At 41.5% G+C, this 278,997-nt stretch overlaps 16 protein-coding genes and 1 long non-coding RNA gene across 24 annotated transcripts; 9 read left to right on the forward strand and 8 right to left on the reverse strand.

Moving 5' to 3' along the window:
- Positions 1-1,130: 1,130 nt before the first annotated feature.
- On the reverse strand, positions 1,131-34,838 carry il17rel (interleukin 17 receptor E-like). 2 transcript variants are annotated; one of them, XM_063905720.1, is made up of 18 exons: positions 34,776-34,838; positions 9,747-9,774; positions 9,031-9,180; positions 8,083-8,189; positions 7,548-7,662; positions 7,285-7,329; positions 7,028-7,167; positions 5,849-5,920; positions 5,698-5,752; positions 5,428-5,591; positions 4,884-4,928; positions 4,190-4,247; positions 3,904-4,049; positions 3,315-3,374; positions 3,161-3,218; positions 2,110-2,232; positions 1,663-1,719; positions 1,131-1,574 (listed from the first exon to the last, which is right to left on the reverse strand). In XM_063905720.1, exons 1-18 carry the CDS (start codon positions 34,797-34,799, stop codon positions 1,453-1,455), a joined length of 1,569 nt encoding a protein of 522 aa, XP_063761790.1. In that variant the 5' UTR covers positions 34,800-34,838; the 3' UTR covers positions 1,131-1,452. The 2 variants fall into 2 exon arrangements, with proteins under 2 accessions (XP_063761790.1, XP_063761788.1); XM_063905718.1 differs by lacking the exon at positions 34,776-34,838 and adding an exon at positions 11,468-11,910.
- LOC134879279 (protein phosphatase 1H-like) lies at positions 14,182-28,912 on the forward strand. The gene is given in 11 exon segments (XM_063905721.1): positions 14,182-14,890; positions 20,143-20,291; positions 20,294-20,331; positions 20,662-21,027; positions 22,765-22,877; positions 23,467-23,551; positions 23,701-23,819; positions 25,736-25,799; positions 26,633-26,740; positions 27,844-27,995; positions 28,179-28,912. Coding segments are annotated over 11 exon segments (1,578 nt in total). The 5' UTR covers positions 14,182-14,654; the 3' UTR covers positions 28,327-28,912.
- Positions 34,839-35,963: 1,125 nt separating the features above from the next.
- LOC134879156 (ubiquitin carboxyl-terminal hydrolase 15-like) lies at positions 35,964-55,280 on the reverse strand. Its single transcript, XM_063905501.1, is given in 23 exon segments — positions 35,964-38,447; positions 39,132-39,220; positions 39,307-39,410; positions 39,964-40,113; positions 40,208-40,323; positions 40,454-40,524; positions 40,694-40,825; positions 40,828-40,968; positions 41,047-41,165; positions 41,860-42,048; positions 42,536-42,630; positions 42,753-42,836; positions 42,942-43,166; positions 43,690-43,848; positions 44,267-44,440; positions 44,545-44,692; positions 48,274-48,363; positions 48,787-48,848; positions 50,490-50,635; positions 51,685-51,811; positions 53,845-53,975; positions 54,313-54,440; positions 55,172-55,280. Coding segments are annotated over 23 exon segments (3,132 nt in total). The 5' UTR covers positions 55,261-55,280; the 3' UTR covers positions 35,964-38,084.
- An 851-nt stretch (positions 55,281-56,131) lies between these two features.
- LOC134879158 (sodium- and chloride-dependent GABA transporter 2-like) lies at positions 56,132-65,962 on the reverse strand. The gene is made up of 15 exons (XM_063905502.1): positions 65,860-65,962; positions 64,916-65,104; positions 62,677-62,811; positions 62,264-62,404; positions 62,093-62,180; positions 61,870-62,002; positions 61,600-61,734; positions 60,450-60,553; positions 60,096-60,220; positions 59,898-60,010; positions 59,546-59,683; positions 58,022-58,124; positions 57,790-57,890; positions 57,147-57,317; positions 56,132-56,943 (listed from the first exon to the last, which is right to left on the reverse strand). The coding sequence occupies exons 1-15, from the start codon at positions 65,864-65,866 to the stop codon at positions 56,794-56,796; spliced, it is 1,833 nt and encodes a 610-aa protein (XP_063761572.1). The 5' UTR covers positions 65,867-65,962; the 3' UTR covers positions 56,132-56,793.
- A 1,687-nt stretch (positions 65,963-67,649) lies between these two features.
- kdm5a (lysine demethylase 5A) lies at positions 67,650-83,919 on the reverse strand. 3 transcript variants are annotated; one of them, XM_063905500.1, is made up of 29 exons: positions 82,747-83,919; positions 81,427-81,504; positions 80,909-81,031; positions 79,897-80,067; positions 79,432-79,611; positions 79,130-79,208; positions 78,930-79,021; positions 78,676-78,834; positions 78,185-78,304; positions 77,895-78,053; positions 77,314-77,495; positions 76,989-77,151; positions 76,635-76,754; positions 76,349-76,543; positions 76,010-76,191; positions 75,602-75,726; positions 75,365-75,515; positions 75,104-75,224; positions 74,820-74,996; positions 74,199-74,377; positions 73,845-73,983; positions 73,581-73,760; positions 72,824-73,384; positions 72,563-72,721; positions 71,719-71,847; positions 71,482-71,629; positions 71,072-71,292; positions 70,417-70,893; positions 67,650-68,502 (listed from the first exon to the last, which is right to left on the reverse strand). In XM_063905500.1, the coding sequence occupies exons 1-29, from the start codon at positions 82,891-82,893 to the stop codon at positions 68,200-68,202; spliced, it is 5,220 nt and encodes a 1,739-aa protein (XP_063761570.1). In that variant the 5' UTR covers positions 82,894-83,919; the 3' UTR covers positions 67,650-68,199. The 3 variants fall into 3 exon arrangements, with proteins under 3 accessions (XP_063761570.1, XP_063761569.1, XP_063761568.1); XM_063905499.1 differs by having other exon boundaries at positions 75,104-75,221; positions 78,676-78,843; XM_063905498.1 differs by having other exon boundaries at positions 78,676-78,843; positions 82,747-83,918.
- A 485-nt stretch (positions 83,920-84,404) lies between these two features.
- LOC134879159 (aldo-keto reductase family 1 member D1-like) lies at positions 84,405-87,603 on the reverse strand. Its single transcript, XM_063905503.1, has 9 exons — positions 87,385-87,603; positions 87,089-87,256; positions 86,881-86,997; positions 86,714-86,791; positions 86,398-86,520; positions 85,260-85,369; positions 84,884-85,049; positions 84,712-84,794; positions 84,405-84,631 (listed from the first exon to the last, which is right to left on the reverse strand). The coding sequence occupies exons 1-9, from the start codon at positions 87,475-87,477 to the stop codon at positions 84,589-84,591; spliced, it is 981 nt and encodes a 326-aa protein (XP_063761573.1). The 5' UTR covers positions 87,478-87,603; the 3' UTR covers positions 84,405-84,588.
- Positions 87,604-88,543: 940 nt separating this feature from the next.
- On the forward strand, positions 88,544-98,972 carry trim24 (tripartite motif containing 24). Of its 3 annotated transcripts, none has more exons than XM_063905931.1 (19): positions 88,544-89,259; positions 89,770-89,888; positions 89,973-90,120; positions 90,389-90,521; positions 90,615-90,731; positions 91,237-91,351; positions 91,430-91,576; positions 91,680-91,794; positions 92,688-92,830; positions 92,939-93,247; positions 93,682-93,804; positions 93,917-94,064; positions 94,347-94,404; positions 94,890-95,016; positions 95,899-96,176; positions 96,796-96,907; positions 97,051-97,125; positions 97,213-97,374; positions 97,522-98,972. In XM_063905931.1, the coding sequence occupies exons 1-19, from the start codon at positions 88,986-88,988 to the stop codon at positions 98,065-98,067; spliced, it is 3,249 nt and encodes a 1,082-aa protein (XP_063762001.1). In that variant the 5' UTR covers positions 88,544-88,985; the 3' UTR covers positions 98,068-98,972. The 3 variants fall into 3 exon arrangements, with proteins under 3 accessions (XP_063762001.1, XP_063762003.1, XP_063762002.1); XM_063905933.1 differs by having other exon boundaries at positions 93,742-93,804; XM_063905932.1 differs by having other exon boundaries at positions 92,963-93,247.
- A 664-nt stretch (positions 98,973-99,636) lies between these two features.
- LOC134878873 (fibulin-1-like) lies at positions 99,637-108,720 on the forward strand. Of its 2 annotated transcripts, XM_063905041.1 has the most exons (17): positions 99,637-99,859; positions 100,043-100,151; positions 100,691-100,826; positions 100,982-101,129; positions 101,934-102,002; positions 102,091-102,180; positions 102,322-102,459; positions 102,569-102,706; positions 102,780-102,923; positions 103,005-103,127; positions 103,785-103,910; positions 104,044-104,163; positions 104,275-104,406; positions 104,483-104,606; positions 107,237-107,379; positions 107,738-107,875; positions 108,026-108,720. In XM_063905041.1, the coding sequence occupies exons 1-17, from the start codon at positions 99,775-99,777 to the stop codon at positions 108,163-108,165; spliced, it is 2,103 nt and encodes a 700-aa protein (XP_063761111.1). In that variant the 5' UTR covers positions 99,637-99,774; the 3' UTR covers positions 108,166-108,720. The 2 variants fall into 2 exon arrangements, with proteins under 2 accessions (XP_063761111.1, XP_063761112.1); XM_063905042.1 differs by lacking the exons at positions 107,237-107,379; positions 107,738-107,875; positions 108,026-108,720 and adding an exon at positions 104,879-106,133.
- A 1,012-nt stretch (positions 108,721-109,732) lies between these two features.
- atxn10 (ataxin 10) lies at positions 109,733-118,822 on the forward strand. Its single transcript, XM_063905101.1, has 11 exons — positions 109,733-109,866; positions 110,545-110,736; positions 110,869-110,954; positions 111,052-111,148; positions 111,640-111,804; positions 111,905-111,985; positions 112,237-112,393; positions 112,533-112,650; positions 113,024-113,208; positions 116,408-116,471; positions 116,919-118,822. The coding sequence occupies exons 1-11, from the start codon at positions 109,739-109,741 to the stop codon at positions 117,101-117,103; spliced, it is 1,458 nt and encodes a 485-aa protein (XP_063761171.1). The 5' UTR covers positions 109,733-109,738; the 3' UTR covers positions 117,104-118,822.
- A 74-nt stretch (positions 118,823-118,896) lies between these two features.
- On the reverse strand, positions 118,897-126,974 carry wnt7ba (wingless-type MMTV integration site family, member 7Ba). Its single transcript, XM_063906104.1, has 4 exons — positions 126,673-126,974; positions 125,229-125,455; positions 122,110-122,381; positions 118,897-120,968 (listed from the first exon to the last, which is right to left on the reverse strand). Exons 1-4 carry the CDS (start codon positions 126,753-126,755, stop codon positions 120,489-120,491), a joined length of 1,062 nt encoding a protein of 353 aa, XP_063762174.1. The 5' UTR covers positions 126,756-126,974; the 3' UTR covers positions 118,897-120,488.
- An 11,769-nt stretch (positions 126,975-138,743) lies between these two features.
- Positions 138,744-168,095, forward strand: LOC134878975 (uncharacterized). The gene is made up of 5 exons (XR_010167759.1): positions 138,744-139,193; positions 143,699-143,761; positions 160,272-160,401; positions 164,145-164,176; positions 166,673-168,095. It is a non-coding gene; the product is annotated as an uncharacterized LOC134878975 (long non-coding RNA).
- A 2,676-nt stretch (positions 168,096-170,771) lies between these two features.
- On the forward strand, positions 170,772-182,022 carry LOC134878974 (peroxisome proliferator-activated receptor alpha-like). Of its 2 annotated transcripts, none has more exons than XM_063905168.1 (8): positions 170,772-170,951; positions 174,470-174,701; positions 175,683-175,837; positions 178,458-178,596; positions 179,448-179,647; positions 179,736-179,999; positions 180,152-180,395; positions 180,539-182,022. In XM_063905168.1, exons 2-8 carry the CDS (start codon positions 174,518-174,520, stop codon positions 180,781-180,783), a joined length of 1,431 nt encoding a protein of 476 aa, XP_063761238.1. In that variant the 5' UTR covers positions 170,772-170,951; positions 174,470-174,517; the 3' UTR covers positions 180,784-182,022. The 2 variants fall into 2 exon arrangements, with proteins under 2 accessions (XP_063761238.1, XP_063761239.1); XM_063905169.1 differs by having other exon boundaries at positions 179,739-179,999.
- Positions 182,023-182,714: 692 nt separating this feature from the next.
- Positions 182,715-184,478, forward strand: cdpf1 (cysteine rich DPF motif domain containing 1). The gene is made up of 3 exons (XM_063905445.1): positions 182,715-182,911; positions 183,108-183,219; positions 183,507-184,478. The coding sequence occupies exons 1-3, from the start codon at positions 182,802-182,804 to the stop codon at positions 183,633-183,635; spliced, it is 351 nt and encodes a 116-aa protein (XP_063761515.1). The 5' UTR covers positions 182,715-182,801; the 3' UTR covers positions 183,636-184,478.
- Positions 184,479-185,905: 1,427 nt separating this feature from the next.
- Positions 185,906-188,703, forward strand: cdkn1ba (cyclin dependent kinase inhibitor 1Ba). Its single transcript, XM_063905444.1, has 3 exons — positions 185,906-186,593; positions 187,009-187,170; positions 187,538-188,703. The coding sequence occupies exons 1-2, from the start codon at positions 186,191-186,193 to the stop codon at positions 187,155-187,157; spliced, it is 552 nt and encodes a 183-aa protein (XP_063761514.1). The 5' UTR covers positions 185,906-186,190; the 3' UTR covers positions 187,158-187,170; positions 187,538-188,703.
- A 55,263-nt stretch (positions 188,704-243,966) lies between these two features.
- On the reverse strand, positions 243,967-253,092 carry LOC134879420 (DENN domain-containing protein 2A-like). Its single transcript, XM_063905927.1, is given in 21 exon segments — positions 243,967-244,522; positions 244,614-244,700; positions 244,780-245,049; positions 245,139-245,247; positions 245,369-245,410; positions 245,499-245,676; positions 246,802-246,950; positions 247,146-247,286; positions 247,395-247,472; positions 247,938-248,007; positions 248,255-248,364; positions 248,592-248,803; positions 248,896-248,946; positions 249,036-249,129; positions 249,343-249,549; positions 249,642-249,736; positions 250,166-250,251; positions 250,380-251,419; positions 251,421-251,445; positions 251,931-252,002; positions 252,844-253,092. Coding segments are annotated over 20 exon segments (3,135 nt in total). The 5' UTR covers positions 251,990-252,002; positions 252,844-253,092; the 3' UTR covers positions 243,967-244,490.
- On the forward strand, positions 245,527-263,524 carry slc37a3 (solute carrier family 37 member 3). Its single transcript, XM_063905928.1, has 15 exons — positions 245,527-245,747; positions 254,698-254,846; positions 256,419-256,639; positions 257,720-257,834; positions 257,926-258,018; positions 258,107-258,190; positions 258,814-258,959; positions 259,483-259,579; positions 259,685-259,769; positions 259,978-260,189; positions 260,278-260,419; positions 260,598-260,699; positions 260,794-260,993; positions 261,203-261,268; positions 262,104-263,524. Exons 3-15 carry the CDS (start codon positions 256,563-256,565, stop codon positions 262,194-262,196), a joined length of 1,512 nt encoding a protein of 503 aa, XP_063761998.1. The 5' UTR covers positions 245,527-245,747; positions 254,698-254,846; positions 256,419-256,562; the 3' UTR covers positions 262,197-263,524.
- A 219-nt stretch (positions 263,525-263,743) lies between these two features.
- Positions 263,744-268,932, reverse strand: cdkn1d (cyclin-dependent kinase inhibitor 1D). The gene is made up of 3 exons (XM_063905929.1): positions 268,676-268,932; positions 266,359-266,828; positions 263,744-266,243 (listed from the first exon to the last, which is right to left on the reverse strand). Exons 2-3 carry the CDS (start codon positions 266,822-266,824, stop codon positions 266,185-266,187), a joined length of 525 nt encoding a protein of 174 aa, XP_063761999.1. The 5' UTR covers positions 266,825-266,828; positions 268,676-268,932; the 3' UTR covers positions 263,744-266,184.
- Positions 268,933-278,997: the final 10,065 nt, after the last annotated feature.

Here is a 278,997-nt window from a genome sequence, read left to right on the forward strand (position 1 = left end):
AAAAAGAAAATGAATAATACATAAATAATAATAACAGTAATAATCGATACAAAAATTATAATCAAATTAATCAAAAAGTTAACCAACTCAGTAAAAGTAAGAAAAACATAAGAAAGAAATTGATAAAATAAGTAAAACAATGTAAAAAAGCTGTCGTTTAAAAATGTCCGATGAGTTTACTGAGGTAATCCAAAGGTACCGGAAAGTAATTATGTGACATTACTTGACACTGCGATTCTCAGGTTACGTTACTAATGACATTTTTCTTCCAGGTAACAGTTATTAACCCAACCCTGCCTTTGTTCCCACCAACCATTTCAGCCTAAAGGGATAATACAGAATTGGGTAATAATGATTTATGGGTTCATCATTACATTGCCTTTAGTCATTTGGTAATGTAAAAATATTGATGACAGCAGCTTCCATTATGTTTTTAATAACATTTGTATTAACCGTTATTTGGTCATCATGCTTTGTGATGCTTAATGAGCTTCTGTATGTAAACATATTTGTATTATCTATTTCCTTGTGGTTCATAGGAACTAATTTGCTTGTTCATAGCGGAATTTGGTACAAAATGCAAATGATTAAGGAAGTAGGGTAGTGACAAAAAGGTATCACAGGAGACCAAGTCACCAGCGTGTCTGAACAAGCGTGCAAACAATGTGGTGTTGGCGCCTCATTAAAAACGAAGGTCTTGGAAATGGTAACAGCGCCTTTCAATAGTATTCAACCCCCTTGGGGTTTTTAGGATTTTATTCAAAGAAACCAGTGATGTAAATAGATGTTCATATGGATTTTGTGTAATCAACCCAGACACAATAGTCCAAATTAGTGAAGTAAAAAAGGAGAAGAAACTTGTGAGTGATAATGTGTAGGTACGCGGTCATTATTGAACAATAAACTAGGTGATCATGGAGCAAGACTGAAGCTGAGGGATGTTTTTTAATAATTATTTGTGTAAATGTTTCACGATAGTATTTTTGCATTGTGTTTAATTACAGGTTGTCTGTCAAGACTGGCAGGCTGTAGGAAAATTAAAAACCCTTGAACTACAGTACAGAAGTCCTAGTTTGGTGAAGTTAGTGTTGAATGCAAGGGGATTTCTTTTCCAAAAGAAAGGTGCAGACTTTCTTTCATGTTTTTTATTGAAAATATAAATAAAGTTATGAAATGACTATTTAGCTGCAAGCTGATGAATATATCAGGTAACAAATAAATGGCAAGATACAGGTTTAACTTTCACCTCAACATACAACATCAATTAGAATACATACATAGCCACTATCAAGCATACTAACCAGCAAATATCCAGTAACATACAGATCATAAAAATATCTGTCCCCATATCATACGCCACATTCAAAAGCAAACTCATTTGGTTGTGTAACAACACTACAGTTTTTACAGCACATTACAGGAAATGCTTTTGATGGTAGCACTGTTCTCTGGTCAGTCAGATATTAAGTTGGCCTTCTCAGTGTTCCCACACTGGGGTGAATCAGGTACGAGGAGCCCTCCATGGAGAGCAGATTTAGTTGATAATACCGGAACAACACAGTCAAAAGCAGGATCTGTGAAAACACAGGAGATGTTCAGGTTTGACGTATTAGGAAATGTGCGGTATGTACTATAAAGTAAATAACAATTCGATTATCATACCTATTTGCTGTTCAGAGATGTAGCCTGCCTTCATTCTCTGTTTCCTCCTCTTGAATACTAAAATAGAATACAGGGGAAATCAGATGAGGAAATAGACCAACACATGGCCAATTCAGTGGCTTGTTGTTTGGTTAGACAGAATCCAAATTGCAAAACATTAGGTTACTGTAAATCAGGTTTCACAGAGGAAGTCTTGCTTAAAGTCCACATCAAGCACATTGAATAATGCATTAATCAGTCGATGCCCAAATCTTACAGTCTTATTTTTGCAAACAGAATGATATGGTTTGTAAAGTTAAGTCTGAAGCATTTACTTCCTCAGTGCAGACAGGAAGCCTAGGCTTGAGTGGACATTGGAATTGTGCCTAAATAACCTTTGCAGTTTACATTACAGTATGTCAACAGATAAGACAATACTGCAGACCTGAGCCAGTCAGTTCAACCTACCGGTTACCAGCAACAGAGTGATGATAATGATGCCTGAGAGGAAAAAGCTAGCAGTTACAACGACCCAAGTCCAGTCCAGAGAGGGTCCCCTGGAGAATTCTTGGCTGAGGGGGGATGATGGTTCTGTAAGGCGAAATGTCAAGTTTATAGATTATTAGACACATGGCAATGGTATTCAATAAGTTGCTTTTAAAGGAACAGGTTGACATTTTGGGATGTCCTTTCCATATTGCCGACAAAAAAACGCCCAAAGCTCATTTGAGACTTCCAAACCTTTGTCGTTAATATACTTAAACAGTTTTGGGTTTTTTTATCTTTGGATGAAGCAACACTAGCTGTTTCCCCGATTCCAATCTTTTTATGCTAAGCTAACTGGCTACTTCATGTTGGAAAGACATAAAAATGGCATTGATTGATAATGATTCACTTAACCCCCGGCGACAAAGCAACATTAAAAGAGTGTTTCCCAATTTCTTTCCCAATGTCTCTTAAGGATAACCAAACAATAACCTGTGTTTATGAGACATCTGCTCCCTAGAGTTTCTCAATGCGTTGACTTCCAAGATGGGATCATTATTATCTGCTCTTAGATGTATTCATATTGGCACTGTTATTCACACAAAACAAAACAAAACTGTATCTCCAAAACAATAATCTGTGTTTTTCAGACTTTTGAAAGATGATACAACCAGTATGCTTTCTGCTCCATACAGTTTCTCACATACATAATGGATGTCAGCCCTCATGAACACTAAATTAAAGAGAATTGCAGGATGATGTTTAGTTTGAATCCTATTATTTTCAAAAGCTGATGCCAAGAAACCACTTCAAAAAGGCACGTACATTTGGGATCGGCCTATAAAAGATTGCTTGATAGTATGGTCTGTTACCATTCCAAACCAATCAAAAGTAGTGGTAACCATTTGCACATCAAACTGAGTTGAAGTCTCAGGTTTTGAACAATAACAAACATAAAAGGGACAAAAAAAACATTGTAAGAAAAAGATAAATTGATATTTACTTTTGCAAGGAGGAGGGAAACTATACTTACTGCATTGCTCAAGACAGTGAATAACTGTTGCAGCAAACTTCACATCAAGCCTCGTCACCTATCCAAATAAAAGTGTGAATTTAAAGTCATCCTCTGTCTAAATGTGAGGTAAAGTGCAGTATATGTGCAGGGTATTTGAATGACACAAACATACCTGGAGACAAGAGTTGCACATTTCTCCTTCCAGGTTTAAGTCAACAGCTTTATTCTTCTCCTGTGAAACAAAAATAAACGCCTCGTTTTATGGAAATGATCATGGTTTCTGTTTTGCTATCATTGTTAAATTAAGGTGCAACCACGCAACCATTCAGTTGGAATTCAATGTTGATTGATTGAAGGACCAGTTAAAAGTCAAAGACTGACACAATTATAAGCAGATTCCTGCAAAATTGATATTAAGAAAACATGTTTTTTATGCCTTCTGGCTTTTCATCAAATGGCATCTGCTAAAAAGGACCTTTTTTTATCTAGCAAATGTTGGAAAGATACCATTTGATAAAACACGTAATTAGCTTGTTTGATTACAAATATTGGTTCGAAGGTATTGTACTCCGCCTTACGAAAAAGCATGTTGCCTACGAACCGTAACAAGGAAAGACTTTTTAAAACAAACAGTAATACCATACAATCAATGCAAACAGGATGTGAAAGTCTCTCCATAAAACTAATGCAGATGCTAACGCACAAGCGCTCATTGAAAAGTATCGTCAGTATAAAAATGAGATGTTCTATGTGATACCTACCACATGCATGGTGTGTGTGTTAGTGATCTGGCACCCAGTCGAACCTTCAGACTTCACACACTGCCCCACAGAAAACGTTGCAGTGATGTGAGACAACATCTTCACGTCATCCTTTACTTGTTGTCTCATCACAACCACCTCCCATGCTGGAAATGAATACTACATTACTAAATGTTCGCCAATATCAACGTGATACATTAAAATGTGTCCATGAAGCGGCCATCGGGTTGATTTATTGCAGTATGTATCCAAGCAGTAATCAGATGATGTGATTAAGAAAAGTTACCTTTGAATGTGGCATCAGCAAAGGGACACTTAACCCACGACTGAGAGTCTGCAGTGAACTGAAAAACATTTTACAATTATGTTTTGGAGTGCTTTTAGGATTCGCATCAGATGAACACATTAAACCTCACCAATATCAAAGAGTTCCAGTGAACTGTTTAACTTGTGAATCAATAACAATGCTAGCCATACTTCTGCTTTATGGTAACCAGTTAACTGCTGAATTTACTTGCAAAGTATGTGGGTTTGACCATAGCATTTAACCTTCTATTTCTTTAGTGGCTTTTGTACGGTAAAACGCAATTATGGGTGTCCTTGTGTAGAAATAAACTGCCATAGCAAAGGAAATGCTACTAGCTTTATTCCCAAAGGGTAATTTGATTGTTAAAATCCAGTCTATATATTATTTTGCAGCTCTGTCAATCATAGCTTACCATTAGCTTACCAGCTAACTATTAACCTAAGCTAGCTGTTGGAGGAAGCTTTCTATTTAAGATTGTAAGATGGTCTCTAGTTTAAATTGAAATGACAATGCTCTATTACGCTAAACTACATCAAAAATTGCACAATTGCCAACCCTAGTGGAAACACCATCTACTGTATTCAGTCATGAGAAAAGCATAGTAAAATAGTCTGCTACTGTACAACAACAACAACATTGTATGAGCCTGTTTCTCCACAGTAACATCCTTTACCTTCATGCATAGCTGAGGGTGTGGATCCACTTTAGCAAATGTTATCTGAAAAGCAAAAAGGATGAAATACAGTATTTAGTTGAAAGCAGTCCGACTAAACGCTTCTTATGATTCGTTTTGATTTTGGCTCTCTGTGTCACAGGTTATTTTCAACCCGACAGAGGATTCCCTTCTCAAAGGGCCTGAAGTTCAATCTGATATCAAAATACAATCTGTTTTCTTAAGCATTGAAACTGAAAACTCAAGTGTGCATCTTCGATGGGCTTCATATGCCACTGAGCAACTTTCATAGGAATGAACGGGGTCCTGCCTCCAACACTGTTTCCAGTTTTCTTCATACATCCATAGTTTCACTTGAAATTGTTTTTTTTTGCTTTACGGAAACTCTTGTCTTTGACGTCATATCTTGAGATGAGGCAGAGTATTACTGGGGGAAAAAAGAACCTGCTGTCGTAACTTTTCTTCCTACGTATGAAGTATGAAGTGATTTGTGTTAGTAACAGGCAGCCAGAGGTGTAAACAATACTGTGGTTTCTGTGAATACCATTTCTCTGTTGACTTTCCGTGAAGAGTGAGGCAGATCCTCACAGTCGCCATCCTCTCTTTTCTGACACAACGCCACCACAGCAGTGATATGGCAGACGGGCTCCCATGATAGCGTCTCCTCCAGGGGGTCAAAGTTAATTCCAAACCACAGCTCCTCAAAACCTGCAAGAGAAAGGGGGATTTCACAATTGTTACAAATGGTATCACTTCTGAAGAGGATTAGTTTACTACAGATTGTTTTGTGAGTAAGAGGAATAACGTGACTCACGGTCTTTGAAGGGGCAGACCTGGACCCTGGTGGCATCATTCACCCATGACCACCCCTATAAGGAATTTATAAGGACAGTTCAATCCCTTTTTCTTAATCATTACTAATAGAAAAATGTGTTAAGTGCTAGGAGTGTTTGCAGAAACTTTACCTCGATGCAAAGACAGGGCAAAGGTCGTGAGTACTGGAGGGTTGCGCTCTTTACGGGATCTCCCTTCCTTATCTGGAAGGTAAACAAAGCATTGTAAACATTAATCATGAGTCGTCGGCATATTTACATGGGAACACGGCTTTGTGTATGACACTTCTTGCTTATGCCAGAGGGATTTCATTCTGTCACTGACGGAGTCGGATAAGTGTGCTGTAAGAGTTTGCAAGAGGTTTCAACATGAGCATCCCTACTAACTTCTGAAGTTATGGAAACGAAACTCCGAGAGACACGGGGAGAGCAGGAACTTGATGGCAAAACACTGTTGGATTTATTCGGAGTTGCGGCTGGAGAATTGACAAGACATTTACTGTAGACCCGAGTTGCCACAGCAGTAGCCAAACCAGTTCTGAAGAACTCTTCTGTTGCTTGAAGTTTTATCTACTGTATAATCAACATTTATCATCAGCATGACTAAACAAATATGGAGCCTGAATCTACCTAAAGTTGTCGTCCATAGAAAAGAATGTCCGCCAGGGAACCTACGTTCAAGAAGAGATGGGCTTCTACACGTCCCCGAAAAATGAACTATATCATTGCAGCTTGTGCTCGGTCACAGACTGGCAACTCCAAGGTGCCCAGGCTGCCCCTCCTTAAGGGAGATAACAGCACCCCAAGGCTGAAAGACCTATGCCTTGGGAACGCAGACAGAGGAAGGAGAAAATGATGAGCTGTCTCAAAGTTGAACTACCTAAGCCAAAAATTCCCAAAAACGTGTTGATAATATCCATGCATCAGAGCACAGCATTCCATAAGTTGCATTAACCCTTGCCCTCTTGAAAAATCAGTTAGTAAGTGGGTAGACAAACCTTTATAAATACAAAGAGAATGACCTGCTGACTCATTAGTAGGGGAAAGGCTAGAAGTAACGCTTTGAAGATTCGTTCTGCTGCGTATTCGAAGCACAGATAATACTATTACAACATTTAAAGGGACAGTTCAACCCAAAATCTAAACACATATTTTTACTCTTATTATAATGAAACGCTGCTTCCACACACCTTCTAATGAGCACTTTCATGTAGGATTGAGTGGTGAACCGTCCCTTTAAGTTTATATTCCATATTATGCAACACAAAAGATTGTTCTTATTTACAGTGTCTAATACATAGAGGGTCTTACCATTGAACTGGCCCCTGTGCCTTTGCAGATGAAATCCTTATGGCACAGACGCAGGAAGTAGTCATAGTCTTCCAGCATGTCTGACACCCTGACACTCAGCTCCTTTTTTTCCGGCTTTATGTCATATGATAGCCTCCCGGCTGAATGAGACAGTGTGAGGTTTTCATCCAAGTCGTAGGAACATATGATTTCGATGCAGCAAAACTAATATAAAGGCTCATGGGTGTAGTTTGTTTGAGAAAGAAATGTGTACTCACTGATGCACTCTGGGACATGTTGTCGCAAATCTTTACTAACGCAACCTGTAAAGACATGCAATAATGGTTAATTGACATTTATTCAACTACTACTGTTTCCTCCTTTATTAATCATTATTTTAACATCAGTGTGGAGCCGTCTTAATGTTACCTATTCTTATCAATTACAAGGAAAGCTTACACAAACACCAATATTTAATGTGCAATATATTATATGTTAATGCTCCTACGATTGTGTGTAACATGCATGCAAGTGTTCTCACCTGGAGCGTCATAGGTGCCTGTCCATGTTAAGCCGCAGTAGCTCGGCACAGTTTTCACTGTAACTTGAACGCTTTCGCTTGGTGAAATTGGAAAGCAATTATTGTCAATTTCCACCTTTTGGAAAAAGGTAACAACAAAAAAAACACAGGCTGTAACATGGTTCCAAAATATCGTTGTGGAAACTTAGTCAGTGTACGGAGAAAGCATTAGGTGATACTTTATGTGAACTTTCTGTGTCAAATAAACAACTGTTGTTGTTGACCTTCAATATCAGATTCTAAAAAATACACAATGTGTCAAAGTGTTTTCCTGTCTTTATTATAAATAAAAATGTTGATGAAAGATGTTGAAATGTATCTTCATGAACCTGTTTTCTTTTCTGCCTTCTTATTTCGCAGTTCATATTTGCTTACATCAGTTGCAAGACATGAAAACTAAAACATACTCTCAACGAAATATTACTCTTGCATCACAGAAATTATACAACATTTTCCTAATGTAGTCAAACGATGTGTATGGTGCTGTTAAAAGTACCTGCCGTCCAGTCATTTTAGCTCTCGACGCTTGTGTGAAGGTGAACATTTGGCAGTTGGACATCCTCCCACCAGTGAAGGTGCACATGGAAACACCATGGATGGATTCTGCTGACACATTTGTTAAACGGTAACTGGCAACCAGCTAGTTAACCATTAAAACCTAGTAATGCATGTCATTGTGAGTCAGCATGTCTTTAGATGTCATACAGGAGGAACGGTAGATCTCACATTTTATTGACTCATCGTTATCAAGATCAAAAGGGGTTTCCCTGCTCGAGCCCGGGAAGTGAGCAAATCCATAAAAATGTGTATAAGTTGGTTCAGGGGCATACAAGTGTTTTAACCCTAACCCTTGTCAGATCAAGTCTGCATATTAAATCGGGAACAGAAAACTTGGATTGACGCAATCAAAAAAGAATGCAGAAGTTGGATAATGGAACTTAGTTTATAAATGTCACTTCCTTCACTTTAATCTGCAATTTCCCCAAATACCCACGCCATCAGTCATTACCACCATCATAAGTCCAACATTGGTTTGACTACACCCAAAAGTTGTACTTCCTTATGATGACAAAGTTAAAAAGTTTGAGTCACAACTTCTGTAGGTCAGCCATCAGCTAACAGCTAGCTTTGCAAAGTCTGGGTGAACCCTGGCTAAATGAAACACAGGGAGACTTTTTTCTACACAGGTTGATTTCCAATTGAAACATGAATAACAAACAAATACAAATCTGTTCTGATATTGTTCATATTTCAAGATAATACTGACTTTCATAACTTAAGGCGCTGAACTAAATAAGTCTGTTGGGAATTTCTCAATAAAAAAAAACGTTTCATCCCAACTCGTCGTGGATGTCCAAAGTTCAAAAGGTTAACTATAGCTTAAAGTCTAGCTAGACAACTTGGTGCTTTAGTGACATCATTTCAAGCTGTTGCACTGACATACCAGTGAGGTGCAATGCGGTTTTGATTCGCAGGTGTAGCGAACACTTCTGTCTCCCCTCGCAGCTCATGACTGTGGAGAGGCTGATGTTTGGAAACACAGAGGAGGAGTTAAGACCTTGAGCAGCTTCCTGACACGGAGGAGGAAACCATTCTACACGGGAAAAGGGAGAACAGAGAAAGAAAATAAAAGTCATCTTACAGATCATACCGACATAAGATCAGGTGTTCATGATGTCAGACTCCCAATAAAGTGACGTGCTAGTGATCACATGGGGTGTGTGCAGTCCAAATGTGCCTAAGCGTAGAGATCTGTGTGTATTCTTCCTTTATCTTCATGAAGTAGAACAACAACAAACCAGCATTTACTTTTTCATTGTCTGTTGTTGTTCTGTGATTCATTTTCAGCGCTTCCACAAATATGTTCTGGCTTGACTTTATAATCCTAATTATAAAGCCTTTGACGCCATCATGCATGTCAGGGCGGCACTGTTTGTAAAGGTAAAAACAACATCATGATTCTATTTTTAGCTGCATGTCAAGTAACACACAATGATAGGTGGGGCACGAGATGTATTAGTGTAACGTAAAATCTCCTGACCTGCTTTTATAGACCTGTTCCCTTTGATGCACTTCTTAACACTGAATGCAATATGTTGTGGAGAATGATGTCCTCTGTGCATGCGTGAATGCATGAAGCAACTATTCGTCTATACTCACCTACTGGCTTGGTCCTGCAGTGAAGGCCCTGCAAGAACATTGAGTAAAAGAGGGAGTTAAACACCCTGTTGCAATTTGTTATTTTACTTTGCATGGCAGGATCTTTTTAATAAAGTAATCCTTAACAAAGAGAACAAAGGTAGCACCCTTCAAGAGGAGGGAATTCCCAGACAAAATTAACTGTTCACATCCTCATTGCTATTTGAGTTCAAACCCAACCTGTTAGTGTTATTGCTACTGTTGCAATTAATGCACTTGTGCTTTACTTTGTCTGCTGCAACTACAGTCTGTAATGCATTTACGTGAAAACATTTAAATTGCAGGAATTCACACTGTGATGCAAAACATGCACTGTTGCACTACATCAAGGTCAATAAGTGCAATTTGCCAAGGATCGCCTATAAATCTTTTTAAAAAAACATTACCAGGAAAACCAGGAAATATGCTCTGTAGAAACCACTTCTGACATTGACACCAGTAAAAATAGATGGTGCATGATGTGACTTTTTTACTGAACGCTTCTGAGTATTTTCTAGAATTCCTGGAAAAGCATCAAGTTTCCCATGAAAGAAGAAGTTAATTCACATGAGCTCATAGGTCAAGATGTTGTTGAAAGAAACATTATTCAAGAGCCTCGTGAAAATATATACTCAAGGTTCTGTGCAGAAGAGTTATAGCATGAAACTAAAGAAAATATATGCAAGTAGGGTCATTGAGAGAGCATGCTAGGGTAGAAAGGTAGGTGTTTTCTATCTCCGGCCAACATGATATACAGCTGTTTTGGATTCCTCCTAAGGCTAGAAATAATAAAGTAATTAAAAAATACTGTAGCCTTAAAGAAGTAAAAACCAGCCCCTTTAACGTACATGCTTGCAGACAGTACAATATGCATGCTTGCTAAAGCATTATGCGTCCTTAAATAAAGGTTTCAGTGAGAGAATAAGTGTCTCACACAGGAAGCTGCATGTCTTTTACTTAGAGAGCCTTTGAGGACATCAGGGTTCAATTCAAAAGCCTGAAAATCTGTGTATAATTTATAGTAGTATTTTTAAAAAGGTGGTTGGGCAGAAGCAGGGAAATTCTGATAGAAATAGGTGGAGTATACAATACACTGAAGTATTAGCAGCAGCAGCAGCAGAAACAGGAGGTTCCAATAGGACACATTAGGGCTGGAGAAAAACTATATTATTTGAAAAACGTTCGCATACCTCTGTAGGAAAAATCCGACTGATATTGTATATCATTTGAAATAAAATTGACAGAAGGCAAACAATAAAATAACTAAATAGACATTTGTTTTAGATAATTGTATAAAATAATCACAACGATATCTGGATGATATATTCATCAGTAATGTGGATATAAAGTGGTCAAAAAGGCGGAAAAGTAAAACGACTTAAACACAATTTATTTATTAACATTATGTAGAAAACACAACATTTTTCCACAGTGATATTACTGAAAATGTTCATCAGTAATGTGGATATAGAGTGAATAAATGCAAACAATGGAACAACTGAAGCAGTCTGGAATAATACAGAAATTAACTGAATTGACTGTTAAAGACAAGATCAAACCAGGAAAAGACACCTATTTAATATTACAGTATCAAAAAAGTCACCAAATTGATAAAATACTGATATTTTTCCAGTAGTAGCTCAGAGTCAATCTGTCAGTTTGTATGATTTAGTTTGGTAATTGTTGTTAATGTTGAGTTTTACCTGAGAACACCTGGTGCCACAATGCTCTATCCTCTCCAGTTCTGTGCTTTGTTCTGCTGCTGCTCCATTCAGACCCAAAAAACTGTGAGACATCAGCAAGGAGACCCACAGGAACATTTTCACCATGCAGGACTAAGACACCTCTTCTTATACTGCTGTGCTTATTCTGGTCCTGTTTCTTCTTCTTTATATTTCTCTTCTCTTCTCCTTATACAGTTAGGAAAAGCGTCAGGATAAGAAAACGTTTCGCTTGATTTGAATCCACAGGTGATGAATAGGCTCTACTGTTGATGATATCCGGTGGCGAGTTATGTACTAGGGCAGAGCCAAGCACACAGAGTGATCCACACGCTGAGAGGTGGAAGATATTCCTCAGTGGAGAGGCGTGTCACCTGGTGACAAAGTAAAAGCTTTCCCTCTATTTAAAGCACTTTTTCTGGCATGGTACATGCAATACAGAAGCATACACAGACAAAAAGTACAAATTCTGAATCAGGATTCTCTGAAATGAGAGAACATTTCACAACTTTTTGTTTTCATTATTGCTTAAATTCTTCTGGTTAAAGCCCATTTTTCGAAACATACCTGGTGCATATTTTCCTTGGAAGAAAAAACATTTCTATTTACTGTAAGTAAAACACTCTCACTGTTAAAAGTGGTTAAAGTCAATCAGGGTGACTATTGAAGAACGCTAGATGAAGCGTGATACAAGCAAGGTATGGGTTATGTGCAACAACGCACAGATTCAGAAAAGGCATTTTGGGTACTTAAAGGTCTTCAAGAGGATCATGTTTCTCTAGAACAAAAGCATTCATTCAAGGCAAACGTTAACCATAAACCCTTGACATTTAACTCCCCCACAAAGGAAACTTCCTCTTGGCCTTATGCTACCTACCCATGCCCTAACATGGACAACTTACAGTAGGGTTAAAGAAAGTGAATCATGGTCAGACTGGGGGAGTTTTTCCCTATTTAAACATTTAGACAGTATTAACAACAGAGACAGATTAGCATGTATGGCTAGCTGGTGAATTGCAGTATTGTATTGTGACGGTTTAGAAAATAGTTTTGCTGAAATGGGATCTAATTTTGGGTTAAAACAACAATGTGAGCGCAGGGAAAAAAATTAACCAAAGCAGCTAAATTTGGGGTCTCCAAAGCCAAACAATAAGAAGTAAACCGTAAACCGTAAACCGTAAACCATCGTAACGTAAAGACAATCCTTCTGTAACGGTTTACGGATCCTTCTTTTTATAGAGCTTTAAATGAAGTATTCAGTGTCCTAAGTGAATCTGTATCCTTTAATAAAGTTAAATGGTTAATGTTTTGTTTATATTTTTATATCCTACATCGCATTATTCATTTTGTGGTATTTTCATCCAACACACAATGTGTAGCCTTCCAGCACTTCCAAGTTAATCTTGGGTTTTTGATGGCAGGTAATGAATTGCTCGTTAACATAATTAGGGTCCCATACGTACATGGGACGACGCACACCAAAGCCTGTACGGCATGTTTCTACAGAAACCCAGCAGTTGGAGGAGAAAGAGCTTTTATTATCAGTCATGCACTTCTTTTAAATGCTGTGTTGTGAAATAACATCAAAGCAAGGCCATAAAAGAGTTTAGGTAATGGGGGCTGATAACAGTGTTGGTCAATAACCCAAACAGAACTGATAGGATAGTCCAAGTTCACAGCCTTCAAATGTGATGTTATCATTTTCGTTTCATTTCCAGTGAGGCAATCCAGGGGAAAACACAAATACTTGTTTTGAGGATACCTTTCTATGTGTAACACTGTCAGCTGTTCAGACCTGTCCTACTTTTGCGTAATTGCTCTCTCTACTGGGATTCTGTGTGTATTACAACACCTCGTCACACATCCCAGGTACATTTGCAATGGGTTTCTATTGGTGATAATAAAAAGTTATAAATCTCTGTAAGCTATTTATAATGAGTCGTGGGTTTTCATTTATAATGTGTCATTAAGTGTGTTGTCTTAGGGTTAGTTAATAAATACTCAAGGGGTTCTGTTTGTATTGCCCGCCTACTCAGCTGGCCTGCAGTTCTTATGGTAAGGACCCTGATGAGTGATTCCTCCACTGAAATAAGTCATAATGTGTGTGGCTGTAAATCACAATGGGTCATTTATAAATAGTTATGTGCTCGGCAGAACTTTCCAGAAATGTAAATGATTTTAAAATTAAAGAACTGCAACTTTTTTTTACAAAAAGATTCATATAAAAAAGTAACAAGTGCTAAACTAGAACGAGGTGTGTTATACTTGTATAGCAATTCTTTAAAAATGTATTGGGAAACATAAGGTCAACTGATATGAAGGTTAATGGTTTAAATATACAGTCTATTGGTTAAAAGGCAATGGCTCATATAAGAGTTGGTCGTCCTCTGCTACAGCAAAACAACAGATGGACTCCCCCCCCCCCACCCCCCCATCATAAAATCATTGAAACCTGATATTTAATCGTCCTCCAATATATAAGAGCTATATTTTTAGATATTGATTTTGGTTTTGGATAATACACAAGGCAGGGTTTCTATAGCCTGTATAATAACCATAGGTCTTTTCCTTTAACTTGCTGTCAGCCGCAGTAAGCAGCTCATCCTGCACTCTGAGCATTATCAATGTATGGTCATCCTGCACTGCAAAAAATATCAGTCCTGCAAAGTAGTCTAGCCTAGTGGGCGTAGTGGTATCTTTAAAAAACTAATCCTGTCGTTTTCAGTGAAACAGCGTCACTGGGCATTCTTAAATACTTAACGTGCTTCTCAAATCAAACGTATAGCCTTTATAATGTCAGTCTCGGAGAGCCAGCATGGACTTAACATTTTTTACAGTGTGCATCCACGGTTGCGTCACATGACCTGTTAATCTCCATCGTATTTCCGCGTTCACGACGGTGGAGCTGTTATCAATGATGGGTGTGCAGAGTTTTATCTAATGCATCATAGCAGTGTTCATCCTATTCTCCTCCGGCTGCAGCTGTTGTCTCATGTGCAGAATGAATGAAGCTTTAACCATCTGAGGTCCTCTTCTTCCTCCTCCTCCTCCTCCTCCTCCTCCTCTATTCTCCATCGAGCCTACCGTCGAGCTGGGGGGGAATTCGGGTAAAGGGAGCCGCGGGGGCGCGCACCGGTCCACAGACCCCCCGCCGCGACGAGGAGGCAACATGCTCGGCCGGGTCAAGTGCGCGGTGGCCGGGTTCATGGGTGGCATCATGGCCGGGGGCAGCTCCGGGGGAGGGGGCAACCATGGCTCCGAGCTGCCGATGAAATTCCCCTATATGAGACCCGAGTTCCTGGGACTGTCCCCGGATGAGATCGAGTGCTCCGCAGACCACATAGCTCGGCCCATCCTCATCCTGAAGGAAACAAGGAGATTACCGTGGGCCACCGGATACGCTGAGTAAGTAACCTGACCAACAACTGACCTCCTTACATCACAATGTAAAGCTCATCTGGAGGCCCAGGTGCTTGCTGGTGTCCAACCATAACAGTTAGTGCCATTGATTTGCTCCTCACACACTCAGACTAATGAAAAGGACTGAGTGGGGGCAGACCTGCACCTGTTGTGACATCCATATTACCATGTTGGTTGTGGTACCAAGCGGCATCGTTTTGCTCTTGTATGTATCATATTGGAAAAGCATGATTAGAAGTGGATGACAGCATTAAAAAAGCCCCATCTTGTTTGGATGATGCACCCTCATTGTCCCACCAGCATCAGGGTGTAAGGCTACAACTCTTGTGAATGCATGTTATTAGGCTCTTCAGTTACTATATCAAACATACATCAAAAATAAATGGCCTCGGTCAGCATCTGCATACTGTAGTATAACAGGGAACGGTCATTGCTCTTCTAATCATATCTCATTATACATTGCACTTTAACATTTGCACAGGCACTCTTTCACAGTTCTGATATACAAGAGTAGAGAAACCCAGTATATCATTCCGTGAACAAATGCGTCTTACTTAATTTTGTTATTGGAACAATGGTGCAACAATAGCCAAGTAGAGGACATGGGTGTATAACTAGTTGACTCCCATTGATGTAATTGCACAACGTTTTATCTGAACTTGGATGACGATAACAACCTCTGTTTGCTTAAAACAAACTAACCCTTCAAGCAGTTGACCAGCAACTTCCATGACCTGTATGATTTTTTGAGACAGGCCTTTATAGGTGGCTAAACGGTTTGTCTGATGCTCCTGCCTTTAGCAGTACTCTGCTGCTCCCATGCCAGTAATCTTGTCTGCTTCTCCAATCTGTGGGTGTGCTGACAGCCATCTACTGTGGGAAGTACACTGACTATAAAAGTTTGACATACAACCCTACTTCAAACCATCCAAACTATCCCTTCAATGGTAGCCTGTTACTGGGTGTAGCTTTGGGTGCAATACAACAGGGGAGGCAGCTCCTGTAGGACGGATGAAGTGTGTTTTTAAAATATGATTCATAATGGCCTGTATTTAAGAGAATTTCCTTGTAAATTCGATGATATATAGTTAAGTGCCGCGGGCCCACCACCTACGGGAAACAACGATGGGGTCGGGTGCGCTGCCAGAAGGGTGGCAGTGAAAGCAGAGGGTCTCGACGGACCAGACTCAGGCGACAGAAGTTGGCTTTGGGGACGTGGCCTGGGCGCCTCCCTAGGGAGGTGTTCCAGGCACGTCCAGCTGGGAAGAGACCGAGGAGTAGACCTAGGACCAGGTGGAGGGATTATATCTCTTCACTGGCCTGGGAGCGCCTTGGAATCCCCCAGTCAGAGCTGGTTGATGTGGCCAGGGAAAGGAAAGTTTGGGGCTCTCTGCTGGAGCTGTTACCTCCGCGACCCTGACGGAAAAGCGGGAGAAGATGGATGGATGGATGGATGGATAGTTAAGTGCAGCTCAGGTTTTCGCTACAGTAGCCTACCGTTTAATAGATCCACTGTATTTGTCTCCTCCTTTGTCAATAAATCACAAAGGATGACGACAATTCTGCTCTCCACCATGATACCAGTAATGTGTTTGGTTAATATTTCACAAAAAGTATCTTGAATAATTAATAAGGAACAGATGCTGAACAAAATGCTCATCAAGCTATAGTTAATGGATGACTAACGGATGACAAAAAGTAGGTTAGATAGGAACGGTTTAATGCTATAAAAGTTCCTAAATATCTTTGCGTATTGTTTGGTTCATTTGCCGAAAAAAAGTGTGTTCCCTTTTGAAATCCTGTAATGTTGGCCTCATCCCCTCGTCTCACAAAAACTCAAAAACTTTATGAATTGGGTCTTTTGTTACATCCTCCCTCTTTGTCCTTCTGTTAGACACTCACACAGATACAGGCATGAGTAGTCTCTTTGGGACCGGTGTCGTTAATGAGTTCAGCTCGTCCCGACATTCATCTGTGATTAAAGCGTCCTTTGCTGTTATTACAGCTGCCATTTTGTCTCTTATCTCTCCTACTCCTACTTTTCCTCTTTGTACTCTACTGTTTTCAACAAAAACAGCAAAACAGACTTCCGGAATCAATTCATCAGACTGCCAAAGTCATTTAAACAAAAGATATTGTTTTAGTGCTCATAATTTGCTGTTCACTAAAACACTTTCCTTATCAGCGATGATCTTATCCTAGCATAGCCATGGTAGCTGGCATGTCAAGTTTTGGACTACCCCAATGTCCATTTGTACAGGCAGTCGTCAACGCGTTACAGAGCATAGAAGGAGTTTTGATGGTGGTGTTTTTGTTGTTTTTTTAGACATTTTTTAATAAACCCAAGCACTACGTTAACTAAAAGGGCCATGATGTTAAGCTAACTACATTTGCTAGTAGTTACTTAGCTTTCAAGACCAATGAGTATTTTAAAAGCCCCTGAAACTGATGGGGATTCTGACTTTCTCCTTAAAACATGTAGCCTTAGCCTCAGGTGTTGAGCACAATATTATGTGTGTAGCCATCAAGTGGCAATTTATTGTACCCCCAACACGGTTCTTGCCTTATAATGAGGGAAGTAGAGCTATGATGAAGTCGGTGAGAGACTGAGTTTTCCGCTAACTCACAAAGAAATAATCAGCTTAAATAGCTACCACTGTATATTGTGGCATCTGTTATTTCAGTCAGCAAATGTCACAGTTGTGGGCTAAAAAAAGAGTATGTGGTTTTCCATATCTGTATAAAACTAAGGACAGACTTTTTAAATAATAAACAAGTATTTGGACCAGGAAATGATTCACTTTATCAGTAAACTGCACATTGTGGTGATGTTCCTCTCAGTCTTGTTACAAATACATTTCAAGGTGAAAACCGTCCACTCTTACGTTCCGTTCAAATTCTCCTATTTTTCCCATTCAAGTTTTTTGTCTCCTATGTTCAGGTGGTAACATTAGTGCGATCCTGACCCAAACCCTCAAGAAGAACAACAACAGTTTGACTTAAGTATTTAACATGAAGCTCTTTTGCTGCTATTGTTCCTTTGATGTTCAAAGTTAAACGAAGGCAAAAGCTACGAGCCATTGTGCTTTGCCAAATAATTATCTCATCCTTGGAGCCAATGTCTGGCCCAGAATCTGTTGCCGTGGGTAGAGATACAAAAAGGGCATTAGACGTCTGACAATAGAGGGGGAAATTATGTTTTGTTCTCTAATGGGAGGAAGGCTAATTGTTCCAAATAAAACTGGCAGGGAAATGAAATGACTGCCATTCTTCTTGCAAATTGTAAAACGAGGATGAATTAGATGTAAGAGCACTTTCAAATGACTCAAACACACACACACACACACACACACACACACACACACACACACACACACACACACACACACACACACACACACACACACACACACACACACACACACACACACACACACACACACACACACACACACACACACACACACACACACACACACACACACACACACACACACACACACACACACACACACACACACACACACACACACACACACACACACACAATAGAGTTGCATTGAACGATCCATTATTGATTGGACCCGTTAAAAGCACTGTAGTCACGAAGGATAAGGATTGTTTTGACAGATGGTATTTAGGTGTTCAAAACATTGTAGAAACATGTATGCTTTTCATACACAATAAGGTTAAACCACCAGGGCATGGTCACGGACATAGACACGAGCCATCACGTTGCTCTTTGTTTTGACAGCAGATTAATGAAGCAGAAAACCTCTTCCAGACTCAGAGGATATTAACTGCTATGATTGTGTATCCAGTGGTACAATATTAGGATTGAAACCAGAGCTGCATAATCATAGTGAAAACCAGCCCTCTGTTGTTATAACCATAGCAGCATGACTTATTATGGGAACCAGTGCCATTGTCAGCAGATTTAAATGAAAATTCGCTTTGATGAACAGCTCCGACAATATTGCTGTACACACTTTAACAAGGGCGTGTAGTTATTGCATTTTCAATGGAGTCCACTAAAGCAAAATGGCCTATCAAATTCATACCAGGTTCAAAATACAAAGGCTTGTATTGATTCGGTATCCTCCCATCTAACCACTGCATAATCTGCAGTGGAAATGGACAGCTCCATGATGCTTTCAAGATAATAGAGCCATCACTCTTTCACTCCCTTTCTTTCTCACAGAGCAAATTCAAAAAGGCTTTGAGTAATTGTGTTTTTACCTTTGTAAAAAAGCAAGTATGAATCACAAGTTGATACTATGTGATTATGAAATATTGGAATTTGATATTCATGAGATGAGACTCATACACATCCTATCAATACGTGCAAAAAGTGTCACTAACTCTCTGTGAGCCTCTCCCCATCTTATGTCAAGCAATTGAAAACCAGACATTGATGTTGCCTTGCAGAAAACATCCACAGTCTGTGTCTATAAATAGGCATGCCAATTTTTCAACTCACACACATTCACAACACCCTTCAGAGACGTCAGTCGACTCGCCAGTCTCATAGAGCCGCCTCCACGGTCTTTATTTGTCACTATTTGTGGGCAGCCGAATCGCTTTAGCTCTAATGACAAACGCTTTGAAGTTTCGTTCGAGTCAAACCTTGGGGTTTTCGTTGGGGGGAATAATACCAGTGATCTCATTAAAATAGCTGTTTTACATTCTGCTCGTATGAATAATCTGTAGATTCTTTCCCTGAGCATGACAAAAACAGACATTTGAAGTTCAAATTGTTGTCAAATGAAATAAGGCATCACTTGTATGCAAACCACGCACTGGGTTTCATCTCTCCTTGATAGCATCTCTCTCTGCAACCTGCCTGGTTGAATAAGGGACCGTAAAGATGAAACACAGACACAGCTTTGGGCATGTATAGTCACGCACACAAAAAGACGACAAACAAGCTCTCCTGTTTGATCATCAGGACCACGAAGCAGACCGTGCCAGCTGCTTGCAGGGTGTTCAGATAGAAATCTTGGACTAATTGTCGTGAACCTGCAGTGAGCCACAATAACCAATGAAAGTCTGCAGCACCGTTTCATCCAACAACAAGCTTCTAATGTTGGCTGTCATTCAACCGCTTGTTCCAGACCACAGCTGCCTGACTCACAGAAATGAGTTGCTTGTAGCTAATATTTTAACTGCCTTGCCAAACGTTTTCTGCCAAAATAGGATTCTTACAGGACCTGCATTTCCTTTGACCCTCGTTTCAGGGTGATTAACGCTGGTAAGAGTGCGTTGAATGAAGACCAGGCCTGCTGCGAGTTGGTCATAGCGAGAAGGAGGCCGATGAGCTACTGCCCTCCGTCCACGCCAAGCAAGACCCCCACGGCCAAGAGACGCAACTCCCTGCCCAACGGAGAGGCTTGGGGCTCCGTTTGGACCACAGCAAGCTAGGAGAGGTAAGAACTACAGCTGTCAATGTTTTTGTCAACTCCTTAGTTTCCTTCTGCAACATTAGTCACTTATTCTTCCAAGGAGGTAAACTTTGAAACAGCCGTGGTTCCCATATATGCCCAGCGTTCTTTGGAACACAGTCAATTGCTGCCAGGCTGTTTGAGTCAACAGCATGGGAGAATTCATTCAATTGGCTCTTGTTCTGGTCCTGTCTGAATTATCCTGATTTCCATGAAATTATTCTGAAGTTTGGTAATAATGGAACAGTGTTTTTCCAGTTATAGACATTTACTTCATGCTTTGTGACTGTATGCTGTTGCCACTTGTGTGTGCAGGACAATGAAGGCCTGGTGTTCCACTACTGGGCCTTGTTCGATGGTCACGCCGGCTCGGGTGCAGCAGTTGTGGCCTCTCGCATGCTGCAGCACCACATCGCCTGCCAGCTCCAGACAGTCATCGAGATCCTACGCAACCTCGCTTCCCTGCCCCCGACTGTCCTAGGTGAGGAGCCCGACAACAACCCCTACCTCCAGGGAAACACCCCAGGCCGATCCCTGACCCGAGCCGCTTCCCTGCGCGGGGCCTCAGGTGCACCGGGTTCCCCGTGCAACACTCCGCCCACACCACGCTTCTACACGGAGAAGAAGATCCAGCATGAGAGCCTGGTGATAGGAGCCATAGAGAACGCCTTCAAAGACATGGTGAGAGGCAGGTGCAGGAATTTCATCCAGCGGGCCACTCTGTCATCCTTCCTTACTTAATATATTCAGACTTTTGTCAGGGAAATGTAAAGGAATGAACTGTGAGGATGCAGATTATCTTGTGTCAGGGATCAGTTGTCAAATCTCATTTAAGGCTGGATAATATTAAGAAAAGTATTCACAATCTTTCTGACCGAATGCCTCAATATTGATACTTTTGGGTTGACTAGTGATGCTTTCACAACATAATTACAGAATGACAATAAAAGGTATGTGACTGAATGACTAAGTGGGTAAAGGCAAGTAACAAAACAGACTTTACTGCAATGCAGACTTTAATACCTTTCAAAATCACAAATCAGTATCTTTAGATCCTGTGCTATTTCCTCCTCTTTTATCAGCTTGCTTTTTGAATAAAATGCAAGTTATTTTTATTTAAAAAGTGGGTCAAAAGACTAAGACCATAAAAATCAAGCACATTCTAGGGTGAAGGAAGAATGTGTGGTTAGGGTTTATTGTATTTACAAGTATTTTAAGGATCATGGACAGTTGACTGAACTAAATGACCAGAAATGTGTTTCTCTGTAACTGATGGTAGATTGATAGTTGATTGAGTATGGGTGATACTGAAGATGACTCGTTGTAGTTTCTGGTGGTTAGTACATTTACTTGTCAAGATACATGTCGTCCTACTATAATGATGTCATCCAACATTCATTTAACAGATTTAGATATCTTCAAGTGTAGCCTCTGCAGTTTATTTGGACATCCGGCCTTAGAGAGCTGGCTTATGAAATGATGGCTCCTGGCAACACTCCACTAAACTGCACACATACACGTCAGACTACAAAATAGAGGATGCTCACATCCAACGGCAGCATCTGATTAAATCTCTCTTAAGTTATTTGCTTTTTCATGAAACAGATTTATCTGAAATTCGTTATAACAGGAGAAAACAGACAGGTCAATTGTCTGGTTTTTTTAAGTTACAAAATATATCCAATCAGTAGATTCTTTTCCTAATTTCTTCCTTCAGAGTTTATGTGAAATTGCTTTCATATATACTGCAGTATTACCACTAGATGGCAGTGGCGAACAACCTATAATGTCCGAGCTGGATCCTGCAGTACTCAGATTAAAAAGATGAGTGTGAAAACTCCTCTCAGAACAACCTCACGCCCTTTATCCGAGTGGGGAAAAAAAAGCTCTCTTAATTATTTTGACATTTGCTGCAGAAGATTAAAACTACTCCAGTAAAAGCTTTTGTGAGATGAAATCCACATGCAAGTCTGGGACCTAGAATCATTAATTTCATTATATCCCACTTAGGTTAAAAGCAGAATTTAAGGTAACAAATACATGATTGGAACGGGGAGACTGCATGTTTTGTCAGTTCAAGCCTGACATGCTTAGGCAATAAACAAAGCCTCTGACATATCGCTGTATACATTATTCATTATCAACAGGGTCACAGCGTTTCAGTTTAAACAATCAATAGTCTGCAACACTGCCTCCACATCCTTGTTTCTAAATAGTTTATCAGATTTTCTCAGTCTGGCTCACTTTTCATGTCTGAATAATTATGTCCATCGATCTCTAATGGCCGACAGTCATATTTATGAGTGTCAACGGATGGAGAAGGCATGTACAGCTTCTCTCTGCCTGATGGACTTTTTTTCCCCTATCATCTTAAATGATGCGCCATTAAAGATTGACAACTGTCTCTCCGTTTCACAGGATGCCCAGATTGAGCGCGAGAAGCAAGTGTTCAACATCACCGGCGGCTGCACGGCTCTCTCTGTGGTTTACCTGCTCGGAAAACTATACGTTGGGAATGCAGGTGACAGCAGGTGTGTATGCTGATCTTCTGACCACAGAATGAGTCCGCAGTACAACCTAGGGACCCGTAGCCGTATGATGTCAGTATATTGTGACTCCTTTCACTGTCCCGGCCAACTTCAGCAGGAAATTGGCTGGCACAGGAGAGTAGTCAGCAGCCTTCCATGCTATAAAATCTCCTCCATCTGCCCTCCGTCTCTCCCCTGCTACAGTTCACCTTTTGTACTTTCAGCACCTCTATATGCACACATGCCACAAATCCATCCAAGGATAACACTGCTTAATAATAACACACCCCGTTTGTATTAACGTTTAACAATTTAACATGAAACTGCATTATTAAGTCTGTATGTAATCAGTGATAACCAACCCTGAGTTAGCATCACAGGGGGTCCATTAACAAAAAAGAATTCTATTGGATTTTGGATAATGGCAGAAAACCAGAATTGGCATAGACGTTTACGATACCCAAAAAAACATCCTGACTCATTCCTGTACCACTCTGTGTGGCTGCGGGGGGAAAAACTGAACTATGAACAACTAAGTTAACTAAGTTCTCTTGGATGTACATTACTTCTACAACTTTTTGTTTGTCTGCAGGGCGATCATTATCAGGAACAACGAGATCATTCCCATGTCGACGGAGTTCACACCAGAGTCAGAACGACAGCGACTCCAGTTCCTGGTAAGAAAACTCCTTCACATTTGATTGTAAAATCGAAATACAGAGAGGAGACTCCGAGAGAGAAGTGGCAGATATAATGGAAAACGACTGTCATTAGCTCACACATGTAGCTGCTCGACAGACTTAAAGACCGTCATTGTGTCCTCCAGGGCTTCATGCAGCCTCACCTGTTAGGAAATGAGTTCACACACCTGGAATTTCCCCGGAGAGTCCAGAGGAAGGAAGTGGGCAAGAGGATGCTCTACAGAGACTTCACCATGAACGGATGGTTAGTCCGATTTTTATAATACCACTTCTTTAATTGAGCAGACAGATGGCAGAAAAATGTGTGTTGAGGGTAAATGACCTGCGTGTCACACCTGTCGAATTATAGTGTAGAAAGAAAACTGCTAAGGTTGTGGGGTGGCAAAATTCTCTCTCCTTCTTAGGGAAACAATCTGAAAAAACTTTGATATCTTCCTCTTAGGTTTTATTCTTTTTCAACAAGGACATCCTACGATTGTATGAGAATTAAATAAACTGGTTGATCCTCCCAAAGCCCAAAATGAAAAATGCTAATGCTCTCGGATCGGAAACAGCCCTCTCAATCAAAACAATCTGAAAAGAATGTTTCACGGGTTGATGGTGCTGCAGTCTCTCTGCTGCTTTAACTCCCCTCCCCTCCTCCACTGCTGCGGACTCTCTTCTATACAGCGGAGCAGCTAATGAGGGAGCAGCAGCCGAGTATAATGATACAGCAGAGATGGCCCTGTGTGTGCAGCGTTCTGTGGGCCAACCAGGCACCATGCTGTGTGCTTGTGGCTTCAGTGGAAGCCAGTAATGATGTGCTGCTCTCACTCACTGGGCCACATACAGCCCTGTGTATCCTGATGTATATTTCACTGTAAGAACACACCTCAGGAGCACAATGTCCCAGCCAGGGTGTGCCGACTACTGTTGCGTTTTCATTATTTTTCCCTCCAAATCTCAGAAGCTCTAGGTATAGCTTGATATTTTTCTATTTGTCTGGGTCTCAAATTAATGCAGCTGGAGAATAATTTTGAGACAGCAAAATGATGTTTGACGTCTACTTTTGCTTGTTTACAGCAAATGCTTCTTCTGATGTGCTTTAAAGCTTCAAGGCAGGATTTATAATGGAGCTCCAGCAGGGCTAAAGATGTTTATCTCAAACAAACAGTAAAACACAAAAGATGTTTAGGGCAGGATTCACTTGGATCCTTAACAAGTTCATTAATCTATGAAAAAAACGTCCCTTAATTCGTAAATACAAAAACTTCAAAAGTTAATAAAAGTTGTTTACGGGAACCAAGATTCTCTCATATCAGACAATGGCAAACTTCTGATTCATTTTTTGTGTTGTTTGCCTGCAAGATCCCCTCCCCCTCACTATCTCTCGCTAAATGTTTTAGCAGCGAAAACACTTATTGTTATTGCCCTCTGGAGAGGCGCCGCAATGAGACAGAATCAAAAGCTAGCAGAAGGATGGCAGATGTTTCCGGCCTACAGTATATTTATTAAAAAGGGCTGAGAGCGAGCACAAATGGTGGGAAAAAAGGAAATTAATATTTGGTTAGTGCTAAACAGAACATGAAACCTTAAAAATGTAAAAGCTTTACAGCATTTGAAGGAGTATTCGGCCATATTTTCACATGTAGGTCCTTTAAATCATCATTAACAGCTGCACCCAGCCTAGCTGTTTAATTATGTCTGATATCAAAAAACATATTGATGTCATCATGGTTCTCACGCTCCAACACATAGTATGTGATAGTCTCAGGGGCGGGACATCTCCAAGCGACAGAGCCGGCCAGCTAACCAATCAGTAGCAGACTGGGCTCTGGTTTCAGGCAGAGGGTGAAAAGAGGTGCTGCAGCACAGGCAGTATGAGAACAATAAAGAGCTTTTTGAACATTAAAGCATGGAGACATGTCCCAGTAGAGACGCAGAATAGAAATATGAACCTGAAGATGAGCAGAAAAGGTTCCCTTAAACAGTGGGGAAGATTTAAGGACATCGTGGTGCATTATAGGAAGTGTATTTATCTTGGAGCTTGACTAATTCCAATCCAAATTTGACCATGCATTTAAAACTATTTGAGTCAACCTTTTAATTAAATAAGCGCCAATCTTGCACTGATAGAAATACAAAGAAAATAATGTGATAATTGTCTCTTCTCAAACACAGGGCATACAAGACCATAGAGGATGAAGACCTCAAGTTCCCACTGATTTATGGAGAAGGGAAAAAGGTGTGTGTGTCTGTTGGTCTACTGCACGTTCTGTACATTTGCTCTTGAATTTTAGAACTGCAGAAAATCAAAAGCTCCAAAATTGTCACACACACACACACACACACACACACACACACACACAGTATGCCTGCCAGTCACCCAGAGAGTGGTTGAACACTGTCTCTGATGTGCGAGTACCACACTGTGAGTCTGTGTCAATGTGCACCCTCAGAAAAACAGAGAGGAGACAGTCCATCTGTTCCACTCCAGTAGCTACATCTCAGACACACATACAGACATTTCGTACGGACACACACCACTGGGAAGACGACAGTCAGTTGAACCCCACTGGGATGAGATAAGAAGAAGACGAAAAGGAAAATGCTCCACTAGATAAATTGTACGAAACACACATTTTCAGTGGTTTGTATCAGATTTTGATCAATTTCCTCTCATTCAAAGAGACGTAGCGTGTGTGTTCATCACCATCAAAAGCTGATGAATTTAGAGAACTGACGAAAACAAGTTTTAGCACAGAATTAAAAGACTGGAAGACTTGGAAAACAGGTGGTAATTGAAAGAATAGAAACATTACTCTGAGATTCAGGTAACAAACACACTTTACGGAGCAGTTTCCCATTGCAACATGTGCTAATGTGAGCAACCCCCGGCTCCATCAACAACATATGGTGAAAATTCAGACTGGGAGAAAACAGGGTAACACTTCCATTGCAATCACTGTCATTCATTATGGGAACATCCATATGTTCATTAATGACTACCTGACAACTCCAGATTTTCTGACAGGACAAAGCGAAAACAGTTATAAGAAACCACTTTATGTCTCACAGGCGCGAGTGTTGGCTACCATCGGTGTGACCCGCGGGCTCGGGGACCATGACCTCAAGGTTCACGACTCCAACATCTACATCAAACCGTTCCTGTCCTGTTGTCCTGAGGTAAGAGACGCCATCAAAAGTGCTCTTATATTTCAACACCACCAACAACACAGACTGTAGCTACAGGGCTTGTTTACTTATTCCCTATAGCAGCCTGCCAGCTGTCAATCATACACCTGCCGTACACACCTCTGCAGCCAGCTGACAAAGAGGATAAACTATTTTGGGGAATAGTATTTCCTTCACTATTAACAATACTACACAAAACCAAACAACGCTATTTTTGACTACTAAAATGGCGCCTTTGTCCTGCATATGCCAATCATCTACAGGAGGTTTAACATACGAAGACACTGAATGGTGGAGAAGACGGCAATCTAGTAAAAAAGTTGGAGAAAATTTGGTAGGGAGTTTTCCGTATCCAGCCCATGGTGTAGTGCAGGAATGACGCATTTTGAAAACAGGCCTGCACCACTCCACTCAGACTGTGGTTGTTTCCTCCAGCGTGTATACAGTTACAATCTTAATCATCCAACTTCTGCTTCAACGGCTCTAATTAGATGTTGTAAATGTTTCTCTTACCTCCACACCCTGCCAGCCCCTTTCCTGCCCTTGTTTTGTCTCATTTATTTCCTATATAAAAGACTAAGTCGATCACATGACCCACACTGCGTCTACCTCTGTGATATCTTCACCTGAGAAAGGTCCTCTTCTGCAGGAGAACTTCAGCTCACCTGTCTGCCTGTCTGCCGCTGGTTTCAAAGCTCTTTCATCTCCTGGTGTACTTCGTCTTATAGTGTTTTGCATTTCCCCTCCCCGAGCTCTGCGCTTGATCTTTAATTCATTAAAAACCCGAGTTCATACCGGGTTCACATAGAAGTCTGAACTCTCAGCACTATGTCTGTGTCTCTTTTATTCTCTCGCGCAAACACGACTCACCCCTCACCAGAGTCTCTTAAGAAACGTCTCCAGATGCTCCCAGATAATGAAGACTGCTTTGAATTTATGATGATAGGGAATATGGATCGGGTAGTATAGATTTCAGTTGAGAAACTTGAGCTACTTTAGCTGAGTGAGTCTCTCATTTTGGTATAAGTTTATACATTTGTTGCTACTCCAGCTTCTGAACGTTTTTCATAACTTAATGTTTTCTTTGCATGCAGGTTAAGGTGTATAACCTGGCGCAGTATGAACACGGGGCTGATGATGTTCTGGTAATGGCAACCGACGGCCTCTGGGACGTCCTCTCCAACCAGGAAGTAGCCGAATCCGTCACCACAGTCCTCGCCAACTGTGACCCTGATGACCTCCACAGGTCTCAGTTTGCCTTTTAATAAATCCCCCTTATATTTAAACCTCTCTTTCTCTTTAGTGACAGGCTTTGTTGATTGTGTAATATTTACTAGTCTGTGTAAAGTATAAATTATTGTTTAAAATCACAATTCAGTGGCCTTATAGGCTGTGGGTAACAACCCTGTTTTTGCTATTTTCTCTCCAGGTATACAATGGCTGCCCAAGACCTGGTGATGCGAGCGCGGGGGGTGCTGAGGGACCGAGGCTGGAGGATCACCAACGAGCGTCTCGGCTCCGGAGACGATATCTCAGCCTTCATCATCCCGTTGATGTACGGCAACCGGCAGCCCTGAGGAGCCCCACGGAGGAGCTCTTAAAAGCAACAGGGTGATTTGAACTGCCCTGTTGGGTTTCCTCAGTGCCGTCTGAACGCTGATTTTATTCTTTAGACAAACGATATCCCAAAATGTGGATGTTTAGGTGGGTTGGTGTTTCATACCCTGTATAAGTTCAGAATTGTTCGATCACACAATTTGGCTGCTCAAGTTCGCTCAAAAGTCTAAAATACAAGAACATTAAGACACTCGTGACTGCCCCTGACCTTCTGCAGAGACGTGAAAGCCGAGATAGACGAACGCTCTTCCAAAGTGAAGTGAATACCTCTTTTCCTTCTTTCTTACCTCTCGCAGTTCTGTACATTGCCCCTCTTCTTCCTTCTCTTTTAGTCCTCTTCTGTACAGTCAATGTGTTTATAAAGGGAAAAAAAATCTCCTCCTCGTGACCATGAACCTAGCTGCAGGGTCAGCTGCGTTTTCTGTTTCGCCACAGTGTGGCTGTGAAGGATTCACAGTGATGGGATTTGGGTATCAAACCTGCGTCGCTGTTTCGATCTGAACGTTGGTAAGAGCCCACAGAGGCAGGAAATCTTCTGTCACGTTGGAAGTCTGGGGCGGGGGCGGGGGGGGGGGGGGTGTCTCTTCAGCCTGTATGGTTAAATTTAAATTGCCATTATTTAAAATTTCCAGATACAAATATATCAACTTATTCTTTTTACGCTTAATACTTTTGATTTATCAACATTTAATTGGCAAAACACTCATATGTCACATAAAACAGGCTATATATATATATATATATATATATAATTAGGATACTTGATAGTAATTTGGTCATATTGCCCAACCCTTCTGTACACTGAGAAACTTGGAATTTGTGGGAATCAAGATTGTTTTGTGTGAAAGTGACAGTAGATAAGGACTTGTACATTAGAGTGATTGCACTTTAGGCTGACCCACATCATTAACCCAGCAGCCGTGAAATATTCCCTGCAGCAGGGAGGACTTAATTAAATTCATAATTGTTACAAAACACAAAGTCAATGAGAAAAACAGTTTGACAGAGGGAGAAAAAACAAAGGTTATCTGTTGCTTTGACATGTTGCATGTTTTTAAAGCTTTAGAAGCTTCATACAGATCCCTTTAGTCTTCAGAGGGACATGTGGGGCGGGGGGGGCGGGGGGGGGAGTTGACACGAGATTGGATGTAGGGTTTGACTGTGTCAGTGCATGCAGTGACATATTATAGGCCTGGGAATATGAGCGACGGTGCAATGGTTTACACTGCTGTTTGTTTTTATACCGACTGAATTTGTATTTCTGTGTTGTTGGTGATCATGTTTTTGGTTTGTAAATGTGCAAAGACCATGCATATATTTGAATGATGTTGTTTCTTAACAGTGTTTGACATCCGAGACATGTAGCAGCTAAGGGTATAAGCCAATGTTAAGGAAGGGAGTGAAAGGAAACTAAATGCAAATGGACAGACTTGAGAAACAAAATGACCATGAAGAGTTCAGCTGTCTGGAAACAGTGTCATTTCCTCAAACTGATGGGCATGTGTATTTTTTCCTTCCCTACATTATTATTCTGTGTTCATACAGGCTACCTCCTTACCCGGTCTCACTGAGTTGAGATTTAGGTTAGGAGAAGTAGTCTGGGGGGGGAAAGAGAAACTTGGAGGGTCGATATAAAAGAGGTCATCATTTCTGAAAAGTTTCATTCCAGTCGACTGCATTAAGACAAACCGCATGTTTTAAGTCCTTGACAGACAAACGTCATCAATGTTAGGATTTCCCCTCAATAGAGGATATTTAGAGTTTTGGAGTAGCACTGGTTTACTGTAGTCCTCACAGTAAAGTGAGAATAAGTGTCTTCTGTTCGGGACATACGAGCGATTGACTGAATTCAAAGAAGTACATTTGGCAGTCGAAAGAACGAGGAAGGCATTGTTAAAGAAAAAGTTCAATTTTTTTTTATTGGGCCCTAATTAAACAATCGAAAGTGCAAGTGCATTAAGAGCGTGAAAGTCGTTGTGCTAATTAAACGGTGCATATTCTCGGCGCAAAGTACGAAGCAAGGAGCTAACTGGGTGTTTTTAGTCTCTTATTCAATCGAAAGGTGTGTTTTGGCCTAAACATGAATCAAACCAATCTCCTATGCATGTTAAATAAAAGTGAATATCGCGCCATTAACTTAAGACCAAGGTGTTATTGTTGGTGCCATCGCTTCAAAATGGCAATGCGCCTGATCGCACCTTATTTTAAGACCAACACGGGTACTGGCAAACTGAGGGGCACAGGTTGCAGCTTTGATAATGTGTGAAAAAGACAACTGTGTTGGACTTACTCTAGCTATTCGTTATATGCCAATTTGCTGTTACATAGGGCCCAAAACACTTGATCAAAATGCGAACATTTGTTCTACTTCACACGATTTGTGCCAATGTGTAGCATGGGCTTCTTATAATCTTAGCTTTGACTTTTTTGCTAGTTGACAGTTTTCGACATTCTCCCCGACGCGAAGCAGCAGTCGTTTGTATTCGATTTTTACAAGTTATATGGAGCATTTTTCCTCATGTACATTCCACGAAAGAACTCTGTTTGTAATACATCAATATTTGCTGTTGCATCTGTGATTACATGAAGCGATACATAGTTAATCTTGACCTATTTAATTTATTGAATGTGTTTCTTGTTTCTGAATCTGTGATGCCGCCACTTTATGGTCTTAGCATGTGTCCCAGTTCAACAGAGTAGTATCATACCTCCAGATTGAATGTTTTTGAACTAAAAAACATGTTAAGAGAATGTCTGAATGTGGCATCAGAATATATGTGTTGAATGTGTATCCATGTACCTGTCATTAAGCCTTTTTCTCTTAGATGAATGTCAAAGAACTTTATTTTTTGTCATCCTGCTGTGCCACCCAACTGCTGCACATCAACTCAGGTTCAATTGTCATGCGTAGTATAAGTCAAAAGGACGTACAGAGGGACTTTCTAAAGAAGGGGAGTCCCCCAGGGCGCTTTACTGGTTCCACTACATTTGTGAATCCATTGACGAGTTAGCCCTTATTGCTTTGTTCCTTTAGCCCGACTGAAGGTTTCCTGCTTTGAAGTTGCTGTACTTTGTAAAGTAGTCACTTCTGTTATTTCTTTATTTTGGACTTTAACTTTGAAGAGCTGGGAGGTTTATCCTGTAGCAAAGACGATGTTTGAAGGCCAGTAAGGGACCATTTTAAGTGACTGTTGTGCTACCCTCAACCCTGTTTGTGAATGTTAAATGTACATTTTGTAACAAAAATATAACTTATGGAGTCAAAAAGAAATATTTTTAATGTTTCCTTTGTGCAACTCTGATTGTGGGTGGAAAAAGCAATGTTTACCTTCAGTGTTTGTTTTCCAAAAAAGAAATAAATGTTAAAGAAAAATGTATTCCGTGTGGATGTGCCGTTCCTTCTTTGTTGTTGTTTGCAGTCTAAATTAATTTACAAGACCAAATCAATCTGAAAGAGTGAGAAACAAAGAGAAGTGCAGAAGAGCTAATCAATATTGTTGCTGTTCTATTCACTGGGTTCTCATTGTGAAATACAAAAACAAAATGGGGTCAACAGACCTTCAAAAGACTGGTTAGACTTTCTGATCGACTGGTACAGGGATTAATGGAACTACTGAGTGCTCACAAACATTTTACAGGGCACACACTGACAGAACATGGTCGATAATGCAGACTCCCTAAATGCACACAACAATACTGACGCAATCTTTAATGATGAGGTTAACTCGGGTAAAGCCATTATCCCAAATAGGGTTTCCTGGATCAGGTCTAAATGAATCCCAGAAGAAATACAAAAAAAATAATGAACATATGAATGTCTCTGTGACATTGCAGGGTATTAGTAATAACTGGTACAATTAAATTATTGGTTTTATTTGCTACATAGAACATGTGATATATGCCTTTATCCAAACCCCATGTGGCTCCTAAGGGACTGTACACAAATTATTGTAGCTTACGAGTGACGGCACAATATTGATGCTATGTACAAAGTTAAAACAAAAAAGCAGCACTTTTGTTTTATCTGTAACTCCTGGAAATGATTGGAGGAAATATTACTTTCAAATAGCATATTTTATTTCAGTAGGTGCAGCTGCCTAATAAGTATGTACTGTTGCATGCAGTATGCATACTATTCGGACATACTACTGCATTGTAACATGGCCACTTGAACTCTGACCCTCTTGCTCATTAATCTGCTGTGCAAATGATGTTGTGTCAGATCCTAATATATTTCCTGTGCTCTTCCCCCTTACATTTGTCTAACAGTCTAATCCTTTTTCATACAGTGCCTAAATTCCATAAATTGTTAAACCAGCTAAATAGTTTTCAAAGCTTTTGTTTACTTGAATTTAATTTATATTATATATATTTTTTGTATACCCCTTTTTATTCCCCCTTTTTTCCTAGGCTCTGATCTTTTTATGTTATATGTTCTTGTTTATATTTGCACTGTGGGACTGCCAGAAACGGTGTTTCAATGTTCTGTATGTATAACACATTTGGAATTAAACAATAAAGTGGACTTTGATATTATTCTTATGCAACTGTGAAAAACTTTCTCCAGGGATGATTGAATATTCTGATTGATAATATGTTATGATGATACATTCCAAAATAAGACTGGATTTAGAAACGAGTTTTAAAGAGTTGCAGAAAAAGAAACAAACCCACGTGATGCACCCTTTAAAAAAATCACTTTATTTGAACATTTTAAAATGCATCTCAATCCACATATACAAGCAGAGCTTTCATTATCCCAGTTGACACGTTCTGTGGCACAGTTTCACATGAGACATGATTATTTTGAAAGCACACAAGTCTGTTCAGTTTATTCTGTTTACAAAACAACACAGTGGTCTCAGTGATTCGCGTTGATCCGGTTCGGCTCCTCTGTCGTTAGACACCAGCGCCAGCAAGGCAGTAGATTGCGCAGTCATCTCCACAAGGGGTAATATAACAACCCGACCAACAGCACAAACTACTACCTCAACCAGCGCATGGCCCCCGGTGCTCTCTGCCTCCTCTTTTGTCCTCTTCGCTCCACTTTCAGTCAGTGTCGCTGTGCGTAAAAGCGCACGGGGGGGAAAATGGCGTGCACGAAGAAACGTGGCCGCAATAAACGAGACAAAAACCCCACCCAAGAAAAAAAAAAAAAAAAAAACACCTTCTGTACCTTTCCCTCATTTCCTCCACCCGCTGCTCTCCTGAGATGACCTCCGTGAAAATGACATATGGCGGGACAGGATGGCGGGGGCTCTCCGTGGATTTCCTGGGCGGCACATGCCACATGCACGGCTTATAAAACACCACAAAAAAGCAGTTGTGGTGCTTTCAATGTTGAAATGTGGACATTAAAATAAGTCTGCATATTGTAAATGAGCCAAACTATGACGGAAACGCACGATCAGTAGGATAAAATCAGCATTGCAGACATCCATGTATTACATTACACGTGCATAAAGCACCATAAACAAGCAAACATGATTTTTATAGTATTGTCGACGCGATTAAGAACAATATTAGAAGTAAACTACCAATAAGTCACAAATAAAACTGCATTCTGTATAAATATTACCCGGAATGTGTTGAAATCGAGAAAATCAAAAAAATCCACCTCGTCTCCAGCCCCTCGCCTTGCAGCTGAACTGCAGCATACTGTTTTATAATCTATTGTTGTCGGTTCCGTCTCTGCGTCCTTAGAAGGAAGTTGTATCAAACCAGCTCGGTTACAACAAAAACACAAATGTACAAATCCACATCGTAGAGAAACAAGATTTTTTTTTTTAGTCTCTTCTCCCCGTAAATGCCGCATGTCAGGTAGGTGTGGAAAATGAGTGGATTTGGCCGAGCAGCGTGGATAAACTTCGCGGGGAACGTCAGGACGCGTGTGGGCACGACCGAAGATCAGAGAAAATGAAGAGGTCTCACTCTGACGGATTTCTCAAGATGGTAGAAACGGTCAAAGTGCACCATGGGCTGGTTTCATTCAAAACAGCACCTAGGTTTCTTCACAGGCAGATTTGGGTTCAGGGTGGACTGTATTGACCTCCCAACCTTCAAAACACTGACAAAAACTCACCTTTTTAGACTCGCTTTTAATGTGTGATTTATGCTCGATTTTAATTCATTAGACTATAGTTTTAATATTACTGGTACGTTTTTCCAAATATGGGGTTTATTTTTTAGGATTACAATTAAGTTAAATAAAGGAATATATATTTACTTTGGCCTGACATTGTTCTGTTTTCTTATATAACACACTTAACAAACATTTTCTTGTATTTAATGGCAATGCTGTTGACATGCACTAGCATTGGGCACAATCTTCACGGCAAGAAAACTCTCATTATTAAGCAGCAGATTCACACAAACCATGTCAAGTTCAGTTAAATGTGTTGGACCCTACCTTCTTTTTCTGCCATTTTTCCATAATAAGTCCTTGCACAGAAAGATCACATTGTGACTTGACACGGTAGGAAAGCACAGGTGAGAATAATTGAACTAACGATGCTCACTGTCAATCACTGGAGACCTGAGGCCATCGTTAGGGTTATCAGTAACACCTGTGCTTTCCTACAGTCAGTCCTAACTGTGTGCTGGGAGAAAGGCTATGGCCCTGACAGTTCTTCAGGAAAGATGATTAAAGGGTCAAAGTGTACCGTCAGTGTAATTACATCTGAAAAATGTAAAAGTTATTAGTAATTCTGAGCAGTTTTAACATATATTTGCATTTTTACTTATGCATAATTAGCTAGATAATTGATTAAATTATGTTTTTTAATTATATATATTAAAATATATATGTGTATTTATTCTATTTTAAATATATATAAATATATATTCTTGTATTGTTTTTGTCAAAGAACATTAATAAAAATATATCACAAATCTTTTTTAACTTTTTTAAATACTTTAATAAGATTACATTACATTTTTAAATATATATTTTATGTAATAAATCGATATAATGTAAGTCGAATATAAAATCAGCATTTATGTTTTGGTTAATGATTTCTTTCTCAGTACTTGGTTTCGTTTTTCTCCTCGGGAGTGATCCTCTGTCCTACACACACGCGCTCCTTCATCTCCGCCCTCCTATTGGTCAGGAGGAAGCGCCCCTGCTCCGGGGAACCTCCCAGCTGAGAGCGGGCAGAGAACCCGTCAGAACCAGGAGAGAACACCGTGTTCCTCCTCACAGATCCGCCTGCAGCCGCTGCACCCACTGGGGAAGGGGGAGGGGGGGAATAACATGGAAGGCTTACACTTTAAAAACTAACATGAAAATCAACAACTGAGACACGATCCAGAGGGCGGAAAGGAGCTCAAGTCTTAAAAGGGAAAATGATGTAAGCAGCTGCAAGAATTCCTACTGCTGTGAACAGGAGCTCTACCTGCTTTTGATCATGATGAAAAACACCTATTTTACCTGTTAACGTTGTTACCGTTAGGAGCAAGCTTTTATAGTCACCAGTTGAGAACCACTTTGATTATATATGAAAATACTTCAGAGACACTGAAGGGAGACTAGCAGGAGAATGACACACACCTAGGCACTGCAGTGCAGAGTGAAGAAAACCAAAGCAGGACCCACAGGAAGCTTTACACAACTTTATTGAAGATTGTGTATAAATACACATGCACATTTCAAATGTAAACCCAAGTGAACTCAAGTGCAGCCAAACCTGGAAACCCCGTTATGTCGTCATGCAAGGATGTCTGGATAATTTTGTATACAAAAAAACAGTCCCATAACAGAACCATCCTTTTTCTTAAAAAGATCCCCTCCCTGACGAGAGCACAGGCTAGACTTTGCAAACTAGTGTGTATGCGTGGACACACGAGCCACGTCTCCCCCAGACATTTCAGGTCTTGCCGAGGTTTTAAATATATTGTCTGTTTATTATTAAATGCTTACATATAAATAAATAAACTTTATCAAATGTGCACTCACAGAGTGAACTCTTATGTACAGTATTGTATAATAGCGATCAAATCTCACACAGTCAGGATGGGTTTTGGGGGGGGTGAGTCGTCCCAAAAGCACGGCGATGCTCAGAAAGGCCTGGCACACGTCTGATATTCTGCGGGTGTTTACGCTGGACCGACAAACAGAAAAGACTCCACCATGGAGAATAGATTTGTCACAACGACGGAGGAATATCCCGCCACGAAATATGTTTACCGATCATGATCCCGGAAGCTGAAAGGCCTTTTAGGCAGACTCACCCCGCCGCAGATTTCAGATTTGTCCCCCTCCCTTTCTCCCTCAATAGCTCAGGACCACAGAGAAGCATTATGTCCCCCTCTGCAAAAGGGACGCATTCAGCAGTACCCATGAGTTCATACAGCTAACATCAAAGGCCATCACATTCAACCAAACCGAGAGGCAAAAATGACAAATCTGGCCCTGTAGATAATCAAAAAGGCATCAAATGCATTACATCTGGTCGTTTCATTATTTCATTCAGCATACATTCTGGCCCTCTTGTGGGTTTCAAGAAGCAGCGTGAGTTGGCGTGCGGCTGTGGCGTAATGGAGCGGACATTCTAGTGTTGGTGTGCGAGGGGATGCTGATGTGCAAAGAAAAAAAGGCGACCGGTCTGAGATTAAGAGTTAAGGCCGAGGTGATTCCCCAACAAGAGACGATCCATCTGATGTGAGCGGAATCACTGATGTTTCCTAATCTCACAGCGCCCCCGAGATGAAGAGAGCAGAGGCGGGGTAAAGCTTTAAAACAAACACCTGTGGATAAATTAAAGCGGGAGAATAGAAGAGGAGACTTGGCGTTATTAAGACAGAGTGAGACAGCATTTTACTGATTCATATTCGCAGGTAAAATGTGCAGAAATCTGAATCGGTCTTGGATGACTCGGCATGATTATATAAAGGACACCAGAGACGGACAACAAAAGCAGGACCTTAATTCGCTTAAGTTCATGCCGATGCAGAAATAACCTGTGTTTAAAAAGCACAGCGGTAGCAGCAAAAGCAGCACAACGTTTGGCTGTTCGACACGTTTTAAAAAACATTGAAGTCTACACTGTACACGCGTCTCACCTCCGGCTCACTGAAAGGCAGCTGATCCTGTGAGAGAACCCTCTGAGTCAGCGGTATTGTTCAACAACTGCAGTGTTTCTGGCGATAATATGTAAAAAAAAAAAAAATTAAAAAGGAAACGTGGATGTTTGGTGATTGTGCAAGTTCAAAACGTGTCGGCGCATCGTGAAAACCCCCCCCCGATATAATTCAGTGTTTAAAATATTTACATGATCTAAATGATAATTAAATGATATGCCAACAATGCATTGCTCTCAAAATAATATATAAAAGAAACACAAAAAGCAGATTAAGAGTCCTGCGGAGTCTCTAAATCTATCCCTCATGTCGTTCAGGGACTCTTATTCTGCAAACCCTTTAAACGAATGGACGTGGTGTCACACTCACACACACTTACACACACACTACACACACACTTTACACACACACACACACACAGTGATCTGACCGCAGAGGAGGGCCCTGATTTCTTAGAGTTGCGTAACCCAGCAGCTCCCTGACCGAACAGCTGCCCCCCCCCAACCCCCACCCCCCTGCCTGTGGAGGGGGCGGAGTCTGAGCCGCTGGTGGCGCCCGCTGCCATGCTGTGTGTCCATATGGCTTTGGATGGAAAGATCCTAGTCTCTCTCTCTCCGTTTATTTTTGTCCCTCGTTTGCCTCAGTTGGTTTTCATTGTGACGTCTCGATTTGCCGCCGGCTCCTCCTCCTCCTCTTCCTCTTCTTCCTCACCGTTTCCCTGCTCGTTATCGTTCTTCCTGCGCCGGTTCTCGTTCAGGTCCTCCTCGTCGCTCTGAGGGGCGGCGGCAGCAGAAGCAGAGGCAGCAGTGGCGGCGGACGAGACACCTTGAGAGGACGAGGCGGTCTTTCTCTCCTCGCCCTCCTTCTCCTCATCTTCTCCTTCCTCCTCTTCCCCGTCTTCCTCCTCCTCCTCCTCCTCGTCTTCCTCGCGGTCGAGGTCGAAGTAGCCGGTGCCTTTCACCGTGTCCTGCCTCTGGTAGAACAGCACGTAGCCCGCTTTGGACTGAAAGCAAACACAAGATAAATACAGTTAGCGATCTGCACAAATAACTCTCTTTTAGAGTCAACACTTTTAGCATGACCGTGCATTTTCTTTATCCTGATGGCTCACAGGAGGATGCTGCATCAATTAGAGCCTGTATAGGTGTTTGTGGATGAACATACTACAGGGTTTTTCTAGAAAAATTAAACAATGCGTTAGAGCGAACCGAATACTACATGTCTTAAAGCGGCTGAGTCATATATTGCACCTCAGACAACAAATAAATCCTGAGTTACGGTCCCAAAAAAAAGTACCGGGGAATAATCACTACTTTTGCTCGTGGGAAACCTGAAAGCAGAGTATTTCTGCACCATGCAGTGGAGATGCAGCATTACTCAGGATGTGTGTAGTGGGGTGGAAAGCCTTCACCAACACATCCTAATGAGACATCACAGTGTTGTTTCCATGTGCCAATTACTGTGCATCACGAGCTGTCCAGCAGCAGGAACAGCAACAGACCCTCAGAGTTCCTTCTTGCTGCTGTTGCCTCACAGTTGGATGTCTTTAATGAATCAGCGATGTAATGATTAATCCCAATTAGTGACAACAACAGAAGTGCATTACTTTGATTCAATTCTAGTTTGTGTCCAGCTAAACCGCCTCCGATGAATTTACACGAGTACAGCTGCCAACGAGAACACTCACCACTATTTGATCGTCGCTGGCTGGAGACACGCTGCTGTCGTCGAAGTTGTACCACTTCTCGTCGTCTTTGTTCTTGCCGTACGCCGTATCTGAGCGAGAGGAGAACACAGGAATGGATTATTACACTGGGTTTCCTTTGCATGTGTGTGTCATTGCGAAGTGGAAGTGATCGTACAGTGGCCTCCCCCCATCCCGCCGTAGTGGTTGGACACAGCGATGAGGTCATAGCGACACGGCCCGGAGTTGGGGTTGATCAGGAACTCCGACATGTCCAGGTCTCTGCAGGGAACGCATCACAGAGTGGACAGTAAGTCGTCATGTGACATGCAATGACTACACATTGTGGAGGCAGAAACCCCCTTAAATAAAGCTTATTTTACTGAATGAGATCCTGGGATGTGTTCCTTATTACACCCATAACCTGCCTAGAGTATAGAGATGAGTATAAGCTAGTTATGATAGCATAGCAAGGGCTGCCTCGACAAAAAGCAATGGGATTTTTCAATTTAGAATATTGCATAAAATATGATTTCTGGCAAACAAACATTTATAATCCTTACACGTTTTGGTCAGCAGGATAATCTCCACATACAGTATGACAAGATTTTGGGGATGTTTGAAGCGGAAATGCAATCGGCAGAATCAAAAAGCTAACTTAAGACTATAAGCGCTAAGCTAAAAGGCGGCTACTGTTTGCCGCGATGACGTTGAGTGGTCTCTTTTAGCCACTTGTTAGCATCCGTGTTTTTTAAGACATGTAAAAGCTTTGGACATTCACCAGTGGGGTATTAACTGACTTATTTCATATCTATATTCATGCGAGTGTGCGTACTTGAGTGGGAAATCAACAAGGGAGTCCAGTTTGTCCCTCATGTAGCGGCTGTAGGAGAAGCGCTTCAGATGGACCACCAGCACCGGCGGCAGACTCCACAGGTCCAGCTTCTTCGTGGCTTGCTGGTGCTCCTTACAGTTCGGACAGTACCTAGGAGACAGGATGGGCATTGCATATGAGAAAATGCAGTGGGGCGCATTTGTTTGGCTGTGTCCTGAACATGTTATGATTGTGTGTTCCTCACCATGGGTCCTCAGCTCCCAGTTTCTCCTTGGTGGTAAAAAGTTCAATGCAGTCCTTCAGCTTAAAGAAAGCCTTCTTCTGGGGCTTGTACTCCATGCTCTCATGCTTTTCAAAGTCCTGCAAACACACACACACACACACACACACACACTCACACGTTAGAAAACCTGGTTGTCGCAAAAAGGGTGCATCAACACGGCAAAGTAAGACCTCTGTATCGGCGAGCGTCTTCTGATATTGGCTTTACCTCGATAATGCTGTCGTCAAAGTACTTCTTCCTCATCTCTGGATCCCAGTCCAAGGAGAGATACGAGCGGTCTGTAGAGAATAAACGTGGACAGAATACACGAGTAAGACGAGGTCATTTACTCTCCTCACTTTTAGGATTGGTTCATGCTTTTCTGGTGATTAAAAATGATTGATTTGCTTTTCCGGCCCAATATGAGTTCTTCATTTATCCCCTGCTTCCCCATCCCCCGGCTTGTACCGCTGAGTCGGAGGTGTCCCTCGTCGAAGCGGATCTGCCGGGTGTCCTCCTTGATGAGGGAGAAGTCCGTTTTTCCCATGTTATTGAACTGGAATGTAAATAGTCTCTTCCTGTTGTTCCCCGCCGTCTCCTGCCCTTGGTGGAGTTGTGCGGAGCGACCACGCCGTTCTCCAGCTCGTTGTCCACCGAGTCCTCTGATTGACTGTTGTCGTTTTCTGAGGGCAGCTCCTGATCCTGACTCGACTCGTCGTCCTGCTCGTCGGTCTCCATCTCGCCTGAGGTAGGACGGAGCGGGTTTTAAAGCACCGAGGTTGTTTTCTAAAGCACTACGGCTTCAAATGAGTGCTACTTACTGGGCGACCCCTCCTCCAGGACTCCGTTAGTGGTGTTGCCGTTGACAGCGTGTTGTTTGGACGGCTGCGTCTCCTCACAATCCTCTTCTTCCTCCTCCACTGAAGATCGCACAAATCGGCTGCAAGCACAAAAGGATTTTATTTTACTGCAACCTTTCATCTTAAATAGTATGTTTTACATTTTTTTAGAACAAGCTGAATGACTTCTTCTAGAGTTCTTTTAATCGCTTCCTGATTTCCTGCCAAAATGTCTGTAGACTGTAAGCTTGTGCCAATTGGCGAAGGGATCAACGATTAAAGGCATGATGGACGATTGTTGCTCACCAAAAAGTTGCTCTTTGCTCCAAAACAGTAGTTAACATTATGGATTTCATTTGGATTGTGATATTAAACATAAAGCTGTATTGAATGTCGTGAATTTTTTTACTGAGGTTTTTAAATTAAGCTTTACATTTCTGTCGTCCTATTTTATGACATCATCACCCTAAAAAGAGGGGTATCTTGTGGTTATATAAATGTGATTTATGGGGTGATAGAAGGCTCCTCCAATACAGGTGTGTGTAGCAGATTAAAGAGCAAACAGGTACAGCATGTTTTGTAATTCAAAATCACAACTTCAGTATCAACCTTTGGAATGACGCCTGAGTTAATTGGTAAGCTATATCTCATATACAACATAAGATAGTAGCCTCATGTTCAAAAGAACAAGACAGATTGTACCCATCTACAAAAAACAAGCATTAAGCCATAATCCATAAGTGTCCGTTTTGGATATTGACTATATGACCAAAACGAGAGAATAAACGGAGGTACCAGAGGCGCAGGAGCAGCATGTTGTACAGTTTGTCCTCGCTGAGGGTCCTGGGGACGGCGAGCAGGAAGGGCTGTCCGAACAGCGGCGTGCTGGTGTGGTTGTAGCCCGACTGTTTGAACTTCTCCCTCAGGTGCACGGGGATCACCACATGGTCGGTGTCCTCCACCCTGTTCACGGCCAGCTCGAATCTGCACGGAGAGGAGAGGGGTCAGGATTGAGGTCTCACTGAAGATGAGGCAGAATGAATCGCCTGATCATCCTCGAAATGTGTGACTTTAAACATGTGTTATCAGAGCAGATGAGTTGCATTACATGAAGGGATGTGAATTCCCCTTTAGCTGCACGTCTTTTTGAAATTAAAGGGGCCGTGTTATGCTCATTTTGCGGTTCATATTTGTATTTTGTTCCCCCAAATACCACATGTTTACATCCTTTAATGTTCAAAAAGCTTGAGGGAGGGAACCTTGGGATTTTAGCCTTTGCAGACCATTTACATGCACAAAAACCTTTATTTCTAAGCTACATGGGCATTTAAAATGATTCCTTTTTGCCAGGTGTGTTCAAACCAATTATAAAACAGACAGAGGGATAAATTACACCGGGCATTAAATCTTATTTTTCTGGGGTTTTATGGTCGTTTCAAACTTTAGATGACAGATTCAGAAAGATACTCACACGTAGATATCGTCTCTTTCCATGATGCTGCTGAGGTTCTCGTTGGTGGCGAAGATCCGATGGAAACGGTGGTTGTAGATGTCAGTTACAATCATCTGGGTTGAAGAGAAAAGTAGTGAGAAGGGTCTTGGAAATGTGTGCGAATGAGTCAATACGTGACGCTTTTCTGGGAAGCAGACTTTGGAGCGTAAAACGTTTTCTCAGATGATGTTTCTACCTTCTCAGCGGGGACCTCCGACAGGTTTGAAAGCGAGGTACACAGGTCAGAGATGGAGCCCACCTTGGGTACAGTAAGCTTGTACTAGAAACAGAAACACAACACATGAAATCAGACGGTCCGGGTGCAAGATGTAGTGCTGTTCGGGGGGGGGGGGGGGGGGGGGTTCCTAGCCGTTGCTTATCTTACCTGTGTGGGTTTGGCCAGAGGGTCCAGTCTGACCAGATAGACCTCCAGCGTCCGCTCCTTCTTCATGGGCAGGGGCAGTGTCAAGTAGCAGAAAGGGTCAAAGGTCACAGAGACCTTGGAGCACACAGGACACACCAGGGTGGATTTGAACAGGCCGTGGAAGATGTCCACAATGATGGAGTCGTTTCTCTTGATGTGGTTTTCCCATGCCTCCTCCGCCACCACCTGAGATAAACAGAAGGAACGCAAACCAGCTATTACAGAAGTCTGTATTTAATGAAAAGAATATACGAAAAATATTAAAAATGTAACATTAATTAAAAGATAAATAGTATAAGTCTGTTTATCATTTAAAAACATATTTTAAATGTATATAATCTAATAAAAAGATCATATTTTCATCATTTTTATTACAGTTTTTAGCAACTTGCGCCAACATATTCACACTTTTGCCTCAATTTTCCCCAGCTGTGTCTATATGGTTAAAACATAGAAAACATTTAATATATAAGACACTAACATTTATAAAAATAATAATAATAAATGTACAAAATTCATAAGAACACAAATAAATAAATACATTAATTAACTATTTTTTAAAAAAGGGGGTGGAGGAGAATTGTGGGTGAATTTTTGGGGGATTTTAGAGATAGTGCTATGATTTAAAAAGGTGTAGGGAAATGTTGTTTGGTCATTTTCTTGTTAGTCCAAATACGTATGCACATTTTCAGAGCTCTTTTTATGTCACCTTATCAGGCCGGCCGTTAGCGTCCTTCAGCTGGATGTAGGGCTTCTTCCTGATGCGGTTCAAGTCTTCGTGGAGGCCGTCCAGCAGAAAGGCCAGCAGCTCGTGAGAGTCCTGCTGTTGGTAGCCCGAGAACTGTGGGGCGAAGCGGCCCACCTGGGTCTGGAGAGGGAAAAGAGAAGAAGCGCATAAACAGAATGAAAGAAGAAAACATTAGGATATTTTCCGCCCTTTTTAGAAATAGCTCAGATTAGGCAATTATTGAAAAAAGAACCAGACACTTATTGACATACCCCCCCACAGTTCTATGCAGCCAAATCACTGATGGCCAATTTCTAATACTTGCACTTAAAGACCCCTCTCACATTTCTTGGTCTGCTCCTTTTCTACTTGTGACTGTATATCTTTCAATGATAGTTTTGTTTATACTCTAACAAACATACTTTGGCTTCAACTGCTTCACTCTGGTTGACACAATGATATTGCATTTACAGACCTTCCTTTCCAAAAATGTGTAAACAGTTACTGCTTTGGTAGTCAAACCAACATTCGACAATTTTCAGTTTATCCAGGAAGTCACCTTGAAAGGCCTCGGGGTGACATAGCTGAATTTGCCCGACCACAGCTGCTTGATAAGCTCTGCGTAGGCTTTGGCAATCTCTCCCTTCATGCCCAGCGGGTTGTCCTCGTTCAGCTCGTCTGTGAACTTGTCCTTAAGGAAGTACTCCGTCAGTGGAGGGATATTGCTTAAACACTGCAAGAGCAGGAGAGGACAAATATCAGCAGAGGCTCTTCAATGCCATCACATTCTTATATTTGCATACACAGAATGTTTGAAATGAAAGGAAGCTTCCCTACCTGCACAGCAGAGTTCATGAAGCAGGTGTTGCCCAGGTTAGAGAGTCCACAGAGGCCCGAGCGCTCACTCTGCCGGCTCTGGTCTGTGTAGTCATAGCTGTTGCTGTATGGGTGGTAGGATGGTAGACTATAGCTTGAATTCTTCACACTGTGCAATAAACATACAAAAGCACATTATATACGGTTGGGTAATGTTTGTCAAACTGCTACGAGCTAGTAAAAGGAACATCCTATTCAGTTTGCACTATTTCCTCTTCAATAGATCACCAAACTACAACCAAAACCTAAACCAAACCCCCCAAAAATAACTCTCTGGCTTCCTGGGTAATCACAGGGAAGTTAAAGCTGCAGCAACCAGCAGACCTCTGGGGGGGCTTGCTGGTCGTTTCTTGCTCCCACTGGTCGAGGGACACAGCAGTGATGGCGGTGGAGGCGCTGGCCTCGCAGTTCAGCACGCGGTGGTCCACCCTCCTGCTCTCCAGCTCCACCGCCTCAGGCCTCAGGCACCACCAGCAACACAGGAGCATGACATCTCAGCCCCGCCCCGGCCCACGCCGGCCCACATGTCCGCTGGAAACTGAAGCACTGGTAGGGTTCAGTTTGGGCCCCGGTGCATGCACAGCCTGGTTTGCAGAGGCCCAGGAATAAAAGTCCAGCTTGGGTCCCCACAGTTAAGTCCTGGTGTCACCTCAGCTGAAACCCAGTCACTGCTTGGATGCAGTCGGAACCAACAAAATATGACTTCCAAGTCCTGCCAGGCTGATAATCAATCCACAGAACGCAGTAAACACACACTCCTCCTCTCACTGACGGCAATCTAAGCAGCTCCCCTCCTCTCCTCTCTCCCCTGCTTCATTTTCCGCCTGTTATCTTGTTATCCTCTCTTCCTCAGATCCCTTCCCTCTGTCCCGTCCTGTCCTCTGGTACTCCGCTCCTCCCTCTGGCCTGCCTGCTGCTCTCTGCCGCTCTACGGCTACCGGCAGATATTTATAGCAGCATCAGCAGCAAAGGATGCTCAAGACTACCGCTATCCAAGCTAGAGGTGCACAGAGAGAGGGAGGGAGAGGCAGAGAGAATAGGGGGGTGGGGCGGACAGTGGAGGAGGAGGGGGGGGGGGTTGACAGAAGCGAAATGAGATGGGGATGGAGGGAGCAGCTGATCCACTGCATCCAGCTGAGGCTGCAGTATGCATGGGCCTGATAGTGTCTCTCTACCTCTTTAACACACACACACACATTGAGCCCCCTCTTTCACACACCACACTGCGCTCCGCTCCACACACACTTGTTCTCTTCTCTGTGACATTGTTAGCAGCCCCTTCAAAACACACACTTCGACAGTCCCTCCTTCATCTTGTTAATATGCCACAGCTTTCTGGCTTTCGAAAGAGGGGGGGGGGGGGCTACATTAATAAACTACGATCTAACTGAAGGAAAAGGGTTTCATCACAGGGGTGTGAAGGCGAGCGACGAGGGGAGCAGGAGCAGATGAAATGTATTCTGAAGGTCACTTACACTGCAGAATGTGTGCATTGCAATGAGCTCAGTGGGGGAGAGAGGGGAGGTAAAGAGAATCAGGGAGGGAGACTGGCAGATTTAGGTGCCACAGCCTCGTGAAACTTACTGTATCGCTACCGGGGCAAAACCAAAAGACAAGTGTTACGTAATGCGGGAACACTTCATGTGAAGGAGAAAAAGAGCCCCATGCATAATTGAGAGGGAACGACAGCTCCGGCACCACCGAGAATCAGGGACAAGGAGGGGAGCTGCTGGGAGTCAAGATCCAATTTCCCCAAGTCACCCAGGAGAAGATGCCCCTGCTATCAAACTGCATAAAGCAGAGGTGGGGCATGATGGCGTGTAACCGTACACCCAGATTTCAGGAAGAGGAGGCTGGTCTCGCCCCCCTTTCTTTATCAATATTGATTTTTTTTCAGGGTGGCCGAGCTTAGGGCTATTATTTCTGCATTCCAACGGCATCAGAAGAGAAATACAACGCAGCAGAGTGTCTTCATCCACACGCAGAGGCACTCTCCAAGCAGCATGCAGTAAATCACACACACATAAAAAGGAGGAAGGAGCATACAGCAGAGAGGGAAGCTCCACCCACCGTCGAGCAGTGCTCTCTAACAGAGGGCTGACGGAGCCCCGAGGTCCCGGGGATTTAGCAGCAAACCGTAATGAAGGCTACGGTGACATTTTCACGAACGTAGGGAAGGAATGAGCTGTGATTGATTTTGACATGGCAAGAAATCTATCTGAATGATTTTTTTAGATGCTTCAGCGGTCTCTTGTGTTAACCTGGTGAAGAACACTTGAGCTGCATGATTAGGCCTTTACTTTGAATTTCATCTGGAATAATTAAGGATAACATGCTCAATTTGTTGTCCAGACTTGGTATTTCAACTTCCATTACATGCAGATAAATACCAGAATGACCCAAAGTTGGAAAAGCGAGCTGAATGTGAGACGTGGAGATGTGGGAAGTAGTCTTATGGAGGCCAAGGAAGTAGAAATGAAAAGATCCCGAAATCATTCTTAGATTACTTAACAGATATATTTGAGTTTTGAAGATATCAGACAGTTTCAAAGGCTCTGATATCTGCAGAATGATGTTATTTGTAAGTTGTTTTTAGACACACAATAACAGTAATATCTGCACTGTGTTGAAAGGGGCTGCTGCATTGGTGTGTTGTCCAGGATCCAGGACTGATTTGATCCAGTTTGAGGGACAGTTCTGTGAGTTTAAAGGCAAATACCAACAAAGATGCACAAATCAGGATGTGTGTAAGAATTAGTATGGCAACATTTATTTGTATTATATTTATTATTTGCATTTTATTATCCTTTTAATATACCAGCAATATTCCTTTGCACATTTTTGATTGGCCACCACAGCACCATGAAGCAGGGTGTAGTGTGGAACCACATCAGGTATATTTCGAGTGGATCCTGGTTTCTTTTTTCCAAGAAAACCCACATGTGTTTAGCAATAATCAAAGCAGAAACTAGGATAAAAAGTAGGAAATTCATTCTAAATAGGAATAAGAAAAAGATTCAGTTCTTGAAAGTAGTTATCTGGATATTACTATTCTCCACCAAACGGGTCTCGTTGTGTACCAAAAAAACCCCCGCTGATCTTCCGTCATTTGAATATCATTAACAATTAGGACTAGTATTAGACAGAAGGGTGGAACCAAGACCTTGTAGCAAACAGTAATGGGTGAAATAATGATCCCATTAGCCATAGTCATGCAGCCCGAGCCAGAGCGATCAATCAGTGAGGTAGAAACTCACATGCAACCTATCAACTAGCATAACGAAACGCTGAGTAAGACACCCAGAGGCCCCGGCCGACCCCTTACAGAGAGCACTGCTGTCGCTGGAGAAAATTCAAAAAAAGATCAATCCCTCGTAAGCCTCCCCCCACCCCCTCCAGCTTTCAGTTTTAAAGGCTGAATCTGCATCATCACAAGGTAGCTTTTAGACCCAAACCAGAGGCAGAGATAGACCTGTATGAGAGGAAGTTCATCAAACTCCATACTGGGCTCTGTTAGCGGAGTGAATTAGGAATGAGTGCAAATTGAAAGGAAGTTCCTGAAGGAATTACGATAAAATATGCCAGTTAATGTGAAGGATTTTTGCTGAGTAATACTACACACTCTATCTCTGTCCGTCCGCATCAAAACCCCTTCCCCCCTCGGCTATTGCAGCCACAACTAAGCCTTACTTCCTGCTGTTGAAGCTGCTGTTATGATTGTTTGTGAGAGATGAAGGCGAGATCTTTGGCAAAGCACAGAGATTGGAAGCACCAGATGACCTTCAAAAGATAAAGAATAGATCATGAGTTAGAGGAGTGGAAAAATAGGGAGCCGTTTCCAGAAAGGTGCGACCCAAAAAAAAATGTCCACAAAATAAAAAAGCGGAGATGATTTAAAAACAAGTAAGAAGGATATGTGAGCAACACACGGTCAAGCAAAAGACAGGCAAAGTCAAAGACAGGATATCTTTGAGGATGATGAGGTGCTCTGGAGGCGTAGCAGGGAAACTATACTTTAAAAGTTACATGATTACATTCAGAAAGAGTAGAAAATCAAATTCAGAAAGCTCCCCAGAGGTTCATTTAGTAATACAACTCGGTGTGATCCAGCATTGCTAACAGTGTAGAAATTGCATTTTATGTCTGTGTCTCTATTTTCTTTCAGTCCAAAAGAAGAAGGCAGGTGATGTGCCGTTCACTCACTTGGGTGCCGTGGAGCCTCGGGGCCAAGAGCCGTCCTCCGCCTTCTGCTCTATTACGAGAACCTGTGGGGGACAGAAGAGTGAAAGTAGGTCTCCATCTGCTCCCACCAAACGCTTAAGCAACATGTTACTCAAGTATTTGCATCCTTTACTGCTGTCGGGTGGACAGAAGTGGTTGTGTGCAATCAGAGGAAAAACAGCTGAGTAATTGGATCTATTTTGAGTTGGGTGAATGGTTGGGGCTGGGCGATATGGAGAAAATGAAATATCATAATGTTTCTGATCAGACCTCCATGTCTATGAACCTGTTTTATATTATAGTATGACGTGCATATTTTTACTTGTTATTTTTATATAAAAATATTTGGATTTTATTACATTTTTACCGGAATTTTATACTTTCATTTTTTATGTTTATAAATGTGTCTTTATTTTAATATCTTTTGGGCACATTGTTACTTAAACTGTTTCTTTAAATATTTAATTTGTTTATTTTTTTATTTATCTTTTATTTTTAAAAAGGACAATTTTTCAGATTATGAATCAACTTTTCCGATTATTTTATTCTGATATTGGGACGAGATTTTTGTTAAGAGTTAAAACTGGCGAGATCAGAAAACAGCGTTACGTTACTGTAATCCAGGCTCAACTAGGAAAAGACACTTGCGGTAATAACATATCCAAAATTTCAGACAATATGTAGGTATATCAATATAAACAACATCCTTATTCAATGGCCCCTTTCCTACAATTAATGCTTTTTCCAGATTAGTTAAGTAAACTCTGAATAGACCGAGGTAAAACAAAGAAATAATGATATGAAATCTAAAATGCAGTACACATTTCTTAATAAACACACACAAAGGAACAGATGGGGTTTTTGCCACTGACTTCTTAAAGGCTCTGAGTAAAACCAACAACCTGTTACTGTGGTAGCTAATGGGGTAAGACAGGGAGCAGGGTAGATCTCCGGAACAGCTGCTGGTGAATGGGACAGCCCTCTGTGGCTGTGTGTCTGAATTAATATCGGCCGATATAGAGACTGCTGTAGTAGACTGCCAGGTGGATGCCAGGACACGCGTGCAGAGTTTAAGCAGCTTACAAAAGAGAGGCTGTGGGTTTTAGAGTTGTAAACATCTCATAAACGGTCTGTAGATTCAGCTTCCATTGAAATGTTTGTGTGTCTGCTTTGCTGTTTTTGATTGTATTGCATTTGTCGCATTAACAACTCCCATATTCAGACTTTAAAGGTACCTAAAATACTCTCTTAGGCTAGGGGTTCACCAGGAAAGAAAATGGGTGGATAGTAGAAGCAGTGACGAGACAAAAAAGCACCACCTAAAGAGACTCACACTTCAAAGACACATTTTTTTATGTCTGGCGTATAGAGAATTTAGAAAAGTTATTGAAAAAATAGGCATAGAGATTAGTTAGACTGCCCTCTGCAGGTCATGACAACCTACAGATTTAAACAAATCAGAGGAATAATGGTTTTCCTGAAGCTCCTCTTTACTGCGATTTTAATGGGTAACAATAAGGGGAAAGTGTTCTGCTAAGGGAGATAGTAACTAGAGCATATTTCACTTAGTTAAGGAAGAAAAATTGTCTACATAGTGAGCCATATTAGGACGGATTACTCCTTGAAAAGAGAGCTTTAAACTGTTCCCTGTAACAACTTCAGATAAACCGACCAGAAGTCCCTACCTGTCCTTGGTACAGTCCGGCGTCTTGAATGGTGCTGTCGGGTTTGTTGAGAGGCTCGAAGGTGTTGCTCATGTATCGGTTCCACAGCCTGGTCTCCTTCTCATCAGCGATGCTGAACAGCTTCCTCATCTCCTTCTCGATCATGTCTGCAAGAAAAGGCATCATTGTTATTGTACAAAATGAAAACAAGACAGTCGAGTTAGAAAATAAATCAGCAGGAGATTACCTCCACAGCTGGTCAGAACGTTTGGATTTATTTCTTGATGACATTTTTATTAGTGGGGATGGTTCTCAGTGGTGAAGAGTAAAATATGAAGATCTTATTTTAGGAAACAGACCACATTTTTTTTAAAGATATTTTTTGGGGGGCTTTTTCCCTTTTAATAGGATAGGAAAGTGGAGAGAGAGTCCGGGTGGGATCCGTAAAGGACCACCGGTCGGGAATCAAACCCGGGTCGCCGGCGTACGGTGTAGGTGCCCCAGTCAGTCGTGCCACTGCCGGGGTCAAACAGACCACATTTCTTCAGACATTTCATAATTGTTGAAGTCTTAGTCTACATATCCTCTTTACTCCATAGATATAACCATGTGTTGTTGAATCATGAAGGTTGTTGAAGTGAATATATCAGATATAACGTCAAAATGTATACATTTAGCATTATCATGAGCATAAAAACACACGCTAATCTGCTCCCCTCAAAACCAACAGAGTCCATGGACAGGAACAATAACTTTAACACCTGATTGTACGAAAAAGACGTCATTAAATCTCCACACAAAAAGAAAGAAACAATCTAGATAAAGAACAATTATACAAAAAGAAGTAACCACTGATTTTCCCACACATACTACTGCTGCTGCTGCTGCAGGAACCGGGTGACGTCTATCTGGATGTTGTTAAACACTATAGGTAATCTGGTAGGGAAAAGAAGGTATTTTAACTCGGACCTAAAGGAAGTCATCTTGGAATTTAGATCTACCAATCAGACGGTCAGTGGTTTGATCCCTGCAGTCAACATGTCCAAATGTCCTTGAGCAAGATACCTCACCCCAAATTGCTCCCGTAGGAATATATTGAAGTGTGTGTAAGTCAATTTGGATAAAAGCCTCAGCTTAATAACATGTAATGTAATGAACTCATGGAGGACACTCAGTTATGCAATCACACAGATGCTCCAGGGGGACTCAGACCTACCTATCGTGTCGGCTTTACTGAAGCGTCTGGTGATCACATTGTCCATGTTGCTGTCTTCACACAGCTTCAACTCCGTCAGGTACACCTCCACCTTGCAGTGCTTCACAAACATACCCTGTTCCACCACCTGGAGAAAGAGCACGGAGGAATTAATAACCATCCATACAATGTAAGATGATGACCAAAGTGTTGTAAACGCTGCATATGTGCAGAACCTAATATCCAATACTACACATATTTATAGTATTTGCGGAAATAGTTTGAAAAATAAACACAAAATAAACCGGCATCCTCAGGTTGACTCCCAACATTTTGAAGCTTCTTTTTTAAAATTAAATGTGTCTCATATCTGAACCACATTAAAAGACGTTAGCAAGTAAAAGTATGAGTCTTCAATCTCAAGATAAATCACTTCCTTTATCAGGAGGAAAAAGAGCCGCATCATGTTTTATATGCTTATCATGATACAAACTATTTCACACGGACAGGAGTAAACTAAATATGGCTCACCAACCATTTGCTGGTTATTCTTTAAACAAGAATTAGTCTGCTTCCCATCTCATGTACAAACACAGGAACATCACTGTTTTGTAATTCTTTAAAATGCTGACTCAAACAATAGAAAGTGTCAGGTAAGTTTTGCGTTGTACTAGCTTCTGTTTCTCACGATTCACAAAGACACTGTGGTGGTCTGGCTGCCACTCATCTGATAGAAGCAGAGTCAGAGTGCCTAAATTAGCAGCACCTCGTGGAAACAGCTGAGGGGTCCCAGCCTATTTATGACCCCCCTTCAACACATACACACACACAATTTCACAAATGAGAACCGCAATAGTCATGCACACACACAGCTCAGATTCTCTCCCCTCCCCTACAATGCCAAGATCCCCCCAGTGGGCCCATCCTACCCCTCAACGCAACACCCATGTGTTTGTAAACCCCGCACAAAAGCCCATCTCACGGCAGAATTTCTCTCAAATCAGAGCTGAGCCAAAACCCATTCACCCCACCCACTCCATTACTCCCAGTGTGGTATTGCCTCCTCTCAGAAGCTCTCAGGCTGTTCCTCTCAGAGTGACCTCAAGCAGCATTCCTCCACTTCAAAAAACAAGGACACGCAGGAACACTTCGCTGGTGTTGGCATATCACACCGGAGTACGACAACGGAAGGACACGTATCGCCGATCCTGTGACTACAATCCTCCTAAAAATCCTCTTTAAAACACTTGTGTTGCCCCCGCATCTCGGGATGACACCCACCGAAAAAGAGACAAAGAGTGTAAAAGGAGAGGAAAACTGATAATGAACCTCCTGCATGTTGTGTCTCGCGGATCGCTCCATGAAGCTTTTCTGTCATCCAGCACGTTGCCTGAAAATAGAAACCCGGCGGCCACCCGATACGTCCCACGACATACATGGCAAAATGGGAGGGTCAATGTAAGGGGGGGGAGAAAGAACGAGAGAGAGAGAGGGAACGGTAGAGATGAAGGGGGGAGAGGAACCTCTTCTAGCAGCCATGATGCCATGATGACTAGTGAGATTTGAAGCGGGGAATTAATACTGTAGGTGCTGTTCAGTTGTAGCTGCCATCATGGAGTACTTATAAATTGTGACCACACATGAAGCCATTCAGCAGGTGCTTCACTCTATAAAATGGAACGTACTCAAATAAATATTTGCAGTTCATGACAGAGATGAGTTAGAAACTGAAGGAAATTAATGAAAAATAACATATTTGTTTCATATTAATTCCCATGCAAGGTTAATATCCATTCGTTTAGCCTATTCTTATTACCAATAAAGAACTACAACAGCATTTCTCCTGGTTACACAAAAGCTTACGGCAAAGTATTCCCAAGGAAATGTTGGTCCGGATTGTCTGTTGCTATTCTTTTTGTTAAAAATGTATAATGAGCAGCAGGAGAGCCATGTCAATATAATCCAATATCCAGTTTATATTACAATTATGCAAGACTCTTCACATCCCGATCTCAAATGGCCATAATAATGCAATGTATTCTACCCAACACAAGCAATACTACGAAACACTACTGCAACACAAAAATCCACCATAGCTATATTGCACATTTGGATGTATTCTAAAAACAGTAAGAAGAACATTCCTCAACTACGAAATCCATTCATAAATATGAGCCTTACCTTGCGTGCAATTGGCTCCTGATTATCTGTCAGTCCATACCAGCTGACAAGCTTATTCCAGCCCTCTGTGGGGACCAGGATGTAGTCGAGCTCGTCGATGAGGTGCTCCTTGATGGCCAGCACGTCCCCATCTAGAGGTAAGGAGGGGATGGGAGAAAAGTTGAGAAACAAGCAAGCAGACAGAGAAAGGGGAAACCCCTCATTCACTCACAACAGTGACCCTGCACTGACTGTCTCCCACGACACAAAACACACAAAGGTTTGCTGGAGAGCTTTCCTGAAAAAAAAGGCATCTCTATAGAGTTGGTTAACAATAGTGATTGTTTCCCTTTTCCTCTGAACTCTTTGTTGCTCCTTCCAGAATAATAAACTATACTGAGCAGGGCTCTCTAGTGTGCCACACAGTGTTTACAAAATAACCCTAATTGGAAATGAATGTCTAGGGAGGTGAAGTTGTATTTTTCTTACCTCTAAGAAGACCGGAGTTATCAACTGGTCCTGGGTAGACATTCTGGTCACCCATCTGGTATTTGTCCCAACTGTCAAATCCCACATATTTCTTCCACTGTTTGAACCAGTGACTGTCCACCAGGTACCTGCAGAGAAGGAAATCAATATTACCATTAGAATACTGATGAAGCAAGATGAGACACTCTACTCAGTATGGATTGTTCAAAGGTGATGAAGTAAGCTAAACTAAGGCTTCCGAGTTCCTTATCTACATGTTAAATGGTGATAATAGGTATGCTACAGCAGGTAAACGCTACCTTGCTGTCAATACTCAGTAAACCTGACTGTGAGAGGCTAACATAACACAGATTGATAGGTGTAACAGTAACTTAGTGACTTCAGCTTGCAGCATGTCTGGCCAGCTGGCTCTGAGATTTTGACAGGTGCTTCTTTTCCGACTCCGCCCTGCTTCTGAAGTCGTCGGACGAACCCGGTGGCTGGCGAACCACTTACCATAGTGCTTCGGTCGGCTAGTCAATTAGCCATTAGCCTGCTAACTTAATCACTTAAATGAAATGCAGCCTCACTGAGCTGGTGTCATCGTATAAATAGCGACATGGACATTAGAAAGTAGCGAATATAACCACCAGTATGAATAATTTCACGCGTAAAGATATCCATCTTTCTCCATTGACAGTCTATTCGCTAGCGTTAGCTGAAGCTAGCTGACACACATGAAAATGACAGGGTCCCGTTAGCTAGTTTGAAGCTAACTGTCAACACGGCCCGTTTTTTATCCTTTTTGACGTTGTCAGCCTCGGCAGAGCAAGCCGAAGACCACGCAGTATCCTTGAAAAGGTTTCAGCTCAAGTCTTACCAAGTGTCTCCCTTTTTTAACTGTGTTTTCAACAGTGCCGCGACCTCTCCTCTCTGGGTATCCAGATCAGCCGCTCCTCCTTCCGCCATCTTTCCTCAGACATCACCCGCTGCATGGTGGGAAAGTGCGGGGCGTCACCGAGGCACGTTGTGAGTGACGCTGCCGTCTCAGCCAATCACCTGCCGGCTGACACTACAGCACAAGCAAGACACCGTGTGGTCAAATTATTCTAGAAAAATGCTTCAAAACTGCTCGATCATTGCGGTTTATTGATGTCTAGGAAGCTCTTCCCCTCCAAAAAACACAATACACCCACAAAAAATCTTAACCCAGCCTGGGGCATTTTATCATTTGATATTTAGGCTATTTTATACACTATGTATATACAGTATGTCTCTGTTTCTGTAGTATATCAATGTATATCAATGTATATTTCTCTTGCTATAAAACATTTTAAATAATCCAGACATTTTATTTTATGCATCTTTTCTACAGCAGATATGTTTATATTTGCTGTTTATTTTGTTATGTTATTATCTTCACACTTTATTACATCTTCAAATATTTTAATGCCTGAACACACTGAAGCGTAACAAAATAATTTCAATAAAGTATATCTTGTCTTGTCTTTTCAGAATTCAGTGCATAGTACAGTGTTAAAAATACCTCTATGCAGTCTTATTTTATTAAATACCAATTATCTAGTATGCTATTCCTGATCATACATGTTCTTTCCTATGCATATTTTCTGCATTTCGTTTCCTACGGGGAAAAACACAATAGGATGTAGGCACATTATGCTAAGTAAGCAAGGTCAACACCTGCTGTGCTCCATCACTAGCACTAATGAATGTGCAAGGAAAACATCATCATGGACACACCATGTCCTTATCAGTAAGTAAAAGGGAACTCCAGCGATTTACTTCTGCACTTTCATAAAACTGAGGGAAGACAGACACATTTAGGAATTTTTGCATGTTTATTTAAAAACATCCTTACAAGATTCACATTTCTTTGTACAGTCATATTATGTTACAGTACAAAATATGAAACTACATTGCATATGTCATGCTATTCCTACAGATATGCAGCGCTAATCTTTTCACTAACATTATATACTTTTCATTACACAATCTATTCACGTCAAACACTTCATTTTATATGATAATACAACATATGATACAAATATAGCACAGGAGCCATGAAGTTATGTCAGATACACAAGGACACTTCAAAAGGTAACACACAATAAATGCTTAACCTGTTTCATTAAAAAACCTTTTCAAACTGTTCGTTGAACCTGTGTGTCTGTCTCTTGATTTACCACCTCTTATTGATTCAATAACATAGTAACATTTTCAAAACGGCTGCCCTTGAATCAGTTTATGTACATTATCGGTGAATGGCAGATCGGAACAATGTATGGTAATGTATTCATAAAGTAAATATATTTTGTCCCTGAATAAATGCCCTTTTAAAATGTCTAAGTGATCCGATAATTTGTATTTAGTACCATTACTGTCATCCCTGACACACTGTGGCCTTTTATCTCCCGAGTCCACCATATCCGTTTTGCATTAAAGTACATGATGTCTCTGCCACACTTTTCACTATGGGGGGGCTCATAGGTTGGAGTCCATCTCTGAGACTGGGCAGTAGCCGTTTCGGGACGGTGTGGCTTCTCCCTCGGGAGCAAAGATGGCCAGTAACTTCTCCTGCTCCCTCTTGGTTTTGGGTAAAGTGTCCGATGGTGTGATGAGCAACATGATGCGCTGCAGAGAGATAAAACAATGTAAACAGGCTCCATTCTCGACCATTTATATAAATCAATAACGTCCAAAATGGGTTTAAGTCAAGTGACGTTTTGTAGAGATTTGGGACAGGAAGTCCAGAGATGGACTTTTTTAGACACTGAGTTCAAATGTAATGTAAATCTGATGAAAGTTCCTACGTTACAATCTCTCTCCAAACATACCTCTCTGAATGTCCCCGGGGTGGTGCTGATCTTGTACACCATCCAAAACGGGATGCAGACCATGGAGAAGAGAGCGAGCAGCCAGCCGATAGCATAGCCCCACCACGGGTACACATACTCGTTGTTGTACTTCAGAGGGGTGTATTTGATGAGAGAGAAGGCAAAGGTACCCTGAAGAGACAAACAGACCAGCATAAGTATTGGTGCAAAAGAGACACATTATTTTTTTCTGTATTTACATCATAGCTCATGCTCATAATTATTCAGATTTATTTTGGCCAATATATATATGTGCATAAACTGTGAAGGGAAACAAATCAAAAAAGTACAATCAGGGGAATAAATTTAGTAAATAAAAGTTAAATGCCACTAAAGTATTCCGTCCATATAGCCTAATATGACTAAAATCTTCTTACTTGCAGCAATAAAGAAAAGGTTGGTTACTCCATTACATCAATACATACTTAACATATATATAATACACTTCATTTTTGAGTCTAGAGATATTTTTTGTTAGAAACAAAGGGGAGGAGAATAGAGGAGAGAAGAGGAGAGGAGAGGAGAGGAGAGGAGAGGAGAGGAGAGGAGAGGAGAGGAGAGAAGAAGAGGTCTCGTTTTCTGTCATTTGTTTGTTGATACTCACAATGCATGTGGCTGGGGTGAGGAACAACCAACAGTACTTGATGTAAGGTCCTGGTCGGTAGCCAATCATGTCCTCAATGTTATCATAAAAGCGGTCTGCACCTGGAAAAACAAAATTACGAAATTTCGCCTTTTAACTCAGAGATCAAACTTCCCAATGTGTTAATAAGTATAAAATGAGTCGCCTTCTCTCAATGTTTACTAAGGAAGTAAAGCTTGTGTGAGCAGCTTACCATAGACCCATGCGATGCAGACAGTCTCGAAGATAGCCATGAAGAGTAGACACATGCCACTGGCTGCATAGTAATCAAAGAGCTGGAACACATACATCCCTCCCTACAGAAAAAAGAGAGATATAAAAAGTCATGATTATATAAGAAAGCTTGCATGCCAACATGTTGGAAAATAATAACTAGAACTGGTTTTTGAACTGCTCCTCGTGTTAAAACATTAACCTCCAGATGGGAGAAAAATAAAGGAAATGGCCAGAACAGAAATATTAAGAGGAAATAAACTCAGATTATTTTCTTTTTTTGGCAGTTTTACAAACATGATAGATTTTAAATAACATTTTTTGTAGTTTTAACTTAACACGTCTATTACGTTTAGTACATTGCAGGGAAAACTGGAAAGTCTAAGTTGTCATTATGAATAAATTGCCGTTGCAACCTGGCAATGTAAACCATGGACGGAGTAAATCAGGAATATAAAGATCTACTCTTATTACGTAGTGAATATCGGGAAATATATACATTTGAGAGACATTTGTGAGAGACACTGAAGCCCAAAACGAGAGACTTCAGACATGCTTAAATCTTACCTGACTTGCTCGTACTTACAAAAATGATGACTTGTTGACACCTCTGCAGAGCATTCATGTTTCCAGCTGTGCAGAGGTGAAACCATGTCAACTAGGTTGTAATCTGTCAAACTCTTTGAAGTAGAACAAGGCATCCTGTCCTGCATTATCCCTAAACAACCGTTGTATTGTTACTTTTACTGTAAAATGTATATTTGACAGGTAGTCTACAGGGTACCACTTTACAATAAGACTACCCTTATAAAAGATTCATAAAGGGTTTACAATTAGGTTATTAATTAGGTTGTAAACACTTTATTAATCATTTATAAACCAGTTCTAACAGTTACATACATCAACACAGGCTCACTATTTGGCAAGATGACTAAGTCTTATATTGGCTACCTAGCTTACTTGGCTAGCATCCTTGGTATCTGTTGTTCACTGAGTTGATTCTCCCCCCATCCATCTTGATGTTTTGTTTATCTCTTGTCTTATAAAAGCTTATTAATGATTTATAAAGTGTTCACAACCTTAATAAATGAATTACAAACTATTCGTAAACCCTTTATAAGGGTAGTCTTATTTTAAAGTGGTACCATCTTCAGTAAATATTTCACTGTCAATATGTAAATACTTTAGTTTTTAAGTTCTGTTTTATTATTTTCTATTTTGAGATGTTGTATTTTTTATTTTACGTGTTTATTTCGTACTCTTTTTCATTTTAACATTAGGCCTTTTTTACATGCTGCTATGAGGGGAAAAAAGTCCCCAATTGGGATCAATAAAGTATCTCTTATCCTATCTGTTAAAGAAAACACCTTTATGATGCAGATGTGTGTGTGTGTGTGTGTGTGTGTGTGTGTGTGTGTGTGTGTGTGTGTGTGTGTGTGTGTGTGTGTGTGTGTGTGTGTGTGTGTGTGTGTGTGTGTGTGGTCCCAGTGTGCGACTCCCCTACCTCCATCAGCATGACGAGGCCCACGCAGAAGGAGACCAAGGACACGCCGAGCAGGAAGAGCTCCCTACGGTTTTTGCGCCTGAACACAGCGGGGTACATGTCCACGACGGCCGTCACAAGGCTCTCGACACAAACAAACTGGAGGGAGGAGGGCAGAGGTGGGAGGAGAGGAGGGAGAGAAAGATCAGAGCCTTTATTCAAGTACTTATATGATGCTGTAAAAACACTCCTTTACAAGTTCTGCATTGAACATGCAATTATGGATAATGACACAAACAATTTAGAGTTTCTTGTTCTGTAACTTAATATTATACTACTTTAAGTGACAAATGTTATGAATTGGATGACGTACCTGGCTGTCAAGCCCCAGAAAAACAATCATGATGAAGAAGAGGGCGGCCCACAGAGGAGAGAAGGGCATCATGCTCACAGCGCGGGGGTACGCTATGAAGGCCAGCCCAGGACCTACACACACCAGAAAATGTAAGCAGGAGGAAATATAGACAGATTATTCTACTGTAGATGTCTTGAATGCGGAGGAAAGCCTCACCAGATTCTGCCACCTCTGAGATGGGAACGTTCTGTTCATAGGACATGAAGCCCAGGATGGAGAAGATCGCAAAGCCCGCCACAAAACTGGTGCCACTGTTCAGAAAACACAGCGCCAGGCAATCCCTGCAACAGAGAGCACATTTTCACATGAATGGGATAAAAATGTACCGTAGAATATTCATTATACCATAGTTTTCCAGCATTATGAAGCTTCAAACTCACACACATACATATTTGATGATCATTTCTGATGATGAAACACTGTTAAGGGTTATTTTAAGATTGAAAAACATAACTTTATTCCATAATGGACCAGCACATAATTAGGAATGTGTCGATATTGTTGACATACTTATAACAGTTGTTGTTGTATTTGTTGTAGCTTCCCAGAGCAGTCAGCGACCCCAGACAGATGGCGTAGGAGAAGAAGATCTGGGTGCCAGCATCCATCCACACCTTACACAAAAGAAAACATTGAAACTAAAGTGCGGCTACACATACATATATATTTAGCCATAGTACTTAAGATGATGTATGCACAAAGGTGCCATGTAGGAATTCACTTGCAAATGTATAATCATTCACCGGCGTAGTTGCAGATAAGTCTGTTATTTGTGTAATCATTGATTAACAAACCAAGATTCCATCAATAGAGAGGACCACCTGATTTTAACATGAGACAAAACCGGTTTGAGATTACGCAATACAACTAAAAATAGTTGGTTCTCACTCAATTGTATCAAGATGGCAGGGAAGGTAACAAAAGCAGGTATTTATTCACCTTGTGTCGAGGCTTACTTTAGCAGATCATAACAAATAAGCGTTAGATTTGATCTGCACATGATCTGGTTGAAAAGGAGGCCAATTATTTCTATGGATGACAGTTATTGAGCAACAAAAAAAGGCCAAAATTCGGTTTATATTAAGATATACTGTGCTGATTTATGTTTAAAGATATGATGTAGTCCATGGTTGTATGTCAAGAAGTATTTTGCCTGTAATTGAATTTTTTTAATTTAATGGGATATTTCTACTCATCATATTGGGTGTTATCTTAATTGGGGTTCTATTACTGATGTAAAATAAATACATGACACGCACACTTATGTATTTAGTACGAATTATAAAGCTGTCATGTTGACTTAAAGACAGATACACACATATAACCGACCACATGACCCCGAGCAGAGAAAACAAAAAAACAGATGAAGTGTTTTGAGTAAAACAAGGGACTGTTCTGATGGAGTTAGCTTTAGTCGAGTTAGTTAAAGCTCATGTTTACAGTCCCAGTGATGTCCTGACCTTCCATTTAATCCCTGCAGTGCCTGCCTCTTTCATGGAGAGCAGATGGACCCAGCAGAAACTGTGCTCCCCAGCAGAGAACCATGGGATACCTGCATCTGCTGCGCCATCGCACACACAGGGATCTTCTAAAGGCCCTCATCGGGAATTTGTAGTTCTTTGTACGGTTAAGGGTCTTCATTTCTGTGGTTTCTTTGTACCTGTGGGTCCGCAAGTCGACCCAGGTCTGGATAAAGGTAGAACTGGATTCCGATCCAGGCACCAGGCAGGGTTAGCCCTCTGATCAACAGCACGATCAGCATCAAATAGGGGAAGGTCGCAGTGAAGTAGACCACCTATATAGACATACAGCAATGCAAACAAATAAAGAAACATGCCAAATAGAACAAATAAATACCAGATGTCATCCTTCAAGTACCCTAGAAATGTCTTTCCTCAAACTAAATAAAAAAGGTCACCGGGTCACTGACCTTTCCCGTGGATTTCACCCCCTTCCAGATGCAGAAGTAGCACATGACCCAAGCGATGAAAAGACACAGGGCCAGGTCCCAGTTCAGAGAGCCCATGTGGTCAAGGCCTGGGGAAATCCTCAGCGCTCTCCTCCTGCAGAGGCAAGGACGGAAACAAAGAGATAATGCATGGCTGTCATTTCACAGAAGGAGCGTATCGCCAAGAGGAAAAATCAAAACTCACTCCCAGAACTCCAGGACAGGAGAGGTGGCATTAGGGTTGATGACTTGGTTGATTGAGCTGTTCCCTCTCGTAAACTCCAGGCAGTTTTCTGCGGAAAAAGAGCAAAATGTTCTTTACATATTGACAAAAAAATGGTGGAGCTTCACGAGGAGTCTGCGGTTCTTAGGCTACCTGTGTTCCACGTGTTGTTGCACGACGACCAGGCCAGGTTCCAGGAGAAAGAGAAAGACAGGTAGAAAATCCCCCAGGCCAGAACAATGATGTAGTAGAAGTTCAGAAGAGCCACTATCACCTGCGTGCCATAGCCAAGACCTGCAGAATAACCAACAAAAATAAATAACACTTATTCTATGATGTGTTTGTATATCAGAAGACATTGAGGATTGACTCTGAGGTCTTTATGGCCTTGTTGAGCATTCAGGTCCTTATGTTATGGTTTCACAACCTTCTTTGCCAGGATCCAAAAATCCACTGTAGCTTACTCATTGAGAAATGTGTATGTTGAAGACCATTACAAAACCTTCCCTATGTCCTTCCCTAAGCTCCTGCACTTTGCCCTAATGTTATAAACCTTCCCTACCCACCTTCAAACAGAGGACTGATTTTCCTCCAGCAGGTGATGCCTCCCTCGCTGGTGTACTGGCCCAGGGCCGTCTCCAGGAAAAAGACGGGAACGCCACAGGTGAACAGGAAGATCAAGTAAGGGATGAGGAAGGCACCTGAGTGAAGAGACACCAAAGGATTCTGGGTTAGAGCTTAACTGCTGGTGACTGCTTTAGAGGCCAGAGACGGAAAATGCTTTGTATACCATATTTTTGGTTGCATAGTGTAATTGTTGGTACAGTTTGTGGAGTACAAATATCTCTTGTGCCATTTCAGGAGGGGCTGAAACCTTTCCATTGGACACTAATAAGGCAGGCAAACATTACATTTTTGACATATTGCAGGGACAATTACGTGGGAGGTAAATGACAGAAACAAATACCCATGTCTCATGTGTTCGGAAGTGGTTTTAATACTGATTTAGGCCACAATTGGCTCAAATGCATCACCACTCCATGTACCAAAAAACTAAAGACCTTCATATGTTTTTCCTTACACACAATTAATGTACTTTGTGTTAAAGTACATGAAATAAAAATAACAATAATGATGATTTATTCCCTTTTAGGACTTGAGGTCGCCCCTTGTGGTTGAAATGAGTATTACAAAAACAGACACTTTTTGTATTCAATGAATTATTAAAACTATCCTGGCTAAGGATCACCGCCCAGTCTTCAACAATCATGGATACTCATTAAGATTCTCTTTTTTCTCTGTTTTCTGTATTTTAATTCAATTTGGAGTTGTTGGAGGACCTTATCCAGTGACATTTTTTCTTAAGTTTATATCTCATGTAAATATCGAAACTTAATGAGACAACCTTCAATTGAATAATTGTTTGCAGAAATTAAATTCTAAGATAAAACATGGGTTGTCTTACATCCTTAAAGTCAAGAAGCCTTGGCGACCATTGACCCAGAGGACATGGGGGCAGAGCTAAAATCTCAATACAACCCAGGACCTCCTTTTGGCAGCACATATGTAGACCCAAATACAAACGTAGCTCCAAAAGCTGAAGTCAATCTGCGTCCCTTTGGACAAATTCACATGCTAAGCCCCCTGCATGTGGAGTATCCTTTAGAAATATGCAAATCGTAAGGAAACTATACAAGCACATGATAATGATTCATGGAGAGAGTCTCTACCTCTACAGTACATTACCTGTTACTGAGTACATATTACCTGTTCTAAGTTTTTGCTGTCTATAACTTTAAATCCTGCTGCTGTTATCATTGTACCACCGTTGAAGTATTTTGATTGACGCCTATGTAGTATTCAATGTACAGGAACTACATGAAAGAATACATGCATGAATTCATCTGAACTCTCAATGAGAACATGCACTCAATGGCAAGAGGTACTGGGGGACTTATAAGGAGACATTTTAAAGACACATCTTTTGTTTACATGTACACCTGACGTACTTCCACTCTCTTTCAAGCATTTTGTGTCGATGCCCCGTCGGGTGTCCGAGGATATTTGTCGTGCTCAGATTTCCGCCTCTCCGCAGGGACAGCTGCTGAGAGCAAGGAGCAACAACAGCTGCCTGACCTCGATCGGCGCTGAACTCTGACCCCCGCCACTCCATGGAGGGAGAAAGAGGGTTGACCGATATGACCACCTACACAAGCATGCCCAAAATTTTGATAACTGGATATATTTGACTTCTTTCATCTGAGCTCAATGTTCGACAGATGATGTTGGCTTTTGCATGTTCTTACCAAAGACTGTATTACATTACACAAAAGGATACTTAACCCGTAGACAGGACTACTGCTGCAAATTGGGGTTAAGTATCACCGCCAAGGACGAAGGACAATGGTGACTGCTGGGATGAAAACAATGATCCTCTGATTAGTGATCTGATGAGGGGCTCGTACAGCAGGACCTCACTAAAAAACCTGAACCGTTGACTTTAATTAAATGTTTTCTTTATGGTGAACTGTATCAGGTTAGTTAAAAGCAATAATATTAAGTGTAAACAGGTTAATAGTATTGCTTTCAACTGACCTGATACAGTGATGTGAAATCTGTTGACGTGATACATTTAATTAAAGTCATTTAGTGTAAAAAAAGCAGCATGCTTGGACTCATTTTACATGCAAATCCATATGCTATGTTTTTAATTACACCTCCCGTCATTGCTGGCTGATAATTGATGATGTGAAAGAAAGTTCCAGAGCAAACAGACATCCTTTCACCCACTCGTTTCCCACTAACCTCCTCCGTTCTTGTAGCAGAGGTAAGGGAAGCGCCACATGTTGCCCAGGCCGATGATGGAGCCGGCGACCGACAGAATAAACTCGATCTTGCTATCCCACTGGCCCCGCTCCTCCATCTTCTCCTCCGATGGGGCCTTCTGGACCTTGGCCATGGTGCCATTGGGGATGCCCGCTTTGGCAGCGTCTCCTACAAACCGGGACAAACAGAAGAGTATTGCCGCAGGTTTAAAGGCTCGTTTGGGTGGTTTTTACTTCCAAGATTAACATTCAAGATTCCCTGAAGCCAGGCACTAAAGACAGCGAACAGTTCCAGCTGCAGGGCGGGGCAACAATAATGTAGTTTTAACCGATAAGAAAAATGGTATAAGAAAAGATGCATGCACGTGGAGTCCTTTTTAACTCATGCGAAAACCTGGATGAATTAGTATGCAACGTATGATTGGATAGTGTAGCTTCTTGTTAACCAGCTTTGTAAATCCCTGTTGTTTTAAATTCTCTCTTCTTTTTTTTGTCTGATTTTTGTTTTGCAGCTTTTAAAATTGTACCTTTTTTTATTCTGTATTTATTGCTTTTTCTCTATTCTATACATGTGTGTAATGTCTGTTGCTGGAAGAACAGAATGCCAATTAAAAAAAGGATCACATTTATAAAACACACACACACACTGAACATTTTGAGCTTTGTGTTCATAAAAAAATGTCGGTTTTAAAAATGTAATCCATAAAAATAGAATGATTTAACATAGACTTTAATGATTACCTTGGAAACCTGCAATGAAATCAACAATCTGTCTTTATATATTAATAAGAGAAAAGGGAATACACCTAAGCAAAGGGATCCAAATGCACCTCAGAACAAGTGTGCAGCAAAATGTGCATGTACAGCATTTTTGCAGTGAAAATCAGCAGGTAATCAATATGCAAAATGACCTCAACAACTTACCTTTCATTGCAGTGTCACCGGGTCTTCTCTGTATCTCTGCAGCAGTCACTGGAGGTTTATCTCTAAATGCTCAAGTTTTAGGATTTTAAGGACTGGAGTGAGGGGTGGGGTGGTGGTGGTGGTGGTGGGGGTGGGGGGGGGGGGGTTGTAATGCTAAACTTAGGCCAGCCTCTTTCTTTTCTGTGCCTTTCGTCTGCCCCTTTCCGAGCAAAGTACATCACCTGTCATGAATCCATTCTTAAAATAAAATGCAACATAAGAGCCCAATTGGATTATTTGGGACGATGTTGCTTCAATAACAGCTGCAATTTTCCACCTCCACTGTATTCCAATTAAGTCATGTAGATCTTTCTTAATAATAAGGTCCAGTTTGGGGATTTCTCGCCTAATATAGTATTTCTCAATTTCCTGCCAGAGGTCAAAGTTTTCGCTGCTGAAAAAAGAAAATAGGCATTTTGATGCACTGATGGAAGAAACCAGTGGTGGAAAGTATACCTTTACTCAAGAACTGTACTCATGTATATATTTGATGTACTTTACACAAGTATTTTCATTTTATTTGACTAACATCTACTCTACTACACTTTGGAAGCTGTTTTCGTCATTTTTTACCTTTTCATTTTCTAGTTACTTATGAATTAAATCGTTTTACTTTATTAAATTTGGTATTGATTAAACCATCCAACATTATATTTAAGTAACTAAAACCATGAGTGGGTTACAGAAATTAAATTGGCAGCAATTTTGTTATATTTCCACAGTTCCAGCTTCTTAAATGTGAAATGTTTTTAGATATTGTTTGAGATTTCTCTGCCATGAGTTCTTTTACTCCTCATACCTTGAGTACATTTGACCTAATATGGTACTTAAATACTTTGTGGATGCAGTACTCGAGTAATAATTGAGTATTTGTACAGTGTAGTGTTAGTACTTTTACTCAAGTAAAGAATCGGAATGCTTTTGCCACCCCTGGAAGAAGCTGACGAAGAATGGGGAGAAAGACATGAACAAATGGACCATAAGCAATGCTGTATCGAGATGGTTATTACCGCCTTTGTGATCATTTGGAAAAGCCAACGGTCGTACATTCCTCTCTCAGGCAGGGGAGGCTACACAACAGCAGGCGATGAAGATGTTACGCAATCAATTATGTCCCATTACGGTTCATTGTGTTGATGTGTTGCTGCCCCTTGTGATCACATACTTCTAACTCGGCACATTGACAGAGGTGAGGGACCCGACGGAGGCAAAAGCAGCTCCGGTCAGTTCGCACCGGATTTCAGTTGGCTGAGTTAGAAGACACAAAACCCCACCCACCTCCTTCCTTTTTGGTGTTTATATATTCATGGGCAAATCATAGAAAATGTTTGCTATTTTTTAAATTGTTTTGCACAAAATGCATGTTTTACCCACTTATAATGAAGGGGAATTCATATTCAACCCACACTTCTTCCTAGTGGAGCGCCACAACATGCCAACACATGTCTCCCCTAATTGAGCTTAATGAGCAACACAGGAAATGTGAAGATTAACTTAGATTCAACCTCGGTGACATAGAGGTCACGGTTGAGGCCTAAGAATTTGACCCGCCGATCATCCTGACGCTTCAGCAGAGTCAAGGACACAAGAGCTACACGTTACATATTAAAAATGTCCCTTTATAAGTTTGCAATACTCAACTAATCTCCATTTCCTCTTTAAGACAAAAACCAGGAAGTTATTCGTAACATTTTTCCTTAAAAAAACAGAGAAATAAAGACTTGTTCAAATAAAAATAACAAACAAATGCATCACAATTATCCGTCATTTGACTAGGAATAGTTTATTAAAGGTGAGAAAAAAAGAAGAAAAAAAGCCACAATCCGTTTTTTTTTAATCGCGTAAAAGTATGTACATTATAAATAATTCCACTACATTACAACCGTTTGTGTTGGCTAGTCTGGAGTCCTACGTATTGAGATGTTACCGAGGGGCCAGGCTGGGGTGAAGGGGAGGCGGGTGGGGGGGGGGACAGATCAGGGTGTCCTGTAAAACATAGACTGGGGACACGACTGTTTATTTGCACTGAATACGACAGCTGGAGGAAGTGTTGGACTGTAAGAAGGTGCACCCGAGGATCAGGAAGTAGCTGGTGGGCGTTTCTACACCTAGAGCTGTTGCAGGAGGACTACGTCTGGTTTTGCTGAAGCCCCTCAGAGAAACTCTTCTCCTCGTCCTGAAGATGCATCTTCTTTCTTGTGCTCTATCACCCGGACAGTTACAGTCTTCCAAACTCTCAAAGTTGTTGGACATTGTGTGAGGTACAGTATTCAATCTCAGTCCTAGAATGTTCTGTAAGCGCTAACTGCCCTGCTGAGGCTCTTGCTGATGTGAGGCTGCTGGGTGTAGTAGAGTAGGCGCGTGCGACCACGACGCCACGACGGAAGATGACGGCAGGCTTTGCACACTGCACATTGATGTCGACAGCACTACGACGCTCTCCTCCGCCACCTCCTCCACCGTGACCCCTAAGTCTCCCCCACCGGCCTTCCGGATGCAGTCCACGCAGACATAGTCCTCGTTCTCGGCCATTTCGCACGTGACGCCCACACACACCTGGTGGAACCACTCGTCGCAGCCGCCGTCGCACTGCACCCAGTCCACCTGGATACACACACACACACACACAGGAACCATGTAAGCACAATAACATCCCAGTAAGACAGAAGTAGGAGCGTCTTTAGCTTCTGTACTTTGAGTTTTGCAGTGACATATTTTTGTACGCCGAACTTATCATCGCATCGCATCAATGTCATCTTGATTTCAGTAAGGACCAAACAAAGGAAATATTAGGACAACTGTTTTTTTTAAAGCACGCGGCACAGATTAGGATAAAGAAATGCGTAGGTCATTTTAAATAGTGCACGTTAAAGCTGCAAGTCTGTCATTATTTGATTGATCTAATGTACTGGAGTAAACTGGCCAAACACTGATGGCCTGTAGATGAGCTGGTGTGTTATACACCACCAACAACCGGGAGCCGTGTAGAATAACAAAAATAACTTAAGTGCACTTTTAAAATGACTAAATATCCCATAGGTTGGAATGTGAAAAGGAAACAGCCGATGTAATACTCTGCATGTCAATAACAATGCACGACTGTTAATCATCCCAACATCAGGTGTAGTCAGTTCCAGTTGGGAGCAGCTCCTTCCTTATTTCACCATCTCCACCCCACCCATTGAAGTGCAAGCCTACCAGTTCCTCCGCTCTGATTGGCTGCCCCGTGGACACTCGGGGGACGGAGACTGGCCACTGGTTAACCTGTCGGAAAGTGTCGGAGCGCAGTGCTGTCTCAGGAGCGCATCAGTGTGTCCTGTTAATACGTTATGTGTAACTCTCCTTAAGGTGTTCCAGTGCTGTTATCAGCTGTTGATATTCAATACGTTTCACGAAGTTCATTTGGAAAAGTGTTTGTTATTAACTCAGCAAACAAACGGAACCAGTGTCATCCACCTCCAGACACGAGGGTTTACAACAAGCGTCCTGTGATCAAAGCGTCAACCAGAATTTTCTGCCTTTCTTCCTTGTTAAGCGGGGATGTAACTGCAAGGGTCAGGAGGGATCTAACGGACAAGGTCAACATCCCAGCAGGGTTACATCTCAACACCAATTGTATGGGGTCAGACTGCATTACATCATGCAGAATAAACGCATATTAAAGACACCAATAGTGGGAGGCAGTATTGTTACGCCTTTGAACATAGGGTGAGCTTTTTAGTAAAGAGGGGAAAGCCAAGCCTTGTGCACTTGTGTGTTAAAACAAGATTCGCTATTATCAATCTGTGGTTGTCATGTCCAAATGTAAATGAATGTTAACTCATTTGTACATTCATAATACAAATGGCTTAAAAAAAATGAAGACAAGAGTTTAAAAAATTGTAAATTAAGAGATAAATTGTTAGAAAAAAGAAATTTCGACAATTATTAGATTTTTCTGAACAGAAATCTCAGCTTTTAGCTACTTCAAGGTCAGGATTTGTCATCTTTCACTACATCACAGCACTGCAAAGCAAATGTCTTTTGAGTTTTAGACTGTTGGTTAGACTTTGGAGACATCACCTTGGGCTTTGGAAAACTGTGTTCTGCATTTCCTTTGACATTTGATAGACCAAACTAAAATAATTGCAGGACTACGCACACATGTAAATCAGAATAAATTGCAGCATTTTTTGACTCAGTGTGAAATGAGTCAGCAGAATATGCCTATATTTGATAATCCTGAGATAACTATTATTTACTAATCCATATTCCCAGTATATACATGGCTCTAAATGAATATTCGAGGAAAAATATATTAAAAAAAATACTGAACTTTTAAAAAGGTGTTCAGTCACGTGGCGACCTATGACCTCTGTAAATTACTAAACTGTCGCTGTGTTTATCATTCATCTACGATTCCCCCTTTCTGCCTCTTGACTGCAACACACTCTCAATGCTTAGCGCTGAGATTGTGAGAAAATCCGTTTTTTCAGATCCAAAATTAGGGGAAATATTTGTTCCTGAAGGAGTCCTCACCTTGTCTTTGCAGGGTCTCTGGCAGGTCTTGGAGGCACACACAGCGTTCTCGTCGTTGGAGTCCTCCGCCCCGGACCAGTCATACTTGGAGGGAATGTCGAGGATCTTCTTCTCCTTCCTCTTCTCCAGCCCGTCCCTCATGGCCTCGGCCTTGGCCACCAGCTTCTCCTTCCTCTTCCTCTCCTTCTCCTCCTTGGCTAAGCGCTTGGCGATCTGCTTCATCTCCCGGTTCTTGTCCAGGTTGAGCTTGAGCTTTTTCTTCTTGGGTTTGACCCCGAGTCCCAGTTCCAGACCCACCCGTTTCAGCTCTTTGTTCTTGCCTGACCGCATCTCGCCCATCACTGAACCCCCACCTGCAGCGGCGGCGGCGGCCATCAGCATGTGGTGGTGCTCGGCCCGCTCCAACTTCCGCTTCCTCTTCTTCTCTGAGTCTTTCAGCTTGAGCTTCAGAGGCTTCTCCATCAGAGAGTCGTCGGGCTGTGGAAAAGGAAGAAATTAGATAACTGTTTTCATTTCTAACTTTGGCATGATTTCCCATCATTTATAGCCACATGCATCTTTTAATAAAAACCCTTAATCACAACCAATAGATTAAAACCCAAAGCCAGTCATGACTCAGCATTTCCCCAGGCTGCATAATGCGTGAGCTCCCTACCTCCATGACCTGCAGGAATCTCTCCTCAGACGGGGGGTGTGTGGCTTGCAGGATTCTCCAGATGTGCTGGGTCTCATCCAGAGACACCTCCAGCAGGTCTCCCAGCATCATCAGCTCCTCCAGCTGGGCCTTCGCCTGCGAGGACAGCTCCAGCACCGGCGGTTCCAGGCTGCGAGGGACCAGGGGGGTCTTCCTGGGCTGCTTTCTGGGCATGCCCATGTCTGAAACGTCAATATTTTTGAGTGTGACAGGATGAAGTCCTTTATATCAGAGCAAATCAACAAAATTGTAACCGTATGTAAAAGAAAATGTATCAAAATGTAGTTAGTTAGTTTTTTGGGCACAAAAACAAGAGAGGGCGTGAGTTTAGGGGCTCAGAGAAACAGAAATGCTCTTAAATGTGTTCTCACTTTGTACGCAGGATTTGGAGGCAGAGGAGTACGCGTGTTCTGCGCAGAAGGACTGCGTGGCGGCCGGCCACATGTGACTGACCACCTCTTCAGATTTCACAGGAATCTCCTCATCGCAGAACAGGTAAGGCTTCACCTCACCGGGGTCCTGGAACGAAAAAGACACCATACAGGGAAGAATGTGAGGCAGAAATCTTGCTTTTAGGGGATTTGAGCAACACCGCTTGCCTCACATACCTTCATGTCGTAGCCGTACGTCTCCCTGATGTCCTCGTCTGAGTCCGTCTCTTCATCGTCGTAGTCCACGGACTGGCGAGGTGAAGCGGCTCGACTGAAGCCTGACTGCTGAAAAGTCTGGATGTGGCCCTGAAGAAAGGACACAAACACACACACATATAGATTTAATGTCTCCGGTGTTTCTTATATTTGAGGAGATACTTGATGTGGATATCCCGTATGGTCTGTGTACTAGATTCAAAAAATAATGATCAGACTTTATTGATTCCCGGGAGAAATTGTGTTATGTTCCAGGTGCTCCTATTATATAATGGAAAATAAGCATAAACAGAAATTGTAAGAAAAATACAAATCAAAATATTTCTTTTGTAAAAGTTTGTGGAATAAACTACAAAAATAAATAAATAAGACATTTGGAAAATAAATGTACACTACAATATGTAACAACAGTGTAAATAATAATAATAATAATAATAATAATAATAGGGATCAACTATTAAATGTGTTAAAATGAAAATGTATTTTAAAATGTTACAAAAATGTAATGTTTTTATAATATACAAATTCAATTCGATTTTTGAATTTTTTTGGCCACATACAGGGACAAAAATATCCTTATGCTTGACACATTCCAGAGTTGTAATTAAAACATGTTCAAATACAAAATAATAGGTTCGCTATTCACAGTTATTCTTTTTCAAATGTATGACTGTCAGTAGTGTCCTGCGGTCTATTTCATGTTTACACATTAGTGCCCCCTTGTGGTGATCTTCCATACCTGCATCCTAGACCCTTGTACTTTCTATTCCGATGCAGTATTTCAGTGTAAAACCCTGTAAAGTACCTGTAAATCCGGGTTGGCAGCAGCTTTCTGCAGCTCTGCGTTGATGATCTTCTCTGTTTTCTCCCGGGCAGCCTGCTCCACCATGCGCTGACTCAGCACAGACAGCTTCGCCAGGGCTGAGGACAGCTCGTCCGTGGCCAGAGATTGACGCGCTCGATCCTGATGGGAAAGTTAGACCAGAGTAAGGACGGCTCTTTAGTAGGGAGGTGCTCAAAATAAAGCAGGGGACTGCTGTAACCTGAGAACTTTGTCCATGCATACCTGCCAGCTCATCGCCCTCTCTGTCAAACACTGCAGGGCTTCTCCTTCTGGAAGACGCACCGGCAGCTTCTGCAGCGACACCAGCAGTGACAGGATGGTCTCTAACCTCGGCCTCCTCGACCTCTGACACAGCGGACACAGGAATTTGGAGTCCTTGCTGTTGCTCTGCCAACCCACACCTGTCTTCTTCTGTGTTCCCGTTTTGGGCAGCGGCACGCAGGCTCCGTGGAACCAGTCCTTACAGAGCTCGCACTGCAGCATGAAGCCGCTGGCCGTCTTCCGGCACAGGCAGAACTTGACCTCCTCGATGCGGTCGGTCATGGCCATTTTGGCTAAGTTCGCGGCGCGGAGCGAGTGGATGGACTCCACTTCTTTATGCTCCTTTGATTTGAAGGCCGCTACGACGGTGGAAGGTTCTCGCACCTCCTCCAGGCTCTCCTCCAGGTCGCTCAGGGCGTCGGGGTCGAAGCCTCCCCTCTCCTTCTCCATCAGCTCCTTCACGCGTTTCCTCTTGCTCTTGCTGTTGCCGTAGATGCCGATGTCAACGCGAGGACTGAGGACCTGTCAGAAAAAGATAGGAATATTTAAGATTTGTAAATCTGATAGTCAGGTTCAGGTTATTCTGTGTACCCGCAGGTAGATTTGGTTTGCAGATAAAAGACAAAGGATCCATTGTGACACACTTTCTAAAAGAACACAGACAAAAGCACCCCCTGTTCGATCACATCTAAAAACAACTATTTTCCTGGTGGCCCACCTGGAGCAGTGTGTAGGTGGAGTTCTTCTTGAGGAAGGTGCGCGCAGTCCTCTCCCTCCAGGCTCGAGCCGAGGCCACCTGAGACTCCACCTGGGTGAGAGGGTCGAGCCGGACGGGGATGGAGCGACCTCTTGCCAGTAGACTCTCCAGCTGCTCCAGGTAGGCGAAGCTGCTGCCACTCTGAGAGGTGGAGAGACAACAGTAGAGTTGTTAGAGACTCTCAATTCCAGACCCTCATGACTTTAGATTGACAGGTTCTTGTACCTGAATGGCTTCCACTTTCGACGTCCACTCCTTGGCCTTCTGCAGGGCCTCACGGAGGGCCAGTATGTTAGGGAGGTACGCTGGGATGTTCCTAGCTTCCAGCACGATGCTCTCCAAGGTCACCATGCTGTGTCGAGGCCTGGGGGGGTTATTAGAGACAGACAGGCAGGCGATTATCAAGTATGACTATTTATAATTAACTACTTTTTTGGAACTAGCACCAGTTAATTAGAAACAGAACACTTAGGTATTAAAGGCAATAAAAACATCAAATAAAAACCTAACAGTACTACAGGAGAAAGTGCAAACATCCCCATGAAGTCTTTTGCGAATGTGTTACACATGCACCCTCACCTGGCCTGCAGGCACGCGCGGGCCTTGTCCTCCCATCTCTCGGACACGGTGAGGATCTCCTGCAACTCGGCCATGGCCTTCTCCACAGCGTGGTGGGGGGCCAGGCTGACCCCTGAGTCTATCAGCCTCTTCATCAGCTCCAGGGTGACGCGGTGAGGCTCTGCCAGGGTGATGCGCACCTGGGAATCACAATCAGTATAGCAATATTTTAATTATCCCAGGGGAAATTGGGTTCGGTGATAGATGCTCTATTTTCAAGATAAATCAATGAAAAAATACATTTAAAAAACAAGAATATCAATATTTATTTTATACAGAACATTAAAAGCTAAATGAAAAATGTGCAACAAAAATAAGAATAAAATAAAGGTATTTAACAAAGGAATAAAGCAAAATGTGTGATGACGTTTTAAAAAAAAAGTATACAAACAATAGAAGATAAAAGTAAAAATGTCCTACAAGATATAACATGTCATTTCAAATAAATACAGTGGTGCATTATAAGTTCAAAGAATGCTGAGAATCACAGTTAAAAAAGGATGATGGTGAAATAAATCCTAGAATTAGGGGAACACCTACAACATCTACCGAGTCAAAGCACACAGCAGGTTGTGATCTCACCTCATCCAGCCAGCGGGCCTGTTGCAGCTCCTGCTTGAGTCGGGGCAGCTCTGGCAGCTCCACATCCAGACCGCTGCCTAGATCCAACAGTGCCTGCAGCTTGGAGGAATCGGGCATCTCGTCTGACAGAGCCACCTGGGCTCGCTCGTGAAAGTCCTCCACGTTCTCCAGTAGCTCCTGGAGGAAGAACGAGGTGGAGGTTTCAGCAGTTGTTCATTAGTTTTGATGGTGAAACAAGGGGGAAGAGGCCTGGGTAAGCTTATATGGTATCAAGGGGGACTCACTTTGACTTGTCGGGCCTGGCTGATGATGCAGGGCAGCCTGTAGAGCTGATCCACAAAAGATTTGAGCTCATCCACCGTCAGTTTGGTGCGATTTCGACTGCTCTCAGAACGCAGACGGCTGCTGCACACACGAGGGAGACGTACAGGTTCAACTTTAATTAATTATTCCAAGTATTAATTTACATTAGTGTATTCTAGGTTATCAGTAAATTCCTTTTCTGCTGGATGACATTAAAGATCTGTGTATGAACCTCCACTGACCTGTGCCTTTGCTTGCGGCTGAGCAGCAGCTGAGCTACAGAGGAGCACGTCTCCGCCTCTTTCACCATCTCCCTCAGGCGACGGAACAAAGCTTTCTCGGGGTACTTCCTGTCCTCTGCATCCTCCAGCAAGACCTTGAGCTCAATAAGATCTAGGAGACACACAAAACAATCATCCAATGGCGGAATAGAAATGTGCAACATGTACACATCCCGTAGTGCGATTTAAGTGTCAAACCTTTCTTGTTTTTCTGGTCGGCAGCCAAGGCCTCGCTGACCCTCTTTGCCCAGGTGTCGAATGACTGAGCTCGGGTCTTGACCCCGTACAGCATGGCAGGAAACTCCTCCAGGTCATAGCGATACCTGAAATACATCTAGCACATGTCAGCATCAAAATACAGTTTGTGTGGTCATGTAAATGTGGAGGACATAACAAACACTTCCTGACTATTTGCTGAACATATTTTGTTTTATTACGGTTTGGGTAAATACTAGTTTATTATTGCTCAACTTGAACCTTCAGAGGTCTGCTATTTGCAGTGTAATAGGCAGAATAATATGCAGCGAGTAAAGAAAACTATCCCTCATTTATCCCTCACTTATAAAGACACCGTGCAGCACATTAGCAAACCAACACGTCTCTTACCGGAGACACTTGTTGCCGAGGGGACAGTCACAGAGATCTGATGCATGCGTGAGACAGACCAGCCTGTCGGGGCTGCAGGAGCAGGTCAGAGCAGACAGGAAACACGTCGTCTTGCACTTGTAACACTGGCGCTCATCGTCTGGGAGAAGCTCAAACACCTCCTGCTCTGAAGACAACACCCCCTGTAGAGAGAGAACAGATGATGCCATCACTGTGGTCGTTTGAAGTAAGGATGTCTAGATCAGGTTTATTACCCTCCGATTTGAGATTCAAAGTGAGATAACAGCCATTCAGCCACATCTTAAACACGCAAAATAAAAACAAAGAAAGGACAATTACCTTTTCCTGAACAGCCTGTCTGAGTTTCGTCTCCTCCTCCATCATGTCTCCTATTTCCTTGCACACAGCGGCAGCCAGCTCCACGTCGAGACTCTCGGGATCAGCAGCCATCTTGCAGAGCAGCTCCTCGTGGGAGAACACGCAGTAGCGGTGGAGGCGTCGGTAGTGGGATACACACTGACGACCCATGGGTAACTAGGGGGAGGAAAATATAAACATTTACCAAAACTAACTTCTCTGAAATGATTATTGATTTAAATGGGAGATGATTTGTTGTTGCTCTCACCCAGTCAGCGGTGCAGAAGTTGACGGCCTCTGCGAAGTTGTAGCCCTGGTTGAAGCCGCTGTGATAGGCCCTGGGGAAGGTCACCACAAACTCCCCTGCACACTGATTGGTCCTGTACACCTGAGGAGGGAAATGCACATCATCAATTATGGAGCCAATATATACAGATCCGATAGAGTGGTGCAGGGATGAGTCCTAAAACCTGTACATGAGTGAGCATTTCACAACTCTTTTGGGTTAGATGCCCCGAGTAAGCTAACGGCCGAGTGGGCCTACACAAGAATTTGTTTGGGATTAATAAAGGATCTATCACTACACCCCTTCCATATTAACCCCACCAAACAGACTACTCACAGGGACACCGTGCTCCATCAGGACGTTGGGATTCATGATGGTGACCAGTTGATGGAGGAGGTCAGGCTGGGAGTCAAAAAGCTCCGGAGCCAACTTTTTCATTACGGCCTCCAACTTCTCGGCTGCAGAGGCCGGCACGCCGTACCAGGTCTTCGGCTCACCCCTGGAGGAGCAAATGAACATTCAAGATATGAAATGGTGAATAAGTTTAGAATGGATTGTTAAAATATAAAACGAGAATGAACCCGAGTGTCTCAAGCACAAACTTATATATCAATCAGAAATTCAGATATTGATTTTGGTCCTTATTGTAATGTAGCCTCACCAGTGCAGGAAGTTGATGGAGTAACTCCAGTGGTCCTCGATGTGCCAGCAGAAAGAGGAGAAGCACATGCCCACGTAGAGCCAGGGCACCTTCATACCCGAGATGTCCACATTGATGTGTGTGAGCACCGACTGCTCCAGCACCGGCATGTTGTTCAGGTTCCAGCCCGAGTTGGCATAATCCTAACAGGAGAGGACACAACGGGCTGTCTTTAGCTTCGGGGCAAAAGTTGTGTTTTTAATTAATGGAAAAAGCTTTTGGGGGATCTTTATGGGAGTCTGGACAGTTAAAAGTCCCAGGCTCTTGGACACAGGGGAATCCCCACCAAAAGATCCATGAAAAAGTGAAATTAAGTAATGAAATTGGCTTTTATTTAAGATCAATGTGTTCAATACCTCAGCCACATTACACATCCATCAACTAAAATATGAACTATTAACCAATTTTTCCATAAAATATAAGCTCAGCAGATTTTGGCATCCCTAATACCAAGGTTGTCTTTAAAAGTGTGGAAAAATAGGTCAGCTCTTATTCTGAGACAACCTGTAACAAAATGACAAGGCAAATAATAATCTTCTCACTTCCTCATCTCCCAGAAGCCTCCTCTTCCCGTCCCTGACAGGAAACCCGCTGCCCACGTCTTTAGAGCTGATATCAGCGCCGTATTCCACGATGACGTCCTCCTCGATGCTGCTCACCAGGCGCCAGAACTCTTTCTCCACCAACTCCGTGGGGACCATCTGGAGGCACAAAACAGAAATAACGATTAAGTCTTTCCTCCTCTCAAAAGACCGAGAGAGACACATTAAACCTCCAACCGTGTGACAGCCAGATGATTGAAGCACACGTGTTCTGTGTGGATTTGACATACATGAACAGGCATGTTGAAATAGTCCGACTTGAATTGGTCAGCCATTTCTCCGAAGCTCTGCAGAGAGTACTCCCTCACCGCCTGCTCGAAGCCAAACGCCTCCCTGGGCTTACTGCACTCCTGTCAGGGAAAATGGACAACACTCGTTACAGTAGGAAATAAACAGTGTGAATGAAGCATGAAGCAGAATGACAACACTATATTCAAATTCAAAAAAGTATATCTAACATATGAGTAGTTGAAGTATTATTTTGCACATTGTAGTACAATATATAACATATATATTACAATATATTCAAGGTGTATTAGTATTAAAAAGGTAGTAAAGCGGGTTGAATACATAATGGAAAGTGGAGAAATCTACTCATTATTGGTTGGATGAATAGAATTGAAATCAGGGCAATTCTTACATGTGGTAATCATGAAATGATCAAATAACACGTTCCATATTTCTTTAGTTTTGTATTGGGTAGAAAGTGTTCAAGCCTAACCTCAGCAACACACTTGGGGCAGCGCCAGTCCCCCTTGGGCACATCCTGCAGAGGCGGGATCAGACAGAAGGTGTGGTAGCTGTCGTCACATCCGTCGCACAGCAGGAGCCGGTCCTCCTCATCGCCCCGCCCACAGACCAGGCAGAGGTACAGGTCGATCTGGGGGATCAGCACCACGGAAACAAACAAGAGATGGTCACGCACTACATTTAGAATAAACATCAACTGTCAGGTAAAATGCCAAAGACACTCACAAAGTTGACCTCCAGGGTTTCCTTGCGGGGTCGCATTTTAATGGCGAAGGCCTGGGCTTTGAGGTGCCGCTGCTTCCTGCTGAATCCGTCATCTAAAAAGGAGGAAAGCGTCGGTGTCAGGATAGAAATACTCACAGCATCATTGTGTTTCTGCTCATTGTTTGTGAATAAATACAGGTCAACCAAAAAGTGAGCCTTACCAGCTGATAGAATCCCCAAGTTGACCATCTTGGGACTTGTGCTGAAGATCTTTAGGCTTTTTGGCTCTTTGTTTTCCCTCTGGAGAAACACAAAAAGAGCAGAGTGAGAAACCGCCAACCAATCAGAGCAGACTGGGCTCTGGTTTCCCAGAGGGGGAAAAGAGGTGCAGCATCACAGGCAGTAGGAGGAAATAAAGACTACAGAGCACAGAAAGGATGCATCTGTGACCCAACAGTAATCTCCTGGTGTATCTAACAGCTAGAAATGACACTTCCTTATTTGTTTGTTTTCCAACGTTTACCTCAGATTTAAGGCGCCTGGAGCGTCTCTCAGGCAGGAGTCTCTCTTTGGCCTGCATTGCATCCCCCTCTCCATCTTTCTCATCCTCCTCATCCAGCTCTTCTTCCTCCACCGACTCTTCACCGACTCCCTCGTCCACCTCTTCCCCATCATCTCCTTCCTCATATAGCCGCTGGATGCCCTATTTGGAGAAAGAGTGAAAAAAAATGATGGTTTTGGAAAGATTTACAAATGTCTCTATTTTAGGTTTTGTAGAACAGGGTCTTTATTAATGGGAAATCATGCCTAAAGCTGTTTGAACTGAGGCCAACACTCAAATCCGAGAAGGACATAGAACAGCCAGATCAAATTTTTGTGGTAAATCAAATGGTAATCAACCACATTGTAACCACTGTGTTTCACATGTGGATGGGTGTCAGAGCTCCTATATTCCGTGGTTGTTCGCTTGTTAACAGGCAGCACTCACAGTGAGCGTGGCCCCCGACTGGAAGAGCTCGTATGGATAGAGGATCCTCTCGTAGTGGGAGCGCAGCAGCGAGCCGGTGCCTTTCCCCGCCGGGAAGCCCATCCTGCCGGCCACCTTGGACCACCTCTTCTCTTTGCACACCGCCTCAAAGCCGCCCTCTGAGGACACAATCTGAAACACACAACACCTCTTATGAATACTTTTTTACAATGTATTAATGTTATTACTGGCTGCTAGTTAAACAGTTTTATACGCTTTCTTAGTATCTTTACAGACCTTTTCCCTCCTATGGATGTGTAAAAGCTTTAATTGTGCTTTATTAACATGTGCTGCCTTTTTATTTAATGTGTCAGCCTTTCTGACTTTGTTAGTGCATTTGTACCTGGGTTATCCCTTTGCTTTAACACTGTATGTTTGCCTGATGTGTGACGAATAAACAACTTCTGATTCTGAAACACAATCGTGTCTAAAAGGAGTGTTTTGACACGCATTAAAGGTCAAAACTCAAATAGAAAAAAAGGTTAAGGAAACTAGCTCTGTTGTAGGAGCCTAAATGCAGTTTGTTGAAGTTTTGACTTCGGTGGTTCAGTTCATGTTCAAAATGACAGGAATTGATAACTAATATTTGGAAGTGTGTGCTGGGATTGTGGCATCTTGGTGGCTGTGTGCCTTTTCATTTATTTTTGGTGCACTCAGGAATGGAGTTTCCGGGGTTAATCTTGGTCAGTCAGAAAAAGAATGCAAGAGTGGAGCCACACTTTTTTGACCTCTCTCGATTTTGGAATCATTTTATAACTTTTGTAAAATGACATTATTTTCTGAGTTTATTTTTCTTGAATCAAAGTAAACAGTTGAATTTACCGAGGTGTCATGTGGATTTTTGAAGTAGATTACGACGAGGGAAATTGTTACGAGCGTCAAGCTAAGGCTTCAATCATTGGCAAGCTACACCTGTTATATGATCCTTCAAAAAAAACAATGGCACGTTCAAAAAAAAGTTGATGGATTTTACCTTGCTGAGCTGATAGAGGTCCAACACTTTTCTCTCCACATGAGGGAATCTGGTCTTGGATCCCTGCAGCTCCCAGAACTTTGCGATTTGATCCAGGAAGTTGAGCTTTACCCGAGTGAGTGCCTGGACAGTGAGGAGAGAGAGGAGAGAGGACACTGAATGTCGGAGCGTGGTGTTGTGCTGTCACACAGGACACCTCAGGGAATGATGTACTACGATGGTCACACTCTGACATACCAGCATACTGGGAAAACCTTAGTCTTAGGTCTAAACTGCACACAATCTTCCTGCATGTGTTATTGACTCCCAAATTACAACCAATATTAAATCTTAACAGCTGTTGACACTGGCTCAGTGTAGGGTTGCATCTCTGCTGATAAATTATTTTATGTATTTTAGTGTTTAACCTTTTGATAATTAAACCTTAATCACAGAATCATTACTTTTTCTCAACATCAGACCGTGTTATATAAGTGTTGTTGTTATGATAGCATGATGTATCTTCCTGGCACACTCACCTCAAGCTCATTCAGTCTCTGTACTCGCGGAGTGAAGCGGAAGTTGCGTACATCGCAGGCAAACGGAGGCTGCCAGTCCTGATAGACAAGAAAACAGAATCCTTTACAATGGGGAAATGAGAGCACTTGGGAGATCAGATCTTCTCTATTTAGTACCCATCCTCCTACCGGCAGAAAAGTGCAGTTCTGCATAAACATTGCAAACTTGTAGCTATTCTTTTTTTTTAAATGTGACGGTAATGTTGCTAATGTTTCTGATAATAATGGAGTGGTTATTATGTCCCTGATGAAAATGAGTAATCGTCAGCGAAAAAAAGCATGTGACCAAATAACTGCAGGACATCTGAAGAATCCGAATGGCAGGGTCACTTGCTATGTGTTTACTGGTTTGTTATTGCTTGGAATACTAACCATGTCGTCTGTTTTGTTAGTGCCAGTTGTCAGTGACAAAATAATTGCCCTGGCTAGCGTACTTTCTAAAGTTTTAAAACAAATGTTCTTATTAGGTGTCAAAGATATTATAGCCACAGACAATCATTTTGGTTTTAAATCAAACCGGGGGACACATATTTATGAATATATGCAGCTATGGTAGTTTTTAGTTAGTATAGAAGACACTACAAGTGAAGATTAGCGAAAATAATCATGGTTTGTTACTAACCCTAAATAAAACCATCAAACCATGCAAGGAGTGGACAATATTCTATCTATAATATCTATCTTCCATCCTTTCTACTGAACAATCCTGATAGAAAAGTTGGAATACTTTCACCTTTAATCTGTAAATAGATGACCTGTCATACTGGATGTCTGTTGGGGGAAAGTGGCTTACAGCAATTGCTTGTGTAGTTATATAGTGCAGTACTGCTGTCTACAGTCACACACCCTGACAGTTAAAAGTCCTAGTAAATGTAAATGTGATAGGGTAACTACAGTATTGAATAAAGATGGGTTTTAATGTTTTGACAGCAGCGACAGGCCTCTCTGTAGCCCAATGTTGCATCCTCAAAGCTAATGTAATAATCACCCTGCTGTTAACTTAGCTAGCCATGAGGAAAACCAAACAAAGACATTGTAACCGAAACTGTTGGGTTTTCCTTGTCTTTGGATAACTTTTATGGACAATAAAGGAACCCATTGTCACTTTAGTACAACATGTTTTCCGTTGAGTGCAAAGAAATAAAGCCTTATTTGACCTCTATTAGATTAATGGTAACTAGTAACGTCGTTGCCCAAGGCCATAGCACACCACCACTCCTTACTTAGGATCATATGAGGAACATCCATGCAAACGGTCTCTTTTTACAATTATTTGTTTACCTCGGGGGGTCGGATCTTGCAGATTCCCGTTTTCTCTGCAATGGGTCGGATCTTGTTTATAAATCCTAAAGGATCCGAGAAATCCTCCCAACTCGGCTCAAAAACCGGGCATTCAGGAGGTGGGACGAACTCTGCAAATGCCGACATGTTGATGTGGTGCAAGTGAAACAGTCTTTAAAAATGATGTGTGATTTTAAAAAAAATGCCCTGGGTTGTGCTCAACAGTCCATGATTAACTTCCAATAATATCCGTCTTTGGGAACTTCCTCCATCATGATCCTTCAAATCTCCCCAAAAAACGAATTAATACAACGACAGGGCATCCTGATCACGGATCATATTCTGGTTTCCCCCAAAAAATAACCGAGCTTCTAATGAGCAATGTTTCCCATCATCCGTAAACAGCGGGCCGGGCCAAGCCGGGGAGTCTTCAGCACCACTCCCCTACCTGGGACGGAGGGCAGGGTCAGTCCAAAACACCATAATTTCTTCCCACAGTAGATAGCTGCACATACATCCTCTATGCAGGGCCAGGGAGGATCACTCAATTTGAAAAGAAGTTTGTAAACAAAAATACCCGACTAAGGAGTTAACGTCACAATGTAGGCTGCGATATTATGTTTCGCAAGCTACCATTGCTATTGCTCCGTCTATGTACCTGGGTAGTGCATGATTTCTTCGTGATGTTTCATTTCAAACAAAGTTATCCACGGTTGGCTTAGTCCCGACGCTAGCTGTGTTCATTAGCTAACGTAACCACGCTCCTTCTTTAAATAAACCACGTCCACGTCTTGGAGCACCTGATAGCTGAAATACTAGCCAGGCTGAACCACAACAAGGAGGAGGCTAGTACCAAGCGTACATTGTTGACTGGTGTGTTCACTCCAACCCCCATTCATTAAAGCAATGGAAAACTAGCATACAGCTAATTTGCTAAAAGCAACTTAGCCGAGGCTGGTCATTGCGCAGCTAACATTGACGTTAGGCGAGATAGTCGACTGAACAGGTCAATCAATAGGTTAATTGGAAAAAATGGTAAACACTCGTTAATCCTTTCGCTTTGTTTTACCGGTTGTCAATTTCCGTTTAATTTACCGTCGTCTGTACGTAGTTTATCCGCATTAGCCGTTGTGCTAGCTAAAACTAGCCAGGCTGGAATAGCTGTTATGGTGCCTTCAGTAACACTCGGAAACTTTCTTACTACTTCCGAGTTCGCTGGTTGTATAAAAGGCTTTGATTTGCTAGCAAAAAGCTATTTGAAAAACATACAACGATAAATGGCTGGTAATAAGCGTTTAATCATAAAAACACAAGTGAAACAATGAGGACCTTGATTAGGAAAACATTTTCCAATCAAAGGCTAATGTGTAATTTTGTTACTTCCTATTGGCGTGATTTTAATATTTCCTACTGCACTTTAATGTAGCATTATTTATACAGGCCAGGTTTTTGAAGACACTATAGTCAGTATATAACTTGCTGTTATAGCTCAATTTAAAGTGCCTTGTTCATAAATACCACATTTATTACATCAATATTATAAAAATGGGCAATTGTTGCAGGGCTAATTTTTCTAAAACTGTTTACAATCATAGCTACATTGTTTCCTCTACTTCTCTCTCAGATTAGAAGCCATATCATGAAATAACGAAAATCTGTTCTGTTTTAATACATTTCCTTTAATCAATAAAGTTGAATGACAGCAATATTTCATCAAATGTACTATAGGAGATCTACTATCAAAACATGTTCAAAATAAAGCACTACATGTTGTAAAAGCAATCAAGTTAACAAGTCAGCATATTTGATCAATATTAAGTGAAGTCTTGACATCTGTGGCTTCTAGTAGTCATCATGAAATGGATACTCTGGGTGATCTGACCACCTGTTGAGTAAAAAAAAAAACTTAATTATTTATTTATATCACAAACAAAACATCACTCACACAGTATGCTCTATACTCACATGAGAAGCTCTACAAAACGAATATTCTTGTTCAATCCTTCAATTGCCTTCAGCTCAGCCTCAGAAAGGCAGAAGTCGAATATCTGCGTTGATTAAAAACATCATTGCCAACATGATAAAATGACCTCTTAAAAGTTATTGTCCGCAAGGTGAATGTGCAATGCAAACAAACCTCAAAGTTTGTTTTAATGCGGACGGGGTCAAAGCTCTTGGGGATGACCACCACTCCTCTCTGCAAGTTGAACCTCAAGGCCACCTGGGCTGTTGTCTTGTTGTACTTTTTAGCAATCGATGCCAGGAGTTGATCCTCCAACAACGGTGGGCATTTTAAGTTCACCCTGTTGAAATAAACTGTATAATACTATGACAAAGCACATTTTATTTTTAACGCTAAATAAAAATGTATAGTACAATGGTCCTATTCGTGCATTCATTGTACTTTTCTCAAAGAATTAAAAGGTTTTATTGGTTGAAAATACTGAGTCTCAAACTCCCTGAGCAATACAATATAAATCAAATAACAGTCAAATAAAAAATATGCCCCATACCATGATGGATCTCTAGATGTCCCCAATGGACTGTATCCAACAATAACAATATTTTGCTGCTGGCAGAACTCAAGCAACTTGGGCTGAGTAAAATAGGGATGACATTCAATCTGTGTTGAATAAAAAAAAGAAGGCATAGAAAGTGTTTGTTATTTGTTTTAGACTTATTCCTTTTTAGTATTAGTCCTGTATTGGTATGTATGTCCCAATGTTGGCAGTATATGTGTATTGCATACAACTACACAGTGGTTCCCAACCGGTGTGCCGCGAGCACTGTCCAGGTGTGCCACGAGCTCTGTCCAGGTGTGCCGCGAGCTCTGTCCAGGAGTGCATTAGAATCTTTTTGTTTATGTTCCAAATGTATTTTCTCACTTAATAAACTTCACTTCATATAAACTTTATTTTATTACTTGTACAATGGAGTTGATAAGCTAATAAAACGTATATATTGCTCAGATTTAGAAATATTAATTTGAATATAGCCTCATACTGACTGCTTAAATTCTCATGTGTGCAGAGCAGCTTTCTATCCTCGCGCCAATTCATTACAAGATGGATCGTTATGTAGTGACAATACATAAAGAAGCACCCGAGCAATCTACACAGGCAGGGATGGCAGAACATGATGGAACAGCAGTGCAAAAGAAGTCTAAAAGCAGACAGTACAGTGAATGTTGACTACCCAATGCCATCGATTGATATTCTATTGGCTCCGGGATCCATTTAATCCTCTCTCATTAATATCAGCCACTATTTTAAACAGCAGAGCTCAGGAGGAACTCTGCTGAACTTGTTATTATGTGATGGATTATATGGTTTTTAGGATGACTTATATTTGATTATTTGTTCTATAAAATGTTCTATTAAATTAAATACACATTTGAAAACACATTTATGGTGTATTTGTTGTTTGTAGTTTAAGCTCTGAAGTGGTTTTTAAATCTGTGAAAAGTTGGTGTGCCTTGGGGTCAAGATTTTCAGGGGTGCCTTGATAAAAAAAAGGTTGGGAACCACTGAACTAGGGCACTGACAAAAGGGCTTTTTCATGGCTTTGTCAAATAGTCTATAAAGTTTAATGTTCTTTGCATTTGATTAGCCATTGCTCCAGAACAAATGTGAGTTATTATCCTGTCTGTACCTGGTTGGACACGGGCTTGTGTTTCAGCCCAGGTTTGTTGAGGATCAACTCCAGTTGTCTCTTGTTGAAGTTGGAAACCCCAAGAGATTTTACCAGCCCTGCGTCTTTGCAAGCCTCCAAAGCCTGTCAAAAAAAGAAAAAGGGAAGCCAACCAATGAGACTTTGAGCAGAAATCCTATCAAGGCAAACAACACATGATATGGTTGTCATAAAAGTTTGCTGTCCTTGAGCAGATATGGTTTGAATTGACATTTAAAGTGTGCACAGTCAAAGTAAAGTCAGTGTGAGGCATAAATGATTCACCATCAAGTCTCACCTCCCATGTAGCACAGAGATCTGTCTCGTGATAAATGTGCTTTCCATTCTCATCTTTGGGGTAAAATGTATCTCCTGGCTTCAAAAAATATGAATATTATAATACAAAAAACATTTGAATGCAGCCTTTCACAATTTCAACCAATGGTTTATTAAATGCATGAATACCTTGAAGGCTGTGGGCATTTCTATAATATAAAGGTCGACATAATCCAGCTGTAAAGTCTTCAAAGTTTTCTCCAAAGCAGGTCGAACCAAATTCGGGGGATGGAATGTGTTCCACAGCTACATGATCAGTGCATATGAACAGTTAATAATTGTTGAGATAGAGTGTATTGGTGGTAATGATGGTTGCTCTGGGTAAAGATTTTCTAACCTTTCCACAGTAGAAGATGTCCTCTCTCTTCACAGTTCCGTCTGCAATTTTCTCCCTTATAGCTTGTCCCACCTCGTGTTCATTGAAATAAACTAAAGCCCCATCAAGGTGTCTGTACCCTATTTCAATAGCCAGTTTGACTGATTCATATCCAGTTCCTTTAGGGGTCTATAAAACAAATACAAACACCTTGGGTTGATCATATTTTTGAAAAAGTGACAGATGTAAGTGTGTTCATGACTTGCAGGCAAAATATGAATATGTGTCCTATAAGCAATCTGGCTAAAGTGTCTTACCGTGCGAGGATCCCCATAGGTTCCCAGTCCTATCAAAGGTATGCTGTTTCCATCACTCAGAGGAACGGAGTGGCTCTCTGCTGTTAAGTCCATGCTCACCAAAGAGTCAGTCCTCAAGGCTTGCCCGAGTGCTGCTGTCAGTGTCTTTATATGAAGACTCAGGGTTGAATATGTCAAAAATGTAACATGTAAGTGAGAGTCATCCTGCTGATCTTTGATCAAAACAAGAGGCTCCTCCCTTTTCCAGTTCCAGTCAGTTCCAGTTCTAGGCTGGAGCTAGTCATGTTTTGGTCAGTATCCTAATCGGGCCAGAGGCTAGCATAAATTGTTGGTCCCTAATGTCAAAATACTGAGTTGATGAGCAGACTGTCTACCATATGTCATTTTTGCTTTTTGTGAATAATGGGATGTTCTTAACACCGTGAATTGATAACCAGAATTGAATGACATAAAACACGTTTTTCTCATGTTTTGCATTAATTGATTAATTATTCTTTGGCTCCTTAGCTCACCAGCCTCAGAGTGTGTTTTGAAAAGTTGTTGTAATAATAATACAAATAATAAGAGTACACCTTATTTATACAGTACCTTTCCAACAACTACAAAGAATGCTTACGTAAAAACTTAAACTTTTAAATACATTTTTAAAAATGTTTTAAAAAAACGACAACTAAACACATTATGAAACTCATTTTTAAAACAAGGTAAAAATACCTAAATAAAATCATATAAAGGCAATTTAAAAAGTAAGGTTTTAAAAGTTGTAAATAATAATAATAATAATAATAATAATAATAATAATAATAATAATAAACTTTATATAGCACTTTTCAAACAGAGTTACAAAGGGCTTTTAATTAAAAACACACAGAACTTAAGAAAACAATATAAAACAAACATAAGGAATAAATCACACAAATGTTCAAGGCTATAGCTCGCAGCCTATTCTCATAATTATGACAAACCAACAGTATCTGAGAGATATAACATCAACACTTTGGTCACATGTAAATCAGCACATTTGCATTTGAATTAGTCTTTTAAATTGGGGCTAAATATTTAACATGCTTTGATAACGTCAAATTCCCAATGTACTTTCACAGAAGGGTTTTTGACCTCCAGCGGGCACTGTACCTTTAACATACCGCAGTGCCGTCTGGGTAATATGTGCTATGTGTTTTGAGCAAAGGATACACAGATGGTCGCCTTTCATATGGATACATGAGCTTCAAAATACTATGTATGTAACGTCATTTTAATTTATAACCGACTGTGCGCTGTTATATTTCCCCTGTTTGAATAAGAAACGCCCCAAACCGGGGACTCACTTGTTTGTCGTCTGTTTTAGAGGTGCAATGAAATGAGCTACGATGCTAACTTAGCATTCTAGACGGAAACAATTAACAGTTACACTTCAGCTTTTATTGAACAGTTAAAAACCAACAGCCCTGACGGATGAACGTATTATGTCTTTAAGGTGTTAAGGCTTAGTATATATTTTCCCTATGTCGCTTGTTAAGTCTGTAGGCTATCCTTTGTTTCCAATCGCAAATCTATACTGATTGTTTGGAAAGAATCGGGAATCAGCAGGGTGGGGGAACATGGATGAAAGTGCCGAAAATGTTGTCAGTGACGACATTGTCATTATCGTGGAGAACGAGGCTGAAAGTTTGCCTGCCGAGGAAGAGAGGATGAAACAGCAAGGCACCTTCGGGCTCATGGACACCTGTCCCATATGCAAGTTGAGCTTTCATAACAGAGAGCCCAAACTACTACCGTGTCTGCACTCCTTCTGCAAGAGGTGTCTCCCGGCCCCCTTCAGGAGTGCTGATCCAAGACGCGACACGCAGGGTCAGGTCGACAACAACAAATCATGTGAGTAAAGTCATGTAGCAACTCTGATACCAGTTGTGATGATTGCTGTGACTGTGGCAGGAGAGCTCTTTATATCTACATATTACACAGGTTGGGCTAGCTAGCAGAAATGTAAGTTATTGACAGTTTAACTTTAAAATGAGTAAAAATTGGGCCTTGATGATGTGGATATTACTAAATGGATATCATATGGCATACGTTTGGTGATGATTTGTGTTGTGGTCAGGATATTTATACACATCAGACATTCAGAGGTGTTCATATCACTAAGCTGAAACAGCATTTTCGACCAGCATAAACTTTTGTGTATTATGTTACTATTAGCTGTGACTAACCAGCTTACTTACATCCTAGTCTCAAATCACAAAGTCAATACCAAATCTGCCTATAGTCTGTCTCTGTGTCAATATCACATGAATAGCCTAGGTAATTACTTTCTTGTCTTATGCCACCCAGCTAATTAATGTGAGCAGATGTGAGCTTTAATGGTGGATCTTGTCTCTCCAACAGTGGGTGCCATACGATGTCCAGTATGCAGACAGGAATGCTGGGAGATGGACATGTTGGATAATTTCTTTGTCAAGGATTCTGCTGAGGTGCCGAGCAGTACCGTGGAGAAAACCAGCCAGGTTGGTCCTCATTTTATTCTCCTCACGACCGATTGTTTATATGTCACCCCTCTCCTCAAACTACATTGTATTTGTTTTTGACAGGTGTGTATGAGCTGTGACGACAACACAGAAGCAACTGGTTACTGCGTGGAGTGTGTGGAGTTTCTGTGTGTGACATGTATCGAGGCACACCAAAGGGTCAAGTTCACCAGGGATCACACCATACGCCAGAAGGAGGAGATGTCTCCAGGTAGTGTGTGTGTTTTACGCGGCAGGAAAACAAGCAATACTCTGGAAAAAGATTGAGATAAACACATTTAAATGTTGTCTGCTGTACTGTAGCGATTATGAATTGCATTGTCGCAACTCAAAGGGGCTCTAGACTGTAAGCTTTAGACTAACTGATCAGTCAAGATGCTTTTATTTTTGGTATTTTAAAGCTAAACAAACATTTTAGACGTCATAAGATGACTTATGTTTCTCTATGTTCTTCATTTCCCCCCACATATGTTTCTCAGAAGCAGTAAGTATGTCCACACAGAAGCCCGTGTTTTGTGATATCCACAAGCAGGAGCCGCTGAAGCTCTTCTGTGAGACGTGTGACCGGCTCACCTGTCGGGACTGTCAGCTGCTCAAGCACAAGGATCACAAGTAAGCAGATTTGTGAATAATTTAACTGAGCTAGAAAACATTTGTCATAAAAATGAACTTTGGGGAAATAATGTATATTTTCTTTGTGTCCAGCTACCAGTTTTTAGAGGATGCATACAGGAACCACAGGCAGTATCTGGAGAACATGACGCAGCAGTTGCAAGAGAAAAGAAGGGCCATCGAGGAGGTGTCCGGCTGTATCAGCAATGGGTAAAATCCTGTACAGCTTGAACTTAATTAGAGGATTGATGAGTTTTTAAAGAAAAACGTTTTAAAGTGACTTAGTTTGTCTCTACCTGGACTTTGATAAGTGTGAATAATCTATGTTTCCCCAGTTACAAAACAAAGAAACATGTGTTATCGTGTTACTGAAATACAAAAGTATTTTTATGTGAATGAAAGGGACAAAAAGTAGTAGTAGTAAAAATATTAATACAAACTTATTTTTCTAGTTAAGATTTTGCATTGAATTTAGACAAATTAGTCAATGGACTACATATTACGTAAATCATCATTCACACACATTCATACAGAGGGTCCTGCCTAAAAAATCTGACATTCACACACACTGTTGGCCGTGCCATGCCATTGGAATTGTTGTTGCTAAACCACGGTTGCCTGGCATACTAGGAGTTTCTGTGTTTAATTGTCCAGACTTTAAATACATTCAAGATCATTTGCATATTGAAACTTGTATTAAAATTCCCTTCCGAAGACTCCAGCAAGTTGAGGAGAACCGGAAGTCTGTCACTAATGAAATAAAGAAGTCCATCTGTAACCTGATCATGGAGATCAACAGGAAGGGGAAGATTCTGGTTAACCAGCTGGAGGTATGTTTAATACCATCGTTTAATAGCTTTTCAAATGCGGTTATGACCTTGATTGATTATTTATGCATTTCCTCCTAGGCTCTGACTAAGGATCACGAGCTGGGTTTGAAAAAGCAGCAGGACGACGTCAACTCCCTGAGCAGGCACCTGGATCATGTGATCAGCTTTACCAAATGGGCCACAGCCAGCCACAGTGGAACCGCCCTGCTGTACTGCAAGAGACTGGTGCGGGGCTTTGACATCAAACAGCCGTCTGATTTACTTTACAGTATATCGTTTATTTTATAACCTCTGTTTTCTTTAAAATGTCCCTCTGTTTTGTTTCTAGATCCTTTTTCAGATCCATTACCTAATGAGAGCGAGCTGTAATCCCTCAATCGTCCCCCAGAGTTCTGTTCGCTTTCAGTGTCGCTCTGGTTTCTGGGCCACCAATGTAGACCTTGGTAAGACTCAACCTACTTTATGAGTGAAGCATCAACACCAGAGCTCTTGATTTATCTTCCCATGTCAGTGTGCTCTTGTTTCATTGAACAAGTTAGTTATGAAATCTCTGTCATTTTTTCTATCTTGTTTTTTCTGTTTACATAATCTCATCCTTTTGGTAATAAATAACAAAAACAATAATGGATAATGTTTTTTCAGCATCTCATGAACAGAGACGCTGGTAAAACACTATTCAACTTTATTTCATGAACATCACCTTTATGTTACGCTGAAAACAACATTTTTTGCGATCACTTTTAAAGAAAATCATTATGAATTATACAACATTTCCATAAAAAAATGACACTTTTTTTTTTTTTTAACTTGTAAAACACCCAAGAACACAAATATGTTTAAATAAAATGAGCACCTGCAGCAACCCTCGCTAAGTGCTGGCAGTTTAAGACTGTAAAAGCTTCTACAAGCAAACGAGTACAGGACTCATCCCTGTGGCGTTGCATTGTGGGTAATGAAGGCACCAAGTTTTGAGAAAGTCCAATGGGTGGAATTGAGAAAAGTAATATCTGTGGTTCGTCCATTTGTCTCTGAAAGTGGTTGAGTCCTCTTCTTAGGCCCTTTGTCTTTTTCTGGCTGAAAGACAGTGGCAGCGCTGGGCACACAACCCTCACCCTTTCATCAGAAGAGAGCTCTTTCTTTTATGTTTCTATGACAAAGGTGTCAGCGTCTCACACTCCTGCCTGTTCAACTTGCTCCCACAAATTGGCTTTAAGTCTTTGTTATGATAGTTTCTATCTTGAGATGTGGCCAAAAACAAACTCCTCCTCCAACTCCCCCAACCAGAGTACTGGGGTATATTTGATTCTATTTTTGATTGTCTGCTTCTTTTCTCCAGGCTCTCTGCTTGTAGAGCGGGGCCCTGGCACTCGGCCGCCCAACACCAACCTTCCTGCAGGTCCCAGGGCAGAGGCCCCCCCCGGACATATGTCCGCTTCAGCTCAGCAGCGACAGAGCACGCTGGCTCAGCTCCAGATGCAGGTAGGACATCATTATATCCTGACTTGTTCCATCCATGAATTGTTGTTCAATTCTCCCTAAACTCTCACTGCTGTTAACCATGCCCTCTGTCATCTGTTTCATTGATAGACATCTGTTGTTCCTCTGTCCAAGGTGGACAAGATTTCCCAGCAGCCCCAAAGGCAACCTCCCCCTAACCACTGGTCCTGGTATCCAAATGTCAGGGTCCCAGGGCCCCCAGGTCCCCCACCCCCAACCAGACCCATCCACGGAGGGTCCTCCCCCTCCCAAGGCCCCCAAAGCATGGGACAGCCAGGACAGGCGGGACAGCCGGGACAGCCGGGACGCAGATACGGTAGCTCCCAGCCCAACACTAGAAGCCCCACCTCCTCCATGCACCACAACACAGGCTTCCCCCAACATCAGATCAGTGCGCAGGTAAAATATGTTGATGTGTTGTGTGAGAATTCTACTCTATGTTCTGAATGCCTAAACACATAGGAAGGTTTTGTAGTTTGTGCTTATTAAAGTGTCCAATACCAAATTTCCCCCATTGGCGTCATCTTTGGCCCACTTTTTTTTAATTACTTGGGTTTTTATTGAGTATTGTAAACAGTTTAGAGAAACTTCTTATTTATTCTTCTAAAACTGGAGTCAATCAAGGTTTTTTTTTCAGCTTCTTGTTAAAAATCTGTATTTTGTTCTCAATAAATGTCTAAATGTTTCACTGGAAAACCAAATCAGAAGTGGCCTACGTTTATTTGTTGAAGGTCTTTCCAGGATTTTAAATGCCTACTGTTTCCGGCTCCAGTCAGACAAACTGATTCCAATTTCTTTTCTTTTAAACTTACATTTTTTTGTCCTTCATGTAGTCTCTGAGAGAGCTGATCCATGGTTCCAGCTTCCCTCCTAAACCTATGGATATGTTGCAGGGTGCGTCCCGCTACCCACCGCCTTCGTCTGCCGGAGCAGCTGCACACATGTCCCTGCATCAGGTAGGCTGGAGAATGGAGAGGGACCTGTGACATGATTCCACAGAGATAAATAGTTATTGGGTTTCTTGTGTGTAACTTTAACAAACGACTCATTGTTTTTTGTTTCCCAAAGCGGGGCCTAGCGGAGTCTTCCTTCCTGAAGAGGAGTGAGGCAGGTGGATCGGTCCCCTCCATCACCATTTCTATCCCCAAACCCAGCTTCGCTCCGAGTCAAGCTTCAGCAACTGCGGACAGAACGAGCACCTTCAATCACATAGCAGGTCATTATAACTCCTCTGCTGAAGCAACAGCCATCAAGATCTTGTCCTGTGCCGTGTCATATTCGTATTTTGTGCCTCTACTGTGACATGTTTCCATGCTTTAATGAGCAAAAAGATGTGGAAGAGAAACTCCCCTCTGGAGGGAACTTGGGGATTTAGCCTTTGCAAGACCATTTACATGCACAACAAACCTATATAACACACTACACGAAAGGGAAAACCCTAAAGAGCATAATGGGGCCTCTTTAAGGTCTTCATAACAACTTTTTGTCTTCTCTCAAGTTCAAGCAAGGCAAAACTCCCCAATGGCCAAACCATCTTCTTCAGACAGAAGCACAGGGTAAGGAAAGACCATTAAATCTGTCTTCATCAGATCGTCTCCCCTCCTATCACAGTTTAACTTTGACTGTTTTTCCGCTGTTCTCTGTAATCTTTTATGTTGTTTTAAATCCATGCCTGTTTTGTTAACTTGATAGACGCGAGAGTAGTGCTGCGTCTGATATTTGATTAAAGCCTACGCACAACCTCGACAACATTTGAAATGATCTCATGTTTTGACAGCAGTTGTGTGTAATCTTGACCTGGTCTAAAATGTGATTGTTTCCCTGATAATAACTGTCAACGTGGAATAAGTCCTTCTGACGTCTCTCCGTTAAGCTGTCTAATATTTCTATAAGCGACATTCAAGTGATTAAGCGGAAAAAAACATAAAATCACAGTCAGCAGTATTCCAAATTTCATGTAAACAAGGCCAGTGTGTCTTTTTTTATTATACCACGGTCATCATTTTCCCTTCTATTATCTCCGGTAATCTCTTTGCTGAAGGACGACTCCCTGGAGGCAGACATCGGAGCCTCCAGCTGCCCCCTCAGCTAAGAGAAGAAGAAGGACGTCCCCGGGGCCCGTCATCGTCATCAAGGACGAACCAGAGGACGAGGATGAAGTCCGATTCGTAAGAGAATTACTCGAAAGTTACATAAGTCCCGACAAGGTTATACAAGATTAGACTGATTTATATTGAGAATCGTTTCAGTTATTTTTCATAGTGTGTATGCAAAACCCACCGGGGTGCAACACAGCACCGTCTACTGGGATGTCAAGGTGTCAGTTTAGCTTGGGATTAAATGATCAAGGGTTCACTTTGCAGCAGTGTTCCCATCAGATTTCTACCTCTACTAAATACATGTAGGCCTGTCTGGTTCGCAACGTTTAATTTAGGAGTGCTGTTGCCAACCCGAAATCGAGTGCCGTTTTAATTCTGTTCTCAGGATCACCGGCTACCTTGGCACACGTTTGACCTGCTCAGGATAGATTTAGCAGGCCGTAGAGAAAATGAAGCCTCCAGAGTTCTGTTCTGAACACCAAGGCATCTGGTTGCTTTGGGCATCAATAAGAGGGGCTTGTACTGACTAACACTTATTTAATTCAATTATTTGCACTGGATTATGACCAGGGGGATTACAATGTATTTGTCTTCAACAGATTTTTCTGCTCAAAGTCCAGTAAATACAGAACAACAACAGAAAAACTGCTTTCCATCCGTTTGCGTTTTGCTTCTGTGGGTCATGGTGTCTACAGCCCCTGAAAAAATAAAGAGATCACTCCAAATTTGACTTAAATCTTTATTTGTATATGTGTGGCAGCCATTCCGGTTTCTGTTGAATTTGAACACAGAGAACCTTTTTCAGTAGTTTATACAATAAAAAAATAAATAATAATAATTGAACTCAAAGACAAACTATAATAAAACAAGAGAAAAAGATAATGCTGAAGTGGTCTCTTAATTTTATCCGGGGCTGTAACTGCGTCTATCCCACGTCTTGTTTCCCTGCAGGTGCAGTCCAGTCTGCCGGACAGCAGCACTGGGGCTCAGTCGAATCCTCGGCCGCAGATAAAAGTGTCCGTTCCGGTCTCCCTACCTGCATCAGAGTCTGGGATTGAGCAGCGTCCCGCAGCAGAACCAGAGTCTGAGAAGAGGGCGGAGCCGGAGGAAGATCCCAACGAGGACTGGTGCGCCGTCTGTCAGAACGGAGGGGAGCTGCTCTGCTGCGACAAATGTCCCAAAGTGTTTCACCTGGCCTGCCACATCCCCGCGCTGAACGAGTCCCCGAGGTGAGGGACGGGCGGTCTCTCTAGGCTATAGATGCACAATAACATGTTGATAAAAATGCTTTCCCCACATGAATATGTATGAGGTCATCAGTCTGCTGTGAAGGCACTTTAACTTGAACATATTTCAGTGTTATTAAAAATCGTGTTTTACCGACATTACTTTTAGAGATTATTGTTGTGAATATTGTTGAGTGTGTCTAGATTTTGGGGGTATAAATTCTTTGAAAGGGTTTGATTAATCCTTTCATTCAGTTATTGTACTCGTCTTTATTTTTCTTTACAGGGATATATATATAAGGATATGTTTTTAAGTTGAGTTTTTTGTTGTCAAAATAAAACAAATGTTAAAATGCCCTGTTATAATGCGTCAGAAATATCCCGTTACAATATGTACAGTAGCCAGTTTTCAGTCACTAATCACATCTTTTCAAATGTTCTCGTTGTAAAATTGGAGAGCTCCCTGTCGAAGGGTATTGTGATAACCTGTTCTTTAGGTCTTTTCAATGACTAACCTTTGCTGGTTGTGCACACAGCCCTTAAATCATGAATACTTAGAACCCATTTGAACATACTTAGCAGGTTTTCTAACAGCTTCTCCTGTCCCGGTGTCTCTCCACAGCGGGGAGTGGTTCTGCTCGCTCTGCAGAGACCTCTCCGCTCCTGAGATGGAGTACGACTGCAAAGGCAAGAACGACCCCGTCTCTGAGGGATTCCCACCTGCAGAAAGAAGGGTATAACTAACTGTTATTTACCTTTCCGTGCATGATTTCATTACTGAAGCCTGGCGTTAATAGTCAGTCTTCCTACTGTGTCATCAATCATCTCCATACCATGATAAGTTCAATGTCTGATTTAATTCTTTTTCAATTCACAGAGGTGTGAGAGGCTGCTACTGCGTCTGTTCTGCAATGACTTCAGCACTGACTTCCAGCAGCCTGCTACTCCATCAGTAAGTAACTCTATTTTGAGAAATAAGTAACATTTGTGCTGTTCCTCACTCTGGTGTACGAGCTGACAACTTTTTTTTCTAATGTAGGAGACAAGGAGGTACAAGGAGCTGATCAAGACCCCAATGGATTTGTCGATAGTGAAGAAGAAGCTGGAGTCCAAGTCGCAGGGAGGTGAAGGCTATGACAGTCCGGATGGGTTTGTCGCTGACGTCCGGCTCATATTTTTGAACTGTGCAAAATACTACAAGGTGAACACTTTTATTTGAAATATAAAAGCAAAATGGTTGTAAGATAGTAGTGCCTAATGGTAAACCATTGTTTTACCAAAGATCAATTATTTTAAAGTACATACTCTATCATTTTTTCTCCTGTATTTGTGTGCACTGTCTGTACAGGCGACGTCAGAAGTGGGGAGTGCAGGTCTGTACCTGGAGGACTACTTTGAGGAGCAGGTGAAACTAGTCTACCCAGACAGGCTCTTCCCCGGAGGGAGGGAAGAGCAAATGATCCCCCCTTTGGAGGACGAGATTGAGGAGGAGGAAGAGGTGATGGGGGAAGGCATGGCTCCCATTGAAGACGATAAGCCGCTAAGTCCTGCAGGAGAAGGCATCCCCCCTGTGGAGGAGGATTCAGCTGTGGAAGAAGCAACAGCTCCAGTTGAGGAATATAAATCAGGAACAGAGAAGGAAAAGGAGATGGATGTAACCGCAGAAACTGCGGAGGGAGACGTGCCTCCGTCAGAAGAGGCAAAGCAGGATGAGGAAACACCTGTGAAGGAGGCAGAAAGCTTTCGAGCTACAGATAGTGAAACAAAAGACAAGTCGGCTTCCAGCTCCCCAAAAAAGGAAAGCTCTGACCTCCCTACAGACACTACCGTGGATCCCCCTGACACCCAGAAGGAGATGTCAACTCCTGCAGACACAGCCAAAGAGAAGGAGTGATCACACAACAAGAAAAAGATGGATGACTTTAGTCTTCCACAGAATTGGCCCCAGTGGGGACCGACATTTGCTGCAATCAGACACTTTTTTTGAAACAATGTTAAATTGGCAATAGGAAAGACGTACTGCTTTACTACATTTAGTAGCAGGCCTGCAGTAGATGCACAACGGGGGTTGTTGTTGTGTTTGTTAAAGGTTGCTATTTGAATGTAACATAGAGCATTATTTACAGGAATGACGACACGGAAAAGCACACGCAAGAATTTCTTGGTGACAGGATCTCGTTTTCAAATAGAGAAAAGGATTTTGGATTTAATATGCATGCATGATATCTTGGTATAAATAGTAGTGCCTCCATTTTTAATAGACAGGCTCATGAACAAATGTTGTTTTCTTGTAATATGTTTTATTTTATTATAATTGCAGTAATGCTATGTATACTACTTTTAGGGTTGCTGTTAACTATTCTGCTTGGTTGAGAGCGAAAAATGAATTGTAACTATTGTGGAACCTTTTCCTGATGCCTCTTATCCCCAATACCCCAACTAGGTGTTATCACACAGCAGCCTTGTTGGTTTTTATCACAAGAACAACTCTTCTGACTTTGTTGACTTTACTTTTATCATATTATCACAGTGTTCTCCTAATCGTGTCCTTGCTGTTCTGCAGCATGATTATTTTACATAAGATTAAGCTGAAAGCTTTTATTCATAAACCTTCCTGTATTCAAGTAAAAATAATCTTCCACTTCAATTCAGATGATTTGGTCAAATAGCCTCTTTTTTATTATTATTATTTATTGAAGACCTGTAAATGAACACACACTCTCCATGAACAAAAATGTTGGTAATTTAAAGAAAACCCCTTCTTTTACAATATTTGTAATAAACAGGGTTACATGTTAATCTTTGTTGTGGTTTGCTCCCATTATTGTCTTTAATTCGTTTTTTAATGTATTTTTTCTGTTTAAATAATGTAAGATGCTGGCGCAAGATTACTTTGAGAGGACACAAGTTAATAAAACAAAAATAAGAACAAATGTTAACCACACAATGTAATGATAATGCTAATGTTGAACTCCATCACTTTTGTGTTTTGTCCATTTGACGTTACTTCGTCATTTTATATATTCTGAGAAACTATTAAATGTCAACAATGACACGCTGCGTTCAGGTGCTCTTCGGACGGTCGTTTTTCGGATGTACTAATCACCTTCCACCAAATTGCATAACAATTGTGCTAGATGCTGGGTTTTCCGTAACAATGCTTAAATAAATCTGCTAAACCGAGGCAATCGCGTAATTTTCTTCTGAAATAAGAAAAATGTCATATTTTGGACACTTTATGCTGTATAATTGTATTTTACTTTCTTCTTACAGTAGGCTTACATGTCTATGGAGTTTTAAGAATTATGTTTACCGACTTTTCAAAAACTCCGCTTTATCTTCTACCCAGTCAACATCTACTTTGGACTCACTATGCTAATTATCGACACAAATAAGTCCTATTATCGGCTGTGTTTGAATTATTCAGTGGCTCTGACACTTACACACAGCTCCGTCCACCCCGCCCTCTGTGTCGCATCTGAGATGTTCTTCACGGAGAGCTTTCACACACACACATACACACACACACACACACACCCACAGCTTTCATTTATCCGCCGATCAGTCCATTCATTTATTATAACCGTGACAACAAGAGGAGATGGGAGAAAAACCTCCAAAAGTGACTCCATGGGCCCTTTGGACCTTAATTTGCTTTTTTTTGTACGGAGTTCTGCATGGACAAGGTAAGAATTTGACTACTTTTTGTTGCGTAACTTTTAATACACGTTCTGATGTGGATATTCAAGCCTTTCCCCCCCCCCCCCCTCGTGTCTGAGTCCATTTTAATTAAATCTGACTTAGTCACAGGGACTCAGGGGCTGCCATCATTTGTAATAATGCCTCTGCTGTGTATTTCTAATCCTTAGATATTCAGGTTCCTACTGTACAAGAATGCTGTCAGGATGGAAGGGATCGGGCCCTGGGAGGACAACACTGTGATATCCTCCCCCTCCTTGCCATCTCCCACACCTGCCGGTAAAGCAACACCTGGTTTTTCAAAAGAGAATGTTAAAATTATGACCCAAGAAGGGACAAAGGAAGGCACAGCACAGAGGGAATGTGATGTTTTTGCGTATTTAACCGTTCAAAAAAGCGTTCCTTTGGGTATTCTTTGTCCAAACAGTAACAAAAATCTTCAAACTGTGTGAAAATGTATGTTCCTTGTATGAGCTAAGCCACAATTTGCAACAGTATGTTTAAAAGCAGGAAACACCCCCAGGGTTTGAAGCCCCAAATCATGTCCAAATAGTAACAACATACCGGTAAGTACAGGCGTAAAGTGCCCCCCCCAGCAGTTTTAACACTAAAGGGCCCTTTTTGACTGTAAGTACATGGAAGTGGTGATTGATAAAATAGAGAAACACCTGGTCTGCACATTGAGGTCAGAGAAGGGGACATTTGCAAAGGAAAGAAGATTTTTGATCATTAGTATTTTTAAACTAAATTCCAACGTATTACATCATAATAACTCTTCCAGTCAGTATGTCAATCAATAGCAATTTATGTTTTTACAGGATCGTTCAGGAGCAGTGCTGTGCAGCAGCAGCAGGAGACCAACTCTGTGACAAAGGCATGAAAATGGCCAAGGAGCAAGGGGCCTGTGAGCAGCCCTTCTTCCAGGGAGAACCCTGGGAAACCAAGATCTCTAAGGTCCTTCCTAATGTCAATATCTTTGACCTTTACACATCTCCTTGTTCTCACAATACACTTTATGTCAGTACATAGTGGGAATTGTTTCCCTGACAGTATCGAGATAAGATTCCTTCTTTACGACTGCTTTTCTCTATCCTCTGTCTCCTGTTCAGATGTGTTGTGACTGCTGTGTGCTGGGCCTAATGACAGCGAGCCGGGGATCAAGCTGCGAGCTCCTGGGTTTGTCTCTGGAGAGGCAGTGTGCACACACGGCTAAAAACTGCTGTGGCATAAACTCAGTGGAGAAAACCGAACAAACAGGTAATAGATCTTAACAATCTTTTGATTAGCTCCACTCTGTCTTATCATAAAAGCAGAGCTATCCCGGCTGTGTGGGACACTCAAAATGATCAGTGCTTACTTCATTTTTTGCAGTACGTAGTATTACTCAAGGCCTGTAAACAGGTTATGATGTGTAAAATCACTGACATTCTCAGTTGGCCCATGCTGCACCTCTCCACCTGGTTTTACACAAATCGGGCAAGTCGTTTTTCTGAAATCTTACTGACAATCACTCAAACAAACCAAACAGGAAACCAAATGATCTACTTGCTGGTGGTAGTAAACACTTTATTGACCTTTAGCAAAGTCACAACTTACAAGCCCTTTTATAAAGAGGACCTCATTAGAAAGTGTTTTCTAAGATTGTATTAGTTGGTAGCAAAACCATGACTCTTTGAGATTTAATTGGGCTTAAGCCAGTCCAAAGTATTGCGTCACAACAAAAAAAGGGTAGCGTCACTCGGAGAAAAGCCCTGTTTTCTAATAAACTGGATAAATGGCCTTGATGTGCCAGCTGTGGAGCAGATCCCTGGGATACAGCAGTACTCGCCAGGCTAATCTGGAGACACCTTGCCAAATGGTGTCTCAGGGCCAACTGGTGTTGTGGCTGGTAGCTTTTGTCGCCTAGCTGGCTTCAAGTGTAAATACAACCAAATGTGTGGGAAGGACAGAGCTGCAAAAACACTCCATTTGAGCTGTATTTGTGGACTGTAGTTATTTAGGGAATTTACATCTAAAATATAGTCATATTAGATTTTTGTAACGATGCCTTCATCTCCATAGCTCCAGTCACAACAAAGCCTGCCGCACATTTCACCACCAAGCCTCCAGAGGGATTGGACGGCTGTAGAGGTTTGGCACATTCACTTCTAAAATGATTTTAGTATTGTATTACAAACTGTAACGTCTATTATTCCATGTGTCTCTCCTCTGATTTCAGATTCCAATTGCTCACAGTTGTGTGTAGGGAATGGCACATGTGCTTGCCTTGATGGTTATCAACTGAAAAAGGATGAAGTGAGTTGTGTGGGTAAGTAATGTAAATCACACAGCATGAGTCTAATTATCTATTTGTTGAATTAGTGATTTCAGCCCTTACACGTGCCTATCTGTTAATCGACTCACTGAAATATTTCTTATCTTATTTTTGAGTTGATCTCTCTCTCCTCAGATTCTAACGAGTGTCTGACAGGCAATCACAACTGCGTCTCCGGCCAAGGCTGCATTAACACAGAGGGTTCCTTTCGCTGTCAGAGGGAAACCAGCTGCGGCACCGGGTATGAACTCAGAAATGACAACGTTTGCCACGGTAAAACTTCTTTCTAATCCTTTCACTTTTGTTTATTTGTACCAAGATCTCATCCTAAATTCAGTGTTTTAGTATTGCTTTTATTGTGTCTCCTCTTTGCTTGTTCCAGACATAGACGAGTGTACTTTGGGCTCCCATAACTGTGGAGCAAACTTTTTGTGCAGTAACACAGCAGGCTCTTTCCGCTGCTACCCAAGGGATAGTTGCCCAATCGGTTACATTCAGGACGCTGTGGGCAACTGTAACGGTCAGTTTAGTGTCATTGTCAAGGTCAAAACATGTAAAAAAATGTAGCTGTCTTCATGCAATGTTCTCCTCAGATGTAAACGAGTGTTTGGCCTATTCCAGTCCATGCCTGCCTGGCGAGACTTGTATCAACACAGAGGGCTCCCACACTTGTCGCAGGAACACAATCACCTGCGGACGAGGCTACCATCTGATTGAGGACGGCACGCGGTGTGAAGGTGGATTCTGTCACAATAAATATTCATTTCACCTCGCTCTCCCTTTATTCAGACGTGTAATTTCCCCTCTTCATGTTGCAGATGTGGACGAGTGTCGTACAGGGAATGTGTGCGGTGTCCATGGGTGTGTCAACCTAGTTGGAACGTACCGCTGTGAATGCAGAATTGGCTTCATCTTCAACAGTATCACCAAGCTGTGTGAAGGTGCAGTGCAAATTCATTACTGTATTTCAGTTTCTACTATAATATGGTATGTATGTCAGCTATGAAGTAGTGTTATCATGGTTATGGGGTTTGGTTAGTTTTATTTGGAAATGTATCTTCCTTCTTGTCTCTTGTCTGGCGTTACTTCCTGTGTTTGCCCTCCTGTGTCTGATTGCCTTCACCTGTTGCCCCAGTGTTTCTCCTCCCCTCTCCAGCTGTGTCTTGTCTTGTGATTACCCTTGTGTATTTAGTCTCTGTTCCCCTCTTGTTCCTTGTGCGGTTGTCACCAATGTTTCCTGCTGTTCCTGTCCCTGTGTTTACCCCGTATATCATGTCCCTGCTTATTAGTTGGTTGTTTTTGCTTTTTGTGTGTTTACATGACCTGGCCTTTTTGTTATCAGCTTTACTTTAAATAAAGCTCGGCCCCATACCTGCCTACTCTGTTCACTCTGCGCTTGGGTCCTGTCACCAAAACCCTGACAAGTGTATTTTATTTTCATGTGTTAGTTTTATAGTGTTGAATTGTTCCTAAAAGAAGTGCATTTTTGATTAGTGAAAATCACGAGCGATGCTTGGCTGAAGGTTATCCAAGTATTACCTGCAAGTGTGTGACAGAGGCTTCTGACTCTGAGATTCACAGACCCCTGTGTTCCTCAGATATCAATGAGTGCAGGCATTATCCTGTGCAACTCTGCGCCCACAAGTGTCAGAACACAGAGGGGTCCTACAAGTGCAGCTGCGCCACTGGCTTCCAACTGGCCCCCGACAGTAGAAACTGTGAAGGTAGATCTCTTCATTTCAGTCTCATTCACTTAGACTTATGTTAGGGATACACGATATTGCTGCTATATGTAAAAACCTCAAATGTGTTATAGTCTTTATGAATGCATTTTGTAAACTCTGTTCCCGCTCACAGATGTCAACGAGTGTGAAGCCAACCCTTGCAGCCAGGAGTGTGCAAACGTCTACGGCTCGTACCAGTGCTACTGTCGCCGTGGTTACCAACTGAGTGACATCGATGGGATAACTTGTGAAGGTAGTGTTTGTCTTCCGGGTTCTTATTCGTGTCACAAAACAAACATTCAAGTCCTCACATGAGAGCTAAAATAAGTTCGTCTAACCAGAATCTACTGTTTCCCGCTCACAGATATCGATGAGTGTGCTCTGCCTACTGGAGGTCACGTTTGCTCCTACCGCTGCTCCAACGCCCCGGGGAGTTTTTACTGTACCTGCCCACCCACAGGCTACACACTCGCACACAATGGACGCACGTGCCAAGGTCAGTTGACAAAGCATAGGTCAATGATAACTGAATTGTAAAATGTGTTATTTTATAAACCTTTGCTTGTTTTCAGACATTGATGAATGTGCCGCGGGAATCCATACTTGTTCTGTCACCGAAAGCTGCTTCAACATCCAGGGAGGATTTCGCTGTCTCTCCTTTGCATGTCCACAGAACTTCCGGCAAGCAGCACAGGGGTAAGAGCTGATGGCTACTTTGGTCATTGGTCATGACGAGATGTGTACTTAGTTTTTTATTAAGATGTCTCTTTTTACACCGTTTTTTCTTGTTTCACTCATTTCCTGTGTTAGATTTGTCTGGTTTGGCCTGCTGTGGACGTTTCAACACTCTTTTCTTAGTCTCTTGCCTTTCATATAGTATTTCATCTGTTATTTTCATCTTTTTCTACCATGCACGCAGCCGATTCTGCTTTCCATCCAATCAGTATTTCATTTCCCCCCCCTTTCAGCCGTTGCGACCGAGTCACTTGCGAGTTCAGGCGGGATCCTGCGTCGTGTTTCTTGCTCCCGCTGAGAATCTCCTTCTACAACATCAGCTTTCCAACCAACACCCCCGTCCCTGCTGTTGTTTTCCGAATGGGACCCTCTAACTCTGTCCCAGGAGACAAAATGCTGCTAAACATAGTGTCCGGAGACGAGAAAGGATACTTTGCCGTGCAGCAGCATGCACATGGAGGAGAGATCTCACTGCGCCGTAACCTTACCCTGTCGCAGGACTTCTTTCTGACCGTGGAAATGAGGTTGATTCGCTACGGGACGGCTCATCTGTATATGGCCAAGATTGCGGTGTTTATCACAAACGAGCAGCCCATCCGGCCTTCAAGAACATTTCCATATTAGAAGTCTGTGAAATAAAAAAAACAACCTATTATACCCAGTATGCATTTTTTACAAGGGTTTTTAAATGTGTTTTCATCCAGAGTTTATAAGTGGCTAATAAATAATTGTTGATCAGTGAAAATGCAAAAAAACGTAACAACTAATACGACTACCAGAGTCTTTTATGATGGACTGGGGTGACTATTTAGTTTTATAGCTTAATTCTTCTTCTCAGAATCGAGCTAAAAAGATGAATAGCATTCTCTGTCTGTAGACTGTGCTTTAAATGAAGCTATAAGCGAGCATCCGGTTAGCTTACTTTAGCATAAAGGAACAGCTAGCCTGGCTCTGTACAGCAAATACTCCAGAAGGTCACCGTGCTAAGGTTACTTATGCTAGGCTAAGCTACGTGGCTGCTGTTACGTTATATTACACAGACATGAGGATGGTATTGATTTTCTCTTTTTACTTTCAGCAAGACATGTTGTGAGGTCCCCCCCTAAAATACAAACAATACCTTTTAACACATTTTTGAGGTTATAAAAGCAAATTTGCGCATGAAAGCTCAGATGGATTTCTTTGAAAAAATGCCATGTCTTTTTATCTAATATTTCAACACTCAATGCCTTTTTTTAATTTACTCTAATGTATATATATGTTAAGAATATTAGGACATTTTACCACTAGATGGGGCTCATTATCTATTAAAGATCTCTACAACACTATGACAGGATTGTTCATGTGTAATAATTTGTACAGATGGCAGCTCACTCTTCCTCAGCTTCCCTTTATGTGTACTTTCTAAGTGATTGGAATTAAAGAAGTGACAGATAAAAATGGCTTTTTACTCTTTAATATTCAAGCACAAACACACACACCGGCAATGGTTTCTGCCCCTACTCTTCTGCTTCCTCCGCTGTGGTCATTTCTTATGTTGAAAGTAATTTTTCCTATGATCTGTTCCAAGTGTTCTCACCATAGGATCAAACAGGCCTGGCCTCGGCGGATCGCAAGAAAAATAAGCGTGGCACATATTTATGGGCACCTGGGGCTCGGCCAGCATGGGGTCTCAATTTGTGGTGGAGCAGCATTACAGCGCATATGATGGATAGTACTTTTAGTGTTGGTATTGGGTGGTTATCAGTTGATTTGCTGTAAATGATACCAAAAGGGCAGTAGCTGTGTTGGTCAGCTGGATAAATGCAGCCAGACACATTTTCCACCGTTCCGCTTTCCTCCTGTGGTTTTTATGGTTTAATACATATAGAGCTGATGAAAATGCAACAAAATGAAATATATGATCTAATCATTCTCTTAAATCTTTGAATCATATAACCACCAACCTACTTTCCAAAATGCCACACTAATTATTTCATGTATGTAAAAATAGTTACACGTTATATGAAATAATGATTGTATCTCTATTTGTCAGTTTTTTGGAGGGTTATACGTTTTTGGAAATGTTATTCTGCTGCGGATTCTGTCAATGATTTTTTTTCTGATTCTTCCTCATGAATATGATCACATGAAATTCTTACATACCCTTGCCTGGTTTTCCACCATCCCACTATGCTTTGTAACATTTCCCTGGTGAGGAATACCACACAACCCTCTCTGGTTTTGGCGTCATGCTTAGGGAATGACTTGGACTCACCTGCTTGCTGCTAATTATACAGCTCTGCTCCCTTGGTCGTTTTTGAGGTCACATTTGAAGTGCACAAACATAATTTTTGGTTGTGGAACCAGGGTTTGGACTCTGTCTAAAGCGCCCGTTCCATGGTTAACCATGCAGGTCTATGGGACTATTCAGGTGTTGCCAGTTTCTTTTTGCTCAATTTAACTGTTGAATCCTAAAAGTTGTTTCTTAGAAGTACTGTTGAATACAGTGTAGGTTGAATTTGTTACGATATCCCTTCTAAAGATCAGTTTTTTCTGTCCCTTGGTACATTTATATATCCCCCTTTTATCTGCATTTCCACACTTTTTAGATCCAGTGGAGATGCTTTGATCAACGTGCGCTGCATTAAGTCCTGCCACCCTCACGACATCAACTGCAATCTCAACCCCGTCCACCTCATCACCCACACCTCCCTCTCCCTGCCAACCTTCAGAGACTTCCATGATCCAGAGGGTAAGATAGGGGGGAGGACAGCAAGTCTTAGTATGTGTGCAGTGGTGTGCTGTAGTCTTTATATGATATCAAGTAAAAGTTACCCTAAACAAATGTTTTGTCGTTGTAAAATTGCCACCACTTTTTTATCTGAAGCAACACTGGTGTTAGGCCATAGTTGTAAGTTACACCAAAAATGCAATTATTAACATGAATAAATGTTATTCATTTTCAAATAGTCTTGGTTATTCTGAACACTTTTCAGCCAAGAACTGAAAGTGGTAAATAAGTAGCTTGTAAAAACTAATTCTAAGCTTTTTGCAGCCTCACTGAAAAATACAACTAAAGGCAAAATGTGCTTTTTTGTTTGTTCCAACAGAAATCGTTTACTTGCGGACGGTTACGCCAGCTATCCCTGATGTACCCAGCGCCACCGATGTGTTTTTCGACATCCTGTCTGGAGATGACCAGTTCTCTTTTGATGTGGAGAGACGCACCCACCAGGGCATGATTATGGGTAAGTGTTGAAACCTTGAAACCTTGAAACCATGATTATGGGTAAGTGTCCCTCATGAAAACCTATATCAAACATAGATACAGATGACTTACTCATAAGTCTCCCAAAACTGAATTTCACAAACTAATCCCAATCTGTGTCATCACTCAGGTGTGGTTCGGCAGGTGAAACCCATCATTGGCACAAGGGACCTTGTGATAGAGGTGGCTATGAACTATATCAAGTCAAGGGTTGTTTCTCATCGCAACATTGTCATCATCCATGTTTTCATCTCTGAGTTCTGGTTCTGAGTTCAGCTAAGAAGTTACGTCGCAATACATCGTTTGGCAACAGTTTTGAATGTTTCGGGTACCATACCTTATCTTACTGAACATGATGGTGGAAAAGATAAATCTTTGAATTTGGTTAATTTGCAGTGATTTAGAGGTACTGAAAACAGTTACAGAATCAGTTTGCAAACCATCAAGATCATAAGTAAGTTTTTTGAGGCATTAAATGCTCATTTCAGAATGCTAACATGCTTTCAGTGATAGTGCTACTAAGCTAATAATGCTAATATTTAGGAGGTATAACACCATGACAACCTCTCAGTTTAGTCTGTAAGCATGCTAACATTTGCAAATAGGACACTAAACCAGAAGCACGCTGACGCTGGTTTGAATGATAGAAATGCCAAATGTTTGCCAAGCTGTTTAATAGCTAATAGATATATATTTTAACCAACCAACCAACTGACATCTTTGTAATTGGGCCAAATCAACCAAAGTAATTTGCTCCATTTCAACCTTGATTGTGTTTTGTACCATCAGAATATCATGCCGTCTGTGAATAATAAAGACTGTGTGGTTAAATGTGTCCAATCTTTTTCACTAAAAAGAGATCAATACTCTACCGCTGCAGACTAAACCAATTGTCCTTTAGTTATCATAACTGTGGTTTCTAAAATAACTAAAAGCTGATAGGATTTCCTGTTATTCTGTAACTCAACTCTTCGGATTACCGATCAAAACCATACAACTTCCAGTTTGTGAGGTTATTTCCAGTTATTCCATTCAGAGAACTGAGTTGTGGGAATATTTTCCTGGGAATGTTTGGATCTTTTGATACCTCATCTTTAACCCTACAAATTGCTTGAGGTGAATACTTCTGACCATCCATAATCAACTCTTTTCCACAGTGATATGCCTTTCACCACTGCTGTGCTTTGCCCGGCCTGTGAAAACACAAGTCACAACTATACCCAGGCAAATCCTGTAATCTAAAATGTGCCACTCTACATGAAAACACCAAAGATTGGCCCTGTGGCTTTGTTATTGCAGCTGCAACAATTGTCCCTCAACTCGGTTGGGTGAATGAATTGATCTTCTGACCATTAAACATTGCAGCTGCAGTTTAAAGCCTGCACAGAACCTTTGCTGTACCCAAGAAATGATTAGATGTTTTATTTTGGGTATGTTTCAGTAAAGCTACACAGTGTATTTTATTGCCTCCTTCAAAGATACCACCTAATTTAACATAAGGACCCATGAGCAATTACCAATTCCATTAGGCTCAGAACATGTTTCCCAACCCTTCCAATTATAAAGCTACTGGCTGCATTTATACAAGTTTTCTACTGGGTGCCCTCAAATGAAGTGGTTCTGTTTAATATTTCACCCAGCTGCAACCCACTTTCACTCAATAAATTGCACTCTGCTGTATGTTTAGCCCTGACACATAACCATGTGCCACAGGAGGGTGACATGACAACTGTATGATAACAGCAGCACATGCTCTGACCCCGCCCCTTTCTTGGATTGAACCAATAGCGTGTAAGAAAATGAACCGGATGTCCCGCCCACACGAATGATTTAGCAGGAAAACATGGCAGCTACTACCGACAACATGGACATCTCAGCGTCTATTTCTGGCATTTTGAATGAAGAACACTGCCCTGAAAACGTGCAGGTTTTAAAAACATTCACCACTGCGTTGCGTGACAAGGAATACAGGTGCGGACAAAGTAATTTATTGCTTTTTAAAAGGAAACTGAGAGTGTTAGCTTACCGACGAAGCTAGCTTGATGTATCCGCTACGTAAAAGCTTCTATATCATTTGACTTCCGGAGTATTATTGGTTTTTTGTATTTCTCAGGCCAGTTTAGTGTCCTTTTTGTGTTAATTAACAGTGACATTTTTCATGTCTTCTTTTAGTTGACATGCATTTCAGCTGTTACTGGTGACTGACAGTCCAAGCTGTGGATTCAGATATTTCGAGTTGTCATTGCAGTTTTAGCACAGGTGTAATGAATAACTAATGATTATACCAAGGGAACAAAGTAACCTATTATAATATTACTTTCAGCTTTTGGGCCAATTATATCCCTGCAGAGAGTAGTGCTGCATTCATTGCACTACACTAACTAAACTCAATTTATTGCACTATACTTAAAAATATAATATGTTGTCATGTTTCTCTTCTTTATTTATGTTATTGACTTTGCAGTACTTTTGTTATATCCTCCTAATACATTTATTGTATGCACTTAAAAAGTGATAACTCACTTAAACATATCCTGATTCATGTTAAATTTCACTCCATATATCTGGTATAATTTGTCCCCAGGCTCGGGTAACACTGCATTAAAGTAACCGACTGTCACTTTTTTCTCCTCAATTCTATTCCCTTAGAGATGCTGTGAAGGAGGAGGTGTTGTCCAGTCTCCTACAGGTCTTATCCCGACTGTGTGAGGAGCTCCATGCTGTCAGCTGTGATGATCAGGACCTGCAGTCTGTCGCCCTGCAGCTCCAGCTGACCGCCGAGTGCTTCAGGGCTCAGAGGAACGCCTGTGTCCAGAGCACCCGCAACCAAAGTCTGCTCAGGTAAGAGGATTAGAAAGGGGCGTAATAAAAGACGGATATATATGGTATGTTTTCGTGTTATAGTTTCTTCCTTCTTTGACAAAACACAAGGAAACATACATCTATAAATATAGTTTTTTTTCTTTCCTCTAGGGAGCTTGGTTTCATTGATGTCTCGCTTAAACTCCTAAACTTCCTTCAGACCAAACATTCGAAGAGCAACGATGGCATATTTGAGCGTAAGTCTAAAATCAGTCAACTGTAATCAAATCATTAGATTATTTAGGCAAACGTTGTGATACTAATCTTATTTTTTAATCATCCTCTATGGCTTAGCTCTCCGTTGTGGGATCCAGTTCCTCGGTAACTTGTCGGTTGGAAACCAAATGTGTAAAGATGACATCTGGCGGCTGAGCTTCCCAAATCTTCTCATGTAAGTTTCAAGTGCCACGCTTGCACTTATGCACTTTAAACAGTAAGCATCACTGCTACACAATGTTGTTATAACTCACAATATCTTTTCGGGCCACACAGTTATTCTGAATACCCATTTCCCAGTTGGCACAATTCTTACAAATACAAAATCCTTGTTTTGGACATATACTCATTTTAATATATCTCTCACTGATGACTTGAATAATGTTTTGAAAATGATCATTCCCCCTTAAGCAATAAGCAATGTTTTTCCAACTTGTGCAGCCCTTTTATGTTTATTGATCATAATTCCCAGTCGACTTTTTGTGGGGGCATCCTAAGGGCTCATTTGTCTAACAAAATAGCTTTGAACTTCATCTCTCCGTCTCTACAACACACAAATTGGGTTCATCTGAAACTACATTCTAACACTAATGCACAACTTTATCAGTATTTTTATTTGGTAAGCATTGCTCCCCACATAAAGTCAACCCAAACGTGTGTGAACAGGCAGCTGCTCAGTGTTGACGATGAGAAGACGGTGAACTACGCCTCCATGGTGCTCCACACATGTCTGGATGAAGCCAAGGTGGAGGAGCTGTCTGATCCCCAGAACATCCAGCTGGCACTCCGGGTGATGGAGCTCTGCAGGACCCATCCTGACCTAGACTGGACGTAAGAGTGTGTCTGTGTTAGTGTGTAAAGCAATGCTATGGTTTTAGCTGCCAATCCTATCAAGCAATTACAAAGTCTCCACTTTGATTTGATTTTACAGGGTTCTCATCGCTACCCAGTTTTTCCTCAAGTCTTCAGCTCTGGTGGAGAGCATGTACTCTGGGATGTCTCACCATGAAAGGTACTTTGCTTGATAATAAATGTAACTAGACTTCTTATGTTACACAGAAAGTGATCTTAGAACAAACACTGCCCCCACGATTCTGATACCGCGGTATTTTTAAATTTTCTATTTGTTTTGAGTTAAGTTTTAATAAGTTGTCAGAGTGCAGTTTTGTTTCACTTTATTTTCACTCACTTTTTGACTTAAACCTGATCTGAATACATTTCATTGAATGCCATTTAAACTACTGTGTGTGTTTATTCATTCAGACTTACTCTATTAGAGCTGCTCTTCGCTCAGCTACAAGAGGAGGACTCAGAGGAGAGTGGCATCCCCCCCGGTGTGGCTAGCTTCGTGGCTACTTCCTTCCAGAAAGGTTGTGGGGCGGTGCTGACGCTCGCAACTGGCTCCGCTTCCAGTGAGGAGGTACACATAGTAAACCTGACTGTATATGAAAAGTGGAACCGTTCTCCCATTTCTAACTGACGAGTCCCCTCCCAAATGTTATCTCACGTCCAACGTCCTTTCCCCGCGTGACCAACATCCTGCTTGCAATCCCCTGTAGGTCCTGCAGGAGGCGCTGACAGTGATCAGTCTGCTCGACGTTCTGTGTGAGATGACCTCAGACCACAGGCAGTTCAAGTTCCTCCAGGACCATCCCGACCTTCTCGTAACCACTGTTGGTAAATTAAAACAAACTCTCTGACCGCGTCTGCAGCTGGAGGTTTAGGGTCAATTGCTTGCTTCTTAATGGTAAAAATCTGTACACCATATGCACTCCTCTGTTGGTGAAAGATTCAGATCCCCGTGAAATCACCCACAGAAAACCAAACAAGATTCCTGAACACAGCCCTCGGTTAGTTTAAAAACCTGTAAAAACACAACAAAGTTTACATACAGAAAGAACTTTTTGGGCATTTAAAATCCACGTCTTAATTAAGTTTATCGAAATAATTTAACCTTTGATTCCTAATTTGAATAATGAGATGTAATGGCTTGAATTTAATGAATGAATTGTCTTTTTCTCCACCGCTGTACACCGTGTGTTCTCCGCAGAGCTCCTGAAGCAGGTGCATACTATAGGGAAGGCCAGTAAGAATGTTTTCAGCGCTGCTCAGAACTTCTCCTCCCTCGGTGGAGACGGAGACCCCTCCTCCCACTCTCCTGTCATCAGCTTCAAGGCCCACCTCATCAGGCTGATAGGAAACCTCTGTTACAGCAACACCAACAACCAGAACAAGGTTTGGGAGGAATGGATGGATGGATGGATGGATGGATGGATGAAAGAACAGAAATATGTGCTTCACACCTGTGGTTTGTTCAGTTCGGAAAAAAAGCCTTTTAGTTTTTAGTTTGTTTTCAAGACTGAGAAACCTGTAGCTCATTGGTCAGTTTTGATGATGTTATTCTAAATCAGCGTTACATGATCCATCATAGAGAAGTAAAATCCAGAGTGGTAGTTTATCAATAAAATGAATTGTAAAACCTCATTTCTGGTCATAAAAGTCTGTGGTAGGTCAGATTTAATTTCACACGAGAATCAAATCTCATCAAATGTTGCCCGAAAGCAGACGAGAGACTCTCCTTTTCAGGCGTGTTTTTAGTCCACAACAGAGTTAGACTGAGGGCTTTCAAACCAAACGGGTAAAATGTGAATACACCCGTATAAAGCAATGGAAGAATTTTAATCATAGTAAAGCTATTTGCCATTTTAAAATGTGGTGAGAATAAGCTTTAACAAAATTACTACCATTACAATATTAATCCTGAAAAAGGCTATGGTCAGGATAAAGTAAGGTATTCAGAATGAAAACAGCATAAAACCAGATTTATTATTAAATGAGATGTTATTAGATTTTCTTCTCTTGGGTCCGGGAGCTTTTGGTCAGTTTAACACAATGGGGTCATGTGTCAAGAAGAAAGTTAGAGGCCCTCTTGGTCTTGCTTTGACTATTTCTACACTAAATTGGCATGTTTAGGGCGCAGGTTCTAGTAATTAGCTGTGGGAACCCACATAATCTCCTCATTAGCAACTGCAATAAGTGTCCTGTGTAATGCTTTGGTTCGTGCGAGTGGGAGCTTATGAGTTCTTTCAACACAACAACTTGGTTTTTCACTGAAATGTGAAACACTTTGGAGATTTAATCAGATTCCCTCCATCTCCATCTGTCAGCATCCGACTATTAACATAAAGAGCGGATAGATAATAAGGCGGGGAGTTGGCCTCTATCTGTGGCATATCATAGACTCAGTTGTACTTAATAGAAACAGATTTGTGGAATGCTTGTGGGATGGCCACCCTCACTTGGCCTCTATAATATTTATGGATGCTGATCTGTGGTCTGTCAGTGGTCTGAAATCACCCCGTATCTGTTTTCACTGAGAACTCTTCCAGTAAACCAAATGTCATTCTATTCACCTTTGGGAAAGATCATAATTTAAGAAGCAAAGCGCTGAACCGGACTCGATTCGGGGTCTAGTCGCTTGGTATTCACTCCTCTACGGGTTTGGACGTCGTGTCAGCCGCTACAGACAATTCTTTTGAAAGTGGAAAATCAGACCCGGGTCCTGGTACTAGCCAGCGACTTTGTTTCTTTGACAGTTTAAATCACATTTCCATTTTCTGAACTCAGCACTTGGTCTCGTGGTGGAGCTCCCAGCAGTGTGTTTGGAGGGTAACCACAATGCAACAGCAAGCAAAGACGGTCATAAAGCCTATAGAATCAGCCTTAAGATGCAGAGCAGATCACCCTGTTGTGACGGCTTTAAACTACCCCACAACCACACTGCTGCTCGGGCAGAGGTAATGAGTCTCTGCTCAGAACACTTAGCTTCAATACATTGGTTGCCTTTTAAAATTGATTTGTACTGTCCTCGTGCGAGTATTTTGGAGGCATGGACATACTAGTTGTTTGGCCGGAAAGCAATACTAATTTGTTTCTCCCCTATTTTTAAAAACTGAGAATGTTTTCATCGCGTGAGTGTTTCCTCTAGACCAGGGGTGTCCCAACGGTTTTCACTGAGGGCCAAATACAGAAAAACATACGAAGGGCAGGGCCACTCTTTCGCATTGAGGTATATTGCCTCGTAGGTTAAATTATAGGTTAGCAAAATCAATCCAATATATTATTTTACATCACAGCTCTCCATAGGGTTTTAATGACTTTGTTACAAAAAGTGCTGCTGCTCATTCCTTAGAAAAGAAGCCTCTGATTGCTAATAATAAGGGGAAATAAGATGGGCTTTTTCTTTTATTAACTAAGATTTTTTAAAAAGCCTTCACCTTTAATTGACAGATAATATATGTTACCATATACAGCTCTGGAAAAAATTAAGAGGCTACTCCAAATGTTTCTTAAATTTGTATCATGTATGGCAGCCATTCCAGTGTCTGTTGAGTTTCAACACAGAGAAACCGTCTCAGTAGTTTATAGAATACAATAAGAAAATAAATAATAATTCTTAAACTCAAAGACGTGTCTATAAATAATAAAACAAGAGAAAACGATACTGCTGAAGTGGTCTCCTCATTTTTTCCCAGGCTGTATATTTAAGACGTACAATATAAGAAAAGTTCCAGGTGTGGGCCATCTTCCATTCTACTGTTTGAATTTGCTGAGGGCCAGTTCAAAGGGGAAGACGTGCCGCAGTTGGCCGTAGTTTGGACGACCCTGCTCTAGACAATTCATAACGAAAGCCCTGATGCATGTTGTAATACAGGGGTGTCCAAACTTTCTTCACCGAGGGCCACATACTGAACAATATAAGAAAAGCTGGGCCACTTATAGAGGTGAATATTGCCTCGTAAGTTAAGTTATAAGTTAAGAAATCAAATCAAATGTAGGTGAGTAAAGCGCAATACTTGCAAATGCTTTAAGGAAAAAACAGCCTACATCCCCTCTGTCTTTGGGGTTTCATTTCTTTTGTTGGCAGCTCATCCCTTAAAACAGAAGCCTCAGATTGCTGATAGTAAGAGTAAATATGAAGGTTAAATTTCAAGCTTCTTATAGAAATAACTTATTGGGCTTTTTTTTATCAACTAAGATTAGTTAGAAAATGTTTTAAATTCTAAATGACTGAATTAATTTGAAAATTGGGCTCATTGATATATTTTAACATATATATTTGAGAAGTAAAATATAAGACAAGCAAAGGTTTGATTTGTGGGCTGTATTGCATTATACTTTAAGAATTTGCAGAGGGCTGATTCAAAATGGCCTCCGGGCCGTAGTTTGGACCCCACTGGTGTAATACCATCATGAAGACAATAGCCCATACTGTTACTCTGATTAAACTAGCATTTATTTAGCTAAGGAATTTAGCAACAAAAGCATTGTTTCAGAACTGGTATTTAGTTGTGAGACTATTCCAAACATAGAAAGTGCAAGCCCATGTTTACCTCTCCATTCTTTTTCTCCTCCCTGTGCTTGTTTTCCTCAGGTGAGTGCACTGGAAGGCATCCCCCTCATCTTGGACAACTGCAACATAGACAGCAACAACCCATGTATCCTTTTCATGAACTGTTTGCACGGTAAAATGTTTCTTCAAGCTACAGAAACAATCAACCTAGAGTCAGCATGAGTCTGTCTCCAGATAAAATACATTGAAAGAAATAAATGTCTATAGAATTATGCGGGAAACCTAATAGGGGCGAGCTGAGAATGTTTTATATCACCAAACACAACTCGTCTGCAGAACTCGTTTGTTGGGCTTTCTGCATGAGGCAAATGGCAGGCACTCAAGAGTTTGACATGTACCAGTGTCAACCTATCGTGGTATGTATATAATTAGTGATTCGCTTTTAAAATAACATAACTTGTTTATTACTTCCTTTAGTGTTTTAAACATGCTGGAAAATATGCCTAAAAATGATGCAAAGAAGTCTTGAAAGAACTACATTGTGCTTTCTTCCCTATTATCGACGCTGCTGTCCTTAACCGATGACCTTCAGTTATCAGCCAGTGGGCCATCTTTGCCATCAGGAACCTCCTAGAACACAACAAGGAGAACCAGGAGCAGGTGGCCGCCCTGGAGCGCCGCGGCACCACCGACTACTCCGCCCTCAAGGAGTTGGGCTTCGAGGTGGAGCAACGAGACGGAGGCCTGCTGCTCAAAACTGTGAGGAAAGACTCTTGAAAAGCTTTGAAGCTCAACCCGGAGAGATGAGGCCCTCCATCCGCAAGCAGGTTCCAAGTATTTGTATAGAAAGGAAAAAAAGTACATGTGCTCACATCTACGCTTAGTGTTACTAATATTTAAGCCTTATCTGCGGGTGAATTACATTACTCAACTCTTATACTGTGCCTGTCCAGAGTAACTGACAGCCACACTGCCGATAGACTAGGAAGAGAACGCTCTATAATTAGTTATTTCTATCAGAGAGGTATGTATACATGACTTTCCTACCTCAGTAATGCTTTGCACTAACGCCCACATAGGGGCTTAAGGTATTCTTGATAAACAAAAGGCCCATGGGGTCCCGCTGGTATAAAGCAAAGGTCAAGACTTCAGGAGCTCCTGCATTGTCTTCACCTAAGTCTGGGAAATGAAGAGTTAGGGAGAGGCGAGCACATGCTGGTACCTTTTGGCACGGCCGATGCTCTGCGCTTTAATCCAAAGACAAAGAGCTCCGCAGTCTCCGGGGCCTTTCACTCTTCACAGACACCCATGTTACCAGCAGGGGTTTGGGTTTAATCCCATCCCCATAGTGACTTCTGCAGTAACAGAGAAAGACAAAAAACCATGATGTAATCAGCCTCCTCAGCGCCTTACCTACTTAAAACGCTGGTGCCGTTGCCAGAGAAACACCCTTAAAACTATTTCTCTAAACAGGCATGATAGGACCTGAATGCAAAACGCAATACTAATTACAACTGACGCTATGCACGTTTTGTAGTCTAAAAACAATGCTCATAACACAGCATGGGCTGTCACTGCATCTCCTCTTTAAGTCTTACACTCTCATAGTGAATTTCATCCTATTCCTGCTCTTATTCCTAACCTTCTTTCCCAATCCTCCTACTACTACTACTACATACATAAGGGATCACAGTTTATGGCATGCATCATAAATTATTAACCATATTTAAACTCACAACATTCTTTCGTGCCTCATTTCACACTGAGCTAGCCATAATTGAGTTAGACTGCATAGATTTACTTAGAGATTTACTGGATACCATTCTTCCTTTTTTAGCTGTGTTTGCGTGAGTGTGTGCTTTTTTTCCCCCGTTTGATAAGAAACAGATTCAGGGTGGATGAGAGCTTACTGAAAGTGATTTAATGAATGAGCGAGTGAGAGAATCACAGCAGAGGCATTAGTGTGCAGGATGACATCCCTCCCTGCTCCTCGCGGCTGCTGGATAAGCTGAACAGTCCTGACACCTCAACAATGCAGCGATTTACTGGGCTGCTCACGCCCTGCTCCACCTTGTTTGCTCTGCCTCTGATTTTTAATGACAAAATGTATTGAAACAATCGGCTCGACTCGCCCCTCAATCCACGGGCATAGTGAAGAGAGCTTACGCGGTTCCGGTCCCCAGGATTTCAGACAGCTAACAAAACAGCTGTTACTCGCGCTCCGCTGGCTGGCTGCAATGCTTTTCAGCCCCACAGGAAAGAGTCAGCCGGGCTCAATGAGGTGGCATGGCCGCGGCCGCCTGTTCACCTCCTGACACATTAGTACCACATCAGTCAAGGCTACAAGTTCTTGTGTTTCCCATATCAGCGTTTTATACCACAGGGCTCGACTACAGTGTGCCTTCTGGTTGGGAAAAACAATTGTCAGGGTGCATGCTTTGTGTCTGGGTCAACCTATATGTTTATATAATGCTTAATAAAGTATTGTGTGAGAAACCGCTTCTTTTGGGGAATGATTTTTAGGAACAGAGGTGATATAAAACTCCGGAGGCATTAAAAGGATGCTCAAATTTTATTGGTAAAAAAGAAGAAATACAACGGTCCATTTGAGTGATGCAGACTTCAAGGACAAAAAAACCATGAAGCAACACGGTGTTCTTAGTTACTGAAAGGACCATGAAGACAACTGGAAACACAGAAATCTCTCCGATCTAAAGCTGCGCAGCGAGTTGGTGGCTGACACATCCAATGTATTATCTACTCGCAATTGAATCAAATACTGAATTTCTATGAGCTACGTTGAGATGTGAAGGATCGTAATCGAGGTGGACAACCTGGGCTACTTTGATAAAACACGTGGAGTATTTACACTTCAGGAACTTTGATCAAAAACATAAATTCCAAATAATTTATACCATCGACATTAGAAAACATTTGTAAATTTCTTTTCCATTTATAAATGACATAAAGTGCCATGTTCCTCATATAAAAATATACTCTTCAAATTGTTTTGTAAGTTATATAAAGCCTAAATAAACATTTCTGAATACATTAAGGGTGCTGTCCAAAAATAGCTTTAAAGTCCTTTGATCCTCTCATACCCCCTTCTGTGTGGTTAGGGCACATGCCATCCACCCAGGCAGGCCTAAACCGCGCTGCGAGGCCCTGTGCAAGCATCATATGGAATTCCACGTCTCTGCCGATCATGGGAACGTTGGATGTATCTGAACATGATTGCACCTCTATGGAGTTCCAATGAGGCTTACACGATTTTCTCAGAAGTCAAGGGCCCTCCGAAAACAAACCAATGAGCACGGTCGGAATGGAAAGAGCCTGGATGCTTAAAATAGTTTGGGGGTATTTTCTGCCTCTTTGTCTCCTGGTGTAACAAAAGGGGTCTGGGTTTCGGAGGGGAATTTGTCCATGAGAGAGACGTCGGCGCAGCGCTCACCAGCACGACTCATAACTGATGAAAAGGGGAAAGAAATGACCGTGAGTGCAAAAGAAAAACGACTAATCTACAGCGAAGTACGCCACTGATAATGGATAAATGTGACTCCGTATCAGTAGCCATTTACGATCATAAAAGAGGAAAAAAGTTCAAAGCGGTTTTGTTCTCTATCCATCCTTTAAGGCTAGTTTTGAAAGATATTTTTACATAAATAATTTGTTTTATTTTCAGTGTTCAAACAGAATACAGTGTGAGCGTACATTTAAAAGTATTCCACTGCCATCTTTCTTTTTAATCTTCCCCAGAATCCTGTCTTCATGGCAGTCTGAAGCGCCGTAGCATTTCCAGTTTGCAAAAGTCTTTTCAAGATCCAACAATAGTTTTTGTTTTCCCTCTCACGTTAGACAACTGTATGCTACATCTTTGCAAGATGTCGTCTTCTCGAGGCAATAGGGTGAACATCAAATCCTTTAGCCTGCAACATGTTTGCATCATGTCACAGTTTTGAACCAGCGCGCAGAAAAAGAATGATCATGTCTCTCTTTCCAAAACTCCACGTCTGTTGTTTCTTTCTTTAAAGAATCACAGAATAGGTTTTAAAAATGTGCAAATTGTTGAATAAATACTTCCAAGTCCTTCACTTCAAATTCCACTTTCTTACTTTCCACCACTGTCCGTCTTCCCCAGCCTCTTCCCCCTCTTCCTCACCCCCTACTTGCAGGTGAACACTTCTGATTTCTCGCTGCATGTGTTGCACTTGACGAAGCAGCACCAGTGGAACTTGCAGTTGCACTGCCAGATGCGGGTGTAGCTGTGCGTGTCGTGCCCCCGGCCGCAGCACATCAGATTACAACCGTCCGTGTGGGTGGAGGTGCCGTTGCACAGTCGTCCCCGTGTTCCCGTGCTTCCCGTGACCTTGTCCTCCTCGCAGTAGTTGGGCGATCGGTCCAGGTACACCAGGTCCGTGTCCGTGGGCTTCTGGAAGCCCCGAGCCTCTTTGAGTCGCAGGAAGGAAGGTTGTCGGAGACGCGAGGCCCGGACCGGCTCCACCTGGACGGCTCCGCTGTAGCGCTCCTTCAGCAGGTAACCCAGCTCTCTGAACTTGGGCAGGGTGATCCAGCAGGTCTTGGTGGTGCAGGAACCGGACACGCCGTGACACTTACACTCCAGCTTCATCTTCTCCTCCAGCATCTGATCACATAAAGAGCAGAAATTAGCTCTGTGTGAATTAAAAGAGATAGTTAAGAAGAGCTGGACAATAAGTGGTAAAACACAATTGAATTTGTGACGGCTAATAGCAATCGGATAGCCTCCCAATCCATCTCTCTTGGTCAGCTGGGCTTTTCAACGCTCAGCGCTCCCGAATGCCAACTTTATGTCGACAAAACCTGGGGAAAATAACTCAGTCTGTAGTCTCTAATTAACTATACCTTTCTTCAGACCACATAATGGCCTGACAGGCCGGAGAAAAGTGACCGGAGCAGTTGTGCAAACCATATACGTATAAAATTACACTGCGGTTTGAGCCAGATTTATATTACAACGCCAAACAAATATTTTCACATGACAAAATTGACAGGTGACTGTTTGCCCTTGTGAAGGAGCTCGGTTTAGAAGTGAAAGAGATGAACAGTCTCATCAGAAGTTATAAAATCTCATCTTAATGTATTAACTTGTGTGTCCAGAGCACTAGACAAACCAATGACTCCGTCTTCCCCTTTTTCTCATTCTGGGGGAGTAAGGTTTGACTTCAGAGTGTGCGGTGTTGCAGAAGCACGCTACTGCCACTAAGAAAGGAAACGAGAGAAACTTGCAATAATATTCTATTTCCTCACTTAATGCGTCGTAATTCTGTGGCACAGCTCAATCTTGGAAAGTGCGTCGGCCAAGTTTTGCATTTCTGTCACACTTACACTATCCAAGTCTAGTGTACAAGAGCTTTTGAAAATCACTTCTGCATAGTTCAGGGCCGATTCAATTATAGTTACTGATGCACAGTTTCATAATAATGAACAATCTTTGCTTTCATTAGGTTTTCATGTTTAGTAAAACTTGACTTTACACTGGAATTTGATGTATCATGTGATCAAACTCATAATCAAAAGACCTAATTATCCTGGGGGAAATTGGGTTTCGTGACAGTTGCCCGATTTTAGAATGAAAACACAAGTAAAGATATATAAAAAAATGTAAATTATTGAAAAAAGTAACAAAAGAGACTTTTTATATAAACAAAAGTAGTTAAGTTACAAAACACTTAAACACTTAAACACTTAAACTCCAAAATGATATTTAATGGGTGTCGTTCATCTTCTTGTGCTTCTTACATTACCTTTCGCCCTGCCTCGTTGTTGTGCAGGTTCATCAGCCGCCGGGCGTTTTTCTTGATCTCACGAGCGTCCACAAAGCGCCGCGAGAACTCCACGCCGTACTTCACATCGGCAGAGCAGCCCCCCCACTTCCAGCCCTCCTCTCGGTCGTGGTAGCCCTGCTTCTCGCGATCGCAGCCACACTGGCTCAGGTTGCCTTGGCTACAAGCCGTGGTAACCGCGTGGGCAACTCCTGCTGCGGTGATGGCGTACGTGAACGCTGCCTCCCTGCTGCCTGAAGACGAAAAAGAGCAGAAACTCGATTAATGAGGCAGAGAAGAAGAAGAAGTGAGGCTGTCATGTTTTCATTAATGAAGTGTGAGACTTGGAGAACTGCAATCGATTTTACACAGGATTTGTAGCTTAGTTTTCACGACAGGTAGGATTTTGCCATGAAAGCCGTTGTAAAATCTCTTCCGTAACATCATATAACTTCAACTGGAGCTCCACAGTGTCAGGTGTTTTAAAGAGGTGGGGGGCAACTGAGTGACACTACTGAATTTGGAAAACATTTGTGAAAACCTATACTAGACCAAGCCTCGGATCATCGTTCTGTTGAGAAAAGCCTTTTTTTGAATCACGTGGACACCAAACTAAATGAACAGAAAAGTTACCGTTTAATTTTTAATAAAAGTGGAAGGCTGTCGGGGTGGAGTTTGAATTGTCCCTAAATTGCTGGTCTGGCCCTCTAAGGAAAAATAGTCCCAACTTTGGAAGAGATAACTGATTAAGAGACAAATACGTTTTGAGATTACATTAACAGTGAAAGGATGTCATTCGGCCCTTATATTCATTAATATGTCAAATATTAGAAGTCTTTTCAGCCTTCCTTAATTTCAAATACTGTACGTAGCAGACTAAAAGGCTAAATATCACAGGTTTAAGGTCTCTGTGCATTATTTTACATATCTATATCATCGTTACAACAGTATTGAGTATAGTGAAGACAACACAAGTGACATCTACTGGCTGACTGGAGGAGCTTTGTTCTAGATCTGCACTTCAATGGACTTGCTGTGTCTCGATGTTTTTCATCAATGGGATTTCTCACGCAGCTTAAGTGTCACTCGGTGTTCCTCATAGGCGGTCCACATTAATATAGCAAATGATACGGCTGTGTTGAAATAATTTGTGGCCACACTTGACTGAGATGTGCCCATTTCCAAATTTTTGTCACCATTTGAACTTCAGAATAAACACATTTATATTTATGGCGTGGGGGGTGGGAATGAATTTATTGGCACTACAATTGGTAAGGGGATATCCTCCGTCTCCAATCAGGGTAATGCTGGGCCTCCGTTCTCAAACGCCCAGTGAGTATTAATGCATGGCGTCTCTGGTAGAGGCGATTCTAATGGCTCTCATCCAACCTGACAAACTCACTCGCAGAGAACCATCGGCCTGCGGTTCCCCCGCTCCATAACTCATAACAAACTCTGAAGTCTTCTCTCATCAAGCTAAATCTGCGACCCGTTACGATATATTGTATGGTGAGCATTTCTCAAGGCATCAGGCGCATGCAATAGCCAAACAGCCATCTCCTCGCGCTGTGATTTGTTTTGATTGTATGGCAGTGCATGCAGGCCTCCATTGTTGCCATCCAGCTGCTGGAGCTGACTTCAATTAGTGGTAAGCATTGAATCTCTCTGGTCTTTCTCAATGCCTAATGAGTTCACAGGCCCGGCAGGTCAATCAAATGAAGTGGTGGATGGTACAATGCGACACAAGAGGGGGTACGGCTCTGGCTTACATTGGAATTAAAAAAAACCAGCAAGAATGGAGACGGAGATGGCAAATGGAAACTCATTTCAATGTGAATCCATGAAGATGAAAGGCGTTCTAAAATGCTGAGCAATTAACTTCATTTTAACACAGATTTTATAAGATTTTACATTCCAGAAAGTATTAATATGTCTACACAGAGAGGACACAAGGACCTTATCTGGATCCAAAGCTTCACCCCAAACTCGTTTACACACCACAAGAGAAAAGAGACATTTCCTCTTGACAAAAGAAATAAAGGGATCCAGACGTCTGTCTGCCTTGTCTCCCGTGTAGAAGAAAGTGATTGCTCCCAGAGCTGCTAGATTAAACATGGATCCAAAGCCACAGCAAGACCGCAACAAAACATTTCGGACTGAAACACAGTTCATAGAAGAGGTTCACGTTAGGAGCAAACAGACTTCTGTGAGAAATAAAACAGAGAGAATGTCGACTGAAAGCAGGGAGATGTGTACATTTGTGCGTTGTTTGAGAAGATGGCACACCCAGATAGGCATTACAAGGAAGTCTACACTCCATTTGTGACTGCTTTGTTGTGACAATACGTGTTGCAAGCGCAGTGATGTCACACAGATGAGCTACAGATTGAATCTCCTTTGGGAAACACTAGCAAGGCCTTTGGGTTGTTTGTCTTGGTGTCTAAAAGAGACAGAAGATTTATTGTGGTTGTTGGATGTGGTATTCCAAGCAGAAATTCATTGAGTGTTTCGCCACCCAGCTTTAAGTCTTTTTAAATGCCATTATGTTGAGCTATGCTGCAGCTTTTTCTCATGGCACTTAGAAGTTGGAGGACAATACAATGAAAGTGAGTGAAACTACTCGCAGTGCTGAGCCGTGCTCATCCACTCACATAGCACAGCGCTCTAGCTTTTATGAATGTCAAATCAGACCACACTGCTCAGACAGGCCTTCGGACAAACCCGTTGACACACATAATGACAGATTCATAAAAAATAATATATTTCACCCCCTATCACAGAAATCTGACACTTCAACTTTAGCTTGATCTAAGTACATTTAAAAAGTTACTTATGTACAAAAAGGATGTTGCCCAGAAAGCTGAAACATGAACCGCACCATCCCGTAAAAACTTGTCAAGGCCAAACTTTAGTTCGGGGTCACCTGCAGTTAAACCTCTAATAAAGGCATCAAAATTCCAAAAAAACATAGTCATACCCCAGTAAAAAAAACTTAATTTGTCTCCTCAACTTTCTTCCTCTCCCTCAGCCTACTTTCCTGATTTTCTTTTGCCCATGTTGAGATGAATATATTTAAAAAGCTGAGTTTCAAACAGACTGACCTACTCTCAGCTCTTGTCCGAAGACGGTCCTCTCTCCCAGGGCCGAGCAGTTCCAGCGTCCGTAACGAAACTGGTACTGACACTCATTGATGCCCAGCTGGGCACCTTCGCCAATAACGATGATGGCGTCCGGCCGACTCTGACAGAGGGCTCTCTGGCGGGGGGCCAGTCCGGGGATCTTGTTGCAGATGATGTTAGCACCTAGAGCCACCACAGAAGACAGCGCCCTAGGCAGAGAGAAACGGGGATTAATGAGAGGGGCATAAAACACAAAGCTAAAATGTATCTAAAAACATACATTTTGGTAGGGCTGTCAAGTCGTGCGTAAAAACACATCTCGTAAAACTGTGATATAACTCAGTCTTTTTTATATCTTATGTTGGAATCAGTTTTGTTTTTTTTTGTATTCCAATTTTTCTTATTAAAGCAAAACTGAAAGCAGCAGGTCTGAAATATTTACACTTAAATATCGGTTTATTTATGATATCATAATTCCGGTGTTCTTCAAAGCTATCACATATCGCAGATTTTCCTCAAATCGTGTAGCCCTACAGCGTGGATTGCACTAAAAAAAATGATACAATTTATTCACAATTCTCAGTAAAGTTATTGCTCAAATTTACACTAGAGTTTCCAGTCAACAAATCCTAAAGATAAAACCAAATAATGAAGACGATTACAACTTTTATCCATACCCAGATCACACCCCATGTCATCTAATAGTACTCTATAAAGACATAAAAGAGAACAATAGTACTTTTGGGTCCAAATCCACTTCACTCCTGTCCTCCTCTGTCTGTGTTACAGAAAACATGAACCACCACAGCTATTTTAAGTTCCAGGACCTGCCCTTGTTATGAATGAAAGGCATGTATGGTGCAGCAATCATTCCCTTTGTGAGGGCCTGGGTCTTTTAATGCCATAAGAAAGAGCTTATTACATAGGCCCGCGCCTATAGACAGAACATGAAGTAGTCCAATATGTCTCTTTTCCACATGCTGCTTTTCAATTACGGCCCTTGTGTGACGAGGTGCTCCTATGACAGAGTGCTTCTGGTGTAATGTGTAAATCTAGAGCAGGTTATCTCATCCGCTGCGTATTCACATACAAATCAAGTGGATTTAACATTGAATGAAAGGGATGCTTAGATTACGGGATTCTGGGATTCTGAAAAAGACACATTTCCTACCAATGTTTTCCAAATCTTGGTTAAAAAATAACATGGTTTTCATTGTTTCAGCAACAGCTTAACCACGTTAAAATGAGACGTGGTAAGCGTAACAACATCATGTTAACTTCGTAATAAAACACCTGCAACACAAATCTACGATCTAACCTGACTATCGTCGGTAATTGGCCAATTCTCGCGTAGAGCACGTCTTTTTGCCAGCGAATCAAACCGACCTGTGTTGGAATTAAGCAAGTGCGATGATGAGAAACCTACAGGTAGCTACCGCTGGTGAGGATGAGGAAGATCTGTGGGTAGTAGACGGACAGCAGCGCACTGCGGGACGAGATGATCAGCATGGCTGCGCATTGAACAAAACTGGTTTGAAGAGATAAGAAGAAAAAGAAGAAGTGGAAAGAAGTAAATCCTTTTTTTTATCCGGAGTCCAGAAAGTTTAACTCGGGGAGCGTGGTCTGTTCTCTCTTGGTCTGTTCAGCTAGTGGGGCCGTGGCGCGCTGCGGCAGCTCGGAGCTCCGCTGTCCATGTGCTGGAGATGAGAGGCTGCATCCCACGGCCGATGTGCGCTCTGCCACCTGGACTGATAGAGGACTGGCTGGGGAAAAAAGGGAGAGAGAGAGAGGGGGGGGGGGGGACTGAGAGAGAGAGACAGAGGGTGGGGGCAGATGGGGTTCCGGATGTCCGATACGCACTGCTCACGTCTCCAAAAGTGAGACTGTTGTCGCATCGGAAAGCTGGGAGACAGTTATGGAAAGACAGTGGCCTCTCCCGGTGCACCTCACCCCGGGGTGAGTCTGTCTGCAACGCGCTTCCCATCGTATCCCCACCCCCAACCAGTGTCGTAAAGTAACTAAGTACATTTACTCAAGTATTTTACCTACATGCAACTTTTGCGAGGTTTTTATTTCGTGTACTTTTACTATCCTTTGCAGATTTGGATTAATGATGTGAAATATAAGCAACACTTAAATCGGACTTAAATTACACCTGGAGTACATTCACAAGCCACCCTGCAGTATATAAAGTCATTAAACCTAGCTGCACCTTTAGCAGCTTTGAGAACACTTTGATGATCAATTTCTATAAAACATATCATTGTATTAATTCTGCAGAATGAGTACTCCTCTGTTATGCAAACATGCCACCGTAAATACAACTTAAATGAATTTCACAAATAGAATAACCTTTCTACGACAATAATGAATTTGCATATTTATCCTTAATGTCACTTCAGTATTTATTTTATTGAATCATTTGTTACTCTGTTATTGTGGCAATATTACACTTTGGCATTTAAATCGGACAATCCTATTTGCCTTTATCTTGATGATCAAATTACCAAAAGCCGACTAAAGAGGAATTTATCAGTCAATTCATTCATTTGCCAATCAACAGAAATCAATTTGGAATATTGATTAACCTTTTAGACTTTTTTTAAGCCAAAAAAAATTCCATTTCTATAATTTGGATATGGATACTTTTGTTTATCATACATGATAGTATGAGATGTACTTCGGCTTTTGAAATGAAAAAAGGCTGGAGTTTCAGAGTTTCAGGCTTGCTTAGATTCAATTAAAGTAAGTTATTGAGTGTGTAGTCTTCCAGCTCTTATGATCTGTTGGTGCATCTCCATCAATACGCCCTCATGTGGCGTCATAATGTAAACTTATTATTAGTAAACATCAAGCAAAACATTTTATCACTTCAATTTATCAAATTCTTCTTTTTATTGAAGTGGAAGTCACTTATGTCTACATGGTAACTATTCTTGTAGAACCCATGTAGTCTTTGAAGTGTCCTGGTATGGAAAGGCCAACAAGGACAATACAAAAGCAATTCATGCAAACACCACCCTGTTTGCTAAAGAGAGGTAAAAAAAAAAAAGAAAGAGTACAATGGTATGGGACCGTCCTGTTCAGTTCCTCAGCACCTTCAAAGGGCGAGGGGTTTTATAGGTATGTATATAGAGTGGACGGAGGACAAAGTACACATCTTCCTGGCTGCTTGTTGACATTTTGGAGAATGGAAATGGAGACATTCTGATCTACTTGAGCTGAACGAAAAACCGCGAGGAAGAGATAATATTAATAAGATTTGTTCCAAAATGAGATATCAATCATTTTAGGAAACAACTAAGGGCACTTTGGTGAAAGTGAACCGTTTAATTTGAATTCCCACCAGCTGCCAACAAAGCATTTCGAAGAGATTGAACTGATTTGGAGACATGCTCTTCATTCTTTCGGCTAATTTTAACCACCTTTTAAATCTTGCCCCGTTATTGCAAAGGAACTAAATTTACATAGACAACTCGCAGATACTGTCTCTGGCTCGTGGTTAGCAGAGGCAGAACCCTGTGTGTGTGTGTGTGTGTGTGTGTGTGTGTGTGTGTGTGTGTGTGTGTGTGTGTGTGTGTGTGTGTGTGTGTGTGTGTGTGTGTGTGTGTGTGTGTGTGTGTGTGTGTGTGTGTGTGTGTGTGTGTGTGTGTGTGTGTGTGTGTGTGTGTGTGTGTGTGTGTGTGTGTGTGTGTGTGTACAGGTTCTATATGCCCCTTTCTGTCTCTTTCTCACTCTCTCTTTCTGTCCAAATAATCCTCCTAAACCACAATTTCCAAAGCCAAGATAGCACTTAGGGCAGCGTGCACTCACTGTCCTGGCGCTCGCACCGTGATATCTGTTTCTTTTCATATTTTTACGCAGAAGACGAGGCGAACACGGAGACGTGTGCACGGAATCCCTCTCACTGCCCGAACAAGACGTCGAATCAGTGATGAAAGACTCTGTGAAAGTAAGATGTTTTTTATCTGTTGGAACAGCTGTTTTAGTTTTGACAGACATGTTTTGATACAGTAGCATCATCCACATGTGACGAGTGACGGGGCTGGAGGGGAGACACTGCAGTGAGTGGCCTCAAGCTGGAAGCAGGCCTAGAAAGTCCGGATTATTAACTGTGTTTTATGGATGTATGGGCTTTTGGGTTCATCTTGTCTTTGAGCACAGAATCCCTAACTTGGTTCCTTAAGGGTAGTCTGGGAAACAATAGTGTTAATAATAAAAATGACTGATAACTCATCATAGCCAACATTTTTCTGCAGAATAGCAAGGCTCATAGAAGAAAGTGTTACAAAATACTATCCCTTCCATATGCAGTGTAACGGAAGGTACTCTACACAAGGAGTACATATATACAGTATAACAATAAAAGTAGAGCCTGTTTTTGTATACTCCTACTTGAATGAAATAGTGTAAAATGAGAATCTTGGTAGAGTTTCAAGAGAAAGGATTTAGAAACATGAATCAAATCTTTTTCTATAGTCCAATATCACAAAACACGTTTCTCTCAGTGGGCTTCACAGATCAGCGAACATGAATGATGATGTTTAAAGATATAACACAATTACAAGATAGAATGTCAACTTAAATTAAATTCCATACAAAGTAGGACCCAGGACGATGTTTTAGGAGCCTGAGGCCAGCTAATTGCCCAGCCCAATGTAATAGTTAATTCTATAATGTAAGAGACTGTTAGTCTGTATGAAGTTACCTTTCCAGAGTTCATTTTGTGCTTTGGGGACATAATTCAGAGTCAAACATGTACTAAATCAAAACATACAGTATTTTTATAACGTGACTCAGCATCTCACAGTAGAAATACATTCATATTGTCACTTCGATTAGAGTCTTTAATGTCAATGAAAGCCAAACTAGTGTAGGCGGACCAGACAGCAGACTCTTTAAAACAACTAAGAACGTCCACTATACTGTCATTGTGTATATTACCAAGACCTGTGGGCTAATGACAGTCGCTACATATGACATGGAACATAATATCACATTCAAAAGGGTTTTAAAGTCTCTGCAGATGTTGTCAACATTACAAAATCTTGCCTTCCTTTCCTGAAATATTCCATATTGATGCTGTAGTTATTCATCCTAGTGTTATTTATTATTTTAAAGCTTCTTTGGGTTAAAACTCCTCCGATAAAGATCTCCAGCTCATGTTAATCCGCCGCAGAAAGCAGTACCTGACAAATGTACTCTTATGTCTGCTGAATGATTTATTGCCCCGCTGTGTAAGGAACTGACGTTACCTTTTTAAATCAAGCTAAATTATATATTCAGTATCTGACAGTGATGGAACGACACTGAAAACTGTTCACACAAGGAACATAAAGACTCACACCAGCCTTATTCTTTAAATATGGCATCTGAATTTTAATTAGATGGGAAAAGACTTGCATCAAAGGCCTTATATATCGCGTGTGTCTCTGAACCACTGAGACACCCTGATGGCTTTAATTGGTTTAAGTCAGACAAGTGCATATGGGATATTTCAGAGGCATTGTTTGGACTGTAATGTGGCAAGACAAACACATGGTGCCTATATGTGTAATGGGGTAAAACACACGCTGGAATGCACAAGAAATATGAGTGTGGTTTGGGGCAATGAACATCGCCCCCTGCGCTGTGACGGTATTACGCAGTGTGACAAGTAAAAACAAAGCCACCAGGCCGGGACAGTATTTATGACACTGCTAACAGAAAACTACTTTGTAATCAAATCTAATTTACACAGTTTGGAGCATTTATGGAACCCGACAAAGCTGACAGTGGGAAATTGTTTCCAGAAACAACAATTCTACTTTTGAGCAATTATTGTCTTTGAAGCCACTTTTTTTTTTTCTTCGCCAGCAGATGAAGGGGTTTTTGAACAATGCCACGAGTGCACATAAACGTCTTCAGAACCAGTGCCTTTTATGTAAACGGGGATTTATGTTTTTGGGGTGGAAAAACAGATTTGGAAGTTGTAAACATGTTTCAGATGTCGATGAAACGGTTACACGGCATCACCATAAAGCGTCACCATGAGCAACTAACAAAGCCAGAATGGGAAAATTACAAGAACTGCTGTCCTCACATGTTAACGTGTCATGTAGAAAACAGATTCACAGCACAGTCGTTTGGTATTTAGATTGCTCACGGTTATTTAAAGAGCGTTATAAATGCACGACATGCCACCAATAAGCATTTTTCAGGAAGAAATACAGACCGTTTGCCTTTCAAAATAGTTTCCATACATAGTTATTTGCTATTTTTCTCTACATTCTTTGTGTTTTGTACCTCACTTCACATTGTTTCCAAACTGTCTTTTCTCTATTTTAACTGTAGAGGGAGACAATGCACCAGAAAAAACTCTTAGCTTGCTCTTGCTTTTCTCTTCTTTGAGTAAAGCATGTCACTTTTACACAAGCAATTTATTAAAATATAAGCTAAACTATCACAACAAACACTAGCGTTACTCTGTAAATACCCTAATAATAGTTGTATTACTACATTACAATAGCATCAGTGAGTTTTTCATACGAAATGCATATTGAATGAGACAGGAAACCTAAGAAATGTCTCTTTCTGATGTCTCACTTTTATTCTACACTTCAAATTTCAATTTCAAACTCTGTAAATATATTTCCTGTAGATCCAGAAGCCACTTCGACATTGCGGTCTCCCTTCTCTGAAGTGTTTGAAGTGAGTCCTTTATTTGGATATCCTCAAGGGGGCTCTTTACTCCCATGTTTCAAAGTGCAGGAGCTGTACAGCAGCCCGTAGTTCCCACCACCCCTCACAGGTTCCACCATTTTGGTTCCTACCATCAAAATTTCAAAATGTAACCGTCACGTTTGTTCATGCCAACACGGGAGACGTAAATTCTTCGCTTTCAGTGAATCTAAAATCTATTACAATTAAATGACCTCTTTCCTTTTGTGAATCTGTAATCCATGGGTTTGTTCTAGAGAATTTAAAAGTATATTTCTACACTTTTCTTTCTTACAACATCAACTTAAGCTGCTAGGAATAAATGCACTTATAGGTAAGCCAGGCAACAATTTAGAGTCATGCATATACAATTTATTTCAGTGCAGGCCATTTCATTCAGAATGACCTGCTTAATTTAGGGGTTATGTTGAAGTATGTGGGATGGTCGTCACTCTCAGGATCCTTCTGTGCACTCCTGGGCTCAAATCCCATCTGTTGCATTCTGATATCTGCGTTGCTTTGGGTCATATAAGGACACCCCTCCGAGTGAAGCAATTCCACACCTTCCTGTAGCAATTTTATTAAACGTTCTTATTTTTTACATAGTTTAATTCAATCAAAAATCTTACATTTAAATAAAGTTATATGCATAGTGCTTTTTACTCCCTTTCGTCCCTTCTTGATTTTTTCCTGAAGCGTTTAATAATATAATTAATTGTATTTGTTCACTTACATGGCTAAGCATTGTCATCCCACTGCAGCTGGTTTGATCCGGTACGACTTGATTTGATCTGTTCGCAATTCATACGTGAAGAATTATTGCACTGGGGCTTTGGGAATCAAACATGTGTTACACTTCTGTAAGTTTTTGTATTCCCTTTGGAAATACTTGGCCCTAATGGGCTGGGCCTTGCAGTCGAAACACACTTAAAAATCGCTCCCACTCTCTTTCTCTCTCACACACACACTAACACACAAATTGATATAACCACAAGCTCTTAACCGGTTTGAGCAGGCTCTAATAGCTCAAATCAGACAAAGTGAAGAAAAAAACAACAACTTTGGTATGAGTCACATCGTGTTAGCGCTGACCTCGGTGATTGAGTTTGCTCACAATCACACGGGTCGAGTCCGGGGTCAGGCCCATGGATCATTTAGTTTAATGGCTGTTTCCTGCCTGCTCAAATGTACATGCCACATTGTAGGAAACGGTCAAATGCAACCATATTGTAACAGGACATAATGCAGCAGGGGACAAGGGGGGGTGGGGGGGGGACAAGGTGTTTAGGGCAGGAAAGGAAGAATGAATGTATATAAAATAGTTAAAAATATAGAGATAGGGAAGGAAGAAGAACAGAGAAACTTCAAAAGGAAAAGAAAGAGGAGGTGACAAAAGCAAAGCGAGAGAGCTCTACTAATTTTGTGGCCTGTCTGTGTCCCCAGCACCCTGTTGGGACGACAGATGTGCAGATGATGTCATGTAGAAAGGGGATAGGGTGGGAGGGTGGAGCGACCGGAGCGCGGGAGGACAGTGTACAGGCGGAGCCTCGATGTGAGACAGGGAAAGGGGGAAGAGTGGGATCACAGGACTGTGGCTATCCTCCATTGCCCTGCAGTCACGCAATTATTCCCAAGATGTGACTCAGTAGAGTACAGACAGTGTGAGTACTCTCCAAAAAAAAAGCTGCTTGTGAGTTGAAAGTGGTTGCATGGACAAATCGTGAGAGATTACGTGCCGTGGCGTCGTCATTTTTGCACCGGAGAGGAGGCAGCGAATGTGCTGAACTGGTGGTTTTTAGTCGCAGGACCTCTCACAAAGCGCAGCCTCTCCAAACCACACAGGCCATTGGAGCTATAATTTACTTAGCGCAGTCATTGCTGAAGTTTACCCTCCCATCCCCTGACCGGCCACAGCATAAGAACCCAATTGTTCTTGTGGTCTGCAGCGACAATGGCTGTTTGTGGTCATCCAAAATCATCGAAAGTGAGGAAAAGAAAGGGTTGAATGGGGGAGAAACTGGAGCTATACCATGCAGTAATTTGCACTGCTAAATATACAGTGAGGGTCAAGCTCAGACTCAGGGGTCAGGCTGACCAGCCGGTATTGCCTCAAGGTCACCATTTTCCCATCAGTCTGCCCAGTGTCCTGCGCTTTAAACCCATCCGGTCCTCCAGCAGAACAACGTTAGCTTACTTGCATTTGAGCAACCAGCTTGCCAGCCTCCTCTGCCCCCCACCTGCGCCTTTTCAGGCCAATTGTGCTGGCACGGCAATGGGAGAAATTGAATGAATTAAGCGGTCGGATGTTGCCTAATGGTCGTACTACACAAATGCAGCCATTCCTGGCATTGTTATGTGTTTCAAGTGAGACTGAGAGGGATTGTGCTCTTCGGTCCAGTGCAGGAAAGCAGCTAATAAGTGAGACAACCTGTGGGAATGGACCCAAAAACCAAAACGAGGACTGAGGCAGTTTTTCCCCCCTCTGTGTTTCTGTTAGCTTTATTTTTTTTGGAGCCTGCTTTTTTATTGATGTGTAATGGAAGAGAAGAGTCCAGTCATTGATTCATTGATACAAACATGGCTGAACACGTGGCAGCTAAAACAACTGTGACAAATGTAGCACCTTCTTGTTTAAACTGACCACAAGCAACAAAAAAGGATCGCGCATCACTTCATAAATATAGCATGAAGCCCTGAAGCGTGGCCACATCGCTATCTAAACACAATGCAGCATTTAAAGCAGATAAGACGCTGATAACTGCGTAGGCCTAGAGCTACAGACGGCAGCTGCAGTCACTGTTGTCCTTCTCTCTCATGGGGAAGTGCTGCTGACCTGAGCTTGAGGACACCCTAGGCCCTCTGGGTAATCATTGACCTGTTACCTGTGGCAACAAAGCCACAACATACTGTACAGCTGCAGGACTGTTGATAATAAAGTGATATCCCAGGTGCATGGACACATTCAGACATGCATAGGCCCACAATTTGAAAACATGGAATTGGGTCACATGTTCTTCTCTTAAAACCCTTTTATAAGCTATAAGTCTCAAATAATTTGTATAAATACATGTATGCGCAGCCAACTTACACTACCTAAACTAATACAAAATATCGTCCAAAAAAAAGGAGATAGACACAATACAGATCCAGGCTTTTGGATCAGTGCACCCCTAAGATAAGATACTTCATTTATTATTACAACTTCATATATATTCTTGTATACATTATTGTATATTATTGATTTGGTGCATGTGCAGCAGCCTCGTTAAGCTGCTTTAAAAGTTTTCTGAAGTTCATACACTTAGAATACCCTCTAGAAATCCGATTTTGAAAAGTTTCTTAAGATGTGGAAGGAGAAAAAGGTCACGATCAGCTCTAGTTTGAGAACTGTGGATCAAACAATTCTTCGCATGGTGCAAGGTGGGGCGTGGCACTGCACTGCAGCACTTTAGAGAGGGGGATAAGGCCGGGTTGCCATCCAAGGAGAGGAAAGGAAAAGGCGAGAGAGTTAGGGGAGGGAAACACTTTGGCCCCTCGACAAAGCCTCCTCCCACTTAGTTTCGTCCTCGGGACTCGTTCCTTCCTCCTCTCCTCTCTTCTAGCTGCCGTACTTTGGGTGCTCAACGCAGAATGGACTGTCTGAGAGCAGTGGCCTGAAATAAAACTAAGAGGGGCCTTGGTCGGCAGAGAATGCTAGCTTTGTCTCAGCTGCCATCCACACTGTCTGGAGACATGGCAGCGAAGGAGCTTGGAGAGAGTGTCTGATTGCAAATTAGCAGTGCCAAAAGAGAGCCACCTCGGAAAGATTCAATGCCCTTTTCTCCTCACCTCCTCAGACTCTTTCTCATTCAAAATACAACAAAATATCTTATCAAAGGAAGTTAATAGACAAGTTTATACTTTTCCTTTGTCAATACGCTTTCACCTAATTGGTGTACACATCATATTAAATGAAAGATTGATGAGTATTGAGTGCAGAAGTCCATTAAGGTGTAGGTTTTTTTTATTTTGATAAGTGCTTAATACCATAAATACAGTACATCCATTAGCCGGTGCAAATGACTCTTAATATCATACTTGAAGTCATATATAATAAATGCAATGATTTCATTTTCTCGTGTGTAATAAGTTAGACAGCTGCTGCTCAGGAACATCTCACTGGGAATATTAATTTAGTAAAGACCACTTTCAAAATGGTGTCTTCCTTTATTATCTTTTCGGAAACATTTAAATACACCATGAACAAGAAATACTGGTACATTTTAATTCCCCCATGTAGATACAAACAGTTAAAGGCACATTCAGTCACATTTGATGAAAGTAATTTACATTCAAAACTTTATCAATGTTTTTTAAATTATATATTATTTTATTTTTAAAAATCTATATATTTGCAGATCAAATCTATTCATTTTAAGGCCTCCTGAAACATCAAATGGTGTGTGAACATGTTTTGTTATGTTGCATAGTATTTGATCAATTCTTATGCATGCATATTAACATCCTCCAATAACAGGCTTATAGACGAATACCTCTGCTTTTATCAAATGTTTACTGATAAGGCATTAAGTCATTACAATATTTAGGTCTGTCTGTTGCAATTATAATTGTTTTCTTCACTTAAAAAAAACCCACAACAAGTGTATCTATAAAAGTTTGAGTTATTAATAACATACTGATAGTAATGTCTGGCTATTGTTTAGAATTTGCTGGAAACAATAAAAAGTGAATTGGCCAATGATAATAAAAGTGCACACACATGCAGCTTTCATTATATAACAGCCTTTAACTTGTGGGCCACCCAGTTTTTAAATCTTGTTAACACCCAGCTTTATTTTACTTTTGAAAAAAACGTCTTTTTAAAAATGATGTGGGTTTGTTGTGTTTGTCTTGAGTCACATCAGGTGAATCTCTATCGATATGAACTTGATTTACCTTCTAATCCCCATAAGCTATAGCCTACATGCTCAGCACATATGCAGCCGAGCAGTAGCAACACACACACACACACACACACACACACACACACACACACACACACACACACACAAACTCCTAATCCTGTAGTATCTCTCTGTGCTGATGGATATAGACATACAGTACACAGATCACGTTCACTAAGTGCCGCTGTATAAGATAAATAGATTTACCACCACTCAATACACTCGCCTCTGTTTTGCAGGATCCGAATGGGAATCAATTCTCAACTTGTTCAGAAAATCAAACACACAAACAGTGATTTGAAAAGTTACATTGCCTTTTTATTTATCTTATTATGTTTAAGTATTGTAGTCAGTTTCATAGAGATTATAATATCCTATCAAGATCACAACTATTTCTTTTTTTTGTGTAAAACAATTCTTCAAACCAATTTAATTTGAAGGGACAATTCACTTTTTTTTAGTTGATTCACCTAAAATGTTCTTTTGGATTTTAATTAGTTTGTTAAGTTAACATTTGACTTTCAGCTACTTATTAACCAATTTACATCACAGTAGAGAAGTGTGTTCTTAAATCTGAAAACTGTTTCCCTTTCACCTCTGTCCCTGCATTTTTAAATAGTCACCTGTGTCTTTACCCGGCATATATTGTAGCATTTTATTTTCTTATATATAGTCATACAAATCGATTAATAGGTCTTTATGTGCAATGAAGGTGTTTTTTTGTAAATGTTAGAAACACATTTTAGAGAGAAAACACAGATCAAAAAAATGCATACATGCATGCATATGGAGAACAAATTGCTTATGTATGTTCTACTTATTCTCAGTCCTTTATAGGCAACATTTAAATTAATTTATTTTAAACAAATGCACATAAATTGCAAATAATGTCCATTCCATGTTTTATTGGTGCATTTAAGGGAAGACTCATATAAGGGATTTTTTTCCCCCTCTTGATGGATTTTGAGACATATTTTTATAACACCTTTTTGGATGACAGAGGTCCTTCATCAGCTCCGCCCTTCCTCATCTCCACACCTGATTAATCAATAAAGTGTCTTCAAGCCAAATTGGGAAACATGTCTGGGCTTGTATTCAAAGTCACCTGTGGAGCATAACTGGATAACTACACCTTCATTACCTTAAGGAAGGGCAGAAACCAAGACAAGCTCATTAAAGCAGGCACACAGGTGTGAGAAATGCAGATTTAAATCACCTATGACTGTGTTTGGTTAGCTAGCATACACAGAAAAATAATTAAGCTAAACCTGTAGCACGAGAGATGCATTAAGCAATGTTTTAATGTGTTGCTGCCTTTACAGCTCTTTTAGCTTTTCTGTAGGGCGATACAGTCACATTTAATGTTTCATTTAGTAATTTAATTTTCTTGAAAACGACGCATTTTACTCGTTTGAACTACATTTTTTCACATGACTTTATAGCCTAGCTAAAACATGTGATAAACTTGTTAGTGGGAGTCATTCAAACGAAAAAACGGCGTTTTGTTTCGTAAATAAACCAAAATGGAGTTAAATCTACATAAATCGCTAAATAGTGCGACTGTATTGACCTTGTGTTACTTTATTGAATTTGTAATGTCATAATACGGAAGGGCAGAGAGATTATCGTTGTTATAGTGCGATGTGATAATGAAGTTCAGGTTATTTATTCACCTACGTATTTCTGGCTTCATTTTTTTTAGCCCAAAGTAACGTTAATGACGCACTAAAAATATATTTTCCAAATGCTGACATCAAATTCACCAAAGCAAATAGTGCTTTTTGGATCCGCGGAGGGGGCAGGAGGAGGGGGAGTGAGGCAGCCCTTAATAATCATCGCAACACAGCCTCGTTTTTGCAGATATTTCAGTGTGATGTGCCTTTTCCTTTGTTCCCATTTTTTAGGAGTCATTTAAAAAAAAGCAACCCTTGTAGTGCAGTCTGCTGCAGTCACTAGGCTGGTTGTATAACGGAGCTTCACCTCAGCTGAACTTCATGCATCTGGTTCATCGGCGACGAAAGACGGCGCAGTCTGCAGCCTGTGTGCACCCGGTGAACCGAGCGGGATGTCTGCGGGGAAACACACATCGAGAGCGGGGAAACAGATTTCTCCTGGCCAGGTAGCCGCTCACGGAGGCTGTCTCGTAGCAAGCAGACCTTTTTCTACTCATCCAGCTACAAATATCGCTTTGTGCGTTTTTAGTTTTTTTGCTGGACACAATAGAAGACGCCGTATAGAAGATATAAAAACCTGCAGACTTGGAGTCGGACACCGCGGAGGACGAGACCATGCAACTTGAATTGAGGTGCGTAGTATTCAATTCTCCATTTTCTTTATTTCAATTTATTTATTTAGAGGTTTTGCATGTGCGTATAGTGCCTTAAAATATCAACAAAGATAGGCATTTCCAACGTAAGCATTAAGCGATTTATTTCCCTCCTGAATCACTGTTATGACTGAACCGAACCACAGACCTCGGGGGTAAAGTTTCCAAGGTGTTAAAAACAAGCGCTTTCCGAATAACCATTTAACAACTGTACACAATCTGTCTGTAAACTCGCGAACAAGGTCTGAAACATGGTGGCCAGACTGTAAACTCTCCCTGGCAATACGAGGAAAAGAGGTCGCCTTTCGTGCCCTAGATTTCCCTTCGCAGACTGGCATAATCTTCCTCTTTGTTGTCCCCGATGCAAATACAGATAGGCAGCCGGGCACATCACGTCAATCCACCAAGTGGAGCGATTTATAGGATTTCAGTAAAATGTGCATTTGATTAGAAAAGCTGCGTCTGCCGAGCTGTGCGCTGCGAGATAATCAGTGTATGTAAAACATGAGAACATATGGTAGAGTTGTGCGGTTTTCCCCTGATGTGTCACTGTGGTTTCCCTCAGATAAGTTTTTGATGAAATGAATATTTTGAAACATGAGAAGAACTTACTCAGCACAACATGGATATATTGTATAAGGGTCAAAAGGCCTGTGTGGGCTCCCTGACTCATTCTCAGGTGTAAAATACTAGATCATGTGACTTAAAGATAAAAAGGAAATAAGAGGAGGAAATAAAGCCATGTATGCCTTTATGGTATCTATATTAATTTGGCAATCTTAATTTGCACATTCATTAGGTAGGGTATGTAGATTTTCACATGAGGGAACAATAATCTGGTTGGGTTTATAGATAGGGGACTTGCAGGATTCTTGCTTTTGAGTTTGTTTCTTTGGATAAAAGTGCCAGCTAAATGAAATGTAATCAAAAAATGTAGAATATTTTTCTTATTGTGGCTTTAGATCGATTACTGATAAAATAAGACATTTTCTGTGGGCCATCATCTGTCTGAAGCAACTAAAAAGATTGTTATAAAGACAACCTCTGCAATGAATCACATTGTTATTTACACTCAGTGAAATTGCAGGATTTAAATTGTGAATATGTAGTTTTTACAGCACATTTCAGCGTGATATTTCTGAGATCAAATGCTGTCTTTTTTTGATTTGGTTGTCATAGATCATGCCGAAGAGTGTGCAAAAAACGACTTTAACCTACAGCACCTTTGCTAAGCAGAGGTCAAAGTTTGAGACGTGTCACACACACCAAACTTAACACCGTTTTTCTTCAGGGGTTGTAAGTCGACTTTGTGTAATCTCTTGCATCGTGCACATTTGCCCATGTATTTAGATTGATCGGTGTGTATGTGTAGTCTGAAAGCTTCGTCTGCAGGTTGGGCCGGCTGTCCGACCGGCAAAGTTCTTCTCCTGTTAGTCGAAATTGCAACGCAGCAGTGTTTCCTAAGAAAATATCTTTGTTGGCTGACAGAAAAATGATGTTTTGCTACTACCACATTTCCTCCCCCTGCAAAAAGGAGCATATGAACAGGGTCCAAATGACCTTTTGGCCGCAGCCATCAGTTGCAAACCCACATTTTTATTAATACCCTCTTTTAGAGTGTTTATAAAGTGATGTCGACGCTATAAACAGGAAAATGCCATTGTGACTGTTTGAAAATGAAGCAGAAACACAGGTGGCCCTCGGACAATGGACTGGGGCTCATTTCTCCACTGTGGGACAGGAGAAAGCACGTGGCTGCAGACTTAAAATTGTTGTCATTATCGTCCAATTTACCCTGTAGATCAGAGCCCTGTTGCAGGCCTTAGTGGTCAATATGGAGAGGAGAAGACCCTCTCTCATTTGCTTTCAGAACAGCTTCGTCCTCCCTACCACCCCCCCCCACCCCCAGCTCTGTCATATCTCAATTGATTGAAACCCTAAACGGCTAGATCAGGCAGAATGCAATCCAGCCTTTCTATGAATAGTTGATTGGATTTGTTGGTGGTGTGGTGTGTTGTTTCTTTAAGGGCATTTCAGGTCACAGGGTGGGAGGCGGTGACGTTGGCGGGGAAGGAGGGGGGGGATTTTTTTGGTGTGCACCCCGACTGATACTGCAATATGGCGTGTTGTGCAGTCCCATCCTGTCCTGACGAGCACAGAGACGTTGTCATTCCCTTATCAGGTCATCTTGCATTTGCAGAATGCATGCTCAAAGTGTATTCGTTTTTTGTCTGTGTAGACTTAAGAGGTTGCCTTTTTGAAAATACACATCATTTATTTGATTGTGTTAGTGTGTTAGCCATCTTGTCATGTTCTGAGCTGCACAGATGGATGGTGTATTAACAGTAGGAGCAGTGGGCGTCCGTCACTGATTATGTCTTATTATTTTTCTTGGTATTAGTAATGTGGCAAGCCAGAAGCTGACTGTAAAGCTAGTGTGTACGTCCAAGTGCAACCAACGTTTTGTGCGCATGCATGTTTGTTGCCCTGGTATGCCCTTTGCTGTCCCAAACAAACTTTTCAAATTTGAAGTTTCTGCGCATCTCAGTGCGGGCATTTAAGGGGTTGACCTAATTTCTCCGGAGGCAAAGAATCCACTAGTGAAGGCCGTGCTCTGTGCGTATTGGAGTGTGCGTGCATGTGCGCACGCGCGTGTTGCACTGGGTGTTTCCTCCTTTGCTTTTCTAACAGGAAGCTGATGTGAAGTTCAACCGAGGACAAGGAAAAGGCCTTTTCTTTCCACTGTGAATCATTTCAGAGCGAGAGAAAAAAATGAAAAAAGAGAAGGGAGAAAGAAAAAAAAGAGACCAGGCCGCTGCATTGATTCAACCCTCTGCAATCTGGCCTGCTTCTCGCTGTCTCGCTTATTCTCTCTTCACTCTCTATACCTTATTGTCTCTTTCAGCTTCATGTTCTCGCCTGTTCTTCGCTTTAATTCTATATCCACTGATGTCGGATAGACGACAGTTCTCTGGGGGGAATCGGCGGGTTTATGGAGAGTTCATGTGAGAAGATAGGGAGGGGGGAGGAAAGGGGAGATGAAAAGCAAATGAAGCAGAGCTCTGTGGGGAGCAGTGCAGGTTCTTCCGGTTCAGTTTTAAGATTCCCAATGCATAAGGCTGCCCGTGTTATGTATTTAGCCGGGGAAAAAAGACCTACACAAGCTGTACCACTGGCTTTATTAAGGCCGGTGTTGAAGCCATGTGAGAGAAGATGAGTCTCTTTGTATTCCTTAAAGCTGTGATAATATAGAAAGGATAAAAGCTATAAATAACTGATGAACCCTGCTGGGTGAGGGTTAAATCGTCTTAATATTTTCTTGACACAATACCAAAGAACTGTAATCTTGTGTGGGACCCAAATGTTGCATGGATTTATTTGGTTTGAAGGTCACAAGTTTAAATGTGCTCTCAGACACGTTTGATATTTGATAACACTTGTTCCAAGAATGGAAATCAGGCCAAGGTGAATGCTAGAAAGAATGACTTAAATCGTAATTGTCGATAATCTAATTTTCATGATTCCCTGGACATCTCGTTGCAGTAAAAGGGGATTTTTTGGGAATCAAATAAGAGTAGATATTTCAAATGAAACCACCTACTCAGCCTCGTCCCTGTATTTGCTAAATATTTAACTGTTTCAGGTGTATGTGTGCAAGATTGAACTAGAATATCGTGGGACACACTGCTGCGTTGCGGCCGACATAAGCAAATGCACTGTTCCTTTCCTTGCATTTACAGATTTTGCATATAGAAGTTTGTATCTATAAAGCAGAGGGAACAGGTGTGCTATGCTATGAGAACAGGTCCGGGCAGGCATTTCTTTAATGCCCAGGTGCCCTTCAGTCTGACACTGATCTGCAGTCGTGTCAGGGCCGAGGTTAAAATGACTCTGACCTTCTCAAAGAGCAGGAAATAAATCAGTGAAGTGTTTGATTATTGTACCGTCTCAATAAACCCATTTAAATATCAAATCAATGCTCCTGGTTGCACAATCTGCGTCTAAGTTGTCTCAAAGCAACAAAAAAATCTCAAATTTAAATATAATAAACTTTTTAAACACAAACCTTTTCTTTAATAAAAGTATATCAATTATAATAAAGCATGAATAGTGGTAGCTCTCACCTTGATTGATTCAGCAGATCACTGGAAATGAATTCAAATAAAATTGTCTGATCGTGTGTCAGTAAATAAATATATTATAAAATGAAAATGTAAAAATATTTATTATGTCACTCAAACAAAACATGTGGTAGAAAATATCTGATAATCCAGCGAATGCTCTGCCCGACAACACTGACAGCACAAATGTTCCATTAGGAATGTCCTGTGCTCAGCCTGTTCTGGCACACTGCGGGAGAACATCACGCTAAACGGAGCACCGCACGTCCCAATACACGACTGATCCCCATCCTTTTGTCACAGTGCAGGTCAAAACTAAGGAGCACGACGTTTCAAACTTTTTGCTCGGTCTTGTGTTTTCAGATGCGGCGCAAAGAGGCACCCGAGTAGACGTGGAACCACCGGACTCAAGATACTGCAATGCAGGTAAGCACATGGTCATGCTAAAACACACACACACACACACACACGTCCATTTTGTATAAAAACATGAGCAAGAGGAAAGTTTAGTGAAACTTGATCTACAAATCAGCGTTTCTTAACAAGGCAGCGTGTAGGATGATTAACCCTGAATAGGATGATCTGAGGACAGTGCCCGGCTTTACAATTGGAGCGATATATTACATGACGTATATGTGGGAGAGTTGAGAGGATATGACCAAAGTGAATCATTTGGGAAGAAGTAAAGTCATTATGGGAGGATTTGAGATATTTATTCTCTTCCATGAAGTTGATCCTAACAACAGGACGTCTTTCAATGCAAATTCATTTATGCTGTTCTAATATTTTTTATTTGAATTGAACTGTGCAGTGAATAAGTAACATTTTACCCAAACCGGGAAGATTTGGGTTATCCTCAAGCTTGAATAAATGTTAGAAGTGAAGATTTGACTTCTGGCTGTTCAGAGCAACAGTTTATGGCTTTAATTTGCATAGCCGTCTTTAATGGAAAAAAACAAAATGGAATGGTGACCTAGAAGTCGAAAATCAACTACAATTGTACATTTGAAAAATCGCGACACCACTTCTAATATATATAAAATATATATATAAAATAATTAACCAAAATTGTATAAGTAGTGTTGATTGATTGAATATTTGTATCTGTATTTGTCTATATGAAATCAGCTCTCTTTGTTGCATAATTTAAGCAAGACACTGAACCTCAAATTGCATTAGTGTATTAAGGGTGAATGAGAGGCAAATAGTGAACCTTTTGGTCCAGAAAGGTGGAAAGGCAGAAAGGCCCCTTTGTAAATGCAGTCAATTTATCATGTTGCATTATATAAAATAATATGGATGCCTGTTTTTCATCAATCTGTCATCCACATGTTAATTGAAGACTGCAAGACTTTGAGATCCCCATCTGGGACAAAGTCTCTGGCCAGACCATGTGGGAGAAAAACATGTTGTTGCACAGCACCGCTGAAATAAAATATGCACTCAGCAGTTTTGGAAAAAAAACGGTATACAACTATAAGAATGACTGTGTTACCATAGGGACAGACAGGTGACCAAGTCCAGAAGATTAGAAAAACTTGCAGAAACTTGGAGGAGCCTGTTACGGAGCATGACAGGAGTTTTCTTTTGTTGCCGAAGGAAGACCAGACAGGAGGCAAGAAACTGCTGGCTGTTCTGATCCATCAAGGAACACGAGAAGCATTTGCTAGGCAACCCAGTGCACACAAAAACCAGGAGGACATGCCAGACAACAGGAGTGCCACAACTGATAGACCTGGGAGTGGAGGTGATCTGGGAAAAAAGGGGGAATAGTAGGATTTTCTTTTGTTTGATTCACCAACTGATTGATTCAGAATGGGAAATTGGAATACTTTTATTCGTCCCACAGAGGGGACATGCATATTGTTAGAGCAAAAGTGAAAAAGAGACCAAAAATAAGACGGTGTTAGATAAGTAGAGTGATATAAACATTTAAATAAAAAGCATTAAAGCTTCACTAATACATCAGTGATACATTTTTCCTATTGACATAATGCACACACGTGTTATTGCGTAACAGTGGTGTTGACATCTTTCTTTTTGTTTTTCTACATTATTGCACATTGGTGTAATTACAAACAGTGGTTTCTTAGTGTGTGTGTGTGTGTGTGTGTGTGTGGTGGACTACCAGGGGCCGTGGTGGTTATGAAGCCTGACCGCTGCAGGAAGGACCTGCGGTATCTCTCCGCGAGACACCGCGGGTGAAGCAGCCTGTCACTGAAGGAGCTGCACAGTGTCCTGGAGGGGGGAGGGACACATTGTGGACGCCATTCTCTTGTCCCCCACCTCCTCCACAGTGTCCGGAGCGCTCCCCAGGACAGAGCTGGCCTTGCGTATCTGTGTATGGAGGTAGAAAAGATGTCCATTGGCTTGTAAAAAGTTACTTTAGATCTGATGGCGCTGTGCTTTCTCTTGGATGGTTTCCAGGGCGGTAGGAAAGAAAAGGCGAGAACAGGGGATGTAGTGTAACAACGCTTTAACTCCGCGGGACAGTCCAGTGTGTGACTGCCTCGACCTTGGTGGAGTCCACCTGGAGGCTGCCTGCTTGAACAGCTCGCTCTGCAGTAATCTTTGAAGGACACACTTCACACGTTGCACACGTTCCTGCCTGTTCTCGGAGAGGAACAGGATCTCATCCAAGTATATAAAAGAAAAAAGTCAACACCAGATAATCACAGGGGTCTCTTGATGTGTCTTCCACTCATCCCCCTTCCTAATGCCTACCAGGTGATAAGCATTTCTGAGGTTAAAACAAAAGTGGCCCCCTGTGACAATTAGACAGCAGAGGAAATGAGTGATGAAGATGGAAGGGGAGGGATTTGCCCTTTATGTCCAAGAAGAATCCCTTTAGAGAAATGGAAACTCGGATGCAGAGGAATCAATATGAGTAGGAGACAGTACAGATCAGAAAAAGAAAACAAAACTCTGGAAGACCAATCCTGTGTGGATGTCTGACAAGCCATGGGAAACCAAAAATGACAGGAGGTTGAGGTGCGTCAGAAGAATGGTGAATGTTTCATGATGATTACCGGACATGGCCAGGCGGATAGTTTTGTGAGTCACAGAGAAGAAGAAATGTCTGTTGAAAGGACTAGCTTTCATGGGCTTGACTTGGGGCTCTGAGCCAATGTTAAGATGGGCAGTGAGCCTTCTACTGTTAACGGTTAGGCCTGCCTTTTACAGGGCTGGTGGAGAGTTAACGGCTGATCTGGCCATTTGCACAGGCACCTATTCGCCTTCAGGCAATGCGCAACGTGTCTCCTCAGAGGAGAGTCGGAGTTAAATCAGATTGCACTGGCTCAGAAGTGTCATTTGCGGATGCTTTTGCTCTAGCTGAAGAATCAGGTGGCGAGGCAGTGCAAAGTGAAGATGGTTGTGGTGAGTTTCAGGGACTGGCGACCAGGATTGCTCCCCCCTCATTCACCCCGAGGAAACTGTCGATGCAGAAGGTATGGGTGATAAGGGAGTTCAGGTCTGGGGGAAGTTCCTTAGAACTAAATGTATATTTGATGAGATCAGAGAAGCGGTCATAAACGAACACCTAGTTGCCTCTTTTCCTGGAGTAGAGTGGTTGAAACCCTCTTGAGCTTGGAGCCGAACGTCTTCACCATGTCAGTGACTTGCACTCGGCTGAAATACAATCCCTGACTTTACCCTTGAGCTGAGAAGTGATGAAAGCCAATCAGGATCACTCAAGAGGTAAACAAAGAGGACTGAAGCTTAAGTGTTAGGGTTCATTGTGTAATTGAAAACCAAAGATCTCTTTGCTCTTCCAGGATTTGTTCGGCATTGTTATATCTACAATAATAAAATCATTTGACAAAATATAAAATGTACTTATTCGGTGAATCCAGACACAAGCCTTTAGTCGAAAACACAAGACTTGAAAAATAGAGCTGTTAATTATGTGAGGGATTATAAAGTTGAGTATTTATCAAACGAATACTGTGAATTTAAATGTTACAGATTTATGAATTAAGAAAACGGATACAGTATGAAACCCATATTTGATAGATAACCAGTTTAGTAGCAGGTCCAGTAGGCAGCGTGGCTCAGATCACATGTTGTCCAGATGTGCGATCCTCAGGCTCCTGCTAATCTCTAGTTGAAGAGAAGGGATGGAACAAGAAAGCCCTCCATGACCTTTAGGGGCCTGGCGTGCTGTTCACTGTTTTACGGAGATTTGTCTTTTACAGAAACAGCATCCGTGTCATTTACAGTGGAGTGAGCAGAATCCTCGGTCCCACTCGCATATGCCGTATTTCATTTAAAGGTGGTTTGTTTGGCGTCTTGATGGATGTTTTCCTCCCGACGCCTCCTACAGTGCCTCGACAGCATTCAATTTTAGCATCAGCGACTATGTTTACATGCAGAAGAATTTTGTTTTTCTAACCCAGCAAACCCAGTTGTGGGTTGACTCATACGACTCTCATATCTTGGTTTGAGTTGCTCATGCCACCTCGGGTTGGGTTGTCTGGCTTACGTCCATTTCCCTGGCATGTAAACACCGTACTCACATTTCATTATTTTGGCATGGAAACAGAATCATATTACAGTTTTATGGATTAACTACTCATCATCAGTCCAGGGAACTTCATGCATGTAGCATTGATAAAAGTGCAGAAGAAAAACATGTTAAAGGCCTTTAAATGGAAACAAAACAGTCACCAATAACATTTACCTTTGGGATAAGTGGTTTCCATATATACGGCTTATTTTAATGATTTGATCTACTCTTTCATTCACTTGTTTGTTATTTCGGATCATATCTCTGTATTCCTCCACTACTCCCCATCTGTCCTCTTTTAATTGTCTAATCTATACCCAATGGACAGAATTAAAAAAAAAGTAGGATATGGCATTATCCACAGGGACACACTTAGTATCCTTGCAAAATCCAAAGTGGATTAAGTCTGATTATCAAGCAGGGCCGGTGTTTCATGCTCGATAACAGCAACAGTTCAGGGCCACTGGCGTACAATTACAACTATTACACACGCGCGGTAATTATGGGTGTTTGAGATTTAGTGAAGGCCGACTTACTACAGAGGTGTACGGTAACTTCATCTTGTCTGTGTTCATGAAGGAGAAGTAATGATGGTGGATGGTTGCTCTCCACCAGACAGCCAGAATGAACTGTGCCTTAAAAGAGTCTGTCTCCCTCTCCGCCTCCCTCAGACTGGGGGGTGCCCTGCCTCTACAGAGCGCTGGGCTGCTGCTGCATTGTGGCCAGGGGCCTCATTTGAATGGGCCTTTAGTATTTTGTGTGAACAAGTCAGCGCCATTTGCATTTGTTCCAGTCACAAAGGTTTAACAGGTCAATAGGGACTCCCTGGCAGAAAACTAACACACTAGGGTACCTTTTTTTTTTTTTCTTTCCCTCCCTCTGTCTTCTCCATCGCTGTGGTTGTCAGGAACCGGGCCCTCTTGTCCTCGTAGTATGTAACTCAAGCATGTGGTGCGTGTGTGTGTGTGTGTGTGTGTGTGTACATCTCTGTACAAGTGTGTGTATACGTCTCTGTACAAGTGTGTGTGTATGTGTTTTAGGACATGATTGGTGACAGCAGGGGGCAGGGTCTGAAAATGGGAGCTAATACGCTACAGGCTGCACTGACAAAGGTTTAATTAACATACAACTCTTAGCAGTGACTTGTTTGAATGACAGAGAGGGTTTGTTTGGTCTGGGTGTGAACATGTGTGTGTGACTTACTTTTTCCCATATACATCTTTGCATTTGTGTCTCCAGGCCTGCGGACCCCGGAGTAGTTTCACTCTCAATGGAGCACAGTGTGGAACATTTTATGGGGATGTGTAGGAGCTAATTGCACCGTGCCATCTTAATCGAGTAATCATTTACCCTTGTGCCATTTCTAAATATATGAAATGTAAATAAGACTTTGCTTCAATGGCTTTTTGTTTGTTCTCTTCTCTTGGAGCTTTACACATCATCAGGACAAATATATGACTTATTTAGACGTTACTTAAAAACGTAGCAACATTAGCATTTCTATTGAAAACAAACAGAAGCTGTTAGCCTAATTATGTCAAACTAACTTAGGCTAGCAGTCCAGAAATCTGAAATAGCAGGTGCTAACTTTGCCCTCATGCAATTCTTAAATGCAGTGAATACGACAACAGAAAAATGGCTAAATTCTTTATCTTATTTACCGTAGGTTTTAAGTCATTTAAGAGCTTCTAATGGGTCACGTTAATTTCAAATTCATTATTACTAGCTTGCTAATTTGTAAGAAAAGGCTTTTAGGAAAACCATTACAGCGAAGTGTTTTTTTAAACACTGCAAAAGCCTTTTTTTGGTGCCAGAAAACCTGTTCGAGGAGAAAATCTAGAGAGGGCGAAACATCTCCTCATTAAAGATTTATTGGGATTTTTGGAGGCAAAGCAAAATGGACTTTTTTACCATTCTACTTTCTTGTAGTGTCTTTCCCTCGCATAGTGCAAGCGGCAGGCTATGCACTCGGAATAATAGAAAAAGTCAAGGTGTGTCTGTGCTCAGAGTGACGGTCCTCCATTTAAGAATTGAAAGGCTGCTTCAGTCTGTGCTGCTGAAGGGTCCTCACACAGGAAAGCAAAACCCTCTCCTGCCTACTCCTTCTGAGTGCATCACGGTTAAATATACTGAAACACTTTTACACATTGAAGACAGTTGCCTATTATTATGTACGTCTGTTTTTAGAACTGAAAGGAGTTCAACTGAATAACCCTAACACCCCCAGCGTCAGGTTTCACCTTTATTATTTACTCTGCTCCTTTATCAAAATGCAATCTTCAGCAAACAGTGTGACACAATTGATTATTTACCACAATGGCATAGCCCTGAATGATTGTATAAACTTTATAATGCCCCATTCAAGGTCAAGTCAGGCATCCGAGAACGTTTCTTCTTGCTGGATTTGTTAGAATCAATAGCATAATCCAGGTGTGTGTGTAATACTTCACAATGAGATAAGCCTGCAATATTTGTCATTGAAAAAAATGTATTGACCATGTAAAGCTTAAGAAAAAGAGTTTTAGATTTCAATGCCTATAACAATGTGTAGGATATGCATGTACACATGTAAAAGTGTGTGTTGTGTGCCCTTCAAACGAAAGAGGTTTTTTCAATGTTGAGTGCAGGTGAATCATTTCTGTAGAAAGAAACGTTTTAAACCTCCTGCTCTATTCTCCTTTGTTGAAGCTGGTCCAGGCATTAGCCTGTGTAATCGCTGTGTACACTAACGTGAACACTATAAGGGACTAGCCTTAGCAACTTGGCGCACGTAGCATAAATAGAGCCGAACACACGGACACACACGGACACACTGTATATAGTAGGATACAAAACTATGTACACATCATGCACAACTGTACACATGATTAAAACTTGCACTAGTTGTATTTATATCAGGCCATTGCAAGTGGTCGCAAACAGCATTTTACAGGGGTGTTTGACAGACAGCAGAGGAGGGAAAAATATTTGGTGGCAGACCTGAGTGGGAAGCATGCTTACAATTGCTCCTGTCATGCTGATCTGAGCTCGCCTGGCTGCAGCGCCGTGCTGCATTTTGTTGCGATTGTTTGTGCTGACCTGTGTGACCCACTATTTGGACTTCTGTTCCATTATCCTTCAAAAAAACTTGCTGCACTCTGGGTCCGCAGCAAAGAAAAAAGCAAAGTGAGAGCCCAGCGTCAGGTGCTACAAGCTGCTAGCTAGGCCTTCAGCCAGGCCCAGAGAGCCAGACCTGGCAGCTCGGAGGCTGCGACGTGTGAAACGCTGCACACAAAGGAGTCGCTCCATCTGTATGCACCCTACATAGGCAGGCTTTTGTTGCAGCCGACAGGCACATGACTGCTAGCATCTTAACCCCTGAGAGCCAGCGTCTCTCTCCCCTCTCCTGAGACTGCACTCTGCAGCAGATACCACCGTGAGCTTAGAGGGAAAACATATCTAAATAAGAGTTAGTGGTTATGTGTTTGGAACTTCTGTCCACAGGAAATCTGTTTAAAAAGGAAAGTATAGTATAGTTATCAGAGTATAGTTTTATTATTTAGAGACATCAAACGTAAGTTCTCTTTGATCTGGGAATATTTGGTTAAGCAAAATGAATGATAACATTGTTTGAAGAATTGGATCAGGGCTTTCATTTCTTCAAACAATGATTCAGGGGTTTTATTGATATCAGCCATGAATAGGGAAAGATCGGAGAACAAGACCAAAAAAAAGTCCTGTTGGTGTTTTACCTGAAACGTATGTAAAAAATATAGAGCTTATTATTTATTTCTGCTGCTGTACCAATTCACACATCAACAATTAGCCACATTTCCGCTTGAATTGCATTTTATTTGGTTTACTGCGAGGCAAACTTTGTTTATTTGTCTGTACATTTTGCCCCAAGTAGTAGGGACAGTTGAGAAATGAGACCGCCGACTCCCACTGGGAGACCTCTCTGCAAAATCCAATTAAGGATAAATCTCCAGCATCAAGACTCTACGGCTGCAGCAGTTAGGAGATGCTCCGACCTATTAGCACTCTTCATTTTAACGGTGCTACGTGGATGTCCCTGAGTCGATCACTCAGTCACACACACACACACACACACACACACACACACACACACACACACACACACACACACACACACACACACACACACACACACACACACACACACACACACACAAACTTTCCCTTGTTCTGGTTAAAACAAAGTTAGCCAGCAATAAAAAAAAAAGAGTCTAAATCCAGAACATCCGACTTGTGAATTTCACTTAAATAGACACAGTCGGTTTCATATAGACATACTCGTGTGCCTCGTGTTACCGACATAACCCCGGGCGTGTGTGTGCATGTGTGTGCTGGATGTGAAATCAATCAATGACTCTTTATTTTATTCCTTAACCCTTAGTCAGCAGAAACAGAGGAACAGAATAGGAAGGACGGAGAGGATGCAGCTGAAATGAAACGTGTCTTCTCAACAATTTGCACGTATGAAATGTGTGCGGTCCCAAAGGGGGCTGGGGCGTGAAGGGTTCGTATCTGGGCCTGGCTCGGGTCAGGCTGCAGTGGCTCTGTGACGTTGCAAATAGAACCGACAGCAGGTCCGAACCGTCCGAGAGTTGGTACCACTCGCTGAGAAAGCAAGTCATCTGCAGATAAGCCTGTGTTTGGTAAAAGCTGCAAAAATAATGATTTATTAATGTGGGGTGGGCTGCGAAGTGTGAGCAGGAATCAGGAGTGGGTGTGTGTTTGTGTTGGGAGGAGGTGTACGTTTTAAATGCGTCTGATTTTTTATTTTGTTGCCCGTCTGCGGTGTGTAATTTTCCTTAGTTTATTTGCATTATTTATAACCAGTTATCCCAGGGAGATCAAAAAACGACACACATGTTTGGGCTGAAATGCTGCAGCCTTGAGAGCACTTGACTCTGCATTCAGAGCATGTGTGTGTCATTCAGCATGGGAGACTATTTCAGTGCCTCACAATGAAAATCTATTTCACACAAGTTTGAATAAGATCAGGATTGCAGGATAACATTTGTTGTAAATTGAACTTTGCCATGATTTTAAAAAAGCATGAAAGGTGTTTCTTTGTTCCCCGGATGCGAGTCTTTTCACACTTTTTAATGTCCTCGAGATGGACGGTGTGTTTTGTTCACTAAATGTGCAAACTTTTTAAACAAACCTGGCGAATGACCTAGAGAAGGGAGCCTCATGGTTAACTGAAAAAGTGGGACGCCGATTCTCCCAAAGCACTGCCTTTATTTAAAGAGAGAAGAGCTGCTAAAAAGGACAAGCTTGTGAAGCTGTCACACTGCTGCTTGTTTGGGATTTATTGTGTTTTTTGGTTTTAAAAGCTGTTTCGGACACTTGTCACGAGCGAGGGCCGGTCCATTTTGTCTCTCTCCTCTTTTCCAACCTTTGCTCTGTATGCCGAAAAGTCTCCCTCCACACAGAAGCTCTGTTCTCAGAGGTGAGTGGCTTAATGATTATCAAAAACTACGTCTGAATCAAAGTGCTCTGGTAGTCCCTTGATAAGTGGGAACTGTGTTCGGAAAACACTCAAGAGCGCTCTTCTGACCTCGCAGGCTCTCACTCCTTGCTTTATATAATGTCAGCCTATAACACTCTTTGACATTTATGTTCTTAAAGTTGAGAAACAAGAAATATAGAGTGAAGAAAATATATAAATGTATTTATCCTCAGATTTCAAATGCTTCAGAAATTAAAAAGAAAACCTATAATATCTCAGCAATTTCCAGCAATGCATTTGAAAAGAATTGCTTTAAATTTCATATTCAAAATGTATTAAAGGTCTTAAAATCAAAATGTTCTGTAGGCGCAGTAGGCCGCTTATTTCAACAACAAATACGTATTTTTTGTGTCCTACTTTTCTTTAAAAGAATAAGATTTAAAGTTATAGAAGGATCTGGGACCCTAAAAAAAAGCCTTCTCCTTTAAATGCATAAACTAAGATTAAAACCTCTCATATTTTAAATTGTTTCCAAATGAAACTGCACTCTTAGAAGTTTATAAAATTGCCATATTTTATTTTATGAATAATTAATTGAGTGTATTTTAAATATCCTTTCGTCTTGATGAGTCTCTCTCTCTCTCTCTCTCTCTGATGAGATTGAAAAGACTGCATTTCCAACTTTGGTGAAAACCTTCCTGAGTTCCCTTCGTAAAAAAGACATAGAACTAAAGATTATTCCGAACATCCCTCAGGCAGAATGAAGGGTAAATGAAATTATCAGAATTCTGTTGGACAAATAAAAGTTAGTCCTTTTTTAAGGTGGCCTTTCGGGGGAAAAAAACTTGAATTTCTTTATTGTGTCAGATTACATTCAACTTAAATTCCAAATCCCAAAACTTTTTCAGTTAAACAAAGTCCTATATTTAGTAAAGTCACTTTTTAAATGTATTAAAAATTAATTCTGGGTTTTACAAATTGTATTTAGATTTAAAAAAACCCCTCCATTTTGATCCCTGACTGAAAAATATGCCTCCTTTTTACTGCTCTGAAATCAGGTTTTACACATGAGCATTATTCACAATGTGGACTTTATTTTGATTGTATTTTAATCTAATTGTAATATATATATAAATGTATACCAAAATAAGTATTTATGCATTAATGAGATGTATAGATTTATCTTTAGGTTTTCCTCTTTTTTATAAATGAATGTATGACTTTTAGTAACTTTAGGTGAATTCAATGATGAGAGAAAAGCTTTAGTGTTCGTTCTTGTTCTTCCCTCGTTATTGTGTGAAATAGTTCTAATTAATATTTAATATGAACTTTCAAATAATTAAAATATCCCCTTTACATCTTCAAACCAAGATAAATCAGGACATGTGTTGCACCTGAAGTCGAGATATTGAAGGCTCCTGTTTGAGCAGTTGTTAAAAAATATCTTTGATTTACGCTTGTATAAAAGTTATAGCAGTGTGTTAGTAAGTGCATAACTCTGGCCGCCATGTTGTCTCCTCCTGTCCTCCATTTTGTGATTCTGCGTCTCGGTTCTTGCTCACTTTATTTTATTGAAGTTCAACAAAACGCTCTGGTGCTTTATCGAAGTATTAAAATAAATATATATGAAATAATCACGTAGCTTTTACATGCTTTTCATCTGAACCTCTACTTTTTTTTAAAGGCTCATCAGTCTTTTGTTTTATTTCTGGGACAGATAATCTGATGTTTGATTAGCCTTGACCTAAAAGTGTCATCATTAGAAACGGGAGCCAGCTGACGACATTAAGAAGATGAAAGCTGCCTGTACAGGAGCAACTCTCCAAAGGTCTGTGTCCTCTGTGACGGGACGTTTACCTCTTAAAACAACTTGTCCGTATAATCAGCAACACCCGAGTTAAAGGCTGCAGAGGCCGTTGTGTTTTACTGCTCCAAAGCTTGAGCGACTGTGACCCGTAGCCCCATAATGGCCGCCGGGGGTCATGAAGGTTAATAGAGACTGATGTATGAGGCCCCAGAGTGACATCCCAAAGGAGATGGCCCCTTAATCCTTATTAGGCCTCCGTGTTAGTGATCCTTACCTTTCAAAGCAAACAGCACGCTCCCTTTGCTGTGGGGCCCCGGCCTGCCCCCGGCGTTACACTTCTGACCCCGGGGTCGTGGCCTTTGTTCAGAACCCTTTAGAGGCTGACCTCAGGGGTCACGGCTGTAATAGAGAAGTTGTCGAGGCGCGTGCTGCCGAGGGGCCCCTCAGCAGACCACCTCGTAGAGGGAGCGGGCGCTGCGCTCCGGTCACCGAGGAGAGGAGGAAGTGTGTGTGAGTGTTTGCCCAAGTGTGAACATATAGATGGCTGTAACTTACAAGGTGGAAACACAACTGGGGTTACAGTGTGAGTTATTACCGCTCAGGACGACGTCTTAAGCTTGTGAAAAAAGACCCGAACTTTGGCATTTAAAAGGCAATAAGTCACGTATTCAAAGGAGTAGCTGAGGGCCACATCTCTCTTTACTGGCATTCCCATATGCTTCTACTTATTAAACTGCTTTTTATTGACTGCTAAATAATAAACTACAAGTAATCCATTGAAGAAATAACACTTTTGTTGCAGGATTTATAAACAAGTCTTTTTATTCTCCTTTTTTTGCATGAATTTCCACAAACAAAAAGCTCCTTATTGGCTTATCTTTAACAAATACTAGTTTTATTTAATTACAATTCATTTTGTGACCTGTTTATATTCATGCTCTATGTTTTTGCTATACCTTTGCAATGCTGTGGCTTATATTGTTCTCAAGTGCTGCTTTTCCTTTGGGTGGTACAGTGACAGTATGCGTGTGTGTGCTATAAATCGAATCTGTGTGTGTTGATCGGTCGTGTTTGTCACAGTGAATCCGTACGACGTTTCATGAGGATGTGAAGGCGCCGGGGGTCTGATAAGAACACTGAATCAACAACTCCATTGTTTTACTTCATGAAATATAACTCAATTTGACTCTGACACGTTCACTGCCACCGAAAGTGCTGCACCATTGTCACATTTGTGGCAGTCAGATTATTTCGTAATGTTTGGGGAATTTGTTCCTCTTGCGTGCATTCAAATATCAACAATATGCAATACATACAAAGTCAAGCGCAGTTTGGATTTAACCTGAAGATGGTTGTGGACTTTTGGAAGTGTCATACATGAGGTTTGTTAACATTGGAGGTTCATCAATGGCAGCATTACGCAGGCCGCTCCTGCAGGGCGAGGCCGCGCAGAGGGCTACAGTGTCAGGAGTTGGCAGCTGCACCAAAACCAGAGTCGTATCCTCAAATGAACTCTCCGCGACGTACGGTGCAACAGGCTCTGCCAAGTTTTTTGAATTCCTGCCACATGTTAGATGGTAAACAACCGACTAGCAGGAACAGCGTCTCAGACAGACGAGGAGGGCTCTTCAAATCGCTGATGAAACATGCACTTGTTTATACTCTTTATGTGATTTATATTCAGCGTGCAGTTGTAGTGGCGTTTCCACGCTCGCAGCGACTGCAATTGGTCCAGAGACGTGGTGAGATGTGACGTCACCGGGTTCAAATTCGACGGCTGTTTGGTGCCTGATCCGTGAATTGTTTTCTTGATAAAGTGCGAGGAAATCACGGGTTGCCTCGTGTTGAACCCCTGATTTCTGTCTCACTTCGGCTTATTTTTTCTCTACTGGATGTTCTGTGTGTGTGTTCTTTTAAATGCCCATGGTGCAGACAGACACAAAACACAAGGAACCTGAGTTTAATATGAGTCTGTGGCAAGCTGGGGAGAGTTAAGACAAGTGCACTCACTCTTTCTATCTGACTCTCTTTCTCTCTGTGGGTCGGTCCTCAGAGGTAGAAACACACACAGAGCAAGCAACGCCTTTTCTTTCAGCCTCCAGGACTGAGAGCGAGGACGTAGGAGAGACTGAGCGGCCATATTCATTTGCTGTTCAAATCGCTCATACTCGCTCTGGTCTTCGCCGCCCTCTCCACAGTGAAAAGCACACACGAGAAAGGGATGAGTGTATATAAGAAAGGTTTTTATTTGTTTCTCGTTGTACAAAATCCCCATTTGGAAAGTGTGTGAGCTATAAAGACAGATCTGAATCAAGCTAGCAGTGCTCAATGATGTGAAATCTGTTGTTTTTTTGGACCGTTTTTCCTTTTTCCCCTCTCTTTTGTGCGGCTGCTACTTTGGGGAGAGAGGAGGGTGGGGGTGGGGGGGGGGAATTTGCCTGTGCTGAGTTCTGGGTTTCTTTTGGGAAAGAGAAGACTGAAGGGGAGGGGAATGGCATCCAAAAGAGAGGAAGTTGTTTTTCTGCCATAGGGGAATCTGTTGCAAACAGCTAAGGGGCATTACAGCATTTTGGCCATGGAGAAGTTTTCGGGTGGAAACCGGATGGGTGTGAATAACCTTCAGCAGGCGGATGCAGAGGGTAGTAGGTGTGCATGACACAGGCGGAGGGAGAAGGACAGCAGGGGTTGTATCTGGCACGAAAAATACAAAAAGGATCCTCATGAAGGCTTGAATTAACACTAGCTGGTCAGAGCCCGGCCGTTTATTACTGTAGGCTATAACAGCGCCACTGAAAGGACAAGAAAGGGTGGGAGACAGAATAGGCTGGACATTGAAGGGGAGGCGGAGGGGGAGTGCAGGACACGAGTCATCGGCAGAGTCCATTTTATCATTCGGTTACTGACCAACATTGGTCCTTTTATTGTTCGCACGCCGCCGCCGCTGCATATCGTTGCAAGGCAAGGTCGGCCTGGCGCTGGCACCTGGCGGGCGCACTGCGGTAAATATTACAGGGCTTTACAGCATTGTGCGCTGGGGCAATCATGACAGGGCAGACGCACCCAGGTGCTTATCTGTCTCTGAATGCGTGCCAAAGGAACAGTCATTGCAGCTTTTGAACTCGTTAACATGTCAGTAATCAAGGAGATAGTCATCAAAGATCAAGCCAGGCGCTCTTTTGTGGCTTATACAGACGAAGGTATTGCATCTCTGAAGTGAAAAGATCCTTCCCATACAACTAAAAGTTAGGTGTTGCAAGTTTTCCCAGAAGCCTTTAATCATTTGTGTTTGCTGTGACTCCCCGCACCACCCCCTCTCCAGCTCCCACCCCGCCTCATGCACGCGCACGTCGCTCCGGACCGGTAATGAATCTGCGTCGTGCGCACGCCCTCCCACACGTCCCTGTTTCATCATCAGCTGAGCCCTTTTTCCTCCACTCACAGCTCTCCTCCCCTCCCTCCCTCTCTCTCTCTCTCTCTCTCTGTCTCTCTCTCCGCCCCCTCCCCTCTCCGGCTCACGCTTCTTTTTCTATCCATCGCTCTCCTCCTCCTCTCTCCCTGGGTCCCGGCCACATGCGAGAGGGTAGACTAGGACGCTGCAGCTCTGAAAAAAGAGGGGAAAAACGCTCTGCTGCTATTTCTACAGGCGGGCCCCTCCCCTTTGGCTAGTCTGTGCCAAAAGAGGGAGGGAGTTTTTACTACTCCCAGTCCCGGGATTTTAACCCTCTGCCTACTCTAGCTTCTCTCTGCAAGATCTGCTCCTCAATATCGTGCAACAAGTGGCTTTGCTTGACTCCTACTTCGACATCGCCGCGCCATTTGCAGAGGCATTTTTCGGGACCTCCGTTCTCTTCACGTCGGCCGGCGGTCTCGTGCCTTTGGTCAGTTTTTGCTGCTTCTGGGTTGTTGTATGTAGAGTTAAACTGGACTGGGGGGAAACAGTGGTTTTGGTTTGTGCTCTACAGCGATGCAAAGGCTTTTTTCCGAGCACGTGCTTCTCGATGGTTCGCCATGCTTCCCTTTTCTCGTGAAGTTGAGGATGAAGACCTCCGTTTGATATTTTTTTTGAATTTTGTTCGAACAAGCTGCTTGATTTCATGTTACCTGTGAGTGTATTTAGATTTCAGCAGATTTCTCTCATGTATTTTCCCTTTGCTCTTATCTCCTCTGCCCTCCTCCTTCCTTACCCTTACCATCTCTGAACTCCCTCTTTTGGGTTTTCTGCCCCACCCTCTCTTCCTCACGCTTCCTCTCCTCGTCTCTCTCTCTCTCTCTCTCTCTCTCTCTCGTGGGCAGTCTCCAGTGAAAGGGGAGCAGGAGGGCGGAGCAGGGACGGGGCTTTTTCTGGGACAGGTGCCAATTCCAAACAAAAGACACAAAAAGCCAAAAAAAGAGTGAGATAGTTCCCAACGACGGGAAAAAAGTGGCATGTTTCAAGAAGTGATTTGTAGTAATAATGTGTGTTTTGCACGTGTAACTACTCTCCTCCTGCAGGACTTTTTTTGTGCGATTGCATGAGTGAGTAGCAGCAGATATCTTGAATCCTCTCTCCCCCCTCTCTGCTCTCTTGCTCCCGTGAAGGCATTTGAGTTTCTAGGGGGTAAAAGAAGGAGGGGCGGGTGGAGTTTGGAAGGGGCAGTGGGAGGCGGAGCTTCCCCTCCTCTCCTCCCTGTCGAGTCTTCTGCATTATTCATATGCCCGGGCCAGTGCTGCGATCTGACTGGTTGCCTGGCTTAGCATTCACTCGACATTCAGCGGCTCTGTTTGCTAACATTCCTCATTCAAAGCCTTGTTAACTGCCAGACGGGAGGAACACGCGACTCCATGGGAAACCCACATGGCCTCCTTATTGTGGCGGGTCCTGACAGTCTCAGACTAGGAGGAGGTAGACAGGGGAGCCAGTTTGTAAATATTAGAAAGCAGTTAGCTGAGGTTCGGCAGGTTACCCGGGGATTGGCAGCCGGGTTTGGGGTAAGGCGGCCGGATTGACGGGGTGAAACCCAGACAGAGGGGCGGACAGACATTGAGGCATGCATGGAGGCAGACAGGGAGGCTGGCACTTTCTGGGACTCTGAATGGGTCTCTGGCTGGCGTGCCCGCCTCCTCCTTGCAGGGAGTGCAGAGCTGTGTGACTGAATACGAGTTCCCTCTCTGCCCTTCTCCACAGAGAGGATATGTGGACATACTGTGTGCAACTACAGAGGGATCCGGCACAATGAACGAGGGAGAAGTCAGCGCTTTCCCACCGGATAGCCGATATCTGCAGTGTGTACCAGGCGCCTACAAAGTCTCAGTGGGTAAGTAAGAGAGTGTGTGTGCATGTACGCCTGTGTATCCATAAAGCATGCAAGCATTCAAAGTGTTTCGATAAAACGATGCCGTGGCGCCGGTTGACCCGATCTCCTATTTGGTGTTCAAAGTCTGGGTGTTGTTTCCCTTAGAGCTTCATGACTATCCAGAGAGATGAGCCTTGACTAAATATAGGCGGACCGGGGGGGTAAACGTGGCGTGGGCTTTCGGTTTCAGAGGAAACGGAGCTAATCTCTCCTCCGGTGCGTTCCTACCTGCAGCTTTTCTCTCTAGGTCGGCCCTTTTGTGAGTGTGAAAGAGAGAGGGTTTTGGAGGGAGCAGAGAGGGACTAGTGCTGTAATGCTGGGCCGAGGGCCAGACAAGGCCTGCTGCACAAGGCCGAGCCCCACCACGCTCCCTCTGCCTCCCTCTCTCTCTCCCTCTCTGTCCCCTTTTCTCTTCCCAGCTATCCGAAAACTATTAACATCGATTCTTCGTTTGGGTTTCCTCATTAAAACCCCATCTAAGCGAATACGTGGAAGGTTTAAGGGGTGGATAAACCTGGGAAAATGGCTCATTGCTGACACGTGGCTGCAATAGCTTTAATATCCGTGCTTTAGAACTAATTAGCTTCAAGTCGAAAGCGTTCATTTCATTTTTTCCCTCTATAACGTGAACATTAAAACGTTTCTCTTATGTTTGATTTTAGGGTTTGAAGACTTATTTAAATCCAAAGCGATGTCTCCTACATGCGGAGTATTTGGGATGTGTTATTGAACCGGAATAGAGCGGCATGCTTTATAAAGAATTAATAAAAGTTGCCTCGTTATCAATATTAACACCACACCTGCTTCATCCCTCAGGAAGAATACCAGCTTTAATTTTGTCTAAATTATATTGTTCTTTCTACATAACAAAAAAAACTCAACGTGCCACACCCCTCGCTGATGCCACCTAGTTCGTCATCTTTTGATCATCGCCCGTAAGTTACAATCCCAAACAAGCGCTTATTAAAATGTCTTGCATTATTTTCAACACTGCATGTGCTTATGGCTTAATGTCGAGCACATCAGAGTCTCCCCTGACCAATAGGTAGGAGTGGAGGCAGCGTGAGTCATCACAGATAGCTCCAGTCCTCCCACCCACGTCCTGTTTTTGACAGGTTTTTTCTTCTGCTGCGAGCTACGCCATTACTGTCACGCTGGCAGGAAACCCCGACTTCGCTTGCCGCATTTGTTGCGTACGAACCCCCTCTCGTGAGACTCCAAGTTTCGGTGCAGGTACGAGTTAATACGTCAGCGTTCGGAGGGGGAACACGTCATCGCTGAACACCAATCGGCTCGCAAGGTGCAGCAGAAAAAACCCGCAGCAGAGTCAAATGAAGAATGCACATTTATTTTTCGGCGCTTTCCTATTTGTTTCTTTTCTACTTAGTTCCGTCTAACTCTCTCGCCGTCATGTAGAAATAAAAGAATATTAGCGGCGGGAATTAGGAGAAACGCGCTTTGATGCACGGTTCATAAGCTGACGATCGATTCTTTTCCCTCTTACATCGACATGCTTCAAAGCGTCTTCTCTGTACGGTATAGCTGAATTTATGTCACAAATAACAAGAAAGTCATGGAGGGAATGTCTTCAATGTATTGGCCGTCTTTAAAGAGAAACTCAAGAAGTCAATCAAAACCGCACCAGGTTTGACCTTGGAATGAAAAAAAAAACCCACCACGCTTTAAAGTAAAACTGGCGGTAAGTTTCTCTCAGTTGAAAGATTTTACACAACACACTGATTTCCTGCGCTTGAATTGGTCGATATTTACATTGATGATTGGCTGAGGAGTCCGGCATTTCGTACGGAATTTAGCTCAGCGGTAAATCTGCAAGCCCGGTCTCTAAAGAAATGGATTTATTTTATTCTCAATTTTATAAAACAGCATAACTAAAGGACATCTGAAAGCTGAGATAAAGACTACCACACAACATTTGAACCAGACACACACACACACACACACACACACACACACACACACACACACACACACACACACACACACACACACACACACAGGCAAACACCCAGACACATTTGATGCTATGTACCCCACAATGAACCCTGGTCCTAAGATGAATGGGGTTCCCACGCCTCTCCCAAGGAGTGAAGGGCACAGCCTCCTCCTCTGAGCATTCAAAGACACACACAACCACACACAAACACACACACACACACACTGCACGCACTACAGATGGTCACACAGTCTTACTCAAACACACATAGGTGCTTTTGAGTATAATAAAGAGGCACACACACTCGCAGTGAAAAGGACACATTGTGAAAGGCTCACACACACACACACACACACACACACACACACACACACACACACACACACACACACACACACACACACACACAAATATTGATTATTATTCCGAGCATTCACAGCCATGATGAGCATGTCAATTTTAAAGATGAAGTAAGACAGATCTATCTTTATTATTAGCGCTTTGGCAAATCTGGCATCAAGAGAAGCTTCATTTCAGTTACATTTCTGTGTGTGTGTGTGTGTGTGTGTGTCAGTCTTAAGGTTTTGTTTTGTGGGGAGAATTTGAATCAGGCAAAAACAAAAGTTTGCAGGTAAATCAAACATATCGGTCTCTACGCTTTCAGCTACTTGTTGATGTCCTTGTGTGACAACATATATGTGTGTGTGTGTGTGTGTGTGTGTGTGTTTACGTATATGTGCATGTGTGTGTGTGTGTGTGTGTGTGTGTGTGTGTGTGTGTGTGTGTGTGTGTGTATTATATTATATACATATATATATACAGCTTGTTTTCAAACGGTAACATTTAATTGTTAAAAGAGGAAATATATTTTTTGTCTCAGAAACAGCAGGCCGTTTTTAAAATATATTTGCGTCCTTAATTGATACATTATATAGTGTGTGTGTGTGTGTGTGTGTGTGTGTGTGTGTGTGTGTGTGTGTGTGTGTGTGTGTGTGTGTGTGTGTGTGTGTGTGTGTGTGTGTTTATATATATATAAATACACACATTTCTCAAATTAAAATGTATAAAAAATGAAATGTTATTTCTAACATGACTGACCCTTTTGCACTGCATTGGGTGTAGGTGTGTGTGTGTGTGTGTGTGTGTGTGTGTGTGTATGGGGGGGTGTGGACCTCTATGATTAATTCATATAAAATGTGTACATTGCGTAGCATATTGAAAATTATTTGTAAGTATAAAAATATTTGATCTGTGTCTTCATTTAATGCGTCTTAAATTATTCTAATTATTTAATATTTTCAATATATATCAAGAGCTTGGATTACCCAAAAAATAAGTGGCTAATTCAATCTATCTTAAATATACCTTATGGAAAAAAAGACTTTATTAACAACACAGTAATATGAATCCCACTCTGAGACATGGATCTCTTTGGCAGTTAATGGTTACAGGGATTCAGTCTAAACTCTGAGCCATGATCTCTGTAACATATGTAGCATCAGCTCTAATGAGACAGTCAAGTAGCTGCTCGACAGGTTTATGACCTGAGGGCTACATGGACACCTTAGTGTGTGTGTGTGTGTGTGTGTGTGTGTGTGTGTGTGTGTGTGTGTGTGTGTGTGTGTGTGTGTGTGTGTGTGTGTGTGTGTGTGTGTGTGTGTGTGTGTGTGTGTGTGTGTGTGTGTGTGTGTGTGTGTGTGTGTGTGTGTGTAACTACATTTACGTGTCTGTTTTTCTCTTTCATTTGCAGCCTCATTATTTGGGAATTACAATACAATCAAGGTGAGTTGGAATATTATATAAATGCTCTATATTTTATACACCCACACTCTTTCTTGTATGTACAAATTCATTTCATTTCATCTAAGGATATATTTACTTTTCACTGAATTGTGCGTTTATATCCGTGTGTGTGTGTGTGTGTGTGTGTGTGTGCCACGCTCGGATCACCTGATGGGGCATTCGGAAATCTATGGGTCAGATCTGCGTCCCTTGGTTTCCTCATTCAGCGGCCTGCAGGCACACAACACAATTACCACAGTTTGTCGTTACTTTATTGAACGCGAACACGTCGTTCCCCCACACACACACACACACACAGCGAGCGAGCGACACGTCCCATCCAAATCTGGTTCCGGCGCGTTCTGTCATGTCTTCTGAATCAGTAAGTCTCTGCTAGCGGCTCGAACTTAATCTCCTCAAAGGAAATTAGTCGGGCGAAAAAAGGGGTAAGAAAAGCCGTCAGCCTAAAGGTCAAATGAAGATTAGAGGGAAACAGTACACAGGGCACAGCGGCTGGCACCCAGAAACACACAAAGGCCTCATTGTGACGAGTCCTGCTCTGCACACACACTCACACACACTCCGCACACACTGGGGGAGACATGACACCTGTTGGTGGTTCCAGTCAACTGCAGGCCCCTTCACAGTGAGGGTGGTTCTCATAGTCAACATTATATTAGATGTTTGTCCAAGGCACATAAATCATTTGAGACGCATCGTTTATTTGATCTCCTGTGACGTGACTGAGTTTGCCGTTACACAAAAAGTTTGAATTACCAAAAAGAAATCCAATTGCTTTTGATTTATACTCGCTGTTTAGACAGTTTTATGCCAATCCTCCAGGCACACAGGGTGCACTTACTTACTTCAAAGAGTCGAGCGGTTAATCTCAAATAATTTCAAGGATCATTTGTGACAGTTTAACACGGTTTTGCAGTTTGTGGCGCCGTGTGTCAGAAGAGTTGACGGGCAAGACGAGCTCATGGTTGCAGGGTGTTTCAGTTACACCTCTCGTTAGTTACCATTATAGTTCAGAGACAGAGAGCATTTACTCTGATTGCACTTTAATTCAAAACATCAAGTTATTTAAAAAGATCAAAGATACATGATACAGATTCCTATTGAATGTCATGTCTGATCGTTTACAGCCATAAAGAGGAGATTTTGCCGCCAAACAAATACAAGGAAGCCCTACGGACTCAGCTGTTTTATTTAAAAAAAATCATTTTAAATTCTCACTCTAGGAACCTAACAGGTGTAAAAAATACAAATGAATGAGGGCTACATTTCCAGCTTTCTCCTCACTGTCACCCTCGTTAGTGCTATTAGCAACACCTGTGCTCGTCCTTCAGTGACCGGTCACACTTTCTCTGCATTAACCTCATAACGAGCTAATGTAGGAACTATTTTCTGGGCAGAAAAGTAGTTCCGAATAAAGCTTTTTGTCTCCGGACTATCCGTAGAAACACTGACACTTTTTGACAACACCGTTATTTTCAGTACAAAGGTGGAAATCACGTACATTTCAAAATCTGGAAACGGATACAACCCGAGGTGAATGAAGAGAAATAACGTTGCGTGTAATTTCGCTGCGTTTGAACCAGTAGTTGAAGAAGTTCTCCGATTATTCACTTAACTAAAATAGCAATACAACAGTTGTAATACAAAGTAAAAGTCCTATCTTCAAAGTTGTACTTAAGTTTAAAAGTGTTAATGTCGTTTAGCTATTTGAATAAAGTTATTGGTGCGTTAATGTGTTTCAGCGTTGTCCTTAGCAAAGGTGGGGTTTATTTGAATTACTTTTCTACACCAGCTTAAACTTTAATAACATGTAATTAAGTGTGTCGATGTGTGTGTTAATAACCTAAATCTGCAAAGTAACTGTATGTAAAATAAATGTAGTGGAATAAAGTATAAAGTAACATAATATAAAAATAGTAAAAAGAACCTCCGTGTTTTATTTAAGAGCAGTACCTGAGTAAAGGCTCTTAGTTACATTACACCTCTATTTACATCGGGGAATTCACATCGTTACAGCAAAAGTAAAGAGCCAAAAATAGCTTCATATTAATTAATAAGCACAAGATATTAAAGATAAAAATTGAAATTACAATTTACAAAATACACATCCAGTACCGTTGACAGTTTAAAAAAAAAAACAGTGTTTGAAAAAGCGGTGGGATGCAGGTCTGATGTTTACCTCACAGCCCTGACATTAGCCAGCTCCTGTAGAGATGTGTGTGCCGTTAATGGGATAAACCACCTGCAATAAAACACCCGCAAACCGGACCCCGACTCTCAGCCCCGGCTCCAGGGTAAACCTCCCCTGTCTCTCTTCAATTTGAGCTCTGAGCCAAACACACGTTCAGACTGATGCTCACTGCACGGCGCTGGTTTCAGGGGTTCAGTGATTGTCGTGTGTAAGACGAGAGGTGAAAGTGTGACTCTCGACGCCCGGTAGCAGCTCACTCTCTCCTCTCATTTGTCTCCCATCAGGCGGAGGAAACCTGAGAGGAGGCGCCGACAGAAGGCAGTCACCTGAGGCCGCGGAGGAGAGACATCCAGGAAGTATTCTTGAATTGGCGATAAAAAATACGGAAGAAGAGACGCACAGTTCCCTCTACTCTTACATCAAGTTGGATAATTTAGAAAGTAATTAAACTTAATTAAAAAAGCAATATTAATAAACAAGCTTTTTTCTAAAATTCAGTTTAAAATCCTGTAAAACCCCTATGAGACAGGTTTGTTTTGATGAACCTATAGCTAAAAAGAAGATCTCATAGTAGTTGTGTATAATTAAATGGGTTCCTACTCGGCCCATGCTACACCCCACCACCAAATTCCTGAAAATCAAGCCAGTAGTTTTTCCCGTAATCCTGCTGACAAACACACAGGCCAAACCAGAGCAAAACCATAAGCTGCTCTGCGGAGGTAATAATTCACGAGCATGTGGATTTAGTCCTGACAAGATAATCTCTACTCAAATGCCCACTTAGTAGCTTTTTCTGACTGCAGCTCACAGGCCCTATCAGCGGGGATCTACTTCATATTTTCTCCCTTTGAAAAAAAGGTTTATTTTTGAGACCTTTTGAATGTGTATTCCTGCAGGTGGACCACCAGCAGGAGACGAGCGGTCCTTTGGGGTGAGGTAGTAGGTTGTATAGTTTTAGGGTCAATCCCGAGCTGTAAGATGACTATACAACTTACTGTCTTTCCTGAAGCGGCCGTGAAGGCAGCATCCATCATCATCATCATCATCGGGAATCTCATGAAGGAAAATGGGAAAAAATGATCAGTTTTTATAACTAAATGATAAGGTAGATAATAGGGTGTAAAATAGGTTGTGTTAGGAGGAATATGTACCTCATGTTTGTATTGTACAATTAGCATTTACTCTATCAGAAATATAGACTTTTTTTTTGAGTTTTTATCCATGTTTTTGTTTATTAAAATGTAAGATTAGGACTCTGTTACTTTAAATGTGGTCGTGATTATTTGAAATGTGTGAACAAAATACGTCCATTAGCGTGACGTGTCATTTAAACCAATCACTAGCCTCGCTGTATTTACGTGAAAGCAGCTCAGGAGTGTGTCTTTGTTTACCCGGTGACCTGGTGTGACTCATGGTGTTCGTACAGGGTGAGGTAGTAGGTTGTGTGGTTTCAGGGTTGTGATTTTACCCCATCAGGAGCTAACTATACAACCTACTGCCTTCCTTGGAGGGCAGCAGTACATCACAGCAGACTCTCGCTCAAAGCCGTTTGATTCTTAAGGTTTCAGTGAACGGGTGAGTAAGGCCATATCACAAGATGAACTTACATGAGTTACTTTATAAATCTGTAACCCTGAAAAGTGTTTTATCTAGTACTGTTTCATAAATAAATAAAGATTGGGTAAGAAATCGTATACAAATGAAAAATTGACTGGAATCTGATTCTTTCTGTGTTCATTTCTCTTGGAATACATTTATATTTTATTATATTTGCTTTTTCTTATCTTTTAACTATTGTTTAATAATTATTTTTAACCTTTTAAATTATTATTTGTAATATTATTCTATTTTTATTTTGGATTATTCCATGAAATATGTTAATTTACTGAATTGAATGAAAATGTCCAGAAAACAATTGTAAGCTTAAAAAAAAGAGTCAACTTCACTTGAGCTAAAACAGAGATTCTGCAATCCCAAACTTCTTCTATATCTTGTTGACACTGTGTATTTCACCTAATTAAAGGGAGTGTGCAAGACCGTCTGTAATTCAGAACACATGAGAGTGTGTTCCTCCCTCAGATGCAGCAGGAGCCCTGCAGAGCAAGAAATCATAAATCATAACCCGCACGGAGCGTCCTCACAACACTGTTTGTGATGCTTTCCTGTGGAAGTCAACAGGAAAAGGCCACGGCTAAATCCCTACGGACTCGCTCTCTTCAGGATGGAGACATGGACACATTACTGAGAAAACACACACACACACACACACACACAGTAGATGGCGCTAGATGGTACGTGTTGTGTTTAAATTGGGACGTTAGGAGTTGTAATGAGCAGAAAATCAATCACTGTCCACTTGTATACATAATTTGTTGATACTTGGCATTGCTTATATAAAACTAGACATTTAATATACATAAATACAAAGAAAACTTCAGGCAAATCAGAATGACAACCCCTTTGTTCGTCCCACAGAGGGGAAATTTAAAATACATACCATCAATATTTTAAAACAAGGTTGTATTACATGTTTGGACCAGTTTCATCGTAATGTATATTCTGAAGTGACTATGAAGATGCAGTATTGTGGATAAAGTGATCAGATCCATAGATAAAAGTAGCAATACTGGAATTTAGAAATACTTCTTTACAAGTTAAATCCCTCCTATATAAGTTTGATTTGGAAAAATTCTAATTTCAAACCTAAAAGTACTCATTGAAGGTCAGCTTCATTTCCAAGTGATGTGATTATATTTGTTTATTCTTGGTAATGATGTAATTTAACCGTGCTTCACGTATTATAAGCTGTGGTTTGGAAGCAAAATATATCTGTTAACTATCTCGTAAAAAGCATTTCAAAACATTTGATACTAAACTCTCATACACGACACAACCTTCTGCTAAATTCAGAGTCTAACATCCAACAGGTAGCCAGAAGGTCACATGATGTCTGACATTTTATATTCTGGTACACATACAAAGTAAAAGAAAGAGAAACAAATATACTTCTGGTTTTTGTTGCTTTTTATTTCTAATGTTTTTAGTAGAACACTTGGTTTGGAGTCAGTCCATATCTTTTGATGAATGTGTCATAATTAAGATTGACTATACAAACAGAACGTTTTCATAATTGCACCTTTGAAACATATTACATGTCTTTATCCAATCTTTCATACAAATACAATTAAACATTGGACCAAAACTCATACTCAATATCGATTTGAAATCTTTCCAGTGTCTCTTTTGCAGGATATATTATTGTGTCAACATCTGTTTCCAACAAGACAATACAGTTTCCCATTGAGTTCTCCATAAAGCCCAGAAGGATCATGCTGCCTAATATGTGTATTTGAGCATTTATTCTCAACTTCACCGAGGAATCTACTGATATTTAATACATGGATCATAAGAACCTCAGGATCTGAAGAGTATAAGACGCTGCAGAAGACCAGCGTTTTATCTTCCTTTATTCAAGGAAATACATCCGTCCATCAAACAGAATGGACCGAACACATTAACATCAGAGGTACAAAGGTACAGAGCAGACAAATGAAATAAAACATAAAAGATAAAAACACAAGGTAACATTTCAAGTAAAACATTTGGTTTTGATTGCCTTTGATTTTTGATATCTGTAATAGTGGTGCCATATTGTATAAGTCCAAATGTCCAGAGTCAGTCCAGTTCTTCTTGTGAATGTGACATTTCCCAGTTTTATTAAAGAAAACAATATTTGTAACACCAACACTTTATGTACACTATGTATTATTTATTTCTTAAATATAATTCTCTGTGTGTTTTACTCTAGGACTTTATGTGTGGATGCTGTTGTTTAGCTCACTTACTCTCTGTGTATTTTTATGTGAAAAGACTTTGTAAGTATGTCTTGAAATGTGCTATAAAAATAAAGTGTGTTCTTATTTATTTATGTATTTTTATTCAAGAACATTTTTAGTATGAACATTATATATTTTGAATACAGAAAAGTTAACATCAGGGGTAAATATAAAGGTAATTTTATATAATAAATACAAACAACTACAGCTTCATGTTTGATTGCCTTTTTATTTATAATGTTTTTAATGCAACATCTGGTCTGGAGTCAGCCCATCTGTTTTATGAATTTTAAATTTCACAAAAAAATGTAATTAACTGTCCAAAAAAGAATCTCTATCCTAGAGTTGTACTTTCTTTTACCCGTGTTTCTTAAAAAGATATTTTACCTACCACAACAATCATTCAATACACACATTATTATTGTGACGTCGCGAGCCCCCAGGAAGTGATTGCTTCCTGCCAAAAAGAAAAAAAAAATGGTCCGTTTTCAAATCCCTGCGTTCCCATTGGATGAAACTCTAGGTGTGTCAGGGGGTGTGCGCAGCGTGTCGCCATCAGTCGCTACGTTATTTCCTGCAGAACAAGCGGAGGTTTGACAGCGTCACGCAGCGAGGCGACACACCTCAACACTGGAGCCGATCGGAATCAGGGCGTCGGATTGTCCTGGGACCGTGGTGTCCACCCAGGCAGCGGCGTTGTGAAATGCCCCGGATAGCTGCCTCTGAGGTAATGAACACGCTTTATTCAACTGTGCTGTTATGTAATGTGATTCAGCTTGCATGCCTGTTGTGTGAGGAGAGTTGACAAACTTTTAAGAGTAGAAAGCGGAAAAGATCTCATACTTTAGCAGCTTTCTAAACCAAAAATAGAGAAGAATGCATGCTTTTGTTCTCAGTATGCTTCATGTGGCGAGTGAGCCCCCACTTAAACTCCCTGAACTGTTAAGCCTGCACCTGCTTTTTCTAATAAACCCATGCACCCACATGGTGTGTAATACATGCTTGATTTTTATTTTTGTGCTGTCTATGAATTCCCCTTTCTGCCCCCAGTATATTTCCATGCACCTGTCTGTGCATCAGGTCACAAGTTAACTGAATGTGTAAGATTGTTTTGAGTTCCCTTTTCTCTTATTGTGTCTGAGGCACATGGATGACCTTGTTGCATAGACGCAAGAGGTCTTACAAAGGTCAACACATCTGATTCTAACTCAGTGGAGGCTGTGAGATCCACACAGTGACCTTTCTTAAATCAAAGTTTTTGTAAGTGTGGGTCTCTTGTATCCTCATGGTGATCTGCTAACCCGCTGTTGTTCGTTGGTGCTGACTGCTCCATTGAGTTTCCTGTTGAACTATAGATAGAGCAACACTGCAGGAATACAGTTCCTCTGGGAGGTAAAAGCACAATGTCTTTGAGCTGATAGGGAAACGTGGGCTGGGCCAAAGTAATAACGATCAAATAGGCTAAAGTCATATCAGTTGAGGACGTAGTTGCAGCAAAGACGTATGCTATGAATGAAAAAGGAGGGTTGCCGTCAACTAAATAACTTGTTTTAGCTGTTTCATTTTATTCTAAGTTTCACCGTAGACAGGCATTATTCAGAGTTTTGATAGTGTGGCACCTTACGGGATGTAAAGAATGTCTGGCAAACAGAAAGCACCATGCTGAGATGCTGCAGCTGTCAAAATCCAGGAAAGAGAGCGCAGAAAGGCTGAGCATGAATGGTAGGAAAAAGCCAAACATAACAACTTCACTTTGTTAATAGACTGACTATTGAAGAATGTCAGTCTTTTTTTTTAGGGATAAAAGTCCGAACCATTTGACAAACCTTTGTTTTTTTTAATGGCAGATGTTGAAATGCTGAAAATAGTTAACACTCCTTATCAGGCATCTCCCTTTAGGCATTGAGTCCCACCTGTTATTAACAACTAAAGACATACTCAAATCTGTCACCTCAAGCAAAAATGTTGGGAAAAGTAGTCTACCAGCAACCTTTTAGCTTTAAAGCCTCAAATAATTGGCAGCAACATATCTAAGCAATCTTCTATGACATGTGGGGTTCCTCAGGGCTTCACCTTAGATCACCTTAAGATTTGAGCCCAACTTTAAGGCTGCATGTCTAAACAGACTTTTGAAAAACAAATACATGCTCTCATCCTAAATGAGTTAGACTAGTGTAATGGACTTTTGTCTGGACTCTCCAAGAAAGCACCCAAGCCGCTTCAGAGTTCATACAAAGACAAGTAAAGCTGGGTCACTCATAGGGTCTCTGCATTGGCTAACCGTTAGTTATATAATCAATCTAAGGTACTGCTTGTTGTGCATACATCGTTGAATGAACTTTTCTGACCTACTTCTTCCATAACCCCCTGGGAAACAAGTGTTATGTACCTTTGTTTCTCTCTCCTAAACCTCTGTGCACTTAATATGATCAATTATTATATTTGCCTTGCCTTGGTCGCACAATGTACAGATATATTATACTGTTCAATTGTGAAATCCAGATGTGGAAATGTTGTGTTGAGTTCAGATCGGACACATTTAGATACATAATGCATACATCTTATTAGCTCATTTCTGTACAAATGTATTCTCTCTGTGATGTACTTTGAAAGACCAAAAACAATGGGGGTTTTTACAGGAAGATGGACTCAACAGCTGCCTCAAATTATACGGCATACAATATATTGTATCTATGAGCCTAAACCCACTAACTTATTTACCCCTTACACATCTTTGGCATATTATCCAGACCCATGTCCTCAAATGCTGCAACCCAGACACTAGATCAACAACATCAAGCACGCTGTGATTAATCACTTACTCAAAGTCTGACCAGCATTCACAGAAAGACAGAATATTACCTAATTGTTGTGTTCAACCATTATTTTAACAAGTTGCGCAATCTCACAGGGCTTTACAGATGCACGCAGCTGTGTAAACTGAGATTTCACATTGACTCCCTGCTTGGACGGTATAACGTTGTTGGAATTGAACATAGATCAGCGATCCATAAAACAACAACAGAAACATCTGCCTCGAGTTACTGGAAGTTGAAGGGAGCGTTATATGACATGAGCAGTTCTGCTGTGATGTTGTGGGATGACTCAAACAGATGTCCTTTACCCCGCTGTGAGCAGCTGGGAGCTCCACCAAACTCCTTCCCACACATAGTTTGGGATCCGCTGCGAGCGCACAGTCAGGCAGTGTCATAGAAAGACAGTTTATTCTTTGTTGAAAGTAATTTAACAGAGAGAAAGTACTTCATCGCTGCAATGCACAGTACATGTAGAGTCTCTGGAACAGCATCATAGAGTTGGTTAATAAATCTGAGTTTTGGATGTTTACTTTGGCTGGGCAGGCTGGAATTTAATCTGTGAATAATGAGGCTCTGCTGACTCTATGGGCATGGTTCACTAGTTAAACAAGCTCCTTCACATTATTATCTTACCTCTGTCCCCACTGCACGGCAGATCTGATGTCCGTGAGTAGTTTTTTATTCTTCATGGCAATTTGGGGTTACTTTGCTTTGTAATTTCGGTGTATGTAATCTGAGGTTAGTTTGGGAGCTAGCATGCTTTCACGTCCGAAAAGTAAACCGAAATAAGACAGTTGTGAACTAAAGTTTAAGAAAGCGCTCTTTAAGAAAAAGGGTTTGATATCTTGAAAGCTTGAAATGTTTTTTAATTACATACACTGTTCGTGAAGCCTGTCAGAATGAGTTTATTATTGGCGTGAAAACATTTGACTTTGACCCCAAGAAAAAACGGTTGTGAAATAATCGGTGAAATTCAGAAATAATTAAAAAAACACTGAAAAAAACCTTTAAAAAATCTATAAATAACCTTTAAAATTCTACATTTCTGGAAATATTTTTATAGGTGTATGTTGCAGTCTGCCGAAATGATCAAATTATACATTTTTGGAGGAAATCAATTGAAATACAAAACATAATACCTGGTCATGCACATTTAATATATGATACAACAAAGTCCAATATTGCCATTAAGCAGTCATTGATTTGAAATATTGCCAAAGTGGTCTTATATAGCCAGTAATATTAAGGGGAATAACAGTAAGGTCGAAATTGCATACCATCTGTCAATCATCAAACCTCCCCAAAAACTAATCCATACTCAAATTTGAGACTTGTGAATACTAACACATTCTAATGGCTTCTTCAGGATTCCTTGTTATCAACCACTGTCCTCAAATAAATTCTCCCCCCCCCCCCTCTCTTATCACAGTCTGGTGAGTGAGGGGTTGTTCCTCCTAGGTTTGCCTTGATCTCCACCATGGCAGGGGATCTCTTTAGTCCCCCGTCCCCACTGGGGGATTCCCTGCTGGACAGTCCGCTTTGTGGAGACCTTATGGAGGATCTTCGAGACATCTCGCAGTCCATCGGAGACGACGCGCTTGGATTTGATTTCCCCGTGTACCAGAGCACTGGCTCGGGGTCTGAGAGCTCAATAGCACTGGGTGAGTATCCAAGGGGCCATGTGGTTGAAAGATATTGTTATCAAGTACATGAAAACGCAAGTTAAAACGGAACAACTCTGACCTTCTGACCTTGTAGGCGCCACATGTAAGTTCACTAAAGAGGTGAATCACTGTATGTCTGATAACAGAGATAAGATATCTCTCTCTCTGTCTCCATCATGATGTCGTCTCCAAATTCCTGAGCAGCACTTGAGAAGATACATCAACTCATATTCTGTAAAGGGGCCACAGTCTGCTCATTTTCAGGTTCATATTTGTATTTTGTGCCTCTAATGTGACATGTCTCCATGCTTTAACGTTCAAAAAGGTCTTTTAATTTTCTGCAGCACCTCTTTTCATCCTCTGTCTGAGACCAGAGCCCAGCATGCTCTGATTGGTTAGCTGGCCGACTCAGTTATGATTGGTCAACAGCTTAGAGATGTTCCGCCCCTTAGCCTATAACTTACAAAATGTTGGAGAGCTAGCGAATAGAAGTGTGAGTGTGTTGCGTGTACTGATGTCACTACGTTACAGAAGTAAACAAAAGAGTCACGGCAGAGGGGGTGTGTTTGCACTATAATTCAATACCTCATTATGGGTTGAGCTTCTCTTCACTTGCTGAGTGGAAAATTACAGATGTCCCAGCCCCAGCCCCAGCCCCAGCCCCAGCCCTCCATCTCAGTAAGAAAGTATTCAATGATATGTCTACCATTGCTATAAAAAACACATCGCTGAGTGAACACGTGCAGAAGCATCACTCAGTCAGACAGTCTTTACTTTCTGGAGCATTTTACTCGTTTTAATGCTCACAATAACTGCTTATATAGGCCTAATATTTCGAGAATGACTAAGGTGATTTATTTTCAGCCACATTTCAACCCAAATCTGGATCTTTTTATATCACAAAAACAAGTTTCATGTCTGAATTCAGATTTTAATTGGGGAAACTCGTCTCATTTCTGCTTTGTTGTTTTGCTGTAGACACTTTGACCCCGGCCTCCAGTCCTTCGTCGGGGGGTTGTGGAGCAGCGGGGGGTCCAGAAGAGAACTTCAGCCCCCTCAACTTGGAGTGCCGGGTGTGCTCCGACAAGGCCTCGGGCTTCCACTACGGGGTGCATGCCTGCGAGGGCTGCAAGGTGAGACATTAGAGATGGCTGTTTTTAACCGGGTAGTGGCCATATGTGTACTCCCGTTGGGCTGATTTCGATGGATTTTGGGTTGATTTTCTATCCTAAAACTTTGGCGTACTCAACATCTCCGGGTTCACAGTGCTGCAGTTAGACTTAATAAAACAGGCAGTACACATTGTGTGCATCTACAGACATACAATTCATATCAAAGTGAGAACGCCGGCACCATCACACGCGCACCCAAACACATGCAAAGCTCTGACCTGGAGTGCAGTGGAAAGTTTCTGAGATTCACAGCCAGGTCACATGAGGTGGGGGACAGGGCGGCCTTGGTAGACTTGTCACCTCTCCCCTGCTTGGCACAGAGCCAAAGTGAGTGATGTTAACACACACTCACACAGATATACACTTGTCTAGTTCACACATCAAGCTGTTGCCAGCAAAAAACCTGGCTTAATACTAAATATTACCTTATTCCTAATTTGATGAGTGTAGGAATTTGGTTTATTTTTAAGGAAATGCCGGGCAGGATAATGAAGTATACATGATAAAAAGGCATTTTTTACACCTAATGGCTATTTTTTATCCGAATTTCAAGGCCCTCAAACGGTTTATGCGGTTTTAAAGGATCCCTAAAATACATCTGAGCAAAAACAAAGGTTGGAAAAGCAGTACACAGAACCAGTAGAAGGTGCTGACATGTGTACGTATGAATCATCCTGGTTGTTTTAATGCTTACTGGTTTTCTGATGGAAATTGGAATGACGTAACACTCTCTTGAACCTCTGACAGAGCAGGCTGACTGGCCAAAGGCACTTTACCGCAACTGAAAAACACAAATAGACCCGCTCGTGACACGATCAGTATCAGTTCTTCTGTTTGTATGGGTTTTTTTTACTAGCATAGGAGCTTAGTCATGTATGACTTTGTATAACAAACAGAGTTCTCCTATTTAAAAGTGTCACCCAAACAAGTTTTATTAGAACAAGGCAGGGGTGGAAGTGTTTTGATGTCTGTTTTGTTTCTATAATGGTTTCACTGTACTATGGACTATATATACTTTACATAAACTATATTCTTTTCAATAATGTCATTACAAGAGAGTGGCAATGAGAACCTTTTGCAAACGAGCCTCAAGTCATGTGAGTTTATAGTAGTCTCATTCCTCTGTAAGCCGACGGCATATTGTTGCTGCTAATCTGAGCCTTTGTTTGCTATTTTTGCACGACTTTTTAACTTGTGACCTTGCCTGTTTTAATCCGTTTCTTTCAATCCTCTGGACTGGCACTGTGCCTTCAATATCACTATAATCCACAGGAGACACTAGAAATGGACACTTACTTGGAAAATTATATTTCCCTCTGTGTAGGTTTTGAAGAATGATCTGTGAGTTGCCCAATGCAAAACTAGGCCTCTGTGTCATCTTGATGTCAAAGCTGTTAGACACTTCTCATGTAAGAGGTGTATTTTGACAGCACTCTGTTCCCCTAACAGAAGTAATTGCGCCATCATGGAAAAACCCGGCTTGTGATATGTGGCCGTTCATGTTTTCCATGCTCCACTGTCCCTGCGTATCACTTTCAACACCTCACTTTAAGAGACGAGCGCCCAATAGCGGGAATGTGAATGGAATGTGCTGCTGTGGTGCGAGGGATTAACTCAGTGGTGATGATGGTATGACATTTGTATGTGTCGCAAACAAAGCCTTTATTAATGGAAAGGAAATCACCTCTACCTGCTATGATACAGTTAGGTGTTCTGGTTTCTCTCAAACAAGTTTGCCCTAAGGAAGTGTTACACAATACATCTCTGTTACTCACAGGTATATGTCACAGGTACTGGTTATGTTCATACAGACATGCAAAGGCATGCATGCTGTAAACACATACACATCATCTTTTCCCCTGTGTGTCGTTCTGTTGTTTTGTAATGTATTTTTGATGACTTATTTTTGCCCTGCTGTGTTGAATATTGCTCCCATAAAATTTGAGGATGCATTACCTTACTTGTGGCTCAAGATATCCAGAAAAGCAATATTCCCTCCTCCACAGTGAGGGATGAGTAATGTCCTGTCTGGAATTTAAGTGATGCACATATAGGTGGATGAGAGCGACAAAGGATAATATGTTTAGGCACATGTGTTAGCATGTGTTGGCATTTATCTCTATGTGTCAGAGGGCTGCAGGATGTCTTGTCCAATCAGAGTTGTCCTTCAGAAAAGGTTACAGTTTACGATTCACCTTGAAACCTTGGAATGTCTGTTTTTAAATATAGACGTTATTCCACTATACATCCAAATAATGTTGCGTAACAGTGGTTCTACCAGGGCTTAAAATGTACAATGAATGCAATGTATCATAAGGTGCTGCAGATATAGGTGTTGGACAAATGGTGTGTATAGCCTTGGTACTCATACTTCATAGAATGATAGTTAAAATTGTTGAAATGTTTCCTAAATAGTAATAACTATACTTACAAGCAAGTATAACAGGGTTCAATTCAAAGCTCAACAGTGCTTTTAGACATCAGGACACAGGGCTTTTTGTTTAGTACTCAAAACATCATAACTATTCTTGTAATGATGACTGAAGTTGATGGCTACAATATGTGTCCTTGTCTCAACCAGGGTTTCTTCCGGAGGACCATCCGGCTAAAGCTAGAGTATGATAAATGTGAACGCAACTGCAAAATCCAGAAGAAGAACCGCAACAAGTGCCAGTACTGCCGATTCCATAAGTGCCTCTCTGTGGGAATGTCCCACAATGGTAAGGCCTGAAACCTCCAGTTAGAAGCTAAGCTAAGCTATTTAACTTTGCGACAGAACAGCCCCAAAAAACATTCACAGAATAGTGTTCCATAATGGTAAAAGTTGTGCAACACTAGTTCAAAGAGAGATTAGTCATGAAGTCAGTAAACCGACTAGCTAACTGTAATTAGCTCAGTGACACAGCAATATCTAATGCCAGCTATCGTTAGCTAACATTTGTGAGGCTATAGCAGCATAAAGAGTGTGTTATTGCTTATGAATTTTAACTTTTATTTAATTTGGAACTAAGTAACAAGAGTCTTGCTGTAACTGTATATTAACTTTGAATACTGAACTCATTAGCAGCCACTAGAACACACTGATGTAGCAAAAGGAACTTCCTAGTCATGAATGCAGTTACATAAAACACTGCTCAACACATCCTCAGTCAACACATAGTATGTAACAGCAGGACGTGTGTTTCTATGATTTGGCTCCAGTTCATCTTGCTCTGCATTGACTAGGTTTTTATATAACAACCTCCTGCCAAAGCGTACTTGACATTGACAAAACACAGGCCCATAAAACTCCACATCTGGCCCGTCATCTGCACTCGCTGCTGAAGGGTCAATGGGTTCGTTACAATGGCCTCCCACTGCAGACAGGGCAGCGTCGGAAACCTGAGAGGACGACATGTTGTCCTCTGAGGAGGGGGGAGCAGAACAGATTAGTGGGGGGGCAAATACTTGTCTGCACACATGCATGTTTGCTGTAGGAGGATATTTATGATGTCTCTGTGTGTAGTCTCATTGTAAAAAAACACCTACCGTTTGAAAGCTGTTGCTAATGATGAATGTTTCTCTGCAACAGCCATCCGCTTTGGTCGCATGCCTCAGGCGGAGAAGCTAAAGCTAAAGGCAGAAAGCAAGAAGGTGGAGAAAGGGGTGGAAAGCCCCATGCTGGTCGACCACAAAATTCTGGTTGGTCAGATCCACGAAGCCTACATGAAGAACTTCAACATGAACAAGGCGAAAGCTCGGCTCATACTGACCGGAAAAACCAGCAAGCCGGTAAAAGAAAATATAGTATTTATTCTGTATCCATATAGATTTATTAATATCCTCACCTACAATCATTCCTTCCTCTTGTCTTTCCAAGCAGCCTTTCATCATTCACGACATGGAGACGTTCCAGCTGGCTGAGAGGACATTAGCGGCCCATATGGTTAACGGTGACAATCCTGAGAGCGGCCTTGAAGCAGGGCAGTTGATTCTGGCCTTGGGGTGTGGGGAGCTTCAGCAGAGGGAGGCTGAAGCCAGGCTCTTCCACTGCTGCCAGAGCACCTCAGTGGAGACGGTCACGGAGCTGACGGAGTTCGCCAAGGCAGTGCCGGGTTTCCAGAACCTGGATTTGAACGATCAGGTGGGTGAATGTCAGCTTTGGAGAAAGAGTATGTGACTTAAGTTGAATGGATTTGAGTTTATGTTTGAATTTAATTTGGTAAAAGGGCACAAAAAACACTGATTTCAAATCACAACCAAGTCATGCTGTGTCCTACTTACCTGCCCACCCAGGTTACTCTGTTGAAGTACGGCGTTTATGAAGCCCTCTTCACCCTCCTGGCCTCCTGCATGAACAAAGACGGCCTCCTGGTGGCCCGTGGTGGAGGCTTTATCACCCGAGAGTTCCTCAAGAGCCTACGGCGGCCATTTAGTGATATGATGGAGCCCAAATTCCAGTTTGCCACACGCTTCAACTCCCTGGAGCTGGACGACAGTGACCTGGCACTCTTTGTGGCTGCCATTATCTGCTGCGGAGGTAACTAGCGTATATATTCAATTATATTTTTAAGTGAGAGGGTTTAGGAAGATCTGAGTGGGTTTCCTATTATTAGATTTAAAATATATTTATCTCTTTTCTATTTAGTGTAAAGACATCAATCTGACCCCTTTTTCCTTCAGATCGCCCAGGGCTGGTGGATGTGTCTCCAGTGGAGCAGCTGCAGGAAAGCATCGTTCAGGCACTACGGCTCCACCTGCTGGCCAACCACCCAGACAACCATTTTCTCTTCCCAAGACTGCTGCAGAAACTGGCTGACCTCCGGGAGCTGGTCACGGAGCATGCTCAGTTGGTGCAGGAAATCAAAACAACTGAGGACACGTCACTACATCCGCTTCTGCAAGAGATTTACAGGGACATGTACTGAGGGGATGGCACATGGTCATGGACATATCTTAGAACAATTACTGTATGTATGTCACTCAATGTGGTTGTACATGAATATTAACTGATACACTCAAGCATATCAGAGTACTGTAAGCTTTGGGCAGCTTCTATGAGTGCACACAGCTTGAGTTGCATTTAATCCTGTAACTCTCTACTGGAACAAAAGATAAATTAAATTATTTTTTGAGGGGAAAAACAACTTTTGGAGGTGACTTGTGTAAATATGTGAAAGGGGACACAGTGGGGAACAACGTCTTTTGTTCTCACATAAAATAAGAGTGCACATATTTTTGAATTGAAAGCACTCGCTATGGATTTGGTTCAGTGTGCTAGCATTTACTCATTAGTAGACTATGCAAATTTGAATAGGATTTAAAATGGGTGTACATACATAATAAAGATACCCGGATATGACTGCTGCAGTCATACGTGCCTGTGAACAACTGAATAGTTCAACTCTCGCAAAAGAAGCAGACATGAAGATTTACTGAAATGTTGGTTGTGCAATAGGCACTAGCACTATAAGAAATATTCCTAATATTTTATATATTTAGTACATTTCAGGTGTGAGTTTGGGTCTTTTGAATTGCCTTTCTCAAATGCCACATCTCCCTCGTCCATTTTGAGATAAGTGGTTGGTGAAACACCTATCAGTATTGACCAAGTGCCATATTGTTTCCATGCCTGAGCTCATATTACCTCTAATTTGACCACACCTTATTCATTAAAGACATAAAAAGTACATAATAACTTTGAGGTAGATGTGTAACTTTTTAGTGTTGGATCAGGGAATAAGGATATTTTAGCAGCCAATAAACAAATGCAAGCAGTCATTGTTTGAAAAATATTGCAATTTCATGTGTAACATATTTATTGTAATCCTTTATATTACTGCTAAACAACACGATAGCTCACCTCACCTACTTTCTCAGATGTTTTTTCTACAAATCCTGCCATTGAGACATATTTTTGGCCAATGGCAGGGGAATATTTTCACCACAAACGCAATAATGTATTAAACTGGTTTATGTTTTATTTTGTAGATGTAAAACAGACGCTAAAAAAGAGCCGATTGCCTCCTTTGCTGTACTTGTAGAAACATTGTTTCTTGTCATAATGAAACTGTTTATTTTGTGTATCATGTACAATAAAAATGCATTTTCTTTTCAATAAAAGGAATTATGCCATGTTGTAGATTCAAATAAACTAATATATATCATTTGTAGTTGACTTATTTCTCTGCTAATGATGTCTGCGCATCTGATTTATGTTTTAGACAACACTGTTTGAATAAAAAGCTAATAGTGTTAATGTTTCACTGCATATACTGTACGTTTAGTTACCTCAGGAGGAAAATCACAGGTGGAACTAATCATGCTAATTATAGCTTTGTTTCATGTAAGTGTCGCAGTACGCTGTTACTGTAATTAATTGCACCTGTGCTTTCCCTTTAATTACACATTAAACTAAATGCTGTCAAAACTATGAAAATAACCCATGTAATTTATTTTGCCTGGTTCACTAAACAAATATACGGTGGTGTAAAGTGACTAAGTATATTCACTCAAGGACAGAAAAGTAGCTGCACATTTACTAGCATTAATAAAAACATAAATGCATCAAAAATAATCAAAACATATTATATATATTAAGCTAAAATAGGCATAATGAGTATTTTTACTTTAGATACTTTAAGTATATTTTGATGCTAATTCTTTTGTACTTTTACTTGAGTAACATTTTGAATGCAGGACTCTTACTTGTAACAGAGTATTCTTTCTCTCTGGTACTTCTACTTTTACTTAAGTACAATATCTGAGTACTTCTTCCACCTCCTCAAATATATTACAATATATACATTTGTTTAATACATCGTAACGGTACTGTGAAAAGTATATCCGCCGACCGTTAGATGGCGCCAAAACCTAACGGAACAACATGGCTGTTCTCGAAGGAAGAAGCAGGAAGTAGCCTTTTCAGCTCCCCTGCTTTGAAAAGATGGAGCAAACAAGCGAGCCACGTCAAAAAACATTTACTTGCCAGTTGTGTGGTTTAAGTAGCCCTTTTACTTACTACGGCCAGAAACCACCAAACACCAGAGCCATTGTGTAAGTGGACCGAAAATAAGCTGAATGTAGTGCTAAAGCTAATGTTGTTAGCTGCGTAATAGCATGTCCACGGCTAAAGCAGCAGCGAAAGTAACCTTAAAGCGATTCATGCATGACATAATGTCCAATAAAACACGTCTGCTTATGTACATGAAGGTGTACATCAACTTATATCTGCATTTATATCGTCTGCCAGGTTGCTTGAGGAGTGTTTTGTGACCCAGGACCCCTTCAGTCCGGACAAGGAGAAGTTTCTTGTATTGGGCTCTACCTGCAGCATGTGTAGTCTGTGTGTCTGTGTTGGATCGGTAAGATGTATTTCAATTGGATTAACTTCGATCTGTTTAGCTACAGCTTCAATATTTAGTGGTATAATTCAGGATTTCATTTGATTATTTGCTGATGTAATGAAAACAAAGTTATGTATGAAGGTCTGGATTTGAAGAACATGTATTTGTGGATGTTTCTTTTTAGATGCCATTGAAATTATGTCGCAATAATATAATGTCCATCTTGGAATAAATGTCAGCAAACCTACCCAGTGCTCATCTGAAAATGGAGCACTGATGTTGGACTGTGCTCTCTCTTCTCCCAGGACTGCAGTCTTTTCTACACCAAGAGGTTCTGCATGCAGTGTGTGAACAAACACTTGGAGCAGTTCCCCAATCAGATCCAGGCCGAGCTGGCCAAGAAGAAGCAGAGCTCCAAGGCTGCCGTCTCCTGACATCGGACTACAGGTCCATAACATACTCACCAATAGAGGAAAAAAAGAGTCCCATATGTTCCACGGTGCTTTACAAGAACAAGAGAAAAACCTTCAACTGCATACACACCATATGAACAATCAGAACATCCTGTAGTTGATTGAGGTTTAGCTTTTTATTTGATAGAAAATGAACATCGGAAACATACTAGTCCTTGCTTGTGTCCAGTAAAGTTAGGCTGCTGTATTAGCCTTCGGGGGCTTATTTGTTTATTAGTTTCTAGAGGGTTTTATAGAAGCAAACAGTGAGTGTGAGAGTTACCCTGATGGATTGTGGTTGCAGGCTCAAAATCAGAAATCAGCCTTGCTGGTTTGCAGGCTATTAAAAATGACTCCCAGTTCAAAAATCTGATGACATGTACTGTATGTGCGTGGTCGCTCTGCAGTGGCGCAAACTCTTTCTGCTATTTTAGACTCGTTACAAACTGTTTAACACTAATATTATAATTATATGACTCAAAAGAAGTAAAAGCATTTCCAAACACTAGTTTCCTGGCGTTTTAAAAACAGATTCATGTCTGCTTTTGGGAAGTAGGAAAAATATTAATTTGTGTACAATTTCCTCTTTGTCCATGCTGAATTATGCGTGTTTTGCAATGTTGTTTTGCCCCCTTTTTATTAAGAAAACAAGTTTTTATGACTTTTCAGCAACATGTGGCAACATTTAAATGACTAACTATCTATTAAGTGTGTGTGGACACGCATCTTAACGAGTGCATCTTTGCATCGTGCACTGTTGACTTCCATGGAGTCGAAAATGTTTTCCTGTCTTATCTCAAACTATAAAAACAGCACGTACGGTGACCTTTCTTTCTCTGTTTTGTGACTGTTGCATCGTAGATCATAATTAATATGTAACTAATGTTCGTTTCAGTGACATAACTGGCTGCAGTTGCATCATCCCACTCTGCTACATTTAGCTGTGATAAACAGTTCCATCATTTCCAAAACACACCCTCTGTTCTCACTTGCCGTTTAATCTGTTTTCATCTAAGGGATCATTCTGTACAACACAGTTTTGCAGCAGCATAAATATATTATGGATTAAGTGTGATCCCGGTGATAACATCGATACAGCAGATGGCCTCGCAGTATTTATCACGAGATGCTTGACGTTTTCGAAAGGCTAATTGAAACAGCATGGCCTTTAACGCAGGCCCAGTGTTTTTTACTGGCGAATGCTGAAGAGGAATGCAGAGCGACATCCACTGTTGAGTTTAGATTGGGACATCGTGAACTCCTGGGCACAAGGAGTGCTCACTACTACTGCAGATGCATTCAATCAATTACTACAGGTTTCTTATGCAGCTCTGGGCTGTACAGATAACAAATCTGATATCTTATGCCTTGCATGAACACCAATTAAAATATTTAGGGATCTGTAAGCTGAGACGTCGAAATGGTGGAGAATTTCAAGATCTTTTTTTCCTACTTTTTAAAGCTGCACCACACAGTTTCGTCAGTGTTTAAATTCCAAGCACACACGGGCAATTACAACCAGTGAAGCACACAAAACTCCTCTGTGGCACCAGTGGCAACGTCTGACAGCGATAGGCACCATGCCAACGATGATGGCAGGCTTTCTGCTCCAGAGCTGATGTCATCGGATGCCTGGGAGGCAGATTTGTGGCTTATTTTACTCTTTTTTTCCTGCAGAAAAAAACCCTTATTTAAGTGTTTCATTGTCCTTAAATAGCCTTGAAGCTGTTTCTGAATGGATTACAGTGATTGAATCAAGTGTGCCTAAACAATTTATGTGACACAAAATCAGATCAAGCATTGTACCAGCATTTAATGATTTATTCCTGTGATAGTATAACCAGCCTGGAGCAACACCACTGTAGAAATGTTCTATAAATGTAGTATTATTCAGGACATTTCACAGTGCATGGACATATAGATACAAATGACAGATAATGACAAAACAAATTACATATTTGTCCTGTTTTTTTCAGTTAATGTCTAACCTGAGGCCTGCTGTGATAAATGGAGTACTAATGATAAAAGATAAAACAGGATTTCACACTCCATTATAAACACAGCATTTGTTCCGTTTGCGCTCTATGTATTTAACTAATCAAACAGGTTAATTAGGCCATATTCGTGTGTAGAGTTAATCCAATCCAGCTCAGTGTTGTTGTTTCCCTCTGTTCGACTTTAAATGCTCAATGGGCGGTCCTAGTGCGCAGACCAATGAATCGCCGTCTCTATTTAAATAGTCCTTGATGTCAACTTTTCTTCTTCACTCGTAGCTCCCTCTAACGCCATGTTGGCTGTTATGACTTGACTTGTTGTTTTCATCAGCCTTACTACGGACTTGACAGGAGTGGCTGTCTTAAAACGCCCCTGCCCCCTTTGGAGAAGCTCGATTCCATTTTTTTGTTGCGCGAACTCGTTTTGGATGATACGCGCGGAGTATTCACGCAGCATCCCCGTGACTTTGCGTTTGAAAGGAATACTACTTGGAAATAGAAGTTTGAAAGGGTTATTTTTTTTTACCTACCCACATTTTCTACATGTGCAACAAAATGTCAGATGTTCGCCTTTCTACCGCGAGCCCGACATTGGAGAGGGTGGATGCCCGTCAGCCGGAAAACGCGAGACCCTCGGTGCGCAGAAATCTTTTTGGCACACCGGACCCAGAGGAGCTACAGAGGTATTTTCAGTCTTATGCACAGGAAGAAGTGCAGCGTTTTACGGAGACCTATAATTTCGACCCTGTCAACCAGAGACCGCTCTCTCCGCGCAATTTCGACTGGCAGGAGGATTGCGACGCACCGGAGTTTTACACCCGGCAGCCTCACAGCAGACCCCGGCGAGAGGAAGACCTGCCCGGATACAACCACCAGGAGGGAGCCGAGGAGAGGTCGGCTCAACCAGACACAGTCGGTTCGAGAAAGAGGCGTTCGGGAACTTCAGGTGATTATTTTTTTCACTGTGCTGCAATGCAGAGGAATGAAGCGTAGGGTTAACTACAGTGAGCTTATTAAGGGGGTTGCAGACTGAGAATGACTATTCAAGTAAACTAGTGTGATCGAGTTTGCACGTATTAGAGTAGCAAACACGATCTTGCACTATTTTTTGTAATTGTTTAAGGGTCTTATTTATGTTACGTTTTTGTCGGACAGACACAGGATTGCAGTGAAGGTTAAATGCAACCAAAATATGGTCCTAGCCTGGGACCTAAGATTTTCATTGCCATGTCTACACCGTAGCTACCCCGCATATGACAATAAAGCATTTCAATCTATTACTTAATACCTGCTGCCGAGGATGTCAGGTCCTTTTAAACGTGAAGCTTTAAAACCCTGACAACTCTTTCCCCCCCTGCCAGGTCCCTGCTCCAGCGAGTGTCCTGGTAAAAGGTCGCATACTGATGAAGAGGATGATGAAGACCAGTCGGACCGTGCAGGAAGTCAGGCGGTATTAGCCTCGGAGGAGAGACCCAGCAGTGCGGCGGTTAGAACGGAGGGTGAAAAGTGAAAAACAGTGCCAGGTTAGAAATCTTTTTCTCTCTTTTGCAAAGCCATTGAAATGTATCATAATATATAGCATTTTGACTAAAAATGTGCTCGTATTATGGACGCTAATATAGTTGTGTGCACGTGTTAAGCTTCAGTAAACACACATTAATGTGCTGCACTTCAGATGTCATCAGCTCTTTAAACCAGCATATTGTTCTGTTAACTTCCACAACCCCTTTGTGCTATGACTGTCTAACTGTGTGTGTGTGTGTGTGTGTGTGTGTGTGTGTGTGTGTGTGTGTGTGTGTGTGTGTGTGTGTGTGTGTGTGTTTCTAAGCACGAGCAACTGCTTTTTTAATTGCACCATCCAACAGCCTGTTTCCTCTTTATTTCCCACAGAGCGGGGAGACCTGTTGCTGATGGAACACTGTAGCCTAGTCATCATCTGACAGATGAGGATGAAAATAAAACGCGGCCTTTTCCTAAAGAAGGGAGGAGGAGAGGCTGCACAAGCACTGAATATGTACACTATCAAGTTTTGGCACACATTTCAATTTAAATTGCCTCAGAAGCAGCAGACAATGTAGCAGTGTGCAAATGGATTTTTGCTCATCTTTTTTAAAATCTACTACCTATGTTTCAGATGTAGCACATAAAGAAAGCATACTATGCTTTCCATACCTTTTTGTTAAATGTATTTGTGTGAATTTGACTCAGGAAGTTGCAGTGCAATTTCCAACAGAGAAATATTATTATTTTGTTAAGTTGGTCATATTTTATTATTATTATTCAGGTAATTGATGTAAGTTAAAAAATGCAGATTTGAAAAGAAGTCAGGGTTGTGTGTAAACAAAATGTCTTCACTCTTCTGTGGCTTTATTTGTCCCAGTGTTGTATATCTTTTTCCTTTTTTTTTTTGTGAAGGCCCAGATGGCTTCACTGTAAGTTGAGGGTCCATCTAAACTGGGAACAGCCATGACATAACGTTTACATGCAAATATGGTGTCCTTATTTCCCCCATTTTTATTTCCAAAGTTTGTGCCTTTTATTCTGGGGGTAAGGGGGGGTTAACTGCTGAGCAATATCTAACCAAATTTGAACAGTATTTGCTAATAATCCTAAGAATTTAAATTTCTTTTTTTTAAATTAGGTGAGTTCATATTTTAGTGGCTTTTAGGTCACGTAATCCGCCCCTTATAATAAGTGGTGTAGTCCAGGTTAACATAGATACAATATGTTAAAAACACTGGGCTACTTATTATGCAAATATGTGAATCAAAGATTTGTTATTTGTGGTGTGAAATTCATGTGGAACATGTAATTGCACTATTTTTAATTTCTTTTTTAAAGGCAGAAAAACAACTGCCATATTTGGAGTAAAACTTTGAAGTGTACTTGTGTGCTTTTTTTCTTCTTTTTTTTCAAAACACTGAAAAAATCCTACTAACTTATTTATGATGAGCTTTTTATTGTGGGTGCACATGTGTAGCTTCCTGAAAATACATTTTTTGTAAATATATATTTTCATTATTGTTTGTAAGATAAATAAATTGTTGCAAAACTGAGCCTAATAATCGATTTTATATCCTGTGTGTTTCTGTTTCTTCTCTTGAATTATACATTTGATTGATCACAGTGGTGTTGTGTTTCCATATGCTTATTCGTTTTGATTGCAAAGCACACTCTTAATCCACCCTTAACAAACACTTCAGGTTTAAAGTCATCCGCCCATATAAACTGGCAGACTGATCATCGTAATAAGTCTAGAAACACGTTACTAAAGAGGTTTAATGAGTTCTTCCCTCGGGTCTGATTCATGACATTGCAGTGCTAGAATCACTATAAAGGACCACCAGTATAACCTTAAACAAACAACCTCTAATATGTTAATTTTTGAAAATATGAATCCAGTTGAAAGCTTTTTCCTGCAGGACCCTAACTACCAATGCATTTCCCATAATTCGCCCAAAAGTGTCTCTACTTCCTATAAAGTTACTACTGTCATTTAGTATAATAAAATCTAATGTGTGTGTGGTTGGAATAAAACCCAGCACAGCGCCAGAGTGCAGGCTGTGACTGTGCTGTATCCTCTCAGCCCAGCTCTCCCTCTAAAGTTGAAAACAACAAGGGTTAGTCCTGAGCAGGAGAGGGAGAAAAAAAAGTTTGGAGTAATTGACATTCCCTCGATCCAATCACAGCAAAGAGAGGAAAAGCAGACCACTTAGGATCCAGCCAGTCAGAGAGCGAAGGGGAGGGAACTTGGGACAGTACAGGCTGTTCTTTTCATAAAACACACACCACCCAATTAGTTTCATTGGCTGCCTCTTTCCTGTTGATACCAGCGTGTAGGAGTCAAATACAGAGCGAGCGAGAGAGAGAGAGAGAGATAGAGAGAGAGAGCTATTCCTATAATACCTCATACTGTGACTCCAGTAATTACGAGTGAGCTCATGGCCTTTTTCGACTCTTTATGGAGGATTGCAACACTTCGGTCACACTGGTGTTCCCTTTTTTGACACTTATGTTTGCTACTTTGAACACAAGACATTTCATCATGATGAAAAAATGACAGTGTTGATGACAAGAAGTGCAAATATGTGTTGTCACAAAGAAAGCCATCATTTTTGTTGCATTTAACTTCCACTGCAATCCTGTCGGCGTGTCTGTCTGAAATCAGTCCTGTGTCTTCGTTTTGTGGACTGCTTGAATAAACTTCTATCAAATTTAGTGGAAACATCATTAGTGTTTTAAAAGCACTGGTCATTTTCACCGTGATCGATATCGTACAAATTGTAATAAGTTTCAATACGTTTCTATCAATATACACAACACCAATTTCCCCTGGACAAAGATTAGAATTTAAACTTGTTCATCCATCTATCTCCAAATGTGTTCAACAACATAATGGAAGAGCAGAGCAATTTTGAAAGTGATGCCGGTCAGTCGAGGTCATAACTTTGTCAGTGGCTGCACTATGCCATATAAGTGAAAATAGGGTGCAAAATGGGGTGTCTCAATTTGTTTTCTATTGCAAAATAACCGGCCTATCCGTGCCATTGTGTTTACAACAAGTTGCACAACTGAAATGAAGACATCTTTGTGTGTGTTGGCCAGTATGAATTTCGACTTTCTTCCAAAGCGTTCATTGGGCATACATTCGCCTTTATTGAGGCCCTCCCGTTTTCATTGGAGCTTTAGCCCTTATGATGCATCCACTGCAGCATGGCTATCACAAAAATTGTCAATTTGTCAAACGGAGTCTGCTAAGGGATGTATAAATGTGTGCCGAGGACATCGTAATATACTGTTTGTATGAAGTGGAACTGAAACTGAAGAAGTTGCTGATTTAGGGCCTCTTCACAAACACTTGCAAGTTAACAATGCCTGACGAGGTGATTTACCATTTTCTGTTTTGCTTTTTTTTTCTCGGCCAGGCACAGCAACTTCCTGGACTCCTGCCGGTTGCCAGGCGACCTCATGGTGACACAGGAAGGTCTTGGACGTCACCGCCTTGAGCCAAGGAACAGACTGTCATCCACACTGTAAGCTTATACTCCATGTTGTGGTAAGTTGTTGTAAACAGTTATTAAGTTAACTTTAGAAACTGCAGTTATCCTGACGTCAACTCACCTGTGCACACATGATTGACATCTCCCTGATCACACCTCAAATCACCTGTGTGTAAGTGCAGAGTCTTTAAAAGGGGGGAATTACTTCCTTTGTTTAGTGCTGTCAGCTCACATCAAACCTGTAGTCGCACCCTGAAGTGCTCATTTAATTAATTTTCTGCACACACCTGAAGCGAAAACTGCAAAGGTTTAAGTATCTCGCCAACAGTAGTCGAATGAAGCTCTTGATTTAGAGAGGCAGACACCTTTTTAGTGGAAACGTTTTTCCACCTTTGACCCTAAGGTGGAGCAGGAAGAGAGGCAGTAGCTCATATGCCATGATGCTGTTATGAAATCACCCCTTTAAGACAGATGTGCCAAGCTTGGCCTTAAAACCACAGGCCACAGAGGACGTGGGTATCTCAGTGTTTATAAGTGTTCCTGTTACCGTAGTCTGACCCTGTTCATCATGACACGTTCGCTGGGTGTGAAAAAGACACCCACGTAAAGCCGCAGACAGATGTCGACCTTTACCAGTCTCTTCTGCATCTAAGAAGTATGAAGAGTTTAATCATTCCCTGTACACACCAGTTCACTTGAAGCCATCTTGAGTATGCTTCCAAGTCAAAACACACATTTCCAGACGTAAATTAGCAGGCACTTAAATGTTGCTGCAGATAACTAGAGGAGAAATGGCTCATAAAGACTGACATCTTGGAGCTGACGCTATGAATAGATATTCAGCAGAGAGCTACAACGTATGAGCTCATATCTTGGCTAACTCAAATGAGGGGGAAGTTATTTTTTCTCCTTTTCTTTTTAAGAAAGTCTTGTTTTATTCTGGAAATACAACTTTCCCCATCTGTTTGGTGTTGTTATAAATGTGTCTGATTTAGTTTTTGCTTACTTCATTTATATTTTTCACTGGGGCAGGCCTGCTTTATTTTTCCGCTTCACTCCGCCTCATGGTCATGTGCTCTTGGCAGTGTTGGGCCAGGGTGAGATGAAGTGGAGATAGTTGGGAGAAAAGCGGGAAGGAAGACGGCAAGAAGAGGCATTGAAGGATCGAGTTAAAGGGAGGAAAGAGAAGACAGGCTTTTTGGCTGTGTCTCGCCTGCAGCCTGGCCAAATCACGTCCAGTGCAGGATGTAAACAAACTAATCTGCCAATGGGAGGTTTTTACACATTTTGGTTTTCGCCCGGCACTGTGTGACTCATGCAGCCTGGCTGTGTGGCCTCAAATGCTGGCAGGCCTGCTGCTGCAGCAATGGAGAGTTCAGTTTGCCTTGCAGCAGGGGACACCAACACGGTGCAGGCCTGCTGATTTCTCTATGCAGATTTAGGAGTTTTTTTAAATGATATTCTTTCCTATTTATCATGTCATGTGACCCAGTGATCCCAAATCCAAACAAGATTGCATAACTGAACTGAACAAAAAAAGGCACAACTACCTGTTGAATTTAAGTCCCCCTTTTACTTGAAGAAGGCCTTTTATTATTCCCAAAGGGGTACTTATGATATAACTATTTAAACAGCTTACACACACTTGGTTTAACTGCACAGGTGTTTTCAATTAGTTATCCTAACAAGACCCCCCCCCCCCCCCAAGTGATTGACATCTCCCTGATTAGAACTCAAATCACCTGTGTGTATGTGCAGAGTCTTTAAAAAGTAACGACACTTTTACGGGCGTGCTCTGTTCCCTTCGAATGCACACAAATGCCCTTTTGGATTGAATAAAATGTCTGCAGCAAATTCAAAATTAGAATATCGGGAAAACCTGTGGTTACTGGTAGTTTTAATATGACAGCAGAAATACCCTTCCCATTCCCTGGAGTTGGAAGACCTACACACACATGAAAACACATCCCAGCCCCTCTCCTATCCCCTCTGCGAGTCACATGCCTTTGATTTCTTTCGTCTGGCCCTGAGGGGTTCGATGACATGTGTGTCTGAGAGGAGGGAGGAAGAACTACTTAAAATAAGGCAACAATCAGCTGCCTCGTGCTAAAGCTAATAACCCAGGGCTATATATTTCCCCCGTATACATCAAGGTTTCAGCCAGGTGGGGGATGGCACGCAAGCCTCAGACAGCCACTTCAATACTACCAAGTGTGTTTTAGAATTTGTGTGTGTGCTGAGGTACTGCCCCCACCTATACCTTTGCATCTAGGAATGCACTGATGGTGAAGTCTCCTGTTTGCGTGCATATATTTAGTAAGAACACTTTTTATTTGACAAGCTGTCAACATACATTTGTGAGTGGATGTCATGTGCAACCTCAACGACATATTAACCAGTGTTTGCAACTTGCGAAAAAAGTAAACAACTTTGAAATGAAATCTGGCCTGGGATGATCTCTGAACATTTGACCCCTAAGCTGGCTTTCTTTTTTTTGACCTGAGGACAGACGTGTTGCTACAGGAAGTATCAGAAGTCTCAGGTCAGGGTGAGGGCAAAGTAAACTACTAATGTGTGTGATTGGGTGAATTTGGGTCACGACCCTCAGAGGGGGCAAATGTTAAAAGGGCGAAACACAGCATGAAGGCTGCAGGGCGATTGTTTTCGCTTTCATTGAGGGTGTAAGAGAGGCTCAACCAATGTGGTGTGTTTTCTGAAAGTCAGTTATCAAGACATATGAAGTCTAAATGTACTTTTCACCCGAATTGTTATATATTCATTTCATCTTAAGTGATCCTTAGAGTTAAGAAGAAGCCTTAATCGTACAGGTTTTTCTTGGATTGCCCCAGCCGATTATAATCATTTCTGTTTCATAGTCCTTTACAAACCATTGGCCATTTTTATAAGCCAATGTCATTCAGTTTCTAGTAGAAACTCATTTGAAGCCTCTCCATGTTGTTGTGTTCGACAACCTTTCCAGACTTGACAGTTAACCTTGAAAAACATCTAAGTCATCTTGGTTAAACCATTTCAGTCTAGCCTGTTTGCATGCTAACATATGCTAATTAGCACTGAACGGTCCAATAGCTTTAAACGAGGTTGTAAACTTGCTACTTGTGAGACAATCCGGTCCAACACATCACTTCTAAACTCCAACTTTGGTCTTGCTAAGCTAATTGGACTGTAAACTAAAATGAACTGGCAGAACAGGACATCTTGGACGAGATATCAGCTGCTTTAACCGGAACCTCAGAAATATAACAGACTGACATTCTCCAGTCTCGGATCTTGCAGCATTGTGAACAAACAAGAAAGAAAAGTACCCAGAAAACAGCTGGTTGTATTCCTCATAAAGATATTACTTTGACCAAAGAGTAAGGCTACAAAAAGTTCAACCATCTTTCAGAAGTGCTGGACTGCGCTTCACTTAAAGGTTACTACAGGGAATAAGAATCACACAATGACACTTAAAGGTTTGAGCATCTTGTTTAAGGTCATTTTAAGTCTCCCATGAAGAGCTTCCTCTTACTGCATACACATTCAGACTCCTTGGCTAGGCTAAGCAGACCATAACGATAACCTTGCGTGTAATCTTTACCCCTCGGTTTTCCTGGAACACACTGCTGTTGATGGGACAAACAGATAGGATAGATGTCATAATTACTTGGCTTTGCTGCGTTTCTAAATGTATAGCACTGCTTTACATATATAGAGGCACTTAGCATGCAACCGTCATCATGGCTTCTGCCTAGGTGGTATAAGGGTGATATCTGAGGCTGGATATTAGAGCAGATGTGCTGAATGTCAAGGCTCATGTGACTTAGAAAGTGTGAATGAGCAAAACGAGATGCTGTGGTCAACCAGGGGCATGACACTGCCTCTAAGCCAGGGCTGGCTAGGTGAATGGCTGTGGTTTCAGAGTGGGGGATGTTCTGAATCTGAACTGCTGGCAAGTCATTTGCTCACCCCAGAGAGTTGACCTCTTTAGGAGAGGCCAACTTGCCCTGCAGTTGACACCTCTGTGTGTGTTTTGACTGTGGATAACCCTAGCTGACTGACAAATCTACTAAAACCTCTATTGGGAGAAGGCCATGAACTCTCAGGGACAGCTGCATTTTACATTTTTGCCTCATCTGTTTTTCTTTTGGGGGAACTTCATTCCCCTGTTTTTGTAACACTACCAACCCAACCAACTCCCATATCATTGAGTGTTTTAGGATAAGGTCCACGGTCATGCTTGCAGCTCTGTGAGGCTGCGAAATAGAGGTAAAAATTCAAGTTTATTGTAACGATTTGATCAGCTGAATTTATGTTGTTAAACATTTGGGTCCACCAACTTCTGGTTCCAAAAAATCGAAATGGAATCAAAAACCAAGACAGTGATGGCAAAAGTGCAGAACTTGGGGCTTCAAAACGGTAGTCCTAAAAACAGTGAGTGACACCAATGTGACAATTTCCACTACTCACCTCTATTGTTAAGATGTCAATGTAAGCATGCTAGCTATTTAAGCTATAATAAGCGAGGAATTTAGTTATAAACCAAAATATTGGACACAATATTCAATGTTGTAACTGATGGTCGTGGTATAGGAAATGTCAGTTTTCGATGATTTAGAAGTTATGAATTAAATGTCAGTGCTCAATTTCACTGGAATCCATCCAATTGTTGTTTTTTGTTTAGAATCCACAAAAGTGAACTTCATGGTGGAGCTAGGAGATATTTCCAATTGTGTGCCAATCCTTGCTTGAGGAGATATTCTGCAGAGAAACCCTTCACCAAATAGGCCGAGGACCATATTTCAAACATCCCGTTGATGATGGTCTTCTTTGTACTCTTATTTTCTTCTCTCTCCTACTCCCTTGAACATTAAAATCACCCAAGAATACTCACCAACCTTCAGTTTAAGTTTTAGTTACATACGCACAAACATAACCCTCACTCAGGCCTGGGAGCTCTCCAGAGAAACCACAACCACTGTTGGAGTCCAGTTCAGCGAGAGGGGAGTGCATCCCGTTCACTTTCACTGCCCACATTTATCCTGGCTGTGTCAGTTTACCCGGAGAGATGATTTACAGATGTTAAAACTCCTTATCTACAGCTTCATGCTGCTGTGGATTTGTGTCAGCATTTTTGCTGGAAACTAATGCCGAGCATGGGTGTATTTGACTGGTGTGCTAAGTTGAAAATAGATTTTGAAGGTTATTTTCTTGATGTGAAATTAACCACAGCAGGAGGTGAGATGTCTTTATCTGATACTATATTAGTCATGGCTATTGCAGGTAATAAATTGCAACTGGTGTAGTTAAAGCAGAGCAACTGGAAACCTGGCAATATACAAATTATTTGTATTGATATGAAGGTGTGAGAAACACAGAGACAGACGTCTGCACAATCTGTGGTATCAGGGTCACTTATGGCCCACACATTTACCATGCACTTTCCCACGCACACGCACACACACACACACACACACACACACACACACACACACACATGGCATAAAGCAACATTCTACATCCCACACACTTTCACTCTTTAAGCAGCTTTTGTTTTTCTCAGGTTTGTAGTTAGAGAATAACATTTCTGAAGCACGCAACACATGCAAAGAGGACACGCTCTGCAATGTGAAGCAAATAAGAGAGTGAGATAGTAGGAAACGGCGAGTTCTAACAGAAAACAACATCTCTGTCTCTACTAAACCACAAGCCAAATGTCACATCCATCACCGTTGAAAGAAAAACCACTGAACCAAGTTCCCTTTCTCACAAATAAACAAGGTATATTTCTCTCATTTGAAATATCTGAACACATCAAAAGCGTTACCTATAGAACTCCAGAGGCAATTTACTTTTTGCTGGTTCCTTGAAGAAAAAAGGCTTGAAAGAAAAGATGTTTTCAGCAAGAATTTTATGGTTTAATAACACTATCGTATAGAAAGCCAATCAGCAAGGTCAGCACCAGCCCTGTGGACATTAACCATCTGCTGCTCAGTCCACAGTCAGATCCACAAGACACACCTGTGTGCATTTGGCCATGATCCAAAAGCCTCCTTTTTTTATGATTGATGATGATGCATTTAGGTTGTGATAAGCTGTAATGTGGCTGTATTGGTCGATTATTAACTGTAATTAAGCTCGAGGGTCATACGTAAGCAAATGTACTTTGGGTTCGCTTCAAGTGCACTGGCACAAAGGGCAGTCTACTGTGCACAAGCAACTGACAGATGGGCCAAACATCTGACTTCATGCTCTTTTGCCAAGCTCCAGGTAAAATAGCAGCAAACTTTTTCTTTGATATAGTTGTCTTTTTTTATATTTTCAAAGCATTTTTAGGCTCTGACTGACACTATCCATACTGCTGTCTTTAATGCCCTTGTACACACATTCTGTATCACAGTATCACACCTTGACCTATATTGCAACTTATTACATCTCTGATTATTGTTTCTACTATCAGCCCTCGATGTTTAAACACATCTTTCTGCAGGAGCCAGCTTTTGTACTTATCAGTAGCAACGGAATTGACTGAAAATGATATGTACAATAATGTTTTTGACCTCTACAGAATAATAAACGAGTACTAATTAAAAAGCTTTCTTTTTTAGCCAAACCTGAGCAGTGTTTTGAAGCCAAGTCAAGATAAAAGCTGATGTTGTTTTATAGTCCTTTAAATGATATTTGTCCTTCCCACTGTTTTGAAGAACTGAGCTAAGGGGCGGGACATTTCCAACACATCTCTAAGCGAGTGACCAATCGCAACAGAGCCTATTATGTACAATGTGTGTGTTGGTGTGTGTTACATAGTAATGTTACAGAAGTAAACAAAGGAATTTAGGCGTTTAAGACGGGGCAGGGGGCAGTGTGCGTAGGAGAGAAACTCCCTCTGGAGTGAACTTTGTTATTTTAGTCTTTGCAGACCATTTACATGCTCAAAAACCTATATAATACACTACAGGAAAGGAAAAACCACCAAAAAGCCAAATAGGGCCTCTTTGATACCTACTCTCGGACTTCCTCTGTCTGGTGTTTTCCAAGCCCATTAACTTTAATATATTTATCAAATATCTTACGAAATAAAAGTTTTACTAATGCGATCTTATTAAATGTTACCTTAAAAAAAGAGAAAATGATGCTTTAGTTTAGGACTATTGTTATTGCACATTACACGTATGTGTGTAAGAGGATACCAGTGTGACACAATGATGTGTTTTTGGACGACAATGGAGGTCTATGGCAAAAATGACAGTATAGTGCATCATCTAAACAAACATTGCAGCACTGGACAAAAAAAGACAAACAAAATCTGTGTTCCAAAAAGCAACAAAACCAAAGTACAGGCCACAGCAACGATTTAACCAGAGTATGACTAGAGCCTGTTGTTCATTTCCCAAGCTGTCTGTCACCCAGGCCATTTCTGCAACTGAGTGAATTCTGAGCTTCCTCTATGGCTCCAAAGAGGCCTATAAAATGAGCCATAATTGTTATGTAGATGAGCGATGAGGTTATGTCCCCGGGTGGATAAATATATCTTTATATGAGAGCATGGTAGGTAATGAGCAGTCATTATGATAGGGGGGTGGTCTTAGGTTGCACTGAGTCACATCCCAAGGGCACACAAACACACACACACACACACGCAACCACACACACACACACATACTAAAACACACACTCATACACACTGCTGACAGTTTTCTCTCTGGCCCACAAATGGATGGAACGAATAAAAAGAAAGGAAAGAAGTAGAGCTAGCGGAGGGCAGATAGTGAAACCAAAGCTTTTCCCTGGGCCCACAGAAAAAGGGGAGATAAATGGAGAGGAATTAGACACAGAAACAGAAAGAAAAGAAATAGAGAAATCCCACCACACAAACTGCAAGAATGTCTTGGCTTTCACACACAACTGCTGCCATTACTAGAGAAAGAGAGGGAGGCCTGGTGTGTTTGGCAGCAGTAGCCTCTAAATCAAACACATAAGCTACAGCAAGGGGGAACCACCGCAAGGAAACCATGAATTTGATTTTGCTGTTATCGGTGTCAGTTCTGCTATCTCGCACTACTGTAGATTCTGTGCCTTGCGCCGTAATCTTACATTTACACGCGTCTTTGAACTCTGATAAAACCATAAGGCCACCATTATCATTTTCACCACCAGAGCACACACTCAGATTTACACAGCAGCCACGCCCTTCCTAACAAGAACTTAAACAAAGCGAACACCACAGACCACATGTGAATACTAAATCACCTTTGTTCTTTTAACAAAAGCACTAAGAACTGTCAGTGTTTAGTAAGCTGAACACTCTGTATCTGTAAATTGTGTTTTACAACAATGCCAAGCCATCTTAAAGCTTCCTTAATGTGTATTTCCATACTAGCAATAACTCACGTTAAAGTGTAAGTGTTTGCTTGTTGTGACAAACCCACAGAGAATTTAATGGTTTTATGGCTAGCAACTTCACTGTTTGGCTTCTCTCTCAAGGCTCTTTTCAACTGTACCTCCAGCCGCAGCAGTTAGCTGTTTCCAAAGCTTTGATAAACTGAATGTACAGACAACGTTAGCGACTAGCACAAACACGGGGGAGTATTAAGCAGCAAAAGAGCCACAGACCAAAATGGAGGGAAAAGCGAAATGAAAGTTTAGAAAGAAATGCGTCTCCACAAGAAAGCTGATATGGCTTCTTGGTCTGTTACTATGTACTGTATATGCTAGCTGACATGTTAGACATTATAACTTATAAGATATTAAAAAAAAGTGGTATGCAAGTTAGCAACTAGCTAGCAAACACTCCCTCGGGAGTTGGTGGAGACCAAAACGGGGCTGAAAGCAAAATGAATGTTTAGATAGAAACAAGACTCCAAAAGAAAGCTAATGGTGCTTCTAGATGTTTAAATAGGTAACTGTTAGCTCACATTTTAGAAAGGACATCAGGGTCATAAGGTATTTAACATATAAATGCCTTTCCAAATGTCTCAGTTTGTGAATGCTCGCGTCTTCTATTTGCTTATTAGTGGTCTAGCTGTGTGCCATGCTTCTTTTACACTTTGGTGCTAAAAACAGTTCCACAAAAGATACACCAGTGTGGCTCCTGGGTGCTGAGATTGGGTGCTGATATGAATTCCAGATCACAAGCTGGAGGAGCAAGGAGAAGATGTGGAACTCAATCGAGAATGGAAAAAGGCCCCAGTTGTTGGTTTTGTTGTTTTCTTCTCATGTACACAGAGACACATAACACATTCCTGCTCACTGTACAGAACAGTGTGGCCTTCATGTGTGGCTCACCTGCATTGAACACATAGTAAGAACAGGTGATATCAGGACATCTTTACTGACTGGAAACATCTTATCAGTTGCAAGTAAGGCCTGTGCGTAAATAATTACCTGGTATCTACACTGGTGACAAATATCTATGGCAAAATATTATGACTCTCATTTTCACATTTATAAGTAAGATTTTGGAAGCTACGTTTGAAGTACATAATACATCTGAAATAAGTTTTTAAAAAGTGGACATTCCAGGAGGCAAAGCTACAAATGCCTGTACTGATGGTCAGTCTTCATTAAACCACCTTTCATCATGTAACTAGCCCCGAGGGAGGCTATTTTCTCATCTAGGTCAATCCATAAAAGGAGGGAGTGTTTTTTATCACCGCTCTTTCTAATGTCCAGTGTTGTTAAAAATCCTATCCACCTCCAGGCGGATTACTGGTCCACTTCAAAGGCATTGGAGCAGGGCAAGGCCATCGGTCAAACTGTTAGTCTTCCTCCCATCAGGAGTGCAGTCAGTGGGCCGTAGAGAAGGTAGATGGAGGGAGAGATAGGTGGAGATCTTATCAGGGCTGTGCATGTTTTGTGAAGGGGAAAACCTAATGTGGAAGTGCACTTTAGCAGAGTTTCCAGATTGAAAAGTAATCCGTATAGAAGTATAATAAGTGAGTTTGTGTAAGAGAACAACCTTCTTTTGTGTAGGTGTCATCTTGTTACCTGAATGTTATAAATGGTTTGATTTAAAAGGGTTTTGCCAAAGTTTAATGAGGAATTAAAAACTTCAAACATATTTTTAGGCATGACTGATACTTACAGTACCTTTTGGTAAACAGCTCGTAAACATACATTTGATCTGTGTACAAGAAAACACCACAGAGCGCCTATTTCGGGTAGCGGAACAAGCTGTCAACAAGAAATAAACATAGTGAAGTTGTTTGCACAGAGCTTAAGGAAGACACGATTATAGGACTTCAAATGAACTCAAACGTTGCTTTGTCTTGGTCTCTACCAACTCCATAGGGAAATATCTTGATTTATTACAGCTCAAAGCTCCAGTTAGGTCACCAGATAGTTGCTAATTGTGTTTGTCTGCCATTTAGTACTCATAGGCATTGTACAGTGGGGTTTTGGATATTTTTGACTGAAAACAGCTGCCTTAAAATGACGCTATAAGACCTGTGCGAGTTAAGCCAAAACAGTAAAACCACAAATCCATAGAGGTCTAAAGAGCCGAGGGAAACTGCACTAATGGTTTTCCTTCTTTGGGTTTGTCACTATGAGTAACCCCTTCACAATTTACGCATAGTCACTGGATCCATTGTTATGAAAATATTGATTATAGCTCATTTAGGTTAAATAAATCAGATTACTTGCAGTCTCCAAGTTTTACCGGCTGTCGGTGTTATCATGAATCCATACATTATACATTGACCTTATGCCACGTGTCCTCTATGTTTGTTCTGTATCATAGGGGATTCAATTGGGCTACATGTAGAAATCAGGGATGAAGACACAAACAAGGCATCTATGCTAAGCTGACCACAACATTCATCCAGGGTCAAATACGGAGAAATGAAAAACAACAGATGGAACCTGCCGTACACTACATGAACAATGAATAAACATGGATTTTATTTCCACCTGTTTCTGGACCTAAAGCTCAAACAACAGTGGAGCTGGACTGTTTTTAGGCCTATGATGTTTATCATTTTTTGGAAAAAAAACTGTTAAGGCAGTCGTAGAAACTAAGTCACCACATGTTGATGATTGCTTGACAGTGAAGAAATGGCCGATGAACTCCAGGTAATGTTTCAACCCCAAAACGTACACCCTTACATTTTTGGAATACACCCCTCATATGATTCAACCACTGTGCCATAAGTCATCCAATGGAAGGAAATTGTGGGGAGTATTGGGGCCCAAATTCATTCCTTGTCAAAACAGGACATACTACAGCGGCCATTAAATTGGAAGGAATGTCGGGAGCGCGTCTCGTAATTTCTCTCTCTGTCTTCCTTGGCCTCCACCTCTCTCGTTTGCTTTTGGAAAGGCTAAATGAAAGACAGGCGCTGGTTCGCGTGCTCACCACACTGAACCCCTGAGGGCAAAAGTGTGTGTGTGTGTGTGTGTGTGTGTGTGTGTGTGTGTGTGTGTGTGTGTGTGTGTGTGTGTGTGTGTGTGTGTGTGTGTGTGTGTGTGTGTGTGTGTGTGTGTGTGTGTGTGAGTAAGTAATTGTTGGGTGATGAAGGGCATTTAGAGTGGACAAGGAGCATATTTCACAGGCAAGACAGATCAAAGCAACATGGTTGTTCTCCCTCTTTCTACTTGTCTATGTACCTTTCCTCTCTGTTTTTTGGGCAACTAATAAAGTCTACTAATCTAATTAGAGCCTCCTTAAAAGGATCAAGTGGAGCCTCTTGTGGAGAGAGAGCCAGAACATTAACAGTTGTTTTATTTTTCAACTGAGGTTTCGAAAATCTTAATCCTCGCAGGGTGAAGGGTGGATCTTTCTCTCTGTCATTGCCTCTCCTCTCAGCCTTTTGTTTGAAAGCTGCTCACGCTAGATGTAATCTGTGACAGCTGTCTCCAAAAGGTGGCCCAATGCAGGTCGCTTAAGGTGATGGTAAAAGGGGAGATAACGCTTGAATGATGAGATGCACATTTAACCTGACATTTTAAATAGATTAAGACGCAAGGTTTACAGTTTCATGCCAATTTTTCGGATAGGGAGTAGATTTTACACATGGAGGACAGGCAAGGTATTTGATTTCTAGCCGAAGAATAACTACATATGGCTGATTAATAATGGAAACAGCCAGCACTCAGGTATGCTGTACACATATAGAAGATGTTCAGCTGTTATCTCTATCACATATGTTTTGTCGGTTTTCACTCGTAGCCCTCTGAGAGTATCGCAAAGACCCGAACTGGCGTCAACTTGTCTTTGTTTATGAGTGACGAGATGTTGAAGCTGATAATGTAGAGCACATCATCTGTCATCTCGCCACCGCAGTTTTACTGAAGCAGTTAGGTCATGTTTGGGTTGCGGTATCATGAGGTGTGTGATTTTACTCCACTTGCACACACATGTATGTACACACAAAAATGTGGAAGTTGCTTTTGCAGATTTCTTTCCCGCCATTTCCCTTTGTGTAGCTTCTGGTGACTTCACAATTGATTTTCACAATTGCTGCATAACGATGAATAATAACCACGGTGAATTGAACACTAAGACATCTTTAATTGTACACATAGTTTATCTTAAAACTACTTATTGCTGCACCAAAGTATTTATTGTCTTACCATTGAAATATATTGGATGACATTTATGTTATTATGGGGTCATTTTTGTCAAAAATGAGGCATGTTGACAACTTTCTGGTTGCAAAAACTGCAGTTGTTTACAAGTGTATCAGCATGTCATGTTTGTGCATTTTCAGCCTTAACCTTTGTCCCCTTTTCTGACCAAATAGTCCTTTTAAGTCACCAATTTGGCTTTTGATTTTGCATATGTGGAATCGAGAATCTAGCATCTCCACAACATAACATGAGAGAAAACATGCACACTAGAGGAACTGGTCTTTCTACTACTACTAATAACCAAACTGGTCCAACAAGCAATTCAACTGGAAGTATTTCCCTTCAAAACTGCTGGGTGGAGACACAGGTGCAGGGGGAGTTGGCACGTTGCCCGCTCTGCTCTGCAGGCTGGCGACATTTCAAAACAGATAGAAGTACTTTTACTACTTAACCGTAAAGTCTGTCCGGGAGGGAAAACCAGTACTGGAATCCGTGCCAGTGATTTTCCTTGCATTCCTCAAGATCTATGTTAAAGCGAAGTTGAAGCAGAAACTGTGCTGCAGTTTTATTATAGCCTTACAAATAAGTGAATACAAATTAGGGAGATCTGCAAACACTCAAAAGCCAGGAATCAGGAGTGGGTATGCACAAGTTACCAGCGTTACCAGATGGGAAATGTTGAGCCCTCGTGCCGGAGGATAAGATTGTTGTTTTGTAAGTAAAATGATTGTACTTGAGTGAACACCATGTTACCAATTTGCAGAATTGGCTCGTTTTTCAAAATCATTTTCGACACATCTACGAATCCGCCTATATTGTTGTATTTTAATGCTAACGTACATATTCATCGCTACCTGTATGTGGATGTGCCTTAACATACAGTATTTTATCATTTGTAATTGTGTAAAGTCATTTGTGTTTATAGGTGTGCCCCTATAGCTTGTGACTCAGCTGTAACCCTGAGTAAATAGAAGCTGAATAAAATTTATTACCTGTGCGTGCAAACCAGGGTGTAAAGCTATGCCCATAAATCATGCCATATAGGGGGTGATTAAATCTGTATTATAGTCAATAATTCTGTGGGGTGTGTGCAGCCATCAGAAGAAATATGTCTATGTCAGCAGAGATATCACACACACACATTACTGATTTATATATTTTATGAATTTATGATTCCAAGGTTGATATGCTATAATAACGCACCTGGCTCCGAGCAGGTATTTAGCGAGTACTGAACAAAGTAGATAACAATACCCCTTGACCTTGGTGTAAATATGACTTCCCTGTTAATTTAAATACGTTTTATTGTAGAAATCTTCCATTATCATTTTTTGGGGCACATTCTCATCAAACTCAAGTCCAATATTTGTCGAATTTAATGCTTTTTCTGCCACGTCGCCATCTCCTTACGTACACATTGATTCTGTAAGTTGTCTACAAACTGTATTACTTTTTGGTATTTTTACGAGCTGTTTAAGAGAACAGCATGCATTGAGATAAAGACAAGATAAAGTAACCTGATTGCAAGCTGTATACATGTTTATTCATGTAATTTCAAAAGATATTTGTTGCCCTTTGTTGGATAGACACAGATACAGAATTTCAAAAGGACATATTCTGCTCATTTTCAGGTTCAAATTTGTATTTTGTGACATGTTTCCAGGCTTCAATGTTCAAAAAGGTCTTTATTTTTCTCTTACGGCCTTTTCACCCTCTGTCTGACACCAAATCCCAGTCTGCTCTGATTGGTTAGCTGGCCTGCGCTGTTGTGATTGGTCGACTGCTTAGAGATGTCCCGCCCCTTAGCCTACAATGTGTTGGAGCGCTAGCCAACAGAAGCACAAGATTTACACAGTAATGACACTATGTTGAGTCCAATGGAGGCGTGTCAGGCAGGTGGGGGGGGGGGGGGAGAGTGTGTGAGATAGAAGCTCCCTATGAAAGGAACTTTGGGACTTTAGCCGTTGCAGACCATTTACATGCACAAAAACCTGTATAACACACTACAGGAAGGGGAAAACCTCAAAAAGCATAATAGGGCCTCTTGAAAGGAATGGTTCAAAATGCCTCAGATTTAAAGCGTTCATTCATGGACTTGCCTTTTATCAGATGCCCCACAAACACCAGTATAAACAAAAACATCTATTTACTTCACTTTTATTAAACACAGTATAGGAGTCAGCTCGACTACTATGATGAATAACCCCACCTTCCCCATGTGCACGATAGCATGCCACTGCGATACACCAGCCAAGATAAGATAACTCTCTCTGTCCTCCCTCGCTCCCCTGCACTTTACTCTTCTCTCCTCCCCCATTCTCTGTCTATTCCCCACCCAGCTGCCTCCCACAACTGTAACTCCCCCTTACACACACACACACGCACTTCCCGCCTGGTCATCAGGAACACCATACCTCATCGTGCTTGGCCTTATCTCTCTCTTCCTGTTCTTACTCTCTCGTCACACCTCCTTTATCTCTCCCAGTGTAGTTCATACAGGGTTAATGCGTCATCATGAACCCAATGGCCGCCTATAAGGAACACATATACATACACACGTGCAGTATAAAGCTGTGTCGTGGCGTAGTGTATTTTAGTATCACAGTCAATTTGCCAAATTATCACTTTTCAAATACAAAAAGGACCTTTTGTAAATGTTTCCAGAGAACTTAGCCACTGCAATTCTAAATAAGATGTTCTTGCATTAGTATGATCTAAAGTCTTCAAGATCTTAGAGATTATGGGAGGGAATAAATGTGTAATATGTAAGGAATGAACAAGATCATCTTAATATTGGTCTATGATTTGCCCTCTGAAACCTGCCTGGTCTTACGAGAGGAATGTGGGTTGCATGAAGGATCAGTGGGTTGGAAAACTTCTAAATTAAGAAAGACAAAAAAGGAAGAGACGTTTTTTTCTTCTTTGTGTTTGTTTACCGTCCATCAGAGTGCCATGGAAACCATGGGTGTTAGTTTTGGTAGCCGCGGATGTCCACAGGGGTTGGTTTGATAAACACATGTGACACAGCTTCACTGATATTGTGCAACAACAAGGCAACAACAGTGATGCTAAAACAATAAAGATGAAGTGCATTTCAACAGTTTGCAGTGACAGCATGAGTTTGCTTCACGGTTTATAGTTCTGACAAAAAAAGTGGAGATTCAGTATGCAAATAACTATATCTCTGGATCCAAGAACGGCATGTACTTTGTTTGGATTACCTATTTGCATTACGTTATAGCATTTTGCAATAGTTTGAAAGTGAGTTGTAATTTTTAAATGGCTCATCAAACAGAAGCAGCAGATTATAAAAGTGTATCGTCTCCATAAAAAATATTGCCATATGAAGAGCCCAGCAACATAGTCCTGTGGTACTGTACACACTCACTTCCTGGCATCAAAAATGAATTCAGATAAGATGTCCCTAGCCTTATAGACTTATGTCTGTCTGATAAACACCTCTTGAACCATTGCCAGCTATCCTTATGTAGCTGATAGAGAAGTAAAGCGTTAAGTAGTGAAGCAGGGTTAACGAAGGAAAAGATAAATCTATGACTGCGTGTTTTATTGTGCAAAGTTTGAATTATCTTTTAAAATTGGTTCAGAGGATCGAAAGGATTTCCACGAACTGTAAATGCTGTTTGCAGGAGGAGTACATGCGGTAGCAGCAGAATGTGAACAACCTATAGTCCTATGACTGCAACTAGATTACTTAGAGGGAAAGGGATGGTGGATTTATTTCTGGTGCCTCCCAGAATTTGGGAGTTGTATCCTGACTTGGCAAGTTGTATCCTGACTTGGCAGCTTTGACAGCAGTTGTTTCTTTGCTCCTTAAAGGCCTGTACGGTAACCAGTGGGTGGAGATGCATCCCCTCTATGGTCACCACTCAGGCTCTATTCCTCTTCTTAAAGAGTACTGCCAAGTCAGAGGAAAATCAGCGGGTCAGTCTATCTTTTACTCCTCGTTTTTTGGCAACAGCAGCCTCGTGGTTCGATAGATGGCAATGTTGGTCCACAACCATTTGATGGATCGTCATGAGACAGATTGCACAGAAATGTGTGGCCCCCAGAAGATGAATTTTCTTAAATAAATAGCAGGTCAAAGTTGTCACTCATCCAATGAATGTTATTTTAAAAGATTTAATCTCAATATCTACAAAATACAAGTCCTTTAGTATATGCGCTCTTACAAGGCTTCTCGTAAACCTGAAGAGAACTTCTAATAAAAAGTGTCATTTATACAAAAACTGCAACCAGAAAGTATAATTGAAGACATTCTGGGATTTGGGTTGCTAAGGACCAATGCCAAAATTGTCCGACAAGGAACAGCAAAAGACTTGGTTGTTTGTGACCAAATTACAAAGGGGCTTTTACAAATCTGCCTCTTGCCATTTTAACCAGGCGCCAACAGGCTTCTAAACCAAACGGGTATTTCCAGTCAGTGACAATAATCCTCACCCTCTGACACCAAAAGGAAATAGCTCAGAAAATGTCTCAAAACAAACATTTTGCTTTGGAAAGAGGACAGCAGAAAAGTAGAGCACATTTGCTTTTAAGTTAATAGGCTAAATACATGCAAGACAGTGTACATGGTTATTAAAGCAAACAAACTGAGAGCTCGATCTTAAGAGTGATCTTTACGCAGCATCTTGATAGCTAAGCTTTAGCTAATCAGCCAAAAAAAAGGGCAAACTCCAGAATAATTTTAACTGCCCATGACTCCGGGGTAAGTCAGTGGACAAATGTATCCCTCATTAATGATAATAATACCCTTCTTGGTCTATTTTCAGCCAAGGGTGGTTGCCATCAGACACATTTTTAGCCTGCTTTAATGCTCCGTGCTTTTTTCCAACTCGTTCTGAGGGAAAATAGATGCTGGTGGAGAGACCTCAGACCACAGCATGGAACTACGTCAGGCCCATTAAAACGCCAGAAGTTCACTAAGTATAGGGAGCACTCCTCACGTCGCACGCCGTTCTTCTCTCCCTCCTTTTCCCTCTCTCTTTTCCTCCCTCTTCCAGCGTGAGTGGTAGTTATGAAGTTCAGGTTGATTTGTCAAGTCAACACGAGGCCGAGGGTTTAGCTTGATGATGCAGAATGACTTTCATTCAGCTGGTGGACCATCCCGTGACTGCTACCAAACTGTCTATTTTGTGGTCTGCATTTAGCCTTGCTAGCTTTCTGCTTCTGCATCACTGCTTTGCTGTGAATGCATTTTAGACACAGATGGCTGGAATTATCCACAAAGTACATCCATTGGATTGAATTTTTTTTTTTCAATAGTCCGATCACCTGTCTCTAACCCGGTCTACAGCAGCCATAAGGACAAAACTGTAGAGGAACAAGTTGGTATGTCAACCAACACCCTTTTTACAACGTGGCCAGTGAAATAACTTAAAGGAGCAGGACTCTCTGACCCTGCTACAGTGCTATGTACAGTAGTGGGTAGTAATGACTCAAAGTTTCTAGTTTATAAAACGTAGTAATACTCTATTGGTGCACTTCTAAGGCAGTTTGTTTCAAAGTCTTTGATCCAAACGGTTGTTAGGGATGTTGAAGGCATCAATTAACTCTTAAATTAGTACATAAATAATCATTTAAGGTACAAACTTCTCTTTAAAGCTCCAAATACATTCCTAAACAGAATCCCGCTCAATTGCCCGTAGAGTGGTTTATTTATTATTTCGACTGTGAGGTTAGGTTTTAATTTCCCATAAACTACACCAACATTTTCACAGCATCATGACGTGCAAGTTCATCACAAATGGATTGCTATCAAAGGAAATGAAAGGAAAACTAACTTGAATCACAGGTGTTGTGGGAATTACAAGAAACCACTCCTTGATATGCTTTCCTTTTTCACAATGAGTTGACGGCACTTTCTTTTTGTTTTAATAAGCCATCAGCTGATGTACCGTAACACACCCTCTGACCATTTATTGACACAGTCACACCTCTCTTATCCAACAGCTCTGAACCGGCAACTGGCATTACATAGTCATTTTAGCAGTCCTGAGGATTTGGTGTTGTAATACCAGCCAAGCCCATTTTTTGTTAATATTACTTCACCTTGCAACACATATACTGTGTTTTATAATCCCCCCACTATTTGTATTTTAACTATGTGTGTATACTGTGCTTGTAAACACTTAGAGGCAGAATAATAATAATAATAATAAAAATTGGGATTAATAAAGTATTTCTGATTCAGATAATGGTCAGAAGACCTCATGCTTGACGCATTTGCATGCAACCACAACAAGCAATGGTGAACTTTGCTCACATTAGCCTTTGGATACAGATCTTGACCCTTTCCAGTATGAACAAGAAAAACCTGGATGACTTCTTATAATATTTCTAAGATTATTTACTATAATTGTTCTTGCTAAGGGACTTTCTCAGTCGGTGTTGGTAAAAAATTATGCAGACTTCTTGAATTTGTGGTGTGGATGTGTATCAACTGGGGGAAAATGTGTTTGTATACATGTTGCCTCATTTATACCGTGTCAATGGTTAGCGTGGGTCTGAATATCTGCTAAAGTCACACACATTGGGTGGGAGTCTTTTCTAGACGAAAGCTTCTGATGGATAGGAAAGGAACGAGATGGGTATCAACGGAAATGAGAGAAAGACATCTGCAACGTGACAAATACCTCTGAATGGCAAGTGAAATTTGCGAGTCATTTTCTCAGAAAACATGTGAGTATGTGAGCTATTTTGATACAAGCTAACAAACTCCCAAGAAGTGCTGCAAATGTTCCAAATTGAAGCCAAAGTAAAGTGGCTAAATGGTGGCCCTACAACTTCCGTGAAGTACACGCCAGTTGGGTGCCTTAAGCAATGCACAGGTTTAATTTCTATAGCTGACTAATATCGCCAACAAAGCTAAAGCCAATTTAGAAAGTGGCACACCTTTTTGCATAGGCCAGGATGGCATGAGGTTTGGTTGCTATGTGTGTAACATTAGTCAGCAGTGTACAGTACAGTCTAATGGGGTGCAGGTTTATCAGGTTGGGCCAGACAGGGCAGTGAGATTCTTCTGCACTTGCCACTTGACAGCTTGCTCAGGTCAACAATTAATTTATGTCCATGGGGGAGAAAAAGGGCGAGGTCCTTCCTTTATACGTTGTCTAATGAAAGGCATTGCGTGTCCAGGTGGTAATACCATGTTACTGTAATGAGGAGGGTGTAGTTCAGCTGGTTAATCCTATATTGTTAGACTGCAGTAAGTCACTCTGAGGTTGTGTCATGAGATGCATGTCCACTTATATTCAGGTTTCTACCAGACTTCTCTTACCCCATGCCGCCTTATTATTAAAAGTGTAATATTTATGATATTAAATCTCCGGGATACTGTGTGAGACGGAGGCATTCGTTCATTTCGTCCCGTTTATTACACTCGGCTGTGCTCCCATGGTAATATCCACAACATTGTGGCGTATTCTGTTTATTCAAGCAGCACAGGAACGCAAAAACCAGACAGCGAGAAGACATTAACCTTTATTCAGTAACTCGAGTCCACTGACATCGCATATATGATCAGAGGTCAGGTTTGTCTCTATACACAAGATACTGCCTTTTATAGACACTTTCCACAAGAAATTACTCCAAAGTATAGTTTGTTTGCGCACGGCTAAAAATACATTTGGGGTGGAAAACATCCAATATATACCTTATACGGTCCGGGCTATTGGAACCTATATGGTTGCATATAAAAATAAACAAGCATGCTGTCATCACGGAGGCTGTTATATGCTAAAGCCAGGCAATTCAAAATGTGCTGATAGTAGCAGCAGCGGAGACGGTGCCAGCGCTCCATATGTGCGAGGGGAAGAATGAACTCACAGCTGGGGTCACAGGAAAGAACAGCGCGTGGGCATATCTGGTGGAAGGCATTGTGTTACGAGTGTGTGTTTCTATGGGTTAGTATGTACAGTGAATGCTTTACGCTGTTTGTTCAGTGTGTGTGTGTGTGAGTGTCAGCAGCACCCCAATTACTGTTAAAAAAAAAGAAGAGTGCCATGGTAAAGATTATAGGGTAGGCTCAGGTCGCGCTGTGACAGCTTAATAGGGTGTGAGCATTGTTTACCACGGCAGCTCTGTCAGAATGAATGGCGTCTCACACGTACACGTGTATACGTGCTGGCTTGTTTGAGATGTGGCGTGTGAGCAGGCTTATGTACTCTATCACTCATCAGCAGTGACAAGGTTACACAAACACACATGCAGATCCTTTCTGTGGAGAGCGACTGTACACTCTGTATTCTGCTGCCAGGGTGGCCAACACCTGCCATCGTCTGCATGTGGGTAAACCAAAAGAGGAAATTCTGTAATATATTAAAAAAGGTACTCCTTTTTTAGTGCTGCACTTCCAACTGTTTTAAAACTAGTTTGGGAAATGCTGAGTTTAAGCGAAGAGGTTCATGTTGCAAAATACACAAACATGCAGTAATTCCTGTTTACACTGTAATCAAAACGGAGCTGAGAGAAGTGCACCATGCTAATTTCCACAGCAGGGATTTCATTCCCACCACTTTATCCAAAGAGACGTAAACATGTATGCTTTAACCGCAAATACGTTTTTTAACTAATCATCAAGGGTTTATTTTCATGCTGGTACATAATGTCAATTAAATCTGCACTCTTAGGCTTTTATTTTCTCACCTGTGCCTCTTTCTGGATGCACTACAGTGGGAGGAGCAGCATGATGTAATAGAGCACAGTCTGTCCAGATCACTACTTTGAATTTCATTGTATGGCTGTTATAAAACATGGAACATTCCTTTAAAAGAATAGTGTATGTTTCAAGGGGTCAAAATGTTAAAATAGCCCACATGCTAGTAGCCTACTGATGTTTTACCCCCTAAAAAATACTGTGTCAAAATGGCGGGAAAAACAGTTGAATTGACATTGATTGTGTCACAGTGACTGAATGGATTTCAACCATTCAAACTACATTCAAAATGTCCATCTCCCTTCTTTTTTTTTTGCCATTTGAGCTACAAAAATAGCCTTTACCAATCTCCTACAATAACGACACTGGGAGCATAACAATTATCCATAATTAAATGGATAATCAAATTGCCAAATGGAAAACATGTGTCTGACCCACAGGAATTAAAATGTTTGATACTGTAGAAAAAATGGTAACCTTGGCAGCGTACTGTATTTGCTGTTGTAGAATGAGTCCTTCAGGGTGGGGACAGCGCTTTTGTTGAAGGGGATCAGAGGTAATATCATTGGCCATGACTGTCACCAGCTTTTAACACACACCCTGATCATTTAATCTGATGATAGATAATTAGGCAGTTTATTCACCCTCAGGTGGCACGCCGTCCCGGGCCGCAGTTTGTACCTCTTGTCGAATTAAAATGAGCTCTCTTAAAGAAACACATTCTGTTGCCATTGTTAAAAGGTATTCCATTCATAATGATGATACTGATTTAAAGTATTTGAATGAACAGAAATATGTCCAAAAAAAATGTATAGAAATGTGCAAAAAAAACCGTCTACAAAAACCCTAGTGGTAACCCTAACCTTGGAACACCTGAACCTAACCCTAACACACACACACACACACACACACACACACACACACACACACACACACACACACACACACACACACACACACACACACACACACACACACACACACACACACACACACCTCCAGTTCAAGTCCACACCAGTGGGGGGAAATCAATCCAAACACAAGACCTGCTGTGTCTGAATCCTGCAGTCTGAGCAGGCAAGAGCCGCGTTTCATAAATGATGTCATCGAAACTCTTGAAGAAAGACCCGCGAGTAAACAGCCGAGTCATGAGCACACACACGAAAAACACACACAGATCTGCGCCCTCTTTGCCTTCTACACAGTGGTGAGGTCATCAGGGAAAGAAAACACTCCTCTGTGCTCATTGATCTTCCTTCTTTAAAACTCAAAGCTTTAGCAATTCTAGATTCATTAATATTATAAAGCTTGTGTTGTCTGAAATGTCTGCCGTCAGGTTGTCTTTTTCTCGAAAGTTGGTAGCCAGGTTGAGCAAGTGGTTAGTTTAGATAATATCAGAAGGAAGTGGGCAGTTAGCAGTTACGGCCACAAAGCCTAAACAGAAAAAAAAGAGCCACTCCTAAACAAACGTTGACTATACGACAATACGAAGAAAACTGAAAAAATGTATCAAATAATCCAGAATCTGAAAAAGTCAATGATAATATGATAATACAGATTTGAAACTGGGAGTAGCACTAGATTATTCATTTAAATGAATAATCTATATTACATTAATTTGAAGTGTATTGATATAATCTGCTTGGCTGTGACATACTCTTTGGTTTTGCATGACTCACATTTAATTGCCAGGCAATTTATGAGATGCCCACCTCCACCCAACACCATCTATACGTCTTCTTCTACATGCTTTCTTTTACTTAACTCTCTCCATCACACACTTCCTCCCCCCTGTTCCCCCTCTCTGTCGTGCCTGGAACCGTCTCTCTGTTTTATGTGACCGAGGAGAGGGGTATACGTCTCTGTCTATGTCTTTACCGTGTCTGAACCGCAGGCAGCACACGCGACTTCCACCCTCCCATTAATGGCTCCGGATCAGGAACAGGTGGCTAATATAACTCCATTTTAAAGGCCTTTCCAACACAGCTCATGGAAAAGTGGGATAAGGAATATTCTGCTTCTTATATAATTGCCTGAGCAAACATTTTGACTACCATTAAGGGATTAAACATATGTTGGAAGGAGTGTACACATCCACGGACAAAGAGATGGGTGTGTCGTGCAAACGCCTGCATAGCATGAATCTATCATTGCTAAACAACATGAATCTTGTTTGTCATCTAGCATTGCTTTAATCTGCCGTTTCGCAAGATATCACTCAGATGATTTTCATTGGTGTTGTGGTTTTGTTATGTCTGCGTTCAAATTGTAAACATGCATTGCTAAGAAAAGTTCATATTTCCACACCCAGCGATGAAAAATGTGTCATATGGTAGGGTGTGAAAACAAACGGCGGCAGCTGAACGTCACATTACTCACAGGAATGCTGCGGATGGAGTTTATTTGTTTATCGCATCGTTATGGTAATAAAGCTTATGCTGCCGGCACACAGCCAGAACACTGAAGGCCATCTTTTCATGCTGGATATACGTGTTTGGCAATTATTCTGTTATGATGCAACAAGATAGTAATAAGACCAGCGTTTGTTTTTTTAATAAAACACAACAGGGCTCAACAACACATGTTTTCAAGATAAAAATCTATAATAAATAATGCATCACCAGTGGTGAAACAAGTATTCAGATCATTTCCGTAAAACTACTCCAATGTACAACTTTTAAACGATGCAGATGAATGGCTGCTGTGTTCATATGTCATAACAGCACATCACATTTAAATTAAAGGGGCCCTATTATATCTATTTTCCATGATTCATAATTGTAATTTGTGCCGATTTAATGTTCAAAAAGCTCTTTATTTCTCTCATACTCCCTTTGCTGCAGCACCTCTTTTCACCCTCTGTCTGAAACCAGATCCCAGTCTGCTCTCATTTGCTAGCTTGCCAGCTTTGTTGTGATTGGTCAACAGCTTAGACATGTCCCTCCCCTTAGCCTATCAAGTACAAGGTGTTGAAGCCCTAGCAATAGAAGCGCAGGTCTTATAAAGTAATGTCACTATGTTTCAAAAGTAAACCAAGGAGTCCAATGGAGGCGTTTCAGGCAGGGGTCGAGTGTGTGGGGGAGAAACTCCGTGCTGGGAACTTTGGGATTTTAGCCATTGTAGACCATTTACATGCATTAAAACACACTTCAGGAATAGGGCCCCTTTAAGTTGTTGAGTAAATAGTTTCCATCAGCTCATTTAGCAAACTTTAGGTTACTAATATGACTGCCAACACTGATAGAGTGTTTATTAACTGACAAAATAAAACTCTACTGTAAATAAAGTTCTGCTAACAACGAAAAGGAATTTAAAGTTCTCAGCTTTCGAAGTCAATGCCCGCTACGCTTTGCACCTCACCGTAAATGTCTCAGGCTGTTTAATTGTATGCGTCCCAGGGCCTGGAGTTATTACTGCATAGGAAGGTTCATGCTGTACTAGAACATTTTTTAAAGCTGCACATAGCAGCACCTGGAAAAATAATGCTCCAGATCCTGGCACTGATTAACAAATGACGAAACTCCTGCACACATTATGGTTCTTCTTGTGGGGAAGAAGAAATCTTAGGTGATGGACCTTACAGATACTTAGGATAAAGGGTCATATGGCATTTTTGTTTGTAGTCAAGGTGCACATCTAAAGAGCCAGGTCAATAAATGGGAGTACCAAAGCCTCTGTGGGCAAAGCATTGATAGTAAATCGAATCAATGTTTGGATTCCTACAGAAGCGGTAATGAGCTGTATGTGATAGAAGCATTAAAGGATAAAGAAAAATATATGAAGCCTGGGTCATATATGGGTGAAGAAAACTAGGATTAGGAGTCTATATTAGGTTAGACCTTCAAAGCGAGCGAAGTAATGCCAATTACAGTACAATGCAGCTGATGTAATAACCAATAGAGTTTGACTGCTTTATTAAAAATGGGGAAAAACATAATTTCTTTGTTTTACAACGAGAGCAAAAAATCAAAGCTCCGCTGGCCCAATTTATCATCAAAAGAGGCCGCATTTCCCCCTTTGTTTTCACAATATTTTTTGCATTCATTTCATCCCACGTCTTTTCAATTATTGCTGGATGACCACGTATTGACCTCTTGGATGGGACAGAGAGAAACGAGGCCAGCAGCAGATCCGAATGGTGAAGTGATAGTGATGGAAATGGAGAGGCGAGCCAGTAAAAAGGACGCCTGTGCTTTAGTTGGAGTTCTACCAAAAAACTGTGAGCAGAGAAAACAGGGGCGCTGCAAAGACAGTTGGGATATTATCCACACAGGACATGTACGCTGAAGCTGATTTATAACAGCGATGTGGAGCTTGGCAGGCGATATTCTTCAATGAAAATCTGTTTTCTGCTGGATCGCACTGGCTGTTTGGACACTTTTTGGCACAAGTTATCTTCAAAAACAAAGTCATTTATTTCACTTGAAATTGTTGCTTGTCTTTCCAGTTTGAAAAGAAGTTAAAGGTCATTCACTAAGAACATTTTTTCAGCACCAAACACGTGACTGTCAATTCATTCTTGAGAATTGTGCTCCTTCTTCTTTATGTGGTTTTTGAAAGGCGTATACTGAGAGAGATAGCCGCATTTGAAACAAGACAGGTGCTGCTGGCAGAGTAAGAAGCTACATAAATCCCCCCCCAACATGCACTGAATACAAATATCAAAGACCACATAATGTATGTCATCTACATCAATCAATATGACACAGGAGGACACTGAAACTATGTTAGTTCACACAGGGTTCAACAACTGTGAATCACATGCAAACAACAATCAATAAATGGGATTAAAAAGCATCTTTTAGCAAAATTATGCAACAGAAAAAGCAGCAACATAAAGGATTTACAAAACACAGCAAAGAAGAATGGGACATAGCTACTGTTTCGTCACTGCAGCTCTTGCCTTAGGTAAACATTTATTGGCTTGACAAGTGGTATCACTATTAGCAAGTGAAAAATGATGTGTGTAGCGTCCACAGGATTTAGATCAAGGGTTCTTCCTTGGCCGTACCTTCACCTTTTCACCAAGTATCATGGCCATCGTGGCTGGGTTTTTATTTCAAACCTGCTGACAAACCAACAAAACCAGAGGACAACATAACCTCTGCAGCAGAGAGCTAAACGGCTTCAAGCATCTCGTTCATCAGCGCATTGTTCTGGTTTTTTACTTTTTACTAAGCTTGGTTGTCTTGTCTGTTCCTTATCGTTGCATATTAGATAAATCATTGACGTCATTGCCAGAAGAAGGGACAGAAACATAAAGATATGTGGTTGTAATTGTCTTGAAGAGTCCTCTAAAAATGTTCTAGACGTTAGCTTGATCCCCCTTTTCTTTCATCCACTGCTTTACCTTGGAATACTGCTCAGTGTAATTGAATCACCAGACTTCCCTTATATGTCAGGACGGCCTCCAGCTGTATAATCGAATAAAGTCCCTAGTTGGGTAAAGTAATTGGTCACGTAGAGAAATGTGTGCAGCTTATGAGCCAAAGCAATGACTAACAGCTGATGAGTGGAAATATCTATAGCATGAAAGCAGAGTCCAGTACCGTGTTGCCTTCGTCCTCCCCCTCCTCCTCCTCCTCCTCCTCCTCCCTTTACTCCCCTCTGATCCTTCCCTTCCTGCTTTCCCGCCAACAGAACATTTCTCAACTTCATTTCAGAGCTCTCTCTACGTCTCTTTCCAATATTCATTTATCAATTTAATTCAAATAGCTTTATTAGCATGACTATAGTTTATGTTCATAAACAAAAGCAAGAATAACATGTTTGAAAATGTATTTAAAAACAGGACAATAGAATATTGCTGATAATAAATGTGAGATGATGTGAGACCTGGCGTAGATCAGTGTGATTCTCTGATGTTGTGGCAGGCAGACACAAACTGTCCTGTGAGAATGGAGCTTTTTTAATTTCCTTTCCACTCGTAAGATTTCTAGTTTTTCTAGTTGTTATCTTTCACTCTCCCTATCTCCTCTCTGACAAATCATAAACAGGTCTCACGTGAGCTCCTCTCTCCCGCTCTGTCTGCGGACACCGCCCTGTCTGGCCTCTGTTGCGACCTGAGCCAAGCCGTGATTGGCCGAGGCAGAAAAAACTGCTGTGAGAGGAACTGCGAGTGGCAGACAGCCATAGCGTGTCTAAGACAAAAACACAGGGCGTCCTGCCAGCCACTGTCCCTGAGGGGTGAGGGCTGGCGAGGGAGAACACTGAGCTGAGTGCCTGGCTGGCTGCTGGACAAACCAGTGTGAGGGCTTTCGCTGCAAACCAGTGTGAGGGCTTTCACTGCAACTCTGTTTTGCATGCACACTGTCACCACATGTCCAATACTTTATTTCCTTTAAAGTTATTGTGTTATTGACATCCTTAATATCGCATAGTAATATTATTTCCAGCAGTCATCTTGTAGCAGAGGTTTTAAAGCAGATCACATTTAATAATGAATCTGTTCCCCTGTGGAGTGTTGAAATGATTCGACTCTTCAGACGATGACAGACGCTTGACACACTGCGTGGAAAACTAAATCACAACTTCTGTCAGTTATAAAAGAGGTCTGGCAGTCTGCTTTGAATATGAGATTTCAAAGTAACTTGAGACTGCGGTGCTTCATTTTTGCTTCATGTTGATTTCTCAGATTGCAGCTGCATCCAATTGAAAAAGCTGCAAAATGGTTAAATATGTGCTAAAGTCTTACAAGTCAAGACAAAGTGAACATTGAAACTCAAACAAGAGGAATATTAGGAACATTAAACACAGCCCACTCCCTCACTGCTGACTGATAAGGTCTCTAATTACCTGATAAATTGCTCTGGTGAATGACTAATTGTCTGCATGACTGGTTGTTGTTAACAACAGTATTGCTGATGAGCAGCAACTGCAAAACATTTCTAGTTTAGTTTTTGTGAAATTGTTCCTTTAAATGTTTAGTTTACAAAGAGAACTTAAACATAATTTATTCACGTGCAGTAATTTATTTACAGCCAAAACCAAACGCTATTACCCCTTTCACGCCTACCGAAACCCTTTAACCCCATTATGTAGGCGTTACGACCGTACATCAAAACTGACTTAATTATCCTCAGCTCTGAAGTTCAAACTCTGCATAATGTCTGATTGAGACTATGTGTTAATACAGTCACTCATTGTCTGCACAATTCACAGCTAGCAAGTGGGCGTGTTGATGACGTTTCTGTGCGAAAATGTAGGAAATCAATCATCCGAGGGTAAGAATAAGAAGGGTTATTTACAAGGAAATGACAGCGAAAAACGTCTGGGAATAATTGACAAGCTGAATGAACACCAAGAGACAGTTGTTCATAGCCAAATGAGGAGCCGGCTATACCTGTCTGTGGTGGAATGTGTACAGGGTTGTTTAGTTTCTGTCAGGTATTGATGTCATCTTCCAAATGTGCAGTAAAAACATCTGTCTCGTGCTTTGGTACTCAAACGAAAATGACTGATGCAAAACAAGCCTTGACGTCTTTGGTGGGGGTCACCGATGGGGAAACCTCAAGATAGAAAGGTGTAGATGATCGAGACGGCCAGACAGGATAAAACCGGGAGACAGGGAGGTGAAACATATTTGCTCCGAGGATTTTAAACATCCCTGTGTCTCAGACAGTCTCTTCCCACCACACCCTAAATCTCCCTCCTCTTCCCCCTTTGACAGACAATTAGCATTTGGTTTTATGTGTCTGAACCTGCCACGATGGAGCTGCTTCGCCTCCGTTAAAGGTGTCTGAATGTGTCGTAAAATTACTCCCCGATGATTGTAACATAGTCTAGACTAATAATAGTGTTGGATGAAGTGGTTAGACAGACCTCCAGCAAAATGATCTGGGTTTAAATCCAGATTTGATCTTCTCTTGTCCGGTGTCTTGAGAAGATACAAGTATTTTGATGACTGAGTATAAAAGTTTGTGCTCATGTGTCACAGAAAGCTTCCTGTTTCCAAACCTGTCCTGCCAAGGTGTTGACTGAGCTTTTCACCGTATCCCCCCTTGATCAGTTAAGAGCGAGTAAAACCTACACCTTCATCTCCTAAATCCTTACAGCGTTACAAAATCATGTCTGCGTTCGTCGTGTGTAAGCCTTCGACTTATAGGGGATTTGGGGATGAGATTATATTTCTATGTGTAGGTGTATGGCTAGTTATGTCATAGCATTACCTTGTCTTCTATGTAAAACAAGGAGAAAAAAGAAGTAGTAGTCGAAAGTTGCTCAGATTTCTTTTTCTCTTCAAAGTCAAGATGAACTGGCCTGAGGTTATCGGAGAGAGAATCCATTACGAGCATACTTCAGCAAGGTCTTTTAAAGAGTGTTACTGTGCGATGCATCACCACAGTGACCTTTGCTGAGGAACTTCCTGCATTTTTGGACTTCAAAAGACCCCTAAGGAGAAGACTTTGTGTCTGCCACTAGGATATGATGCATTACGATGTCACCATATCCCCTGAAGTCCTAATATCGGACATTCCTGCGGCAGGAATGTGTGGAACGCTAAACCTGTGGGGTTACCACGCAGCTGTACAAAAAAAACGGAAAAACACCCATCCGTCTGTTAGCGGCACGCGTCTTTCAAGAGAGCGGCAGGGTCAGAAAGTGTAAGGGTTGTGTGTGATGTACGTGACAAACAGCAGAGCAGACAATAGGAGAATCTGAAGGAATGAGAGCTTTATCTTGTAAGTGTGGACGGGTGATGACAGTTGAATGGGAGAGTTCTTGACACGGACCAAATATCAAGCAGCTCAGTCATCTGGTCTCATATTGCACGCGTGTGTTGTGCTGCTTTGATGGTGTAAAATGTCAGTGAGGTTAAAAACAAGTGGCTGAAATGCTTCTTTATCCTGTATGTTTTCATCTGTTTACTTTTGTGGTGTTTCATGGAAATAATGCATCACGGGGAATGCTTCTGCTATGGAAAAAGGACTGTTTCCCCAACTCCTCACATGAATCACGAGCAGATATGAGCCTCGCTGCTGTCCTCTTCCTCCTTCTTCTTCTCTTTGTTCTAATTTTAAAATCCTGACATTGACAAATAAATAACCTCTCCTTGTGGTTTCAAATGAGTCAGCAAAGCCTTTCATCACACGCCGATGTGTCAGTGGGTTCAGACGTCTGTAATTCGATCGGAGCTCAGAGAGAGTGCAAGGCTGACCTTTGACCTGTGGCCCGGGCTCTGCATCCTCTCATCTCTCGTGAGACGTGATGCAAAGCTACAGAGTTTAAACGCTGCCAGGCCTCCTGCACATCTGAGCGCAGTTGCCGCTGTCCTCGGGGTGCACCCCAGGGACACGGTCGCAAAATATGTCCCTCTGACTAATGTTAGTGCTGCTTTGCTGTTTTTGTGATTTTCTTCCCTTTTAGTTCTGGCTATCTGTCTTAATTTGATGGCAGAAGAGCATGTTTATGATTAAGAGGTTGGCCACAAACTGTCCCCCTGCTTTTACTTCCCTTTCACTATAATCTCTAGCTTTAGATACAGTGTTCATGTTACCACACAACAGTGTCCTAAGTCCATAACTACAGTACATACTAGTTTAAGGTTTAGTCCAGCGGTTTAGTATTTTAGTTTCTTAAAGAGAACATACTATGCTCATTTTCAGTGACTATTTCCATGCTTTAATGTTCAAAAAGATCTTTATTTTTCTCCTACTGCCTGTGCTGCGGCACCTCTTTTCCCCCTCTGTCTGAAACCGCTGATTGGTTCGCTGGCCGGCTCTGATAAATCAACCGCTTAGAGATGTGCTGTCCCTTAACCAATCACGTACAATGTGTTAAGCGCTAGCCGATACAAGTGCACGTTTTACATAGTGATGTCACAGAAGTAAACAAATGATTCCAATGGAGGTGTTTAAGGCAGGGGGGGACAGAAACTCTGATGCGGGGTCATGTTAATCTACTGAAAAATAATACAAAAAAGTGCTTTATAAAGTAAATGCATTCAAACTCAGCAACACGCAGAATGCACTTTGGATAGAAGTACCGCATTTCTTTTTGCAATGATTAACAGAAAGGGGAAAAAAACAACTCACAGTATCTGGAAATAATTAGGCCAGATCATGCACAGTGTTTGGTTTTGGTTTGGTGCATTGATACATTTCCAAATTCATTTGGCAGTAGCACTACAAAGTTGCAGCTTGATCGATGTCAGCATGTCCTGTGTCCTTTCCTGACAGAACAGAACTTTAAATTGCATTAATTTCATGGCAGGTAAAAGTTACACATATTAGAACATAGCTTAGTGTATTTTGAAAATGTATCGTAATATAGCGTGAAATTTGGACACACAAGTATACACATGTGCTGAATCCTGATCAAAGACAGCCAGTAATGAGTTGCACACATGACAGTGAGGAGTGACTAAGCACATCTGTGATGGATTTATGCCGCAAATGACCTGTTTTGCCAGAAGAACTATCAACCTTTATACTCTGAAACTGAACCCTTGCCCCTTTGAATTGTGTTGTTAACAATCTGATTAATTTAACTGACATTTCTGATAACCCAATAAACTATTCAATTGAAACCACAAATCTCCAGATAATTTACGTGAAGCATTTAAATTTCCAAGATAACATTTGCTGAAATGCTAACACTTCTCGAGTGGGTTGTGTTTGCACAACAGCCTGGTGGGGAGAGAGATAGACTGTTGATAACTGCTGTCTAGTGTAGCAAACCACACAGGGCTGTGAAACCACTGCTGAGGTCTGAATAATGAGGAACTATAACCGTCATGTTCAGACCCCCAGCATACAAACGCACACACACAGGACAGCAAAAACAGTAAAAAGCCTAACAGAGAAATGTAAAAGATTTCATCCGTTGGTTTGAGGTACAACCCCTTCGCAGCAGAATGTAGATTAATGACAGATTTATGACAGAAAAGTGAAGCCAAAAAAGAGTTTGCATCTTTCAACTTGTCCTGACCGGCCTTTTCTTCAACACCTAATCAATACACACACTCATGCTGCATGTTGGCTTCCTAACACATGATTCACATGCTCTGAGCTGTAATTAAAAGTGGGTACACGATAGACATGTGGTGAAAGAAAAGGCCTAATAGAAGAGGAGCGATATGGAGGTCAACGGGTTCCTCCATGCTCCGCTTACTGGTCGTACCACAGGATCACTCCTCTTTTCTGTGTGTCTCTTCCCTACAGACATGCAGCCTTACCACACACTAACGGTCTGAGTCACAGAGTGTGGGGTCGCTTATGAAATCCACGTTTGCCACATCGTCTCGGTTGGATAAAAAATACTTGTAGCTGTCGTCCCAACTGCAGAATCAAACCATTTCACTGCCGTCATGCCAGTCCAAATGTGACAAAAAGCAGACCAGGTGTTGTGGTGATGTGTGTGTGTGTGTTTGGGTGTGGGTGTGTGTGGGTGCAGCGTAGTTGTTGATACTCAGACCATTTCATTTTCATGGTTCAGCTTGAAGAGGAACAACTGGAAGTGCTATGGACAGACCCAAATTATGAACATAGATGAGGCAGCAGGCATTCCCACTTTATATTAAACTATTAATGCATTGTGGAAGAGGTCACTCTTTGGTTTTGTTACAAAAAGATATCACTTTTTCATCCAGTGTTCTTAGGAGATGCTGTCACAGAACATGATGTACTTCGAAGAACATGACGCTGCTTCACACAAATAAAATAAACCGACCTCACGATCAAAGTCGAGCCTTTTGGGTTTGCTTTCAGTTAAATAAACACAAAGGAGAAACAGAGCAATGTAGCAAGCATAATGACACACAATTATCTTCTTCAAAGTTTACATGGTGGTGTAGTAAAAGTTTCCCATCATTCTGAACATTCACATTTTCCACTTCCCCAACTCAAAACCGGGGCAAATGTGGTGTAGGGGCATTGTTTGCTAATGGGCTTAACATAGCAGCAATAATGACAAAGAAATACTCATGTTTCTATTAAATCCCTTAAACAATCAACGGTAATGCCTGCAATTAACATATTGAACTCCAGTTGTATATGAACAGCTGACAGTTACCACATAATGGTCAAATATTTCAATGAAAACGCATTTTCTTTCCAAATTATTTTGATTTCGGCCTTGGCCTTGGGGCAACTGGCTGGGGCACCTGCACCGTACGCCGGCGACCCGGGGTCGATTCCCGACCTGTGGTCCTTTCCGGATCCCACCCCGACTCTCTCTCCCACTTTCCTGTCACTCTCCACTGTCCTATCCGAATAAAGGCAAAAAGCCCCCCAAAAATAAGTTTAAACATCCCCTCTCAGGTATCTACAACCACCACATACAGCTGTTCCTCCAGCCTTTGACCCCACAGAGCATAACATTAAAATAACGATTTTAAGCTCAGATGAGAGGATTGCTGAGTGAGGGGTCACAGTTGATGAATGAACGCTAACTGCTAACTGCTGCTAGCAGGCATTAGCTGGCTACAGCTTGTTAGCCGTTCTACCAGGACAGGAAGCTGGCAACATTTGGCGAGATCTTTGCAAAATAAAAGACTGAAACACAGAAAATGAGCTGGCTTTCCTGCTTTTGGATTGTAATATTTAGTAGATTGCTATGTCTTGTGTTGTTACACTTGCTTGCAGTTACATCCGCAGCTGTCCGTATTTCAACAACAGTTCCTTGCACTCTGAAGATGTATGCACTTATGCACTAGAAATACCATTAAGTGCATAATTTGCTTTAATTTATAGGTTTACTTTTCCAACATGCTCAATAATGCTAACCTCAGCATGTTAACTTGCTTGTTAGCTTTTTCTATCAAAAGATTTTAACGTTTCTGAAAATCCAAACTTTTCCTTTATCACTAAGTCATGGGCCACGGCTCACCCCTGATGAACTCTCCTCTCTCATTCGGGTTATTTCCTTTAGGCTACTCGCAGTCACTTTCATAAACCCAGGTCACATGCACAAAGTGGTGGAGTGCCATAATTCACAAAAATGCCCTCTAGTTCTCCATTATCTCCACAAGCCTCTTTTCATCTTTTGAATTTCTAGCTTTTGTGATAGAAGAAGAAACCCAACGATTTTCTGCTCACTAATATACAGACCTCCTGAGCCCTGTAGATGTTATCAGTGAATTCTCTATTGGTCCATCTGTGAATAGCATAGCCATCTCCTCTGATAACCTGACAACACTGCAGCTTTTTGAATTCCCTTTATTCAGTCATTTTTCACTTCTATAAAGTCCTCCATGTTTTCTTGACATCATTACATCTTCACCCTTTAAAGAAGTTGTTGGCACCATTGGAAAAAGCGTTCATAGATTATCTATATTTCCCAGGAAACCAACATGCAGTGGCTTAGCTCCTTCTGAATAGTTTGTTGACAAAATTTGAGATGCAAAATGGAGTCATGACACTTTTATGCAGTTGAAACCAAATTGAAGATCGAAGATGGGTGTAGTCAGAAAAGGGGAGGTTTTGTGTTCTGTTTGGTTTGATGGTTTGTTCCTCTATTTGTCAGCAGGATAACGGAAAAACTACTCGATTTTGACGAAACTGTGTAGTAGCATAAGCACATTTGTGTGTATTTTTTCTTTTGCACTGTAAAGAAGTTTATATCTACTGTGTTGTGTTTTATAGTTGTGGTTGAATCAAGTGGGTAGAAGCAATACTGCAACAGACGGTAAAATTAAATGACCTTTTTCTCAAATGAACGCACTGTCTGATAGGGAAGCAACTCAATATTCACTATCAGCGTACTAACTGAAATGATTCAGTAGAACAGGGTAATTATTGAATAGCAGGAGTGAGGCTGCCTCGGGCGGATGGCACACAAAAACAAAATCAACAGTCATTCTCACACTTTCTTCTTCTCTCTCTGACCTTCCTTTAATGTTCAAATCCCATTATAAACCAAGAGGGAATTGAAGAGCTGTCATAATGAATGTACAGACACTGCACCTGTAAGCTGATTTAAGTGGCTTAGGACTTTAACTCTGAAGGAACCTAATTACCGCTACAAAGGTGGCTCACATTAGGGCCAATTACCACCATGAGGAATAAAAGAGGCCAAGCAAGCAGAGCAGTGTGAGCGCTCTTTAAGGTAGCATGCGACAGCTAACAGAGTTAAAGCTTATCCCATAATGCAGGTTCAACAGTCAAAAAAACACACAAACACCACGGTCACAGATTCAAAATAAACAGAGAAATATGTTACACGTCATGCATGTAGGCTTTGACAAGTGCTGCGATTTGGCATGCAGCCACCCCAGCGGTGTTTACACGAGGAACTACTTTTTGCAATACTTCGTCCACCTTATATCTAATGGAACCATAAAAACAAACTGAGTTCCAATGAATAGCAAAAGATGTTTTTCACTGCTGACTCCTCTCAGTGACCACTTCCCTGTTTAAAAAAAAAAGAAGCCTTTTAAAGTTCCATATAAATACGTAGTCAGGATTGGTAGGAACAGCATGACGTGCTACCTCCATTCTGACAGGTTTACACACTGAATGACATTGTGGATAACGAGGCCTGACTAGCACCACCGATCAGAACTACATCCAGTCACCCTGAGAACATGCACACTTTTTAACCAGAAAATAAAAGCAAGGAAACAAGGATCTTCTATCGCTGTCTTGCGGCCAGTCATTTTCCTTCAGGACACCCGTGGGAGCCATACATTTTCACATATGGCAAACCGAGTCTGGATTTTATGGGGTGATTTGTTTTGGGATTTTCTGTGAGAAGAGAAGGAGTAAAACTTTAACCGTCTGTGGCGAGACGGAGTGGGAAAAACAGAGAGAGATGTTGATGCTGTGATATTACTGTGGTGACATAAAAAGCAAGTCCTAGCTCAAAGTCTTTTTAATACACAGTAAGATGCAAAACTGCCATAAAAGACGGTAATATTGATGTGAGTTTCCAAGCAGTGTGCACCCAGACATGTCTCCAGTTCTGGAAACACATTCACAGGAGGGGTGGCCTATTTCAATTGAGTGTTGCACTATGACTGAGGTTAGGTGTAGTTCAAGGCTACTGTTTGCCGAGAAAACACAATGTCCCTTAACCTTCACAGTTTTATGCAATCTTTACACTCTTGAATCCAATGAGATAAGCACACCTATCTGCAGTCATCTACAACTCATGAATCTAATCCCGATCATGGCTGCAAATATATTAAAAAGATAACAATACAAACCCTGGAACTGTTTATGTCACTTTTCTTCCAAATCTAAGTGTGCGCCTTTTCATTTGACCCCAGTAACTCAAATTTGAATGCATTGCCCCCTAGTGGACCACAAACTGCAGCTTTAAACACAGAATATCTGGAGTAAACATCTTGTTCATTTCTTTTATTTCCTTCTTAAAGCCTAAATATCCTGTGGATATATCATGCTCTGTCTGGAAGCAAAACGTCCACTTTTAGGGACACGTCTTTGTCAATCAGTAACTGCAAAATAAACACCACATCTGACAGCAGCAATTACTTGCACAACATTCGCACACTCATTGAAATGAGACATGTGTTTATCTAAAGATATATGTGTCTCTATGGAGTCATTCAGGCAATGGTAAGTTGATAAAATGCATACAATGTGAATTTAGTCACAGAAAGAGCATAAGGATGTTAAAAAAAGAGAGGCAAGGGAATATATTTTCACCTCTGATGCAGTATGGAAGAAACAGGCTGTGCAACTTTGGTACACACACACTTATTTTGGCAGAATAAACCTCTTGAGTGTCAACAGGCTCTTTGAATGGCAGCTGCTTGACTCTCATTTTGGTAAGTAGAGTTGTGCAGTGATGATGTACTTTTGCAGGCATACCCGGAAGCTTGCATTCCAAGGGTTCCCTTGACCAGAAGCAATAGGATTGTTCCATTGGATTTTGTAGATACTTGAAACACACACGTTTCATTCAGCATTTTCCACATATTAACACAACTATAGGAGTTTTGGAGGGTAAATGCAATCGCCAGAAGTAAAAAGCTAACGTTAGGCTACATCACAGTCGCATGGCGGCGCGTCACCAATGCTAAGCTAAAGGCGGACTTGTGTTAGCACGATGGCGCTTAGGCATTTAAACACAAACTAGCACCCTCTGTTTCTAAACTCTCTGTTTCAGATATTCACAAATGTTTTTGACAACAACTAATATTAAGCAAGCCCAGTACCAGAAATAATATAGCATTCCTTGGTCCAGGTGAATCTGGGAGTAGAAAATGGAAGCATCAGCATTGTTTAATTCCAAAACAAAGATCTTAACGCAACCTGAAGCACGACTTTTCAAAGCCATAAATGTCAAAGCTTGCCAATACAATATGAGTCACTAGTATCGAACATCAACCCTTTCAACAACTTGCAGGTTATATTGTGGACATTTTTTCCTATGGGGCTGTAAAAGAAAACCCTTAAGGAGGTTCCTGCAGGAAAAGCTCCTATTAAGTGTGTCATTCTCCTCCAATAAAACCACACCCTCGACTAGGAAAATAAAGTCCCACACTTCCCGCTTCCAGACACCGCTTGTCCTTCCTTTAGCTCTTTTGCTTATGTATATTTTCACATTTGAAAGATTTATGATTGTCTTTCACTGTATTATTGACCCGCGTTCATTGTAGTTTATTTTTAAAGACAGTGAAATGTCGTACTCCCCGATTCCTTCCAACCCTCCCTCCTTCCCCTCTGCACTAAACAACCTGTAAGGCTCTGATTTATTGTTATTACAGCTGAGCTGAATCAAAGAGTGGCAGGGGCATAGACAGGAAAAGGCAGTGAGGAGGGAGGGACTGACTTGGCCCCCAGGCTACGAGCTGCAGACAGTACATGGACTTTTAAATGGAGTTGGCCAATATGGCATTTTAACGTGTCTGTCGCGTCAACCTCCATTTCCTCATGTGCCGGTTGTCGTCTGGTAGGAAATCAAATTCATTTCAAGAGGTTCAAGAACAGTGTTGGTATGTGCTATGATAGGGATGCCTGCATGGCTTTGATTATGATAAAATATGAGTGATAATATGGAAAATAACAAGTTGAAAGAAAGGGAAGATTCAGCAATCTTCGTTTTTTGTTTCTAATTCTCTTTTAACTAGCACTGTCTTATATGATCATATTCCTACAGAAAGCATGGAAAATCTGCTCAAGCATCCCACATATAATGCTTAGTGCACTATGATCATGTTTTTCTGTAATCTTTCGTCCAGATGGATCCCGCAGACAAGTATGACAGGTCAGATGGCACAGTCCTCTCCGTGCTGAAGTCACATGATTGTTGTTCAAAAGCCTGAAGAGCAGTAATTGTCCAGATGTTCCAAACTTTTGAGCCTCTTTCAACATGATACAGCTGTATACAGCCTTGCTGATTGACTGACTAATTCACTCAACAAAAAGCTGCTGGGAATATGTTTGCAATCAAAACGTATAATCTTTTCAATATGGTGAGGAATAGCTCTCATATTAGTGAGGTTTCTGGCAATTTTTGTCCGTTGATGTAAACTTTAATGAATCAAGATCAAGAAATACGTTTGGAGAGGTTTATGTTTTAGCCGTTTAGCTAAGCTGGCAATAAGCACAACCATACCCACGCACAAATTACACAATGTCACTTTTTTTTTCAGTCATGGTTTGCCCAATCCTTGTTGTTTAGACATCTGGATGATTCACTTAACTTGGTAAACATTTAACCTGCTCAACATCAGCATTTAGCATTGTTGCTGTGTTAGCATGCGTGTTAGCGTGCTGATGTTTCGTAAATCACGCACAATCAAACACATGGTTGAGCTTGGAGTCAAATACAGGCCTCGAAGACATCAGAGGAACAACAAGAAAGTATTTTATCCCTAAAATATGATCTAGTTTTGCAAAAATCAGTCACATAGGTGGTGATGTGTAAGGCTATACGCTGTCTTCGCAGGAGATTGTACCTAGACCCCATTATGAAGAAGTGTGTCATCACTGATAAATATCTCAAAGAGGTTTTAAGCACTTATGTCGCCGTCCTTTTAATATTACATTGTGGAAGTAATTGCCCACATTTTTTTTTAAATCAATACAAATTAGAATTACTTAGCAAGGAAAATGTCATTATCCTAAACGTCAGTGAGAAAATGAGTTTTTTTTCCCTCTTACACTTGCAATGTGTCCCCCTCAACGTCCTCCTTCCTAATGCCCACATTTTCACACGGCGAGTTCCCACCATGCACCCCTCCGTCTCCCCCCCTCTACAAACACTTTTCCTTCCCTCCATGCTACAGCCTCTGCTGCCCTATATCCACTTACTGCCTCCTTACACACCTAAATCCCTCTTCTGTAACCCTCCTCCTCCATCACTTCTCAGCTAATGCCTTCTTACATTTTCTTAACTTTCTCTCATCACTCTTCTGTCCTCCTCTCCTCTCTTTTCTCTTCTTGCTCTCGTTCTTCTTCTTGTATTTCTTTCCCTGACACAATATCCACCTTCCTCCTCAACTGTAATCTCCTCGTCCAGTTCATCTTTGAGCCAGAGCTACCAGATGGCACCATGCAGAACCCAAACATCTGCGTTACTCCAATTGGGCCCAAACTGGGCTCCGAAGGATACGCAGCTGTATAAACAGCTTGTGAGTAAAAATGCATGCTATGCAGCCAGGCACAGGGGTCCTCACCAGGTTGCTATGTAAAGAAATATTATTAATAATGATAATAATGACAGAGGAAATACCTAAGCTTGGGACGTGACTGTGTGCTCGTCTGACACTGGGGCATGGGAAAGATGACAGAGGCCTCGGAGTTTATTACACACACACACACACACACACACACACACACACACACACACACACACACACACACACACACACACACACACACACACACACACACACACACTCACACACACAAACCATCTAACTACAATGGTGGATTGCTAAGTTGTATTAAAATATGTTGTTCTGCAGCAATACAGTTAAATATCTCTCCCACAAACAATCCTTAAAGGATAAGAGAGAAGGGAGATGACTTACCGAGAGCGTATCTATCTTGTCATTCAACTCTGGGCAAATAAGAAAGCAAATCATGGTATTCCCCAACATACATATCATATTTATAGTCTAAGGGAAAGTTCAGTCATACATTTATTTTGCTTTCAGAAGCATTTACCATTCATAAAGATTCAAGGTACAGACAAGAAAAAGAGGTCCCTAGTTGGAATCAGTGTTTTGTTGCTGGACTACATTGAAATTAGCAAGAGAAAATGTGCACTAATTTGCATGCACATTTTTACATTTCATAAAGATTTCAAGCGGCCCTCGGAAAAGTCCCTGAAGTACTAATGCAACTTGTCAAAAATCTGCAGCGTAATTTGCATGACAAAAAGTGAACTGATCGCCCTTTTTGAATTTAAAGTATGCAAAGAAGTATGCATGCCCTTGTAAAGCATGGTACTTCCCAAATGCAACTATTCATGGTATTGAGGCCACTAGACGCTTTGGCACACAAATGCACGTAAAGTACCCAAAAAGTCCCTCCTGGTGAAAGTCGAGGCGCACACAAAGGCCAGGATATAGTTCAACAATGGGGCAGCACACAGAACATGAATGACTAAGCCAGGCTAGATGGGTTTGGGCTAAAGTAGGATTACCTGCATGTGGACCTTTACAACTCTTATTCTGCAAGACTCAACTCAAGCTCAATCTGTCTTGTGTCAGTGCAGTGTACATTTAGAAGAAACACATATTTGGGCTGCTCTGTGTTTGTCTGCTGAGTGGATTACAATAGTTTATCTCACAGGGAGCTATTGCCCTATTCTCTTTTGCCTCAAACTCCAAAACAACACTCAGGCCCACTTGAGAGTACTGTGGATGAGTTTTGCCTCTGGCACAGAGTCATCGGCATAAGAATCTGGCTGCCCTCCAAACACAATATTTGTCAGGGTAGCTTTGTTTCAAACCTTTACTGTTTATTACATTCTGCAGCCTTCACGTTTTGTTCAGAGATGGGGTTTCAGATACAACCGTAAGATCCCAGTGAAAAAGCGTTTCATGTTTTTAATCGCTCTAGAAATGTTCAAAGGGCACAGAAAGTGTTTTTAATCAGTGTGCACAGCTGTGCCAAGAGGGGGAAAAAAGTCATTTCTACTTGCGTCATATGGTTCAAATAATTGTCCTTCAGTATTCTTTGAGATTGACATGAAGAGCTTCCACTTCGCATGTCAGCCGAGTGAAGAGGGAACGTGTAAGCAATCTGGATTTAAGAGCAATTATGGACCACACGGAAATAATTAACAACTCGCCGTACTTTTCGGAAAAACACGCCAGCTGGATGGAAAAAAAAACTTGATTTCTTTCAAACTTCAGATTTAGTTTCAGAAGTCCACCTTTCAAGTTAGAGTTAGCCTAGAAAAAATAAACAATTTAGCATTTTCACAATTGCTAAGAAGATGTCAAATGAATTGAATGAATGCATTCATAAAGTGAAGAATGAAAAACGACACAATCCGAAACCCCTGACCCTTGCTGCTCTTTGGTTAATATGTGGCTAGTGGAAAGTAATTGGCTCCCGATCAATTTAATGGTTTACTGAATGCTTTAAAACTTTGCAGACAATGCAAACAAGCCTTTAAAGTCAACACTCAAAAGGCAGAGCGTTATAGACCCAAATGCGCCCGGTCTTTAGAGCTGTCAGCTTCCTGCACCTGCATGCTCGGCATAGGCTATGGCAGAGGTCTGGAACTCCCGTGATAAATCAGTCACAATATTGCCAAAAAACAATTGTGTTTAAGTGTGTGTGTGTGTGTGTGTTTTATTTCGCTGTTCTTAGAGTTGCACTGAAACCACTTGACACGTCATTTCAAGTGAGTCAAACCACACATTTCCAAATAAATGTTCAGCTGTTAACTTACAGATTTCTTTATAAAGTTAAGATGAATTTGTTATTAAAATGAGTTAACATCCATTGTTTTGTTTCGTTGCCTTCGTAGCAATCGTGCCATGACTCTGATGGGCAAAACACACACCAGGACCAGATTTTCTGTCTTTTCAGCTAGAACATCAAACTGCTTTGAAGATCAAAGTGACGTATGCGGCTTTTTGCATCTGAGCGTGTGTGTGCCCTCACATTTCTTAATTTTGCTGCCAGCTTCTTCCTCTTTGCTGCGGCCTGTGCGCTCAGATGGCAGGCAGCCACGGCTCAGGTTCTCCATCATAAAGCAGCGGAAACCCCTTCTGTCCATTGTTTGAAAGCTCTGCCGATGGCACGGCGACCGCAGCCCTCAGCGGCACAGATTTGAAAATGTTCTGTGTAACGTTAATAGAAAACGAGTGCCGAGGTCTCCCATGAATGACTTTCCAGCACATTAGTGCCAGGAAGCCGTTCATTTTAATGTCAGTGGTGTATTAGCTGCTGCTATATAGTGTTTTGACTGTAACTATCCCAGCATTTACTCTAAATATACACACAGCATTCTTCTTCTGTCGAGCGTAACTTTAAGGCATAGTTAAGTAATTACTGGAGATTTTAAAATAAACACATCCGGTGCACAGACTCGGTTTTGTTAACAGCACGACCGTTACCTCCCTTTCATGGTGTACATCCAGCGCTGTATAACACTTGAGTGGAACATGACACATGAGCTCCCTCCAGAACGAGGTGGAGTGCTGCTCAGGGCTTCTGTCCTGCATCTCAGCGCTATCCTTCATATTTGACTCTGTTTCAGTTTAAAGAACCTTTTTTAGGCCCTCGTGTCCCGGTTACTCAAGCAGGCTGGCATGTATGGTATGTGACCGCAGTGCTGTGTGAGATTTAAATCTGGCCCATGTCATGCCCCTTAATTTTCTTCTCTTCCTGTGTTGCTTTCGTGCAGAAATACATTAATGAAATACTTCAGGAAATGATCAGTAGACATGACTATCAATTAAACAGAAAAACAGAAGTGAGGTATGCTGCATTGACGTCATACTCTAGTCGTAGTTCCAAGTTCTTGGAAGGAAACAAAATCAACCAGTGTCTTTGTACACATGCAAAAGTTGTAATTTCATCTTTGTAGGATAGAGTAAATGAATTATTTTTGGTCAAAGTGTCACACTTTGAACAAGACTGAGAGTTTACAGGCATGCTAGTGACTTCGAGAGGCTAAATGTTGAGTGAAATGCTAATGTTAATATGCTAACGCCACCAGTTTTTATTATAAATCAAAAAACCTGATACAAAATGCATAGCATTGTAAATAATCTCGTCATATAGCACAACATATTCTCAAAATTCAGTTGAAATTTGCGAGACATTTATAAGGAAAAAAATCAGGTTAATCATCAGGTGTAGTGTGTTAGCTTGCTTGCGTTAGCCTATTAGCTTAATGTAAAGCGAATGTTAAGGGTTTGATCTGATGATGGTGCTCAATTTAAAAAGCCAGCTTTTTTTTTGCCAAGAGAAAAAAATGACAGGCTTCCAGCTACAGAGAGTTTAATCACTTTAATGATGTAGATTAGTTTCGCCATTGAAAAGAGGGATTTTCAAGGTTTATTGGTGTCTGTTAAAGCCATTGTTTCTTCAGTCGTCTGTAAATTCACTGTCTTGGTATTCAACCTGGCATCCACTGCACTCAGCTTTCATCGAGGCCAATCCCCACAGTCTGGCACCGGTCGAAAGTATTACAGTAACATCCTGTCCTCTCCTCACAAAGAATGCTTGTTTTGGCATACATTTGGATGTGCGCTCCATTAGAGGCTTTAACACTCTCGGCCATTGTATTATCGGCTCTCATTAATGACTGTCAGGACACGGGAGGAAGGGTTTGTTGCCAGACATAGAGCTGGATACTTGACACTGCTGCTAATCTTCGCCTGCTTGAAATACCAAGAAGGTGAACAGAGGTACAGACAGCGAGAGTGAAAGAGTGTTGAAATGATGATGATTAATGGCGGTGAAGTGGTTTCAGGGCATCTTGTAGAATGGTGAAACAGAGCCTGAGTAATTACGTGTAAGAGTGTCTTCTGTATACTTTACATCTCATACATTTCTTTCCATCCTTAACAGACAAATGGTGGGGTTTTTTTCAGTGTTCGTACCAACAGTTGGGGAAATAAGCTTGCTTTTTTTGAGTGGTTAGAGTCAGGGTTAGGGTTGGGGTATCACTCTTCTCATTCTCTTCTTACTCTCAGCAATAAAACATATGTCCCCAAAAGTATTAAAACAAACTCCAAAATGTAAAAAACTTTGTGGTTAACATATTTTTAAAAGGCAATTTGGAAAAAGATATGATTTTCTTTGAAACCTAATACACTAGCTACTACAACACTCCAGTGTTTATGATAACTTAGAATGGGTTGGTGTTTCGTAATCTGTGGCTCAGGACCACCCATGGGGTCATATGATAAATCAGAGGGGTCAGGATGATTTACTGTACACTTTAAGAAGGAGCACATAGAAAGGCTTAGAAAATGATATCCTAATGCTTCTCCTACTTTGCTCTTTATCTGACATTATGGATTGTTTAACTCTCTATTGTTTAAAAAGTGAAAACCTATCTTAAGTAGACCTGCACAAATTCTTGGCATACGTAATGAGAAGAGGGGACACATGCTAAAACACATTTTATTTTTAAAGAGTTAACACTGCTGTAAAGATGGGAAACATTGAGTCAGATGACTTAAACAGAACATTGCCTATTATAAGTTAATACGTGTTAAACTTTGTCTAAAATTACCAAGAAGTGATGAAGCATCTGGATTTAAAGACACATGTGAGAAATGGACCCCCGAGTAACTTCCTCTCAAACACCTGCGTTTAAAATCTGTTCTTGATAGGGTCAGGTTAATTTGACCAGTCGACCAGATCCCATGTATCTTGCAAAATGTGAGAGTCGGAGCGCGCCATTAGCTTGGAAACAAAGTGGTTGGGAGGGTGCGTGGGGTCAGCACACCGCTAATGCTGATGCTAATAGCCTGCAGCACCGTATGGCACATACTAGCACAGGTTCCTTTTGATTGGGTAAAGCTTTGGTTTCCTGTGAAACATTACACTAGCTAAAATTCGATGTGAAGCTTTTAGCTTGGAAACACACTAGCCTGGCAGATGATAGTGATTGAAGGCATTATTGTGATTCACTCAACAAGTTCTGTTTTCTGTTGCCTTTATAATGAGCTGGTCCCAGGCCCAAACCCTTGGGAGCAGCATAATCAGGGTTTAATGAGCTATATCAGGACCAGCGCCGAGAGCGGAGTGATTTAGCAAGTTCCTGACGAGGCAACAGGCCCCGCAGAACCGGTTACCCTGAATGCTCCCATAATCAAACATCTGGGTTCAATGTCAATAAAAAATTTGTTTGGCCATTATTTACGCCTTTGTTGGGTTTGGCCAACTCAGCTCCTTTTTATCACCAAATTGGATCCAAATAATTAACGGACAAAGTGTTAAATCGCTTCGTTGTTCTTCTGCAACGGCAGTACCACCGATGGTAAGTTAAGGTTATCCGGGACCAACAGCATTATGTGTCAATCTGATTACTGTGGCATTTTGATTTGAATATAATTTTTATTTTTTCAATTAAAGTTTATTTGTTTTTTTCGCCCCGTTGTTTTCTTTTCATTAAAATGCAACTTTTCCCAAATTGCAAACTTCTGTTGACAACCGCCTGAGTTTCCGAGAACAAAAACACATGCGGTTGGGGAAAAATACAACTGGCTTGGTTCCATTATTATTGGATGGATTATTGACATGGCAGATTACACAGATAGAGTCCTGCCTGTAGGAGTTTGAGCGTAATAACGAATCGAGGCACAAGAACAACACCAGAATTCGCAATGAAAGCAATGTTGCTTACAAAGTACTGCAGGGTGTGCATAAAGAAAACTCACCTACAATTTTGTAAACCAAACTTATGACACATAATGCTGCAGTGAACCATTTTTGGGCACTTGCTGTCCCTGGAAGTACTGTCACTTTTTTGTCACATCAAGTAGACCGAGAAATTCTTCATTGTAATGCCACACAGCAATGCAAAGAGAACTCACATTGGGCCTCAACTTGTGCTACTGTCTCTCCCGCACACACACATCTGAAATGTCACGGTCTCCATAGCCAGGTCAGGATGTATTTTGGTTCCCTGAGAGTGGAAACTGACTGGAAGTAGACCCTTCCCCGAAGGCAGCTCTGTGAGCCACCGACAGCCAAGAAGTATAAAAGGACAGACTCTGTGTTTGTACAAGTGTTTCACGAAGAACCAGACCCAGACATATTTCTGAATGAGCCGAAGTGACTGACGAGTTTTGGGAAACACAACTTCTTTCCACTCTGAAGGGCAGATTCCAGTGTCTTCAGACGCCTGCCTTACCACTCAGGAATCCATCTGCAGGAGCTTCTGTTCTACACCTGTGGCATTGCATATTTTCCTAGAGTCCTTTTGGATGTTTATGCATAGCGACTTAATCCTTAATGGAGATCTATCATAGTGGCAGTCATGGTTTCGATTACATTTTTGATGCAACCAATGAAGCTGCAACAACTAGACCACCCGCTCCCAGGTTTATTTGACATTACAACACCTAATTGATTATAAAAGCAGACGAAATGTAAACTGCATTTTTTGTGTCTCGGTTCTGTTGTTGCTCTCCCTTCACGTATTTGGGTTTGGAAGGGAGAAGACAGAAAGCTATGAGCAATCGGCTCCACCACACTGCGGATCTATACTAATTGATAACATGTGTATAAGAAGGAAACTTGATACTGAGTGTACGGCCCAAACACAGGCCACCTGCTTCGTTTTTTTGGAGAGAGTTTATCTCCCACCACAGTCAGGGCCTTTCTGATTCAGACAGTTCAAATGAGGACACCCTGGCCGAAGTCCACATGTCAATCAATCGACTTGTTCAATCCAAAGTCTGAAGGTTTGGCTATAGTGGAAATGTAGCTCTACGTGACCAGAAGCTGTTCCTCAATGCACTGCATTTATTTTGAAGGGTATAAGACTTTATGGAAAGGTTTTTAATCACTGTTTGTAATATAAAGAGATCCCAATAAGTGTTCTGTCAGTGGAGCTTTTATTGTGTGCTGTTGGCAAGACATACTTTTACATTTTTCTGGATAATGGACACTCGTTTTGCATTTCCAGCCAAATTGACCCATATGTCATTTGGAGGATTTCATTAAATGTCTCCAAGATTTAGTCATTAACTTCCCTCGGTTTGCTCTTTAGCCAAACACAAGCTTATGAGCTAAATGCAATTACCCTGTCCTCTCCTTTACAACGTTTTCTCTTTTCAACAGTGTGTACATATCTCCTCCTAGTGCAGTGGAACATTCTTGGGAGAATTAGCTTAAAAAACCTCTGTCTCTCAGACTCCCGCTGCCGTAAAGAGAGGCAGGCCCGAGGCGGCTGCCAGCTACCACACACACAACTGTGCTTGTCACTCCCAGGACACAGCACAGTCAGTGGCTTGGACAGTACACAGATAAGATAACACACAGCCCAGCCACTTCCACTTTTCCCACATTTATCAAAACGAGGTCCAGCTACCTCATGTGAACTGTGCATCTGAACACTGAAACATGTGACATGTTGCAACCCCTATAGACGCAGAGCACACAAATAAACTCTGCAGAGTTTCCATGCTGCTTTAGGTGATCTGAGACTGTGGTTTGCACCGCTAACAAAGAGCCACGGTGTAGCAAGTATACTTTAAATTAAGAATAGTGAATAACCTTTTTGGTTTTTTCTCTTGAGGTCTGACACAATATAAGTATGTGGACTGCATTGAAACACACATCCAGATTCATATTCTTTAGAACAAGTGGCATTTATTCAGGAGTATGTCAAAGTCTTATTGATGCATGTGAGGTTTGTGAACATTTTCTTACATCTTCCGAACTACCCGAGAGTACTGGTGTGGAGCCGATGCCTTAATGTTAACATCTTTTGTGCAAAACAAAGCAGACCGGGGTCATTTTTAAGTAGTCCCCTATTAGAGACAAGGTATATAAAGAGTATAAAGGGTTTTCTTATTTATAAAAAAGGTTGTGTACCAGTGTTTTTCAAATTCTTGACATTTTGGCATACTATCGCTAACCTGTTAAACAATTAAACAGAATCCATCCTGCTTTTAAATACAAACTTAAAGAGTATATGAATATGCGCAAAATCATTGTTAGAGAAAAGCGAGATGGACCATGTTTGTGTGATGAAGCACGTTAGATATATCATTTGTTTTAGAATCTCAACAGTAGACCAGGTGTTTTAGGGTTAGGGTTAACACATACACACACACACACACACACACACACACACACACACACCTCCTCTTTATTACTGAGTACTCCAATGTATTTGCCAGGTGCGTGAGATCTCTTTGCCAAACTTTTACTGTTCCACCTTCTCTCTTTTCTAAACTTGTCAAGTCGTCTAAAGTGAATACATGTCGCATATATTTCAGTCCTTCATTTTTATAATAATGGATTTTCAGTATTTAAGGCAGCGGTCTGTGAGCCAGTAAAATAATCGTTTTTGACCTACAATAACTGATTGAATACAATTCCCCCCGTAACCTTTTCCAGGACTTTCCAGACTGTGGCGACGAGCTGAAGTGGAAAATGAGGAGAACCAAAATAAAGCAAAACCTTTTTTTAAATACTAGCATGTCAATGTAAGTGGAGAGCAGCAGGAGCCAACGTATTACAGTAAAGATACAACATTTGGAGCATAGCAATATACTGCTTATCTTCAGAGAGTTGATAGTATCTTGGCAGGACGTCCAGGACCCTGTGGAAAGTTTCAAGGTTGTTTGAACAAAATGTACAGTGTTACTTGTCCAAAATACAAGTCAAATACAGTTGAATGGTAGCCTTTTTCCAGAACATTATCACCTAAAATCATAGGAAGAGCAGATATGAGGCATACAGAGAAGAACATAAGTGAATTAAACCAAATCCCACACCTGAGTGGAGGCGTTCATCATCCTGGACACACACAGCGACAGTGGCTTAAAGCACTCTTGTGACAGCTCTACAGAAAAATAAACACCATCACCATGAGATAAGCATTTCTAATCCCCGAGAATATAAGCACAGGGTGATGAATGGTTGAGTGACAGCTTAAAGACCGAGCCTATTTGTATGGGCGTACATCCTAGTGGCAACATTACTCACAGGCAGCGCGTACAGCAATTTTTCTCTCTCTCTGCAAATAGCACCACTCTCTCGACACGCTCTGTGTGCTCTGCATGCCTGCACATTGGTGCTGTTTCAAAAAAAAAAAAAACGCCAGGTAGATGAAATTATACTCAACATAATCCTTGATTTCTTATGCATACACACACAAAAGCCAGAAAATCTTAAACATGAGCCAAATGTTAATGTAGAAACCACACGTTGCTGTATAATCTCCCCTGTTTAAGCGAGCAGTTATAATCAGTCTAGCTGTTTTATGTCATGCTTGCAACCGAATAACTACAAATGTGTCCAAGTGAGCGCCACGGCAGGTATGAGTGGGTCACGTTTCATGTCAAATCTTCTAGCAGATGTTACCTCTAAAAGAAAATATATCGTGATTGCAGTGTGGACAGTGATTGGCACTATTCTGATGTACTAAAGCTTATGGGAGCACAAAAAATAGATAGTGTACCGGAACCAGCATCCTATATATTTTGACATCGATTTACATTTAAGTGTATTGATTATTTGAGTGACTGTCTATTGTCCTTTTTTCTAGTAGTTTTCCGGGGCATTGTATAATTTTTAGCAACGGACCCTACATTAATTGGGTTAATACATTCCACACTTAGATTTTAAATAAAGTGCACTTCATAGTAAATAGGGTCTGATTTTAGAATGACAGTCTAGTCTTTGTGACCAATTTGTAGAGCTGCACATTTTCTAATTAATCCTTTAAAAACAGACGTTTGAGTCGGCATGCCTGCTGCATTGTCCGTGAGTCTGAATAGGACGACATATCGGAGTTCCAGAAGGACACACACAAAGACGCTCCACACATTCAAACCACATGAAGAGAGATGAGTCGACGCACTGACACTTATAGAGCAGACCACCCTGCAACTGCTCTGACAAAGAACCCCAATATTAGTGTGTGTGTGTGTGTGTCCAGGCTCCAGACAGACTCAACTCCACGCTCATCGCAGACAGAAATAGCCAGACGATGTAAGGTGAGATAAGAACATGTAAAAAATGAGGGGTATGACCCTTTAAAAGCTCTTTTTGAGCTGAGTGAGCAGGAGACAGAGAGACGGATATTAACCCTTGTCATCAGATGCCATGACTAATGGTGGTGTAATAGTGGTGTGGATAAACTTGGACACATACAGCAGACCACATGCAGACAGGCCTGACTGATGCACCCTCCGGCCTGGAAATCTGTGTGTGTGGCCTTAGCGCAACCCCCCCCCCCTCCCCCCAACACACATCCAATCTCCATTTATTTTTTTAAACCCTTTTTTCCTGAGCCCTCTCACTGGGTTTTCTGTTTAAATAAATATAAATTAAGGTTTAAAGGACTAGAAACAGAGAAAACTGACAACCCAACGACGGGTTGGCTCTCCTCAAACTACTTTACAAGTCCAGCACCCTTCCTCTGCTCTCCCTCCCTCCACTTCCACCTCCCTCTTTGCTAGCTTCTGGTCTGTGTCCACACTTTTAAAGCTTTACTGTAACATGGCGTAGCAGCACGGAAATGGAAATCCTGCGCTGCTAACATTTTTTTTCCCTCTCCGTTTTACTCTGCACCACTTCACTTCTTTGCCGTGAAATTCACCAACCCATTCCTCTCCCGCCGTGCTCCTCTCTCAGCCGTCTTCTCCTGTCTTGCTGTTATGTTCTCCATATGCTTTGATGACTCCTCATCTGAAAGGGGGAAATGATTCAGTCCGCTGGCATGCATGGCAGAGCTGCAGCTGGACACTGCACCTGCAGCTCAGAAAAACAAGCTGACGAGTGCATGTTCGGGAACCTTTCAATGCATGTGTGTGTGCGTGTGCGTGCATTTTAGCATGTGCACAGGCAAGGATTCTTCTCAAAGTGTTTTTGGCACCCTTCCTCTCTGTTTCCCGCCTTTTTTTTTACCCTCCTACACTTTTTCTTTTGTTATTCCCATACGTCTGCTCTGATACAGGAACTGTCAGGAAAATATAATTTACAACTTGGCACAAAAGGGACTCTATGCAAAGATGTTGGTACCATGTTTGTGTTGTGATGTCAAAAATGCCGGAGGCCCACTAGCACAATTTGTACCAAACGGTACCTGGGAGAAACTGACACAACTCGGCCAAAACAGCCTATTTGATTGAGGGTTGTGTGAGAGAAGGTATATAAAGAATGAAATAAAATGACGGAAAGTGACATTTCACTTTTCATTTAGATTTATGACAAGTGATGCTGAGTTGCCGCAGCTCCTTGCCTCCATAAATTACGCCATAAATCATGTAATTTGCTGGGGCATCCTCCAGAGAGCTGCTAAATGCAAATTTGTAAGCCTTGAAATGAGGTCAATAAATCATATCATAATTGAATTGGTGGTTAAATGTAAAGGGCCGTGATGATTGCTTGATTTTATTTTCTGCTGGGAATAATAAGCATGTTTATTTTGGACTGCTGAGTCTTGCAGCAGGCTCTCTCTTGCAGGTAGATGCTTTCAATTACCAGCATAATGTGGTATCACAGTGTAGCAGCTCTATCCGGTAAGGTAATAGGGACCTGTAAAATGTACGTTACAGGGAAGATTACAGTTTCAATATCTATTGTTGTTTCTAAGTGGCAGATAAGAGTGCTCTCGCTGCCTGAAAATGCATGACATTTGGGTCTGCAGTGTTGAGAGATATTCCACTGGGGGGTTTGCTGTGGAAATACACCAGCGCAGGATGTTACGCTTTGGGGGTCAACCCTTGCTGGCTGGAATTGATGGAAACTATAATTACCTCCGCACTAACGAGCCAGTTGTCTTGAGCCTCGGCCAGGTGTTTAGCAGGAAACAGTATGTGACAATTTGGATTTGGTGTTCACCCATCTGCACACAAACACACACACAGCAAGAACCTGAGTGAGGGAGCAAACATTTGGGCAGCCGTCAGTGCTCCTCTCTCACCACATCCATCCATCTTCCTGAGACGCCTCCTGTCCCAATGCACCGCAGCTTTCCCACCTTACGAGCCAGATAGGAAGCTGCGGTAGGATTTCGCTGCTCTGTGACAGATTACTGAATGTGAGCTTTAGAAACAGTAGTTTTGTCTGATGTATCCCTACAGCCCTGTCAGATGAACTCAACTAGACCTATTGATTGACACCTAACACCCTGTTCACTTCAATTCGTTTTAAACTTGATGTTATTTAACTGTTGGTTGTATAACAGTTGTAGTGGTCCAATATATATTTTAACACAACTAACCTGCTAATGTTAGGATGTCAACCATTTATTCTATAGTTATATCCTCTTTGAGTTAAATTACAGCCATGTATCACTTATAACTTTAACTCTATCCATTCGTCATTCGTCAGAGCATTTGAATCATATATCCGTTAGCTTATTTAAGCAACCATTTAGCCAACACTTTTAGCTGACTATTTGAACCATTTAGCCACTATTTTACAGGTCGGGTGCTGTGAGATGCCCTGGGGCTTTTGGGATTGCTCACCAGGCTCAAACTGAAGCCACTAGTCCTCAGACAATACACTCGTATGCTCTGCTCTGCACCTGTGTTATGTTTTCATGCTGACAAAGATGTGCTGTCCTCTGCGTGGGCTAAAGATTTGCTTTGTTTCCATGACTCAGAGACTAAAATAGTAAAGCTGCCACCAACTCTGAACCAAGGCTCTTTGTAGTAAAAAAAAAAAGCCCAAAGTTTCCAACACACAACCACAGCAGTGAATTGTTTGCAAATGGGTGAACACATTTCACTTGCCTTTGATTCTCTCTTCAGGATTTTCCAGTGTGTGTAAATGTGCACAGTGTCATCTGATAGGGTGTGTGTTTACCATAAATTAATCTCATCCTTCATTTTCCACAGACTGGAGGATGGTGTGGGAAGAGATTTAAAAAGCTTACAGAAAAATTCAATATCTAAATATGTAAAGCAATGATTATACAAAAACCTGGGCATTTGTTTTGATGGGAAACACGATGACAATATCAAAGAAATAACTCACCACTTCAAAACAGCAAAGAAATGGTTTTTGTTCATTATTGTTTATTTACGTGTGATTTCACCACTGATATGGCTGAAGTAAAACTGCAGCAGTAAAGAGCGGGAAAGCAGGCCTGTGTCAAGATACAATAACCACAGAGAATATACTACTGCCCCCCAGTGGATTTATAAAAATACTGTGTCTGAAAATGTTCAAGTCAAGATACTACATACCTCATTTACCTACTTAATAAACCATTCATTGCCCCCAAGCATTCACATTCCATAGTATTATTGTCAGGGTCTATATTTTTATACATTGTGTTATCTGTGCTAATGAAAACCAGGTGTTTTGGGGGTTTTAGTTCTGTGAATTACAGCAGGATTTCTACCCTATGTGTATCACGAGTCCTCGAGCAACACCCTCAAACAGTGACTCAACTGTGTCAACAAACATCTCTGAAATGAAAATGTCTTTCATCTGATTTCTGCAATCCGCGAAGTCTCTCTGTGTTTCGGTGCTTCTTCTTTCTTGTTTGTGTCTCTTTTTGGGCAATTGCAGTTGCATTATTTCTTGGAAAGAAATTTCATTTTATTTCCTGGAGAAAAGGAAAATAAACAAGAGTGGTGTAAGGGGAGAGTTAACCACCAATAGATCTTTTGAAACAGACTCCTCCGAAATATCCTTACCCAATCCTTTGAGAAACCTGTTGACCCTCCGGTGTTCATTCTCGTGGATGGAGTCCAGATACTCCTGCACCCTCACTTCAAATAATCCTGAGAAAAGAAAGAAAACAATGAGTCACTGGATCACCTCCCAACACACAAACCTCTTCTTATCACTGCTCCTCTTCACCTCTCAGAGCCTGTCTATGGAGCTCTCTCTCCTGGATGAACCAGCCAAACATTTGGGTCTCCATGAAGACCTCCAGGAACCGGCGCACTGTCTTAGACGGGATCGCTTTACGAAAACCCTCACGCCGGAAATAGTAGGGGACAGGGGAGGAGGAAGAGGAGGAGTAGCCGTCTTCCCGTTCACCGGTGATGAAGAGTGGATAGTGGCCTACCAGCTCCACGAAGAAACGAACGAAGGCCTCGGACACTACGGTGCTAAGATGGCCCGAATCTGCACAGGAGAGGATAAACAAAGGGACAGAGGTTATTGAGTTGATAAATGACATAGCAGTCCCACTTTCAGTCCTTATTAAGTCTTACCACCAGGTGTGTCTCCTCCTCTCTCATTAGCAAGCTCTCGTCTCCTCTCCAGAACATTCTCCAGGGCTGATTGGAGCTTAGATGGCAGGATGGAGTCTTCGTCATCCAACTAAATGGGACAGAACCAAATAGAAAATTTGTTTTTAAGTACGCTAAGGATTCAATAATTTGGTCCACAACCATATGCATCATAAAGAACCACAAAAAATGCAAAAACATACAATTCCTACCTGTCTGAGAAATCGACTGTTTCCAAGATCCACAACCAGAACCTGTACATAGAAATATTTGAATGGTTATTCTTTGACAGTGAAAGGTTTTAAAGGCAAAACTTTTAATAGTAAATGTTTTTACTCTGACCTCCTCCAGGGGCAGCTCAGTGAGCTGGGGCAGGGAGCTGGACAGCAGGCCCACGAGGAACGGTGTGGGAGTGCACACGATGTCCAGCATGGCCGACGGCAGCACAGGGATGTAAGTGTGCTGCCACACAAAGGGGTAGAGCAGCGCCACGACAGCATGGCAGCACTGGGAGAGAGTACTGCAAGAAAAGACACAGGGAAATGAGTGGAGGACCATCAGATGATGTTGTGGCAGAGAGAGCTACAGAAAGTGAGTAACGTTCGTTTTCACCACATGAGGGTGCTAAGGTCTATTAAAGTTAAACTCTGAATATATCCTGCAGGGATTTCCAAAGGGAGAAGGTTTAAACATGTGCGGGACACATTAGAAGACACAGTATACATTTTGAGGTCTTCATTTACTGCATTCTGGAGGATTTTTACACACCAATTTATGGCAAACATGTCTTCATTTGTGTAAAGGGAAACACAAAATGAAATCACCAGGTGAGCAAATAAATAAAAACAACAGGATATAGTGTATTCTCACTCTCACTGTTAATCCAGCACACACGTAGGCATGAGTAACTATCACTTTTTTATTTTAAACCCCTGGACTTCCATGTGTAGTTCGGCAAGATTTCTGCTGTTGTTCTAAAAATATCTCACGTAACTCTCTCCTCTCTTATCATTTATTAACGTTGAGAAAGTCAAAATATTTCATAGAGCAAGTTGCAATATTAGTATAGTAACCTGTAAAAATATTTTATAATTATTTATGACTCAATTTGTCCATTCATGTACATTTGTCATACATATTTCGTCATTTGTTGACTTTTTTTGACTCTTTTTAAAGAACATGCCTTAGCTCATGCCTCGAGTCAAAAGCGTTTTTTCTTGAGGACATTAGACATCCAGTAGTTGCTGGATATTGACGTGACCAAATTCTAGGCCCTTGAACATTTCCCAGAGAGGAACGCACATACTTGATTTAATTTACGTCACTCATCTTCACATTCCACTACTGTGACCGCTCTCTCTGACTCCCTCTGGCTTGCTCCTGCAGAACAAACAAACTGTCCCCAGCACAACAACAGAGCTGGCCTCAAAATATCTCTCTGCTAGTTCCCTGAATAAAAATGTAAAAAAAGAACAGGGGCTGGACCACCCGGGAACTTCACAAAGAAAACATCCCTGACGCTCGCACCTCATATCTACTCCATAATCCCATGAACAGTGGAGGCAGGGTGTTCAGTGATACCTCCTAACACGCTGTCACATGAGAGAAGATTTGAGTGTGTTGTTTAAGATTAAATATCTCCAACCTGAGTTTGTCGGCGGTGAAGATGACCCTCCGCTCCAGCAGCAGGGAGCCCAACACCCGGAGGAGCAGGCGCAGACTCAGACAGGAGAACAGACACTCAAAGTCCACATGCTCCAACCGCGAGTCAGAGGGCCGACACAGCTCCATCACCTGGACACAAGATAGACACAGTTACAAAGTTATAGAGCATCATACAGTATATACACATTGAAAATCACTGTGAATAAAGTGGCTTAAATCATTACATTGTGCATCTGAAGGTGAAGTAATTAGTTTTTCTACCTGACAAACAAACGTATTTTATTACAAACAGGATCATAATTATAATATCTCAGTGTCACTCGCCTCCGTGCCGGAGCCGGGGAGGAAGGTCTTAATGGTGATGGTTCTGCCTGGAGCTGGAAACTGAGCCTCCATGATGGCTCTCATGAAAGGCTGCACAAGAGCGGGAGACAAAGCCCTACACCTCTCCACCTCATCCAATACCTACAGTACACACACACACACACACAGACACACACACACACCTTGTGAAAATGCTACATTACACTTAAGCCAATATTATAATCATAGGAGGCCAGTGGGAGTTGTTACCTTTGAGAACAGGTTAAAGCAGCCAAGGTGGCTGACGATACAGTAGACTTCTGGTAGACGTTTACCTTTTCCACTGGGCTGAAAAAAAAGGGATGAAGTTCACTTTAGTAAATCCGTTTAACCTCCATGTGTTTTTTTGATTAAGAACTGCTATTTTAAAGTATTTCATAAGTCAAAAATGTTGCAAAACTCTTATGAGCGATGCAATAAATCTCAAGCTGATGCAATGTTTCCCTATAACCGAGAAATATAAACGTTTTAAAACTGTAACGTATTTATTTTCACTTTAATATCACTTAAACACGCATATATCGTTAAAACACAGTCAGAAATATATGCAAACGCTCAAACACACACACACACACACACACACACACACACACACACACTCTAATGCACTTCCTCCCAGACTCTCAGATGGACTATTTTCCCACAGGCACGCGGACTATTTTGGCACGGCTATTTACTCAGCCGTCATCGTGGTATTTAGCCACTTCCTGTGCAGTAGCAGTGCACTTATTTATTCTACTCATTTGTATTTACCAGTAAACGCCGGCAGTATCCGAACCTCCTGCTTCCATCCTCTCCCGTCAAAACAAAGGAGAACATCTCACTATGAGGGTTGACCCAAAACAAATACACAAATAAAACTGTGGTTAGCAATTTTTTGGAGAAATATAATTATTTACAAACAAACTTTATTATTTTTGAGCAAAAAGGGCTCAAACAGCCCAGTACAGCAGTCATGTGTACACCAAGTCATTTAGTGGTGATAAGAGTTGCTAATGGTCTTATTTTAACCTTAGTATTATCTTTCCTAAATGTGCTAAAAAGCTTTAAGACAATTGTTACACTCTTACCTTGGGAAGTTCTCCACTGGCTCCCAGTCTTTTGCATCAGGGAAACAGAACTGAGGGATTATCCTCAGCTGATCCTCCGTCTCCCTCATGAACTTAAAGCTCCGCTCCAACTGAAACATAACCAGAGCAGCAAAGTCTTTCATGTGCTTTATTTACATAAACACTTTTATGCATATTTTAGGGTTGGATACACCTTTCCAGCTCCCTCCCCATAGACGATACCATCCTTCACTTGACAAGCTAACTAAGTTTACTTTGTAAAATCTGTGGATTGCTCCTATAAAAAGGTTTTAATGCAAAAAGCAAGATAAGCCTCATAGCCTTTTCTGCTCCTGACCTTTGGTGGGAACTGCTGTGTGACCTCTGGCAGATAGTGTGCACCGGCCTTTGATTTCTGCAGTGACACAACTAGAAAATATTCAAACAGCTGACGCTGGTGGAGCTCCTTTTCCCGAGAGCACTTCCTGGTGTTGGTACCGTTGTAATGGACTTGACCTTGGCTTGGCTGGCTCAGTATGGACTGAACCGACACGAGGCGCTGACGATGAGCTGGAAGAGAGGAAAATATTTGAGCATAGCTATAAATTGGAGATGTCAAAAAATAAAAGACAGTGGACAGGAAGGGTTGTAGTATCATCTACCTCTTGATCTCTCTTCAACTTCACTCTCAGAGTCACTGTTCTCATCTGTTACTGCAATTAAAAGAAACTCAATTGAATCAAAACTCTACATTTGGAAACATGAAAAATGACAAAGACAAGATTCATTTTAACATCATCACCTCTGCCTGAGCTTGTCTCAGCGTAATGATAGATCCTTCGGAGATGTTTCTTCCCAATCTTCGCCTCAAAAATGCTGTTGATTCTAAGCACAGCCTGTTGGAAAAAGACCAATCAGTGTGCAGAAATACTACAGCATGACATATTTTCTTAGGGATGAGAACAAAGCACCAATTGATAATATTCTGAACATAGTCTTTAAATCATATAGTTAGCATTAGGGTTGGCGGATCAAACATCTGCTGTAGTTCAGGGATCCTGCATAAGAAAACACATTAACAGCGGTTAAATATGCACTTAAAAACACACCGTTGGTATCCTGCGGCAGGTGCGGCTGTAAGGATCCCCGGGAAGCCAGGAAGTGTGTTCAGAGCCAGGAGTGGAGGGAGGGCTGAGCTGGGGTGGAGATGAAACCCCCCCACTGCTGGTGCTGTGGGGCGACTGGTTGGTTCTCCGCAGGTCCAGCAGCTTAAAGCTCCTACCTGAATTCTGCCTGAAGAAGCCTGGCCTCGTGGTCTGTGGACGTAAAATAATAATAAAATACATTCTCATAGTTACAAGAATTGGTGTCACTGTAAAGTATTATGCTTGGCTTGGATTGCAGGAACCTTGGTAGTATCGGCGCCAGGAGAGGAGGGCAAAGACTGCTGGGAGCATTGACTCTCCAACTCTACGTCCTCATATGGGTTCTCTTTGGATGAGTCTGCAAGGAGACCAAAGGTTTCAATAATAAGGGATTCAACATTCACTTTTTAACTCCTTTAATATAATATTTTTGGATAATTTCAGAAATACTGATGAGTAAGATGAGAAGATCAACACAACTTTCACTAGGCTACAACCAGGCAACAGCTAGCTTAGCTTAGCACAAATAATGGAAATAGCTAGCCTGGTTATGTACAAAAATTAAAATTTGCAAACCAGGAGAGAGCCAAGTGAAACACTTCCCCCAGTCAATAAACAGTTAAGCAAAAGACCCCCTTCAAAACAACAAAATTGGCCTGTTTCAGATCTTCATGCTAGGCTAAGCTTAGCTGTAGTTGTAGCATCAGGTTCACCAAAACAACCTGTGAGTGGTATTGATATACCTGTCTAACTCTAACTCTTGGCCTGGATATTATTGTTTTCTGACCTGGGATGTCTTCGTAGTGATGTTCTGGTAAGCGAGAGAAAAGCGGGCTGGTTGACCTTGCGATGTCTTCAAACTCAAAGGACTTCCTGTCATGGTGAACAACACATGCAAAAGACTGTCTATGAGCTTTCTAGGGTTCATTCATTTGTCTACCTTCTGCTGTAATAATCTGTATTGTTTTGCGTAGTACAACACCAGGAGTCACTCCCTTTACCTGTTGACGTTGTCTCTGACTCTCTCACCCCTGGGTCTCCCGTAGAAACCAGAGGGAGGTTTTGAGGACGTTTTTTTAGAGGTGGGTGGCAAGGTGGAGGGCAGTGGGGGGAGGTTCCTCTTCTCTCTGTTCTTACTCTGACTTTTCCCGATGGTGACGATCGTTGGATGCTCAAAGGTCCGTTGGGGTTTGGGCACTGGGTTGATGGGGGGCGACCCCGGCTCCGTGTACACATTCTCCTGGTGCTGCTTCCCTTTCACTGAACCAGTACGACCCATAACTACCTGTTTGTCCTTGCTGGGTGGGCTGAAGTAGTTCCCGAGCTCTGGAGGACTTTTCCCATGGTTCTCCCCCATAGCCTCCAGGTTTTTAAAAAGGGTGAACACAGCCCTCTTCTCCTGGTTGGCTTGTTCTGCTGTTCTCTTTTCATTGCTTTTCTTCAACGTCTCCACCTGCACTGCTACTGTAGGCGAGCAAGGCCTTGAATCCCTAAGCTTTTCTACATTCTCTTTCTCGTGATCAGTTCCACCACAGTCCTCCCCTTTTTTGCTCTCACTGAGCTTGCTGCTCTTCAGCATCCCTCTTTGCTTTTTCCCGGTTTCAACAGGCGAACAAGGCCTTGAATCCCCAAGTTTGCCTACATTCTCTTTACCAAGATGTTCCTTTTCCTTTTGGGCTACTCTCTTGGAACTCTCTACGCTCTGCCCATCAGAGTTGTTCCCGTTTTTTGTAAGGGATTCTGTCCTCTTTATGCTGGAGCATTGGCCCAAAGAACTTGACGTAATGGGTGAGTGAGTGGGATCCTTCCCCTCCCATAAAGAAATCTTGTCCTTGATTTTGCCTCCGTTGGATCTGGGCAGCTTGTTGCCTACCAGGAGAGTATTCTCATTGCTGTGAGGGTCAAAGCTCGGCCTCCTGTGCGCCATCATTGGTGATTCTTCCCTCTGGTTGTCTAACGGAGTGAAAGGAAGTTTGTGTGCCCTCTCTCTTCTTTGCCCAACTTTGTTGTTGTCCACTGAAGCAATATGGAAATCACCCTTTTTCACCAGTACGGCCCTTCTTTACCCTAAATGCAAAAAAAAGCCTTTTACTGAGAGCAGTTTGAGGATTCTTCAGTAAAACACAGATTTCAAAATGATAATTGAATCATGGATTACCTAAAAATAATATGCTACAAAAGGCTAAATAACTGACTTTCATTGAGTTTCCTGAACTTCTGAGTGTGGTCAGTGCCAGTCAGGGGACACTAAGTCTTTTTCTGGCGGCAGTGGGAAAATAAAGCCTGAGAGTAAATGCCAGAGGACAAGCCTATGACCGAGCATCTCCTTCTCATCGGCCTCGCTAAATAAACACAACCTTGGACCGAGCCCATTTCATCAAACTGTAATGTTTAATTAAATAAACAAGAGGAAATGGGAAGCCCTAAGTTGAATGCCCTTTTTTTTAGGGGATTAGATGAGTAAATGGCAACCTAAAGACTTTTTTACTTATTCTGAATGAGGAAATTGTGAGGCCAAAATGTCCATTTCTAAAAGGAAGGGAGATACAAACCTGTTGACAGTGGAGTATATGCAGTCCGGAGTGATTGTCATTCTCTTAGAGGACGCCATGATGACTGAACTCCTGAGACAGAGAAAAAGAAAAACGTTTTTTATCCAATTGACTGATTTCTCTTTACTTCATCCTTTTTTCGTGAGTCTCTGTGCCCATTTGATCATTTTCTTTCTCACACTGTGTATCAACACGATATCATAGTCTTTGGTTAGACATTTTAGGCCGTACGATCATTCATTCACATCTGATATCTATGAAATTCTGGGGCCAGCTGGGCAGACTCAAAGAAAAACATGACAGCCAGTGCAACTCCCTCGAGAAGGTCATCACCAAAAACCAGCATCTCAACAGTCATTGGGGAGCTCTTCCGTGATTCAATCACTCTTATAGCTTTTATTTAATTACTGTATTGATGCTTCTTCCACTGCTTTTTCCTCACAGGACAATAACCTTTGCTCTACCCTTCCTCCTCTCGTCTTGACTCTCATACTTTCACATCTCTAAAGGCCCATGTTTCAAAGTTCAGTGCCCTCTAAGATAGTGCTTTGTAATTTCCCAGCTCTGGGGCCGTTGTCATCATTTGTTTAGTTGATATGTAGTCCAAATAACAGTGAGGGACAGCATGAAGCCCTTAAAGACGTATGCTGTAGCTGATAAGCTGGGAAATACATTCAGACGCATTGTTTCTGTGTGATAAAGATAGCAAACCATCCAGAGCTGCACAGTTCATCAAAATGATATAAGCTGTTTTGGAAAATACATTTCACTTCCCCACCAATTTTGTTTTACAGTTAATAAAGTGACAGAGCTGAAAATATATCTGATAGAATTCAATTCAGAAGGAAATCACAGTCCCAAACACAGTCTATATTTTCTATATTTAACTCACAAAATCAAATCCGCTTCTCACCTCTTTCCGTCGTATAGTTTCCATGTGTTTTATAGTGAAATGGGAGCATAGTGCTGTTAAAATCAAAGTATCCATTGGTATAATCTCCAGAGCACCACAGTGTGTTGTATTTCCAGATTGAATCTTCCACAATAAGTTTCCTAACTTGATTTAAGGCTTCAAGGGAGTCGTCACAAGCGTCTCTCTCTGTTTCTTCCGCAATCTTCAATTTCCATTCACTCTTTCTCTCCAAACACACTGGATACGACTTCCTCCCTCACTCTCCCTCCCTCTCGCTCCCTCTCTTTATGTATCTCTATCTGCTGGCTGTTCCTCTCACAGCTCACATTATGAACAAGCTATGTACAATGAATGAATGTCTCTTAATTGTCCTAGTTTCAACTACTTTAAAACCATAAGTGCAGACGAATGACTGACACGTAACAAACCTCATTGTACGGTATACCATTAAAGAGGCCCTATTATGCTATTTTGGGTTTTCCTTTCCCTTTAGTTTGTTTTATAGGTTTTTTTCCCATGTAAATGATTCTTTGTTTACTTCCTTGACATAGTGACTTCATTATGTAAGACTCGTGCTTCTATCGGCTAGCGCGCCATCACATGGTACTTGATAGACTAAGGGGCAGGACATCTCTAAGCGATTGGTTGACCAATCTCAACAGAGCCCGCCAGCTAACCAATCAGAGCAGACTGGGCTCTGGTTTCAGACAGAGGGTGAAAAGAGGTGCTGCAACACAGGCAGCATGAGAAAAATAAATAGCTTTTTGAACATTAAAGCATGGAGAAATGTCACAGTTGATGACCATAAAAGGGGCCCCTTTAATTTCCCTCCAAATCTGAGGTTCTTTGGAATTCACGTCACAACTGCTTCTGAACCACAGCTGCTCGAGCAGATTTAGCATGTCAGCCCACCCCCTTTACCCCGGGGTGTATATTCTCCTGCAAGGAAATTAATACATGAGTTCCAAGGGATTTGAAACAGCAAGTCTCTTAAAATTGTAATGCCAAAGAAAAGCCAACTAGCAGTATGTTTTTTTTAATATAAAGTAACTCTAAGAGGTGAACTTTTTGTAATATATTTCAGAGAGTGTTTTAAAAGTCAGTATAGAAAGAATAGAACTAAATAGGCTATCTCGTACTTTTGACATCCTTTAAAAATGTGTTAATGGAGATATAAGGTTATTTAAAGTCTCTTAAATTCAATAGAAAATAGTAATGCATTCCAGCAGCTTACATTCACTCAAAGATGTTTGTTTTAAGAAGACTGTAAGTTATTCTCATTTTGTCATTTTAACTCTATTAATTAAATACATAATTAAATGATATGGTTGATTGTTTTAATTGTATTATAATTAACAACAAATCAAAATGTAATGTATTGTTGATATTAATTAAACCACAATGAAAATTCTAACAAAGACTAATGTTTTAAAACTACACTACAGATATTCTGCTTATGTAAAATTAGAAATACTGCAGTGTAAACATACTCTAAAAGTACACAAGTATTGGCATAAAAAATATATTAAAGTACTAAAAGTAAAAGTACTTACTCTACATAATGTCCCACTTTAGAATCATTTTGTCAAATCAATTTAGTGGATTAAAAAGTGCAGTATTGGCTTTCAAATTGTATACAATTCAATACTCAAGTGAAGTAAAAGTACTTACCAAAGGCTTACCAGAATCCAAATGCAGGAAAAACTCAGTGACGGATCCTGTTGTCAGTGTCAAACGGTGGCAGTGCTGCCAGAGTATTTAACTACACTGTTTTTGGCGGGGACTTTTAAAAAACCATGTAACAAGTGTCACAGTGACAGGTGAAAGCTGAACAGCTGTCTCGTTTATTTCCAGTGCCTGTCATTCCCCTCCTGTCCTGCGGGGGGCAGCAGTGCGCCTCTCGGCTCTGCTTGGCAGCGACGTCCGTGACACCAGAGTGCACAGTAAACACAAGCCGTCGCCACAACGAGAGCAAGCTGGCAAACAACTACATGAGCAGAAAGGCAAGAAAACACTTGTTTTGTGTGTGTTTTATTAAGAGTGTCAAACTGTGACTATCCGTTTTCTATTCGTAAATGTTTGCTGTGATTTTAACATGTAATACGAACCCTGGACTGGTAGATTGAGGCTACTGTCAACATATGTGACTAAAGCTAGCTGCCTTGTCACTCACAGAGGTGGATAGACACTGTTTTGTATGAGTAAAAGTGGTGAATTCTCCATTTACAGCTGTCAAAATTAAGTACAAACGACTGGATATGCAAGGAGGTGTTGGTAACCAAAAATTAGCTGTTAAATTCTAACATTTGAAACCATTTCTTTAACCACTAAAGCCATGACAACAGTGATTACACGCCCTTGTGTAAAGTGATCTAGAACATTTTATGGCGTCCATAAAAGACGACGTGCTGCCTTTTCCCTTTTAGTGTGCTCTAGTGTAATGGTGCTTTCTGTTTAAAATGTGTAACCAAACACTTGATCCTTCAGGGAGTTTCTGTAACAAGCACTTCTGGAGGTGGTCACTTGCTGTACCTGCCATATGTTGCAAGAACAATGAGGCATTATTGTGGATCCAGCTTTAAAAGTGTAGGGATTTGTTGCTTTTGCTTTTTAAGTATTTGAATTTTAAAGACATTACATTTCATACTTTTAGTTGGACAAAATAAATACTTTAACGTAAGTCACAGGGCACAGGTTTTTGCTTTACTGAATACTTTTTAGTTTGAATACTTTATATACATGTTTCTCACACATAGGACACCTTTTATATTTACACAGCTTAGAGAGTGAGTTTAATGGGTGTGGTAAGCGTCATGTGAAAGAACATAAGCTTGTTATGAAGGAAATGAAAGTGAGGCCATTCAGTTTCATACCTATTTCTTCTAAGGGGGCCATTTCTAAGTGATCCACATTAAATACAGTTTCTTTGTCGTTGACATAAAACATAAATCCATTCAGTCAATGTGCAAGTTTGTCATCCTCTGCAGTATCTGGTATCATGTCTGCCTTTTAAAAACATGAGTTTGTGGGGGTTAAGTATTCTTGTACTACTCTGGCATTGGATCAGTACTCAGTATCGGCAGATACTCCAAGTTGAAGTATCAGCTTCAGGATTTAAAAAAGGTGCTAGAGTTGCTGAATGGCAGGTAGGGGAGGTGTAATGGATCCAGAGGCTGTGAGTACACACTGGGCCCATTGATATCTGTGGGTGCATGCCAGAGCACACCCAAGCGTTCAGAACAGACCTATTCCTGTTCTTCTTATTACTCCCAAATGGATGGATACCTTCTACAAGCTAGCATTGACTGCCGTAAAGCAAGACTCATGCAGGATTGGTAAACAAAATTCAGTTCTCCCTAACTTTTTTGTAATCTGTAGTCAGCTGCTTTCAACCTGGGATGTATGGTGAATGTGTTTAAGCTGTTACTAGATGCACAGCCTTTAATTTTCTCTTGTAATAATGTTTGTGAATATTTATTCATCCAAGGACTCATAAACATTAGTATTCTGTATAAGACATAAAACACATTTTAACATTGGTTTCCAATTCCTTCTTTTCTTTGTTGTTCCCCTAGTGATGTGCTTGTACCATCTGCCATAGCGGGACTCTATAGCTGAACCCCCTCCCTGTCCTGTTGCTGTTCCTCCTGAAGACCTCCACCACTTCCTCCTTTCCTGTCCTCCACCTCCACTTCTTCCTCCCCCTAGCCGCCCCTGTGATGCCTCCCTCGTGCTGTGGCTGCCTGTCACAGTACACTCATCACCATCTGGTTGCCTTCCTCCTCACCTTCTTTAGGTAATTCAGGTTATCCTTAAAGTCTTCCCTTAGAAACCTGCTCTTTCCATATTTCCGTTCACCTTTAATGTCTTCAGAGTAACTGGAAACCCAATAATGATAATAGATTGGTTCAAGCCGTCACTGGAGAGATGGGGAAAAGGAATTTTGCGCTGCGGTTTTGAAAGAACAAACCACAAGAAAGTAGTGGGGTTGAATAAGAGGATACACTGCGAATAGATGAGATGGAAATGTAGGTGAAAGGTTTATAAGATGAGGCTAACCCAGGTCAGACGAGGTCAAGATAACAAGGACAGTAAGGAATGATTTCCAATAAATAGGGGTAATAAACCAATTGGGTGGGAAAAAAGTCTTAAAGAGGCCCTATTGTGCGTTTTCTTTTTGTTGTAGAGTGTTATATAGGTTTTAATGCATGTAAATGGTCCCGAAGGCCATGAAAACACCTCCATTATACTCCTTTGTTTACTTCCGTAACATAGTGACATCTCTATGTCAAAAAGAATCCGTATGTCTTCTCACTATGAAAGAGAAAAAGGAAAACATGCGTATTGTTATTTTTTTAAGAGATATTCTTATGAACCTCTTTACATATCTCATTTTCCAAAACCCTGTTAATAAATATTTGTTTTGCAATGTCAAACAGCCGAGCTTTTTCATGGCCGCCCAGTGAATTCCATGCTGTGTGTTTATTCCAGTCAGTACTGTTAATCTTTAATTACAGTAGACCTGGTGTCACATGTCTGCAGCCGTGTCAACACACTATCAGGAGCAAAGCAAAGTGCCACGTGCAGCAGGTAGCCGCACACAGTCCCCTGATTTCAGCCACTTCCTGTTACTGTTTCAGATATGGATGTGGAATTCCATTGTTTTCTGCAAAGTCTATCTGGAGAAGAAGTCTGCAGCCTTAGACTTGTAGTGGTTAAAGTACAGATTGTAGTATGTTATGGTATAATTATTACGTAAATAATTGCCATTTTTTAACTTATGAGATTTAAGCTTTGGCCTGTTTATTCTAAGCGGAAGGCTTGGAAAAATCTCAATCAAATCCCCGTTGAGTTAACCTGTTCTCTGTTTCCCCAGCTATGTGCTGCTGCATGCTTCCAGGAAGACGTTCAGCAATGTGAAAGTCAGCATTTCCGCCCAGTGGACGCCAACGTTTACAAATGGCAGCCAAGCAGCCTTTTCTCCCGGCGAGGTACCAGTAGAACAGAGCAGCATGAGAGCCCATAACATTTAAACCCTGTGCGTGTGTGTAACACTGTGACTCCCTTCTCTGACTGTTCCAGACATGGGAGGGCAATCATCTGTTTGCAGATAAAGAGCAGGCCACTCTGTTCCTGGGAGCTCTGGACACCATCTTCCTGTTCTCGTACGCAGTGGTGAGTGGGGAACACGATTTAACAAGCCTTTGAGGGTAAAAACATCTGATCTTTTTGTCGTTTGCCTAACTGTATGTGGTCCACACAGGGTCTGTATTTCAGCGGTGTGATTGGGGACCGAGTGAACCTGCGCTACGTGCTCTGCGTCGGCCTGTGTGGCTCTGCTGCAGTGGTGAGTACATACTTATGCTACACAAACCATTCTTTTAAGATAATGATTGATCTTTCCTTGATGAAGGATTTAAGTTATAGGACATCGGGATTTAAAGTCAGCAGAAAAACAAGCTAAGAAACTGCTAGCAGCAGACAAACAGTGAGGGAGAAGCGCTGTATGTTGATGTGAAACTGCTTTACTCAGGGTTTTACGAGGCCCCTCGTAATCGTTTGTGGGTTTCTTTTGAAAACTAAGCACTTTTTGAACATAAAAGCATGAAAAGATGTCATGAAAGAGGCACATAATCAGCTATAAACCTGAAATGAGCATAAAAAGAGCTCCTTCTAATCTGTTCATTTGTTCTCAACATGGTTACAATTAGAGAAACAAATTATACTGGTTCACGTGTCCTGAAAGATTCCAATGCCCCGGACAAATGGAAGGAATACTGCTCAAATATGATCTGTGTTTATTTGGATTTAAAACAATTGGGGCAGGCTATTAACACTCACCTGAGCTCAAAACTACATTTAATGTTATTGACAATTTACATACCGTGCGTTTATTTGAATATCAAAGAGCTGTCAGCATGTATACACTGAAGTTGTATGACATTTTGAAATACAACTGTGTGTCTGCAGGAGTTTCTGTTTGGCACTCTCACCGAATGGCTCAAAATCTACAACGTCTATCTGTACTGCGGGCTGTGGGTGCTGAACGGCCTGCTGCAGTCCGCTGTGTGGCCCTGCGTCGTGGCCGTCATGGGGAACTGGTTCGGCAAGACGGGGTGCGTGACATTTCTCTGTTTACTAAAGCTGCATTTATCTGATCAAGAATGCTCTATCCAGCCTTGGCCTATTTATTTCGATACTCTATTGATGTATGTATTTCTTATTTACATTTTGTATATATTTGCTGGTGATGTTCATGTTTAGATTCTTATTCTATCTTTAAAATATGTTTCACTCTTAACAACACCGCTGCTGGGACAAAATCATTTCCCAAATTGGGATGAATAAAGTATCTATCCATCTAGAAATATGTAGTCTAGAGTTCCAGTCTCAAGTAGAGCTTTATGGTACACACCCACACACCGAAACACATTACACAAAGGCATCCATTCACTAATGCCGCTACCAAAACACAGATGCCATTTAGACACAGTTTACCTTCAGTTTTCCTCATTTGCTCAAAATATAAATCGCGAGTCACTGAGGTGTGTGTGAAGTTGTGTTTAGTGTGTAATGTAAGCAGAGGCATTTTTTTTTTAAATCTCTTTTTCTAATTGAATCCGTGATGCTGTCTTCCAGGCGTGGCTTTGTGTTCGGCCTGTGGAGCGCCTGTGCCTCCGTAGGAAACATACTGGGGGCTTTCCTGGCTTCTAGCGTACTCAAGTATGGATACGAGGTAAGACACACAATGGAAACCAGCACCAGCACACAATTATAGATGCCTTTCCTCAGAAACCAGAAGCTAACATCATGTGCTGTGTGTGTGTGTTGCTGTGTGCAGTACGCCTTCTTGGTGACCTCGGTGGTGCAGTTTGCCGGTGGGGTGGTGGTGTTCTTCGGCCTGCTGACCTCCCCGAAAGAAGTCGGTAAGGACTGCGAGGAACACGTGTATTGTTTGTGTACACCGAAAAAGGACTCTCAAATGACCTATTCTCTATGAAATTCCTCTAAACTCCTTTTTGTCTTCCTGAGCTTGATCTCTTGTTGCCTAAATTGATGTATCTTAGGCCATCTCCACATCAGTACGAGCACGTAACATGCGGTTGACACCACTTGTGTTCATGTGTGTGTCAGGGTTGTGCTTGGAGTCAGAGACTGGACTGAGTCCGGTGGAGACGGACACGGACAGCCACAGGCCTTTGATGAGCGACGAGGAGGATGACGCCGAGGTGGAGGTGTACGACAAACATTACCACTCAATTCAAGAGCCGGAGGAGGATCCTCTGGCGGAGGCCCCTCAACCCGTTACCTTCTGCCAGGCCTTCTGTCTGCCTGGAGTGCTACCGGTGAGTCCACACCTTCCAATTTAACGCTCTTTCACAATAGGCTTTTTAAACAAACAACCTGTTGACTCTGGGTCTGTTTGTCCTGCAGTATTCCCTGGCTTATGCGTGTCTGAAGCTGGTCAACTACTCCTTCTTCTTCTGGCTGCCTTTCTACCTGACCAACAACTTTGGCTGGAAGGAGGCCGATTCCGACCGCCTGTCTGTGTGGTACGATGTCGGAGGAATCCTCGGTGAGCAGCAGGGAAATCTGCATATTTTTCCATATTTAATTTAATCGTACAATTAAAATTTGAGTTGTTGAACAAGTTGTTGTTAAAAATAACTCCTCTGTTTCCTTTACACATAAATATCTGCAGACTTTGGATGTCAGTTTCTCATTATGTGTCTGTCCTTTTGTCTCTGTGTCAGGAGGGACCATTCAGGGTTTGATTTCTGACTTAATGGGAAAGAGATCCCCGGTGTTGGCCGTCAGTCTGGCACTAGCGATTGGAGCCCTGGTGGGGTACAGCCGTGAGTTTACGATTAGTTGATGAGCATGATCGCGTCAATGCCACAATACCAGCCACAGTATCACACTCTCTTTCTCTTTCTCTGTCCTCCTCAGACTCGCCTAGTGACCAGGTGATAAACGCCGTGCTGTTGACAGCAACGGGCTTCTTCATTGGCGGTCCGTCTAATATGATCAGCTCGGCCATATCTGCTGACCTGGGGAGACAGGACGCTCTGAGGGGGAGTCAGAAGGCTTTGGCTACAGTCACCGGCATAGTGGACGGAACAGGAAGTATAGGAGCCGCTGCGGGACAGGTGAACATAATATTCAAAACTCTTTGATCTACAAACACATGCTTTAAATCAGCAGGAAATGACAAGGTGGTTGTTAATCCAAATATGTCCTGCTGCCTCAGTCCATTTTTTTTCCTTCTATTCTTATTTTTCTAACTTATTTCAGTCTTTAATGTAATTTCCTCCTACTAGAACACTTTCATATAAATGTAATCTCTGTCTCCCTGCAGTACCTGGTGTCGCTGATAGAGAGCAAGCTGGGCTGGATACAAGTCTTCTACTTCTTCATCGCCATGGTGAGATAATGTCCACCTATCACAGCAGTCCTTTTTTCGACAGTAGGGAAAGGACAGGTGTAGATGAGAAGGGTCGTTACTGGACAGGGCCCTCATTAGTATCTTTAGTAGCACCTGTGCTTCTCAAAATAAAGCCATTGTTAGTAAGATCTGTGCTTTTCAAAATAAAGCCATCGTTAGAAACATCTGTGCTTTTCAAAATAGAGCCATCGTTAGTTCCACCTGTGCCTTTCAAAATAAAGCCATCGTTAGTTCCACCTGTGCCTTTAAAAATAAAGCCATCGTTAGTTCCACCTGTGCCTTTCAAAATAAAGCCATCGTTAGAAACACCTGTGCTTTTCAAAATAAAGCCATCGTTAGAAACACCTGTGCTTTTCAAAATAAAGCAATGGTTAGTTCCACCTGTGCCTTTCAAAATAAAGCCATCGTTAGTAGCACCTGTGCTTTTCAAAATAAAACCATCGTTAGTTCCATCTGTGCTTTTCAACATTAAGCCATCTTTAGTAGCACCTGTGCTTTTCAAAATAAAGCCACCGGTAGAAACATCTGTGCCTTTCAAAATAAAGCCATCTTTAGTAGCACCTGTGCTTTTCAAAATAAAGCCATCGGTAGTTCCAGCTGTGCTTCTCAAAATAAAGCCATTGTTAGTAAGACCTGTGCTTTTCAAAATAAAGCCATCGTTAGTAGCACCATCGTTAGTTCCATCTGTGCCTTTCAAAATAAAGCCATCGTTAGTTCCACCTGTGCTTTTCAAAATAAAGCCATCGTTAGTTCCATCTGTGCTTTACCAAGTCAAAAACATGTTTGCAAACCCTTGTACGTTTTTCTGCTACAGACGGCGGGCAGCATTGTGTTCATTACTCCCTTGCTCCACAAAGAAGTGCGTGAGATGTGGAGGGAAAGACAAGCGCTGCGTCGCCAGCTGTGAACGCGCCACCAGCCATCATGTTGCTACTCTTATCAAGCTCAGCTCACAAACTGCCCTTGTTAGGTGAGTTTTTGGAGGTGGAAAAACATCCGGGATGTTGTTCCACACAGCCAGGATGGTTAACACCCTTGGGCGCAGGCACAGAGCACAACACCGCAGTCTCATCCTGTCACTAAAAGCCTAAAAATGTAAATGCTAAATTATTTTAGTGTGAAAACAAAGATACACAGTTTTAAAGTGCCAGATTTTAAAAATGTACTTTTAAAAGGGACGATGCTGTCCAATCTGAGCCGTCACACACAGGATTTAAATGGATGTAAAAATAAAATAGGCATTTTAGATATGAAGTTCTTAAGATCAAGCCCTCTGAGACTATCTGGGGGCTTCAGTTGCCTAAAGAATGTGAATAATAATTGTAATGTATAAATTGATTGTCAGCTTTTGTAGATATGTATGATATTTTTTGGTCCGGATGAATAATATTGCACTGTAGTCCAGTAATAAGTCTTAGAGATTTTAGCGAACCTCTCAGATCTTAGCAGGGTTTTGGGAAGCTTTCCACGCGCAGCCACTTGATTTGTCTTTTGTACAGTTTTGTGTAATCAGGTTACTGTTTAAGGGGACTGGTTCTCTCATTTCTCTTTGTGATATGTCAGTCAGTGATTGATATATGCTTATTCCTTTTTTAAGTTTCATGGTCTTAAGTCACACGCAGTTGTTGTAAAAACACACACTTTCACAAACACCTTTTTAAAGGACAGAAACACAGTTCTGTAGAAAAATCCACCAAGCTTATTTCACACACTATTGCACATTGAAGTGTAAACTGCTTACTGACATTTTAGAAAAAACACAGCTGCACATTTGCACGTTTGTTTGGGGAGATGATCATAAAACACCAGCTGTATGCAGGTTAATGTTTTAGCATTGTGAAAAAACTGCTTTCATTTAAACAAGATCATTTTGGTTGAAATCTGTCAAAAAGATACTTTCATCTGTGATTTTGCAGACCACTATAGCCAACAGAAAAAACAAGTAGTTTGCTCCCCTGCTTATTACCACTTGAAGTGCTTTTAGAATCTGGAAACTTTCACATCAGGGCTTCTTTGTGTCGTCATCGCTGATGTGAGACGGGTTCCTTACGTTAAACCTAGAGCACCGGAGCTAAAAATGAGAGTTGATTGTGTAAAAGAATGTCAATTGAAACCCATGTGGAATGTGTAACATGATCTGTCTTTGTTTTATCTTTATTTATGTGTACTTTTCAACTTTTAACTCATGTAAATGCAAATTTTCATTTTAAATAAATGCAAATTACATTTTGTAAATTCTGCAGCATCTATAAAATGTCAGATAATGTAGAAATGGGGGAATTTTTATATATTTATTTTGATTTATTGTTTTCTTTGACGTTTTAAAAAAAGTCATTCCAGGTGTGTGTAATGTAGCTTCAGTCCACCAGGGGTCGCTAGTAGTGCAGAAACTCCTCGGGGTAATACGTCCATGCATAACCCCTGAGACCAGTGCAAAAAAACTTCAGACCAGTATTTTGTAGTTTATATCATTCATTCATTTTATTATTTAGAGCACACTTTATGAAATCCACACATTTTAAAGGCATCAAAGCACCAACAACCCAGCAATATATTTTCTTTACAATTATTATCAAAAAGGATATGATCCTACACAAATACACTTGTTGAAAAGGTAACATAAACCAGCATTAAATTACAATAAAATGATTACCAAAGTTGTACAAAGATTATCACACATTCATGCATAAACAAAAACAAATAAGGCTACACTTCGATATAGCTGCGTCACATGATTTTGAAAAGGGAAGTTTGCTTAGGCACAATGAGATCAATCTTAACACAAATGAGCTTTGAATTGAGTTTTTCCACCAAACACACTTAAGAAACGTTCTCATGAACAAATGTTAAAAACTGTTGTACATGTCAAAACCTGTTCTCCGTATGTTTTCCTTTTTTAAAATTACCTTTAAAAGAAATCTTGTCAACAACGTTTTAAAGTAGTGCAAATATATATAGGTTCGGAAGTAACACAATTAGTTAGTTATACCACAAGCAGGGAGAGGGAATTTCAATTATTTCCCTACATAACAAAATGAGACAAATAAGTTAATATAGATTTTAAAAGTTTCGTCTGGTGCACACACATTGTCTCACACACACACACACACATTGTCTCACATACACACACACACAGATAAATTGACAAAAAAATCCTGAAAATGATTTGAAAAAAAGCCATGTTTGCTATTTTTAGATCTGTGAAACGGCGCCTTGACTGAATAACATGGTTATGAACAACTGCTCTCACTACAGTTTTCCGCAGACTGGGGGGGGGGGGGTTGATTCCTGACAGACGGACTGAGATAAACAAAAGCGTGTCTGAGTCGCGGCCACTTGTCTGGCTGGTTGAAATCCTTTGATCCATGAAGGGGTCTGAAAGACTTTTCTGGTGAAGGTTCCCTTATTAAAACATGTCCCTTTCCCACCCCCTTAAATAGTCCTCTCTGCTTTATTTATGTGGGAGCAAAGTAAGGCAAAGGAAGGGAGAGACAACAATAGCCGCCTTTCCCCCCCACTCCTCCTGAGGGACCCAAGTTTCCTCAGCTCGGAGCGGGGCCCCTCTCTGACACACTGACTCCTTTACATGATGTGAAACTCGACACTGAGCACTGAGCCTCAACAGCTTCTACCACAACAAAATAATAGTCCCCCCCCCCCCCCCCCCCCCCCCCCTGTTTCTGTCTCTCTTTCGCCTGCAGACGAAAACAACCCGAGCTGCATTGGTTTTATTTCTATTTAAATGACTTTTGTTTGTTTCACTGAATCACTTCATGAGGTAGACAGGATGGATTAATCCAGATTAAGGCTTGTTTTCCATAAACAAATTTAAACGACTGTAGAAACAACATCTGATTAGAAGCCCTGACATGTTTGAGACCCTCTATGACTGATCACTCAGACAGTGAGTGACCTGTATAAATGTTTCTAATTTAATGGCACAGCAGTTTCTCTTTGGTTTTATCCGCCTCAGCTGCCACAGCCCTTGAAAAAGCCTCAAGATGTACACCAAACCGAAACACTCATACACAAGTAGATCAATGCGTACACACACAAACAGGTAACGGAACAGAGACAGAAAAGTGAAGCAGCTCGACTCTTCATATAGACAATAACCTAAAGGTTTGGTTCCTCTGAGCTGCGACACACTGAGAAAATGCTACATTATTACACGCATAAAGCTGGAAAAAGATACAGGTATGTTTTTGGACCTAATCTAATCTCATTTATTTGTTTGTAAGGTTGGTTTTTTTTACAATTTACAATTGTGAATAATAAATAAATAGTCACATTAGAATTTAAGTCACCGTTGTACAGCTACAGCCGCATTAGCTCATAGCTAAACCTCCACTGCTGACCTTTACCCTGAAGCTAATCACAGTCGCGCTGCCGAATGTTGAGCCCTTGGTGAGGTTTTGACCCCTCGTGCTATCGGAGCCCCGGGGTGAGACTGAAAGGCTAAGTGTGGTGCGAGGCCAGGAATAGTGTCCCGGCTAATCAAAACCTCTTGTGACTTTAAGCAAAAGTGAGAAAAAGGTCAAGGACTGAGGTCAGAAATCTAAAGCGTGTGTTATGTTATGAAGAGTGCATTCAAAGTAGTTTCACAGTATAGTCAAAAGCTGAGAAAAACAGTATACAGAATATATAGAAGATGTATAAGTATCTATAAAACCATCTGAGCTTGATGAAGTAGAAAAATGGTAGCTTCCTTCTGCTGAAATCTAAGGTATATGGTGTCGGAGGAGTTTTAAAGCCCACGCTGAATGAGCTTGTGAACAGTCAGTTACAAATTGCTACATAAATATACATATGATATGACACATATCAAGGTGAGGTGACGTGTAGACGGATGTCGACCACTAGGTGATCGTCCATGTGTTCGGTGTGTGCTTTTTCTACTGCCGAGAAGAACCTTTGTAATGCAGGAACTTCGTCTTCTTCACTTTGAAGAAATCTGTGGAGGGAAAGAAAACAATGCAAGGTGAGGAAAAGTAAAAAAGTTGGACTTCAAGAAAAAGAGAGTAAGCATACTACAAACTGAACATCCATTGCTGTGTTCAAATACTAACCTGTGATGGTAGACTGTCTGCTTTTCCTTTGCCTCTGGATCCGGTAGGACTCCCTTGTTGAGAACTCCAGATACTCGTCCCCCCATCCTGACGAGCTGCTGGACCCTGGGGACGCCTCGCTTGACGAAGACGATATCCGTCTTCCCACTAGACGCGGCGCCGGCCGAACCGTGCAGCTGTGGTAAAACGCCGGCACGTCCTGGTACCTGAGCGACTCCCACTGGATGTCGGAGTCCTCTCCTGGCACATCACTCTGGAAATTAAAGTTCCAGCGCTTGTTTGCCACCTCCAAGTTAACTCTGATCAGCCGCTGGAAGTCCTGCTGCAGCTGCTGGTGGTCCACGGGCCCGAAGAGGTTCCTCTGTGTCGGCCCCACCTTTAATGTCAAGTCCTCAATGCCCCCCAGGCGTGAAAGCTCTGCCGTAGCTGGTCCTGCTGATGGTGTTGATGGAGACTCCATCGTCATGTCCCTGCGTGAGAGGAAGGTCAGAGGTTGAGTGTGAGGCCTGCAGAGTTTTATTGCGGTGTGATCTGGGTTTTTTTCACTGGCATAGATTACTTCCAAACACACAAGCTATTAAATGCCCAAACCCCCCGACACACCAGCAGTGTGCCCTTTTGTGTTTTATGTGATCAAATACACATGTGCCCAAACCCGCTGAGTAATTACTGCAGCAACAGGTAACTGAACCAACACCAAATAAATCTCCAGCAGAATTCACTGCCCTGCCGTGTCACAGTGAACCTGATTCTCCACCTGCTCCGGTGTCGGCCAGTCAAAGGTCCACCGTTAAGGTCTGCAGGTCACACACATACAAAAATCCCATATGGGCTTCGTGTGAGGAATGTTTCCCACATTCCCCCAGCTGCTATCTACATCTAAAATTCAATTAGAGCCATACTTTCTCTTCAGAGTTAGATTTTCAGCATGCTTTACCAGCTTAGTCTTATCACAGCCTGCAGTCCATCGAGAGACATATAGTTGTTCATGTAGGTGGAAGATAACCACATCCCTCTGAGCGTCAGTACTTTTATCAGCCGTGTATAGGCAGTAAATCGAGATATGTGTTGTATGGGATGGGTTTTAGGGTTGAGAGATACAGTATATTGTTCTGCTGCTGACAGAAAACTACACAATATAAGGTCTAAAATGTGTATTTTCCTGATGAAACTGGTTCAGATTTCTGTCAGCAGTCTGTGCATTCATCTCAACATGCATTTGATCAACTTGGCCCAAAGTAACTTGTGGATAATAAAGAGGGAAGCTTAAGGAGGGTCCCATTGTGGGTTAAATCAGCCCTGCACTAACCTCTATTTCAGAAAAGATTTGACCAATAATTGGAAAGTATTTGTTGGCTTTCATCATTTGCTTAAATGGGGCTGCTGAAAAGCGTTTGGCAAGTGTTTGACCGCCACACAGATATAGCTCTGAAGAGCACTTTCACAAATCAGACAGTCTGTTATTTTACGGTGTCTTTGTACTTTGACAACCTGTTAGAAACTATGTGTTTGAAACCACAGAGGGCGACAAATTCACACATTTACTTAATGCCTCCTACTCTTAATTACTACTAATGAAACATTTGGTGCAACTTCAGTTTTCTCTATTATATTTTCTGTTGAGCTGGATATATATATATATTTAAAAAAGCTTGATGTTGAAGAAAAAAACAAAACTATAGGTGTTTTTCTGAAACTACATGGCTGCTCTCTCCGAGTGAAAGTTGTTGTTTGTGTCGAAAATGGAGTGGGCGCGGTTTGGAGATCGGGTTACTTACTGCTCGGTGTCCCAACTTGCAGAAAACACCGAGAAAAACCCCCAATATCTCACCCCAAACGTTGCAAAAAGTAATCAAACTTGAAATGCAACAACTATTTCTGCAGCTGCAAAGAAATACGGTGCAATATTGAACTAAACAACACAGACGTTTTTACTTAAAGGCGTTGCAAAGTGACTGAACTATGGAGACATATCTTGGTGACGCAGTTAGATTCACCGCTGCGGATGTGGGTCAATGAGATGCGACTGAAACACAGACACGCAGCACAGGCACTTAACACTCATATTACACGCAAAACATCACCAAAATAATGCTTTAAATATATCCAACAACACCAGGGAGTTATTTAGGGAAATTAACACGAGCATTGGATATTAAAATTGGGTACTAACGACAGCCAAAGCGGTTAAAGTCTACTAAAACGACATCAATTTGAGTTCAAATGTAAACTTAACAAATAAAAAATAAACCCAAAGAAGAATACGTGAAAGAATAAGGTCACATAAAAAAAAACTAAGCTTAAATGTCTCTCTTACCATCCGCGTGAATATCTGAAAGTATCGAGACGTTTCGTCCGCAAAGTCCTCACAGGTTATCCGGTCGGAGGAATGAAATGTGTTTTCTGACAGCTCCGTGAAAACAGAGTCACGTTAAAGGGTTTTAGGAGCCACTGCCCACCTGAGGGTCCTCCTTCTTGTCGTCTTATCTGAGACTTGTTTGTTAAAAAAAAAGTACTCAGCAAGACAGCAGGGACGTCCTACTACTCGAGGAGGCAGTCACGTGGTCTCCCTTCAAAAACAGTCAGCACGTAAACAACACGCGATACAACACTGAGCATTGATGCAGAAAACAAAGGGAGAATATTTGAACAGAAAAAAGTCCTTCATTCAAAATGTTAATCGAGTAAAAGTACATAAGTAGTGGCATCAGAATATACTTGAAGTACCCGGAGTACAGATTTGACCCATTGATGTATTAATGTGTTTATCAAAGCTTGTAAAGTGTGGTCACATTTCTATCACTTTGTCATGTTACTCCAGGTTTGAGTGAAGTCTTCCTTTAAGTGTTTTTTATATCTCACATCGTTAATCCAAATGTGCAAAGCAACTTCAGGTATTAATTAGATGTAGTGAAAAATGCTTGAGTAAATCCACATAGCCTACAGTAGTTACTTCCCACCTCTGGGTGTAAAGTACATGTACTGTACATTTCATTTTGAGAGCCTTGTACTTAAATTGAGTATTTCAATGTGTTGCTACTTTGTACTTCTACCCCACTACAATTCAGACACTACATTTATTTAACAGCTTCAGCTTGAGTCAAAATACTCAAGGAAAAGTCCTGCATTCAAAGTCTTACCTAAGTTCAAAAGTATTATCAGCTAAATGTACTTAAAGTGTCAAAACTAATGACTTTTACTTGAGGAACATTTTGATTGCAGGACTACACTCTGGTACTTCTACTTTTATTTAAGTACAAGATCAGTGTAACAGCTGGTTAAATTGAGGCTATCAGAGTGTTATTATTGTTAGTTTCTTACCCTGTTTTAGTCGTCCTGCTTTGTCCTGTTTCATCACTTCTCCTTCAGAGCGAGAAGCAGGTCATAGATCTTGGCAGTGGTGGCCATTTCCCCCTTCTACCTTAAGTGTGACACAACCTCACGTTTTGTTTACTCTGTACGTTTCCTAGAATCACCTTGAAATACAATGTGCGCTTTGTTTCGACCACGGTGAAGACATTCCCATTTGGATGTATAGGCTGTGGGTATTGGAGGTGGAAGGAAACTTTCTAGGAATCTCAGGCTCTCTGACCTTGTGATAGTCATTTTCACTGATCTGACTGCGATGAGTCCCCATATCCTTTCCTTACATTACACTTCTTTCATTCTTACTTTTTGTAATATTGTCATTTCCAATTCTTGAACGATAGATAGAATCGGAGGATGAAACCCTCTTTATTAGTCACATACATGCACACAGCAGAGCACACACAGTGAAATTGGTCCTCTGCATTTAACCCATCCTAGTACTAGGAGCAGTGGGCAGCTTTTGTGCAACCCCGGGGAGCAATGGGGAGGGGGGATTGGAGGTGTCTGGTGCCTTGCTCAAGGGCACCACAGCAGGGCCTAGGAGGTGAACTGGGACCTCTCCAAGTAGCAGTCCACTTTCCATATTTCAAGTCTGTTCGGGGACTTGAACCGGCGACCCTACGATTCCCAGTCCAAGCCCCTACTGACTGAGCCACTGCTGGAAAAATGCTACTGCCCACGTCACTACAAAGAGCGACCGCTTAACAGCCTTTCCTTATTACGTCATGTTAGCGTCCCCTTTGTACACCTACTATTACACACTCTTTCCTTAACTGTTAAAGACACTGTAGGTACTTCTTTCTTATTGTAATTGATAAATAGATTCTCCTCTGTCCCATGGGTTCTTTGTAGTGATGTGGGCAGCAGCATTTTTCCTGCATAGCTTCTCATTGACAGAGTTTTGAAGTCATTGAGAGGCCCTCCCTCGGGGAGGTTATTCCAGGTTTTACATGCACTCACTATTTTTACCCATTAGTCAATGTCTGGACCGGGTCAGACGAGTAACACTTTCCCAGCTCACACCCTGCACATGCATTCATGTTTCCCCATGTGGTTTATGAGATGCACTTCTTTAATAAAGTCGAAGCAGGGAGCGGTCATTGTTTGTGTGCTCTGCGGGTGACGGGGCCTCCGAGTTATTATGTCACCACTATGGAATGTTTCTTGGAAGGAAAAAGCTATTTACACATAAGGGGCTTATCAGCAGTTCAAGGCAGTTCAGCATGGGGTCAAGGCAGAACAATGTATCCATCCAAGGGTGTGTATTTCACAAAGATCCATAAATCTCAACCTTGGACTTGATTTACTTAATTTCTGAATGGTAAGGGGCTGAATGAAAATGATTCAGGCGGGCTTTCATAAAGCAAGATCTTGTCATTACCTCAACAAGTCGTCCAAATGAAACAAAAACCGTTGCCTCATCAGTAGGATGACATCACTTGTCTTTACAACATTACAAACCACACTGGGAAAATCAATCTGTTTTTATGAGGTGACATTAGGGTTAAGGGGTGGGAAGGCAAATCATCTTCATGAAGGTCTAGGGAAAATTGTGGTTTGCGTTCAAATTACATCTGCGCAAATGTTAGTGGAGCTTTGTTGTCATGCTCACAATTCAAATAAATATGTAGTCGGTGGTTAGTGCACAACCATAGAAACGAGGGAGTCTTGCCCGTGCACATCGGAGAACAGGAAACTGGGTTTTTCCGCAACTTGATGCGAAAAAAACGTTGCAAAATTCCAGATTTTCTGACTTTTTTTCTATGTTTTTTTGGACCGGGGAAGGGGAAACACAAGTGACTATGGTTCAGTTGCTTCATTCTCCCTTTCTCTCACTGTCACAACATTTAACCAGCAGATTCCTAAACCCTGGGTGTGGATGTGTGGACCAATGGTTTACCAGTTTCTGTGTTGATTTTAAAACTTTATCCAGTAAAAAATGTAATCCATTCTAACTGTAAACACCCATCTTCTGGTTTACTATATCACAAGGTTTGCTTTGGACTTAAATACGGAGTGTTCATTATTTATACATCATCAACAAAGGGGAATATAGTAATTGTTGCTGGAGGATCTGCATTAAGCACAAACTCTTGTTGTTTTCTTCCACGCTGAGTTATTTTAGGTCCCTCCCATTGTGATACATACTAGTCAATAAGGGTTGTGTCCCAGTTCCCAAATTCCCTGCTAATCTGAGTGTCAAGTGGCCTTTATTCACTGTCATATATTTGAGGATCCGTGAGAGACAATGAGGCCTCAGCAGCATGATCCCTCGCTGTTTTTCCAGCTCTCTGACCTGTATTTACAGCAGTCAGTTTATTGTTCAACGTAAAATTCCTAATCCTCTTCTTGTTGCCTACAGTGCTGTGTGTTTTGGTGTGCCCCCCCCCTGCTCCCACCAATCCTTAATCCTGTGCTGTATGTTACAGTTCAACCCCATTGTCTCCTCTCCACGGTCAGTGCCCTTCGAATACATTAGCTTGTTGGTAAAACAACAGTCACACAGTGCAATGTGACTCGGGTCAGAAGACTATGTGCTGCTGTCACGGTGGGTCGTGTGCTCAGGAAATAAATCAATTCAGCTCTTTTCATTCGAATGTAACTGATTCACTCGGTCGTAAAACAAACAAAGGACACAATAGAGACGCCATTAACAATCTGACCATGCATATATCCTCAAACCGCAGGCGATGGTTTACAAATGTATGTAGTTTAAGTGTTAATCAGCTGGATATGATCTGTAACATAAAGGTTTTTGTAGGGACCTTTATCAGATAAGAGACGGAATAGTGAACATATAGCTTAAAAAAGACCAATTAAAGGTAGAGTTTAACCAAAATACAGTCTATTTTTATAACTACATACCCTAATTTAAACACATTCACCTCTTTGTCTAATTATATTGTGCGATAGATATGAAGCTGTTTAGCTTAGCCTACCATAAAGACGTTATCAGGCTAAAACAGCTAGCCTGACTTCAAATTGAACTCCTACTGAAGCTCTGAAGTTCACAGATGAACACTTTTTTTGTTTTTTTTTATGCGCACAAATAATAAGAAATTGTGGTTTTAGTTTATTCGATTGCATACGTTTAAAAGGCTGTTTGGTTTCACTCCGGATGAGGTTTCAGAAAGCTGCCGGTCAAGGTCACTGGCAAAACCAGAACTTTGAAACTGAGAGTTTGTTGTCAGAGGTGTCAGTGAAGCTCTGAGAGGATGTACAGTGCGTACCATATTGCAGTCTCATTTCAGCAGGAAGTCTCTGCGGTGAAGGGGAAGCTGTGATGGAGACAGGAGGATAACAAACAGAGCAGAGGAAGTTGTTGGTTCACAGGTGCAGTGTGGGGGTTTCCGTGTCCTTCTGCCCCCGAGTTGCGGACGAAAATACTGAGAAGTGGCTCACCACAGACAGTGGATTACTCGCTTCAGACGTAATTGACTGTCACAGCAAAACAAATGTACGGGAAAGTAGAAGAAGAGAGGCATCATGTAGAAATATAGTGTTGCAAATGACAAAATGTAAGATAATTGCAGCATGATGCCAGAAAGGACACGCTGTGTGCACATCGAAAGCTTTCAGTGTGGATTCAAGAGATGGGTGGCCTCACATTTACCGACGTATTTTGACGACCGTTCCCTTATAAGCGGCTCCACACACACATCTGCACATGCAAACATTCACACAGTTCAAAGCAGAGGTAGTACCAAGTCATTGTTTGGTCAAGGCATTAGTATGACTCAAGTCTGGACTCAATTCCCAAGTCAAGTCACATGCCAAGATTGAATAGATCTTGACTTAAAAATCCCCCCATCATGTGCCAGGGCTGATAAGTCCCAAATCAAGACTGAAAACTCCATAGTCAAATCCCAAATTATGTACCAGGTCAATTTAGACAAGTACAGTCAAATCCAGGTCAAGGATTACAAATCATGATTCAAGTTGCATAGACTAAGTACCAACTTAAGACTGTTGCATCCCAAGTCAAGTTTTAAGCCAAGCCAAAGTCCAGTCTAGAGATAAAAACGAGCCCCAAGTCAGATCATTCAAGATTCATGATTCAAAGGTCACCTCACATACACAACTACAGCCTAGACTGACAAGTCCATAGTCAATTCCCTAGTGGAGACTGACAAGTCCTGACTCAAAACCCGAATAAAGATGCCTGCAGGCTAACAAGGAGCAGAAGAGTTTCTAAAGTGGGGATTATCTAACCCTAACAGGATCAACTGCTTCAAAATCACTTCATTTGAATGTATAGCAGAGCCTGATATAAAGCCATTGTTATGGTGTTTGAACAGCAGTAGTTTTTTCTCTCTGACCTGCACATTACAAATCTCCTCTTACAGGAATACATGTGGGAATGGGGAGTAACTTATCGTCATGGATACACAATGCAACGTGTCGTCCTCTGTGCGGCATACTACCTTTACACTTTGTCGGCTGCTATGTGAGTGGGGGTGGGGCATATAGACTACACGGGATTAAAAAAGGGCAGTGAACCCCATAACACACACACACACACACACACACACACACACACACACACACACACACACACACACACACACACACACACACACACACACACACACACACACACTAAATCAGAGTACGTCTCAATCCTACTCCCTCCCCCACAACCCCACCTGTGGCCTCCACAGCTGGGCGAATGCTCCCATGAAAACTCCTCCTCCTTATGTATGGAAATATTTTACTGTGTGTGTGTGTGTGTGTGTGTGTGTGTGTGTGTGTGTGTGTGTGTGCGTGTGTGCGTGTGCGTGTGCGTGCGTGTGTACAGGCAGGGTCTTTTGGGGTGCAGGGAGAGCGAGGCAACTCTCAGGCAGCTGGAAATTGTCAGGGGTTCACCAGGGGAGCTTGCATGTCGGGGTGAACGGGTTTAAGATGAAATGTGCCTGAGGCGACCCTGACTTACTGTGTTTGTTTTGGGGGGTGTGGGGGTGTGTGTGTGTGGGGGGGGGGGGGCAGTATAACACACATAATGGGTTCTTATTTCTCTTTGAGCATTGGTGTCCAGTTAGTGTGCAACCCTTTTGCACTTATTTGTAAATGTAGCACCTTGTTCTTTTTTTATATATATAGTAGCCTGTACTTTGAGGCCAGAAAGACTTTTTATTTGAAATATCGTTTTGTGTGTGTGTGTGTGTGTGTGTATGTGTGTGTGTATACTTGTGGCGCTTGTGGGCGTGGGCAGACAAGGAGGGGGAGGGGTTAAAGGGCGGTGCGAGGGGGTGTAAATCGATCCTTTGTTTTCGTCCCTGCATGTGTCTGAGAGGGAGTTTGTTTTGGACTCACCAAGATGACTTTGAGACGGGTTCAATGTCAAAACTAAAGAAAAAAGCCACAAAAACACAAAGGCATGTCTGAAATGTGAAACTTTTGGTCAAATTCAAGCAAAAACAAGTCTATTTTGGGCAAACACACACATGCAAAGAAATCCTGCTTTAAAATGATACATGCATTTAGTTTTTTGGAAATACAAACAACTACAGTAATGATACTAATAACCGTAACTCTGTCATACTGTATCTGCAGGTTATAACACAAAGAGGTTCGTGCATCTGTTTCTGCTCTGAGCAGCTTAGGTGAAAGGTGGTGTGCTTCAGCTGATGTGTTTTGGCTCTTATCTACATCTGCGGAACATCTGGTTTGCATCTGGCCTTGGCCTCGTAGTATCGGGCTGTGAAGGAGCGTGACAATAAGTGTGTGTGTGTGTGTGTGAGGGAAAGACAAGAGGGCACGCAATATATTAGTGTTTCTGTGTGTGTGTGTGTGTGTGACTGGTTTGCTGGGTATTGTTTGATTATGTTACCTTGCTTTCAATCTGAATGTTGCTTCAATTGTAAGAGCTGAGTTTACTTTTAATAGTTTTTTAACAAGGAAAATTCTATCAGGCAATCTGTTCGACACCTGTGACGATCAGAAAAGAAATGAGCATGCATGACTTTGCAGCTAGCCGTATCTGTTTGACATTTGTGGACGGAAACTTCTTTATGATAGTTTAACAGTTGGAAATATTCCACTGTTGATGCTTCAAAGAGTGTATATAGCATCATTTGAAATTCAAATACACTTGTCCTTAAGGAGATACCATGGGTTCACACCATGACATATTTGGTGCTAAATTTCAGAGGGACATCCAGATGAAGAGACAAAGAGGGGTAAAGGGTGAGGAGATGGAACAGGGGAGGAGGAGGAGGTTGATGTGTCCCCTGAGTTGGGGGCACCTGGTATTAAGGGTAACAGGGTCCTTATTGTGCTTAGGTACAATCCATGTGCTGTCCATGTCTTACTTATGAGCTTGTCCTGCTTAATAGATTTAGAGTCAGAATGTCCTGATATTCTCTGAGTGGCTATAGTTGGGGGGGGGGGGGAGATGGTCTTTAATTATGGACAGATTTGTATTTATTCTGATTGAAAAACAGAGGGACGATAGCTGATGGGATTCCAAAGGTTTTTTATTTTGAAATGTTCATTGTGAACTGCTAAAGTAATAAATATTCTTGAACTTATTTGGCATGTTTCCGAAAATATGAGCTCTCCACCCGAATTCAAAAATGAAACAATCTTATATTACAGTTGTTTATTCAGATCCCATTAAAACTCACTTCAATTTGGAAAACATCTTAGCAAAACTATATGTAGTCTGATATGTTAGCCACTGTATTTTAGATTAAAAAATCATGTTTCTTATTTCGTTGCTAGGGTTTCTGAGGGACAAGATGTGAGTGTGAGTCTGTAATGAGGCCCCTTAAAGAGACCAGAGTGACGTCTTTTTTCTTGATTGAAGTGTGTGTGTATGGGGGGTTACATATCTGGGTTAGATTCCTTGGACTTACGATATGGAACAGCGAGCCTTTAGCAACCCGTGCAGGCTGGAGAGGATAACAGGGAGGGCCCGGCTTCTTTGACCCTGAATAATATCTGCACTGCTGTTACTCTGAAGAGATGTGACCACTGTCGCTGCTTCCAAATGCATGTTCACGTGTCATTTCCATTCTAAGCGGTTCCAAAACTATGTAAGAAAATAGTAGTGACTGTGTGTGTGTGTGTGTGTGTGTGTGTGTGTGTGTGTGTGTGTGTGTGTGTGTGTGTGTGTGTGTGTGTGTGTGTGTGTGTGTGTGTGTGTGTGTGTGTGTGTGTGTGTGTGTGTGTGTGTGTGTGTGTGTGTGTGTATGTGTGAGGGAAAGAGACAGGAAGCAACTAGGGGCCCACTCTTAGCCGCAAGTAGTAGTAGTGACTAAAAAGCGTCTGTATAGGTTACTGCTGTGTGTGTGTGTGTGTGTGTGTGTGTGTGTGTGTGTGTGTGTGTGTGTGTGTGTGTGTGTGTGTGTGTGTGTGTGTGTGTGTGTGTGTGTGTGTGTGTGTGTGTGTGTGTGTGTGTGTGTGTTTAAAACTTAAGAGATCACCATTAAAGCCTCCCAAGTGAAGTGAATGGGTGTGAAATGCAGCTTGTATGAATATATTTCACACTAATTGTGTGACAATGTGAACGTCCCCCTCGGGGGCCCCACGGTGGAAACTCATCAGGGTCTGGGACAACACAAAGGGGGGGCTGCGTTTTTATCGTAAAGACGCCTCTGTAAAGTCACATACATTCCTTTACATACATTTAAATGATGTAGGAGTTTAAAGCAGTTTCTCCCAGAAAAAAAGCCCAATTTTGTAGAAGACGCACCATTTCTCAGTGTTCATGGATCCCTGTCATGAGCTTATGAAGAGCTCCAGGCTGGAGGAGAATCATGTGTCCAGTGATGCAACAGTCATGGGTTCCCCTCAGGCTCTATGTCAGAGACGCTGGAGCACACAGAGCTCTTAATCCCATGTTTTGATCCAAATGCTAACCCCAAGCCTCAAGAGTGATTGGCCTTAAGCTTGTGACTTATTATGAAAATATAACAGAAACAAAACATTGTTTTTAAGCAGGAAATAACCACATGTGAAGGTGTGTTATGTACACTTAAAGTGGCACCCAGGGATCTTAATAATCAGAATCAGACTTACTTTATTAGTGGGGGTAATGTACAGTGTTACAGCCAAAGTGGCATCGGAGGTAAAAAAAGAAAAAGGCATGCAGTCAGAAACAGGAAGCTTACATTACTGATAAAAGCACACATTACTGATAGAATCAAGACAAATAAGTGCACAGCCATGGCTAAAAATGAGTAGCTGCTATTTAGAATTAACTTAGTGGCATTAATAACATATAATGTTTAAACAAAAAATGTGTTTTTCACACAAAAGGAAAACAAAGTGTCTGTATTGCACGTGGTGGTCTCCATACCATCTATAATATGACGTTATTTTGATGGATTGCAACTTGTGGAAGTATTAAAGGTTGAACCTGGTCGACATAGTCACCTGGTGGTGTCCTGGCGCTCTGCAGCTTCACTCTGCAGCGCCATCTGCTGCTGTGGGAAAGCTACAGCTACAGTACGGATATAAAAAGTGTCAAAATGTCAGCTTAGATTGTGAGGCATATGCACTCATAGCTCTCTCTGCTGGAGACCAAGCAGGACTGCAGCTTTAACGTGTGAAAGACAGTCAGTACGAGTCACTTAAGAGTGGGCATTCACAGGTTTAAATGGCTCATGATCACAACAGCAAAGAGAAACCTGAGTGTAATTCTAAATATGTCTCATCATTCATTCACATAATTGATGCTACATAATAATTAGTCAAGCATTTTAAATACTCGAAAGAGCATCTGCATCTTGTAACTGTGTTCAAATTCGCCAACATGTTATTTTGCCAAGAAAAACTGAGGATTTATGCTCTCATAAATATCAGTACAGTCTTTCAAACACTGGTTCAGTTTCCATCCATCCTTACAGCCAGCATGGCCTGAGGCAGTAATAAAGGAACATGTGTCACTGATTTCTGCCCTGGCATCGACCAGCAGAACAGCTGAGTGCTGATAGTGGTGACGGTTTCATCAATGCAGCGCTCCACCCTCTGTCCCAGCCTCTGTCCCAGCCTCTGTCCCAGCCTCGGTCCCACCCTCTGTCCCAGCCTCTGCTTTCAGAACTGTACTTGTCTGTTCTGCTTGATTGCCATAATGTCCACTGGCACGCACACTCCTCGTCCCCAGGTTATGTCACATTCCTGCGAACATGTCGGGACAGAGTGCTCACCTGAAACCAGAATAATAATCACTCTCTTTCTATTCAGCTCAGGAATGTTTTCTCTTCATGATTGCTGAACTTCGGCCAGAGAAGGAGGTTTATTCTCCTCCGGTCCCCCATTGTAAAG

The sequence above is a fragment of the Eleginops maclovinus genome, chromosome 17 (genome assembly GCF_036324505.1).
Source record: "Eleginops maclovinus isolate JMC-PN-2008 ecotype Puerto Natales chromosome 17, JC_Emac_rtc_rv5, whole genome shotgun sequence".
In the NCBI taxonomy this organism is placed as follows: domain Eukaryota; kingdom Metazoa; phylum Chordata; class Actinopteri; order Perciformes; family Eleginopidae; genus Eleginops; species Eleginops maclovinus.

Bases quoted from the DNA above. Each gene is read 5' to 3' on its own strand.
- il17rel (XM_063905718.1), bottom strand. From the start codon at position 11,593: ATGGTGAAAATGTTCCTGTGGGTCTCCTTGCTGATGTCTCACAGTTTT. The intron at 9,775-11,467 runs GTAAAACTCAAC...ATGTTCTTGCAG, and splicing joins GTGGCACCAGGTGTTCTCAG to GGCCTTCACTGCAGGACCAA. The intron at 7,663-8,082 runs GTACTTTTAACA...TTTTTCCAAAAG, and splicing joins CTAAAATGACTGGACGGCAG to GTGGAAATTGACAATAATTG.
- LOC134879158 (XM_063905502.1), bottom strand. The intron at 62,181-62,263 runs GTAGCCTAAGAA...CTTTTTCCGCAG, and splicing joins CAACAACACGTGGAACACAG to AAAACTGCCTGGAGTTTACG. The intron at 57,891-58,021 runs GTAAGCTGCTCA...TTGTTTTTCCAG, and splicing joins CTGCATCGCATGGGTCTATG to GTGCAGACCGCTTTTATGAT.
- kdm5a (XM_063905498.1), bottom strand. From the start codon at position 82,893: ATGTCGGCATTTGCAGAGTTCGTCCCACCTCCTGAATGCCCGGTTTTT. The intron at 74,378-74,819 runs GTGAGATCACAA...TGTGATTCCCAG, and splicing joins AGGCCCGCTGGCTGGATGAG to GTGCGCATCACCCTGGCAGA. The intron at 72,722-72,823 runs GTATGCATGGAC...CTTTCCCATCAG, and splicing joins AGAGGGCGATGAGCTGGCAG to GATCGAGCGCGTCAATCTCT.
- LOC134879159 (XM_063905503.1), bottom strand. From the start codon at position 87,477: ATGGACTTAACAGCAGAGAGCCACTCCGTTCCTCTGAGTGATGGAAAC. The intron at 86,792-86,880 runs GTATTCATGCAT...TATTTTTTGAAG, and splicing joins AAATGCCCACAGCCTTCAAG to CCAGGAGATACATTTTACCC. The intron at 84,795-84,883 runs GTTTGTTTGCAT...TAATCAACGCAG, and splicing joins GCATTAAAACAAACTTTGAG to ATATTCGACTTCTGCCTTTC.
- trim24 (XM_063905931.1), top strand. From the start codon at position 88,986: ATGGATGAAAGTGCCGAAAATGTTGTCAGTGACGACATTGTCATTATC. The intron at 89,889-89,972 runs GTTGGTCCTCAT...TGTTTTTGACAG, and splicing joins CCGTGGAGAAAACCAGCCAG to GTGTGTATGAGCTGTGACGA. The intron at 95,017-95,898 runs GTAAGAGAATTA...GTTTCCCTGCAG, and splicing joins ACGAGGATGAAGTCCGATTC to GTGCAGTCCAGTCTGCCGGA.
- LOC134878873 (XM_063905041.1), top strand. From the start codon at position 99,775: ATGGGAGAAAAACCTCCAAAAGTGACTCCATGGGCCCTTTGGACCTTA. The intron at 100,827-100,981 runs GTCCTTCCTAAT...TCTCCTGTTCAG, and splicing joins GGGAAACCAAGATCTCTAAG to ATGTGTTGTGACTGCTGTGT. The intron at 101,130-101,933 runs GTAATAGATCTT...TCATCTCCATAG, and splicing joins GGAGAAAACCGAACAAACAG to CTCCAGTCACAACAAAGCCT.
- atxn10 (XM_063905101.1), top strand. From the start codon at position 109,739: ATGGCAGCTACTACCGACAACATGGACATCTCAGCGTCTATTTCTGGC. The intron at 112,394-112,532 runs GTACACATAGTA...AATCCCCTGTAG, and splicing joins GCTCCGCTTCCAGTGAGGAG to GTCCTGCAGGAGGCGCTGAC. The intron at 112,651-113,023 runs GTAAATTAAAAC...TGTTCTCCGCAG, and splicing joins CCTTCTCGTAACCACTGTTG to AGCTCCTGAAGCAGGTGCAT.
- wnt7ba (XM_063906104.1), bottom strand. From the start codon at position 126,755: ATGCTGATCATCTCGTCCCGCAGTGCGCTGCTGTCCGTCTACTACCCA. The intron at 125,456-126,672 runs GTAGGTTTCTCA...CTCTCTGCCTAG, and splicing joins CTCACCAGCGGTAGCTACCT to GGCGCTGTCTTCTGTGGTGG. The intron at 120,969-122,109 runs GTAATGTAAGAA...TTATGTGATCAG, and splicing joins ACAACGAGGCAGGGCGAAAG to ATGCTGGAGGAGAAGATGAA.
- LOC134878974 (XM_063905168.1), top strand. From the start codon at position 174,518: ATGGCAGGGGATCTCTTTAGTCCCCCGTCCCCACTGGGGGATTCCCTG. The intron at 178,597-179,447 runs GTAAGGCCTGAA...TCTCTGCAACAG, and splicing joins TGTGGGAATGTCCCACAATG to CCATCCGCTTTGGTCGCATG. The intron at 180,000-180,151 runs GTGGGTGAATGT...CTGCCCACCCAG, and splicing joins ACCTGGATTTGAACGATCAG to GTTACTCTGTTGAAGTACGG.
- cdpf1 (XM_063905445.1), top strand. From the start codon at position 182,802: ATGGAGCAAACAAGCGAGCCACGTCAAAAAACATTTACTTGCCAGTTG. The intron at 182,912-183,107 runs GTAAGTGGACCG...ATCGTCTGCCAG, and splicing joins CCAAACACCAGAGCCATTGT to GTTGCTTGAGGAGTGTTTTG. The intron at 183,220-183,506 runs GTAAGATGTATT...CTCTTCTCCCAG, and splicing joins TGTGTGTCTGTGTTGGATCG to GACTGCAGTCTTTTCTACAC.
- cdkn1ba (XM_063905444.1), top strand. From the start codon at position 186,191: ATGTGCAACAAAATGTCAGATGTTCGCCTTTCTACCGCGAGCCCGACA. The intron at 186,594-187,008 runs GTGATTATTTTT...CCCCCCTGCCAG, and splicing joins GAGGCGTTCGGGAACTTCAG to GTCCCTGCTCCAGCGAGTGT.
- slc37a3 (XM_063905928.1), top strand. From the start codon at position 256,563: ATGCCTCCCTCGTGCTGTGGCTGCCTGTCACAGTACACTCATCACCAT. The intron at 258,960-259,482 runs GTGCGTGACATT...GCTGTCTTCCAG, and splicing joins AACTGGTTCGGCAAGACGGG to GCGTGGCTTTGTGTTCGGCC. The intron at 261,269-262,103 runs GTGAGATAATGT...TTTCTGCTACAG, and splicing joins TCTACTTCTTCATCGCCATG to ACGGCGGGCAGCATTGTGTT.
- cdkn1d (XM_063905929.1), bottom strand. From the start codon at position 266,824: ATGACGATGGAGTCTCCATCAACACCATCAGCAGGACCAGCTACGGCA. The intron at 266,244-266,358 runs GTTAGTATTTGA...TTCCCTCCACAG, and splicing joins CAGACAGTCTACCATCACAG to ATTTCTTCAAAGTGAAGAAG.